This window comes from Budorcas taxicolor, chromosome 9 (genome assembly GCF_023091745.1).
Source record: "Budorcas taxicolor isolate Tak-1 chromosome 9, Takin1.1, whole genome shotgun sequence".
Classification (NCBI taxonomy): domain Eukaryota; kingdom Metazoa; phylum Chordata; class Mammalia; order Artiodactyla; family Bovidae; genus Budorcas; species Budorcas taxicolor.
In genome coordinates, this window is record NC_068918.1 from 67,236,943 (window position 1) to 67,480,735 (window position 243,793).

Genomic DNA, 243,793 nt, shown 5'->3' on the forward strand with positions numbered 1-243,793 from the left:
CCCTCTTTAATTATGGATTTATTCCCTCTGGCACCTGTTTACTATTCTACGTTTTTTTCTATCCTGGTCAGAAATGATTATTTAATAGAGAGTTCATTCTACCATCTTGAATCAGAAGCTCCCTAAAACACAAATAAATATTTGCTTCTAGGCTTCAGGGTTACTTATGCTCATAATAAGAATCTAGAGGCACTTATTTAGTAGATCTTCCAATGAAAGGAATATTCTTTAATTTTCAATTGAAGAAAAAAAAATCCATCACAATATTAAGAAGATGTTAATCATTTGTCTCTAGTTACGAAAATCAACTTGAAAAAACACACCCAAAAATAGCATCACTTAATCCTTTTTCCTTTTCCCAAGAATATGTGAGTAAGTCAACTCCAGTATTCTTAGCCTGGAGAATCCCGGGGACCGGGGAGCCTGGTGGGCTTCCGTCTGTGGGGTCGCACAGAGTTGGCCACGACCGAAGCTACTTAGCAGCAACAAATGAGGAGCTACATAACACACACACTGAATCAGAGAATTTTGAAAGAAAAGGGATCATAGCAATAATCTTACAGACGAGGTTGAGGCATGAGGGGTGGTAAACTACTCAAGCTATGAATTTCAGCATAGCTAACAAAAGCCAACAGTGGGATGAAAGTAAAATACGCCCTTTTCAGGTATTCTTAGGAAAACAAGTCAATTCGGCATCTGTGTTTATTATATTAACAGAACTGTCAGCAGGAGCTTGTAGCAAAAAATCAACCTGTTATTCTGACTCTATTTTTTCCATTCTTTTCATTCCCTTAAGAAAAGAAAACCTATCAAATTTTAATGTCAGTCCTGCAGTGTATGATTTTGAAGCTAAAAGTAATTACACTCCATAGTTACCTTGTGTGACAACTGAAAAGTCCTTGACACATTACCCTTTTGTTACAGTCAATGGTAAAAGGCACTTGGCATATCTGATTACTTCTAGTGTGAGTGTGAGATGATTGTTTGGGAACCCAGAACTGCTTGTTTAATGGGTGGGGACTCAGTATAATAATTACAGAGCCAGAAACCAGTTCAGCTTGATCATGGGAAATCTCATTCACTGCATTTTTAGTCTTGAGATGGCTTCTCAAATTCTCTATTCCTCTCTGGAATTCCCTAAAATTCTCCTGCTCTGTTTATGACATAAAGGTTTCTGTCCTAATGAATGTGAACTAAGAAGGAATGGAGGGTCTCTACGCTGGAACAAGGCTGAAAGAAGTGGCACATTTTAAGTAAAGTAATGATGCTTCTTCTGTCACAGTAATGTCTGTTAATACAGACCATGGGTTCCAGGAAGCTGTAATTTTTCCTAAATGTGCATCACGAAGATCTAGGGTGTGAGAGAAAGAAGGAAGCTGGGTGGGAACAAAATCCAAAGACAAGAGTGCTTGCTTTAGAGAGGACCTGTATCTGAGTCATTTTCATGTCTAATGAGAGATCCAGTTTCTGAAGCTCTAGATATCCATTATCTTCGTGAATGGATCAAATTGTTAATTTGATCATTTCAAACCTTGTCATAGATTTTTTTTTTAACTCTTGGTGTAAAGAATCACCCAGACCAAATTCTTGTAGTCTTGTGGTCAAATTTATGAAATGATCACCTTAAACTTTGAAAACCATAGAAGAAAAAGTCACTGCCAGTGGCTGACAGAAGCACTAAGAAAAAATATCCTCCTTCTCCCACCCTGCTACTTGGAAACCCTTCTTCACATTTATCTATAATGGAGTAGAATTCACCTATGAGCACCATGGGGAAAAAAAAAGAAACAACAACTAGAAAATGGAAGATGGACAAGAGGAAAAGAAGTAAAAAGACTCCTGTGGTCCCATGACCTGAATAGAAGAAGATTCCATCTCAAGCAGGAAGCAGCGCCACAGAGGACAGGAGAACCACCAGCGAAACCACACGAATGCTCCGTGGTGTCTGGACCTACCAGGAAGCCCTTGGTCCATTCCCTCTGATGGCAGCGCTGGATAAATACTGTTTGATGTCCTAGGTATTGGTCACTGAGGAAGCAGTTTACAGAGTGAACTACTAGAACCCACTGGAGTTCATCAAAGATTGTTTTTTTTATGTTCATCTTAAAACTTGAAAATGATAAAAGCAACTTTTCACTTTATCCAATGTTCTTTCTACCCCACTCAAAACACGTTTTACAAATTCCCTTCCCCCAGATTTGGGGGAATGAGGGGAGAAGCAAAACCAAAAAAACTGCAAACTAGAAACAGGATAAGATCACCTGGTTTATTGAGAAAAGTTCATAATGAAACTGCGACTGCTATTTTTGCAACTTACAAAATAATTTGATATATAAAATGAATTGGTTTTCGATATGTAAGTACAAATAGTAAAAAAAAAAAATAATATTCCATATGATATATCATATTTGCAAGTCAGAGCAATCCCACATTCCTGAATTCTCCTGTTAAACGTTTTACAGCAGATATTTTTAATCTGTTTACTAAGGGAAACCAGGTTTTTAAACCATATTTAAGTTTTTGCTTACAGTTGCAATTTATCAGAAGCTGTGTCTACATGATTAGAGCCCAATCAAGCCGAAGATGAAAAATTCAAGCCATGTCTTCTCTTTAGGCTGTTTAATGTTACTTTTGTGATGGGAATGGCCCTCCTAATGCTTTACTGAACAACCTAATACTACTTAAAGGTCATAATGAATTAGACCAGTCCTTTTGTTAATCCAGTCTACTCTAGTCTAGAGCATATAGACACCAAAGAGCACAGAATTACTAGTAGCTTTCTACCACACCCCACCCTATGAACCACTTTAAAAGAGAAAATTTCATCTTAAGATTTCACTGCTAAGGAGGCCATACTACTGCAACAGGTTTTGGCCATGAAAGAATACTTTCCTAGATGTCATATTAAGTTAATGGAAAGCTTAGCCCCAAATCAATTATTCAGGATATTCATTAGAAATTCTCACAAATGACATTTTAGGAACCAATTTTGCTTCTGTGAATAGCCAAAGGCTTGAAAAACTATTTTTTTGCGTTTCTTTTAGAATATTGAGTCACTGACAATTTTTACCACTATCTTCTTCTTCTCCTTAGTCCTTAATAGACCCAACCCATTCCATCTGGGAAAAACAGAAACCTAACCAGATTTACTCAAATCTTTGAAGCCTTCTCATTTTTACCTTATAAATTATGTGGTTACTTTCATACTCATATTCTTTTACAAATGCGGTATCAATGGTATTGCTAGATATAAGGAAACATTGGCATATTAGTATTGAGTTGGCCAAAAGTGAGTTCAGGTTTTCCCATTAATCTTATGGACAAGCCTGAATGAACTTTTCAGCCAACTTAATAATCAGGTAATTAATTAAAAGAAGTAAGTCTTACTTAACACTACAAAACATATATAAAAGATGAATATGAAACTATAACACCATTTAAGAAACACTTTCCCCAGATTATTTTAGCATTTGGACCATAGTTTAAAGATATGAACATTGTCCCCAAAACAGGTTCAAAGTATTCCGGGGAAAACAGTTTCTTTCTCTGGAATATATCTCAGCAGCAGTGATGTTCTTCTGCTCATTCCCCAATTTAGGCAGATGTGTAGAAGTACCTGGGCTTGGCATTGCCCAGCAGGTCATCTTCATAGTTGGGGAGGCAACAGAAGAAGAAGGCGCAGCCGATCAGGATAATAGTGGCTGCCCACCCGAAGCCATAGGCCCAGTTATAGATGTAAGTGACAGCAGGGTTGAGGTGAAGGTTAAAGGTCTGAGTGTACTTCACAGGGTAAATTACCAGGGAGATGATCTGGAACACAGCTAAAAGAAAGGAAAAAAAATTCCCAAGTATGAATGCATGAATGAATGAATGCATGGTAACAACAGATTAATTCCTCTTCCTCAACATTTTTGCCTTAAAATTAAGTGTTACACCCACCTAAATAATCCTGACAAAAGGGGCTGGGAGAATCTAGTTAATCATGGACCAAAAAAGATGGTTGAACATTTTGTGTCAGAGATACCTGGCACTGAGCAGAATACTGAATATATGAAATACAGGCAGAATATTAGCAAATCATTCCATAGTACCTGTGTAAGCATTATATATACTAAAGTAAAAACTGTGGTGTGCAACAGAAAGCAAGAGGGTAGAGAAGAGCCTTTTTGTTTTCATCTTGTATTTCCTATGCCAAACATTTAATATTTCAGTGGTAGCAAAAATAATATATATGTACACATGTGTGTGCACACACACAGAGATAGAACTCAATACTGATATTTGATAACATACCACTGCAATATTCATTCAATAAATGAATGACTAAATGAAACAGTGGAACAATGATATGATGATCAATGGGAGAATCAGTAGAGAAGCCTGCAGAGGAAGGGAAATTTGAAGAATAAACAGAAATGAAGAGATGGAGGGCAGGAAGAAGACTGTTCCAGGCTAGGAGAATAGAAGCGAAAAAAGAGAATAATCACAGTGCTTTGAAAAAGTAAAAGGGAACATACAGGCAGGGAACCATGTCAGAAAGATTTCTAAACTCTTAAGAGTCACACTGTTACAGTTATTATTAATCATTCATTAACATTTTAAATTGCTTAATAATAAAAGTAGCTTTATTAGATTTACTTTGTAGTCTTTTTCAGTGAACATGCACAATTCTATAAAGCGTTAATGATTATACACATGCTATGCTATGCCATAAGCTATGCCAAAAGACCCTGATGCTGGGAAAGACTGAAGGCAGGAGGAGAAGGGGATGACAGAGGATGAGACGGTTGGATGGCATCATTGACTCGATAGACATCAGTCTGAGCAAACTCCGGGAGATAGTGAAGGACAGGGAAGCTTAGCATGCTGCAGTTCATGGGGTCGCAAAGAGTCGGACATGACTGAGCGACTGAACACAATGCTAAGCCATGCACTTTTTAACTTAATATTTCATGTATGCATTGCCATGACTTAAGGTATGAGCAAATTTTAGCTCTGTGACACTCAGACACTGCTCTTCACAGAGAGACCAATTAGTTGGCTGTGCTTCCTAGAGTATGTCCAGGAGTGGATAGTTCTCACCACCACTTTCCTTTCACCTTAATTTTTTCCTACTAGCTCCACAGATATATTCTTAACTAGTTTTCTGTTTCTTCTTTTTTTTTTAAAGAAAAGCTAGTTTTTCCATTTCTTTTTTTTTAATCACTAGAAAGGCTATAGATGTTTCCATATCTTGACTTGTTGCTTCTGTTTCCCACCTTAAAATGTTCTCCTTTGGCAACTCATGAAGGGCAATCTTGGTGCGGATCATTATTTCTCTGCTTCTTGTCTACTTAAAATAGCAAACTTTCACTGGCTAAGCCTGTCATTTAGTGCAAATCGTTGTGTCCTACACAAAAGGAACACTTCTCTGCATTTTTCATGTAAAATATAGTTATTTACCCATTTTGGTTCATCACGTGGTTTAGATCAATTTCTACAAAATCTAAATTGCAGAGGACCCTTCCATGATCCACCACATCCTAGGACTGCAAAACTTCTTCACCAAATGCAATGGTTCAGGGACATTTCAGTCCCCTAAGCATGCAGCTCATGGCAGGCCAGTCTGGGACCACTGTGGAGATTGCCCTTCCACTGGCGACACAGCCCTGGCCCCTTGGGGAGCAGTGTCAGGGACTCGAGGTCATCTATGAGAGACAGCCGCAGGTAAAGTGACAACCTTCCTCACTTGGGTGGGGAGCCTGGAACTGGAACACAATCTCAGGCAGAAGAGGAAAGGGATCAAGATCTTAAAGCACATCCTCTGTTACTTCTGCCTTTGGGGACACATTTTCTGAGAGCAGATCGGGAACAGTGTTGTCAGGGATCTTCACTGTGGCTTGGACATTACTATATTGACATTCACTGCAGATAGGAATGAAGAATTGCTGGCGCACAGTCTTACCAGCCAGGGCCAGGAGGCCTCCGATCACTCTCAGGAAGACAAGCATTTGGGGTCCACAGAGGGCAAAGAAGGAGAGGATGAAGCAGATCACCAGGATGATGAAACCGCAGAGCAGCATGGCGGCGGCTGCCCTTCCCCAAGCTACAAGGAAAAACAGTCATTAGGACAGGCATGCCAAATTTAAAAATTACTTAACAAAGCATCAAGTTTTTTTTTTCTTTTTAATAATTATATTTGGGTGGAAGAACAGTTTTTCTTTCAATAATACTTAAACATCTCCATATTTTAAGGGAAGAATAGGTAATTCGTAGGTAGGACATTAATATAGTGATATACAGTAATGCCTTACCCCTCCATTTGGGGGCAAATGTTTATACCTCCAAAATGAAAGACATCATTAAACTGTATCTCATTTAATAAGTGGATAAATTGGCCATATAAACAGGTATATTTAAAAGATTAACTCAAGTTCTAATCTAGTACAACCCAATAAACAACATTTTTGGTATTGAACAATCCAAATTATAATCTCTTCAGGAACTGTTTCAATTACCTTTAAAAGGATCATTGTTTTGTATTAAGATTTGGTTCCATGAAAAAATAATTTTTGAAAACAGAGTACCTATGCCTAGGCAGAGATGTGAAATAAAACAACTTAATTGTAAAGTAGGTGTGATTTTTTAATAACAAGTTTAGGTGCAAACAACCTTTCTAAATTTTTGCATAAATTTTTTCTGAAGTATTTAGAATTTGTTGCACAATAATTCTCAGTTATTGACATGCGCCCTGAAAACAATCGGGATGAGGTGGAAATTGAGTTCTGGTTTCAAAGATCGATGTGGGCAGCTCCAGCCCTGGCCCATTCTGCTCTACGCCTATGGGAAGAGAAAAGCCATGACTTCCCAGCTAAGGATTCCAGCCAATCACTCTTCCTGTTCAACCTGCACCAATTTGTAAAATCTCTTTCCCACACAACTTTCTCCCCAGAGGTAGTAACTGACATGTATGAAGTAATCACTCTGTGCCAGGCATGGAGCTAAGAACCTGACATGGTTTAACTCTCTGAATTCTCACGATAACTCTTCAAGGTTCACATTCTGCTATCATTTCTATTTTAGAAGTGAGATTACACTGAGGCTTGGAGAGTCCAGATAACCTGCCTATAGTCACAGAGCTGGCAGCCAAGTCTGACTTCTAGCCTGTCTGAAGCCAAAATATGACTCCTTTTTTCTTTGGGGATACGATTTACATGCTGGAAAATTCATCCATTTAAAGTATACAATTCTGTGGTTTTTACTATATTTACAGGGTTGTGCAGCCATCACCACCTACAATTCCAAAAACTTTCATCACTCCAAAAAGAAACCCCATGACTGTTAGCAGTCACCTCCCCCTCCCTTCTTCCTTCAGCTTCCAACAACCACTAATCTACTTTCTGTCTCTATAAATTGTATACCCTGTACAGTGCTTATAAACAGAATTATAGTTTAATACTTTGTGGCCTTTGTCCTGTGCTTTCACTTAGCATGTTTTCAAGGTTCATCCATATTGTGGCAGCATGGATCAGGACTTCATTCCTTTTTATGACCAATAATTATTCTATTGTATGGAGAGCCCACATTATGTTTGTCCACTCACTCAATCATTAATGAATGAACATGCACCCTTAACCTGTTTTTCTTTATGGAATTTGGAACGGAGAGTTGCATGCACCTCAGTGCTGGTCCTACTCCAATTTTAACACAGCTTGGCTGGCAAACATACCCTCACTTAATTTTGGTTACTAGACTGGTCAAATGGTAGACAAACCTAACGACTAGCAGAAAGAACAAAGGCTTGGGAACCTTGATTATACCCTGCCTCTACTACCTATTAGGGCTTCCCACGTGGTGCTAGTGGTAAAGAACCTGCCTGTCAATGCAGGAGACATAAGAGACACAGATTTGATCTCTGGGTCAGGAAGATCCCCTGCAGGAGGGTATAGCAACCCACTCCAGTATTTTTGCCTGGAAATCCTCATGGACAGAAGAAGCTGGTGGACTACAGGCCACGGGGTCACAAAAAGTCAGACACAACTGAGTGACTAACTTTCACTCTCTTTCAAGTAGAAGACACATGCTCATTTTTTTTTTTTTTTACATGGTCAAATATTATGTTTTCACACAAATGACCCTTTAGTAGCACTGTCAGGATGACAATCCCAATGGCACTGTCAGGGGCATGACAGTCCATGAGTGGGTCCAGTTTTGTTTATAATTTTTACTACTTTCCTCCAAGTCCTGCTCTAAGGTAAAAAGAAATGTTTTATTTTAAAAGCAACATAGATAAAGCCAGAATGTGAAATTGAGTAATTAATTCTCTTTTTTCACTTTTGCCTTGTCCTTTGAGTAAGGTAACTTTCCAGAGAAGAGAATCCATCTTTGGAAAGAACTAAGACCATCTCTAAGTCTACACCATAGACCACTGACACAAAACCATCAGTGGTGCTTATAGAAAATATGGATTCTTGTGTGTCCCTCCAGATACACTGAATCACAGTTGAAAAGATAGTGCCCAGGAATCTGCATTTTACTAGTATTTCTTACTAGCATTTCTTTACTAGTATACTAAAGTTTGAGAACTAAGATAGATGATTAATCTTCTTATAAGAACAGCTGGTGCATTGCCAGAAAGGAGCATGCAACTTTCAGTATGTGACCCACTGCCAATTACAGTCTCATTTCTATCGATTTTTTTCATGGCTACTGCCAATCATTAAATTCAAATAAATAGACACTGATTTTTCCTTTTAAGTTGAACTCACAGGTTTGTAACTGTTCAGTGAAAAGGCAATACAGCTGTATATACATACAGAGGAATACAAACATTATGAAGATCAATTGTACAGCAGAATGTGAGTGTTCAATAAAAACAGAAAAAAAAAATCCTAACAGGGAACATATTTAATAATCAAACTTTAACAATTACAGAGTAAGGTTTTTAAACTATAGCTAAATAATGTATGATATTGCCTAAAGAGTAATATCAATCATTTTACCTGTTTGAGGAAAATTAATACAAAGTTAAATTATTGCTATTACTACTTCCTCTGACACTATAGCTATAATTTACATTTAGTTTCAGGTACTTGAAAGAAATTAAAGAAATAGTAAGCCAATTCACCTAAAACCAACAGGTGAATGGAAAGATAAACAGATCATTTTAATAACTCTTTCTATGCTGTGTTAAATCAACTCAATTAGCATCTTGCTTATTTAAAATGCTGAGTCTGAGAGAAATCAAAAAGGACACTTCAGCAACATTTTGTCTGGAGAAAGGCTGCCTTGGAAGTAGAACATGTAAAACTTGCTCCTTGTAGCGTGGAAACACCCACAGTGACTCACTTAACTATAATTTGAGATGTAAATCTCAGCATGGTTTTGAAGGTCCTGACGGATGGATAACAAGGAAGGCAATCTTCTCTCATGTCACTGACTGTTTTGTTGTAAGATGGTGAGATGGAGCCTGTCAGATCTGAGCAGGGTCCTCCCAGCCCAACACGCTGCCTGAGAAGGAGCCCAGCTGCCATGTAGACTTACAACACAGCAATCTTCCAAGACATACACTTTAAAAAGGCTAAGTACCTTTGGTCTCCCTTAATTACCCAGAATGAGCCTAATATTCCCAAATTTACCAAACCCTTTTGAGAACTTTTTATATTATACCTTGATCTAAATTATACCTATTTACCAGCCCCAATTAAAAAAAATCACTTTTTAAAACTTCTCCTAAAGCTACTTCTTTCATGATTCAATAGATGTTCCTCAGTTCTTCAAAGACAATCCATCTTCATCTATTCCAAATATAACTCTGTCCTTCATTCATATTTTATATAGTAAATTTTATTGCCTTTCCTAATCTGTATTTTATTGGCATTTGTTATATCCATACTAAAATTTGAGAACAACTTAGGTGATTGATCTCCTTATGAAAATAGATTGCAGCACTGCCAAAAAGGAGCATGTAAGTTTCATGAGAAATGAGACTACTATCAACTACAGTCTCATTTCTATAGGTTATTTTTTCATGGTTACTGTAAATCATTAAATTCAATTAAATACAATCATTAAATTCAAATTGTGTGTGTGTGTGTGTGTGTGTGCGCGCGCGCGTGCGCGCGCGGGCATGCAAGTGTGTGTGCAGGGGTTGGGGAAGTTGTCAATTACCCTTTTCTGAATTGAGACCACAACAGGTAAACAGAGTTTCTATGCAGGAATTTTGTTTGTTTGTTTTCTTAAAGGAAGACAATTTTGGTGTTTCATATGTATTCCTAATTTATTCTGTCATAAGTTTATTTTCTAAATACCACTTGGAGAAATTCATGTTATCAAAGAAACCAGAAAAATTATAAATCCACTTTTAAATAAGATTCATTAAAGATCCATTTAGGTGAAGAATGGCTTATCAAATTTTGTTATTTCTTGCAAGGATTCAACATTAAATCAACAACATGGAAACCATTCATTAATCACTAATGAAATTCTGAGTTTTCTCTAGGAAATGTTTTTAAATTTTTTGTATGAGGAAGAATGCTGTATCTTTTTCCAGAGATTATATACTAAAATACGACATTACAAGGCAAATACAGCCAGGAAAAGACCAATAAGATCAACTGATAAGAAAAGAGCAATAAAAGTAAAAATAAGTAAATACCTCGAATATCAAGCTAGAAACCATAAATCAGACTTAAATTTGTGGAAAAAAAAAACAAAATTTTAAGATAAGGAGAGCACTACTACTATTGTGGGTGATATTTTGGAGACTGTCATGACTTTTTCACCCCAAATTAGTATTTCTTTTAATGGATTTGCTACATTCTTCAGGAGTTTTACATGTGGGCACCAAATATTGAGGTTTCCCCAGTGGCTCAGTAGTAAAAAATCGGCCTGCAATGCAGGAGGCGTGGGTTCTATCTCTGGGTCAGGAAGATCCCCTGGAGGAGCACATGGCAACCCACTCCAGTATTCTTGCCTGGCGAATGCCATGGACTGAGGAGCCTGGCAGGCTAGAGCCCATAGGATGGCAAAGAGCTGGACATGACTGAAGCGACTGATAAGAGCACACAGCAACAAATGTTGACCGAAACCTACTGTGGCCTAGCCCCTTACTCAGTGCCCTGCAGACTTCAAACTCCTTTCCAGAACAAAAGATTCATCTATGAACGAGACAGAAAACCCTACCTAGTGAATCTGAGATTTTGTCAGATTTCTTCCTATTGTTTCTATAAAGGTCTTTATGTCATACACAAGCAGAACTGGAAACTGGATAAGACCAAAATTAAAAATATAAAAAGATGCTATCTACAAATAAACATAAGCATGGGTGGACGATATATTCAAAAAGACTGTTGCCTGTTCATTGAGGAGACTCGCAGTAATACACACCAGTGCTTCTGAAACTTAAAAGTGCTGATGAATCAATCTCCCAGGGACCGAGTTAAAATACAGATTCCAATTCAGTAGATGGGGCTAAGATACTGAGTGTCCAATAACCTCCCCAATAATGCAGATGCTGATGGCCTACGACACATTAGTAGTAAAAATCTAGAGGATAACTCAGTACAGACCTCCAAATAAATCAGCATAGGAAGAGCGATCCCGCAAGGTTTGGAGGCAGGAAAGGAATGGCTTAAAGGAAGAATGGTGGGGGCGGGGGTTACTGGAGGGGGGTGGCGATTCCCCTGTAGGTGTGAGATTCTTTACATGCTCCACATTCCCACCCCCACTAAACTGAGCCAGATAACTCTTGCCCATTGGTCTTTGCAGAACTCCTTTACCCTCTTCTTTTAAAGTGTGAGGGGGAAACTATTCTACACAGGAAGATGGGAAAATACAGGAAATTGTGTATGAACTCAGAAAAGGTAACTAGCAGCAAATTTGGGATCTACCCTTTAATGTTTGAAAATCTGTCTGCTGTTAGAAGGCTAAAAAGAATAATTTACAGAGAAGCACATCAGCTCTTGTCAGCGTTAAAAGAGGTATTTTTTTCAATTGGAGGATAATTGCTTTACAATGTTGTATTGGCTTTCAGCCATACAACAATGCCAATAAGCCACAATTATATATACATTCCATACCTCTTCAGCCTCCCTCGTCCCTCCCATCCCACCCTTCTAGGTCATCAGAGTACCAGGCTGGGCTCCCTGTTATATAGCATTGCCACTAAGAGAGGTGCTTTTAAACAAACAAGCATGGCGGAGAGAATTAAGTTGCTGAACAAAGGGTGAAAGCTCAGATCAGTCACAGGGGATGCTGACGGGCAGGCTTTGGAGAAAGCTTGAGTAGGCGCACACTTCGTCCCTCCTAATTCTGATAGTCTAGGAGTTTGTGCCCATGTACAGGGAGAAAAGACAAATTAGGTCACTAAAGAGGAATTGAGTCTCTCTGGTAGTTATTGCTAAGCACAGCAAATGTGGAGTAAATGGGGCAAGATCACTGATTCCTAGATGTCTAGATTTTATAAATCAACACATATAAAATCATGAAAATCACCTGAGTGTCCAACTTTTTATTTTACTATAAAAGAATATGAACACATGCCCACAAAAGATTAATCTACTAATGCCTAATTTCATAAACCACAAGAATATAATCTCAAGATTAAATCCTTTAAGTTGAATTTAGCCTAGTGAACACCTGTTAACTTCGTACTTATTTTTCTTTTTCCATACTTAATGAGGCTCTGCCCTTCTGAGTTCAGATCAAAGACAAAGGTTCTCCCTTGCTGCCACTCAGGCTTGCCACTGTCGTTCTTGGAGCATAAATTCATCTTTCTTATCCCAGTAACTGATCCATAAACTTAACTCCATTACTCCACCCTGAATGAGTCAGAGCTTGCTTAGGACTTGAAATCTACATCTCTGAAGTTGAAAATATCCTCCTGATCTACTCTTTCTTAGAACTGGAAAAGAAGGTGCCAGCAATGCAAAAATACCATCTGTGAACACGGATTCAAATTTAATTTTGCATTTTCTTTATACATGAAATTTGAATGACTGTTTCAGCATTTAAATCAAGATTTTTCTTTTCCTGTTTTGAGGACTAGAAACCTTGATTTTAAAAAAAAAACAAGTATGTGTATTTATTTAGTTGTTGTTGTTTAGCTGCTAAATTGTATGTCTCTTTTGCGAACCCATGGACTGTAGCCTCCCAGGCTGCTCTGTCCACGGGATTTCCCAGGCAAGAATACTGGAGTGAAAAAAAGAATACTGGAGTGTGTTGCCATTTCCTTCTCCAGGAGATCTTCCCAACTGAACCATCCTCTCCTGCACTGCAGGCAGATTCTTTATCACTGAGCCACCTGGGAGGCCCCATTTAGTTGTTACTATTGTGTAAAAGAAAATATTCAGTGTTTAATTCAGTTTATTGATGAGGAAAAATGAAGTGGATACATCATTTTTTTTCAGTTCTTAAAACTGTTAATGACAGTGAAGAATATAACATTCTGCTTTTTACATAATTCTAAGGAACTATTTACCTTTATGAAAAAAAGCCTATATTATTTAGTATTATTGCCGATACCCACCAGTAACAACCTAGGTCTTTAATACCAAAATAAATCAATGTTATAAATATCAGCAAATAAACGTGATAGTGAAGCACTTTGTAAATACAAAGGTATACTTTCTTAAGTGTTACAATGGTAAACCTCAAGATTTATATTTTAGTACACGGCAAGAAATTTTTAAAAAGTGGAGGTACTTACATAATTCTCTATACTGAGATATTTTAATTAGAGCCATCAACCTTACTTTCATCATGTTTGTACATACGTGGGAGTATGTGTAAACTCCTCACTGTATTTTAGATAGTATGACTTCATGTGAATGTATTTTTTTCGGCAAGGACTTACTGAAGCTATCTGAAAAATCTCCAGAGTTCAGACACCTAGATAATTGACCTAAAGGGTAGAAATACACAATTTCTATACCTGTGAGGCAAAACTAGACAACAGTCCCTGGCAGGAAATGGAGTGGAAGTATAATAATCATTCTAACCATCTTTGACATCAGTAGCCTGGGATGGACCCCTTGTGGTGAATTCATAGCTATTTTCCATTTCCCATGGTCACCTATTGACAGTGGATGCTAGGTGCATCATTTGATTCTAGGGCTTGAGCAAAAGCTGCGTTTAACACATTCTTGGCACTTGGTTATCTGTGCAAAGGTCAGGAATAATTAAATTGGAATGTGAAGGCTACCACCACCCACTTGTGAAAATCACAAAGACAGTACTAGATTCCTCAAGACTCATTTGGAAAACTGCACTTTTCCAAAGACCAATTTCTGTATCAAATTGAAACATCAACTATTCACTGGATCTGTACTTTCTTTACAATTTAAAAAAGTTAATGCTTGAGACTCCTGTCTAATTAAAAAATTAGAGTACTGGAGTGGGGTGCCATTGCCTTCTCCAAGAAAATAGAAATAGAACCTGCTTATTCTCTTCTTTATACAAAGCACTCAATCAGCCTGAGGTTAGAAGTGCCACACCCTAAGGTGAGTTCATCCTGCAAGTCAAGAAAAATAAAAACTGCATTGTGCCTGTTTCACAAGACAGCTGTGGTCACAGCCAGAGCCTTGCAGGCCAGATCATGTCCCAGCAATACTGCTGATGTAGGCTCTGCCTGCACCCTTCTCCTGACTGGCGCACTAACCTTCTTAATTCACATGCCCAGCATCGCTGAATATTCATTCGTTGGGTCTGTATTAGTCTTCGAAGTGAGACATAAAGACCAAAGTCTGTTTAAAAACACATGTGTTTTAAGCAGGCCTGCTAAATCCCGTATAAGATACTGAACCTGACTGCATTTTAACCAAATATACACACATGTTATTTCAAAGAAATTAACTCACTTCGAAAACCTAAAAGACTTGTGGGTAATACAAACCATGGCAGGTGGGTTGTTTGTGCTTTAAGAGAGGAAAAACACAGACTTCAAGGAAAGTGCGAATTTCATTTAGTCTTTACATTTACCTCCTGACAACGGCCATGCCTCCTTTGTGGGTGGGGGTTGGGGGATGGGGTGGATTCCATGTGGGAACTTCCAAGTAATTCCACAGTGGATAAGATAAACCACCAAGCCCCTGATATAGGGCCTCAAGATAAACAGAATTTGGTTTGAAGCCCTGGGCCAGTTCAGGGGTAGGGGGCAAGTCAAAGGCCCTACCAGAGAATGGGGGGGAAAGCAGGATAGCTTTCTTTCTCGGTTTAAAACTATTAAACTCAGTTGTTAAGGCCCCATTCAGTAGTACCTGGCTTTAAGCCTCTGATTACGCTCCTGCTTAAACTTTTTTTTCCCAGACCCCACACAGGTCGCTAATTACAATAGACCCCAGGAGTTCTTCCCACCTACCAGTAAGCTGGGGGCGGTACCAGCCCAGGGCAAATTCCGCTCCGGCCGGGTCAGCTAACTAGTAGGCAGGAAATACCTCCACGTTGGAAAAAGAAAAACCTCTATCTACAGTATTTTAAATTTGTCAGCTCCGTTTCATTTCGCTAGTGTAGATGTGTTTGCTTTTTAGATTTCAAATCGAATTGAAAGAAAGTTTTCTAAACAGCAATGCCGGACTTGAGCCACACTCTCCCTCTAACAAGAATTACCCTGCAGCGTTAAACACTGCAGTATCTACTGAAACTGTCACTGCTAAAACTTTGACAGAAAGGGTTTTTGTTTTGTTTTGTTAAAGGAAGAAGAGCTGCTTTCTCTTAGTTCAAGTTTAATAATATAGCGAATAAAGGCACGCACTTTTAATACTTGTATTTTAAACATAAGAAGAACCAGAGGAGGAGGCCACGGAATGGGAATAAATTTCAGTAGGTATCCAAGAAAATATACTTTTTTCATTGTATTTACTCATCAAACCCTTTTCAAATGGCTGAGATCACCTTTTGCTGTACAAACTACGAATAAATGTAGTTTGAATTAGGGTCACTGTCGTCCAGAGTCGAGCCTGGGTTTTGGCCACCCAAGGGTGCTAATGCTTGATTTTATACGGGTCCGATGTATGGACCCAGGCCCTGAAGTGATTTTTGTTGAATCACCCATTAGCCCCCCGACCCTGTTTCGTCCTTTCTTGACCCTGTTTTAGTCCATTCCCGTAGAGCGACTTCCGCACTCCCTGGGCGCCGGCGCTCGCCCCAGCCGCCGCCCGGCGGACTTCACGGAGGCGGCGGCACTCACCATACGTCATGAGGCTGTCGCAGACTTCTAGTAAACAATGCCACCACAGCGAGGACGTCTGGCTGTCATCGCTAGACTGCAGCCAGCCGCGGCCGGCCAGCGCGATGATGTCAAAGACGATGGCGCTAAGCAGTAGCAGCGGCAGGATCCACCTGCAGCGCTCGCAGGCCAGGCCGCAGCGCAGCATCTCGACGGCGGCGGCGGGGAGGAGAGCAGCGCGCGAGGCTCGGACACCTGCGGAGAGTGGCCCTCGAGCTCGGGCAGCGCGACAAAAGGGAAGAGGCCGCGAGGAGGCGGCTCTTGGAGGACGCAGCTCGGGGCTGGCAGCGGGGGCGCGGCGCCCGCCCCACCTAGATTCCGGTGACTCAGAGCGCGCCGCCCGGACCTGCTCAGCCGGCCCGCCTGGGCGCGCGCTGGGGAGGCGGGGCCGGGCTCGGGTTAAGGCGGGTGTGGGTGAGCCTAACCCTGCCCGCGAGCGGCCTGGAGCCTCGGGGAGCCACAGTCTCGTCTCGCCCTCTCACTTGGTCCCCTCACATCCGACGCTTTTCTTCTCAGTGCTTCAAGGTGTACACATTCTAATCTGCGGATCACCAGTTATGTATTCAACCCCTGAAGTCGGATCGTGGTCTGATTTACAGTAATACTGTATTTAAATTTCCAGCTATTTGAGATGAGCGTTCAAACTGGACATGGGTCGTTGTTGCACTCTGTTTGAGCTCGTGTTTGAGCACGTGTGCCGAACCGAGGACTCGGTCCCTGACCCTCCCCAAGAGCTTCCCTGGGAATCCTAAGGGCTTCCCTCGTGGCTTGGATGCCAAAGAATCTGCCTGCAATGCAGGAGACCGGGGTTTGATCCCTGGGTGGGGAAGATCCCCTGGAGAAGGAAATGGCAACCCACTCCAGTATTCTAGAGTCGGATACGACTGAGCGACTAACACACACACACACACACACACACACACAGCCGGACTTTCTTTGAGTGCGTGTACCCAACCCAGGACCCTGTCCCTGACCCTCCCCCGCAGAGGTGGGCATTTCCTGTTGAGCTCCACCTTTGTACCTTGTACCTCAGTAGCTTCAGACTCATAACTGTTTACATCCCCGCCTTCTCCACTCGCGGGTGCCAACTCTTTGACAGAGAGACCTTGCTTTAATGATCTGTGTATCCCTGGTGCCGGCCCTGTGGCTGGTCTTAAAGGGAGCATGGTAAACATTTTATTTGCAAACACACTGAAATTAACAAATGCTAGTTTCACGTGGTGGAGAAGGAAATGGCAACCCACTCCAATACTCTTGCCTGGGAAAGTTCATGGGCGGAGAAGCCTGGTAGGCGACAATCCATGGGGTTGCAAAGAGTCCGACAGGACTGAGCGACTTCACTTCACTCACTTCACTCACTTCATACTTTATCATTGGAGAAGGAAGTGGCAACCCACTCCAGTATTCTTGCTTGGAGAATCCCATGGACCTGGGAGCCTGGCGGGCCGTGGTCTATGGGGTCGCAGAGTCGGACACGACTGAAGTGACTGAGCAAGAGAGAGTTTCAGTCGTGGAAGCACTTCAGCTGCTTCTCCAGATAAATTCAGGTCCTCTTGGCTGCCGTCCACTCCTTAACTCAGATCTCTACTTAGACCCCTTTACATCTACCCTTTTCATTTACTATTTTGAGGTTTCTCCAAACAAAAACTGCATGTCAGCATGCAACCACTACATGCTAAACCACTAAAGTCCCAACTCCAGTGTCCTGACTCTGCTTACATCACCACCATAGCTCTTCAGGTGTGGCTAGCAGGGTGAGGTGGCAGCTGGGAGTGACACGGAGGAGAAATAAGTTCTCAGCATCTGCACAACCCCTCCTTGGGCAAATCATGAAGAATAGCCAATGAGGGTCATATCTCACCTTGTACCCCCAAACATATATTCCGTATCACTTTTCTTTTTATTGAATATTTACAATATTAATTTCAGGTGTACAGCATAGGGATTCAATATTTTTATAGTTCTCAATATGCCAGCAAATTTGGAAAATTCAACAGTGGCCACAGAACTGGAAAAAGTCAGTTTTCATTCCAATCCCAAAGAAAGGCAATGCCAAAGAATGTTCGAACTATCACACAATTGCACTCGATTCACCTGCTAACAAGATAATGTTCAAAATCCTCCAAGCTAGGCTTCAACAGTACCTGAATCGAGAACTTCCAGATGTACAAGCTGGATTTAGAAAAGGCAGAGGAACCAGAGATCAAATTGCCAACATCTGTTGGATCATAGAAAAAGCAAGAGAGTGCCATGAAAGCATCTACTTCTGTTTCATTGACTATGCTAAAATCTTTGTGTGGATCACAACACACTGTGGAAAATTCTTTTTTTTTTTTTTTGGAAAACTCTCAAAGAGATGGGAATACCAGACTACTTTACCTGCCTCCTGAGAAACCTATATGCAAGTCAAGAAGCAACAGTTAGAACCTGACATGGAACAATAGACTGGTTTCAAATTGGGAAAGGAGTACGTCAAGGCTGTATATGGTCAACCTGCTTATTTAACTTATATGCAAAGTACATCATGCGAAATGCCAGGCTGGATGAATCACGAGCTGAAATCAAGATTGCCAGGAGAAATATTAATAACCTCAGATATGCATATCTCATCACCCTAATGGCAGAAAGTGAAGAGGAACTAAAGAGCCTCTTGATGAAAGTGAAAGAACAGAGTGAACATTCAAAAAACGAAGATCATGGCATCCAATCCCATCACCTCATGGCAGATAGATGGGGAAACAATGAAAACTGTGACAGACTTTATTTTATTGGGTTCCAAAATCACTGCAGATGGTGCCTGCAGCCAGGAAATTAAAAGACACTTGTTCCTTGGAAGAAAATCTATGACCAACATAGCATATTAGAAAGCAGAGACATTACTTTGCCAACAAAGGTCCATCTAGTGAAAGCTATGGTTTTCCCAGTAATCATGTTATGAATGTGAGAGTTGGACCATAAAGAAGGCTGAGCATCAAAGAATTGATGCTTTTGAATGGTGGTGCTGGAGAAGACTCTTGAGAGTCCCTTGGACAGCAAGGAGATCAAACCAGTCAATCCTATAGGAAATCAGTTGTCCTGAATATTCCCTAGAAGGACTGATGCTAAAGCTGAAGCTCCAATACTTTGGCTACCTGATGCAAAGAGCCGACTCATCGGAAAAGACCCTGATGCTGGGAAAGATTGAGGGCAGGAGGAGAAGGGGATGACAGAGGATAAGATGGTAGGATGGCATCATCGACTCAATGGACATGAGTTTGAGCAAACTCCAGGAGATATTGAAGGACAGGGAAGCCTGGCGTGTGGCAGTCCATGGAGTCGCAGAGTCAGACACGACTGAGTGAACAACAATACTGCATTTAAAAATATTATAAAATATTGGCTATATTCCCTGTGCTGTACAATATATCCTTATAGTGTATTTATTTTATACATAGAAGTTTGTGCCTCTTAATCCCCTGTCCCTATTTTGCCCCTCTCCCTTCCCACTGGTAACCACTTATTTGTTCTCTGCATTTCTGAGTGTTTCTGTTTTGCTTTATTCATTCATTCATTCTTTTTTTTTTAAGATTCCACATATAAGTTATAATATACAGTATTTGTCTTTCTCTGACTCATTTCACTAAGCATAATACCCTCTAAGTTCATCCATGTTGTTACAAATGGCAAAATTTCATTTTTAAATAATATCCCATTGTATATATATAGAGAGACATATGTGTGCATATATATATTAGCATATATATATCACATCTTTATTCTGCTGATGGATAGTGATGTTGCTTTCATATTTTGGTTATTGTAAGTAATACTGCTGTGAACATTAGGGTGCATGTATCTTTTTGAATTAGTGTTTTCCTTTTCTTCAGATATATTCCCGGGAGTGGAATTGCTGGATCATATGATAGTCCTATTTTTAGTTTTTTGAGGAACCTCTATATACTGTTTTCCATAGTGCCTACAGCAATTTACATTTCCACCAACAGTGTACTAGGATTCTCTTCTGTACATCCTCACAAACATTTGTTGTCTGTAGGTTTTGGGTTTGTTTTTTTTTTTAAATGAAGACATTCTTTTCTGACCGGTGTTAGGAAATATCTCATTGTGGGTTTGATTTGCATTTCTCACATGTGAATTCCATACTTTTTCCATTTAAAATTAAAGAAGTGGAAAATATATATCAGTGTTTAAATTTAGCCTCCTGTATTTCAGTTTGGTATCCTCAATAGAAACAAAATACTGTTTTGCATTATGCAGTTCGTTCTCTGTGGTAATTTTTGAGGATGAATAAAATAAAATTACTGAGCAAATATCTGAAGCCACCTGAAATAATTTCCCCAGCCTTCATTTTACATAAACCAGATTCACATATTTTCATTAAAGGCAAATATTTTCACTTTCAAGGGGGTATTCTGCTGAGAGTTAACTGCATACCCTGTAGACTGTAAAGAAAATGTTCTCAGTTTTCGAAAGTAGTGAAGATATTTGTTTTATTAGCTGTATAATAAATTTATGAGGCATAATCATTTTCTTACAAATTAAAGTACTGATTATGAGCAGATTTCAGGCAAACTGAGTGTTTCTTCGGTGTTTTAACCTCTTCAAATAATTTTGGTCTAGATATGACTTTCTTTCTCTTGTTTCAGTAGATTTGAGGAAAAGAACCATTCATGCTGAAGTGAAAGCAAGTAAGGTAGCTCCGCAGAATTTTTGGAAGAGACCCAAATTGACGCTGGTTGTTTTCCAACAATAACGTACCTCACACATGATTCCCAGACTATGGAACCAGATAGCTCAAGCGCAGATCCTTTCTCACACTTGCTGTGTGACACTGGGCCACTTCTTCGTGCTTCAGTTTCCTCATCTATAAAACGTGCTTCAGTTTCTTTCCGTTTCCTCACCCTACAGCATTGTTGTTGCTGTTGTTCATTCAGTCGCTCAGTCGTGTCCAACTCTTTGTGACCCCATGGACTACAGCACTCCAGGCTTCCCTGTCCTTCACAATCTCCCAGAGCTTGCTCAAACTCATGTCCATTGAGTTGGTGATGCCACCTAACCATCTCATCCCCTGTCGTCCCCCTCTCCTCCTGCCTGCAACCTTTCCCAGCATCAGGATCCCACTGCAATAAAAATCAAAGGAGCTGGTGTACATAAAATGCTCAGAATAATGCCTGCATATAGTAAGTCATGACAAAATAGTTGCTGGTGATGATGATGACAATTTTCATATAGGTTTTCCAGTTTAATGAGATTGGAAATGGAACTTTTCGTGTTCACAAGATGCAAATTCTATGTACGAATATTAACCAGAAGTCATTATCATAGACAATGCAGTCATTCATCCAGACATATTCCTGAAATGCTAGCTTATAGTTTCCCAGGTGGCTCAGTGCTGAAGAATCTGCCTTGCAATGCAGGAAATGGAGGAGCCACGGATTTGATCCCTGGGTGGGGAGAAGAAGGAAATGGCAACCCACTCTAGTATTCTTGCCTGGAGAATCCCATGGACAAAAGAGCCTGGCAAGCTACAGTCCATGGGATGGCAAAGAATCAGACACAGTTCAGCAACAGAGCGTCCATGCTGCCAATGGAGAGTAAACAGTTAAATTGCTCCCCCTACTGGATGCCAGATGGATTGCAGAATATTCAGCAACTTAGATTGTTCCTTTAAAAAGTTTTTATAAATTTGACAGGTATATGGTTATATAAGTAATGAATGTTGTAAATAAAAATATATAAATATGTCACTTGAAAATGAAAATTCTTAGTTGGTTTAACCTCCCATCCAGAAAACGTAATAGTAATCATAATAGTAATAGCTAACTCACATTTGCTGGGAGTTTGCTGTGTGCCAGTAAGTGTTTCACACCCACCCTATGAGGTACGTACCCCTATCGCCTTCATACTGAGAATACTGGGGCACAAAGAAGCTAAGTGGCTTGCCCAAGATCGCACAGTCCCTGAGTGGCAAAGCTGCACGTTACCCTAAGCAGTTCGACACCAGAGACAGTGTTGTTTACGACAGCCACTCATCAGAGTCTGGGAGATATTCATACAGAAGTTTCCTTCTTTCTCCTTGCCCTCATAAACATCCAAGACACTGCCAATTCTCTCCCAAGTGAAAGTGGAAGTTTTAGTTACTCAGTCGTGTCTGACTCTTTGCGACTCCATGGACTGTAGCCCGCCAAGTTCCTCTGTTCATGGAATTCTCCAGGCAAAAATGCTGGAGTGGGTTGCCATTCCCTTCTCCAGGGGTCTTCCAACCCAGGGATCAAACCTGCTCTCCTACATTGCAGGAGAATTCTCTACCGTCGGAGTAGTGAAATGACCCCCATGTAAGTCACCATGTTCTCACTAGTAAACAAACTGACATCAGTGCAGTAGAAGAGACAATCGTAAAATAAGCACTGAATAGAAAATCAGTCGGTCGGAGTTCTGGTTCTTGCTGACCCCTTGTTTCCCCTCTAATCCTTGTCCAAGCTCTTCTCCCTGGTTTATGCAACTTTTTAATTATCTCTACTCTCTCTCTTCTTTTCCTTCCTCAGTCAACTGTATCTCCCCTCTACCTAGTGATGTGATGGCCAAAGTGAAACAACCAACTTTCTGAAGAAAAAAAATCCTTGATGTATAGTATTTGCCCATTTCCGTGGAGTAGCTACCTCCCACGGCTGACTTTCAACTGCGAATTTGATGTCACTGAATACAGAGTTAGGAAGAATATATGTATAACCATCTGTCTCAAGCTAGTAAAAGCACACCACCGCATCTACCCCCGGTACCCTACCAAAACTCCTCTCACAGAGATCCCCAGGGAGCTGTATCACTGGCCCCTGGGTTGCACTAGATACTTTGGTATCTTCTTCCATGAAACTTTCTACTCTCCTGGCCTCTATAAAGATGTTGAGGTCCAGTGCCAAAGACCACCAGGAACACATTTATAGACAAATAAAGTTAGATTTACTGGCTTACTGCAGCAAGAGAGGCTGAACACTGTGAAGATGTCTCAGTGAGAAGGTGGGGAGATGGCTAATAATAAGATTTGGCTTATATTGGGTGATTTTGAAGAGTATTCATGGGAGTGGCTGTTGTGTTCTGAGTTACATTATGTCAGAAAGAATTGCATGGTATTTTTATTTTTTCAGCATTCAAATCTGATGATGGGATGGTCTCGTTTTTGTCTTGTTCTACCACACAGAGTAAACTTTTCAGGTTCTAAAAGTCTATGAAATTAGCTATGCTCAGCATTAGCTCCCTTGTGGTTCAGTCGCTCAGTTGTGTCCGACTCTGTGACCTCATGGAGTGCAGCACCACAGTCCTCCTTCACTATCTCAAACACATGTCCATTGAGTCAGTGACACCATCCAACCGTCTCATCCTCTGTCATCCCCTTCTCCTCCTGCCCTCAGTCTTTCCTAGCATCAGGGTCTTTTCCAGTGAGCTGGCTCTTCATGTCGGGTGGTCAAAGTATTGGAGCTTCAGCTTCAGCATCAGTCCTTCTAGTGAATATTCAGGGTTGATTTCCTCCTCGACAGTCTTGGTGTTGGTTGCCAGGCCAACTGCCAGATGTGTGAGATGTTTTCACTTTCACACTGGTTCTCCGTTGCGTCTTTCCATGCATCCCTCCCCTGTCTCCTTAATGTGCTAGTCTTCCTCTGCTTCCTGCCTTCATCCAGGGTTGGATTCTCTGGGCTTCTTTCCTTGCACCAGTTTCCCGTCCTTTCTATACATTTGCTTTGAGTCACATCACACAATTTCATGATTTCAACCCCTACCTACATACTGATGACTTGAAAAAATATGTAATCTCCAGTCCATACCTTTTCTCTATGCTCCAAACTTTTATACTAACTTCCAGCAAGACGGTATGACCCAGATTCTCCCTCAGACACTTTAAGCTCAACCAGTACAGAATTCAAATGGCCCTCTCTTCCCTAAACCATTCGTTTCTTTCTGTAGCAGTTCCATCACCTTGGTCACCGAAACTAAAACTCCCAGATCATCCCTGACTCTTTCTTTTATATCCAGTACATATGTGATACTTGAAGATCTGCCACCTACCTTACCTCCCAAATATTTCCGCAGTGCGGACTCCCTGCTGCTCCTACTCTGGTTCATTTCTCTTTACTGCCCCAACTGCATTCTCACTGCTCTGCCTGTTTCCAGTTCTGAACACTCCCCCGTCCCTAATTCATCTTCCATAAGACCCTTAACACGAAACAGCTGAATGTGAGCCTGACACGCTCTTCCAGGACCCCTCACTGCTTCTCCCTCACTTCTGTGGTCAGGAATGAGATTTCCAGAAGTGACACACCAATTCCTCCACGGTCTGGCCCCTGTGAGCCTCTCCAGCTTCATCAGTTACCTCTGCTTACTTTACACTTTATTGGGGTTTTTTTTTCCCCCCTCACAAACGCTCTACTTTCTGATGTTATTTCTAGAATACATCTCTTCCTAGTTCCCACCTTATTCACCCATTTAGTTCTTGCTAAAGATCTGCTTCAGACCTCGTGTCTTCCAAGAAAATGGCCCTGAGTCTTGACACAGTCCCACCCCCAATCTAAGGTAGCTATGTGCTCTTTCTCTGTGCTCCCAGAAGACTTGAAGCATACTTATTAATCCCATTGTTCTATAATCATCTTTTTCTTGTCCCCATTAGATGGTGAGATTCTTGAGGAAAGTGATCATTGTCCTAATTGTCTTTGTACCCCCAGCACCTTTTCTAATACAGGTGTTAAAAAATTGCTTGAAGAATATATAAATGCATGAATGGCTATGTCAATAGCTGCCTTGGTCTTTCTGATCCTCAATATACTCACGTATTTGTTGAGGTAGTTAAAGTAGCTCTGAAAAAGTAACGGTGTTAGTCGCTCAGTCAAATAATTCTTTGTTTGTTTTTTTTAAAAAAGTGAGTGTTAGCTGCTCTGCTGCTGCTAAGTCACTTCAGTTGTGTCCGACTCTGTGCGACCCCATAGACGGCAGCCCACCAGGCTCCGCCGTCCCTGGGATTCTCCAGGCAAGAACACTGGAGTGGGTTGCCATTTCCTTCTCCAATGCATGAAAGTGAAAAGTGAAAGTGAAGCCACTCAGTCGTGTCCAACCCTCAGCGACCCCATGGACTGCAGCCTTCCAGGCCCCTCTGTCCATAGGATTTTCCAGGCAAGAGTACTAGAGTTGGGTGCCATTGCCTTCTCCGGTTAGTTGCTCAGCTGTGTACAACTCTTTGTCATCCCCATGTACTATAGCCCAGGCAAGAATACTGGAGTGGGTAGCCATTCCCTTCTCCAAGAGAGCTTCACAGCCCAGGGATAGATCAAACCCAGGTCTCCTGCATTCAAGTGGATTCTTTACTGCCTGAGCCACCATAGCTCTAAAAGATATAGATAAATTAAAAAATTCTAATCAAATTGAAAAAAATTTTATTCAGAACAGTAGATGGCGGTAGAACATTGTTATTCAACATAGCATTTGCACAACTTAAAATCCATCAAATAACCACAGAAAAACTATAGTCACAAAGTAGGATCTTTAAGATGACTCTATAACCTCAGTTAATAACATTGTATCCATATTGATTCATTAAATGCAACAGGTGTACTATACTGATGTAAAACGTTAATAATAGGAAATTAGTGGTTGTTTATTTCTTTGGAAGGAATGGTGCTAAAGCTGAAACTCCAGTACTTTGGCCACCTCATGCAAAGAGTTGACTCATTGGAAAAGACTCTGATGCTGGGAGGGATTGGGGGCAGGAGGAGAAGGGGACAACAGAGGATGAGATGGCTGGATGGCATCACTGACTCGATGGATGTGAGTCTGAGTGAACTCTGGGAGTTGGTGATGGACAGGGAGGCCTGGCGTGCTGCGATTCATGGGGTCGCAAAGAGTCGGACACCACTGAGCGACTGAACTGAACTGAACTGATGGGAACTCTGTCCTGTTGCAAGATTTCTGTAAATCTGAAACTCTTCTAAAAATATTTTGTAGTTTCAAATGCCTCTATATTACTTGGTAAATAATTTTCCTCATACAAAAATGAATATTCCGGTATCAATTATTTTCCTCATATAAAATTAAATATGAAACCACCAAATCAATAATTAATCTTCAAATTTTTAAAAAGGCTTTAGATATCCAGTGTCAACCAGAAAAAAATGCCAACCAAAAAGTTGAGAATTATGTTTTATTCGGTGGAAAGTTTTAGGACTTAAGCCTGGGAAGCAGTGTCCCACGTAACTCTGAGAGAACTTCTCTGAGGAGGCTAGGGGAAGAGCCAGGTAATATAGAAGTTTTGCAACAAAAGACAGGTAGTCTGAACACAGAAGATTATTGTTAATTAAAGAAAAAACTAGATATCCCAAGTTAAAGAATTTAGCACTTTTCTACTTGTGGGAAAACACGAGAGTCTGGGCTCACTGAAATCATTCTTTTCATATGCATCTCCATTCTCTGGGGCTTGTATCCTGTGTTTTTCACATCCTGAGTTCTTCAGTGCTCACTGTTGGGAGTGGCTGCAGCCTGACGGCTACCAAATTATGCAGGTATTCTTCTCCTTCCTGAGTGCCCTTAGGGCTCGGGAATTCACATTTGCAGGGCCAGAATCTCTGATGATTATGACATTCTTGTTTACTGATATGGCAGGAAATATTCCATTTCTCAACACATATATCATACATATGTATTGTATGGATTATATATATATTTTGGTTTTAACAAAATTAGGATTAAACTCTACATATAACTAGGTATCCTGTTTTTTATTTCATATGTAAAAATCTGAATATTTTTAAGTTTTTGATACACCTTGCCAAATGGCTCTTCTGTTTACACTTGCCACAACAGAATTTAATACTTGATTTGTCCTATCTTTGCTACCTATGAGTAATTCCCCTGTCTGGATCTTTACATTTCTGTATAATACTGCATATTTATTCCCCCGGGAAACATTTATTGAGTTTGTCTCGAATACTCAGCACTGTGCCAGGAAATAGTCTAGGAAGCTGGAAAGGATAAGGCCCTGCAGCCATCTACTCAGTACACGGGGTTGGGAAAGATACTGCCACCAAGTGATGCTGCTGATGCCAGTGCTGTGTGCTGTCCTAGTGAAGGGCTGGGGGCTGGGGGAGCAGAGAGAAGGGTGCATCACCAGTAGCCCTGGCGGAATCAGCACAGCTATTAAGAGTGGGACACAAGGCTCATTTCAGGGCTGTTTGTTCTCTGTGCCTAAATATAACTCAATTCCAATACTAAACCCCTCCCTGGGACTAATGTACCAACATATTCAAAGGGACTTGTTCACAGCCTTCTACTGAGGAGGGGTCAACTGACATTTGCTTAAAATCGCTATGTTCCGAGGAGTCTACTAAGTTATCCTACAGTTCAGTTCAGTTCAGTCGCTCAGTCGTGTCTGACTCTTTGCGACCCCATGAATCGCAGCACGCCAGGCCTCCCTGTTCATCGCCATCTCCCAGGGTTCACTCAGACTCACGTCCATCAAGTCAGTGATGCCATCCAGCCATCTCATCCTCGGTTGTCCCCTTCTCCTCCTGCCTCCAATCCCTCCCAGCATCAGAGTCTTTTCCAATGAGTCAACTCTTCCCATGAGGTGGCCAAAGTACTGGAGTTTCAGCTTTAGCATCACTCCTTCCTAAGAAATCCCAGGGTTGATCTCCTTCAGAATGGACTGGTTGGATCTCCTTGCAGTCCAAGGGACTCTCAAGAGTCTTCTCCAACACCACAGTTCAAAAGCATCAATTCTTCGGCGCTCAGCCTTTTTCACAGTCCAACTCTTACATCCATACATGACCACACGAAAAACCATAGGCTTGACTAGATGGACCTTAGTCAGCAAAGTAATGTCTCTGCTTTTGAATATACTATCTAGGTTGGTCATAACTTTTGCATCATGGAACGTCAGGTCCATGAATCAAGGCAAATTGGAAGTGGTCAAACAAGAGATGGCAAGGGTGAACGTCGACATTCTAGGAATCAGCGAACTAAAATGGACTGGAATGGATGAATTTAACTCAGATGACCATTATATCTACTACTGCGGGCAGGAATCCCTCAGAAGAAATGGAGTAGCCATCATGGTCAACAAAAGAGTCTGAAATGCAGTACTTGGATGCAATCTCAAGAACGACAGAATGATCTCTGTTCGTCTCCAAGGCAAACCATTCAATATCACAGTTATCCAAGTCTATGCCCCAACCAGTAACGCTGAAGAAGCTGAAGTTGAACGGTTTTATGAAGACCTACAAGACCTTTTAGAACTAACACCCCAAAAAGATGTCCTTTTCATTATAGGGGACTGGAATGCAAAAGTAGGAAGTCAAGAAACACCTGGAGTAACAGGCAGATTTGGCCTTGGAATGCGGAATGAAGCTATCCTACAAGTAGTGTCTTTTTAAATTCTCACAACTACCTGTGAGTTAAAGCTGTTATACCCATTCCACAGATGAAGAAAACTAAAACTGAGCTCTTAAGTAAACTATTTCAGTAAATGATGGTATTGACACTCTGGTTTACTTGTGCAATGTCCATGCCATATCCACTCCGTCACACTGATGTCATGGTCTCTGAGTTGAGCTAAAGATGATGTCTTAGGCAAGCACAATGTTTAGAACCAACAAGGAAGCAGAGTTAGGGAAGGTTTAGTGTAGGCATATAATGCTATGTTTGTGTAGTGGTTAAATCTCAACATCAGTTCCAAGCTTTGAAAGCCATGAAACAAATGAGAAACGAGACAGAAATACTAAGCCCCAAAACCGTCATCTAGAACCCAAAAGTTTAATTGTGGTTTAGTTGCTTAGTCGTGTCCAACTCTTGCAACCCATTGTACTGTAGCCCACCAAGCTCCTCTATCTATGGGATTTCCCAGGCAAGAATATTGGAGTCATTGCCATTTTCTTCTCCAGGGGATCTTCCCGACCCAGGGATCGAACCCACATCTCCTACATTGCAAGTAGATTCTTTACTGCTGAGCCACTAGGGAAGCCCAAAAGTTTAATTAGAAATAATAAATGCTAACGTTTTTTGAGTATTTCGAGGTACATGGTACTATTCTTTGTATATGATGTATATTAATTTCTTTAGTCTCAGAACAACCCTATGGAGTAGGAGCAATTATGTCTACTTTGCAGATAGAGATGCTGAAACATAGATAGTTTAAATTACATGTTCAACATCTTTCAGTAGCTTAGTGTTAAAGCTAGGAAAAGCCCAGACCAACCTTCTTGATCCAAGAACTCAGCATCACTGTGGAAATAACCAAAATAGCAACTAATGCTTCTCTAGCACTTACTATGTACCAGGCCATGTTTTGAGAACACATTCATTTCTTTGATACTCACAATATCATGAGCAACATATAACTGTTGCTTCTACATTACAGATGAAGAAATTGAGGCACAAAGAAGTTAAATGATTTTCCCCAGATAACACAGCTGGTAAGTGGCAGAGCTGGGCTTCAAGCCCAGACATTTGGCTCCAGAGTTTGCACAATTAACTCCTGAAACTCAATTTATTGTGCATATTCTTAAATTTATTGGAGCACATTTGAAATTTGTAGAGCATAGCCAGCTGTCAATATATATTCTAAGACTCTAGTTATTTCTCCAAACCAATTCCAGAGTATGCTCACCCTTCCTCCCTCTCCTTTTCTCTCTCCACCTCTAGTATAAAGGTGATTGTTGCACCCCTGAAATAATAATGTTAGTAGTCATCCTAAAATGCAGGTTATATAATCTAGGTTTCTTTCAGCCTGGAAAATTTCCAATAAATATTCAGCTAAGACCTAAATGAGTAACACATGCCCTTAAAATACTTCTTTAAAAAATAGCCTTGCAAGATAGAGAAGAGGATGAGAAAGCACAGACCCAGGCTGAGCAGAATTGTATTCAAGATTACACAGACTTGCTTCTTTAGAAAGCTGAAGGCATATCAGAGTTGTACTAAAAATTACTTTAACAACGGAAGGGAACATCAATGTTTGGAAAAATTTTTGTATTTAAGGTTTTCACTCTGTCTCTGAAATGGACATTTTGTTTTATTTGGTGTTTTCTGGGAATTCTTCCCAGCTTACATTTGACCCATTTTGTGAAGTCACTTCTGCCCATCGCATAATGACCTTTCAGAGCCCATTTGGTTTTAACTGCTGACTCTTCATACATCCATATCATCTCCCAAACTGACCTTAAAACTTCCAAGAGAAGGTTTGTGTTCAGTCGCCCAATCGTGTCCAACTCTTCATGATCCCATGGACGGCAGCACACCAGGCCTCCCTGTCCTTCACCATCTGCCAAAGGTTGCCCGAGTTCATGTCCATTGCATCAGTGATGCCATCCAGCCATCTCATCCTGACACTGTTTTCTCCTCCTGCCCTCAATCTTTCCCAGCATCAGGGGCTTTTCCAGTGAGTCAGCTGTTTGCATCAGGTGACCAAAATATTGGAGCGTCAACTTCAGCATCAGTCCTTCCAATGAATATTCAGGGTTGATTTCCTTTAAGATTGACTGGTTTGATCTCCTTGCTGTCCAAAGAATTTGCAAGAGTCTTCTCTAGCACCATAGTTCAAAGGCATCAATTCTTTGGCCCTCTGTCTTCTTTACAGTCCAGCTCTCACAACTATACATGACCACTGGAAAAACCATAGCCTTGACTATCTGGACCTTTGTTGGCAAAGTAATAATTTTGCTTTTCAGCACACTGTCTAGGTTTGTCGATCTATGACAAACCTATGACAATGAAAGGTTTATACTTCTCTGTATTCCTACAATTTGCACTTAATCTGCCAGGCTGTATCTCTCTGGATTTCAGGAAATAAAACTTCCAAATAACAAACTGTTTGGCCATATGCATAGAGATAAAAAGAAAAATATGCTTAAATATATAAATGTTATGTAAAATTTAGCACCTCTACCTACCCCTCTCCTTGTTTCAGGAAGTCCATTCTGCCACCATTATTTGATTATCTTTTAATTGGGGCTGGAAATGTTTTCTGAATTTTGTTAAAAATTCAAAGCAATATCTTTATATGCCTGAAAAGGTACAGAATATATGTTAACATTTTGTATTTACGAATGATAAGTTGCAAGTAATTTTTATTTTCACTTTTTAATACATTAATATTTTCTACAATGAATGTATTTACCTTATTCACTTTTCATTATGCATCATAATTCTGTGGTGATAAAGCAACCACAGTTAAGTCAAGCATTCTCCTGCTGATGGGTATTTAGGTTGTTATCTGCTTTTTGCCACAACAAATATCCTCTTGCATATTTCTGCAAATATTTCCTTGGGATAAGTGTCAGTGGAAATAATAGATCAAAGATGATATACAAACATCATCTTTTGATATTTACAAATTGCCCTCCCAAAAGGTGGCACCTATTTTTATTTCCACCAAGAGGAAAATGCTTGCCAACATCATGTTTTATAAATGATGTCATTTTTACCAGTCTGATAAGGGAAAAATTAGGCATCTCCTTGATTTGATTTTCAGCTTATTTTAAGTGAGTTGGAACATGTATATTGGACATTTGTATTTCTTAGTGATTTATGTATAGCACTGAAGAATATACACAGGTGAAGTGCTTCTGCACACCGAAATTAGGGTGGCTACTACTCGGAGCAGAAAGTATGAAGAAGGAGGAATCTCTCTTTTATCTGAATTCGTATTCAGTGCCCAAAAACCCACTACCAGAGCTGTTTCTTGTAAGATTTATAGCCATCACTCAATATCTGTGGAGCACTGGTTCTAGGAGTCCTGTGGATGCCAAATATGTGGATGTTCAAGTCACTTACGTAAAGTGGTGTAGTGTACACAGCCTTCATGTCTGCAGATATAGAACCCAGGGACATGCAAGGGCAGCTGTCAGTGAGGCTGCAACCCAACTGCTGCTGCTGCTAAGTCACTTTAGTCGTGTCCGACTCTTAGCAACCCCATGGACTGCAGCCTACCAGGTTCCTCCGCCCATGGGATTTTCCAGGCAAGAGTACTGGAGTGGGGTGCCATCGGCTTCTCTGGCAACTCAACTGAGCCCCTTCATAAAATGAACCTCACCCAGTTAAGACTCATTTACTTGCAATAAAACCCAAACTCCTTTCTGAGACCTAAAAGCCTTGCAGGACCTGGCTCTTGCTGCTCTTACCAACCCTATCTACTGCCACACCTCTCTCCCCAGGCTCTTGGGCCTCTTCACTGTCCCTCTGACAAACCAGGCATTTCACTGTCCCAAAGCTTTGCAGTTTCTCATCCCTCTGCCTGGAAGATGCCTCCTTAAGCTCTTCACATGTTCACCAGAGTCTCATCATCCCTCAGGCTTTAATTCATTCCCCCTCTTAACCAGGCACCCTACCCCTACCTCATCAGTTACTCTAACACATCACCCTGTATATTTCATTTAATATGGTTTGTGTCTAGAGGGTCTCTGAGACCATGCTCAGGCTCAGTGACTCACTAGAAGGACAGGGCTCAGAATAGCTATTATACTCAAGGTTGTGGTTTATTAAAGTGAAAAGAAACAGAACAGAATCAGCGAAGGAAAACGGTGCTTGGGTCCAGCCCAGGAGAAACTGGATGCATGCTTCTAGCTCCTCTCCCAGCAGAGTCACGTGGAGATGCCATTCATTCTCCCAGGAACAGTGTGTGACAGCTCGGGAAGTGGTCCTGAGCCTTCGTGTCCGGGGCTTTTATTGAGCATCAGTCACATAGGCTTGCAGTGCCCACGTGACTGCTTACTACTCAGTTTCCAGCTCTCCTTGCCACAGTGGTCAAACTGACACAGCATGGCCCAAGGTCTCAAACATCTCAAAACAGCCTTACCAAGGGCCAGTACCCCTGAAAACAGGAATTTCTGGGGAACATGCAAGGTTTGATCAACCTGGGCCTGTTAAGCTAACCCCTTGCTCTACAGTCGGAAATGTCCTCGTTCGTTTATTCCTTGCTTCTTGACTATCTTCCCCATAAGAAGACAGTTCCATGAAGGCAGAAAAACCTTGTCTATGTCCTCCCACGCTACACAGCCCAGCACCTGGCACAGGAAGGCATTCGATAGATACTTGCTGAGTGAATATATGAATGACTAAATGAAATATTTGAATAAGTATTTACAAGTTCCTCTTACCTCTACTTCTTATAGGAGTTTTGTCATACTTACACACATTGAGAGCTTGGAATAAAGTCATAAAACATAACACTTTCACAAAGAAAAACAAGCCTCTAAGTTAAGTCCTCATTAGCATAAAATTCCAAGCATTTCCTTCAAGCAATGTTTTAATTTCATAATTATTTGACTTGGCAGGAAAATTCTATCTAAATATGTCAGAGGTTTGAAAAATAATTTTGGCTTTATAATGAATCTCACTTTATTGCAGTGCCTGCCTTTCTCAAATTATACTAATAATTCTGCTTTAATGTTTTCTGAAACATTCATGAATTCCTTTAACTTATATTTCAGTAGCATTTTAATCTTTTGAACTTCTTGATGCAGAAATATCTTTTTATCTACTGTCATAATTTCTTGCAATGTATTCCAGCAGAGTAAAAAAATAAAAAAGTCCTTCAATAAATGAAATAAGTTTCCAATTTAGAATATTTCTGCTTTAGGGGGAGGAGTGTTTTATGATTACATTCCCTGATGCTTAGTTTTTGCCATCTGCTCTTCCTGCTCATTATAAATGACAGGAGAACTCACAAACATGTAACAGATAAAACTGATTTAAAATCCCTATATCTGTTTCTTTCATTGAAAAATGCTGCTAAGAAGACATTTATGATTATTCATGATTCAGGCATGAACCATGGAATGAACTGGTCATATGTGACAGACCAATTTGTTTCCTGGACTAACAATTTTCTAAAGCTAATATATGCTAGAGTAGGACTATATTGAAAAGTTCATAGCTTCTTCAGCATTAAGGGAAGATGCTTAGGGTAGGGTTGATGACACAGAGGTAAGTAGTTTCAGCTGTATTCACTTTGTGGGTCTGTTTTGAGATGAATGATATTGCTAGAAAAAAGAAAACAAGATATGAGGATATATCTGTATGCTCTGTAGATTCACATAATCAGAATAATAATAAGTCCTGCTGTAATAGAATAAAACCTACTGCGAACAATACATTTAAGCTCTAATTAAAGCCACAGTCTCATGATAAGCACATTACTCCTGTTTAGGCAAGTGTAGGTCCTTTGCTTTTCAAAAAAATATTGCTCTGCCCTTATAAGCCAAATACTGATATCAGTTCAGTTCAGTCGCTCAGTCGTGTCCGACTCTCTGTGACCCCATGAATCGCAGCACGCCAGGCCTCCCTGTCCATCACCAACTCCCAGAGTTCACTCAGACTCACGTCCATCGAGTCAATGATGCCATCCAGCCATCTCATCCTCGGTCGTCCCCTTCTCCTCCTGCCCCCAATCCCTCCCAGCATCAGAGTCTTTTCCAATGAGTCAACTCTGCGCATGAGGTGGCCAAAGTACTGGAGTTTCAGCTTCAGCATCATTCCTTCCAAAGAAATCCCAGGGCTGATCTCCTTCAGAATGGACTGGTTGGATCTCCTTGCAGTTCAAGGGACTCTCAGAGTCTTCTCCAACACCACGGTTCAAAAACATCCATTCTTTGGCGCTCAGCCTTCTTCACAGTCCAACTCTCACATCCATACATGACCACAGGAAAAACCATAGCCTTGACTAGACGGACCTTAGTCGGCAAAGTAACGTCTCTGCTTTTGAATACTGATATAGTAGATTCCATATGAGCCCATGCTGTGCTGTGCACTGAACTCAGTCATATCCAGCTTTTTGTGACCTCACGGACTGTAGCCCACCAGGCTCCTCTGTCCATGGGATTTTCCAGGCAACAATGCTGGAGTGGGTTGCCATTTCCTTCTCCTTCTATAGACTTTGGTAATAAAAAGAGTCACTTGGGTGCTTATTAAAATCACAACTTTCTAGGCTTCATGCCTGCAGAATGTGTTTCTATAGGAAGGAAATGGTGTGTCAAATTTGTCTTCCAAATATTATGCTGGGCCAACAGGAAATGGCCTTGATAAGCCAGACCATATAGTCACTGACAATAGGTCTGGGTGTTTATTTACCAAGAATTCTGTGTGATTCTTGTGGCGAGAGAATGGGAATGCTCTTGAAGGAATCAATCCTCTTCCTCTGTCCCTTGGGACCGAGAGCGTGTCTATTAATAGGAAGAGTTTCTACCTGGAGGGAACCATCTGCTCTGTCACAGGGAAAGGCCTTACCCAGAGAGTGAGCAAAAATCTGGCTTCCCTGATCCCCTGGGAAAGGGAACTCTCAGTGCTAAATCCAAGTCCTGGACAAACGGAGACCTTATCACTCTATCATGGAAAACCAGGCAAAGCAGCTTCTCCAGAGACTGCAGGACAGGAGACATCGATAGAAGGAACAGTGTGTGACATATTGGGTCCAGCCTCCTGCCGGTCTCTACTATTCAAAGCTGTTTGTTTGTTTTAAATATCAATTTATTTGGCTGTGCCGGATCTCAGTATCGGCGAAAGGGATCTTCAACCTTAGTTGCTGTATATGGGATCTGGTTTCCTGACCAGGAATTGAAGCCAGGCCCCCTGCATGGGGAACAGAGTCTTAGCCACTGGACCACCAGAGAGAAGTCCCTCAAAATTGCTTTAATACAAGAGAGGCCTCAGTTCTTATGAATTCCTTTAGTCCCAAGACTTCCTCAGAGGTCAACAGACACTTTGGGTACTATATCTCACTTAGCAGGAGCTTGGGGCTGGTGCACTGGCATGACCCAGAGGGATGGGATGAGGAGGGAGGTGGGAGGGGGGTTCACGATGGGGAACACATGTACACCCATGGCTGATTCATGGCAATGTATGGCAAAACCACTACAATATTATAAAGTAATTAGCCTCCAATTAAAGTGAATAAATTTATTTAAAAATATTTTTAAATTTTTTGAAAACATAGGAAATTAAGATATTTGATGCACTGGTATCTATTCATTATCGAAACACTACGCTCTCCGTGCCAGCCTCAGTGAGTCTGTTAGTTCCTGGAGTCTGTGTACAAGTCCGCTTCTCTCCCACACCACCCCCATTTCCAGCTGATAACCTCCCTTCTCTTCACCTCCCCAAGGAGTGACATAGTGTAGTTCTAAGACCTGCCCTGCACAGCTTGATTCCAAAGCCCTCACAGCCTAATACAAAGCTGAAGAGAAAGACAGCCTGAGGTTGGAGGGACCTCGTATGACTGGGAGTCCTTACTGAAGGAGGCAGGGAAAATTGCCTCTTTAATAGGGGCCCCTGGAGGTCAAGGGTCCAGGGACTTGCTGGAAGCATACCTACCCAGACCATCAATCGGGATTCAGAGAGAAGTCAGAGAGACCAAGTGTGTTACCAGAGGTGAGCAAAGATGGGGCCGTCGGGGCTAAGGAGGGGCGAGGTCAATGGGAAAAGAATTGAGAGATACACAACTTGAGAGCACGGGTGCTCAGCTGTGTTGGCCTCTGTGGCCCCATGGACTGTAGCCCACCAGGCTCCTCTGTCCCTGGGATTTTCTAGGCAAGAACACTGGAGTAGGCTGCCATGTCCTTCTCCAGGGGATCTTCTCCACCCAGGGATCAAACCCATGCCTCCAGCATCTCCTGCCTTGTCAGGCAGATTTTCTTACCACTGCAACACCTGGGAAGCCCTTCGGGGCTTTAGTAGTGCAAGTTAGGGCTTCCCTGGGAGCTCAGTGGGAACAGTGGGAACATCTTCTGATGATGCAGGAGACTTTGGTTCGATCCCTGGGTCAGGAAGAGGCCCTGGAGAAAGAAATGGCACCCCACTCCAGTATGCTTGCTTGGGAAATTCCACGGACCGAATTAGCCTGGAGGGCTATAGTCCATGGGGTTGCAAAAGAGTCAGATGTGACTCAGTGACAAACAATGAAAAAGCACAGGTTAAAGAGCGTGGGGGGAGGGGGGCTGGACTGTGAGCAGGCAGCTGAGAAAAGGGCTGTCAAAAGCGCAACTGGGGAGCAAGGGGCCCATCGGCTCCTGTAAAAGCTGCTTTACTCCACGATGAGGTGGCAGCTCTCAGCCTCCACAGACTGTGGAAACAGATTTTTCACCCTTGCCTGTCTCTCAAGGGGCAAGAATAGTAGCAGTCACCATCTGAAATAGGACAATTATTTCAACAGCGTGTGTCTTTACAGAACATTGCACTTTGCAAGGCTTACTGAATGAAGTAGAGTATACTTTTAACCTTTCAAACGGGCTTTCTATTTTATCCCAGATTGCAAAAGATATTTTCTTTAATGTGTGGAATAGAAAAGTTCACAAAATCACAGTCGATTTAACTTCTTGTAAGGACATGATAATAGCTCATTCTAGCATATATTTATGTGACTCACAGGAAAAATAGATCAAGTCTGAGGAACTTCTAATCATTTTTTTTCTATGTATAGACTACATCATGGTTTTCAGAACTGAATTTGTAGAGGATTATATTAAGACAGTTTCAAAGATACCTTAAAAAATAAAAGATACCATTCATTTCATAAGGCTTTTTCTATCTTACTATGTAGCAGTAATTTCTTCTCTAAATTTTTTGAAGAAAAGGCAGCTGCACACAGGTAAATTTATGTAAACGTTGGGTCCCAAGAGTATTAATATTCGAGAGATGACAATAATAGAGCTTCCCAGGGTAAAAACATTGGTTCAAAAATTCCTGTGTTCTCACTCAGACTCTCCAGTAACTAACCATGTAAACTAAACCTTCTTTAATATCTATGTAACTTAGAAGTCTTTCCTACAAAATAAACATGATATATTCAAAGAATTAGCCATTTTAAAAGTATACCTCCTTGACCCCAAATCCCAGCTGGACTTTCCTTCTGACTTTTCTCACTCATTCTAGCTGAAAATTGCAAAAGACTGATACACAACCCTATTGCATCCCTTCCTGAGTTTGGAAATAAGTGTATGATCAAAGCTGGAATCAGATGAAGAGCAAAATTCAGGTCAGATTACTGATTAAAGATGAACTAGTGAAGGTAACTTGCAAGTGCTGTAACAAGGGGCCTCCTTGTATATCTATCATTTGAATCACTAGCCCAGTTGGGCCACCTCAATCCTTGCCACAGATAGACAGAGAATATGTTTGTCCTGCCGAGGGACAGGGTCTAAAGGGAACTGAAGCCCAAAAGGAGCTGAGCCAGAACATTCAGTCCCTTTTAAAAAATGTGCCAACCACTTAAGTCATCCTTTTGCCATGGGGAAGAGGGGTAAAACAGAGAGGAGCCAAGCAGATTCCACCCCTATTTCTGTCTCCTACAAAGTGGAATAAGCATTTTAAAATGCTTAGTTGATAATTGCATAACTCCCTGAATACATTACAAAGCAATAGATTTTACACATCAAATGTGTAAATTGCATGGTACATGAATTGAATCTTCATAAAGCTATTACAAAAAATCCATGACATAAAGGATATATGGAGATCCAATTGCAAGGAGATCCAACTAGTCATTCCTAAAGGAAGTCAGTCCTGAATATTCATTAGAAGAACTGATGCTAAAGCTGAACTTCCAATACTTTGGCCACCTGATTGGAAGAACTAACACATTGGAAAAGACTCTGATGCTGGGAAAGACTGGAAGGCAGAAGGAGAAGGGGATGACAGAGGATGAGATGGTTGGATGGCATCACCGACTCAAAGGACATGAGTTTGAGCAAGCTCTGGGAGTTGGTGATGGACAGGGAAGCCTGGTGTGCTGCAGTCCATGGGGTCACACAAAGTCAGATATGACTGAATGACTGAACTGAACTGAAAGGATATAATCATGTATATGAATTGATTTAAATGGAATTCATTGAAAACCGTGTTACTAACATTCACTCAAGAAGAAATCATCTGAACAGCCCCCATTTTTATTGAAGAAATTTTATTTATAGTTACAAATTCCCCCACAAAAAGAAGACCAGGCCCAGAAAATTTTAATGATGAATTCTACCAAAGAAGAAATAATAGCGATTTTATACAAATGTTTCTAGAAAGAAGAAGGAATACTTTCCAACTCATTTTATGAGGCCACCCAGCATTACCTGATACCAAAGCCAGAGAAGACATTATAAGAAGAGAAAACTGTAGACAAATATCTTTTATGTATATAAACACAAAAACTCTAAACAAAATATTAACAAATGAAAGAGTACATAAAAAAAGATAATACATTGTGATCACATCAGGTTTATGCCAAGAATGCAAGCTTGGACTAACACTGATGATCAATCAATGTAATTTCCCATATTAAAAGCTATATACATACACACACACACACACACGATTATTTCATTAAATGAAAAAAGAACTGGAAAAAATGGAATTTTCATTTACGATAAAAAATTTTAAGAATATTGGGAACAGAATTTCCTCAACCCAACAAAGGACATCTACAAAAACCCATCACCTAACATCATAAACAATGGTGAAAGACTGAATGTATTACTCCTAAGATGAAGAAAAAGGCAAGGATGTCAGGTCTTACCATTTATACATTCATTTATGATTATGTATGTAGCTTGATTCTTTGCAACCAAAGATGGAGAAGCTCTACACAGTCAGCAAAAACAAGACCGGGAGCTGACTGTGGCTCAAATCATGAACTCCTTATTGCCAAATTCAGACTTAAATTGAATAAAGTAGGGAAAACCACTTTTAGGTATCAGTCAGTTCAATACAGTCACTCAGTTGTGCCCGACTCTTTGCAACCCCATGAACCACAGCACGCCAGGCCTCTGTGTCCATCACCAACTCCTGGAGTTCACTCAAACTCACGTCCGTCTAGTCAGTGATGCCATCCAGCCATCTCATCCTCTGTTGTCCCCTTCTCCTCCTGCCCCCAATCCCTCCCACCATCAGAGTCTTTTCCAATGAGTCAACTCTTCGCATGAGGTGGCCAAAGTACTGGAGTTTCAGCTTTAGCACATTCCTTCCAAAGAAATCCCAGGACTGATCTCCTTTAGAATGGACAGGTTGGATCTCCTTGCAAGGGACTCTCAAGAGTCTTCTCCAACACCACAGTTCAAAAGCATCAGTTCTTCAGCACTCAGCTTTCTTTATAGTCCAATGCTCACATCCATACATGACTACTGGAAAAACCATAGCTTTGACTAGACGGAACTTTGTTGGCAAAATAATGTCTCTGCTTTTGAATATGCTATCTAGGTTGGTCATAACTTTCCTTCCAAGGAGTAAGCATCTTTTAATTTCATGGCTGTAATCATCATCTGCAGTGATTTTGGAGCCCAAAAATACAAAGTCTAACACTGTTTCCACTGTTTCCCCATCTATATCCCATGAAGTGATGGGACCGGATGCCATGATCTTCGTTTTCTGAATGTTGAGCTTTAAGCCAACTTTTTCACTCTCCTCTTTCACTTTCATCAAGAGGCTTTTTAGCTCCTCTTCACTTTCTGCCATAAGGGTAGTGTCATCTGCATATCTGAGGTTCTTGATATTTCTCCTGGCAATCTTGATTCCAGCTTGTGCTTCTTCCAGCCCAGCGTTTCTCATGATGTACTCTGCATAGAAATTAAATAAGCAGGGTGACAATATACAGCCTTGACGTACTCCTTTTCCTATTTGGAACCAGCCTGTTGTTCCATGTCCAGTTCTAACTGTTGCTTCCTGACCTGCATATAGGTTTCTCAAGAGGCAGGTCATCTAAATCAAATTCCTTACAATTACACAGTGGAAGTGACAAATAGATTCAAGGGATTAGATCTGATAGACAAAGTGGCTGAACAACTATGGATGGAGGTTCATGACATTGTACAGAAGGCAGTGATCAAGACTATCCCCAAGAAAAAGAAATGCAAAAAGGCAAAATAGTTGTCTGAGGAGACATTAAAAACATCTGTGAGAAGAAGAGAAGCAAAGGCAAAGGAGAAAAGGAAAGATATACCCATTTGAATGCAGAGTTCTAAAGAATAGCAAGGAAATATAAGAAAGTCTTCCTCAGTGATCAATGCAAAGAAATAGAGGAAAAGAACAGAATGGGAAAGACTAGAAATCTCTTCAAGAAAATTAGAGATACCAAGGGAACTTTTCATGCAAAGATGGGCACAATAAAGGGCAGAAATTGCATGGACCTAACAGAAGCAGGTCCTTTGACTGTGTGGATCACAATAAACTGTGGAAAATTCTGAAAGAGATGGGAATACCAGACCACCTGACCTGCCTCTTGAGAAATCTGTATGCAGGTCAGGAAGCAACAGTTAGAACTGGACATGGAACAACAGGCTGGTTCCAAATAGGAAAAGGAGTACGTCAAGGCTGTATATTGTCACCCTGCTTATTTAATTTCTTTGCAGAGTACATCATGAGAAATGCTGGACTGGAAGAAACACAAGCTGGAATCAAGATTGCCAGGAGAAATATCAAGAACCTCAGATATGCAGATGACACCACCCTTATGGCAGAAAGTGAAGAGGAGCTAAAAAGCCTCTTGATGAAAGTGAAAGAGGAGAGTGAAAAAGTTGGCTTAAAGCTCAACATTCAGAAAACGAAGATCATGGCATCTGGTCCCATCACTTCATGGGAAATAGATAGGGAAACAGTGGAAACAGTGTCAGACTTTATTTTTTTGGGCTCCAAAATCACTGCAGATGGTGATAACAGCCATGAAATTAAAAGACGCTTACTCCTTGGAAGAAAAGTTATGACCAACCTAAATAGTATATTCAAGAGCAGAGACATTACTTTGCTGACTAAGGTCCGTCTAGTCAAGCCTATGGTTTTTCCTGTGGTCATGTATGGATGTGAGAGTTGGACTGTGAAGAAGGCTGAGCACCGAAGAATTGATGCTTTTGAACTGTGGTGTTGGAGAAGACTCTTGAGAGTCCCTTGGATTGCAAGGAGATCCAACCAGTCCATTCTGAAGGAGATCAGCCCTGGGATTTCTTTGGAAGGAATGATGCTGAAGCTGAAACTCCAGTACTTTGGCCACCTCATGCGCAGAGTTGACTCATTGGAAAAGACTCTGATGCTGGGAGGGATTGGGGGCAGGAGGAGAAGGGGATGACCGAGGATGAGATGGCTGGATGGCATCATGGACTCGACAGACGTGAGTCTGAGTGAACTCTGGGAGATGGTGATGGACAGGGAGGCCTGGCATGCTGCAATTCATTGGGTTACAAAGAGTCGGACATGACTGAGCGACTGAACTGAACTGAACTGAACAGAAGCAGAAGATATTAAGAAGAGGTGGCAAGAATACACCAAAGAACTGTACCAAAAAGGTCTTCGTGACCCAAATAATCACGATGGTGTGATCACTCACCTAGAGCCAGACATCCTGGAATGTGAAGTCAAGTGGGCCTTAGGAAACATCATAACCAACAAAGCTACTGGAGGTGATGGAAATTCAGTTCAGCTATTTCAAATCTAAAAGATGAAAAGCTGTGAAAGTGCTGCATTCAATATGCCAGCAAATTTGGAAAACTCAGCAGTGGCCACAGGACTGGAAAAGGTCAGTTTTCATTCCAATTCCAAAGAAAGGCAATGCTAAAGAATGCTCAAACTACCGCACAATTGCACTCATCTCACACACTAGCAAAGTAATGCTCAAAATTCTCCAAGCCAGGCTTCAACAGTACATGAACTGTGAACTTCCAGATGTTCAAGCTGGATTTAGAAAAGGCAGAGGAATGAGAGATCAACCTGCCAACATCTGCTGGATCATCAAAAAAGCAAGAGAGTTTCAGAAAAACATCTACTTCTGCTTTATTGACTATGCCAAAGCTTTTGACTGTGTGGATCACAACACACTGTGGAACGTTCTCAAAGAGATGGGAATACCAGACCACCTGACCTGCCTCTTGAGAAATCTATATGCAGGTCAGGAAGCAACAGTTAGAACTGGACATGGAACAACAGACGGGTTCCAAATCGGGAAAGGAGTACATCAAAGCTGTATATTGTCACCCTGCTCATTTAACTTATATGCAGAGTACATCATGAGAAATGCTGGACTAGATGAAGTACAAGCTGGAATCAAGATTGCCAGGAGAAATATCAAGAACCTCAGATATGCAGATGACACCACCCTTATGATAGAAAGTGAAGAAGAGCCTCTTGATAAAAGTGAAAGAGGAGAGTGAAAAGTTGACTTAAAACTCACCATTCAGAAAACTAAGATCATGACATCTGGTCCCATCACTTCATGGCATATAGATGGGGAAACAGTGACAGACTTTATTTTGGGGGGCTCCAAAATCACTGCAGATGGTGATTACAGCCATGAAATTAAAATATGCTTGCTCCTTGGAAGAAAAATTATGACCAACCTAGACAGCATATTTAAAAGCAGAGACTACTTTGCCAACAAAGGTCAGTCTAGTCAAAGCTATGGTTTTTCCAGTGGTCATGTATGGATGTGAGAGTTGGACTATAAAGAAAGCTGAGTGCTGAAGAATTGATGCTTTTGAACTGTGATGTTGGAGAAGAGAGTCTTGAGAGAATACTTTTTTAGAGAAGACTTTTGAGAGTCCCTTGGACAGTAGGGAGATCCAACCAGTCAATCCTAAAGAAAATCAGTCCTGAATATTCATTGGAAGGACTGGTGATGAAGCTGAAACTCCAATACTTTGGCCACCTGATGTGAAGAGCTGACTCATTTGAAAAGACCCTGATGCTGGGAAAGGTTGAAGGTGGAAGGGAAAAGGGGATGACAGAGGATGGGATGGTTGGATGGCATCACCAACTCAATGGACGTGAGTTTAAGTAAACTCCAGGAGTTGGTGATGGACAGGGAGGCCTGGTGTGCTGCAGTCCGTGGGTAGCAAAAAGTTGGATATGGCTGAGTGACTGAACTGAACTGATGTAGCTTGAATATATCTTCACAGGTTTATTGGTCATTAATATTTCTTCTTATTGCCCAATTTTCTCTGATGCTACTCTTACCAAATAACACCTCCTTATTAGATATATTAAACCATTCTCATGTATATTGCAAATATTTTTCTTAATTCATCATACTATTTTTAGTCATTTGCATTTTAATTTTATTTTTTATTTTCTATCGAAATTAACATTTTTCTGAAGTCTAAATATTGTCAGTCTGTTTATTGCCTTTTAATTTTTGAAATTAAGCTATGGACATCACTGAAGATTTCATTGTAGTTATCAGTCCACAGACAGAGGAGCCTGGTAAGCTACCGTCCATGGGATCGCAAAAAGTTGGACATGACTGACTGATGGAGCGCATGTACAATTCACACCAGTCAATCAGATCTTCATTCCAGGAATCTTTATTTTTTAAATCTTCTCTGTAAAGATGGGGAAAAAAAGAGCTTGCTCCGGTGAAGATACAGATAACCTTGTATAAGAAGGCCAAGATATTGAATTTTCATGACAAATGTCAATTTTGTCATTTTTTTTCATGAACACTTAATACACATGAATCACTTTCCAATAACAAATTTAGGGCTTACCCATTTTTCCAGATCAAGTATTTCCAAAGTTATTAGAGTCAAATCAACTGCTCTACAACACCTGCCAAATGGTGCTGTTTGAGAGAAGTGGTATATATCCACTTCAGGTGGTTCTGAAGATCACCCACATCTTTTTATATTTGCATCTGTAGACCTAATATTGTACTTGTTGAATGAATTAACATTCCAATTAGAATAACTGGAATGAAATGTCTAGAAACTATTATAGGTACAAGCATCCCCTGACTTATAAACACTTGACTCAGTAGTATACTGAATGACCACTCCCAGAAGTCCTCTGTTATTACCGATATCCTCTTCTCCAAGAACCTTCCCTTGCTGCTGTTACCTAATAACTCATGAAGCCCTTTCTATCTGCTGTTGTGGAGACCAGTTAGGAGCCCCTGTTTGGGACCTCTCCAGCCAGTGGTACCTCCATCCATTCTTCCCATAGGCAATGTCACCAGGGATTCAGTGTCTCAAGACTCTCAGGGCTTAGAACCGAGAGTGTGAGGTGGTGGTCATGTCTCTCTTTCTCATACTAAGAACTGTACCCAGGAATATTTTATCCCTGTGATGGATTAAATAAGATTTGGCGAATTTGGCTAAGAATGTAGCCACCATTTATAATCTTAGGCTTAACAAATACCTTTTGGGTTATATACCTCTCATAAGTTGGGGTTACTTGTAGGATGAACATTAAAAGTTATAGTAATTTGATTTTTTTTACTCAATAAAATATTAAATCAAATGCACATTTTATCTTTAATATTAAGCCCAGTCCAACTGTAAAGATAAAAAGGGAAGTGTTCCTTTCTGGGCATGCCTGCAGCTAACTCAAGGACTCTGCCAGCCATAAAGGCAAGCAGAATTTCTTTCCCCTCAAGCACATGGCTTGTCAATTCCCTTCTACATTTGCTTGTTTGTCAAAACCCTAAATTTCTTAGGGGGCATGATCTGTGCTTGTGAAACAATATACATATTGTTCCCCAAGTCAAAAAAATAACTGAATTGCAGAGAAGAAACATTCAGCGTTCTCCACTTTTGAATTTCTTCAAAAATATCTTCAGGGTTTGCTAAAACGTTCAGAACAGTTTGGGGAATACCCTGGGCACACAATGTTAGAACTCGGCACTGTCCCTGCCACGGCCTGGGTTCGATACACGGTAGGAGAACTAAGATCCCACAAGCCTTGTGCCATGGCCACAAAAAAAGAGAGAAAGAAAAAAATATTTCTGCAGTATAAATATCCGGATGTGACAAGCAGATCATAGTAGAGCTCTAGAGAAGATCTCTGCAGAGTTTTACTACCCAAAAGGCAATTTCATGTCTTTCTACTTATAGGACCAAAAGTTTCTTCTCTTAAACAGCAGGCCCAGGATAAGGGTTCTTTACTCTCAGCCAGACAGCTCCACCAGTTACCATCTTCATGTGTCCTGGACTCCTAGACTCTGAGCCATACCCTGCAGAGTTGTAGTCAAAGAGTGGCACATTCCTCCCCAGGTTCCCACAGGTCAGGTGTGTCTGGTTAATTCCAAATCCCTTTCCCAGTTCCTCTGACTTCTATACCCAGCCATAGATGAGACCATTTGAGATTAGAGAGAGGAAGTCCTTTTTCTTTGATTCTTAAGTTTCAGTTCAGTTTCAGTGAAAGTAGCTCAGTCATGTCTGACTCTTTGAGACCCCATGGACTATACAGTCCATGGAATTCTCCTAGCCAGAATGCTAGAGTGGGTAGCCATTCACTTTTCCAGGGGTTCTTCCCAACCCAGGGATCAAACCCAGGTCTCCTGCATTGCAGGCAGTTTCTTTACCATCTGAGCCACCAGGGACACCCTGGTTCTTAAATCCACTCCTAAATCCCAAGAGAAAATTACTTCTCTTTGAACCACTAAATTATTGACTTGGCAAGTCTCTCTGAGCTTGTAACAACATGCAATCCTTTATCTAAAAGTATACATACTTCCAAAAAAGATTTGAAATAGTTCATTTGTTCCCCTAGTAAATGGACAAAGTTTAAATATAAGCCAGAGCACTGAATAGAAACATAAAGTTAGATGTTTCCAGACACCTGGAGTAATGTAAGTATAATCTTTCACTCAAACATCCATGTATTTTTATTGAATAACAACTATGTGCCAGGCATCAAGTTAGGCACTGGCATTCAGCAATGAACAAAACAGGCATGGTTACTTCCTTCTTGGCTCTTAAACTACTTGCACTTGGAAGAGATGGATGAGCTGGAGCATGATAAGCACAGCAATAGTGTCAAAAGCTTGGAGAGTGGGCGTGAGAGCCTGTGAAAGGTGAGGAGAAATAGGAGAGGCAGCAAAGACGGAGGGAGAGAGAGACATACAGAGAGACAGAGAGAACCGTGAGAAAGAAAAAGCTAGGATTGAGGTGCGAAGTTCCTCTAATGAGAACCAGTAAGCAAAATGGAAGTACGTGAGAAAGTCCAATTAGAATAATAGAAAGACAAGGGAAAGGGGGTTTCACAGAATCCAACAAAACAGTGTGTTCGGAGGAAAAAGTAGTCAATCATATCAAATGATATCAAATAAAGAGATGAAATAAAATGGAGGGCTTGCCTAAAGAATTTAAAGAGACTTGGCAGAAAGGGCAGGGTGGAAACCAGCCCTGAAACCAACCACTTAGCAAAGGAGTCCTTGGAAGAAGCAGAACACGAGGAACCTGGAATCCTCACTCTTCGCTATGGTCACCTGGTTCTCTTCCACTCACATTCAGGTCAAAGCTTAGATGGCGCTGCTTCCAGAAAGGATCTCAACCCCCAGCCTTGGTTAGGTGTCCCTCCTGTCCTTTTTTTTTAATTTATTATTTATTCATTTGGCTGTGCCAAGTCTCAGTTGTGCTACAATAGGATCTTGGATCTTCACTGTGGCATGCAGGATCTAGTTCCCTGACCAGGAATCAAACCCGGCCCCCCCTCATTGGGACTATGGAGTCTTAGCCCCTGGACCAGCAGGGAAGTCCCCCTTCCATATGCTTCTATGAGCACTCTTTACTTTCTCTCATGGCATGACCACATTTCTTCAACTGCTAACAGAAACAACTCTGATAAACTTAAGCCGAAAGACAGGTTTTTGAAAGGATATTTAGTAGTTCACAGAATTTTCATGGAAAGGTGCAGAACGAAGCTTAGGAAAACAGGAAAAATTCCAAAGGACACCCAGCAATGTGGGATAGTGTCAAGGTCAAGTCTCCAGGTATGGGGTAGGTTAGCTAGTCACCCCCTACCTGGTTCCATCACCGCTACTGCCTCCAGATGCTGGGTGCCACTGCCATCACATCACTGCAGGAATGAATTGCAAACTATCCCCTGTCACTTCACCTTATTAAGTTGTGGAGGAGGGGGAACTTACAGATAAAAGAAGGAATATAGCATGTATGGTTCAAAGAATAATAGAGTGAACTACTTGCGTAGCTATTGCTGAGTCATGATTTTGAAGCCTCTTGAGTATTCTTCTGATAATTTAAGGATCACTTCCTAGAGTTGGAGAAGTCTTGATTTCTGGGAAGGCATGTCACCTGCTTATTTCTTCTTCCTCAACAGTGGTTTAGCTCTTTTCAACCTTTGCTTTTTCAAATGAATTTTATTTTACTTTATTATTTTTTATCTATAACTAGTTTTTATAGTCACCCAGTCATGTCCAACTCTTTGCAACCCTCACAAATTCCCTTTACTTTCTTTTTTACACGTTTTCTTTTTTAAACTTTCACCCATTTTTCCCATCCCGCCCCCATCCTCTGCCCCTGGCCACCACCATCTGTTCTATCTATGAGCTTGGTGGCTTTTGTTTTGGGGGATTTTTTAGATTGCACATATAAGTGAGTGAGATCATATTGCATTTGTCTTTTTCTGTATGACATATTTTACTTAGTGTAATGCCCTTGAGGTCCATCCACAATGTCAGAGATGGCAAGTCTCATTCTTTTTTTATGACTGAATAAAATTCTGTTATGTATATACACCACATCTTCTTTATCCATTCATCCATTGGTGGATACTCAGGTTGTTCCATATCTTGCCTATTTTAAATAATGCTGCAATGAACATGGGGGTTCATATATCTTTTTAGTTAGTGTTTTTGTTTTCTTCAGATAACTACCAAGAAGTGGAACTGAGGTTAAAGCATCTGCCTGGAATGCGGGAGACCCAGGTTCGATCCCTGGGTGGGGAAGATCCCCTGGAGAAGAAAATGGCAACCCACTCCAGTACTCTTGCCTGGATAATTCCATGGACTGGGGAGAGTGGTAGGCTACAGTCCATGGAGTCGCAAAGAGTCGGACACGACTGAGCAATTTCACTTTCACTTTTCATGGTAGTTCTATTTTAAAATTTTTGTGGAACTTCTGTACTGTTCCCCGCAGAGGCTGCACCAATTTACATTCCACCAACAATCCACAAGTGTACCCTTTTTTCCACATCCTCATCAATACTTGTTAGTTCTTATCTTTTTAATAATAGTCATTCTAACAGGTGTAAGGTTATATCTCTTTGTGGTTTTGATTTGCATTTTCCTGATGATCAGTGATGTTGAGCATCTTTTCATGTATCTATTGGCCATCTGTATGTCTTCTTTGGAAAAATGTTTATTCAGGTTCTCTGCCAATCTTCTAAATGATTTTTTTTTTTTTTGCAGTTGAGTAGTATGAGCTTTTATACATTTTTGATATAAACCCTTTAACAGATACATAATTTGCAAATATTTTCTTCCATTCGGTAGGCTGCCCTTTCATTTTGTTGATAGTTTCCTTTGCTGGGTAGAAGCCTTTTAGTTCGGTATAGTCCTAGTTGTTTATTTTTGCTTTTGAAAAGGCTTTTGCTTTTCATGTCAGATTCAGAAAATCATTGTCAAAAAATCATTGTCAAGATCTACATTAAGGAGTGTGTGGCCTATATTTTCTTCTAGGGGTTTTATGGCCTCAGGTCTCATGTTCAAATCTTTCATTCATTTCTAGTTAATTTTTGTGTATGATATAAGATAGTGGTCAAGTTTCATTCTTTTGTATGTCACTGTTCAGTTTTTTTCAAAACCATATACTGAAGAGTCAATTCTTTCCCCATTGTATATTCTTCACCATATTACATTAACTATATTCAAAGTTATAGCAATTAAAACAGTATAGTATTGGCATAAAAAGACACATAGATCAGTGGAATACAGCAAAAAGCCCAGAAATAAGCCCACCCATATGTGTCAATTAACTTATGACAAAAGGGCCAAATGAATTTTAAATTCATCCATTTCTGCTCCTAGAAAACACCTGTTGGAAATTTCACTAGAATTGTTTATTATTCAACATTTTATCTTCTTTACAGGAAATGACGTATGTCTCTTCATTTTCTCGGATCCCCTTAAAATTCTTTAATAAAGACTTTGAGTATTCTGAACAAAGGGCTTGGACACATTTCCTTATATTTATTCCTAGCTGCTTTATATTAATTTATGCTACTGATTTTTGAGTTTTTTTGCTGGAAAATAGAAATCCAAATTGTCTTGTTATATTAATACTACATCTAGAAACCTTGCTAAACCCTTATTAATTCTGAACATTTATCTGTAGGATCTTTTAACGTTTCCTTGTATGTAATTGTATCATCTATACATAATGACTATTTCATTTATTCCTTTTCTAATTCTTGCACGTTTTTCATTGTGCTGTCTGAGATCTTTAGTCAGTGTACAGTTGAATAGAAGTTGTAAATGGAGCATTCTTGTCTCCAGACTCTGTCCCTTCCTTCTTCTTGGTGCTTGCTTCAGAATCAGAATCTCAAATGGACACATTGATGAAGAATAATAAATGCTTCCATAATATGAGGCAGGTTTCTTTCTCTAACCTTATGAGTAATTTTCAGTATACCATGATGCTGAAGAATAACAATATAGATTCTCTCCTGCACTGTTGGTGGAAGCAAATATCCATATTCCTTGAACATATTCTGGCAATAAGTTGGCAGGCCCTTTAACTGTGTATGCTTTTTGACTTAGCACTTCCACATTTCAGATTTTACTTTAGGAAAGTATGTGGGGAAGTAGGGAGGTAATGTAATAACTAAGTGTTCATTGAAGTCTTCTTTATAATAGTAAAAACTGGAACCAACAATATAGATGGGTCATATAACAGAAATAATAAAAGTAAAAGTGAAGTTGCTCAGTCGTGTCCCACCCTTTCCAACCCCATGGAATTTTCCAGGCAAGAATACTGGAGTGGGTTGCCATTTCCTTCTCCAGCATCTTCCCAACCCAGGGATCAAACCCGGGTCTCCCACATTGCGGGCAGATGCTTTACCATCTGAGCCACCAAATGATAAGTGGTCATTAAAAAAGGAAGACATGTCTGTGACAAAACATTGAGTAAAAGAAACAGAATGTTTAAAAACATGCATAATGTTACCTCATTTGTATAAAACTACATCAATATTTGGAATTCCCAGGTGGCTCAATGGTAAAGAATCTGCCTGCCAACTCAGAAGACGCAGGTTCAATCCCTGAGTTGGGATGATCCCCTGGAGGAGGGCATGGCAACCCACTCCAGTATTCTTGCCTGGAGAATCCCATGGACAGAGGAATCTGGCAGGCTACAGTCATAAGGTCCCAAAGAGTTAGACACAACTGAAGTGACTTATAACACATGCACACAAATCAATATTTGCACCTACATATACACATCTAAGGAGAAGGCAATGGCACCCCACTCCAGTACTCTTGCCTAGAAAATCCCATGGGCAGAGGAGCCTGGTAGGCTGCAGTCCATGGGGTCGCTAAGAGTCGGACACGACTGAGCAACTTCACTTTCACTTTTCACTTTCATGCATTGGAGAAGGAAATGGCAACCCCACTCCAGTGTTCTTGCCTGGAGAATCCCAGGGACGGGGGAGCCTGGTGGGCTGCTGTCTGTGGGGTCACACAGAGTCTGACACGACTGAAGAGACTTAGCTATACACATCTAAACACACAGATTTATCACAACTATGAAAAGAATGTTCATTAAAATTTTATTAATGAGCTGGTATTGCAATCATGAAATTAAAAGATGCTACTCCTTGGAAGAAAAGTTATGACCAACCTAGATAGCATATTCAAAAGCAGAGACATTACTTTGCTGACTAAGGTCCGTCTAGTCAAGCCTATGGTTTTTCCAGTGGTCATGTATGGATGTGAGAGTTGGACTGTGAAGAAGGCTGAGTGCCGAAGAACTGATGCTTTTGAACTGTGGTGTTGGAGAAGACTCTTGAGAGTCCCTTGGACTGCAAGGAGATCCAACCAGTCCATTCTGAAGGAGATCAGCCCTGGGATTTCTTTGGAAGGAATGATGCTAAAGCTGAAACTTCAGTACTTTGGCCACCTCATGCGAAGAGTTGACTCATTGGAAAAGACTCTGATACTGGGAGGGATTGGGGGCAGGAAGAGAAGGGGATGACAGAGGATGAGATGGCTGGATGGCATCACTGACTCGATGGACGTGAGTCTGAGTGAACTCCGAGAGTTGGTGATGAACAGGGAGGCCTGGCGTGCTGTGATTCATGGGGTCACAAAGAGTCGGACACGACTGAGTGACTGAACTGAACTGATCAAGCTTTTGGGGCTTATTTACTTTATTGTTTATAATGTTATGTGTAATTTTGCACGCTCAGTCACTCAGTTGTGTCCAGCTCTTTGGGACCCCATGGGCTGTAGACTGCCAGGGTCCCCCTCCATGGAATTTTTCAGGCGAGAGTATTAGAATGGGTTGCCATTTCCTCCTCCAAAGGATCTTCCCAACCCAGGAATTGAACCTGCATATCCTGCATTAGCAGGCAGATTCTTTATCACAGTGCCACCTGGGAAGCCCTCTACTCATTAGTGGATTGTGAAATCAATTACAGTTTCATCAGATTATATTCTTTTCAGAAATGAAGTAATGTGTAAACTTCAATATCAGAATGCCATGTGTGCATATATTTTAAGTGTTGCTGTCCACATTGCAGCAAATACTGAGCTGAGTGACAGCTGGTAGAGGAGATGTAATGACTATATGTGCTGGCTGGGAGCCAACTGGCCGTTCACTCTGCTGTTCATTGGTATCTGGTTTGATTTTCTGGATTTGAGCATAATTGTATCTGGAAGTCAATGTTTTTTAGTTTAATGTGTGTCAGTGGAACTTCTAGTTACAGTTGATCATGAAGTGAAGTTTAGAAGAATTTATCCGCTATTGGTCAGGACAATGAGACATTCCATCAAGTTTAGGTTATGTGTTTTTTGAATTAGGTGTAATTGTTAGGCATTTTTTGGCTTTGCAATAACTATACATTTTAATCAAACTTGTATATGTATGTGTGTGCTTAGTGATATCTGACTCTGCAACCGCATGGACTGTAGCCCATCAGGCTCCTCTATGCATGGAATTTTCTAGGCAAGAATACTGCAGTGGGTTGCCATTTCCTTCTCCACAAATTCGTATAAATTATCTTCAAATAGTTTTTTATTAGAAGAAATGAGAACAACAATGTAAAAAGCACAGAAGCATGTTCTGACTGAACTGCCAGATCTAGCCCTATAAATAGTGACAACATTGGGAAAAATATTTCTTTTAATCAATAAATTTTAAAATTTGAGCTAATCTAAAAAAACTCAAGCCTTTTAAATAAAGATTAAGTATAGTTTGTCAAATACTCAAAACCATTGAAAATTTATTATTTGCAATATTTTTGCAAATGAAAGCTAAAAATTGTACACACACACAAACTTATAAATATAAACTTGTTTGTAAGATCCTCAAATATTTTCAAAGCAAGAATAAAAGACATAAACTCACCAGCTCTAGTTCAGGTCAGTTAATGAAAAATGTTAGTATCATATTTAGTTACATATGTGTGGCAAGAGAGAAAATTACTCACGAAGTTTCTGAAAAATCTATTCCTGGCATAAATAGGTTATGCCTTTTTAGAGAAATGGATAAATAATTTATAATGTATTTATTCACAAAGCAGCATAGTATATAGCCTTTAAAAATAATGTGAAAAAAAAAAGAATAATTCAGGAGAGGAATATTGAATGACATGAAAAGCAGTTTCTACTGTATAGAAATAGAAGGTTGTAAAATGCTATGTACCTCTTTGCAATAAATGAGCCCAGCTGTATTACTTAAATATTTAATATAGATGCATGTATAAGTGTTAGTGTTAGTTGCTCAGTCATGCCCGACTCTTTGCAACCCCATGGACTGCAGCCCACCAGGCTTCTCTGTCCATGAGATTTTCCAGGCAAGGATACTGGAGGGGATTGCCATTTCCTTCTCAAGGGGATCTTCCCAACCCAGAGATCGAACCTGGGTTTCCTGCACTGCAGGCAGATTCTTTACCAACTGAGCTACAAGGGAAGCCCATAGATGCATGTATAAGTTTTAAAATACAAACATACATATATAAATGGAAAATAAATATAAACTAGAATAGAATAGAATTAGAATACAATTCTATTAGAATAGAAGAGGTGGGCTGCTGTCCTTGGGGTCACAAAGAGTTGGACACGACTCCTAGAACTACTAGTGTTTTTAAGAGAATGTGTTATCACAGAGAGGTATATTTTTAATTTCTCAGCTGATTTATCAAGAATCTATTCTACTTTTATGTTCTATTCTATTCTAATTCTATTCTAATCTATTCTACTTTTATTTCATTTTCTCAGCACTTAAATAATTTGTAATCATAAAAATAAAAATGTTCAAGGAAAAAATAAACTCACCTATAACTCCATCAGAGATAAACACTGTTAATAGTTTCTGTTTATTTTCCATTTATATATGTATGTATGTATTTTAAAACTTATACATGCATCAAATATTTAAATAATACAACTGGGCTCACTTCGTGCAAAGAAGTAAATAGCATTTTACAACCTTCCATTTCTATACAGTAAAAACTGCTTTTCAAGTCATTCAATATTCCTCTCCTGAATTATCCTTTTTTTTTCCTTCCATATTACTCTTAGAGGCTATATACTTTTTGCTGCTTTATGAATGCACACATCATAATTTATCCATTTCTCTGTTGTTTAGATAGTTTTCAGTTTTTAAAAGTAACTGAATGATACACTAAAATCCTTTAAAACAAACAAACAAACAAAAAACCTTTATTCACTTCCATAATCACTTGCTTAGGATGAATTCCTAAAAGTGGGATTTCTGGGCTGGAGCCATATCTCTACTATATCCAGAACCCCTCCAGGACTGGGTACCCCTCCACCAGCACCCATAACACGAGAGGACCTAATTGGCCAGCTCCTTACTAACACTAGGCAATCGTATGTAAAATCTCTCAGCCAATTTTATTAAAACAAAAATTACCTTTTATTTAAAAGTTGGTGCTTGCTTGAATTGTAAGTCATTTGTATTTATTCCTCTGTGAACTGACTTCATATTATCACCTATTGTTTTAAAGTGTGCATCTGTTTTTTTTTTAATACTTTGTAAAAGTTTTTATTATTGTTGCATCGTGTCTGACTCTTTTGCAACTCCATGGATTGTAGCCTGCCAGGTTCCTCTGTCCATGAGCTTTCCCAGGCAAGAACACTAGAGTGGGTTGCCGTTTCCTTTTGCAGGGGATTTTCCCCACCCAGGCATTGAACCTGCATCTCAAGTGTCTCCTGCGTTGGCAGGCAGATTCTTTACCATTGAGGTCACCTGGGAAGCCCCAAAAGCTTTTATACAAAGGTATTTTTAAATCATTTTATCTCTGAAATATTATTTTCCTAGAGTATAATTGAGTTTGTTTTTAATTATAAAAATAATGAATAATCTTTAAAAAAGTAAAAAACTCAACCACATAAAATTAAAAGATGTTACTCTCTCTTCTCTTCAGTCTGCTCCTCAGAGTGTCATTTGCTTTTTATTCTTTGTGCGGAACTTTTAACATAAAGCTTCTACATGTTGAAATAGTCAAGTCTGTTTGCCTTTCCCTTTTGCCAGTTTCTTCCTTAGCTGCTCTATTAAAAATAATTTGAAAGCATTAAGATAAGTATATTCACTTACATTTTCTTCTAAACCTTTTACGGATCAGTTCTTAAATTTAACTCCTTAACACATTTGTAATCTACTTTTCTGTATGGTATAAAGCTGTGATGTATGCACATATGTGTGTGTGTATAGTATAGATATACTATTTCCAAACAGTTAAAAATGTAGTCTTACATAATTATATTGACTACAATGTTTTTAAATATTTTCTTAGCACTGGAAACCTTTCTTCAAATGATGGCATTATGAGGTGTGTGGATGAGTGGAGGGTCCGTAGGGGTCTAGGACTTTACAAGTTTTGCCTCCTCACTACCAAATGGACTTAAGGAGCAGTCTGAACGCCTCCCTCCCATCTGTTGGACACCCTCCCATGACACTCCCTTTCCTCACTGCCCTCCTGAACGACAGGTTTCTAACTACTCCTTTTCAGTCTCCTCTGCGGGCACCTGCTCCTCTGTCCATCATCTGGGGGTAAGAGGCCCCCCAGCTTCCTTCTGGCATTGTGCTCTTTTCATTTTATCTACTCCCTCCCAGTAACCTTTGTCAAATCCTGCTGCTGCTGCTGCTGCGTCACTTCAGTCGTGTCCAACTCTGTGCGACCCCATAGACGGCAGCCCACCAGGCTCCCCCATCCCTGGGATTCTCCAGGCAAGAACACTGGAGTGGGTTGCCACTTCCTTCTCCAATGCATGAAAGTGAAAAGTGAAAGTGAAGTCGCTCAGTCGTGTCCAACTCTAGGCATCAGCAATTAGCTCTACTTAGTGGCTTCAAATCCTCCTTTCTATCACAGAGTCCTATCCTTAGTTCCTACCCATAAATAAAACACCCTATGAGTGAATGAAAGTCACTCAGTCATGTCTGACTCATTGTGATTCCATGGACTATACAGTCCTTGGAATTCTCTAGGCTAGAATACTGGAGTGGGTAGCCTTTCCCTTCTCCAGGGGAATTTCCCAACCCAGGGATGGAACCCAGGTCTCCTGCATTGCAGGTGGATACTTTTATCAGCTGAGACACAAGTTCAGTTCAGTTCAGTTCAGTCGCTCAATCGTGTCCAACTCTTTGCGACCCCATGAACCGCAGCACGCCAGGCCTCCCTGTTCATCACCAACTCCTGGAGTTCACTCAGACTCATGTCCATTGAGTTGGTGATGCCATCCAGCCATCTCATCCTCTGCCATCCCCTTTTCCTCCTGCCCCCAATCCCTCCCAGCATCAGGGTCTTTTCCAACGAGTCAACTCTTCACATGAGGTGGCCAAAGTACCGAAGTTTCAGCTTTAGCATCATTCCTTCCAAAGAAATCCCAGGGCTGATCTCCTTCAGAATGGACTGGTTGGATCTCCTTGCAGTCCAAGGGACTCTCAAGAGTATTCTCCAACACCACGGTTCAAAAGCATCAATTCTTTGGCACTCAGCTTTCTTCACAGTCCGACTCTCACATCCATACCAAGGGAACATTTCATGCAAAGATGGGCTCGATAAAGGACAGAATGGTATGGACCTAACAGAAGCAAAAGCTATTAAGAAGAGGTGGCAACAATACACAGAAGAACTGTACAAAAAAGATAACCATGATGATTTGATCACTCACCTAGAGCCAGACATCCTGGAATGCATAGTCAAGTGGGCCTTAGAAAGCATCACTATGAACAAAGCTAGTGGAGATGATGGAATTCCAGTTGAGCTATTTCAAATCCTGAAAGATGACGCTGTGAAAGTGCTGCACTCAATATGCCAGCAAATTTGGAAAACTCAGCAGTGGCCACAGGACTGGAAAAGGTCAGTTTTCATTCCAGTCCCAAAGAAAGGCAATGCCAAAGAATGCTCAAACTACCGCACAATTGCACTCATCTCACACACAAGTAAAGTAATGCTCAAAATTCTCCAAGCCAGGCTTCAGCAATATGTGAACCATGAACTTCCAGATGTTCAAGCTGGTTTTCTAAAAGGCAGAGGAACCAGAGATCAAATTGCCAACATCCACTGGATCATCAAAAAGTCAAGAGAGTTCCAGAAAAACATCTATTTCTGCTTTATTGACTATGCCAAAGCCTTTGATTGTGTGGATCACAATAAACTGTGGAAAATTCTGAAAGAGATGGGAATACCAGACCACCTGACCTGCCTCTTTAGAAACCTATATGCAGGTCAGGAGGCAACAGTTAGAACTGGACATGGAACAACAGATTGGTTCCAAACAGGAAAAGGAGTACATCAAGGCTGTATACTGTCACTCTGCTTATTTAACTTTTATGCAGAGTACATCATGAGAAACGCTGGGCTGGAAGAAGCACAAGCTGGCATCAAGATTGCCGGGAGAAATATCAATAACCTCAGATATGCAGATAACACCACCCTTATGGCAGAAAGTGAAGAGGAACTAAAGAGCTTCTTGATGAAACTGAAAGAGGAGAGTGAAAAAGTTGGCTTAAAGCTCAACATTCAGAAAACTAAGATCATGGCATCTGGCCCCATCACTTCGTGGGGAATAGATGGGGAAACAGTGGAAACAGCGTCAGACTTTATCTTTTTGGGCTCCAAAATCACTGCAGATGGTGATTGCAGCCATGAAATTAGAAGACGCTTACTCCTTGGAAGGAAAGTTATGACCAACCTAGATAGCATATTGAAAAGCAGAGACATTACTTTGCCAACAAAGTCTGTCTAGTCAAGGCTATTGTTTTTCCAGTTGTCATGTATGGATGTAAGACACAAGGGAGGCCCCAAACACCCTATGGATATCCTAATTGCCATTTCAAACTGAACTTGTTCATAACTGAACTCATATACTCCCTGGATTCCAAACCCTTCTGTTCCTTTCTTCTTTAACTCACAAGACAGGACCATTACCCTCCCATTTTCCCAAATAATAAACCTCGAAGTCATCCCATGTATTACCATGCCAATCAGTCAGTAAATCCTACTGCTTCAGTTCAAAGATCTCTTGCTATATCTTCCTCTATTCCTTTCCACCTGCCCTTGGCTTAATTTATTTGTAGATCGCTGAAGAATCTTCCGACTCTTTTCTAGCTGCCAGTCTCAGTTCAGTTCAGTTTAGTCGCTCAGTCATGTCCGACTCTCTGCGGTCGGCTCCTCTGCAATTTCACTTCCTCAGTACCACTACAGCTAAATTTCTAAAGAAAAACAAAAGCGCCCAGAATCCTTTCTGAGTTCCCAATCACAGCTTTCACAAGGGGGTGGGGGGAGAGACTCCAAATAAGACTCCTGCTTTCCCCTCCCCTTTTCCTGCAACATCCCTCCTAGGGCCTCCATCAGTGAAGGACTTGAGGTGACTGAAGCACTCTCCTAAGATCTGAGACTCTGCCTCAGGCTGCCTTCCCCCATCCGGCCACCCTAGTCCGCTCCCAAGTCCTGCCTGAAGCTTCTTCATCGCCAAAGCTTTCTCCGTGCACCCTTTCCCAACCCACCTAAGTTGGATAGCTCTCTGCTGCGTGGTCCCCTGTGCATCGCCACCCCACCCTTTTTTTTTTTTTTTTTCTTTTTCCTTCAGAGGATAACAACTCAGGTCAATAGAGGATTGGAAAGGGAAGGAGGAGAAAATTTTTTAAAGGGTTTTGGATTCGAGAGTCCAAATTTTGTTGGTTTGGGAAGTACCTTAACCTCTCTGGGCCTGATTTCCTCTTGTATAACGGGTGCGTAACGGGGATATTAATCCTACCCTGACCCACACACGCACACGTGAGATGATGTGGAGTACATGGTTGGGCAGAATCAGTCTGTTCACAGGTAGCGCCAGAGCCTGGCACCGAGGGCGACCTAGAACTAAGGAGCCTGGACCGCGGGATGCCGCGGGCGGCGCAACACCACCAGGCGCCGGAGGTGGGGGGGCTCCTCTAGCCGAAGCCGAGCAGCCCCAACCCCGCCCGCCCGGGATGGAGGGGGAGGCGGGGGCAACGACGAGGCTCCTCCCCGCCCGCTGCCCGCCGCCACCAGACGCTCCCTCGGGCCGAGCCCGGCCAACGCCCGGCCGGCGAGCCAGCCCAGGACATCCGTCACCAGCGCTCCGCGAGCCTCTGTGCCCCGGGGGCCGCCGGGGTCTCGGCCTCCGCTCGCCGGCGCGCCGTCTCCATCGCGGCGCGCGGGGCGCACCTGACCCTGCGGGCGGGGCGGCGGGCGGGGCTCCGGGCCTGACGCGGCGGCGGCATGGAGCGGGCGTGATTCATCAGCCGCCGCGCCGGGCCGGAGCGGGGCGAGCGCAGCGGCCGCCCAGGCGCCCAGGGCCGGGCTGCGGTGGCGGCGGCGTCCCCGCCGGGCGTCGCGCGCGCTCCCCTAGCTGTCGGCTGCTGGCCCGCGGCAGAGGTCAAGATGGAAGAGATCCTAAGGAAGCTGCAGAAGGAGGCGTCCGGGAGCAAGTACAAAGCCATCAAAGAGAGCTGCACCTGGGCCCTGGGTAAGCGCGCCGAGCGGGGCGCCGGGCACCTGCCGGCGGGTCCTGTTCGCCGCCGCCGGAGGGCCTCGCCGGGGAGGGCTGTGATGGCCCCTCTGCGGGGTGCTGGGGCGGGGGGGGCTCTCGCTGAGCAGCTGTGACAGATGCTTTTTCGCGCGATTGCGAGAGTTGCCTCGGCGAATTGATGGGTGATGTGCGAATTTGGATTCGGGCGTGTACATCCATCCGCCTACCTTCTGGTCTCTTGATCTTCTCCCAAACCTTAATGGGGAACCGCCGAGCTCCCTTCTTGGCGGCCCCTTTCTTCACGTTCCCTGCACGGCGGACGACGGTCACCCATCTCCGAGTTCGGATCACAAGCCGGTGGGAAAACACCGGCCTGATTCCAAAGCGCCTGTGGGCTAGAGGGAAGTTGAACCGTCAACCGCGGTCTCAAGTACCTTGGCGAGTGTAACCAGGAAGGAACAGCTTATTTGCTTTTTCCTGATAGAGGCCAGCTTGTTAAGTATTAGCTTTCGTGGTTATTGTAACTGGAAAATAACATACAGGTGGGGTGGCGTTACCTCTGCAATTCCATTGTTGTCTGCCCTTCAGACAGATTTGATTTTAGATTTGTGAACTCTGCAAGCACTGAAATAAGTTCCAGGTAGCAAATTTGTGTTTATTGTTAGACTTGGATTGTAGAACTCAACCTCGGAGAAAACGCAAGACATTCAATTAGGCAAGAATGTGGGCCATCAAAATTGTCTGGATGGAAATTCAGGGGGGTCAGGAGCGTACTTGGGGGTAATAGTGATGCTTGAGGAGGGAGGAAAGGAAGGGCCAAGAAGAAACCAGGGCAGCTCTGTGGGCCCCTGGCCTTCCCCAAGCCTGGATATGATTCCTCAGTTGCCACCCAGTCAAAACAGAAAATTGAATACCTTTCTCTCTCAACCAAAAAGCCATCAGTGTTTGTCATGACACTGCTGTGGTACAGCCTGGGAAGGGCCGTTAGCAGGTTTTCTACTAAATGGAGAATTCTGTTGGTGTTCTACGCATCTTGGTTAGTATTTAGAAGATCTGAATTCACATATGTTTGAGTGTGTGTGCACAGACCATCACTTTTTTTTTTTAACCTCTGTCATCACAAAATTTTCTAGAATGTTGTCTAGTAAGTTTATCTTGTAGGCAGAATCAGAACTTGACCATTTGTTTACTGTTAGAAGGGGGAAAAAAACGGACCAGATACACAAGTGAGCAGCAAGGCTCTTAAAGCCACAGTACTGTTTTTGCATTGCCATTGTCATTCAGTCGAGTGATGGGGTAGATTCTCAAAGGCTTCAAATGAAAGGTCGCAGATGTTCGGGTAACATAATCTAGCAGGTCCTGACTGCACTCTAGACAGGCTCTTACGTGTACTTGTTATTATTCTGCTGTAAGTTAAGCAGATTTAGATACATAGGGGAGGAGAGGAATCTAGCATTTCTAATGTTTGGATTTTGATACTCTACATCTTGTTAAGTTAAAGTGCAATGTTACCTAGTTTAGGTCCTTGAAGAAAAAGCCCGGAGCTGAGGCAGCTAGATAATGTGAGCAGAGCCTGGAGTTCAGCCTGATGGGAAGAGTAAATGGGATTCTTTTCCCAGGGGCTGTTCTCAGCAAGAGATGGGAGTGCATGAAACAGTTAAATAACAGTGGTGCGGAGCATTCATTGTGCAGGTTGGAAGGAGTAAACCAGGAAAACAGATCAAAGAAGAGGAAGTGAATGTGAGGTCAGGGGTCAGGGGTGGGGATACTGGTATGAGTTGGTGGGCTTTTGAAGTCAGTTGGACTTGAAGAATGGGTAAGCTGTGGGTTTCTGCTTTTCTTTGCTTGTGTAGCAAAGATTTATTAAGACCTCCGCTGTACTGAGCGGTGGGGAGAGAAAAATGAATAAAATGCTTCCTCCCTGTAATTAGCTTGTTAGGAGGGTATGTTGGAGGGAGAATGCTGCAGAAACAAAGACATGAAGGTATGGCTTCCTGTTCTCTTTCCCACTACAGTCCATTTTCCACTGTTCCAGCTTTTTATTTTTTTGCTATAAAATGCTTTTCACTCCTCAATCCCCATACTGTTATTTTAGAGTAAAGTGTGAATTCCTTAGAATGCTCTTTGGAATCTAGCCCCAGCCTTCTTTCCTGGCGCCCTCATTAGCAGGGGTTCATCGGTCCCCATTAAACCATATACTCTCTTGTACATGCTGTGAGCTGCATTTTCCTCGGCCTGGGCTCATGCTAGTCCTTCAGCCAAGGCTTACCTTTCCAGACTCCCAAGCCTCAGCTCACATACAAAGGCTCCCCTGAGCTCTGCAAGTGAATCGGTTGCTCCTCTAGGCTCTTAGCTGTGCCCTCAGGATCCTCTTAGAGCGCCTGCTTTTGGGGATTATAGTTGGTTATGCCACAGCTACTCTTTTAGGGGCAGGATGATTGAGAAATATTTTGGATTCAGGAGAGAAAAAGAAAAAATTCAAGCATACTTAAAGCAAAATAGAATGTTTCAGTCTATGAACTAAACAGCCCTTGGAAGGCTATCTGTGGGTTGAGTTTGGTTCAGGAATTAGATACTGTTACAGAGATCTTACTCTGCTCTTTTGGGATGACAAACACACTCAACATGAGTCTCCAAAGCTTTGAGTTCATCAATCAGCACACTTAGACCATCTCAGGAAAGAGGGTTCATCCCCCACTTAGACCATCGTGGGAAAAGGGGGTCTTTTCCGTACTTAGAGTATCTCAAGAGAAAGTAGTCATCTTACACTTCGACCGTTATAAGCGAGAGGGATCACCATGACATTTAGACCACCCCAGGAGAGAGTCATTCTTATGAAAGCTACCATGGGAGAGAGGGGTCATCTTCACGCTTCATCCATATCACGAGAAAGAGCTTATCTCTCACTTGGACTATTATAGGAGAAAGACATTTAGATCATAACAGGGGAGAGGAGTCCTCTCCCACTAAAACTCTCATAGGAGAGAGAGAGAGTGCATCTCCACATTTAGGCCATTACAGGAGAACAGGGTCACTTCCCGCTTGGCCAATCATGGCATCATCCTAAGGGAGTGGAGCTCTTGCAGTCTCTCCTGCCCAGTCCTTGGTGTTGATGAGTTGAGTGTGTATCCCTGAACCAGTCCTCTAGCTAAGGAATGAAACAGGCTAGCTGTTTACAAGGCCCACTGAAATCCCAGAGTCAGCCAAAGATGGCTTCCTCAAAACAAAATTAAGGTTTGCAACTTGAGAGGCAGGTGAGTGGATGGTGGTCAGCCAAAGCAACACACGTCCACAGTGTAGACAAGAGCTTCCTTAGCATAAGGGACTGTCACTTAGGCTTGTTTGTGGCTTCTGCACCTATAATATGAGAGACACATGTTCAATACATAAATAAACCAACATGTTAATGACTTATTTGGGTTTTAAGTGATATTAATCTTTTTTTCTAGTTACAAAAGTTTATATGCTCATTTCAGAATATTGAAAAATACTCAAACACTGTAAAGAAAATAATCTCATCACCCATAGAAAACACTAATCATATTTTGAAATATTTCCCTTATGCAAAGGGTTTTTACCACATATAGTGGATTGTTATTTTTTATTTTAACTTCAGCAGTTTCTGAAAATTGATTTTCTTAATGGCTACATAATAACTGGCAAGGAATATGTATGTATTTTTTCTCTATTTTGAGCTATCTAGTTTATGTACTTTTCTTGTCAGTGAGGAAGTGGTCTGACTAAGGAATGAAAAAAGAAAAAGGGACTGGGCCACTGTGTGGAGGGCCTGAGAGAAGATTCTCCTTCAAGGACTGGCAGTCCTGGAGGTGTGGGAGCTGGAAATGGCCAGGATGGAATAGAAGGGCAGATTGTTAGAACTGGATCATGCGTCTTTTAGAAACTTTGAGTGTTTTGCATACACCAGGGGCTCCTGTTGAATTGATTTAGAAAATGGAGAAGAGAAAGAAAATCAGAAGTTGGAACAGCAAGTTAGGGAAGAAGGCTGGTCTGTGTAACCTCATCCTTTGGTCTTTCCACTCGCTCTTCCTTACAGCCTCAGTGTGTGCTACCTTCACAGCCAAACTGCTTAAAAAGGGGATGTAGTGCTCGTGTCCATGTCCTCCCTTCCTGCTCACTCTTCAGCTCACTCCAGTATTTCTCCTCTGTCCTTCCACCTATTGAAGAATAAGGTACTCAGACCTCAGAGAGTAGCAGACCGCTCTCACATCCCTCTTATAGGTCCTCTTGGCCACTCTGGGCATCTACTTGACTTTGGCCTCGTGCCCACACCCTGCGGGTTTTGAGCCTGCCTCTTGAATTTTTCTGTCTCCTTTGCAGTTTCAGCTCCCATAGTGGCTGTATGCTTAGTCGTGTCCAACTCTTTGTGACCCCATGGAGTGTAGCCTGCCAGGCTCCTCTATCCGTGGAACTTCTCAGGCAAGAATACTGGAGTGGGTTGCCATTTCCTTCTCCAGAGGATCTTCCCAACCCAGGGACTGAACCCACATCTCCTGTGGCTTCTGCATTGGCAGGCAGATTCTTTATCAGTGAACCACCATCATTTCCTCCCCAGCCTAAAAGTGTGTGTTTCACCAAAATTAGCCATGAACCCTCTTCTCTGACCCCCAGCCCACCTGGAGTTGAACACTTTCAGAGCCGCAACTTCAGTTCTGTTTCTGAGAATGCGATACCCACGTTTAGATCCCTGGGCTTCCCCTTCCTCTGACACCAGCCCACTTCTTCCTCCAATGCAACTTCCTACCTGCTTCTCTTCTGGAATGGGGAGGGCTCATTATGGCTGCTCTGTGACTTTCTCTCTGCCCTTTCCTCTCACTCTTTGTTAGCACTTGCAGGGTTGGGCACTGTTGCACAGCTTGAGTTAAATATAAACTCCCCTGTCTGATGAGGAAAACTGTAGTGGTTTGGTTGTTCGCTGTCAGACCCTCTTCTTGGGAAGCAGCATCAAGTTATCCTGGATATTGGCCGTGCCCACCTGCCTGGCCTGTGAGCTGCTCCCTGTACCTGCATCTCAGGGCTTTGTTTTATGATCCTGTCTCATCTCAAGAACTGACCTCAGTCCTTCTACTTCCTCCCTTGCCTTGTGGCCCCTGCACCACTGACTCGTCCAAGCATCATTCTGTTTTGCTCTCTTCCTCAAACCTGCTGCTGTGCCCCATGGACCACAGCAGTCCCAGATCCTATCATCATGGTTTCTATTCTTACTCTGGAGTTGCAGGGATACATTTGGTGCCCACTGTTCCCTCTGATCTCTTAGCCATGTGGGAAGAGACGTTTCTCCTTCCCCAGTAAAAGTAATTTAGACTGACAGGGCTTGTTGACTCTAAAACAGTGAAGAGAGGAGGCAAGAGTTTGAACAGAAAAAGTGGAGACAAGTTGGAGCGTGTGATGTTGTGATTTATGATAAGAAATATATATTTGGTCTTGGTCCCTGTTTTGGCTCAGAGCTTCTAAAATCCTTGGCATTTCCCAAAAGGAAGAGAGCTAAAAATGTCATCCTTTATGTTAGTGAAGTAATTTTGGACCACATCTAAGGATGGGGGCTGGTTGCCAAAACCATCCTCTCCAGTCCTACTCCCCCTGACCTCCACGGAGAGGAGAGGAGCTGAAGATCAAACATCAGTGGCTGATCAGTTGTACCTGTGTAATGAAGCCTCCATAACACCTAAAGGGATGGAGTTTGGAGAGCTTCCTGGTTGACACCCAGAAAGCATGGAATCTCTCTGCCCTTTCCCCATACCTTGCCATGTGTATCTCTTCCACTGGGCTATTCCTGGATTATATCCTTCTGTAACATACCAGTAATCTAGTAAGTAAAAGTTCCTGTGAGTTCTGTGAGTCATTCTAGCAAGTTAATTAAACCCAAGGAGGGGGTTTTTGGAAACATTAATTTATAGCCAGTCAGTCAGAAACACAGGTGACAACCAGGACTTGAGATTGGCATCTGAAGGTGGGGAGGTGGCAGGGTGGGAAGGTGGCAGGGGGAGTGGGTGTTACAGGCTTGCAGGACTGAGCCCAGCCTGTGGGGTCTTGCGTTCTTTCCAGGTAGATAGTGTCAGAGTTAAGTTAAATTGTATGACACTCAGCTGGTGTCAGAGAATTGCTTGTTGAGGGAACCATCTCCCCTACCACCCCCCAATCTTACAAATACACATTGGAATTGGGTGCAGGATTGTTAAATCTATTGAAATAGAACAGTTTTTATTTTGAAAGAGAATAGTGAATGTTTCATTATCACTATAATTGGAGGCTTCAAGAGTGTGAATATCCATAGTAATAGTAAAGTGTTGAGCATCCAGGTGAGGTTAATGAGATCTGGGTGTGAGCCTTCCAATCAGATTTCTTCAATACTGTGTGATTTTTGAAAAGTTTCACCTGCTGTGTCATAAATGTGAGACGAGCTGTTACATAAAGTGCTTTGTGAACATGAAAGTCTCTCAAGTATAAGTTATTATTTAAAGGTATTAAAACAGTATTTTCAAGGAAATAGCTCTCCTTTCTCTATTGTTATTGAAAGAATATAGCATTTTTAGTCGGTTGTAAATAGATTACATTGGCATTCTGTTTCAGGTTAGGAATTGGTTCTGTCTCTAAGGGAAATGCGTCCTAATTTTTAAGCTCTGAGAGGAAGTCTTTTGAGCTAGAAAAGGCAAAGGATTTTTAAGTGTGGAGATTTGCGTGCAGATAGTTGAGAACTGACGAATTTATAATTATGGGAATTTCCGGCGGGAGGGGATGGGGAAGAAACTAACAGTGAGATTTATGCACAGTTTACATTCCTAGTCCTCACATATTTATTTTTAACTTTGTAATTTTCCTTTTGCAGAAACCCTTGATGGTGTGGATACCATTGTCAAGATCCCTCCACACTTGCTGAGGTAAGGAGACTGGAGCTGTAGAATATAGTAGAAGTAAAAATGGCCCACCATGTTTTCTTGAAGACCCCAGATAACCTCTTTGGCTTATAGCATTTTAGTTGCTGACTGTTGACCTTTCTGCATCTGTGAACTGGGGTGTTTCATGAGTGTCTTAGTGTCAGTGAAATCTGTATTCCAAAGGAACCAGCTGTGGAAGTCTTGGATGAAAGGATGAAATTGGTCAAGGAGAGAAATGACCAATACCTAAGTGAGACTGTGGACTGTGGATGTGGAGACTGTGGATTAGTCTCCCGCCATGAGTTAGGAAATGGCGCCCACTTTGGGCTTCTCCAGTGACTCAGCTGGTAAAGAATCCACCTGCCTTATAGGAGGCCTGGGTTTCATCCCTGGGTTGGGAAGATCCACTGGAGAAGGGAACGGCTACTAACTCCAGGATTCTGGCCTGGAGAATTTTGTGGACTGTATAGTCCATGGGGTCACAAAGAATCAGACACAATGGAGTGACTTTCACTTTGGGGGGAAGCAGTCCTGCACCGCATAGGGTGGATTTAAGCTCTCACTGGCCCCTTGGGTGGACATCATCTCACAAACTCTGTGGCCACCTGCAGCAGCCCTGAGACAGTGAATCTATTTCCCCAGTTCCTCAACTCTCCCCACTCCCCCTACCGCCATCACTGTGAGAGAAATACATGCCTTTTGTGGAAATTTGGAAAGAGCATACGAAAGTTGCCCATAATTACACCAACCTAGAATAACCACTGAAAACAATTTTAACAGATTCTCTTAACAGACTTTCCCCCAACACACATACATATTTTTACAAATTAATATGAGGCTTTATTTACAGGTTTGTTTCCTGCTTGTTTTTTTTGGTCAGCACTATAGAAGAACGTTTTCTAATGCCAATATCTGTTCTTGAAATATTGCATATTCTTTTATTATATGGCTGTTGCAACATAAGTTATTTAGTAATTTTCTTATTAAACATTTGGATTATTTCTAGATTTTTCCTTGCAATTATTAAAAACTAAGTTTTTTTAGTATACTTTCTGTATTGTCAGGACACTTATGATTTATTACGTATTTTCTCTCTTTTCAAGTAGATTGAAAAAAGAATTATGCTTCTGTCTATTTAGAAAATGTATTACTTCTACTGTAGTGCCTGCTACAGGCTGATACATTCGTGTGTTAGTCAATTCATGTATAAGGGAATTCATGCGTTGATCAAACCAAGTGTACTTTTCTTCTAAACAGATAGAATGTCTGGCACCAACATTCTTAGCCAGAGGAGCGGTATTCCAGCTGGGGTATGCATGCGCACAAAGGAATGTAAAAAATCTCCAGGAGATAGAAAGGCATAGATGGTTGAAGGGAGATGATTTCCTGGTTCCCAGTTTCTATAGTTAACCTGTCTTAAACTTATTTGCTTCAGAATTGATTTTGCTGTGTCTCTTTTGCCATTTCACCTCTTACAGTCACCCTTCTCCCTCTTGACAAAGCATAGCAGAGCTGTCTCCCACCCTATCCTGACTCTGACCCTTGTGTGTTGTCCTGGGATGCAAAACCCTCTTCCCACCTATAGAGAACTATGAAAATATTAATGTCTGTGTTGGTAAAGGGGATGAATATAATGACCAAGGCACACATCTTTTTGCAGGTTAGTTTTCATTTCTTGGCTTTCAGTGAAATTGGAAGAGGACCTAATCTCATTATAACAAAGAAAAAAGATTTTTTTGATGATGAATCTCCTTCATTCCTTTCTTACTTATATAAGCAAGGTTTCTTAGTGCTTGCATCTTTAAAAGTGGGAAAAAAGGTATGGAATTTATATTATTATTATAATAATTCAGTTTCATCATATAACAGTAGAGAGTGTTCATTGATCAGTATATGAACTAGTTGAGAAGAAAGAGACAAATCCTGTACATTTCTTTAGAGATACATTTCCAATAAATTTTTAACTTCCATGTTAACTATATTAACATTCTTATAAGTAATTATTAATGTTGTTTGGATCAGTTGTGTGCATTAGTAATGATAGCTCAAAGAAGAAAATGGAACACTTTTAAGTCTTACAGCCAGAGGAAATTTTTAAGAATCACTTTATATACATTTTTGTTGCAGGGAAATATAATAGGAAAATTCATAAAATCAAGTGTTAAACATATTAGATTGAGAGATAATTTTGTGTGGGGAGTAAAATGGAAATACAAGTTCAAGGAGATAACAGTGCAGCCTTTTTGCAAAGAGGAGTTTGTTCATGTATTTTTTGATGGGTGAAGATTTGCAAATTGGTGTGGTATTTGGATTTTATTGGATACCTTTAAGTGAGTGATATGTTTTAATTAAAATTGTACTGATTCCAATATGCCAGAATTACAGCCTTTGCAATGAATTAAAATGATGGTTGAGAAATTTAAATGTCAACTTAAAATGTGTGAAAAATAGTATTTAAAATTTGCAAAAATGTTTGATGACACTGCTGTAAAGGTTGTTTCTCTATCCAAGGGGTTGTTGAAGCTATGGTGCAACTTTCTATGGTTGTGGATCTGTGATAAAAGGTTTGCCTTGGGTGTTAGAAGGAAGAAAGTGACAATGATACCAGAAGAGGCTCCTGGTACAGTGGGCATCAAAAGACTACTGGCATTTTCTATCTCTTGGTGGATGTGGAACCAAATGAGCTGGGGAAAATACATTAATAATGGGCTGTGTTTGGTACCCTGCTTAGCCACTGAGTATTACACTTGTCCGTGATATTGAGCCCAGGGCCAGCTGGCCATCTTGTACGACCACAGGTTGTTGCTTAGTCGCTAAGTCATTTCTGACTTTGCAACCCCATGGACGGCAGCACACCAGGCTTCCCTGTCCTTCACTATCCCCCAGGGTTTGCTCAGATTCATGTCCATTGAGTCAGTGATGCCATCCAACCATCTCATCCTCTGCCATCCCCTTCTTCTCTTGCCCTCAATCTTTCCCAGCATCAGGGTCTTTTCCAGTGAGTCACGTCTTCACAACAAGTAGCCAAAGTATTGGAGCTTCAGTTTCAGCATCAGTCCTTCCAATGAATATTCAGGGTTGACTTCCAAAAAGAAAAAAAAATCAACAGGCATATCCACAACTGAGTGTTGTTTCCAGCTTTGGCCCAGCTTCTTTATTCTTTCTGGAACTGTTTCTCCACTGTTCCCAAGCAGCATATTGAACACTTACTGACCTGGGGGACTCATCCTCCAATGTCATATTTTTTGCCTTTTCATACTGTTCATGGGGTTCTCAAAGCAAGAATACTGGAGTGGTTAGCCATTCACTTCTCCAGTGGACCATGTTTTGTCAGAACCCTCCACTGTGACCTATCTGCCTTGTGTGGCCCTGAAAAGCATGACTTATAACTTTACAAGGTTGTGACCCATATGATCATTTTGGTTAGGTTTCTGTGATTGTTCTTTTCTTTCTGGAGTCTGTGGGATTGTAGTTCATGCTTCTTCTGTCTGCCCTCTGATGAATGAGGATACGACTGTAAGAGGCAGTCACAAAATTGATGGGAAGGATGCCAGATGAGGAACCACAGATGAATACATATATATGTGTGTGTGTGTTTACCTGTCTTCACCAATATTAGAATATAACTCAGAGTGTTTGTCTGAATGATAAGAGAGCTGTTGATATCATCCTGTATACAGAGGAATGTGTGTTTTTGCATTCCAGATGTGCAGCAAAGTCAAGCATCCTTGTACAGAGAACTGAGCTGTATGAATGAGACACAGTGGATGTAAGCGTTACTCTCAGAGGTTTTATATTCTCCAAGAGGAGACTGAAAACAAATGTACCTGGGGAAAAAACACTTATGAGGCAGCAAGTATAAATTGACTATGGAATTTTATGCCTATCAGAAGGTTTCAGTTTGACTATGACTTGCAGTAGTTGGGAGCCTTTCAAAGCCTGTTTTAGCCTATGTGAATAAGCCATAATCAAACAAAAATGAGCTATTGAATTAAAGAATCTGCTTGACTATTTGATATCAGGGAAACAAACACCGTAATGGACTTTCCCCCTCTATGGTAAATCAGTTTTCCTTTAATCCTTTGATTCTTCTTCCAGGCATTTTTAAACCCACAGTGCGCTTACTCTGTCCAGTACTGTGTTTAACTTGTTTGAGCACAATAAACTAAAAAAACTTTTATAATTTAGGTGCTGTAATTGTCTGCTTATAAGTAAGAATTTGGATTTGTTATTTTTCTTCAGTTTTACTTCTATTTTAATGATTTTTTTCTTCAGTTATATTTAGTATATAAGAAAGAAACCAGATTCATTAACTATTTCTTGGCATTCTTCTGATTTTGTATTCAGATTCAGTTCCCATTTCTGTTATGAAATCACCTAGAAATGATTATTTGCAAAAATGTCTCATTGTTTCAGGTTTTGAAGCGAGCCATCAGGACTAAATTAAATATCAAATGCTTTTGCGGTGCTGTTTTTCTTATTTTTTCTTTTGCCATTGACTGTCTTTCAAGTTAAACATGTTAGCATTCTGGTAGATAATTACTAATACTGTTCTGTACATTAGTAATGGTAGTTCAAACCAGAAGAAAATTGATGCCTTGAAAGAACTAAGGTTGTATTATCTTTAAAAAAATTTTTTTTTCTCTTACTGTTGATTGCTCTGAGGACTTCTTGTGCAAATGGAAGTCCACAAGTCACGTGAATGATTTTAGTGACTCTGGTGACTGGATATGGTCATGCCCAGGGCACTGTATAGGAGAAACCTATGAAAAAAGGTTTTAGATGGAATGGAGTGGTCAGAGGCATTGCTTATTTCTGCCCCAGGCTTGTTCACTGAACAAATGCCCAGTCTTATTGTTGATACAGTGAGCAGCCTTAGCAACCGGGGTGGGGATTCACTTAGAGTACTCAGTGAAGTTCAGTGTCAGGGATGGGGGAAGGGCCAGGGAATTCGCCCTGTAGCGTATTTCCTGAATTTGTCAGTAGACAGTCACGTGAACATCTTTCCGCCTTCCTACCCATAGTCTTGGTTTTTGATCTTGGGGGTGAGATTTAAGCATCCTTATCTTCCTCCTTGAGGACCCTGAACCCTCACTCGTTTTTAAGATTTTTTTTTTGGCTGCCCATGTTTTTTGTTGTGGCTTGAGGTTGAATAGTTGTGGTGAGTGGGCTGTAGAGAAAGTGGGCTCAGTAGTCATGTGTGGGCTTAGTTGCCCAACCAGGGGTTCAACCCACATCCCCTGCATTGGAAATTGGATTCTTAACCACCATCAAGTCCCTCTTTTCTCTCTGCTTAAACTCAGGTCTTACATGTCTTTTCAGGGTTGAATAAAACCTGTGAATCGGTGGGCAGTGGTGGTGTGCCCATGCTCAAGGAAGAGGCCTTCCTCAGGCTGGGGTTATCTTTTCCTCGGCCTTGTTTACCTGGCAAAAGGCAGCTTAGGATGTTCCCTCCAAGCTGACAGACTTGATAAAATATCTCTGCCCAAGTTAAGTTACGTCCAACAGTTACTGACTCCATCATTGTTAGCTGCTGGTTTTTCAGCCAAGTAAGAAATGAGACTTGGAAGCTACTGATCAAGAACTATTAATAGTTAACAATATTAAATGTTTTCTCTTTCCTTTTTTCTACTTTCTCTCACCCTACACCTCTTGCTTTTCCCACCATGGTTTAGGAATCAAGTAATGTAACCAAAGTAACCTGATCAGTTATGGAATTTTCAGGGCTGCTCTGGGTTTTGTTATGAATATTCAGGGCTGGCGTCTGTGTTTTGTGAGGCTATCACCAGCCACCTGGAGGGGTCACAACTTCTGTAATGTTTAACTTGTTGCAAGTTGATACATTGGTCTTTCCCTTTCATGCCTACTGTCTTTGTAATGGCTTGGTTACGATGATACCTAGATCTGTCTGATGTTTTTCTCTCTGAAATATTGAAGAACTTATATTTTTTCTAACCCTATGTGTTAAAAGGAAAAGGGCTTATGTCATTTCTGTGGACCATTCAGTACCCTTGTTATTTGCAGTCACTGGCTCTTCTATATCCTTCTTGACCTGCTGGCAAGTTCCTGAGGAACGTCCCTCCCTTTCCAATGGACTCCTGTAGTGTCCTTCTGCTTCTGAGTGCTGGCTGGAAATGCTCAGTCCCTCTGCTGGCATCTGACCATCAGAGAAACAAGCTCCTCCATGACCAAGACCATGTTTAGTAAGAACCCTAAACATGGTCTTAGTCATATACACATGCAAGAAGGTATAAAACTACAGTTTTACTGAGGGCATTTCCCAGTCTCTGCCCCTCCTCCTCTGGGAGTTATCTCATACACTGAAATAGAGCATACTTGCTACGAGTCCTCTTCCTTTTGCATGCCAGGACCAAGAGAGCAGGTCTCGAGGTCTGTGGTCAGCAATCCAATGCTCCCCTTTATATGGGACACTGAAACACGAGGGACATGTCTTCTGAGCTGCTTTTCTCATTAGAATTGTTCACTGTGTGTCTTATGCGGTATTCCTCACTTCCTCTTACTACTTATCCTTGAAGACTGACCTATGGTTAGTGAAAGTGATCCTTCTTTCCTTTGCGCCTTCACTGTTTCTGTCATGAATTTGTCATGGCGTTTATCAGTCAGGCTGGTAATTGTTTAGGGGATCTGTTTGAGACCCTTTTTTCATGGAGTTCATATACATAAATTTTCATCTTTTTACCTCCTAGTTCAGTGCCCTCTAAATGTTCAGAGGATGAAAATGCCTCTCTAGACCCTGCATTGTGCATCTCAGTGAACCTGTCCTCATCACCGAGGTTCTTGGAAAACGTAGCATTTGGAAGAATCTGTGTCGTAGTATTTGGAAGAATCTGTACTTTAGCAGTAGAATATCAAATATCTCATTGACTAAAAGGATGGGTCCCAAAGAGTTGACCAGAAATCCAACACCCTATCCGTTGACCTCAGCTAGTATAGTCTTAAATCCCTTACTCTCTTCTCAATCAAAGCCCTGGCTAGTCTAATGTCTTTTTTGATTGAAATTGAGAGTTTGTGGTAGTTATTAATATCATGACCTGATTAATGGTCTGTGTCAAAGGACACTGAATATACAAGGGGTTCAGCTCTCATTAGGTTCCCATGAAGAGTCCTTGGCCCACCTGGATGAGGCGCTCTGCCTGCCCTACAACCACCCCCAGTGTGAATTTGACTTGGAGTCAAATTTCTGTTCTAAAGAAATAAAGAGTCTCCACCTCCATCCCTCTCCAGTCCAGGATTTCCCTTTTCTTTGAGCCCAAGTAACTTACGACAGGACTGGTCCAGATGAGATAAAACCATCAAGGGAATCCTCGTGTAATCTCGTTCAAAGGCAGCCATTGGCAGCAAACCTCCTATTGGCATTTCTCAGTGCCTTTGGGGGACAATCCCAGACATCACTGCGGCCATGACCCAGCTGCCATTTTGCTTACCTTCTCCATGATTCTTCAGAGCCAATCTCAGCCTAATTGCTTTTCTCCTGCCAGTTGCAGTTCCCAGAAAGAATATTTAACAGTCCTACTTCCCATTTGTCCTTATATGTGTCCCCCACTCCCTCCCATCCCCACCCTGGCTAAGCCTCTGCCCAGCCCTGTAGAGCAGTGGCCCCCAGCCTTTTCACCACCAGGGGCCAGTTTCATGAAAGACATTTTTTCCATGGATGGGGGAGGGGGGATGGTTTCAGGATGATTCAAGTGCATTACATTTATTGTGCACTTTATTCTATTATTATTGCATCAGCTGTACCTCGAATCATCAGGCATTAGATCCCAGAGGTTGGGGGCCCCTGCTCTAGAGACTTCATTTTGCCTGCCTGGTCCAGACACTTCTTTCAGCCCACATGCTGACAGGTTCCTCCTTGTTTTGATTTAGGGACCTACTGATTTTTCATGGAGGGTGGGAACATGCTCATTAGCATTCATGTTTGGAAAGAACCATCTGTAATAGCTTCCTATTGTTTGTAAAGGTTTAATTGTTTTTCTCTTGCTTTTATCTATTTTAGGGCTTTAGTTCTGTGCTTTGAACCCGGCAGCAACTTCTACAGGTTGTGCAAGTTTTTTGTTTGTTTTTTAATTGAAGAAATAAGTGTCCCCATATCAACTGGGAAGGACTGTGTGTGATTTCAAATGGATCAGTGGGTTTTGGCAGGCAGTTTCAATCTCATCAGTGTTGTTTCTGCCTTTTTGAGGACATGGAGAAGTGTTGGGCTCCCCTTGCTACCTCCCACTGTCAAGAGGCAGAATCAGAGGCTGCCAGTGTAGGATTTCCAGGTCCTGTCTTCAGCTCATGCTAACTGAACGGAGGACCTTAGCTTAAATGCAGGACAGGTGCTTCTGATGAGGCCTCTGTGTTAGTCCAGGTAAATTGCAAGTATCTGTGCTTCTTCTGGATTTGAACTCATCTTGAGGTCTTCTCTTGGTGATTTCTGGTTTTCCTCCATTCTGTGGCTGACTTCTCTTTGCAGAGGCACACACGTTAAGTTTTGACTCCTGATCTTTTGCTGCTTCGGCACCAGAGAGAAAAAGAATAGGATGCTTAAGATACTTTAGTTAGTCTAAGCATTTTCAGTCTTAGCGAAGTCTTTATCCCTCCCAGTCATGAAAGGAAATATGGAGGGAGCCATCAATCTTGCCTTGGGTCAGTGGGAATCATTTAAGTGAAAAAGGACTTGCCATGGAGTTGACCTGAACTGTTCCAGCTCCCTGGGATCCAGCTTCCTCTAAACAGGTGAGCAGAATGACATTTCTGGCCACAAAAACCAGTTGACAGGAAAAAGTGGCATGTGTAATAGCTAATAAGTAGCCTGTAAGTCAGTGCTTGTGAGTGGTGGGGTTGCTGAAATCCATATTAGAAATCAAGGTGCCCCAAAGATCTAGTCTTTTTTTTTCTCCTTTTATTCCTTTTCCCTATTGCTATGGAAACAAAGAGTATTCCCATCATCTTTTAGCATAGTATAAATGACAACACTATTCCTAACTTACAAGCACCTCCTTCTGTGTATATGCCAGCCTATAAAGCCAATTCTAATGATTTTCATGTTCTAACCTCTTTGATAAGGAAGACCTACAATTGACTTTCAATTACAAAGCTTCTTCTTGTTAATAGCCCTGGACCTCAAAGCACTTTAAATGATGTGGTCAGTTAGAGAAGTGCATAACCTACCCAAGCTGGGATGGTAGGGGTTGTTGGGCTTGAGTGATATTTTGGGATGTGAGCAAAACCAGCCATGGCCACTCATCCTTCCATTATAACAGGTGGTTGATGCCTTTATTTTATGGCACTTGGCTCTAAAGGGAAGTGTTAGAAGGAAACATAAAACACGTGTTAACAGTCCAACCATAAATTTTCTTTCTTCAGTTGAATGAAGGTAGGATTTTTGCTGTATGGGTGGTTCTGTGCTTGCTTTTTGTAATTGTGTCTTACAGGCAATTTAGGTCCAAATTTCCTGCTTTAACTTCAGAGTATGCCTTTGAGAAATTGTTTGTATTGATGAGTTAAAAAAACAGATTCCGAGAGATTTGTAGGGACTGGAGCTTGTTGATTCAGTGACGTAAATGACTCGGCGAGGTGTTTGTATCTCTCACTCTCCAAAACCTTTCTCCTGGGAGTGGTGCAAAGACTAGAATCCTGTTTAGTTTCTTTGGATACCTTTATTAAATATTTCCTGTTTGTATTGTAGTGCCTATTTATGTGTCGTTGGACTTAACTCAGTAGGGTTATGTGATTACACAGTGCCCTGATGTATGTTTTTCCAGTCTAATAAATTTCACACAGGAGATCTCCTATTACTGGTTTTATAACTCAGTACTCTGTTAATATGATGCCTCTTGGCATGCTTAATTGCTTGTGATTCACACTTTCACACCTAAATTTGGGATGCTAGAACCTACGTTGACATTTTTCAACCTTTATTATGTGCCAAGGACTCTTAGGTATTAAGCATGCTGGTCTCCATCCTGCCCTTTCCCTTGTGAGACAGGGGAAGTCCTGAGACTTGGAAAGACTCCTTGAACCAGGCTGGGGCAGGGTCAGAGTTGTTAGAGTCAAAGTACACCTTCTTAACACATTACAGAGTATTACCTCTCCCATTATGGACAACACAGAAGTTCACATTTTCTGCTTTGTGATTGATGTGAAATGCTGAGATATATAAAACTAAATTTCATGCCATAAGTTATTTGACGAAGCACCATGATTGAAAAGTACTCTTGGAAAATGGGCTATAGTTAGCTACTGCTCATCCCATGAATGGGACTTTCCAGGTGGTGCTAGTGGTAAAGAACCTGCTTGTCAATGCAGGAGACAGGAGAGAAGTGGGTTCGATCCCTGGGTCGGGACAGTCCCCTGGAGGCAGGCATGGCAACCCACTCCAGTATTCCCGCCTGGAGAATCCCATGGACAGAGGAGCCTGGTGGGCTACAGTCCTTGGGGGTCACAAAGAGTAGGACACACCTGAAGCATGCACACACATCCATGAATACGACTTACTTAATGTAGGAATATCAGTGAGGCCACTTTGTATTGGAAACAATTTTAAGTGCAATTTCCAAGGAGCTGGAGCTGTTAAAGAGGGAGTATCTTGTATGGAGACTGAGGGGTGAGCCATAAATTATTAGAGCTTTTGAGATAAATGTGTAGATGTGACTTTGCCAGGAAATGATCAAAATTGACTTTTCCTCTCTGTAAGGCAAAAAGAGAGTTAAGATGAAAGAGACACTAGTCTGGGATTGATGTGAATACCCACTGGGAAGCCTGGGTAATTATGTGATTAGAAAATGAACCCTCGTGTTTCCAAGTTCTGGCTCACGTGACAGAGGGAAGAGTCTAGCAACTCAGATGCTTTCTTCAGGGATGGTTAAGATGAGCAAGGGTTTCTCTGGTGGCTCAGCAGTTAAGAATCCACCTTTCAATGCAGGAGATGAGGGTTCAGTCCCTGGGTTGGGAAGATCCCCTGGAGGAGGGCATGGCATCCCACTCCAGTGTTCTTGCCTGGAGAATCCCATAGACAGAGGAGACTGATGGGCTACAGTTTATAGGGTCACAGAGATTCAGACATGACTGAAGCAACTTAGCACGTGCACACAAGATGAGCAAGCCTGCAGAATTACCAAGGGAAGGCTTATGGTAGGGCTCATTGTATGGCCTAAACTAAAGGAATATTTCTAGAACAGGTTGTATTCAGAGTGGCTCTAAATACAGGCCCATTTTTAAGTTAATGATATCCAGAGAACTATTGCATTTCAAAGATTTTTAAAATTCTGCCCATTGCTTCCTTTGCTTTGTAAGCCCCGTTTTCTTTTTCTGTATTTACCAGCTGGGAGGAAAGTCCTTCAAAAACAAAAGGGGTTTTGTGTGCTCATTTCAGAAAGGTTGATAGAGAAGCTGAGAAACTGGGCCCAAGGGTCATGGGGGAGCAGGCAGAGGGAGGGGCCTGAGCACAGAGACCGCCCAAGTTGGGCCGTGGAGGGCAGCTGACCCTACTGGACTTTTACTCCATCTCATCTCTTGAAATAAAGCTGGATGTGGACGATAAGGCCAGTAACATGACATTTGCTTAAAAGGAGGAGGAGAGCATTCATGTGTTTCAGAGGTAGTAAAAATACAGCTATAATTAAAGTCAATAGGATATTTGATTAAGAAAGAAAGCGATTGTTAATTTAAGGTGTGTGTGCTGGAGCTGTCAGTACAATGGACGCATTTATAAATATTTGTTCCTGCTGATTGCCTTGCATCTCCGGGTCTTGAATGTCCACATCTCTATTGGCGGCACCAGGAACTCTGATTGGTAATAGGAAGAGAGTTCAAGGGAGGTCTCGGCTCTGGGGAGGAAGCTGTGGGTTAGGGGGGATGGGTACCCTGGGTTTGGAGCCAGGGCCAAGCAAGCAACATTCTATGTGCTGGGAACACAGTGGGAAACAAAACAGAAACTCTCCTGTTAGAGCCCACCGCTTGCCGAAGGGGAAGGAAGCATCATGATACCTTAGGTCCTGGTTCTCCCATGTAGGACCACTGGGCCCCTGAGCTAGTCATTGTGCCTGTCAGCTTGTGTGAATGGAGGAGGACTTGGAAGGATGGGCACTGACGAAAGCGGGTGTCTCTGTTCCCCCCCTGTGATCGTGGACTGAGCTGTAGATACGGAGGAGAGTGATCTGGAGAGACCCTATCACAGGCCACAGGTGCGGACTGGGTTTCCCCAGCAAGAGCTCAGCGTGCCTGCCTCCCGCCCTCCCAGGGAAAAGCCTCTGTTTCACCTCCTCCATCTTTCATATCTCCTCAGCATCCTAGCAGGAGAGCAGCTGCGCCTATGGGGCTTGTCTCAGGACCCTCTGTGTCACTCTCACACACACACACATATTATATATGTATCAACTTTATTGAGATAAAATGTGTGAATTTAAGGTCTGCAATGTGATGATTTAACCGCATGTTGTGAAATGATTACCACAATAAGGTTAGTTAACATATTCATCAGCTCACATCGTTTGTGTGTGCGTGGTGAGAACTCTCCTAGCAATTTTCAGATATGTAATAAATTATTATTAAACAGAGTCACCATTTTGTACATTAGATGACCAGAGCTTATTCATCTTCTAACTGGAATTTTGTACCCTTTGACCTCTTTCACCCATCCCCACACCCCATGTCTGTGGTAACCACCACCCACCACTTTGTTTCTATGTGTTCAATTGTTTTACATTCCATGCATAAGTAAGATCATGCATCTTTTCGTGACTTCTTTCACTTAGGATACTGTCCTCAAGGCTCATTCATACTGTTGTAAATGGCAGGATTTCCATTTATTTTGTAGCTGACTAATTTTTCATTGTGTTTGTATATGTAAATCACGTGATATTGTGATTTATAGAATATATATATATATATACACACACACATAGCTGGCCCTTGAACAACACAAGTTTGAACTGTGAGGCTCCTCTATTTTTTAAAGATTTATTTATTTTTGGATGCACTGGGTCTTCGTTGCTGCGCATGGGCTTTCTCTAGTTGCAGCAATCAGGGGCTCCTCTTCATTCTGTTGCGCAGACTTCTCATTGTGGTGGCCTCTTGTAGCGGAGCACAGGCTCAAGGTGTGCTGGCTCAGTAATTGTGCATGGACTTGGTTGCTTCTCAGCATGTGGGATCTTCCCGGACCAGGGATAGGATTCTTGTCCCCTGCATTGGCAGGCGGACTCTTAACCACTAGACCACCGGGGAAGCTCTGAGGCTCCTCTTATACACAGACTTGTTTCACTTCATGCACGCTATAGTAGCACGTGAGGCTGGTTAAATCCACGGATACAGAACCAAGACTGCAGAAACCGCCTGTAAAGTTATACTTGGATTTTCTGCTGTACAGGTGGTTGCCATCCCTAACCCCTGAAGTGTTCAAGGGCCAATGGTATTTGGTCTTTATTCCATTCTGACACCAGAACGCCTAAAACTCTTGGAATTTCATGACAAAAGTCATACAGGTGATTTTGTTCTGTTAATGAGGTTAATGAGTGCCTTTTGGAAAGCACTTTAGGGAGGGCTGGGTGCCCGTGTGTGTTGGAGGACTCAGCCCCCACTTCCAACCTCTGTGGAGGGGAGAGAGGTTGGAGATTCCATTCAGTAGCCTAGGACCAGTGATTTAATCACTCATGCCTGCATCAGGAAGCTTCCAGAATTCAGAGAGCCTCCTCATGGAGGTTTTGCAGAGAACAGAGCACGTTGGAGAGAGCAGGGAAGCTCCTTCCCACACACCTTGCCCTCTGCGTCTCCTCCATCTGGCTGTTCCTGACTTATCTCCTTATATAATAAACTGGTAATCTAATGAGTAAGATGTTTCTCTGAGTTCTCAGCGTTGCCCTAGCAAATTAATCCAACCTAAAGAGGGTGTGCTTAGAATTGTGCCAGGTCCAGTAGAGGCACAAGTGACAACCTAGACTGGTGATTGGCATCTGAAGCTGGTGTAGAGGAGTGAGTCTTGCGGGGCTTGACTGTGGAATTTGATGCTGTCTCTGGGTAGACAGTGTTTGGAGTTGAACTGTAGGACACCTCACTGATGTCAGAGAGTTGCTTGGTGCTGGTGGGGACTCTCCCATAGGAATTGGGTGCAGAGCCCCGCTAATCACATTTTCTTTATTCTGCTGAAAATTCTGCCTCTGTGCACCGATGCTGAGTCAAATCTGGGAGACAGAGTTTGGGGTGAAGTGTTGACAGAGAAGAATAGTTTTATGGCTTTGCCAGGCAAAGGGAGAGACAATGGGCTCATGCCCCTCAAAAACTGTACATCCCAACCTGGGAGGATTTGGTGAGGAGTTGTATAGCGATGGTTTGAGGGTGGGGTTGCTGCTAATGCCAGTGTATCTGCAGGGTCTGCACTCCTTTAATCAGGACTCAAATGGTCTGCTCCTAAGCAGCTTCTCTGGTTCCTCTGATCTGGCCTTTGGTGGTCTCTCAGTAAGCTTCTCTGGTTCCTTTACACTGGCTTCAGGTGGTCTTCTCTGGCAAGAACGCTACCCCCTTTCATTTGTTGACTCTTAGTTCTGTGGATAGCGCAAACATAGTGTTAGCTGTATCCCTTGAGGGGAACCAGGACCCTGGCCCAAGGCTGCGTTATTGTATCTTGACTATAGCTCCCCTGTCTCTGCCTTCCTTCCCTTCCCAGATTAGCAACTGTTTGAGTCTGCCCTTTGGAACTCCTGGAAGGTGGCAGAGGTTGGAGTCTGTTCCCTACAAACAAGAAATGAGGGACAGGGAGGCTTCCGTGCTTAGGAGCCCCACAGGGTCCTGCTTGGTTTCAGTTGGTTTGTTACTTCAGTGTAGCAGTTCTCAGACATTTTGGTCTCAAGACCTTTGACACTTTTAAAACTGAGGATCCCAGAGAACTTAAGATCTTTTGGACTGTATTTACCACATTAAATGTGAAGTGTTACTCAGTCATGTATTTACGATATTAGGCATTAAAATAGAAATTTTAAAATATTTAATTCATTAAAAATAAGCCCATTGCATGTCCCCTGTAAAGACTTTTTTTTCCCTTAATGAAAAGTAGTTGTTTAGTCGCTAAATCATGTCCGACTCTTTTGTGACCCCATGGACTGTAGCCCACCAGTTTCCTCTGTTCATGGGATTTTCCAGGCAAGAATGCTGGAGTGGGTTGCCATTTCCTACTCCAGAGGATCTTCCCAACCCAGGTATCCAACCCGAGTCCTGTGTCTCCTGCATTTACCCCTGAGCCACCAGGGAAGGCCTTCATGAAAAATAACTGCTTTCAAAACAAATGTAGGAAAGCTTTGCATTTTTGCCCGTCTCTTTACTGTCTGGTTTAATAGAAAATAGCTGGATTCTCAGCTCTGCTTCTCCATTCAATCTGTTACAGTCTGTTGCTTTGGTTGAAGTAGATGAAGCAAATCCAGCCTATACAGATAAGTGGCTTAAAACAGGGAAATTTTAATCACTTTTTTAAATAATTGTGCATTATTCTTTTTTGATAAACTCTACTCTATACTCCTAAGAGATTGAGAGTGAAAGTTTTGACCTTATGGACCTTTGACAAGGTCTCAGGAGTCTAGGCTATATTTTGAGAACCATTTCTCTGCACGTCAGAAGCCAGAATCTTAAATCATTGATTCTCTGGAATCAACCAATTCTTCCTCTTTTCTGAGAACAGGAGTTGCCCTCAACGCTGCCTTCTCAGGGCCTTGTCTTGGCCCGCAAAGCTTTAGGCCTGCGCAGCAACATGCGGCTAAGCTTTGGCGGGAGGTGGCTGTTTGTTCTTCTGCTTCACAGGCCTGTGAAATTGTGACTGGGAATTTTTAGAACCACTCAGTTCAGTTCAGTTGCTCAGTCATGTCCGACTCTTTGCGATCCCATGAATTGCAGCACGCCAGGCCTCCCTGTCCATCACCATCTCCCAGAGTTCACTGAAACTCACATCCATCGAGTCGGTGGTACCATCCAGCCATCTCATCCTCTGTTGTCCCCTTTTCCTCCTGCCCCCAATCCCTCCCAGCATCAGTCTTTTCCAATGAGTCAACTCTTTGCATGAGGTGGCCAAAGTACTGGAGTTTCAGCTTTGGCATCATTCCTTCCAAAGAACACCCAGGGCTGATCTCCTTTAGAATGGACTGGTTGGATCTCCTTGCAGTCCAAGGAACTCTCAAGAGTCTTCTCCAACACCACAATTCAAAAGCATCAATTCTTCGGCGCTCAGCTTTCTTCACAGTCCAACTCTCACATCCATACATGACCACTGCAAAAACAATAGCCTTGACTAAATGGACCTTTGTTGGCAAAGTAATGTCTCTGCTTTTCAATATGCTATCTAGGTTGGTCATAACTTTTCTTCCAAGGAGCAAGTGTCTTTTAATTTCATGGCCGCAGTCACCATCTGCAGTGATTTTGGAGCCCAAAAATATAAAGTCTGACACTATTTCCACTGTTTCCCCATCTATTCCCCGTGAAGTGATGGGGCCAGATGCCATGATCTTCATTTTCTGAATGTTGAGCTTTAAGCCAGCTTTTTCACTCTCCTCTTTCACTTTCATCAAGAGGCTTTTTAGTTCCTCTTCACTTTCTGCCATAAGGGTGATGTCATCTGCATATCTGAGGTTCTTGATATTTCTCCCAGCAATCTTGATTCCAGCTTGTGCTTCTTCCAGCCCAGCGTTTCTCATGATGTACTCTGAATATAAGTTAAATAAGCAGGATGACAATATACAGCCTTGGCGTACTCCTTTTCCTATTTGAAACCAGTCTGTTGTTCCATGTCCAGTTCTAACTGTTGCTTCCTGACCTGCATACAGGTTTCTCAAGAGGCAGGTCAGGTTGTCTGGTATTCCGATCTCCTGAAGAATTTTCCACAGTTTATTGTGATCCACCCAATCAAAAGCTTGGCATAGTCAATAAAGCAGAAAGAGATGTTTTTCTGGAACTCTCTTGCTTTTTCCACGATCCAGCAGATGTTGGCAATTTGATCTCTGGTTCCTCTGCCTTTTCTAAAACCAGCTTGAACATCTGGAATTTACGGTTCACGTATTGCTGAAGCCTGGCTTGGAGAATTTTGAGCATTACTTTACTAGCATGTGAGATGAGTGCAATTGTGCAGTAGTTTGAGCATTCTTTGGCATTGCCTTTCTTTGGGATTGGAATGAAAACTGACCTTTTCCAGTCCTGTGGCCACTGCTGAGTTTTCCAAATTTGCTGGCATATTGAGTGTAGCACTTTCACAGCATCATCTTCCAGGATTTGAAATAGCTCAACTGGAATGCCATCACCTCCACTAGCTTTGTTCGTAGTGATGCTTTCTAAGGCCCATTTGACTTCACATTCCACTAGCCATGGAAATTGCCCCATCATAATCCTGTGAACAGTGTCCTCCTTACTGGCATCTTCTAAAGTTTCCATAAGGTATCAAATAAGACAGTATTTTGCAGAATGGACAACAAATCATGAGTGAACCTTCCCTTTGATAAAATAGGCTGACGGTGTTTTGGTAGCATGATTGAGGGTTGTTTTATTTCCGGTGCTGAGTTTCAAAGTGTGATTGTTTGATTGGAGAACAAAGCTCTGGGAACAAAGAAGCAGATAAGAATCTGGATTTAAGTAAGTGTTATTTCCAATTTCCAAGAATACAAAGAGGCCTAATTGATCTATGGGAATTATAAACAAAGCCTGAATTGGCAAGATCTGGAAAATTTCACTGTGGCCCTTACAAATATTCTTTAAAAGAAATTCTGGCATTTGGAATAGGGAACCAGAGCTATTATTTTTCTGTGGAACAGAAATCTTTGTTTGCCTAATCATCCCCTACCCCCAACAGGTCTGATTGGGTATCAGAACCTGCCTTTTTTAACTTTTTTAAGAAAGATTTCTTTCTGGCTGTGCTGGATCTTCGTTTCTGTGCTTGGGCTTTCTCTAGTTGCGGGGAGCCAGGGCTACTCTTTCCTTATGGTGCTCGGGCTTCTCATTGCCATGCTTCTCTAGGCAAGTGGGCTCAGTGCTTTTGGTGCACAGGGTCAGCCACCTCACTGCTTGTGGGATCTTCCAGACCAGGGATTGAACCCGTGTCCCCTGCATCGGGAGGCGGACTCTCATCCACTGTGTTGTGCTGTGCTGTGCTGTGCTCCGTCACTTCAGTCGTATCCGACTCTTTGAGACGCATGGACTGTAGCCCTCCAGGCTCCTCTGTCCATGGAATTGTCCAGGCAAGAATACAGGAGTGGGTTGCCATGCCCTCCTCCAAGGAATCTTCCCAACTCAAGGATGGAACCCGTGTCTCCTGCATTGCAGGCAAATTCTTTACCACTGAAACACTGAGGAAGTCCCCTCATCCACTATACCACCAGAGAAATCCCAGGAACTTGCCCTTATCATCAAGAGCAGGTTGATAATAAGTAGCCCCAAGCCCTGTGCTTCAGAGGAGGCTGCCCCCTTGCAGCCTGGACCAGCTTGTCTGGCTATGGGCTTGCCCTGTACCCCATGTATCAAAATGGAGTATGAGAGACGCTCTCTCAGTCCTATGAAGGTTGAAGTTGTCGTCCTCTGAAACTTGTCACATTTGTGTGTTGCTTGTAGCAACGACAGCTGCTTTGCCTCTACGAGGGGAGCCAGCCAGGGGATAAGGCTGACACATCGAGGGTGGATTAGCAGGAAGATGGAAAGAACCTGGGTTCGTGGTTGTGCCATAAGAGCGTGGACTTACCTCATCCTGGAGCCAGCCTGCCTCCTTGTTTAAGCCTCTTAGGGAAGTTGGAGCTCCTGTCACTTACACCTGAAAGCACCCTCCCCAGTATACTCTCCTAGAGGAATCCCCCTGACCCTTAGGGACCCGAGGGTAGGAGGATTGCCCAGTGAACACGGCAGTCGTTAACAAACCTGAAGATCTATTAGTGGGATCTTTCCCCTCTTTTCTGGCTATCGTTTGGCCGTTTTGTTGTCCTTTTTATTTCTTCTGAAGGTCAAGTTGAAATCTAAATTGGGTGTTTGGTAACTGGTGGAATAGGAGAGCTGAAACAACTGTGGCATTTAAAGATGTGGGCGCTGGGAGATGGGGCCAAGCTTCTCTCCTACAGCTTGGGTACATAGGTAGATATCATAGCCTTGTCCCACCAGCAGAAATAACTGATTTACTTGTATGTTCCACAAGCTAGACCCTAATTGCCACTGTCTTTATACTCAGGGGCCCTGGTATATGTATAATGTGCCTGCCCCCACAATACTGAAGGCTACCAATTTTGGAGCCTTAATCTATGCTGAGAATTGTACTAGTGATGTTATGCATTGTCTTTATTAAATTTAATAATACAATAAGTTCTAATATAACCTATATTTTAATGATAAAACAGATTGGAGTGATAAAAAATCATTTACTTGAAGTTACATAGCTAGTATGGGCTTCCCCAGTGGCTCAGTTGGTAGAGAACATACCTGCAATGCAGGAGACCTGGGTTTGATCCCTGGGTTGGGAAGGTCCCCTGGGGAAGGGAATGGCAACCCGCTTCAGTATTCTTCCCTGGAGAATCCCATGGACAGAGGAACCTGGTGGGCTACAGTCCATGGGGTCACAAAGAGTTGGATACAACTGTGCAACTTTCACACACACATAGCTAATATACAGTAGTGGTTCAAATACAGATCTGACTTGAAAATTGTTCTTCTTATACTAGTTAAGTATATTCTATGTCTTTGCATATTTGCCGAATACCTGTCATTTAGATGTGTTAGGATAGGAATGAATGCCCCTATCTATTCCTTCATTTCCCCTTTCACCTTTGGTCAACGTGTCGAGGCAGAGGCACGTATGAGATTACTTAAATATTGGCTGTTCTCTAGGAATAAGTTTTATCAGAGTGTATGGGTTATAAATGCATTCAGTGGTAAATAATAGAAAGCCTAACAGTGATTTAAATGAGATGGGGCTTATTTTCCTCTTATAATACCCAGTCTGGAGGTAGGCCTTTGGCACTGGTATATCCAGGATTCTGTTGGCCTTTCATTATAGGTTGGCTCTTCGCACCACAAAAAGGCTGTTGCAGTTCCAGTCATCACATGTTCATCGAAAACAGAAGGCAAAAAGACTGAAAGCAGAAGGGCAATGCCGGCTAAACAGGGCTAGTCCTTTATATCAGGAAAGTAAAAGGTTTTTCAGAGCCATAGGAGAAGCTGAAAAAGTAGGAAACAGGATTCTTGGGAAAGGCTTAGACTAATCTTAATCTACCATTTGGGGCTGATCACACTATCAGCCACTATCAGGGGTAGAATTGATGCTTTTGAACTGTGTTGGAGAAGACTCTTGAGAGTCCTGTGGACTACATGGAGATCAAACCAGTCAATCCTAAAGAAAATCAGTCCTGAGTATTCATTGGAAGGACTGATGCTGAAGCTGAAGCTCCAATACTTTGGCCACCTGATGCGAAGAACTGACTGATTGGAAAAGACCCTGATGCTGGGAAAGATTGAAGGCCGGAGAAGGGGACGGCAGAGGATGAGATGATTGGATCACATCACCAACTCGATGGACATGAGTTTGAGCAAGCTCTGGGAGTTGATGACGGACAGGGAAGCCTGACATACTGCAGTCCATGGGATTGCACAGAGTCGGACACGACTGAGTGATTGAACTGTCTGACACTATCAGCCGAAACGAAGCTGGACTCTAGTTGCTAAGGAAAAGGCTGCTAACACTGCTAAACCACACATTTCAAAGTAGAGGCTGTTAGAATTTGAAGAGGTGATAGAGATATCCCTATCGTGTAGATAAAACAGTTGAGACTTAAAAGGAACACAGGTGCCTGAGACAGGACTAAAGAAGTTTTCTTCAAGTGTACTGCTCTTAACACTACGCCTCCCTGATACTTCTGTAAAGTGTTTGATTTAAAACCCTTTCAGGGACTTCCCTGGTGGTCCAGTGGTTAGGACTCTGTGCTTGCTTCCACTGCAGGGGGCGCAGGTTTAAACCCTGGTCGGGGAATTAAGATCCCTCATGGTGCAGGGAGGCAGGGACAAAGCAAAGCCTTTTCATATCTCCTCCTCAGTTCATCTGTGTCATTGAGAAGGCTGGGAAGGGCAGAACCTCCCTGGTGTCTTGGGAGTAGAAGCAATGTTCCCCAGAGAGCTCAGCAACATGGTCAGGATTATACCCTGTTTGTTGGCCAAAATGAAATCCTAAACCTCCAGGTTGTGCCAGAGTTTTTACCAGACTCCATTGTCTCCCACAGTTCTGTGATCTCCCCTATGGCCTTCCCTCTTCCACCAGAGCAAGGGGGCTCTCTGCCCAGAATCCTGAACTTTCAGCTGGGCAGATCTGGCTCCCTGGACACTCCAACAAGAGATGGTTCTGGGGATGACAGAGTGGAGCTCAGCCTACATAGGGACATTCGGTCCTTTTTTGTCTCCAGGGAGAGAGGACAGCTACCCACTATGAGTGTGGCAGTGAGTAAGGGCCCATAAACTTGAGCTTGAAAATTTATTTCCTGAGTTGACTTGACCCTGTCTTTCAGCACCAGGGTTGCTGGTCATTTTGATCCTGTTCAGCATGTTCCTGCCTCCTCAGGCAGGGACTGAGAGTGCCATGATGTCTTCCAATACGCTGGGAAAAACACCATGATGTGGACAGTGGGCCAAAGTCACCTTTTAATAACAGGGCATCTTGTACAGCCGGCAGAGTGTTTATGTGGTCGAGTCAGTTACTCTCAGTTTTCTGAGTGGGGTTCCTTTCATTACCTTGGAAAAGGAGAGATTCTTTTCTTTGGCTAGAAGAGTCTATAGAGTGTGATTTTATGGGTAAAAATAGTAATTATTGCAGAATCGTAATTACAGTATTTAAAATATGTGAATACTTGATAAATTCGTTGACAAATTTCCTTTTCTACTGTATGAACATCTTTATCAGCCTTGAGGACCTCAGCTTGTCTTCAAGCTGGTTTTGTGGCATGAGTATTTTTGCAAACTCACTAAGTCTGTAGTTGAATTTAGGGCATTTACAGCCAAGCCTGTTGGGAATGGCTGTGCTGCGTTTGTTCTTTGTGACCTTTGTTGGATATGCCTGCCAAGAATAATAACACCCAGAAAACTTGTGTTAACGCCCACGAGCAGGATCTGGACAGCCCTCTTGGTTCTCTGCAGTCCCATCTCTAGGCCCAGGACTGGGATTGTTGTCAGGCAGCCCTTACTGACTTGGTTTACTATCTTTTCGTTCTTAAAATACTATGAAGACAGTCTGCTACTGTTTCTTCCCTTCAGTGTGTAAACAAATACTGGGCATTTCTTTTTCTTCCAGTGTATGTTGCATTTAGGAAGGTCATGCAGTTACAGAAAAGATTTGATATTACTTTGAGTAGAATAAAGCAGCCCGTGGCTGATTTATATACAGCTGCCTACAGGGTAATCGTAATTAAGGCAGTTTGAAACAAGCTGAAAGGTAACTTCCCAAAGTTTGAAAACCGAAACTTTCAAATTGGCACTGTAATGCCCATCACAAGCCCAGCCTTTAAAAAAAAATTTAATCGCGAGGCACAATCTGATCTTCGCATCAGGTGGGGCAGATTAATGTAGGTCTTATTCAGCCGACTGTACAGGCTTGGAAAGGGGAAGGATAGAGTGCATAATGTGTTTAAAGCAGGCAGCGAGTAAGGAACCAAACTAACCTTTTTGGCTTTCACCCAAGAGCTATTTTTAGAAAGTGCTTGCAGTGCAGAGTCTATTGGGATATTCAGTCTTCAAAATACCACAAATATATTACTGCTGGAAGAAGTTGCTGTTTATGGGAAAATAAAATTTAACATCACTGTTCTGACTGAATTGTTTAAAGGGAGTTATCCCTGTGCGTGGATAGCTGAAAGTGACTTTCAGTGCCTTTGGAGAAATCTGCAGAGTTTTTAACAGGGCACAGAGACTGTAACGTCAAACTGTAAAAAGATGTCACTTCCCTCTCAGCTTTGTTGTGGTGTAATTGACAAGTAAGATTGTGTATATTTAAGGTGTATTGATTTGATATATGTATACATTGTGAAATGATCACCATCATCAAGTTAATTAACACATCTGGCACCTCACATTGTGTGTGTGTGGGGGGGGGGTGAGAATTACTCTTGAAAATAAGATCTTCTTTCTAAGCAAAATTCATGTATACAGATTTCAGGTTCACAGTACAATATTACTGACCGTAGTCACCAAGCTGTCCACTGGCTCCCCAGAACTAATCCATCTCATAATTGAAAGTTTGTACTCTTTAACCAACATTTCCTTATTTCCCTACTCTCCAGCCTCTTTTTAACTCTCTCTTTAAGTTTGACTTTTTAAAATTACACACATAAGTGAGGTAATGCAGTATTTATCTTTTCACCTTTGGCTTATTTCATTTAGCACAATGTTCTGTAGGTTCGTCCATGTTGTGCCAAATGGCAGGATTTCTTCCTTTTTACAGCTGAATAATATTTCATCATGTGTGGTTCTATCTGTAGGTAGCTAGATATCACCTTTTTTTTATCTGTTCATTTGTTGATGAATAGTTAGGTTGTTTCCATAACTTTGTTATTGTGAGTAATGCAGCAGTGCGTATGGGAATGTGGATATTTCTTTTAGATACTGATTTCATTTAGATACTGATTTCATTTGAATATGTACCCAGACATAGAATTTCTGGGCCATATGGTAATTCTATATTTAGTTTTTTGAGGAAACTCCCTACTGTTTTCCATCATGGACACACCAATTATTTATTACCACCAACAGTACAGAGGGTTCCCTTTTCTCCACATCCTTGCCAAAATTCTTCTCTGTCCAGAACAAACAATTCTTAATTGTACTTGTCCTGAGAGAAGTGGTTTTTATTGCCCTGGCTTTCATGTGCCAGGTTGTTTTAGGGGAGAATACAAGAAAGCTAGGTGATTAATATTTTTCATTACTTTGGTTAATTTCCAGGAATGTCTGTGTTTGTTTCCATGTTGTAGATGCCTTTCCCTTGTTAGTTCCTGTTCCTTAATGATGGAGAAGCAACGTGTTGCTATGGAAGGAGTGTAGGTTTTTGTGTTGTGTAATCCTTACATTTGAGTCTGGACTCATTCATTTACCAGCTCTGTTCATGGATACTTTGACTCTGGGAGCCTCCAAGTCTTGAACTACAAAATGGACTTGATAATGTCCATTGTCCTATTTCTCATGAGGGTGAAACAAGGTAACATAATGAGAAAGTTCTAGTTCACAGCCTCTTCCAATGGAAGAGCATCTCTGGGCTCATCACTTCTCTTCCACACCTTCTCTACAGCAGTGAACAAAGTGTTCTAGCTTTTTCCTAAGTTTTAACAGTAGAGTTAAGCTTCTAGCAGCACCTAATACTTTATAATAGTTACGTGACATGGGACAGTTTACTTCCTATCTCTGAGCCTGTTAGCTCATTGATGATATGGAAATAATGATCTATCACAGTACTTACACATTCAGTTGTAAGTACTGAATTAAATGAGATCATGCATATATGCCAAGTCTTAATACCTGGCACAGAGTGGACACTCGGTGACTGGTGGATATCAGTATAGGATGGGTACTTCTTGAAGGACAGTTCTTCCTGTCATCATCTTGACTTTGATGGCTTCCTTTGACTTTCCCTTTGCTAGCATCATTTTTTTCTCTCCACAAACTGACTGGAAGGATTTTTCTAAGCTCTGTCCTTCTGTTTTACATCTTTAACTTTTCCTTGGACGTTTCACCCATTTCCAAGGTTTCAACCATTTTTAGATGGCTAATGTCTAAATTTTTCCTGAGCTCCAGACGAGTACATCCAGTTTTCTGTGTGTTAGTACCTGCATGCACAAAGGAATCTTGAACTCAGAACATATATACAAAACTGTAGTTATTATCCTTCCCACTTCCTTCCTCAAAGCCATTCTTCTAGTAGGTCCTCTCGACTCTACTCCTCTGCCATCTCTAGGCTCTGTTTCGTCTGTCTGTTTTTGAACACAGGCCGAACTGCATTGTGTTTTCAGCCCTAGGGCCACAGTAGAGTATAGTGCCTTCTCCCAGGCCTTCCTGCTGCCAGTAAATAATGACAACAAAACTATGATGACAGTAATAAAAGCACCATGACAACAAGACAGTAATAAAAGCACCATGACAACAACCGTTTGTTGAGTGTACAACAGGCTAGGCAGTATCCTACCACCCTAAGCCCTGGGTGAGGTGGGACCCTGCTCTGAGCTCATGTTTTAGAGGCCCTGTTCTCTTCCTCCTCAGGGCTAAGGGAGCATTCCCATCCAGAGCCCACCCTGCAACCTCAGCTCATGCTCTTGGTACTTGAGACTTCAGAGTCCCCTACTTAGATTATGCTGAGCTTCCTTCCAAAAACGGCATGTGGGCCCTTTCGCCAGCTCTGTCTTTGGCAAGGCACCCACAAGAATGTGCATCTCTGGGCTTGAGACCTGGCCACAGGGCAGCTGTTTGTGTGGTTTGTGGTCTGAGATTTGTCTGCAGCCTGGGATGTCCATACCTGTGCCCGTGAGACCTCTCCTGGGGCAGGACAGAGCCAGGGGTGGAACAGAAGGGGCTTGGGACAGGGGCCTTGAAAATTGCTGAGAAGGTTAGGCTGGCCCTGGGCAACCAGGGATGTTTCTGATGTATTAATAGCTTCTTCTCTAATCATCATAATTTTCAATGTACATTATATTACTTCTGTATTTCTAGATGAATAAAATGAAAATTGAAGAGGTTAAATACTTAGTGTTAGTGCACAGGTTGTAGTTAACAGAGCCTGAATCTGACCCAGATTAGTTTGCCTCCAAAATTTTTATTCTATGATATTTGTATGTTTTACCCATTTTCTACATTGTAGCCAGTTCCATTTGTATGGAAAATGTCTAATGTCACATTATTCCCTTGATTAAAAATCTTTTATTAGCTCTCATTTTCAGTTGGCCAAGACCAGTCTCTCTGGTGTTACATGCAAGATCCTTTAAAACCTGGCTCAAATCTACTTTGTCAAAGTCATTTCTCACCAGTCTTCCCGCCGTGACTTCTTGGGTCATGATTGTGCTTGGGCTGTCCCATAAATCCACTCTGCCTTTGTACGCGCAGTCTCAGCTGGGTAGTCCTTTTCCTCACTCGACTGACCAAGTCTCATACTGTACCCTCCATTTCAGGACCAGGTGAGTACCACCTTGTCCGTGAAGACACTTGAATTGTTCTAGGTAGGATCTCTCCTGCCCTGTTGTACTTCTATAATTGTGTATACCTTAACACAAGTGCATGTTGCCTTGTACCTGTGTTAGCTCTCAGAGTTCTTGGTTCAGTGAGAGTTCCAAGAGTTCCTTGGCAGTAACTCTCATTCGTCATTACATGCCTAACACTTCATACAGAACCTGGACGCCTGTAGGTGCCATAAATATTAAAATCTTTTTGTTACTAAAAATCTTACTTCTCAAAAATTACTAGCCAGTGGGGAATACAAATTTTAGTTCTGACAGTTGTGTTGATTTGCTGATAGACTGGCTTTACAGGCATTTTGATGTCAAAACTGGAAATTTCTATCTCACAGAAAAATGTAACTTTACATATAATCCCACCATTTTGCTGTCACGACATTTACATGTTGAGAGGTTATTATAATAAATGTATCATGTATTATTTGTGAGCTTTAATAGGCTAGTAAGTTCTGAATAGAATCTAGAGAGATCACAGCTCTGTCTCAAAGTAATTAGTTTTGTTTTTAAAGTTACCTTTTAAAAAATATATATGTTTCTGAATGATGTTTATACCACAAACGTACTGTTTTTCAAGAGGTAATTGCACATTTGCATAAATTATCAGCTCATAATGATGATATGGTATATATTGTCTAGTTCATTTTCTCTTCTTCCCTAAGATTTGAGTATTCAGGTTAGAAATCTTGCTTGTTATGGTGGTTTCTCCCTACTTACCCCTCCATGACGGAGATTCTGGGCAGAGTCTTGCCTCTGGATTGCCTGTCGGAGCATTTTTGTCTTGAAAAAAATGTGGTATTTAACAAAATATATGTGGTTCCATGTAACAGGGCAGTGCAGAGCAATTCCCCCAGGGTATGTTTCATTCTGTTAGCATATTTACACTTGATTATAAGCTTGATTATAAGAAAACATGCCTTAGAAAGAAGCAAGATTAATTTAGGCAGACTGAATTTAGATACATGTGACTACAGTAACTATACTTTAGAGTCATAAGCAAGCCTATTTTCAGGCCAAAAGATTTGGGGGAAAAGAAGGAATTCAGTAAGTGTTTGAAAGATGCTAAGAAAATGTCTTTGGGGAAAGGGAAACTATTCTGGGAATATTGTCTGCTTTTGATAAGGTGGGAAGAGTGGTGACTTAATAGAAGAGATGAAGTTAGCCCAGAGGAAGGTCAGGAAGGATTAGATTGAAGCTGTTTCTGGAAACATGGCCTTCTAGGATTCTAGGCCAAAGCTTTGAAGAGAAGGGAGTGGGCGTTTATGCACAGGTAGGAGAGGGCTAGCTTCACTTCCTCTCTATTTCTAAAGGTAGTCTATTTTATTATTAAAAGATTTTAAAATGTTGAAACATATAAATAATAAAGCCAACACCATCCATGTTCCCAAAAGACAGAGACAAATTCTAGAGGAGTTTTGAGCAATTTCTTTCCAGCCTCTCTCCTCCACTCACTTGTATGTGTATATGCTTTAATTCAAGTGTAGGACCATGGTATGATATATTTCCTCCATTGCATTCTCATTTTAACTTCTTTGACATTTTCAAAGCATTTTCCTGTGTTAATAAAAACTTTTCAAAATATTTTAAGTTATTCCATTTCAGAGAGATGCTATAATTTATTTAGGCTTATTTACTTTATAAATAAAACTACAGATAAATCTTTGCACCTGAGATTTTGCTAGATCTCTGATTTCTTTACAAAAGGTTAATAGAAAAAAAATCCTAGGTCAAAACATGCTAATATTTTTTTCATGTGTTTTTTTAATTGGAGTTTAATTGCTTTAATAGTATTAAATACTATAGTCTTAAATACTAAACTATAAATAGTTTAATAGTATTAGTTTCTGCTGTACAACAAGGTCAATGAGCCATAGGTATACATATCTCTGCCCTCTTGAGCCTCCCTGCCATCACCCCCTTATCCTAGCTCTAGAGGTCAGCACAGAGCTCTGAGCTGAGCTCCCTGTGCCATTCAGCAGCTTCCCATTAGCTATCTATTTTACACGTGGTTGGAGAAGGAAATGGCAACCCACTCCAGTATTCTTGTCTGGAGAATTCCATGGACAGAGGAGCCTGGCAGGCTGCAGTCCATGGGATCGCAAAGAGTTGAACACAACTGAGCGATTTTCACTCACTTCACTTACACATGGTAGTATATATATGTCAATGCTCCTGTCTCAATTCGTCCCACCCTCTCATTCCCCCAAAGCATACTAGTATTTTTAAGTTCTTGAGATACTTTTACAGATTGTTTTAGATGTCAGAATTAAGGAGTAAAATCTTTCCATGGTGCCACAGACAGTGATTCCACTGAGAAGTGTATTGATGGAGGTGAGGAAGGATTTATAAGTGGAGAGATGTAAAATTTCACGTGTGAGTGATCGATGTGGGAGAGAATGTGAGGAAGTCTAAGGATGGATTGACCATGGACAGAAGGAAGGGAGTTTCCTTATGAAGGGTGCTTCACAGTCTTGCCGTGTGTGAAATGCACAAGGTTTGAGAGTTAAATGGTAACCATTCACCTCACATGCTGCCACAGAGCTTGAGTTCAGGGGTCCGTTGCTGCTGTAGTCCTCGTTCAAGAGTGAGAGTTCCTCTCTCCCCTCCACCTCCCTCATCAGTAAATGTCGATAGTGTTTATTTCCCGTCATTGGGTTGAGTGGCTCAAATGAGATTGCGTGCCTAAGCCCTTAGCCTGGTGTGTGGCACAATTTTGACATCCACTGCCACCCTCCCTCATATTAGTTAGGAATCCTATAGTTGAAAGTGACAGAACGTGAAATTCAAAGAAAAAAAAAGCCAGTGTGCTATGTCCAGCACAAAGTTTTGTATCCAATAGAATGGGAATACCACTTGATTTTTTTTTTTTTTTTTTTTACTGGGTGAATGAGTAAACAAATAAATGGGAAATGCCTAAGAAGTGTTAACAATAAGTCCATTTAAAGATTGGTTGAGCTTATAAAGATAAACAAGTCCAGTTAAAAAACAAAGACCAAATCAAGTGGCATTCCCATTCCACTGGGTACAAGACTTTGTGCTGAACATAGCATACACTTTAGTGTTTCTCCTCTTGATTACATAGAACTTGTATCTTTTGGTAGAAGTAGTAGTAGTGATAATCCTAGATTGCAGGTGAAAATACCTAGCCACATTTAATTTTTTCCAAAAATAAATAAACTTTGGGGATATAATGTACAGCATGGTGACTGTAACAATACTGTATAATGTATTTGAAGGTTACTAAGAGAATAGAGCTTCAGGGAAGGAAAAATTTTATGTGAGGTGATTCTTGTTAACTAAACTTACTGTGGTAGTTATTTTATAACATACATGTATCAAATCATTTTGTTGCAGGCATTAAACTGACACAATGTTATATATAACATGTCTTTAAGTAATATGGAATTATTTTTCACAATGAAAAATTTACATCTTCTTGACCTATTGTGTTTTATATTTTTTTTAATATTGCAAGAATATTAGATGGAAACTTTAAAATTAAAAAAGTAAACCCATTTCCCTATCACAATAGTATTACAAAATGTTTTTGTCTTTATGTTGCTTTCTGTTCCTTTACAGCTTATTTTTAAAATTAGACGTATTAAATAGCAAGGATAAAAATCTAGATGGTATTTAAAACTTTTCAGGTGATTGATAACCTACTTTACCACCTGCGGTTGTCCTCTCGTTACAAAAGCAAACCTGTTAGCATAGTGATGCCCACCAGGTGAATGGAGGTTTGCTTCAGTAGCAAGAACAGTAGGTGTAATTGCTAAAAAGAACATTCGGACTTTAGATATAAGTGCCAGGAAGGAAATGAGTTCTGTATTTAATATCTTCTCTGTGTATGTACAAGTTCACTCACCTTTTTGAGCTGAACAGGAGAAGGAAATACTGTGATGTCCATTTGTGTGAGGAGCTTAGTGACTTTGTGGGCTTTGTAAATATGTTCTTCAGATTTACTGATGACTGTTCTGACTGGTGTGAGGTAACACGTCACTGTAGTTTTGATTTGAATTTCTCCAGTAGTCATCGATGGTGAGTATCTTTTCATGTGCCTCTTAACCATCTGTATGTCTTCTTTAGAGAAATGTCTATTTAGGCCTTCCATCCAATTTTTGATTGGATTGTTTTTTTTAATGTTGAGCTGCAGGAGACTATTTGTATATTTTGGAGATTAAGCCCCTGTCAGCTGCTGCTTTTGCAAATATTTTCTCCAGTTCTGAGAGTTGTCTTTTCATTTTGTTTATGATTTCCTTTGCTGTGCAAAAGCTTTTAAGTAAGGGTAGAGTGAGCTGGGGGCTTCCCTGGAGGCTCAGATGATAAAGAATCTGCCTGCATTGCAGTAGGCCGGGGTTTGATCCCAGGGTTGGGAAGATCCCCTGGAGGAGGGCATGGCAACCCGCTGTAGTATTCATGTCTGCAGAATTTTATGGACAGAGGAGCCTGGTGGGCTAGAGTCTGTGGGCCACACAGAGTCAGACACGACTGACACTGCTAAGCAGCAGCAGGATGAACTGGGAGATCGGGACTGACATATACACACTACTGTGTATAGAGCGGATAAATAATGAGAACCTATTGCATAGCGCAGGGAACGCTATGCTCTGAAGCGACCTAAAAGGGAAGGAAATCCAAAAAAGGGGGATATGTATATGCATAAATCTGATTCACTTTGCTGTATAGCAGAAATAACACAACATTGTAAAGCAACTATACTTCAATAAAATTTTAAAAAATATTTTCTTCAGATTATATCCATTAGAGTTATTATATTAAAATTAATACAAATATAAAATATTAATACAAAGAAAATGAAAACTCCTCCATGCCACTGTCTGGACATACCCATCATCAGCATTCAGTCCAGCTCTTTCTTAGGTAGCACCTTAATTGATTTTCAGAGCTGTGTCTCTCTGGATTGTTTGGATTTTGTAATGTACATGTAAGCCATTTATAATGAAATATAAAAAAGGTATATTTTGGGAGAAAGTAGGAGCACAGCCGTGGGCTTCCCGGGTGGCACAGTGGTAAAGAATCTGCCTGCCAGTGCAGGAGACACCACGAGACAGGGGTTCGATACCTGGATGGGGAAGATCCCCTGGAGGAGGGAATGGCAACCCACCCCAGCATCCATGCCTGGAAAACTCTGTGGACGGAGGAGCCTGGCGGGCTACAGTCCACAGGGTCACGAAGAGTCAGAGACGAATGAGCAACTGAGCACACAGACGTGAACATAACTGTGTGATTTAGGATGTTCTAAAAAGTTGTATTGGAATATAGTTGGTTTACAATGTTGTGTTAGTTTCAAGTGAACAGCAGAATGATTCAGGTATACATCTATATATTGTTTTTCAGATGCTTTTCCCTTATAGATTATTACAAGATAGTATAGTTCCCTGTGCTATCCAATAGAACCTTGTTGATTATTTAAGATTTTTTTAACAATGTATCATGTAAAATTATGCACATTCAACCCTTCCCAATATACAGAAAATAGCAGTTACATATGTTCTACTTAATAATTGCAATAGGCTTGCCAAGGCATCTCAGAATCCTGCAGAAGTGGGATTTTATGTTGTTCACGGTTGTGTCCCTCAGACCTAGAACAGTTCCTGAAGCAGGAATCTAATCTTTGTTGTTCAGTATAGAGGTTACTGATGAAGATACTTTCATTAAACTAGGAGTGAAAATAGAAATAAAAGAGAATCAATTTAACTGCACTGCAGAAAAAAATATCAAGGAACCAGTTCAGTTCCAATTGGCTCCATGAATTGGCTCTGGCGAAAGCTTAGTCAATGAAAATTCATCAATGTTGATACAAACTGTTGAAAGCATCAGTATTCATAAACACAAATAATAACATCTCGAATGTCACAACAGGGGGCTGAAAACCTTCTGTACTCAAACTAGGAAAAGTGATGGCTGTCATTGAACCCAGCAGCTAGATCCCAAACCGGATGTATCCCATTCATCCAGAGTGTGTATACCTTTTCATAACTGCATTCCAGCCATCAAATGTGACTCATTGTTCCATGAACAACCTGCACAGTAAGATAATTTATTTATTCAATGCCCATCCCATTCTGGTGGGCACCTGGATTGTTCTTTGTAGAGTAGTGTGGCATCCACCTCAGGCGATGGGGAGTTGTCTGCTGGCAGAGACCAGAGAACAGGGGTTTTGAAGACAGATGGTCTAAATTTAAATCACAGCTCTAATAAGTCAGACAGAGAAGAAGAAATAGCATATGACATCCCTTATATGTGGAATCTAATAAGGAAGGATTCAAATGAACTTATAAAACAGAAAGAGACTCACAGGCTTAGAAAACAAACTTATGGTTGCTGGTGAGAAGGGATGAGAGGAAGGGATGAGGAGTTGGGGAGTTGGATGGACTTGTACACTCTGTTGTATTTAAAATGGATAACCAAAAAGAAGCTACTGTGTAGCACAGGGAATTATGTTCAATTATGTGGCAGCCTGGATAGGAAGGGAGTTTGGGGGAGAATGGATACATGTGTATGTGCAGCTGAGTCCTTTGGCTGTTCACCTAAAACTACCACAACACTCTTAATTAGTTATACCCTGATACAAAATAAAAAGTTGAAGAAGACACCTGTTTAAAAAATATTTAAATCTTACAGCCCTGTCATTTACAAACATGTGACCTTGGACAGGTAATCCAACCTTAGTTTGTTTTGTTAACAGTTCTCTTTGAACAGGTACTTGGGACTTTACAGGTCACTGATGTTCCATCAGAGCTGTGGTTATATGTGAAGGAATCCAGACAGTTATTCAATAAATGGCTTTGATCATAGAATCCTAGAATTATAGAGCCTCAGCAGACCTCAGAAATCTAAGGTATCTTTTTGCTCCATCCCAGGTAGTGCATCAAAAAAAGAGTCAGCCTAAAATTCGCAAATGTACTTGGTGTTACAGGAAGCTCATTTTTGTGTTCATATTAAACGGTAATATTTGATCAATCTAACTTTCCCCCATTCACCTATTTGAATTTCCCTTTGTCCATTGTTCTCTTGGCCCAATAAAGCTGGTCTGTGAACTGTGAAAACACAGTTAAAGAAATAGGCTTAGTTTCCTTGCCATGACCAGACACTGTCACGGGATGATGTCTTCCTTGTGCGTGTGCAGAGCTGCTAATTATTCTTCTTTAAGAAATAATGACATGCCAGGGCATGAAACCTGGGGCCACCGTCTTTATTCAGTTAGGCAAGCATGAGCTTGCACGTGCCCACGCATAACGAATAATCACTTCATGTAACTGAATGTTGGTTTTGGTGTGCCTGTTCCCCAATGAGGCAGCATCTAGAAGGATCAAAAGGCGATTTATTCCAAAACAGTCTGTGCAAAGGGGTCCGAGTGTGTGCCACGTTGCATCTTCATTATACATTTCATCCTGAGACTCAATTAACAAGCCTGTTTTTTTTTTTCATTAAAATCGCTTAAAAAAATTAAGGCAGAAGGATTTTTATGATACCAGAGGGCAAGCCGTGTAATCAGCTGGGCCCCACATGTGTTCATTTCCTGTTATAGTCCTGATCTGAGGCTCATGATACTAATCTAGGGGATTGCTGGGGCTGAGAGGCCATGAATCCTGAGAAGATTTGTCAACCCCCTCAGCACACACCCACCCACACACACACACATCCCTCTCGCTCACTCTCTCACTTCAGGGTTCAGTGTAACATTACTTCAAAGCTTTTCATCCTACTGGGACTGAGCCCAGCCAGGGAACCCGGCCTCTTCTCTGACACACAGAAGTTTCTGCCTTGTTGGGCAGGTCCTTTCTCCTAAAAGCAGAAGCTCTTAACTTGGGATCGATGTGGAGTTAGAGTCTGGGGGGACCTATGTATGTGCTCAGTCACTTCAGTCATGTCCGACTCTTTGTGACCCTATGTATGGACTGTAGCCCACCAGGATCCTCTGTCCGTGGTATTCCCTGGGCAAGAATACTAGAGTGGGTTGCCGTGTCCTCTTCCAGGGGATCTTCCCAACCAGGGATCTAACTCTTATCTCCTGCATTGCAGGTGGATTCTCTACCACTGAGCCACCAGGAAAGCCCAGGGGAAGGGGGAGAACTATAAATCCCCTGAAATGATTCGTATACTTATCTAGGAAGAGGATCTTTTTGTGTTCATGATTGAGAAAAGATTAAGAAACGGAACTATTCTAGCTTTGCTTTCATCTTTTGACACCAAAGGGTGTTGGAAGAAACTTGGTCTTGGGAGTGAGATGGATTTCTGTTTGGATTGTTTCCAGTAGATTTTAGCTGTGTAACCTTGGGCAGGCTATCAAATCTCTCTGAAACTCTATTTTCTGAAATATAAAACAAGGGTAAGAATGCCCATTTTAAGGTTGAAGTGACTGGTAGATTTAATAGCAAAACAATAAGTAATTTTTATTCTTTTCCCTTCTATGCATAAAATGAAAGAAAGTATCTGTTCTATCTTGTTCCTTGTTGGATCTTCTCATGACAGTGCCTTGCACATAGCAGACTCTCAAGTGTTGGTTGGATGGATAACTGGATGGATGGAATGCCTTGGTTTGGTACCCGGATGAACTCGCTCTGTTTGCTTCCTAAAAGCACTGATTTTCTAAGAGAAATCTTGGTGCTAGAATTGGCCTTGCTTAGACCCCTCCAAGACCCATGCTCCATGTCCTATGCAAAAATCTTTCTGGATACTACAACAAGATTGGATCTTGCTATCCTGTGCTTTAAATCATGGTCTCTGCTGGGCCTTTGTCTATATCAGGGCTGGGCAAACTAGCCAGCAGACCAGATCTGGCCTGTTGCCTGTTTTTGAAACGTAGCCGTGCTCATTTATCAACATGTCTAGGACAGGTTTGGGCTATAGCAGAGTTGAGTACTGAGCACAGAGATCATATGGGCTTCGATGCTTGATGTAATTTTTATCAGCCTCTTTTTCCATAAAAAGTTCTCCAACCCTTGATAGACATTTTCTGTACTGCAGGATTGGTCTTAAGATACTTCTTCTGTGGACTGTGAAGCTAAGATTTAATAGTTAAGTGTGTTGACTAAGATTGCACAACTTTAGGATTGTTAAGGTTTCAGTCCAGATCTGTGTGATTCCACAGCCCATAGTTTTTCCACTAAATGACGATACCTTGCAATAAGACCAAATCCTAGCTGAACCAGTTACATCTTCCAGTTCTTCCTGGTGACCATGACTGGCGTGGGGAGCAGTTCAGTGGTGTTCCCTGGAATCGTGGTGGGACCTGGTAGTGCTGGCATTTATCAGTAGTCTAGTTCCAATTTGAGTACCAATGGGTGTGAGTTTAGAAGTAGGTAAGGGAGGGTGATGAGGATTTCAAGGACTAATACTGGCAGTGGCAGAGCAGTATAGGCATGCTGCAGTTTATCTGCAAACATAATACTACTCCCCAGAGCTCAGGGGTTTCAGCATTCTAGGAAGATCCTTGTTACTGCTGAATGTGGCATCCACTCTTGTTTGATGCCTTGGTGAGCAATATGTAATATTTGTGCATTTCCAGCACACAGTCACTCAACAGAGACTGTCCCTGCTCCAGGCTATGAGACTATAGGAGTTTTGGACCTCCTTGTCTGCCCACAGCTTCCATGCCCTCATTAGCAGATCTGACTGCAAAAATTTGAGATGAAGTTCTTTCACAGTCAGTTAATCCTGGTGGAAATTTGATGGTTTCAAGGATTTACAGATGAACTTCTATAGTTCTTCTGTTAGTACTCAATCAGCCCATTATTAGGGGCTTCCCAGGTAGCACAGTGGTGAAGAATTTGCCTGCCAGTGCAGGAAACACAACAGACATGGGTTCGATCCCTGCAGCGTGAAGATCCCCTGCAGTAGGAAATGGGAACCCTCTCCAGTATTCTTGCCTGGAAAATTCCATGGACAGAGAAGCCTGGGATGGTACAATCCATGGGGTTGCAAAGAGTCGGACATGATTGAGCACAAGCGCAACAAGCCCCTTATTACTGATTCTCACTTGACTTTCACACTTCCAGTTAATTTTTCCAAGCTTATAAACTGGTTATGATTAAACAACAGAAATAAAATTGGGAAAATTAGCTATTCCTGCTTTCGCTTGACTGCATAGCAATGCTTGCCTTATAACCGAGACAAGCTGAAGATCATGATAATAGCGAGAAAATTATAGCCACCCGACTGGAAGTGACACTGTTGGGTAGTGACACTGTTGGGTAATCAACTGCTAAGTTGCTTCAGTCGTGTCCAGCCCTGTGCGACCGCATAGACAGCAGCCCACCAGGCTCCCCCATCCCTGGGATTCTCCAGGCAAGAACACTGGAATGGGTTGCCATTTCCTTCTCCAATGCATGAAAGTGAAGAGTCAAAGTGAAGTCGCTCAGTCGTGTCCGACTCTCAGCGACCCCATGGACTGCAGCCTACCAGGCTCCTGCATCCATAGGATTTTCCAGGCGAGAGTACTGGAGTGGGGTGCCATTGCCTTCTCCGGTTGGGTAATCAAAGGTTGTACTAATGAAAAATGGTTATACTGTGAAACAGTTGTCATATAAAATGGGGTACTGTAACTTTGGGTTAGTAAGGGGACAGTGAGAAGGATCAGGAAGGCAAAATGTTCTTTCTGATAGTCTGGTTTTGTTCTTTGTGGCTGGCATTAGGGGAAGTGTCTGAGTCTGTCTCCATCTGTCATGGAGCTGCTGATGGAGGATTCCACGAAAAAACTGCAGGGTGGACAGGAAGGAATCGGAGCTATAATTAACTTTCTGTTTCATTGTGTTCTATATCAGTGACGCTTTTTCCCCTAAAGACGAAATCGTGTAATCTTACCCTGTGGCTTTCACAGTCTCTAAAGTCAATGAGTCTTTCAGTTTATGCTGAAAATATGAAAGAGATAAAATGAGGCTGCTCTGATTTAAGTGAGGGTGGAGGAGCCTGGTAAAATTAAGTAACATTTCATTTGTTGTGCCAGTGTAACTCTGTGGGGAAATAATGGGTTGATTAAAATTCTTAGTCTGTTGTTTAATTATTTAGAGTGAATGCTTCTTACAGAAAAATACATTTCTCTTTGTAGTCCTCTTGCTTTATTCCTGATATATTTTAGTGCCCAGTTATTTTCTTCTTAAGCTTCAAAATACGCAAGTAGCTCTCAAGCTTTTTTTGTTTTTGTCTTTCACTTGAGGTCAGGTACTTCTCATGGGTCCAAGCTGTTGGTGGTTTGATTGTGTTTCTGCCTTGGAAACACGTTTACTAAGCCCCATCACAAAATTTAGGTCACCCTCATGGAGACTAAAGAGCTCATTCAAACATTGTAGGTGGAGCTTCCCTAATGGCTCAGTGGTAAAGAATGCACCTGCCCATGCAGATGTGGGTTTGATCCTCGGTCCAGGAGGATCCCACATGCCATGGGGCAACAAAGCCTGTGCTCCGCAATTGGTGAGCCATGCTCTAGAGCCTGGGAGCTGCAACTACAGAGCCCACGTGCCGCAACTACCGAAGCCCACTCACCTAGTGCCTATCGTTTGCAACAGGAGAAGCCACAGCGATGAGAAGCCTGCACACCACGACTAGAGAGCAGCCTCCACTTGCTTCAACAAGAGAAAAGCCCGTGCGGCAATGAAGAGCCAGCACAGACAAAAATAAATACGTAAAATTTTTTAAAAGTTACAGCTGATTAAGAAACACTTTGAACTGGGGAGAAATTGACAAGTGTATCAGATTTCAATTTATATCGATGAGGCGGAGTAGTCCAGGTGATGATGCCCTCCTCACTTGCTAGGTGGGGGAGAGGCCTGAGCAAAGGCATTGAAACCTATATCAACAGTGCTTTCTAGGGTTGCACACCCTAGGTGTATGGAATACAGTTAATTATATTACTTTGGGAAAGAGCAAGGCATGCTCATGGACTGGTAAGGGACTTACCATGTGATGACTAGTTCACCGAAACAATTGTTCTTGTGTGTGTTTTCTCTATAGCTGTCTCAAGAAGGCGAGCTGCTGGTACTCTATGATTTCTGCACAGCATTTTTGCTGTTTTTTTCTTTTCTTTCACTCCAGGTGCAGTTTCATTACTGGTCATAGTTCAGTGTATGTGTGTAGTGGCATTTGAGGGTGGGTGTATGTACCCATCCGTTGGCTGCCAGCCTTGCTGAGCTCACATATGGTCCTTATTTATGTGTTGCCAGGGAGAAATGCCTGCTGCCCCTCCAGTTGGCTTTGGAATCCAAGAATGTGAAGCTGGCTCAACATGCCTTGGCAGGGATACAGGTACAGTATACAATACATCTTGTTCTTACCCCAACAGGATGAGAGAAATTGACAGACCACCTTGGCACTGAAAGAGCAAATAGTTACCATTCTAAATTATAGCTGTTTAAAGACCCCGGCAGAAATTGATTGAACTGTGTAATAACCAGAGAGGATAATGATTCTCTTTTCTAGACCAGCATTTCTCTGTGCATAGCATTATCTTGCTGAGCATATATGGTCAGGCACTGACTTGGAGGCTCCAATATTTTTTATGACACCTAACTTTTAGGAGAGTAAGGGACTCCAAGAGAGACACCTCAAGTTCTATACCAGCTCAGATCTTATATGCATCCAACATCTGTGGTTCTGTGTCATGAGCAATGATGGTAAGCCAGAATGATTTTGGTTTGTTTTCTAGTCTATAGTTAAGTTGGTGAATGTTTTGTTTCCAGAATGAGATTGGGAAGAAAAAGGAAATTTGGTCTAATCAGAAAAGTCAAATTGCACAAACACACTTCCTTCTCTGAGCGTTTGTTCATTCTGTTTTGCACCATATGTAGTAAGTCTAATTCCAAAGGTGCAGAGTTGTTGGCTCTATAAATACATTGACTTTTTAAAAAGGATTTTTGAAATTGCAATAAATTGCTTTATATGTTGTGTTAGTTTCTGCATACAATAAAGTAAATCAGTCATATGTATACATATATCCCCTCCCTCTTGGACCACTCTCCACCCCAACCCCTCATTCCATGGCCCTCTGGGTCATCACAGAGCACTGAGCTGAGCTTCCTGTGCTTCATAGCAGCTTTCCACTAGCTATTTTACACATGGATAAAGATGTGGTAAACACACACAGTAGAATATTATTCAGCAACTAAAAGGAACAAAACGGGGTCATTCATAGAGATGTGGATGAACCTAGAGTCTGTCATACAGAGTGAAGTCAGTCAGAAAGAGAAAAGCAAACATCATATATCAATGCATATATGTAGAATCTAGAAAAATGGTACAGATAAACACTGACTTCTTAAGTGGTTCGGTGGCTGAGTGACAAGTGCTGTGGAGTTCAAGCCTGCAGGGGATTCTTCCAGCATGGCCATGGATTGATAGCATTGTTGGGTGTCTTTTCACATTACTGTTTCGTAGTTTGCTCTTTAAGTTTAGAGAGGTCTCTAATACCTTTTCAGTGTCAGTAAGTAAGAAAGAGTAAGAAAATTATGACTGTTTTCCCCTTAGCAGATTAGAATTAGGGAATGTATATTTCAGTATGCATTGACATTAGGAATTTTTAAACATTAAAAAGGTTAAACAGTTATTAAAAACTCTGCTTTTCTCCAAAGTAACTGTAAAAAGGAATAGAAGTTTGTTTCAACCTGCCACTTATGTTCTCTTCTCTAGTATTACAGGGATTTTCCATTTAGTGTTGTTTTTTTGGGTTTTTTTAACCCTCAAACTCTGTAAGTTACAATCTCGTGTTTTCATGGGAACTTCACTGACATGGGGGGCTGGGCATCTTCTTATTAGCATCCCTTGTAACCTCCCATTCATATCTGACTCTTTACCACTCCATGGACTATACAGTCTATAGAATTCTCCAGGCCAGAATACTGGAGTGGGTAGCCTTTCCCTTCTCCAGGGGATCTTCCCAACCCAGGGATCGAACCCAGGTCTCCCGCATTGCAGGCAGATTTTTTTTACCAGCTGAGCCACAAGGGAAGCCCAAGAATACTGGAGTGGGTACCCTATCCCTTCTCCAGCGGATCTTTCCAACCCAGGAATCAAACTGGGATCTCCTGAATTGCAGGCAGATTTTTTTACCAACTGAGCTATCAGGGAAGCCCCTCTCCCATTAATTTTTAAGGCACTTTTTTTTTTTTTTTAGAGTTTTTTAGTCTTTATTACTTTAAGTAAAAACAGGGTTTTGTATGTGAACTAACTCTGGGCTGCCCTGCATAGTCAAAAATTTCTTCTGAGTGGACACTTCAGAGATATTGTGGGATTAGTCCCCAATCAGTGTAATAAAGCAGATATTACAATAGAGTGAGCCACATGGATTTTACATTTTCCCAGTGCATATAAAAGTTATGTTTATACCATGCTGTAGACTCTGAAGTGTGCAGTAGCATTATGTCTAAAAAAATGTACATACCTTAACTAAAAACTACTTTCTTGATAAAATGCTAACATCATCTGAGCCTTCAGCCAGCTATAGTAGTAACATCAAAGGGCACTGATTGCAGATCAATATAACAAATAGAGTAAAAATAAAAAAGTTTCAAATATTGCAAGAATTATCAAAATGTGACACAGAGACACTATGTGAGTAAATACTATTGGAAAAATGGTGCCAGTAGACTTAATTGACACACAGTTGCCGCAACCTTTCAGTTTATAAAGAAACATGATACTTGTAAAGGGCAGTAAAGCTAAGTGACATAAAATGATGTATAGCTGTATAGATGAATTCAGGGAGTCCTAAGAAGAAGGTTTGAAATACGTGTTTTCTGGATCTGCAGTGACATTCAGCTAAAAGAGGGAGTCGTTACCCTGGATGAATCAGAATTCCAAAAATTCTTCATGGTTGCAACGCCATGCTGCATCGGACAAGGACAGATTTAATAGGGATAAATATAAAATCCGTCCTACTCTGGGGTCTCAAAGATCAATTGCCTCAGGACAGATTGGGGAAGAACAGCTTAATTGTAGCCCTTGAGAATGAGGTTTCTGCGTGAGTCAGCATAAAATGTGCTGTGACTTACAACTAAGCTAATTTGATCTGAGAGTGTGATTAAACTTCTGTATTACTGCTTTTTGTTTGTTTTTTGGTTTGATTTTAAGCAGTAAACGCACTTAATTGTCTCACACAACTAGAATTCTAGAGGTAAACAATTCCAGGTTGAAATAGGACGGCAATGGCCACCAAAGACTACATTTCTTTCACTCTTGCCATCTTTTTATTGTTATTATTTTTAAAAGACTATTTTAGAGCAGTGTTAGACTGACAGTAAAATTGAAAGGAGGGTGCAGAGATTTCCCACATACTCCCTCCCCCTACACATGCGTAGCCTCACCCATCATCACTCCCGGAACCATACTTTTTATAGAAAAAAACCCCAAAGATGAGGCTACATTGACACGTCCTAATCACCCAGAGTCCATATGTTCACCTTAGCATGCACCTTTGGGTGCTCCTGCTCATTGCTGTCAGACCACCCTTGAAGTGTTAAATTCACTGGAGGCCAGTTGAGGAGGAAAGTGTCTATGAAACTATGTTATGTGGAGAACGTTTGATGACACCCAAGGAGGTTTAGTGTAGAAAAGAAGAGACTTAGGTGGAGTTCATCACTGATCAGGTATTCTAGAAACGTAATCTGTGTGGCTCCAGGTATAACTAGGGCGTACAAGTTGTAGGCAAGGAGGGTTTGGTTCAATTCATAAAGAATTTTATGAAAAATGAGTTGTTTTCAAGTAGAGGAGAGCTGTCCTGTGAGATGTAATGCCTTCTGGGAAACCTCATGAAAATGACTGTCTTCTTGTTTAGGTTTTTGTGGGATTGATTTTCTGATGAAAATATATTAAGATTTGTAGATTCATGAATAATTCCTAGGTAAATGATAGCTCACATTAGGAAGTACAAATATGAACAATCAAGCTGTGTATAAAACCTCCTTTCCTGTGACAAAGCTTCATTCAGAAAGGGCGTGTGCGAATGTGCCTGTCGTGAGGAGCTGGATTCCCCTTGGCACATTCATCCTCCATCCTCACCCACCAAACGACTTATTTGGCCACCACATTAGAATTGCACTTCATAAAATTTACAGTAAATTATCTAATAGCAGGAAAAACCCTTTGCCAAAAACCGTTTACCAAAGGCATGATGCATTTTTCTTTTTAATGGCACAGAGCGGAAACTCCTTCCTAATGGCCTCCAGCTACATGCTTCCTGAGTAAGAAACATTATCTGTAGTACATACTAGGCTATAGCAGAATAAGACAGCAGGGGAAAGCCTGTCTGTGATCACTGTCTTGTGCCTCTTTGCAGAAGCTCCTGGCAGAAGAGAGGTTTGTATCCATGGAAACGGACTCTGATGAGAAGCAGCTGCTCAATCAGATCCTGAATGCTGTGAAAGTGACGCCTTCCCTCCACGAGGACCTGCAGGTGGAAGTGATGAAGGTGAGTTTGACGCACTCCCAGTTTGCGTCACTGTGATGGAAACAAATTGCTGACCCTCATTGTTATCTTAAAGATGCCTCTATGTGGTGGTCATTTGGACTATATGATTATTATCCTTGCTTGCGGTCCCCAGAATAACCTTGATTGTTGAACAGAAATGACAACTAAGTAAAAAGGTTTACTTGGTTTACAGATTTCAATAAATCTATAAGATTTTTGGCCTGAGCCTACGTATCAAATGTTGTTAAATATATTTATGCCCTTTTGAGAGAATGTATAGGAAATAGATTTATGACCTTTTGAGAAAATGTACAGGAGTAGTTCCAGCTTGGGGTAGACCTGATCATTCTGGGCATTCTGCCTGCCTGTATATGTTAAAACAAAGCAAAGACCTAATGATGTATATTAATGCTGTGTAGAATAGTCAAAGGAAAGGATGATCATCCTTTGAAGCCATATCAGAATCATATCTTTATTTCCATCCTCACATTCTGTGAACCTTATCTCCCTCATTCTAATTACCATCTCCCTTTGGGCGGTGGCATCTCTCTCTTCCCTTTTTCCTTTTTCCCCTCCTTTGAGAGCCACCATAATTGGGAGCCTCTTATACAGACTCAGAGGTGTGTTGGATCCTGTAAGTGAACAGTGAGTTGGGCAGAAAAGGATGGAAATCTCTAGCCTAGAATAACACCTTGGTCAGAGTAGCACAGCTAGAACCCACGAGCTGGACACAACATCTGTCCATTTCTTCCCTAGAGGAGTATGTACAGAGAAACGTGTAAGCATAGTTGGTGTCATATAATGGTTGCTTTCTTCCTAGAAATGCAATGGTGGATTTTTGTCTTTGATAAGAGATATTAGTCTTTTACCTCTCAGTTTCTCCCTTGAGAAAGATCAGCTTCAATCATGGCATTGTCTTAATGTCCTGGGTCTCACCTTAGCCCTATTGGTGGGTAATTTAGTATAGTGATTCAGACTTTGAACCCAGCCTGTCTGGATTTGAATACTTAATTTCTAGTTGGACTTCCTTGAACAGATTCCTGAACCACTCTGTGCTTTGGTCTCCTCATCCGGAGAATGGGGGAAATAGTTCAATTCAGTCGTTCCGTCGTGTCCGACTCTGTGACCCCAAGGACTGCAGCACGCCAGGCTTCCCTGTCCATCACCAACTCCTGGAGCTTGCTCAAACTCATGTCCATCGAGTCGGTGATGCCCTCCAACCATCTCATCCTCTGTCATCCCCTTCTCCTCCTGCCTTCAATTTTTCCCAGCATCAGGGTCTTTTCCAATCAGTCAGTTCTTCACATGACGTGGCCAAAGTTTTGGAGTTTTAAGCTTCAGCATCAGTCCTTCCAATGAATGTTCAGGAATGATTTCCTTGAGGATGGACTGGTTGTATCTCCTTGCAGTCCAAGGGACTATCAAGAGTCTTCTCCAACACCACAGTTCAGAAGCATCAATTCTTTGGCACTGAGCTTTCTTTATAGTCCAGTTCTTACATCCATACCTGGCTACTGGAAAAACCATAGCTTTGACTAGACAGACCTTTGTCGGCAAAGTAATGTCTCTGCTTTTTAACATGCTGTCTAGCTTGGTCATAGCTTTTCTTCTAAAGAACAAGCGTCTTTTAATTTCATGGCTGCAGTCACCATCTACAGTGATTTTGGAGCCCAAGAAAATAAAGTATCTCTCTGTTTCCATTGTTTCCCCATCTATTTTCCATGAAGTGATGGGACTGGATGCCATGATCTTCATTTTTTGAATGTTGAGTTTTAAGCCAACTTTGTCAGTCTCCTGTTTCACTTTCATCAAGAGGCTCTTTAGTTCCTCTTCACTTTCTTCCATAAGGGTGGTGTCATCTCTGTATCTGAGGTTATTGATATTTCACCCAGCAATCTTGATTCCAGCTTGTGCTTCATCCAACCCAAAATAAGCAGGGTGGATATATACAGCCTTGATATACTCCTTTCCCAATTTGGAACCAGTCTGTTTTTCCATGTCCGGTTCTAACCATTGCTTCTTGACCTACGTACAGATTTCTCAGGAGGCAGGTTAGGTGGTCAGGTATTCCCATCTGTTTAAGAATTTTCCACAGTTTGTTGTGATCCACATAGTCAAAGGCTTTGGCATAATCAATAAAGCAGAAATAGATGTTTTTATGGAACCCTCTTGCTTTTTGATGATCCAGTGGATGTTGGCAATTTGATCTCTGGTTCCTCTGCCTTTTCTAAAGCCAGCTTGAACATCTGGAAGTTCATGGTTCACATACTGTTCAAGCATGGCTTGGAGAATTTTGAGCATTACTTTGCTAGCATGTGAGATGAGTGTAATTGTGTAGTACTTGGAACATTCTTTAGCATTGCCCATCTTAGGGATTGGAATGAAAACTGACCTTTTCCAGTCCTGTGGTCACTGCTGAGTTTTCCAAATTTGCTGGTATATTGAGTGCAGCTCTTTCACGGCATCATCTTTTAGGATTTGAAATAGCTCAGCTGGAATTCTATCACCTCCACCTCCACATCACCTTCATCGGGGGGAAATAGTAGTCCCTACCTAACAGGAGCATTGTGAGGACTAAGTAAGTGATAGTTGTAAGGAATTTGGCACAGTATCTGGCCCAAAGCAAGTTCTTTAGAAGGGCTATTTGTTACTTCTTCTATTCCTATTACTTCTGCCACAACTAACTACTGCTGCTGAGTCATCATCTCAGTGGGTGGGTCTAGGAATATTCTTATACTCAGTAAACAATGAGAATGTCTGAGCTACCTAATCTTTAAGATCTCATTGTCTTTAACTCTCTCTAATTCTGGAATGTGTGGTTTTGCCTTATCCTTTGACACATGTTGGGCTGCTGTGCCTTCCTAGGAACCCAAGAGTAACCATCTCTAGATTTGTTTGACTTCTCTGCTACCTCTGTGCAACCACTGAGAGAGGCAAGGTCAGCAGCCATGTCCATCACTTTTACAACTTTCAAGTTGTCTGTTTATCCTTCTTCCACTAAAAGATCTCCAAATACTGAAGATTGAGCGTTGATGTCACGCTAAGACACACCTCACAGATTTCATATTATTCTGAAAATTTTCCCAGGAGTATAGCTTTTCATGGAATATAGGAATTTGCATTAAAAATTAAAATGTGAAAGTACCTATTCTTCTAGGAACTGTGGAGGAGCAGGATGTTTAATGGTTATGTCAACAGAAACACCTGTTTTGAAAACATACTTGCTTTCTAATTCCAGCCCAGTGGTACCTTCTGCCAGCCTTGCTGAAGACAGGAGTTGACACATGTTAGCTCTGCTGGAAACCCTGGAAAGCCAGTCTTTATGGACTTTCTAATGACACCATACTAGACAGTGGTACTTGTAGTTAATGTCTGGAAATAGATCAGACATTGTCAGAAAAGAGGAAAACAATCATCTGGGTTGCGATTCTTCACAATTAGGTTTCTGAAACTTTTGAAAAGAAGAGCGCCTTTGGTACATGCTTTTGTTTTTAGAAACTTTGTGAAAGTTGCTCAGTTGTGTTCAACTCTTTGCGACCCCATGGACTGCAGCCTGCCAGGCTCCTCTGTCCATAGAATTCTCCAGGCCAGAATACTGGAGTAGTTAGCCATTGCTTTTTTCAGGGGATCTTCCCAGCCCAGGAATTAAACTCCAGATTCCCACATTGCAGGTGGATTCTTTACCAGCTGAGCCACCAGAGAAGCCCCAAAATACTGGAGTGGGTAGCCTATCCCTTCTTCAGGGGATCTTCCTGACCCAGGGATCGAACTGGTGTCTCCTACATTGCAGTTGGATTCTTTACCAGCTGAGCTAATGTTTTAAAAACTTAAACATTAGAATTGGGAAAAATATATCAAGCTAGTTTTTTAGCATCAAATGAAACTTTGGAGAAGGTGGTCTCACTTTGAGAGCCCACAGGTAAGGGTTCCATGATCATTTCTGATTTCTGAGATTTAAATTACTTCTTTGGGTATAAAGACATATACAAATGATAGCATTTGGGGCTTAGAAATAAGTGTTATACCCTCTCTCCATGCATGAGGAATTTCTATACCAACTTCAGTCATCCTTAGATGTGAGCAACCTTCTATCTTGTAATTCTGTAATGCTTGTCATGACCAAAGTAAAAACTTTAACACAAGGACATGTTTTGCTAATATCATTACCACATGAAAATGCTTTTACCACCTTTTGTCCCCAAAGTAGAGACAGAGAGAAATAGAGAGAAATATGAATTGGATGAGTCCTCAGAGGGAATGACTGAATTCCATTACATATGGAGGATATATTAACTTATTCTTGGTGTTTCTGCATAACTCATCCTGACAGTCAATGATCTAAACTAGATATTTCTTATAAAAATTGTCTAGTCATATTATAGAAATATATTTTAGGAAATCTTTTAAAATGTGATATGGTAGACCTTTACAAATAATGGTCTGAGTATGCTATTCAGGACAGGTAAAGCCACACCATGCAGTTTTTATTTCTTTCCAAACATGGCACAGTACATTTTTATGACAAGTCATAAGTCCTGTTTTTCAGGAAACTGTATCGTACATTTTACTCACATATTGCTATCTGCTAGTGTTTATAAACATAAGAATTTGAATCATGTCACATTCTTAGAAGTGTGCAGCAACTGTATTAAATTCCTGGGGAGAAAATAATATGGTTCCCTCCTTTAGAAACTTCCCTGAGATAAAACAGGAAGCAGCTAATAATCAAACCCAAGATTATGATGGTAATGTTCTCATTTAGAAAGAAGGCTCTAGACTTTCAGTTGGAGGGTTTAGAAACATCAATGATGCTTGCTTCTGACAAATTTAATAGGGATGACATTAGATCACTTTGTCTAGGAACTGTTCTGTTGAATACATGGTTATACTATCTAACAGAAGGGGGAGAAAAGACAACTTTTATTTATTGAAATGGCCGTGGAATCCAAATAAAAATTTTATCACTGAGCACATAGAGTGTCAGACCTGCAGATAATCAGGAAGAGGGTTTCTCTGAAGATGCATTACCTTTGAAAAGGATTAGTAGATGGCAGGGAGCCAGTTAACATTTAGGTTTAATACTTGTTTGCTTTGGTAACATTTTTCCTGTGGTGTGTGCCAGTTCCATAAATGCCAAGCAGACTTCATAGGAGCCAGGTACAAAACTAATGACTTCTCTGACTAGAGCAATTAGGACTTCCCCCCCTCTACTTTCTGATGGATAATCATTAGTGAGGTTATTAACTGCACAGCTGGCTGAGTCTTCAGTGACTGGAGGAACTGTGGCTGGCCTTCTGTGTCTCTCCGCATGTTAGAGATGCGAGCTGCCTATGTGGGGAGGGCAAGCCGGCTGTGTCAGTAAGAAAGGATGTGATGCTGGATACTGAGCAAGCATTGGATGAACGTTCTGTCATTAGATGTCTTCTCTGCGTCTTTAGATAATATAATTGAATATTGCTGAACTGCTTTACATTTTCAAAGGAGAAATGACAGGGGCCAATTTCTTAACATTTATTGTGCATTAGACACTCTGATGAATACATTCACACTAGTATCGCACAGCTAGTGAAATGGCAGGAACGATATTCAAATTGTAATTCAGCCTGGGGCCAAACATGAGCTCTTGAACAGTGGGTTACCTTGTCTTCTGAGTTCATCCTGAAAGACAGGTGATTCCCAGTACTGTTTCCATTTTATAGATGATTGAACAGAAAAGGTAAATTACAGGCTAATAAGGGGCAAAGCTCAGAGTGGCTCAAAGTCCTGTGTTTTCTGTATCCTTCCATGACCATGTACTCCCTCACTAGTTTTGTGAGTTAGATTCAAATACAAAGGAAGAATCAAAGTCTCTTTCCCATCAAATTAGCTTATGACTCAGTATGTGTGGTCATAGAGTTGGGGGAATGGAGAGAGAGTATCATTTATCATTGAGGTGTTATATTTTATAAGAAAATCCAACCAGACCTCTACAGAAAATGTAAAGATGAGAGACTTGTGGAGGAGGCCCTCACTTTCTGTAGGGCTGGTGGACACGCTTCAGGATTTCCATTTAGAACTCTGGTCTTACTGGGTACCACCATGGCAGTCGGCACCTTGGTTTTAGAGTAAGAAAGAGGCCAAATGGAAGGACCATTTCTAAATCTCCTCTCAATAATATTTTAATAGCAGAGTCTTATATTTGGGCTGTTTACCCAAATGGTTAGTTTTAATAGCCCTGATTCTGGGCATTTGGTCTTCTAGAGTGCTTTATGGAAGGAATGATCATTAATAAAGTTTGAGAGTGAAATGGTTGAATTGTCCTGACTTCTCATAAGCGAGGAGAAATCCCTTCTTAATCTAAAATTAACAAGACACTTTAGAAGATCTGCATCAGTCTCTAGGATGAATAAAAAAAATCTGGTGTTTGGTATGTTTAAAATGTACAGTTATTGGAGATTAGCTATAGACTCACATAGTATTTCTGCACTTAATGCAAGAAAGTGTTTAAAACATGTGATTCTGTGAACTGAATGTTCTCAAGTAGCCTTCTCTCTTCCTGCTGCTAAAATCAAACGTTGATACTCTTTTGCCTTTGTGCATGTTTAGAGAAAACTCTTGTTTTCCTCCCATGTTTCTTTACCCTTTGGCATGACTGCATTAAACAAGCAATAAAAATACGTGAAAAAGTCAGAAGCAAATGTTGACAATCTGTGTGATGTGATTTTCCATTAAATACTTTATGCATTATTTGTTTAGATGAAGATATTTTCACTCTATCTATGAATTTCTCTTTTTTTTTTTTTTAAAGCAGGAACCACCATTCTCTTTTTTTTCTAAAGCAAGTACCATGCCCTTTCAATTTGAGAGCAGCTCTGCTAAGTATTTATAAAGCTTTCCCTGTGATTTTTGTTAAGGCAGGTATAAATGCAGAGACTTGCAGTATTTACTGTGGATATTCAAGAATAGGCAGTGGGGACCTCTGCCATTATTTTCAGCCATTTTTTCCACAGATATTTGATTGCCTCCTGTCAGGCACTTGGCTTCCCTGATAGCTCAGTTGGTAAAGAATCTGCCTGCTATGCAGGAGACCCTGGTTGCTTCCTGGGTCAGGAAGATCCCCTGGAGAAGGGATAGGCTACCCACTCCAGTATTTTGGGGCCTCCCTTGTGGCTCAGCTGGTAAAGAATCTACCTGCAATGTGGGAGACGTGAGTTCGATCCCTGGGTTGGGAAGATCACCTGGAGAAGGGAACTGCTACCCACTCCAGTATTCTGGCCTGGAGAATTCCTTGGACTGTATGGTCCATGGGGTGGCAAAGAGTCAGACACGACTGAGCGACTTTCACTTTCACTGTCAGGTGTTTGCCAGGCATGGAAGATCCCACGGTAAAGAAACAAAAAAAAGAATCTTTGTGTGAATGCTAGTGATAGAGATAGAAACCAAAGAAATAGATAAATACACATAAATTGTGACAAATGTAAGGAAAGACAAATTTAGAAAAGTGTATTTATCGTAAGGCATGCTGGAATGCAAGTGAAGAGGACAGAGAAGGTGATCATTAAGAAATGACATTTAAGGGACTTCCCTGGCAGTCCACTGGCTAACAATCTGCCTGGCAATTCAGGGGATGCAGATTTGATCCCTTGTCAGAGAACTTCAGATTCTACATGCCTTGCAGCATCTAAGCTCTGGAAGCAAAAGATGACGCAGTGAAGATCTCACATGCCACAGCTAAGACCTGACGCAACCAAATAAGTAAATACTTTTTTTTTTCTTAATCACATTTAACACAAGTAAGATCTAAAGCATAAGATCAGGCAGGTGAGAAGGATAGGGTTGGAAAAAGGGAAGGAAGAGAGGAAGACTGTATTTGCTAAAATTCATTTCAGCTGAACCAAGGCAGGGATTTATTTTTCTTTGCATTAGCTTAGGTCAGTATTGGCTGAACCCCATTATCAGAGATTCCTGTATCTTGGATTATGTTTCTCCAGCCTGTGGTCCACAAAGGCTCCCGGTTTCTGGCCAGAATGTCCACACTCCAGACAGCTGGCAGGAGGAAGGTGATGCAGGTTGCTTCTGCTTCTGTCCCATTGGCCAGGACTTGGTCATATGGCAGCGGTTGTAAGAAGCCTGGAAAGTGTAGTCTTTATTTTGGGCACCCATGTGCCCAGAATGCTATTCTTGAAAAACATGGGGATAGTGTTGAGAGAGAACTGGCAGTCGGCCACCATCGCTTATCACGTGAGACTCATAGTGTGGCTTCTCTCCCCCAGTTAGAAGCAGCTGGTGCATCCTCCCGTCCACCACCTCCTGCTTTCTTCATCACACTTTCCTCAGAGGGAGGGGGTGATGATGCTTTCAGAGAGGTGTGAGGTTAGCTAAGGCTGAGGACTACCTGTCGTGGCATATTCAGGGAAACTGTTGTAATTTCTCCAACTAGTCAGTCCTAAACTCTTGACTCAGGCATAGTGGAAACTTTCACTAGTTAGTAAGTAAAAACTAATTACATACTGTTAGTGTTGTTTTTATCACTTTGGTGCCTAACAGAGCATCTGGCACACAGCTGACTAATTGCTTGCTAATTTAGTTATTGACTAATGGAGAGAGGGAAACACATGTGATAGTTTTCAGTGGCCCACCGGGATAAATGACAAACAAAAGAAGCTAAAGCTGTGATTATGAATAATAATCTGAGTTCAAAGATGAGAAAGATCAACATGGATTCACACTTTAGAATCAAAGCTTCTCTTGTGGCTCTGCTGGTAAAGATTGCACCTGCAGTGTGGGAGACCTGGGTTCGATCCCTGGGTTGGGAAGATCCCCTGGAGAAGGGAAAGGCTACCCACTCCAGTATTCTGGCCTGAAGAATTCCATGGACTGTATAGTCCATGGAGTCGCAAAGAGTCAGACACGACTGAGCGACTTTCACTTTCAACCTCATACATCATCAGATCCTTCTTTTTATAGGTAAATTGAAGCTGTAGTATTCAGTTACTTGTCTGGGCTTAAGCAGTTGTTGGTAGCAGGATTGTTTTTTCAACCATTTGTGTTTTTCTGGAAAGGCTTTTTAACAAGGCTGGGGAGTTGATCTGGCTTTTGGATGTCTAGTTTTGAATAGGTGGAGAAGACAACTTTGCAACCTTGTGTTTAACTGCAAGGCCAGTGTGAGTAACATGACTTCTGAAAAAGAGTGAAATATGATGAGATTAGAAGTATCTTATTAGGGTAGATAGGAATTCATTGAGGAATCTGTAAGTGGCCAAGTGGATCTGAGAGAGTGACAGAATGGCTTGGTGTAACTGTCCTATGACACAATCACTGGAAGCTATTTTTTTAAACTTCTTGTTACCCTTTCTCAAAATACTTGGTAGCAGAATGGTAAGAGCATATCTTCTTGAGCTTGAATGCCTGGTGACCTTGGCAAGTAATTTATCTGTGCCTCTATTTTCTTAGCTACAAAATGCACATAAAGCAATGTATTGAATATGATGATGATGTTATAATGAGTCTTAAATGAGTTATTATAAAAGAAGTTCCTGGAACACCCAGTGTATGGCATAGGGTCAGTATTAGCTTTCATTGTTGTTACAGTTACTGGAAAAGAATATATGTAGCATGATAAGATGAACACCTCTGAACTCACTCCAATTCTGAACCAGAACTTTAGAAATAGCATTGCTTTATACATTTATTCTTATCTCTTTTCTTCCTCTTAGCCCCCTCCTATATAGCGTGTAATAATTTTCTTCTATAGTAAAGGAAAAGAAAAGAATAAAGGAAAGAAACCATATATATTTTTGATTCCTAAAAGAGGACTTCATTATATTTACTACTGTTGAACTGGAACTTCTTGCTTAAAATAATTTTGTAAATTACTATACATCAGTTATCTACCTAGATATATTTAGGGTCCTAACCAGTGACCCTGACCTCACAGTCTACAGAAAACACCCCACCGTTTATCTGTGCCAATGAGTTCTTGCTTTGTGCTACCAGGCAGAGTTCATATGCTTGTTTCATCTTAGTAGGCAGAGTTCATGTGATTTGGATATTCTACAAGAATTTTATAAATTATTAAACTTTTAACATATAGAGAATCTAGTTGTCTTTAGCCCTTTATAGGCTCTGTCTCAGGGCTTCATTGGTTTTGTCTGTAAGCCTTGAGTATAAAATTATCAAAAGCCTCATATGTATATGGGCAGACAATCTGAGATGAGGCACCCTTTCTGCAGAGACTCTTAGAGGAAAAGAGAAAAGGAGGTATAAATGTATTATCTGAAACACACTCATGAAATTCACTTCTTAAAAGTCTAGCTTTGGAATTAGGCCAAAATAAATTTGTTACAGTTAAACTAGAAAAAATAGTTCATTGGATTTTTAAATTTATTTCACTGTGAATATATTTTCATTACCAACAGTATATAAAACCTTATAGAACTGAAAGCAAAACCAAGACAAGGATTTATAAATCTGATAGAAGAAAGATAAAGATGTACACAGTTGACATAATTCAAGATAGTTGTGTGTGTTAACATGGGCTTCCCTTTTGGCTCAGACAGTAAAGAATCTGCCCGCAGTGTGGGAGACCCGGGTTTGAGTCGGGAAGAGCCCCTAGAGTAGGAAATGGCAACCCACTCCAATATTCTTGCCTGGAGAATTCCATGTGTGTGTTATAGCAGAATAAAAGTTCAATGGGAAAATTCAGAATGAGAACCCATATTCAGCTGAACAGATCAGCATTTCAAGGAAGGGATACTGTTTGATTTGGACTTTGAAAGGTGTTTGGAGTTCCTATCAGTTCTATTGGGAGAGTAGGCATTTTTGAAAAGAAAAGTCTTAGAGATGGAAAAACGCAGGGTAGAAACTGGGATTAGTGAGGAATGAGTGGTGGATGAGTTTGAAAAGGTTGAAGCAGATTCTAGAAGGCCTGGTTAGAGTAAGCAGCTGGCAGTCCACAGAGACTGGAGAGTATTCAGAGTAAGCAGGAGATTGACATGTTCAGAGGGTTAGATATTGAAGGTGGGGGCAAGGGGAAGGGGTTTTGCAGGACGCTCGGAGAATAGGCAGAGCCAAGTCAGAGGCGCTAGTGAGGTGGTGCAGTTACCTAATGACTATCAGTAGTGTAGCTGTGAGTTGGGGAAAAGGGGAGAATCCAAGATGATGAAAAGACTAGGAGCCTGAGTTTCTGGCTGAATGATAGGTTTTAAGGAGCTAACTTAGGAAGGAGATGGTGAGTTCATATTGTCAGATATCAAAGAATTGTAATATTTTAAAAGAATAAATACAAGGAGTTTCACTTTACAGGCTTTCCAAAATAGAAAACATTCAGTGTAGATCTCATCACTGTGACTGACTTTTTGTATATTCACTTCTAATCATATCTATTTGTATGTTTACAGTTACAGTCATTGTGTATGTAGGATTTTAGTTCTTGCTTTTCACTTTAGATTATAAGCATTTCCCACATGGCTATATTTATCCCCTCACAGATAATTTTAATGGTTGCATAATTAAGAATTTCAGAGCAGGAAGAAGTGTTAGCTATTTACCATATTAGAGGCTTAGTGTGCTTGATGTGATTTTTGTGAAACTGCATATATTCATTGCTGATGTTTACAAGCTGAAGTTAAGGTTTGAAACTTGGGAGAAATCTTGGCTCTAAAAATATATTTGTGAGACTTCTGTTGTTCAGTTGCTAAGTCGTGTCTGACTCTTTGCAACCCAGGGCACTTCAGGCTTCCCTGTCCTTAACTATCTCCCGGAGTTTGCTCATATTCATGTCCTTTGAGTCAGTGATACTGTCTACCTATCTCATCCTCTGCTGCCCTCTACTTCTTTTGTCTTCAATCTTTCCCAGCCTCAGGGTCTTTTCCAATGAGTCAGCTCTTCGCATCAGATGGCCAAAGTATTAAAGATTCAGCAGCAGTCCTTCCGGTGAATATTCAGGGTTGATTTCCTTTAGGATTGACTGCTTTGATCTCTCCTTGCTGACCAAAGGACTCTCAAGACTCTTCTCCAGCAACACAGTTTGAAAGCATCAGTTCTTTCGTGCTCAGCTTTCTTTATGGTCCAACTCTCACATCCATACATGACTATTGGAAAAACCATAACTTTGACTCGATGGACCTTTGGCATCAAAGTGATGTCTCTGCTTTTTAATACACTCTCTAGGTTTGTCATAGCTTTCCTTCCAAGAAGCAAGCTAAGAGTTATGTGTTTGCCAAGGAACAGAGTTTAGAAGAGAAGATAAGAATAAGAATGGTTTGATTATTTGTTCAAGCAAATTAGCTAAGTTCATCGTAATTTAATATTTACATGTGGATATCACTGGTATAGTATGTTCTAGAAAGAGGTGCAACGGGCCCATCTGATGTATATAATGAATATTAAACTTGTGGCAACAAATAAAGACCAAAAAGAACCCAAGACTGATCATAAACCAATTAGTAGTTTGCAGTGTTTTCCACACTGGGAAGTCATGAGCTCTAGAAAAATCCGTTGACTAAAAAAAGACAAAAACTCTCAGAATAGCTATTTGCCAGAATTGGGATAAATTGAGCCAGAAAGTGATTGACCAAAATGTTCATTCAGGATTTTCCATAAGATGGTGCAGAAAAACCCAAATGAACTTTTTGGCCAACCCCAAAAATCAATTTAAGTTGTAAGTGGTAGAATTTCCACACACTAAAATAATTTGATTCATTGTCTTTGGATCAAAATAAAGACTGGGGTTGCTGTGCACCTAAAACATTGTGTAAGTCAACTACACTTAAATTAAAAATATATCTATATATAGATATATAGATAAAACCTTTAGAAAAGTGAGAGAAAAAAAAAGATTGGGGTTGTGACTCAACTCTTCCATTGTTCTCTTCAATCCAGGATCTCTGAAGCCCAGTGAAGGCTTAGTGGCTCACCCTAGGTCCTCTCTGAAAGTTCTGCATTCTAGATCTGAGGCTTTTGGAGCAGAGTGATGTAGAAATTCTCAGTTGTATCCACAAGGCATGGGTATCAGTGACCTAAGAGTGGTTCCCAACAGGGGAGCATTTTGTCTCCTAGGGAATGTTTGACCATGTCTGGAGACATTTTTGGTTGTCACAATTAGGGAAGAGAGAGTCACTGCCATCTAGAGAGTGGGGGCCAGTGATGCTGCTAAACAGCCACCAATACACAGGACAGTCCCAAAATGTCAATAGTGCTGAGGTTGAGCAAATTTGATCAAGATAAGAAAAAAAATGCGTATCTTTGACATCCACATTTTAAATTTAGATGATAAGATGTCCTCTAAAATTCTCTGTTGACTGTTGTGGCACCTGACCCCGTGCTCTCTAAAGACGTGTATTCTGCATTCTGCTGTCTGCAGAAGACTGAGCCTGCTTTGTTGTTTGTACTTGGACTGTAAGGAAAAAAAATGTGTTTCTATTCACGTCTGGGGTACACTTCCAGCAGTTCATACTCATCAGGCTATTCCCAGGAGGTGGACAAGCCCTACACCCAAGAGACAGGCGTTTGATGTCAGTTTTCTGTCCGTATCACTAAATTTTCCACCTTTATTTTTGCTGAATTTGACAGAGGAGAAAAAAGAACTGGGCTGTTTCTCAAGAAAAGGAATTATGCAAATATGTTTAAGTGTATGAATTTTTAAGCCAATATACATGAGAGTCCAGAAGGCAATGTACATTAAGTAACACAGCTAAATTTTCAGCCAGAACCAGAGCTGGGGTTTGAAATGTGCCTGGCATCAAGGGTTTCCAGAGTTCTCTCCAAGCAAGGGAAGGATAAGGCCTCTGTGGGCTGCACTCAAATTCTGAGTTACTTTTTTGAGCTACAGTAGGTTACTTGGTTTGACTTATAAAAAACATCTGATATTTGGAAAAGTGAAACTACCACCACCTCAAAGTGTATATGTATAAATTAAGTACTTTATGTATATTTAATGGCTTGAGAAAGAGGGAAAGAAGGTTCCTTGTTCATTCAGCATGCCTCCCTCTTCTAGCTGTGCCTTAGTAGGTTGACTCTCCCAAATAAACTCACTTCTTGATGGTCTCCTTGTCTTCTTCCCTGTGTTTTTCATTCCTTAATTATATGCGTTGTTGTTCAGTTGCTAAGTCATGTCCGATTCTTGGCAACCTCATGGACTGCAGGATGGCCAGGCTTCCCTATCCTTTACTATCTCCTGGAGTTTGCTCAAACTAATGTCCATTGAGTCAATGATGCTATCCAACCAACCATCTCATCCTCTGTTGCTTTCTTCTCCTCTTGCCCTCAATCTTTCCCAGCATCAGAGTCCTTTGTAATGAGTCAGCTCTTCACATCAGGTGGCCAAAGTACTGGAGCTTCAGCATCAGTCCTTCCAATGAATATTCAGGACTGGTTTTCTTTAAGATTGATTGGTTGGATTTCCTTGCTGTCCAAGGGACTCTCAAGAGTCTTCTCCAACACAACAGTTCAAAAGCGTCAGTTCTTCGGTGCTCAGCCTTCTTTATGGTCCAGCTCTCACAATCACACATGACTACTGGAAAAACTATAGCTTTGACTATTCTGACCTCAGCAAAGTGCTGTCTCTGCTTTCTAATACATTGTCTAGATTTCTCATAGCTTTTCTTCCAAGGAGCAAGTGTCTTTTAATTTCATGGTTGCAGTCACTGTCGGCAGTGATTTTGGAGCCCAAGAAAATAAAATCTGCCACTATTTCCATTTGCTTCCCATCTGTTTGCCATGAAGTGATGGGACTGGAGGCCATGATCTTAGTTTTTGAGTGTTGAGTTTTAAGCCAGCTTTTTCACTATCCTCTTTCTTCTTCATCAAGAGGCTCTTTAGTTTCTCTTCACTTTCTGCCATAAGGGTGTATCTTCTGCGTATCTGAGGTTGTTGATTACAACATATTAAATTTAGAGTTCCATTAAAGATGAGTATAGCATTACAAATGTACTATATTGTTAGACCCTGATAACACTCTTCACATTACGGTGTATTTTCTCAGTCATAACAACTCCTCACAATTTATTGTAATCCCTTATTTTGTTACTGTCTTCAAAACCCGATGTTAGCTTTATGGAGCTCAGGGATCATCAAGACATCTTTTTAAAGTTTCCTCCTGTGCACCCAATACCTAATACTGTATCTGACCATTAATGCATCACACCTCAGTGAGTATTTATGTAATAAAAGAATGGCAGCCCAAGTAATGCAGCCCAAGGTAGAGGTGAAGTGGCATGCAGTTGCTATCCAGTAACTTTAAGAATCATTTCTTTACTCCTGCGTCCCCTCAAATGGTCCTGTAGAGGACTTATATACAACTTTAACAGAAATGAGCTCTTGGACCCAGAAATGGTACATGTTACCAGTTACTGTGTTGAATGCAAAAAAAAAAATTTCTCAGAGCAGGGAGTGACAGATGTTCTATAAGTCTCATCAGAGATGCCCTTTAGTTTGTAGAGGTGATTTTCTCCCTGCCCTGCCTGAAGGTCCTGCCAAATAGCTGGACATCCTGAATGGGGGCTTCCTAAATTCTCGTTGCTCTAACCAGATCATCTGAAACTCTAGTATCATTACCTATGTGGTTGCACAAGCTGTCACAGTCACACCACCTGGATTTTGCCAGTCACACCACCTGGATCTGACGTTTGGATTCTCAGGACAATTTCCTTTTGTGCAGCCAAGCTGTCTTATCACACTCTCAACACATTTTACAGTAATGTGTACGCATTTGCAAGTCCCACTGAAATTCTGTGAGGTTGATTACTCCTGTGGACAGTGCACAGGAGGGATTGAGCTTAGACTGGAACTCACCACACCTCCCAGAGCCCTACATGGTGCTGTAAACATGGTGGGCATCAGAAAGTTAGACCTCACTACTAAGGAGCTTGTATTAGTCGGAGTTACAGAGGGCATGCAGATTTTAAGTGGTGTATCTAAACTTCTCCAGATCTACCCATTCTGGGATGACCACATCTGTAATGTTTTATGTGATAGATTTTTGAACAAGGTTTATCTTCTCTAAAGCATGTTACTTTATTAGTATCTAATATAAAGCTTTATGAAATATAGGGGAATATGAGAGATTTCAACCAGATTGACTAGAATTAGAAGAGAATCAGTGGGCAGAACAGTGATTGGATGGCACCCAGATTTCATGTATGAGTGACCATTGCTTTCCATTTGCGAATTCCCTGCATTCCTTCAACAAATGCACTCCAGTTAATTCATTGCCATTGGAATGACTAGGATCTGTCTTTAGTTCATCTACGTCATATTGTCTGCTTTATCACCCTGATTTCCAGTTTCCCTCAGTACATCTAGTTTTAGTTGTGATTTGTTGCCCTGACCAGCCCTAAAATAATATGTGCAAAACACTTAAAAGGGGCATTTAAGTTGATGTGTAATAAGATTCCTGCTATCCTTTTTAGCATCATCTCCAGCCTCTGTCTTCACACCTCATTCCTTTATTCTCACCGTTTCCTTTGCTTGGTACATCTGTCCCTCCCTCTTCTCTCCTGCATCAGTGCTTTGCTCACATTATCTCATCTGTGATTCTGTTCTCCAAAACTGAGATGTCTTGTAACCTTCAAAACTATTATATACCTCATGGTTGCAGTAGCACTTACTAAGTCAGCCATGAAGGATAGTTGTACAAGCATTCATTTGCCCAGTAGGTTGTGAGGTTTTTTTTATGGTAGAAATGGTGTTTGCTTTGTATTTGTGACCCCACAGCAATTAGAACCTTGGCGAATATTCCTTGAATTGACTTGGGACCTGAAAGAGAAAACACTAAGGAGAGAGAAAGTGGGGCTAGATTAGATGATGAGGGCTTTGGACCATAGGAATGGGGGCAGTGATATATAATAGGAAAGATTTATGATTTTGAATGTGGATGATCTAATTTTTTTTCACTTAAAATGTGTGTAATTTACATTGAAATGGCTGCCATGAGTTCCATCAAATGGAGACTTGTTTATTAATCTCTATGAGAAAACATCCTGGAGATACATATATTGAATGTACTCTTTTTTTAAAAAAAAAAGTCATTTAACTAATTTTTCCTCTAAATATCCTTATGAGGTAGGATGGGAATTTTAAAGATAAAGAGCTAGAGGACATAGGCAAAGTCGCAGCAATTGAATATTAAATTACATGCCACAATCATGTTACTAAAACACTTATGTTTTGACCCTGACCTCACAGCCCCTGCTCTGTCATGATCACAATCACAAGGCAGTATGAGCCTGATGGGAGAACTTTAATCTTGATGATTAGGTGCCCTTGGGAGGGAATTAATCCAGGGTTTTCCTGATCAGAGGCGCATACCTGTGATCTTGTACTTGTCATCATTATCAATCCACTTCTCTCTCTGTTCCTCATGTGGCTACATCTCCAGATTCTTATCACTCGTGCCCAGGGCTTGCAATAAATCAGCTTCTCATTCTCCTTTCCAGTCTCGTCTTTTTTTCTCCAGGGTTTGTTTCTATGCACGTTTTAATTTGAAGAATTGTTTCTTGTACATAGTAGCCATTCAGTTATTGTTTTTTAATTATTGGGATTTTTATTACCCTCTGTAAGGATCTTTCCCTTTTTGTGGAAGGTTTCCCCCGCCTGCTTTCTGCATCCCCTTGGCTTCTTTATGGAGGCAGTACCAGCAAGCTCGATTGCAAGACACCGCCTATCACTCAAGTTCCCGCTGTTCGTGATAATGTAGTCAATGTGCTTTAATGACCCTGTGAGGAATGTATTTTTAACGGAACTGCCCTCAATATTTAGGTGCTCCTGTTTGCCTTGAGGCCAACGTGCTCAGAATATGAATCTAAGCTACTTACCCTTTCATTATGCAATGGAAGGCAGACAGTTTAAATTAATTTGCTGTTGCCCTAAATTTCCTACACCCGGTCTGTGTTTGAATCCAGTGAATTAGTGCTTGCAGGCATTGGGTTTCTCCACGGATCATTTTCAACAAGTCACTTCTGTCTGCTGCGCCATCCTTGCTAGACACTGGAGCTCTTTACATCTCTTGTCTTTATATGTCACGGGGGGCCAGGGGCACCATCAGCCCTGGAGTTAAAACCTCCTCTGCTTCCAGCAAAGCAGGCTGCCTGAGCTTAAGGAGCCAGCTTCATTAATGTGCTTCACTTTCATCATTTTTCTTGTTTTTAGTTTTTGCGTAGAATTCAGTGAGTCTTTGGTTTTTAGTGGCCAGACATTATGTGTGAAGAGCCTTTTTCCAAAGATCTTTGGAACAGGATCAGCCTTGGCTGGGTGCAGAGGTCCTCAGCTTCCTTCAGACTGTTTCAAAGAGCCTCCCTCTACACTTGCTGGCTTCCCTGTAGCAGAGAGAGTCCAGTCTCCTTGTTCACCTGATAAGCTTGATTAGCAAATAGGCCAACTCAGTGAACTTCCTGAAAATCTTACCGTAGACTCTGCTCCCACTTCTTCCAGCCACTGTTGTAAAAAGCAGCACCTGCTCACAGAAAACTGGGTTGATTTTTGAAAACTTCTTTCCAGATCTACCCTTCTGCACCCTGTCTGAACGCACAGAACAATGGAAGGCAGGAAGTTGATTGTTGGTCCTATAAATAATATTATTTTTTGTTTCTTAATTAATTTTTTTATTGGCGTATAGTGATTTACAGTGTTGTTAGTGTCTGTTGTACAGCACAGCGAGTCAGTTATACATTCGTATCTACTGTTTTTTAGATTCTGTTCCCATATAAGTCACTACAGAATATTGAATAGAGTTCCTGTGCTATTCGGTTGGTCCTTATTAATTATCTATTCTATATATAGTAGTGTGTATATGTCAGTCCCAGTCTCCCAATAGATCCCTTCCCCCTCTCTCCCCTCAGTAATCACAAGTTTATTTTCAACATCTGTGACTCAGCTTCTGTTTTGTAAATAGATTCATTTGTACCATTTCTTTAGATTCTACATATAAGTGATATCATATAATTTTATTTTTCTCTGACTCACTTCACTCAGTATGATGGGCTGTAGGTCCTTCCATGTTGCAAATGTCATTATTTCATTCTTTTTATGTCTAAGTAATATTCCATTGTAAATAGTTAAAAAGCCAAGAGCCCAGATGGGCTAATTTACCTCCCCAGACCACCACTTTCACCAGGCACTCTCTCATACCCCCTACTTACCCGCCATGAAACATGGCATAGAAAAAAGAAATATCTCAAGAAAGAGAAGCCATTCATGGCAATAAGAAATCATAGTAAGAAAGCCGCATATGAGAAAGCCTTGAGGACCTTTCAGATGCCCAGTGGATGTTATAGTCTGATGGAAAGATTATAACCAGTAATTTATGAAACTGGTGCTTGCTCTGAAGCAAGTGAAACAAGAAGCTGTGCGAGAGGCCATTTCAGAGAGTCTGTTCAGGGAGGGCCACATGCCTGAGGGGGTGACATTTGAGCTGAAACTGCAAAGAAGCCAACAGATGACCCATGTGAGGAACAAGCATGGGAAGAATGGAGGACAGGAGGGTGTCAGGCAGAGGTACCATCAAGTACAGAGCCACTAGAAGACATGGCCTGTCCCCAGGCCAAATTAGGACCTGGTGGCATTGGTGTCCTCAGCTTTCATCCCTTCTTGCATGCCAGACCCCGACCCCATCATCACACAAAAGAAAGCCATTTCCCATGAGGCTATGGGGCAGTATTTCCCACAATGCCTCTTTCTCAGCCAGCGTGGCTTTCAGATGCTTTTTATCTGGAGTTGACTCTTGGCTATCAGGTGCCCTAAGGAGCAAAAGATGGAGGAGCAGACCCACAGTGAAGTTACCTAACCTTGTGACTAAAATTGGCAAGAATCCCCTTTTTCCTTCTTTAATTATATACCTATTTGCTTTCTCTGAAGGTGTGACTGTTCCTAGGGCCAGCCTGGCTAATAACTAAGAGGTTCTTTGTTCCATAGGACAGTTTGCTTTTTGATGTGCTGACGAGCAGTATGTCCTGATTTAGGCAAATATGCCAGGCTTTGTTGCTCTTTCATGAGTTAGGGAGAACCAGATGAGAAACGTCCTCTGAGGCTGCCACTGATGAGCAGAGCTGCAGACCAGACATGGCTGTAGGGTTTGGGGATAGAGGAGCAGACACCAGCAATTTCTCATCTGAGACCACCAGCGAGATAATGTGCACCATCAGAAGCCAAATGGACAGGGGAGAGGCTAGCCTCTTATCTAAAATTAGCAGCAATTCTTAAAATGCCCTGAGCTTCTATTGATCTATTCCCTAATAGCTCTACAAGTAGAAAGTGGGATTTTTAATAGCCCTTAAAGATCTTGTAAATGTCATCAACTCATTGTCTATGTAACTTGGAGAATAGGGGGAACTTGGGACTAATAAATAAGCCCCAGGCAGTGTTCTGAGGGAAGTAAAGCAAGAAAGAAGAAAGTGCCTATAAAAAACTGTCTAATCCCATGTGGATCTGAGAAGTGACAGGAACAGAAAAACAGTGATACTTGAGTCTATAGAGACAGTATTACATAGTCGGGCAGGGCATGGGGTCAGATTACTTGGGTTCAGATTGAGCTCTGTAGCTGGTACCTCTGTGACTTTGGGCTTATTTAATGGTTTTGAGCTTCAGTTTCCTTACTGGTAAAATGAGGCCAGTAGTAATGACACTAAAAAATCAATTTAGGTAATTCATGTTCAGGACCTAGCACTGAGCCTGATTTTCTTTATTACTAGACAGACCTCCTGGAGTTGTTGAGGAAAGCCATCTCTGGCCAGTCTTAGAATGGTTCTCTCCTTGGGGAGAAGTTTTCAGCCTTTACTTTATTAGCCTCTATTTTATTGGGCAATGTGTGACCACTGATTAGAGAGCAGTGAGTGGAATAGAAACAAACATATGAAATAAAGCAAAGAGCAAAAAAGTCATAAAACAAGACCGCGTAAGTGGCATGCGAAATGGAACTTTATTTCTAGAATTCTAACCCCTTACCTTTTTTTTCCTTCCCTACTTCGTGGCTGTTAAAGGTTTTACTCTGCATAACCTACACTCCAACCTTTGACCTGAATGGGAGTGCAGTGCTGAAGATCGCGGAGGTAAGTACTCGCTCCGCTCAACCCTCAAGCATTGCTCGTTTGTGCTGTCTGCTCACAGCTGCTTTACCCCCACCTGGGAAAAATGCCGGGGTGGAGCTGAGCTGCAGCAGTGGGGTGAGCCCTTCTCTGATCATTACTGTGGGGAATTTTCACTAAGGAGTTGATCTGTGGGAAGCAGGCTCTGTGGGCCACTCTGTCAGTGCTCTGCATGCTCTGGTTTGCTTGACCTGAGGCTTTAACCATGGAAATAACAGTACTGGTTCTCCTGGCACTGCTATACCTAGGTATTACACTCACTATTTTTCCTAAGATTAATTGAAGAGGATTTGATCTTTTTAAAAAATAGGTTTTAAAAAACCAAGTGTGAGATTTAGGGACAATGTTTATTGATTCAGTTGCATCCCTGTCTCCTAAACTCTGATGAACGCATTTTATAACAATCATTGGAAAACCTTCTCTTTTCAGTCTGTATTGCAGCCTAGAGTAATGTGTACCTTCAGCACTCCCAAGAGTATGTCCAACAGAAAGCTTGGCTTCCTGAATGTCTGGCGTATGACTTTGGCTTTTGGACACAGCATCATTCCAAAGCCATACTTTAATATACTTAAAATAAATTTCCTTCCACCTCTTGGAAAGGATATCTTCAGGATTTGTGTGTTCTGACAAGAGTACACATGCAGACCTCAATGAGCCAATGATATTCTGAACTCTGAAATTATGCAGAAAAAGAAAACCTAGCTCTCAGCAGTCACGGTATTTTTTTAAACAGTAATGATTACCATTTACTGAGTATTCCAGGTAGATGCTTAGCACTTTGTACATGTTTTCTTTTTTTCCTCTTTTTCTCATCATTGAGGTATAATCTGCAAAATGTTCAATGTTTTGATATGCATATACATTGTGAAATAATTGCCACAGTCAAGCTAATTAATATATTCCTCCTCATACACAGTGAAATCATGAGTAGGATTTATGACTGATGCCTGATCTTTTGTGGTATTGTGTGGCATTGACTGAAAATTGAGAAAATTATTTTTGAGCAGGTAGGTCATTTTATATGTCAGTCAAAAGAAAAATAGACAGCTGACCCCTTACTACAATATAAATCAGTTCTCAAATGTGTATTTAGGTAGGTAGAAAGAATATTTTTCATTACCATATTGGTATGTTTCACTCTATATAACTAAATAAATAGAATAGCTGTCAGTATTTTTAGTTGAATTTTAAGAGATACCAGTGAGTGATCTTATCATTTGTAGGTTTGGGTTTTTTTTTTTAAAATTACCTGTGATAAGAACCTTTAACATGAGATCTTAACACACTTTGAAGTGTACAACTCAGGAACATTGACCATAGTGCAATGTTGTATAGCAGAACTCTAGAACGTGCTCATCTTGCATAACTGAAACTTTATACACATTGAACAGTAACTCTCCATCTCCCTTTCCCCTTGGCCCCCCAGCAATCACCATTCTGTTCTCTGTTTCTAGGGGTGTAACTATTTTAGATACCCCACACTGGTTTGCTTTTAAAATGACAAATGTAGTGTTTGATCAGAGCAAGAAACAGAATTGGCATGTAGGATGCTTGTTGGTTCTTTGCTGTGTGAAGGACAAGACAGGAGATGCAGCGTGTCACTCACTGCCAAACCCATCACCTGCCGAGGAGGGAGATAGGGAAGGAAGACAGGCTGTTGTAGGACCCTCAGGACTGGGCAGGCCACCAGGGGTTCCCAAGCTCCCTTTGAGAGGGCGGGTGCCTTTATCATACTCACAGGGTTTTTGAATGAGAATCTGAAAAGATGTGTTATGTATCTAGTCGTGGTCAAAAAGTTCATTGGGGTTTATGTAAAAATAAAGGACACAGTTTTCATTTGCAGCAAGAACTTTATTAAACAACAGATTCACTGACCAAATTAATGTTTTGGCCAGCCCAACAATTCCTGAACAGCAGACTCACACTGCTATGGGCCACCCAAGTCAAGGGTGTTCTCAGTGGGGATCTGGAAGCCAAAGTAGAGACTCAGCAGGCCTTTCTAGATAGAATGACACATCAAAACACAGTGGTCTCTCTCTCTCTCTCTCACACACACACACACACACTGGTCTCTATAAGAACCTGTAAAGAAAAAAAAATTTAAAAAAAAATCTCAACCCAAGAGCAATATACAGATAAAGGCATTGAGCGTGGTGGTGAGAGCGTGGGCTCCGGAGACTCACTATGTTTGGATATAAATCCTGGCTCTCCTACCTCCCAGCAGGGTTGCCTTGGATACCTCGCTGGGTTTGTGTTTGTTCTGTGTGTAAAAGCAACGCTAACAGCACCTGTCTCGCTATCTCACATTGTGTGGTTGTGCCAGTTAGACAAGAAAAATAGAACCCATGTAAAAAGCTTTCAGTGCAGGCGGCCATGTAGTAAATGCCGGGTCAAGGTTAGCTCCTGCTTTTCTGGAACAGCAGATTGACGACATCCAGGCTTCCGCTAAATAATGGTGATCAGGCCAGGACCCTAAAGGGATGGGTTATCGATGGGGCTAGCTTCCTGAGACCACAGTAGCAAGCTGACTTCCCCCACCTTCTTGTTCTACCTGCAGCCCACTGAGATCCCCCAGTTTGAAGAGTTTCCAGCAGAACATCAGCTTGACGGTCCCAAAGCAGGGGTCAGACCTTTGCAGAAAAATGCCTCACTTCCAGTGCTAGCTCTGACTTCTAGTTCAGGATGGGGGCTTGGGACTGTATTCCTCGGAAGGAAGGACTTGGTAAGGATCATAGAAGGAAACTTTTCATCCAGTATTTGATAGTGGGGGTCCTCCCTTGACAGTGTGCAGGGTTCCAGAGGATGTTTTTAGGCTGTGCCTCTCGTACAGACCCACCAGAAGGTCCTACCACCTCCCTGCCCATGCTGGACCTTAACAGCTGAGACTGCAGGTTCCCCCAAGCCTAACTTCGATGCTCAACTCCTCTCTGGTGACTGGACACAGGGGCAGATTGTCCAGCATCAGCAGGGGGATGGAGACTGCTTTGTAAGGACCATAATCATCACCACTTCAAAGTGCTTTTGATAAATGGCAGTGTGCGGAATAGCTCCTCTGTGCTAGCCTGGACCTGGCATGGACACCAAGTTCAGGGGAGTAAGAATCCAGCTCTTGCAGCTGGCCAGTCCCTGGGGGAGGATGTCTACACGCCAGTCTGCCAAGAGAGGCAGTCATCCAGGAGAACCACGAGCAGGCAGGTGCCAGTGCTGGGGCCTCACTTAATCCAGGAGCCCCGATCAAAAGCCAGTAATGGAAACACCGTGGAAACTGTTCTGCTGAGAACAGTGGATCTTTTATCCACCAGGCTTGTACACTGCAACTCAGTGTACTTCCATCAGGGATTAGCTAAGAGTTCTGGGTTCACTGCTTGCTGTGTCCATTCCCTCTCAGAACTGATCATTCTGAGGAGGCTTGAAAGCATAACATCACTTGTAGTGACAAGAGATAACTACAGGGGGCTTCCCTGGTGGCTCAGTGGTAAAGAATCCACCTGCTAATGCAGGAGACATGGGTTCACTCCCAGGTCCAGGAAGATCTCATGTGCGACAGAGCAGTTAAGCCCACAACTATTGAGCCTCTGCTCTAGAGCCTGAGAGCTGCAACTACTGAGCCCACATGCCACAACTACTGAACCTGAATGTCCTAGAGCCCATGCTCTGCAACAAGAGAAGAAGCCACTGCAACGAGAAACGCCGTGCACTGCCACTGTGGAGTAAGCCCCGCTTGTCATAGCTAGAGAAAGCCCGCACAGCAGTGAAGACCCAGCACAGCCAAAAATAAATAAATAAATAATATAAAAAAGAGACAAGTGCCTATGCTCAAGGTGTTACATGGCTGCTTTTAATACGTATTTAGTGCTCACTCTCAGGGAAGGCGATGGCACCCCACTCCAGTACTCTCGCCTGGAAAATCCCATGGACGGAGGAGCCTGGTGGGCTGCAGCCCATGGGGTCACTAGGAGTTGGACACGACTGAGCAACTTCACTTTCACTTTTCACTTCCATGCATTGGAGAAGGAAATGGCAACCCACTCCAGTGTTCTTGCCTGGAGAATCCCAGGGACGGGGGAGCCTGGTGGGCTGCCGTCTCTGGGGTCGCACAGAGTCGGGCACGGCTGAAGCGACGCAGCAGCAGCAGTGCTTACTCTCTGCGAGGCACCATTCTAAGAATTTTCCCTGTATTAAATCATACAAACTGTACAGCAGTACTGTGAAGCAGGAGCTGTTGATTATCCATGTTTTACAGATAAGGCAGCTGGTACAGAGAGAGATCCACTAACTTTCCAAGCCACACACCTAGGAAGTGAAAGAACCGGGAAGCAAGACTGGTTGGCATGCCTGAGCTTTCAGTCTCTACATCCTATAGAATGTGTTTCATAGTCTGGTCATGGAAGAGCTACTTACAGGGACCCTTAACATTTGCCTCATGGAAGTTGGTGGTAATCCTCCCAGGGGCTGCCTCTCCCTTCATCCAGACCACTCCCTGGGTGAGCACTCTGCAGACACAGCATTGATCTTGCCTTTTATCTTTAAAATAGATCTTTTTATGAAGGGAATACTGTGCCTCAGTTCACTACAAACGACGACTGAAGATCAGAACAAAAGACAGGCTTCCACAAGGTTGCATAGGTTCCTAAACAAGGCTGGCTATTTTCAGTAGTTACTTGACTAAATTTTGACTTCTCTTTACCCTCCCAAAATGATTCTCTTATGTATGGGCTACTTACAGTTACATAACATTGGAGGCCCTACTTTTATGTTGGTGGTTTTTCTCAAAGCCTACATATTTGAATCACCTGGGAAGTATTAGTGAAAATAAGATGCCTAGGGTCATCTTAGGAATTCTGAGTGTTTTGATCTTGAAGGGACCTGGGTGTACAAATTTTGTGAAGCCCCTGGTTGATCCCTGGGAAGGAAATGGCAACCCATTCCACTGTTCTTGCATGGAGAATCCCATGGACAGAGGAGCGTGGCAGGCTACAGTCCATGGGGTTGCAAAGAGTGGGAAACGACTGAGTGACTAACACCTGCACTTTTTTCCCTTTTGCTGGCTGATTCTACTGTAAAAGTCAAGTTGAGAATCATTGCTCTGATAGTTACTGTTCTCTCCAACAAGCTGTGGTGTAAAACCATATTGAAAGGAGTTGTGAGGCTCTACAACCTCAAGTGTGATCCACTTGGCAGATGCCTGGGAGCTTATTAGAAATGCAGATCCTTGAACCCCAACCCAGACCTCTGAATAAGAATCTGCCTTGTAATAAGATATCCCATGTGATTCATAAGGGTATTAAACTTTGAGAAGCATTGCCATAAGTGAATAATGGTATAATCTCATTAAAATGAGATCTAAAGATAGCGTTCTGCTGAGACTTTGGTGAGAGCTGTCATGCCTCTCTGCCATGGCGAATCGAGCCACCCCCATGAAGTAGGGACTGCCACCAGCTATAACATCCTCTTAATGGTGGCCACCTTGTAAGTGCAGGATTTTGATTCTTCTAATTTCCCTTGTCTTTCTTCATGTTCTGCTAAACCCTGCTCACATTTTCTCCTTCCCGTTTGTCATTGCTTGATCTATATCAACCATATTTGTTAAATGCTTTTAATGATTTAATCTGCCACTGTTCCTTCTGAGGGTATGTTTTTGCCAATAAGGCCCACTGTTAACTTGTAAAAATATGCCTCCTACCCCAATCCATATTTATATAATCTGGCATAAGACAAGTATGGAGTAGATCTATTTATATGAAAAGCCTAAGAACAACTTATAAATATAAGTTTGTTGAAAAAAATTGCACAATGTGAGAGTTGGGAGTTAAGTATTATTTGGGGCAAAATGAGGACTGTAGCCTGGGACACAGAGTCTCAGATATCTCTGGGAAATTGTTCCGAGGAGGTGAGGGGAGGGGCTAAGATATATAGGAGTTTTGCAACAAAGGGCAGATAGTTGGGAACAGCAAAAGATTACTGTTAATTTAAAGAAACCAGATATGTCAAGTTAAGGAATTTGGCGCTTTTCTAGGTATGGGAAGATGCTAGAGTCTGGGCTCACTGAATTCATTCGATTGATAGGTGCCTCACCTATCTGGGGCCAGTATCCTGTGTTTCCACATCCTGAGTTTCCTTAGGGCTCACCGTGAGGAGTGACTGCAGTTTGATGGCTGCTGAATGGCAGGTATTCAAGAGAATACCCCAGGGTTCACCAGGTCATCACCCGTGGTGGCTGCAGTTGCCAGTCACTGTGACATCCTTGGTTAGTGATATGGCAGGAAGTATTCCATTTCTCAAGTTTATGGATCAGTAGTTACAGAGAGTAGATTATTAAATGAATGATGCTTGTGTAATTTAAGGAAGGATAGTAGTAGAATTGTTTGAAATCATTGTTTACTTCAGATACGCCTGATAGGAATAAGCATTTTTCTTAATTTGCCTTCATTGTATATTTCCTGAAATTGGCAAAATAGCTTACAGCCCTTTGGTTTTTCACCATGGAAATTGCTTAAGAAATAATTTTTCATCAACAAGAAGAATGAACTACAAAGGAGACTGCCACAAAAATAATGGTATTCTGTAGACATAGTGAGACCCAGTGATTTTGCCGATTCTCACATGCTTTCCACCTGCTAATTTAGCCTTTGAAAAATCTGCAACTCTATTTTTAAAGCAGGACATTTCAACCTAAAACTAGCACTTAGCTCTTGGGAGCTTTCTTGATTGTAGTTTAATTTCTCATAAAAATAAGTCTTTCACTTAAAAAATCTTTTCTCCTATTGTCACTTTAGATATAGCTAGGGAAACAATTTATAAAAACACCTTAAAATAAATCATTTAAATCACTTGTGGAAATGTTGGGGAAAGAATTCACACCTTCTTCTTTCTTACTCTGGTCTGCATTGACTATTTACTGAAGAACAGTGCTTACCCTGAAACCTGTTGATCAGGAAATGAAATGTGTACTTAAGTATGAAAAATGTTGTTTTCCTAAGGTACTGCTGAAACTATAAAAGGATCATTAAGTGCTGAAAATGTAAATAAGAAGGCAGCCTTCATTTGTGTGTCTAACTTTAACTTGCTTAATTAAATGGCAGTGATGACAGTTTTTCAGAATAGGGTCTTCTGTGATGCAGGAGAATAAGAAATATGAAATGAATTTAGAATCGGACAGCTATGAATCAGCCAACATGTTTTCTGTTTAATTTCATGAATGATCATTACTGAAACTCCATATGGATACAAAATTCTTTTATTGGTTGAAAGCGAGACCCTTAGTATTTCTCTTACTATTATGTTCAAGTTAGCAGACATGTTGAGTGTTCTGAGGGTCTGGTTCAGTTCAGTCGCTCAGTCGTGTCCGACTCTTTGCGACCCTATGAGTTGCAGCACGCCAGGCCTCCCTGTCTATCACCAACTCCCAGAGTTCACTCAAACTCGCGTCCATCGAGTTGGTGATACCATCCAGCCATCTCATCCTCGGTCGTCCCCTTTTCCTCCTGCCCCCAACCCCTTCCAGCATCAGAGTCCTTTCCAGTGAGTCAACTCTTCACATGAGGTGGCCAAAGGACTGGAATTTCAGCTTTAGCATCAGTCCTTCCAAAGAACACCCAGGACTGATCTCCTTTATAATGGACTGGTTGGATCTCCTTGCAGTCCAAGGGACTCTCAAGAGTCTTCTCCAACACCATGGTTCAAAAGCATCAATTCTTCCGCACTCAGCTTTCTTCACAGTCCAACTCTCACATCCATACGTGACCACTGGAAAAACCATAGCCTTGACTAGAGGGTAGTTACCTTAATATAGGAAAAACTGTCAGAGTAAAAATCACCAAGGCCTTAGGGTTAAAGGAAGAGGTGGTGCCATAGCCTGAAGCTCTGTGAAGCTGAATTGAAGATGGTTAATGATATTATTGTTTCATTGGTAAGATTTGGAGCATATTTTCATGCCTGGTAAAGGCAGCTCTGTGGGATTTTTCTACATGAGAAAGCCTCATTTGTAAATATTTATTTGCTGGTTTGATCTTAGTCATGGAAAACTTCTAGTTCTCGATCCTATAGCATGTTATCAAGCTCAAGCAGAGTCTTTCTCAAAGACTTCTTTTTTTCTCTTTAAGATTTTACTCTCAGGAATTTCCTGTTTTCATTCCATCCAACCTCCATCCCTTAATTCCAAAACAGTGGTTAATAATGGTAACTACTGATGGTTGCGTTCCTAGGGCATGTCAATAAGCAGTATTTCCCACACATCCATCCTCTTTTGATCTTTACCATAACCCAACTATATAAAGAATCCCAAAGAAAGGGAAGTTAATTTGCTTGCCCAGTGACTTTAGGTCAGGAAGACCCTAAGATGGATGGGAGGAAGGGATCTCCAGGCTGAAGTCTGACTGCACCCATTTCACTGTCCACATGCTTCCTTTGTAAGCAGGTCAGCAGCACAGCTCCTCCCACTGCCATCTGGACTTATTTTATGTTGATTTGTTCATAAATAAAAACCAATGTTGAAAAAATTTTAGATATTCAAATCCAGGCTCTGAATATGTGCCGTTAATCACTATGCTACATTGCCTCCTAGATACCCTCAGTCTTAGAAAATGTTAGTGAAATCTTGCCATATTAATGTAGCAACCAACTGAAATTCTTGGGATTCTTATCCACTTTAGCCATTTAGAGAATGGCTGTATGGTGGTTTTACATGTGAAGCAGAAGTACTGATGCATTTTACTTTTTTTGTGACGGTAGATTAAAATGATCATTAGGCATATGCCACTTGTTTGGGTATCTTTACACATTAATACTCAGTTTATCTTTTCTGAACATTTGATTACCATCAGAGGATAGAAGTTTAACACAGTTCCACTTGTTACCCCCAGGGAACTTTAAAAACACTGAAAATCAAGACCTGCTGCCAAAGCTTCTGATGTAATGGTTCTAGGTATCACTAAAGAATTGTTTTAACTGGGCTGACTTCTCATTAAATATTCCATGATTCTAGTGATTCTTTTTTTTTTTTTTTAACTCTACACAGTGATAGCATTATTTCTGAGCCATACCTCAAATAAGATATTTTACAATGAAGGAGTTGAAGGTCTCCAGATACAATCCAGGAAAATGGACCAGGTCATCTGTGTACTTTTTATCTTGCTGCTGCTGCTGCTAAGTCGCTTCAGTCATGTCCAACTCTGTGCGACCCCATAGACGGCAGCCCACCAGGCTCCCCTGTCCCTGGGATTCTCCACAGCATCTTATTTGTCATGTTCCCTTTAGGACTGGGAGGGGTAGCCCCACCTCCTGGCAAAAAAAAAATCAGCCAAGGGAGCTGGCCCATTGCTTTAAACCAGCTGAGGCTACTGGAGTGAGGAAACCCCATTCTAAGGAGCTTCTCCACTTTTCCTTCCAGAAACTCCTTGCTTCCTCATGGGCCAGTCTCTTTGCTGACTCTGGTTTAACTCCTGTGGGGTGTCTATTCTTTGGTTACTTCCTGCCAGAGATGGGCTTTGAGCAAACTAGTCCTTTGCAAGAAATTCAGCACTTTCCTTTAACCTCTGACTTGCGTGGCTCTTGAACACCTTATCTGGAGTTAGAAGACGCATGGAGCAATGCAGGGGTCCCCTCTGCTTCATTTTGGGTTGGTTCATTGGACAGAGGCTAGAGTTTAGTAGACCTTCTGTAGACGAAGCAGAAGGCTCTGCGTGAAAAGGTACAGGAATTGATGGGTTAAGGTGTCCTAAGCTATTTTAATATGCCAGCTGAAGCCAAGAAGAACGTGAAGGAGGAAGAACAAAGTCATAGTCAGGTTTTTGTATATCCCTGGGCACTTTAAGAATTTCCTTGTAAGTTGAGATCAGAAAGGAAAACCAGCAAATTTCCCTACCCAAGCATGAGACTAGATTCACTTACATAGCTATTTCTTAATAATAATAATAAAGCAACTTCAGTTTGCTCTGTCTGTGTGTATGTACGTGTGTATGCCTGTGTGTTTGCATTTGATGAGGTGCCTCCTGTCACATACCCATCTGTTACTGCTGTTTACCTGGAAACGGCAGAGCTACTGAGCTGTTACCATGATGCAATGTAGAGTTTAGACTTATAGTAATAATCAAAATTTCTATTGATCCTGCTGTGATCAACAAACATTCACATTAAGAGACACTGTGCTTTTTTGTAGCTTACTTAATCTCTGATCCTATTTCTTAATTACCATAAACTGTCATCTCCATAAGAATTTTCCAATCAGAAACATACTAGCTCTGCTCTTGACTAACAGTCAGTACCATGCACTATTTTAACAAAGCTGTGCCGCTAACCCCATTCAGATAGGAAAGAGAAGGTAAAAAAAGCACAATAAAGTGAAGGTCATATGCACTTTGTAAAGCTAAGCAAACTTCTCCTGTGGCAGCTTCTTTAACATGTATTATCCCTTTGCTTAATGTGTATTGACTATCTGCTACATTCCACTATGCTGCTTCATATTTAATAATAGTGATTCCACCGTGGTTGTAACCTAGTACTGTTATTTATCAGTCTACTGACTTGATAATCTAAAATTTGCATTGCTTATGTATGGCTTGCAGACTTGTGTTTTCTTGTTCTTTTTCCTTCTGCTTTGGGGTCTGTTTTGCATCATTAATGATGTATGTTTTTGCCCTCAGTTGTGTTTCGCATGCCATAAAGCTGGATGTCCACAAATGCATGAAATGATCAAAATGTCCCTTACGACACTCCTCACTGCCCTGTGTCTTTGTGCCTTCCCTGGCGATCCAGGGTCTGTGGCTTTTCACAAGGTATTTGACTTGCCTTTTGAGCCTCTGGTCAAGGTGCAGAGCTGAGGCTTCTGAAGTGTCAGTTCTGCACCACAAAAGCAAAGGGCATGGGGAAATAAAACTGATATTGGAGATACGAAAAGAAATTGATGAGTCCCTTCCCAGAAACTCGGCCTGATTTTGGACATGGTATTCTCTGAGCTTCTCTGATTCAATGTTCTCATCTTAGCACTGTCCTAAGGTAGAGGAAGAAAGACATTCACAAAGTGAAAAATCACTCGCCTTGAATTACAGTGGTCAGGTTTATTATGGAAACCCTAGTTCTGCAGACCTTACTGATTTACCAATGTATTATTAATACAACAAGTTTAAGAAACTTCTTTGGAGGATGTCAGGATAGCTGATAAAGCATCTCTTTCTGAGTACCTGAAGAAAGTGATATTATCAGTTACACGATCATTTTTATGTTTAAAAGGACACCCTTTGTCATAGACAGTATTTATATTCACAGCTTTAGTAGAATGAGCTCCTTAGATTAATCTTTTTTCAAAGCAAACTAAACATGCCTACCTTTCCCTTTATAAAATGCCTCTTGCAATAAGTCATGTCCCATTTTGTATGTGTAATAATAACAGCTAAGCATTAAAAATGATGGTAACATTAAAAACTCTTAGAAATATATTGATTATTTATGAAGTTCAGCTGTTGACAGCACTGTTTGTATTTCTTCAGATCCAATTCTTCATGCATGCGTTCTTTCTTGGGTCTAAAGGGACTGACTGATAGAGTTTTTTAAAGAAGGCTATAAATGGCTTTCCATATTCAGGAAAATCATGTTTATATTAAGTGTGTAGTTCAGCTCTCCAGATAGTTAATCTCATCTTTAATGCTTCTAAGCTTAAAATTCCCCCTGAAATTTATAATGTCAGAGTTTAGAGAGCTTAAAGATCAACAGTTGATTTCTTGGGAGAGTATAAGATTTAAGAAAACTGTTAGATCTTAAGGTATAAATAATATGAGTGTGCCTAATTACACTGTGGAGAATTTGGTTTCATCATAGTGAAATATCACACTCAGATGTATTTTCACAATTTTTAAACTATTTCATCACATGCAAAAGTAAAAGTCTTTCAAGATTAAAACACTTTTCTTCTAAGTACGTATAAATTTTACTTTCAGGTATATTATAATCCACGATTGTTTGAGAAAATGAGTTTAAAACTGATATACCCTAAAATGGTAATTTGACAAATATATTTTGGAATTTGCTCTTATTTTTTAACTTACATTAATCTAAGCCAACTTCCAAAATCATTTTTGAGTTTTCATGGCTCATTTGGAATATTAAGCATTCAATAGGAGGTAAATTAAACTGCTAGGAAATACTTACTTTTACCTAGTTAATTTAACAAAAAGATTTTTAATAATGAGGCCTAACAGAAAGGTCTAGCTTAAGCAATAGGAGCAGCAAAGGTTCGCATTGAGTTTCTCTCCCATCTCAGTTATCAGTCATCAAATTAAACTTGCCATCCCTGGAGAAGGAAATGGCAACCCACTCCAGTATTCTTGCCTGGAGAATCCCATGGACAGAGGAGCCTGGTAGGCTACAGTCCATGGGGTTGCCAAGAGTTGGACACAACTGAGCAACTTCACTTTGAGTTTGGGTGAGAACCCTATTATTTTCATTGTAGTCTTGAAGTTACTCCTAGAAAAATAATTAAGGTATATTAAATCCTCCCCTTTATTTTTCTTTTTTTAACTTGGTTTTTGGCTGTGCTGGGTCTTTGTTGCTGCACAGGCTTTTCTCTAGTTGTGGTGCACAGGCTTCTCATTGCAGTGGTTTCTCTTGTTGTGGAGCCTGGGCTCTCGGGTGCTCCAGCTTCGCTAGTTGCAGTTCCCAGGCTCTAGAGCACAGGCTTAATAGTTTGGGTGTACAGGCTTAGCTGCTCTGCAGCATGTGGGATCTTCTCAGATCAGGAATTAAACCCGTGTCTCCTGCATTGCCAGGCGGATTCTTTAGCACTGAGCTACCAGGGAAGTCCCCCTATTTTCCTTTTTGTGGGAATAAATATGCTTGGGAAATGAAAGGGATGACATACGTTGTGGAGAGGAAAAAGTGGGAAGAATTTTAAAGCATGCATTTATTGTCCATTCCTCTAGCTTCTAAAAGAATTAGAGCCAATAAAATCTGAAAAGCCATGCCATTTAACATCGTTACCATCAAATGAGGAATTTTTCCCGCTCAAATTGGGACTTCTCCATGCTGCAGCCTTCAGGGAGTTGTCTAATGTTCAACTAGACATTCAGATTTGCAACACCCTAGTAGATCACAGGGAGAAGGCAATGGCACCCCACTCCAGTACTCTTGCCTGGAAAATCCCATGGATGGAGGAGCCTGGTAGGCTGCAGTCCATGGGGTCGCTAGGAGTCGGACACGACTGAGCAACTTCACTTTCACTTTTCACTTTCATGCATTGGAGAAGGAAATGGCAACCCACTCCAGTGTTCTTGCCTGGAGAATCCCAGGGACGGGGGAGCCTGTTGGGCTGCCGTCTATGGGGTCGCACAGAGTCAGACATGACTGAAGCGACTTAGCAGCAGCAGCAGTAGATCACAACCGGCAGAATCTAGGACAGAGAATAGAAACAGGGCACCGCAGGCCTTTATCTGTCATGGGAGTCCTTGCTGCAGTCCAGAGGCCAGCCTCTGGCTCTCAAATGTCAGCTTAGGAGCAAAAAGATAAGAGCCATCTCTGTGGGTGCAGTCACCTTGGATGTGGAGCCCCAGGTTTCAACTGTGTAGGAACCAATATTCTGTAACAACTCCATGAGTTGAGCTGGCAGGGTTCCCTCAGTGGGTATACATAATCAGTGACAAGAGCTACCCAGGGAAACTTCTCACCAGGTTTTTATAGTTTGTTCACAGTTTTCTAAATTCAGATGCAGCTTAGTAATCGGGGGGACATTTTTACCCTAAGTCATACTGCCTAGTAACACAGCTGACGTGTCCCACCTTTATCAGGTTTCCAAAAGAACACAGAGAGTTAATCCAAGGTCAAACTTGTTTATAGAGGAGAAAGGGATTCATTAACCCTTTTCCCCAACTCAGGAGTTAATAAATTCTGTTCCTATTTTGCCATGGAGAGAACTTTTCCTGATTAATTTCCAGCTACCTGAGTTTGTTTCGGATAGAACTGTTTTTTTAATCTAAAAATCACTCGTTTGCATTCTTCTGTGATGCTCAGAATAGTAAGCTTCAAAGAGTGATTGTCTTTAGGGAAAGATTACTTTTCCTCTATGATTAAAAACAAATTCCCAGGGACTTAAAATATTTAATAGTACTCATTGATAACTAGTCCTAAATCAGGCTGACTTTCTATTTAAGAGGGATTTAACATCTCCTCCAATTACTTCCAAAGCATGTTGGTAATGAACTGATATCTACAGAGTGTGTATGTTGCTGTCTTATTTCTTTACCAGGTGTGCATTGAAACATACATATGTAGCTGTCACCAGCGTAGTATAAACACTGCTGTGCGGGCAACTCTCAGTCAAATGCTGAGTGACTTGACTTTACAGTTACGACAAAGGCAGGAGAACACGGTGAGCCTCTCGGTACCCACACGTTCATCCCGGTCTTGCCAGTGACTCTGTGTAATCGCATGATGAGTGTCCCACATCTTCTGTGCTTTCCCCTCCCCCGCCAGGGCTGCTTCCTACTGAAACATTAGGAAGGGCTGGCTTGGTTCACTGGAACTTTTATTTATATAAATTAAACTCTTTAAGTATGTTTTTGCCTGTTTCCCTCCAAAGTTTAAAGAGAGATTTTTCCTTGTGGTTTCGGTCTTTGTTTTAGTCATTATTTTAAAATTCACTTTTCTTTTAAAATCGTGTTCTAAACATCGCAGGTTGAACAATTTTATATAAAAATATTGTGATGTATTAACAAACACTGAAGTAAATTCAAAACTAAGAAAAACTACTGGCAGTTAATTACGCACCTTGAGACTTGGGGTATATGTTTCTCTTTGTGAAATAAAAGACTGTGGCAGTGAAGAAGCTGAATTTATCTTCTCTCTGTCATCAGAGCCCACTTGAGCTTTTTGCTCTTAACTTGAGCAGATTGTTTAAAATGAGCATTCCTGGGAAAAAATGTAAATGTAATCAGCTTCTTGTATATATTATCTTCTGGGAATGTTAATGAGGAGATGATTCCTCTTCAAAACTGGTGTTTTTTTTTTTTAAGTCTGTCTCTAATAATTGAGATTAAAATTTTTTAAAATCTGCCAAAAGTATTCTGAATGAACACTTGTTATTATTTTAGAATAGGATATCTCCAGCGGCAATCCAGAATATCTCAGAAATTAATTTTATAGAAATGAAGAGTTCATGTGTAACTTTATTTCTGATTTTTAACTTCAATTTTTTTCTAATCTTTAGAAAATTATGGAGTTGAGTGAACATTACAGATTATCTGGTCAAATTATTTTATTCCTTAGAAAAACAAGTGGGGAAGATGAAGCCCAGAAAGGTGAAATTGAAATCTAAAGTTAATGACCTTATCAATGAAAGAGCCAGAACAAATGCCCTGGTCTCCTTACTGAGTCCAGTCCAAGTTATTAACATGTGATCTGGCAGCCAGTGTTTAAAAAAATAAAGCACTAATCTGGGGGGAAAAAACTGATTTTTTTGTTTGCTCTATCTAAAGCCTAAGTTTCTATTAAAAAATTGTTTAAACTTGAGATAATTTTATTACATTTGCTTTCTCTTTGTTAAAAACTATTTTGTTTATACTAGGGTTTTGAATATGATGCTGTAGAAATATTAGTTTAAAAGAAATTCAAGTCTGTAAGTAGAAAGCATTAAGAGAAACAAGTATTTTTAATGGAAACAAACCTAAAATGTTGAGAGTCCTTATATTAGTACATAGTCACGTTCCATCCTTGCTAGGTGGCAATGTGATGGGAAATACTATAACAGTAATGTTTTAAGATGAAGCATTAAAAATGAAACTTTGTATTCTCAAAGTGATTTCAATTATATTAGTTTATTTAACTATACTTTGAAATTTTTAAGTAGGAGAATTTTAGGTTTTAAGTAAAAAGACTCATCTTGCTCTCCTGTTAGAGCGACAGGTAAGGTGACAGGTATAGTTGCAGAGGTCTGGATAAAACTGGAAGGTTTGTGCCTGTATCCTGCGTATGATGTGGTTAATCAGCCTTCTGGTCCTGCTTGTCACTGACCATCTGGACTCACCCCATCCGGGGGCAAGATCCCAAATTAGATAGAAAATTAGTGTTTCCTGTTAATTTCCTTTCTATTACTCAGTAGGTCCCTGGAGATGTTCTTGTGCCCCAGAAAAACATGATTCTCAGGATGCTAATATCTGAAGTATGTTTGAAGTCTAGTAGAGGGAAACATAAGTTTTACTACGTAAGAATGGTTAATTTTAAAAAGCTATTACAGGGGAGTGGTCCCTAGGAATGGTGAGGCTGCATGTCCTCCCAGGGGACACTAGCATTACTTGGAGAAGATGTGTATAGTGCTTAGCATGACCCATCACTGGAAACACATCACAGGCCATCTCAGAATTAGAAAGACTTAAAGACAGTGGAAAGAAAATAAATCTAGAATGCCAAAAGCTTAGCATGAAATGTATCATCAACTTAATGTCTAGCCCCTCCCCATCCCTATGCCCAGGGCAGATTACTCAGTTTGATTTTGTTTTGTATCCTCAGAAACCCTGAGTTTACTATCAAGCATTATTATTGAATTATTTCATTGACAAAAGCCATTGTTAAATTATCGTTAAGCATTTTAAAAAGAAAAATGCCATATGTAAATATCTGGGGGGTAGGAGATAGTAGTTCTCCCCTCCATAAAAATGATTCAGATTGATTTCTTCCAAAAACTGTTGTTCTGACCTTAATATTTAGCCATGTGCTGAGCTGTTGGCATTAACATCGCACTTCCCCAAAATTCTGTGGAAGCTGCTGAGCTTGCAAATTTATGAACAGAGAATAGTAGAACTATGTGCCTGTAACAAGCTTTAAAGAGATCAGCGCTGTGGCAGTAATTTATATCTGGCAGTTAATTGGCATGAAAATGCCTTCTTATTATCTCCCAGTGCTAAGAGGTAGGGACACTGAAGGGCTGCCTTCCTGCTCTCAACGCAGTAGTCACTGAATTATCCCTACAATGGGAAGTAAGTCTTACTACTAGTAAATATCTCTTCCTTCCTCTTCTCCCTTCCCTCAAGGTTCTGCCTCTACCCTGATAGTCCCAGATCTACCTAGTGATGACCTGGAGTGGTCTGTCTGGTCAGACAATTGAAAGTTAATACCCTCCCCACTCAAATAGGAACCTGGTGTGTCTGACCAGCAGCTATCATGGACCTGTATGTCAAAGTCCAGGAAACTGATCCTTCTTATGACTAAGAATCTCTATTCATTAGGTGCCACTCAGAGTGCTATTTGTGACTTTGGGACAAATTGTTCTTTGTGCAAAGAGAACTCACATGTTTAGGCAGGTATTCCCCCCAGTCATAGCTCTGCAACACCCTAGAACACCATAGGGTTTAAACTTCCAGGGAGTTGTGTACTCGGCTGAGTTATTTTTGAAACTGATAATAACTCAGTTCCAGACATAGTGCCATTGAGTAGTGAAATGCTATCAAGAGCTGGAAGGTGCACCTAGGTAAGTTAGCAGAGCCCAGAACACTCAGATGACATTTTGTTTCCTAGACCTTTCCATTGTTGAACAGTCAGGGTTTTTCTTGCCTGAATCTCCTAACTGTCCTGTGTGTGTCTCCCTTACTAGATAATTGAAAACCCGGACGTCCCCCAGGAATTCAGGAGTCAAGGTATTGGATTTAATTTTTGCATATTCAGTTGAAAAAGTGGGTATAGGAACACCTACTGTGTGCTCAGTATGCAGATATAACGCTGAGTAAAAGCTCTTGGGTTAGCTTCCCATTCTCCTTGGCTCTGCTTAGCCTTAATCAGCCATTGTTTCCTTCTGTTCCTACATCCTCTGCCAGCCGTATCTGTTCCTGCTCCAACTGTGCCAGGGAAATTAACTCTTCACATACCTTCCTGTTGGAGGCTGGTTTTTGTGGTTACGTTACTCTTCATGAAGTCAGGTTCATTAACTGTTAAAATGAGAACTGGCACCAAATGCTATTACACCTGGAGGATGTTTATCAAGTTTTGTTATGAAAAATAAGTCATCTCACAGAGAAGGACAGCCAGCCAGGTTTAAGTAGCAAATGAAATCAAGGTAAGGAACTTTCATTCTGACTCATAGGAAAGGAAAAATATACACTATAATACACAAGCACTTTGCTTTCTTAAAAATGTTTGATGGTATTGTTTTCTGTAAAAGAGATGAAAAAATCAAATCATCTGATTGAAAAACCAAAGCATCAGTTTCATCTAGGGTTTTATTAAGTAGTTTTTAATGTTGAGGGTACTTCCATAGTGGTCCAGTGGCTAAGACCCTACAGTCCCAATACAGGGGGCCTGGGTTCAATCCCTGACTGAAGATCCCAAGGGCCACATCTAAGACCTGGTGCAGTCAAATAAATATTTTTTTAAGTGTTAAAAAAAACACATTTTACTTTGATATTTTTGTCAGTTAATGGAAGAAAGGGGTGGGGTAGAGGGGAAAGGAAAAAGAGAGGGAATGTAAGGAAGAGAAAGAAGTAGCTAAACAGCCACAATTAGGAGAAAAAGAATAAATGAAAGAAAATTACTGCTTTAAGTCATTTTCTAAAGCATTGCTTGAGTGTGTTTTTGTCACATTTCCCTGTATTCTTGGGCTACAGGTACTGCAGCATCTTTTCGCCTTTTGAAGCTCTTAGTGGTATGAGCCAAGATTTTTCATCTCTTTTGACTATTGCAGTTCCCACAATGTTTTCACTTTAATATAGGATGATTTTATAAACTAAAAAAGAGAGCCAAGTTCTCTTGGTTAAGGATGCATATTTATATATTGTATCAGTAAAAAATTAATGGACTCATTTGAAATTTACCTAAAATTAAATTTCAGGATTCCTTATGGGTTTCATTTATTTTAAACTGTCTTTTATCATGGCACTTTATCATTTCTCAATTTTTTTTTTTTTTTTGCATTTAAGATCTTAAATTCTGAGGATCAGCAGTTTCGCATTTCCCTGCCATCTTTCAATTTTATTTTTATTTTCCTCTTACACTCCCGGCATCTTTTTTTCTCCCTCTTCTTTGACCTCATGGTCATTCATTCATGCATTTATACATTCCTCAAATACTTGGCCACATTTGTATAGATCTCTACAGGTTTTTATTTTTAAAAGGCAGATGCTTCCACTTGTTACTTTCCTTGGTCTAGCAGTTCTGAGACTGTTATTGTATAACCCCGCTTGCCAAAGGCAAAATAAGCTTAATTGAAGCAAAACTGAAGCTTACCCGAGCTCATGCTGTCAACAAGCTGTGGACCTGTACTTGAACAGATTCTGAATTTCAGTCTTCCTCCAGTACAATTCTGTGGGAGTTTTGTTGCTAGATTCTGGACATGCACGTGTTTGGAGGGAAAATTATTTTTTCTGACATTAACTGTTCCTCCTTTAACAACAAAGGCCATGTACCCTGAGGATGCTGGGACAAATAGCTGGAATAGGTGGAGATGGTGACTAGCTTATTTTGCCCCTTTCCCTAGCTTCCTAGTTTGAAAAGCCCATCTTTCTATCTTGCCACTGTAGTTTATCTCTCTGAGATACAACTCAAGTCTGCTCAGAAGACCCAGAAATTCAAGATATCAGAATAAGGGATACATGTAGTCTGCTGGCCTAAATATTGAGAAAATTGTTATCAATTGTGTTGTTTCTTAAATTAACCAAATCTTTTTTCATTAAGTGTGAATGAACTCTACTTATAATTAATAGTTTCAGATTTCCTTCCTGGATTATCTTTTGAGTGTCTTACTTTGGAAAGGAATGATGATATTTCATTCTCTCTGATGCTTTTGGTGGCCTAAGGAAGGCTCAGCATCTGAAAATCATCTTTTCAGCCTTGAAAGTATCTAAAGCAGAGGAGGGGAAGGAGTGTTGAGGAAGCCTGTTGTGCTCTGCTGCCGATGTCTAATGCCTGTCGCCTCCTCTGTTTGAAGGGTCAACAGTAGAGTCCCTCTGTGATGACCTTGTCTCCGTGCTCACTGTTCTGTGTGAGAAACTCCAAGCCGCCATCAAGTAAGTGCCCTCAACACTGGTGCTCTGGTCTGCTCAGGGCATATTTCTGAACGAACTTTTGCCCACAGCATCACTTAGAGTTGCAGAGTATAGGGACAGTGGTTCCTCTCCCCCACCCCCCGCCATTGGTAAATTCACTGTCATTTCTGAGAAGTGTATTCAGTGATCTTGGGCAAGCCCACCTGGTCAAACATGATTACTGAAGGATGCAATTTTCTCATGGAGGTTAGTGGAAAGAATGTTGGCTAAGAGCTAGTTGATGTGAGGGCTAGTCCTAACCTGGCTCATCTCAGGTGTTATGACTCTAAATGAGCCTTCTTATCAAACTATTGGACCTTTCTCCTCTGCTAAATGGCAGGATTGGCCTGGGTGGTCATCTTTTATTTTTTTCTGACATCTCCTGAGCCTGTGAGCTCACGCACTTATCTTCTAAAAGACTGTGTTATTCTGACTTTTATATACTTGTCATTTATCTGCATGACAGTTTAATCGGTGGTATTAGGTTATCTGTGATGTTCATTGCCCCAACTCTCCAGGCAGTAAGTTGATAACTTATGCATTTGTTGTGGCTCAGCTGGTAAAGAATCCGCCTGCAATGTGGGAGACCTGGGTTCGATCTCTGGGTTGGGAAGATCCCCTGGAGAAGGGAAAGGCTATCCACTCCAGTATTCTGGCCTGGAGAACTCCATGGACTATATAGTCCAGGGGGTCTCAAAGAGTCAGACATGACTGAGTGACTTTCATCATTTCAAGTCATAAAAAGGCCAGATTTGCCAAGGTGAGATGAAAACCTCTACCAGATACACATATAATTAACTGCAACACAGTAGGATTCTGAAGTGCCCTTTGAAATAGAAAAGACACATTATTGTTTAATGAAAACTGGACGTTGGATAATTCAGAAGGTTTTGCTGTAGAATCTTATGTATTGTCATGAGCTGGGAGAAACAGTCCCATTATAGAGACTCTTGAGAGTCCTCTGGACTACAAGGAGATCCAACCAGTCGGTTCTAAAGGAAATCAACCCGAATATTCATTGGAAGGACTGATGCTGAAGCTGAAGCTCCAACACTTTGGCCACCTGTTGCGAGGAACTGACTCACTGGAAAAGACCCTGATGCTGGGAAAGATTGAAGGCAGGAGAAGAGGGTAACAGAGGATGAGATGGTTGGATAGCATCACCTACTCAATGAACAGAAGTTTGAGCAAACTCCAGGAGATAGTGAAGGACAGGGAAATCAGTCATGCTGCAGTCCATGGGGTTGCAAAGAGTCTGACACAACTGAGTCACTAATGCTGTGATAAATCACAGTTTATTTACTATTGGTTCAACTGCATTATTTTTGTTGGATTATGTGTTAGTCACTCAATCGTGTCCGACTCTCTGTGACCCCATGGACTGCAGCCCACCAGGCTCCTCTGTCCATGGAATTTTCCAGGCAATAATACTGGAGTGGGTTGCCATTTCCTTCTCCAGTTTTGTTGGATTACTGGAGTTAAAAACCCGTGTTTTGCCCCTCACTAGCTCTTGACTTTGATCAAAGATCTCAACCACCCTAAGTTTATATATCCTATAATTAGTTGTTATTATCATGTTATTTTTTATTAATAATATGCCTAATAATAATATTGAAGTATACCATAATATTGTAATATTAGTAATATTTTAACATTAACATACTTAATGATTATAACACAGTTCAATATATTGTTAATTTGCATTATAATCATAATAGTAATATGTAGTGTTAGTAATATAAAATATTCTAGGGCTTTTGTATGAATTAAGCTAGAAAATTAACCTAAAAGATTGTCAGTGCCCACCAAGATCAGAATAAACAGAATTAGGTTTATTAACTTACTATAGCAAGGGAGCCTTTACAGTATGAGGAATGATGGGGCATCTAGTAAAAGGGTGGGTGTTAGGAATTGTTATAGGATTTGTACCTGAGTTGGGTAATATCAGGTGGATTAAAGGACTTGGACGTTCTATTCAAAAATTGGGTACTGTTGGAAAGAGAGGGGCAATTCTAGCACTGAACATGCTATTGAGTTGTCTAAAAAGCTCCCTTGGGTTTTTCCATAAAATCTTGCAGGAAAACCCATATGAACTTCTTGGTCAACCCAGCTGTCGTCATCTAGACAAGAGGGCTAGATGAGAGCCAGAGTTGTCACTGGAGAATCAGCAAGGGTCACTTACAGGGGAGGGTGATATTTGGTCATTTTTGTAATTATACAGATTTTTTAAAAATTTCTGTTCAGATGTGATTATAGATTGCTTTCATCTTGCTTTCATCTTGTTCCATCACCGTCTTAAAGAGTCCTCATCTGATATTAACATTCTGTGCAACTGTTGATGTTTCCCAGGGGAACACACAGCTAGCTATTGGCAGCTGTCAAGGATTCTTCTTCTCAGGCCCCCACTCCCCCACCCCCAGGTCTTAGCACTGTCAGAAAATAAACCAAAGAACTCCAAAACTTTGAAAATATAAAAGCTATGTTCATTACTGAGCTGCCAAGGGAAAACAAAGAAGTTAAGCTTCTTTTCTTGAGTAGTTTGCTAAGGGAAAAATCTAAGAATTTTAAGTGCTACAAAAGTGCTAGTAATAGCTCAAGGTAATTATACCATTAATAAATTTAAAAATAGTCATCACGATAAGTGAGAATGAATCTATGGGTCTATAAATGATACCATTGTTTGTTGGTCCAGAATGAGCTTTTAGCAAAGTCCAGTAAGGACCTGCCTGGCATCTGGAGTTCAGTTCATGTTCTTTAAAACCTGAGTGGCTCTAATGTCCCCTACAGGGACCCCTACCTGTGGGGCAACCATAAGACCTAGTTTACCTTAAACAGTCCTAAGTAATGCTTATTGTGTAGTTATTATTAAAGACATTCAGATTGATATCTTCTAGGAAGTACTAGTATAAGTGGAATCTTTTTTGCTGCATAGTACATAATAAATATTTGATAAATATTAGCTCTAAAAAGTTTGTTTGCTTTCAGAATTATCAGTGCTAATGCTAGTTTACAATGGATTTAGGAGTTTCTTACATTAGAAATTTGGACTATAGATTGTTAGAAAAATACTTTGCACAAACATCACAAATGTTCACATATGTGTATTAGCAACTAAAGGTCATACATTTCTATCAGTCACTGAAAAATGGAAACATGTCTGAATGATGTAAGTAAATGATAGGCTTTGAATGGAAAAAAATAACTCATGTGACACGCATGTATTTTCTAGGATTTCTCATTGAATATTGGATCAAAGGTGGCTTTAGGCATATTGTTATAGAGCTTACTGATTTTTTTTTATAGGATTCTCATAGTCTTGCTTCGTTTTTCAAAGCAATTTCCTTGTCATAATTCTGCCTCTAGAGACTCGTTTGGTTGTGGTCTTCCCCATCGTGATTGCAGTGCTCTACGACGGGGGTTCTGGTGCTATAGAAGCTGAGCTGTAGCAGGTTTAGTGCAGCTTCACTGGGAGACGTTTGGACCACCTGATCAGATGATACCATGCCCTTGGCTGCCCTGACTCTGGTGGTTCTATTAATTTTCTTTGTTAGGTTTTCATATCTGTATAGTTTCTTCTGATTTTATTGCTTCAAGTCCTTTTATTTTCTATTGGCTAATCTTGACACCTCTTCTAACTTCTAAACAGGTTCTTTGTCTGAAATCACGCTATGGTCATTCAGTTCAGTTCAGTCACTCAGTTGTGTCCGACTCTTTGTGACCCCATGGATTGCAGGCTTCCGTCCATCACCAACTCCAAAGTATTGGAATTTCAGCTTCACCTTCTACGGTCATTCAGTTCAGTTGCTCAGTCGTGTCTGACTCTTTGCGACCCCATGAACCACAGCAACCAGGCCTCCCTGTCCATCACCAACTGCCAGAGTCTACTCAGACTCATGTCCATCGAGTCAGTGATGCCATCCAACCAACTCATCTTCTGTCGTCCCCTTCTCCTCCTGCCTTCAATCCTTCCCAGGATCAGGGTCTTTTCCAACGAGTCAGTTCTTCACATCAGGGGGCCAAAGTATTGGAGTTTCAGCTTCAACATCAGTCCTTCCAGTGAACACCCAGGACTGATCTCCTTTAGGATGGACTGGTTGGATCTCCTTGCAGTCCAAGGGACTCTCAAGAGTCTTCTCCAACACCACAGTTCAAAAGCATCAATTCTTCGGCGCTCAGCCTTCTTTATAGTCCAACTCTCACATCCATACATGACTACTGGAAAAACCATAGCCTTGACTAGATGGACCTTTGTTGACAAAGTAATGTCTCTGCTTTTTAATATGCTGTCTAGGATGGTCATAACTTTCCTTCCAAGGAGTAAGCATCTTTTAATTTCATGGCTGCAGTCACCATCTGCAGTGATTTTGGAGCCCAGAAAAATAGTCAGCTACTGTTTCCACTGTTTTCCCATCTATTTGCCATGAAGTGATGGGACCAGATGCCATGATCTTCGTTTTCTGAATGTTGAGCTTTAAGCCAACTTTTTCACTCTCTTCTTTCACTTTCATCAAGAGGCTCCTTAGTCTTTCATCATTTTCTGCCATAAGGGTGGTGTCATCTGCATATCTGAGGTTATTGATATTTCTCCCGGAAATCTTGATTCCAGCTTGTGCTTCCACCAGCCCAGCATTTCTTATGATGTACTCTGCATATAAGTTAAATAAGCAGGGTGACAATATACAGCCTTGACGTACTCCTTTTCCTATTTGGAACCAGTCTGTTGTTCCGTGTCCAGGTCTATCTGTTGCTTCCTGACCTGCGTACAGGTTTCTCAAGAGGCAGATCATTACTTGCTCTCTCAATATCCATTTCCAAAATCAGTGCTTGTATACTTCCTGGGGCTTTAGCTTTATAGGGGTGTATGCTCATGATATGTTTGGTCTCCTGGGAGTATTCAGAAAATGCTTTCAGGCACACAGGTTAACTCACATGCCTTGAAGATGTGGTATTAATAGAGCACGCTAATAGGCAGGTTGAGTTAGACAGTGCTGTTTGAATCCAAGAACTTGGGGGAGAATCATTGGGCTTAGGAATATATTTCTTCATTCTCTGCTTGTTGGTCTCCCACACCCTCTCCCACTTCCCTCTCTTCCCAGAACAGAATGTCAGAGAGGAATCAGTGAGGCAAGGGTGACCTTCATATTGCACATTCTAATTCCATTCCACTCCTATGCAATTAACTCTCTCTCCTTTTTCTAACTAAATCTGAATGTGTTTCTAAGGGAGGTAAAGTCAAAACAGCTCAAAACACAACCAATTTTAAGCACTCCAGAGACTGAGGGTGTGGTGCCAGGCCTGCCCTGCTTCTTCTTCACAGACCCCTGTCACCTACAAGAGCTGTTCTCCGTGCATCTTGAGCCTGGAGGAAACCCAGAGACGAGCAAAGAGTGAGACCAGTAGACACTCAACCTGCTCCAACAAAAGGCCAGGCAGAGTGACTCACAGACCTCCTAAGTGCGCACATATTCCCTAGTGTATGTTGAAAGTCTTGGCTGGTTTCTAGGCTCCTTTCTGCCCATTGCATTCCACAGATTCACCTATTGTCAGACAAATATGAGATGTACACCCTGTGCACGCACATCTGTATATCTAGTGAAGGGCCTGCGTGGAAGGTGTGCCTCTAATGACGTGACTCGTGCCAGGCCACGAGTACTTATTTTGCCAGACTGCAGCAGCCCACAGAAAAGCAGCCGCATTCAGTCTCCAAGGAGATCCCGGGCCAGTTTCCTTGGCAATGAGCTCTCTCTGTCGTTGAGTCCGATGCCTTGGGGTTACTGTATTGCTGCAGCACGCTTTGCTGATAGGTACTTGTGGGAAACTTAACAGTGGATTAGGCAGAAAATTTAGTTCAGGTATAAAAGTGTGCATCTCATAAAGTTATATGCTTTTAAAAAATATCTGGTTCTATTGAAGAACTGTATAGTGATAACCATGAGAAAAATAATTTGTCCTTTGAAAAATATTGGTGCTTTAAAACAAAAAAAAAAGAAAAGCCAAATGTAAGTTAGTAAAGTATTAACCATCTAAAAGATATCACAGTACATAGTGTCTTGGAAAATTTAGACAATTAAATATATTAAAATTTAGTATTTCTGGAGTAAACTGTAGACTTAAATCAATATATCAATATTTGTTCCTTAATGGTAACTGTTAATTTGTTCTTTAATGATAAGATGTTACTAATAGGATAAACCACATAGAGGGGTGGGTAAAATATGGTCACATTCTATACCCTGCTACATTTTTCTATAAATCAAAACTTCTAAAAAATCAAGTTTATTACAGAAAAATCATCCTAATTGGTTTGCTGGGGCTGCCAAAACAAAGTATCATGAAGTGTGTATCACAAAAAAGTGGCTTTAATAACAGAAATGCATTGTCTCATGGTTCTGGAGGCTGGAGATCAAAATGTCAGCGGGGTTGGTTTCTTCTCAGCTCTGGAAGGCTTCACTTCTTGTCTGCTCCCCTTGTCTCTTCACCTTGTCTTCCCTCCATATGTATTTCTGTGTCCAAATTTCCCTGTTTTGTGAAGATGATTGTTTAGTTCCTCAGTCATGTCCAACTCTTCAAGACCCCATGAACTGCAGCACGCCAGGCTTCCCTATCCCTCCCCATCTCCCACGGTTTGTTCAAACTTGTGTCCATTGAGTCAGTGACGCCATCCAACCATCTCATTCCCTGTCATCCCCTTCTCCTCCTGCCTTCAGTCTTTCCCAGCATCAGAGTCTTTCCCAATGAATTGGCTCTTTGCATCAGGCAGCCAAGGAATTAGAGCTTCAGCATCAGTCCTTCCGATGAATATCCAGGATTGATTTCCTTCAGGATTGACCAGTTTGATCTTGCTGACCAAGGGATTCTGAAGAGTCTTCTCCAGCACCACAGTTTGAAAGCATCAGTTCTTTGGCACTCAGCCTTCTTTGCACTTCCCTGGTGGCTCAGTTGGTAAAGAGTCTGCCTGCAATGAAGGATTCCCAGGTTCGGTACCTGGATGGGGAGGATCCCCTGGAGAAGGAAATGGCCACCCACTCTAATATTCCTGCTTGGAGAATTCCATGGACAGAAGAACCTGGTGGGTTTCAGAGAGTCAAACATGACTGAGTGACTAACACTTTCAGCCTTCTTTATGGTCCAACTCGCACATCCATACATGACTACTGGAAAAACCATAGGATACCAATCCTGCTGAATTAGGATCTACCCTAATGGCTTTGCTTTAACTTGGTTGCCTGTGTAAAGACCCCACCTCCAAATAAGACCATGTTTGAGGTACCAGGGATTAGGCCCTCAAAGTGTGAAATGGAGGTGGGGGGAGCAGAAGGCAACCCATGACATTACCAACCTCCCCCTAAATTAACACTGTGATGCCTAATATTTTCTCAAGTGTTTCCCACACACCACCTCTTTAATCTTCCCTTTACTTTGGATGTGTTTGTGTGTTGGTTCTGCTCCACCGCAGTGACAGCCAGCAGCTGCAGCTCCTGTACCTGGAGTGCATCCTGTCTGTGCTCAGCAGCTCCTCCTCCTCCATGCAGCTGCACCGAGGCTTCACAGACCTCATCTGGTGAGTACTCGTCTTGATGCCCACCCTGGCTCTGCGCTAGGCCCAGGAGCTCGCTCTTCCAGCTGGGTCTGTGGGTCCCTTCTCATGGTATCTGTGCCTCTCTTGTTGTTCCATTTCTGTGTAAATGTATTAGAGGGAAAGTATGGAAGCTGCTTTGCTTATATGCACCAGACCAAGCTGCGGAGAGTAAAGGATAATTATTTTAACCAACTATGGCTCCCAAGGCCCACCTGCATTTTATTTACATCATAGGATCATGAAAGCCTATGTTGAACCTTCTTCTCAACCTCACCCTGGTACTCTCTCCATCTCAACCTGCAAACTAGTCTCTTAGTCACAGTCAGAGATTCACACAAATGACAGGGCCCTCAGGCAGCCCACAAGTTACTCTGGGTTCCTGGGCTAATCTGACAGGGAGAAAGTCGAGTGCTGTGTATCAGTGTGACATGTGTCCGAATTTTAAATTAACTTCTCAAATGAGAAATATAAGTAATTTCATTATTTATAATAAAATGAAACTTTTTCACTAAGCCATTTAGCACTTTGAGTCCATTTGCTTCATAGAAGATGCTTTCTGATACTTCTCTTGATAGTTTACATAGTTAACCCCAGCTTGAATTATGAAGAAAAGAATTCTGTTGCTATCCCCAGGAGTGATGGAGAGACAGGACACGCTGGACCAGGAGGTAGCCAGAAAAGGGGGCAGTAAAGAGCCCAGCTCTTACATGTCATTTTTGGGGCACCTGGTATTTACCCTCAGGATAGTATTCATGTTTCATCATCTGGCTTGAAGGGAAACTGATCTTTCCTCTCGTCCCCTCTCAGGAAGAACCTTTGCCCCGCTCTCATCGTGATCCTGGGGAATCCGATTCATGATAAAACCATCACCTCTGCACACAGCAGCAGCACGAGCACCAGCATCGAGTCAGACTCTGCATCTCCTGGGGTTTCCGACCACGGCCGGGGTTCGGGCTGCTCCTCCACGGCGCCAGCCCTGAGCGGGCCGGTGGCCCGGACCATCTACTACATCGCAGCTGAGCTGGTGCGGCTGGTGGGGTCGGTGGACTCCATGAAGCCCGTGTTGCAGTCCCTCTACCACCGTGTGCTGCTCTACCCCCCACCCCAGCACCGTGTGGAAGCCATCAAGATCATGAGAGAGGTAGGGAGGCCGTGAAGGATGCCCCCAGCTTTGTTGTGGGGGCTGAGCACCTTGTCTTGTGCACAGGAAGTACTTAGAAAGCGTTTGCCAGTCATCTGCTGGAGCTTAATTGCTTCTATGCAGTATCCAATAATAGTATCTTTAGCCCTGGGGGCTGTGTGGGCATGTGTTGGGAGTTGGGCTAAGGGGGCGTTGATAAATGCTCACTGCAGCAGAGCCATTTGAAAATTTGAGCCACATGCATCTGACTGGAACCCAGGCTGAACTTTCAGTTTGCTCCCTAAGGTACTGTCTGCAGATGTGTGTGTTTATTCACTTTTGCCAAAATTGGATTTCAAAATGATTTTATACTCAGGTTGTACATTATCCAAAAATGAGCTTTACTGATCTCTGATTTCTAAAAGGGACCCTGTTCTCCACTCCTTCTTACGCCCTATTTCTCCCACATGTCATGAGACAAAGGATGTCCAGCTTAGGATATATGTCCCAGTGAGCTACTTCATGATTTTGAGGAGGAATTGGAGCTATTTTGAGGATACTTCAAGAATTCCTCTGCTTCTCAACTGAAAAGAAAAATGATCAACTTTTTTGTACCTGTAAACTTGTCCATGAAGGTTTAATCACACTGGGTTTTGGTACCTGACACCAGAAAAATCAGTGTAACAAAATTACCTTGAGCAGTATTGGCTACTCACCACTTTTTAAAAAGCTTAATTTGAACAGCTTGCTGATGTTGTTTTCATGAGATTTGACTGTAATTAAAAGTGGAAATTCTGACCCAGTGTTTCCAGAAACGAAGGAACAATCCAAGTTTAATTGCTGATTAAGAAAATTTATGGGCCTACAGTAGTAATGACCATTTTTTCTTTATGCCAGTATTTAACATATATTATCTTTAATATTCATAATAACTTTGTGAGGTTATATACCAGTGAAGAATGTTTTCCCTAACAGAGCTTCAGGCAAGGGAGATCAACGGGTCAGCTTTGATATCTGATCACCACTCGGTTGATGAACACAATACAGCTTTGGAGGCCAGTGAGACCAGAAGCATTTGGTGGTTTAGTCACTAAGTCGTGTCCAACTCTTGTGACCCCTTGGGCTGTAGCTGTCCATGGCAAGAATACTGGAGTGGGTAGCCATTTCCTTCTCCAAGGAATCTTCCCAACCCAGGGATTGAACCCAGGTCTCCTGCATTTACGGACTGAGCTACCAGGGGCCACCACCCAAACGACCATCCCCTAGGAACCTGCCCCCGCCCCTGTGAAGCTTGTTGTCTGGAGGAACAGGGTGGACTTTCTTTGAATTAGCCAATCTCTAGGAAGACGAAAGTGGAAGGGCCACCATGCATGCTCATCTCTTTCTCCTGAATTCACCAGTCAGACCAGCCACACCCCCTCCACTGGGAAGAAGTGAGAAAAGGAGAGGGACCCAGAATGTTATTGCACTGGGTGTTTCTGCCCATAGAAACATGAAGCCAGGAAAAAGGAATTTTCCCTCCCACAAAGAAACTACTTCAAGGAGTCAAATGACTTGCCCAGGGTCATAAGAAAGAGAAAAGGTGGACACTTCCCTGGTGGTCCAGTGGTTAAGACTCTGCCTTCCAATAAGGGGATGTGGGTTCCATCCCTGGTTGGGGAACTAAGATCCCAAGGGGCAATGATGAGCCCACATGCTGCAACTAAGACCCTGTGCAACCAAATAAATAAATAAAAATAAAATTAACTTTCTTAAAAAAGAGAAAGGATACAAATCTCCATCTGAACCCAAGCCCCTGGTCTTTCCCTACACATACTTATCATTGGACTGGACTTTCACATTACAATGCGGATGATTCCAGCAGCTCTTTTCCTGGCGCTGGTTCAGCTACCCTTTCCATGAACTTGGGTCTGAGTCAAGGTTTGAATCCCCTCTCTGCCACTCATCAGCTAGATACCATAGCTAAATCATTTAACTCTGAACCTAGCAGTTTAATATCTCTACATAGTGACCGTATGCCAAAGGTTGCCGGTTCAAAATGCCATAAAGTTTGTATAAGTACTTTGTGAGTATGTAAAGTGATAAACAAATATGTGGTACATTTATGAGCTTCCCTCGTGGCTCAGATGGTAAAGATCCCACTGGCACTTCAGGAGACCCGGATTCAATCCCTAGGTCAGGAAGATCCCCTGGAGAAGGGAATGACTATCCATTCCAGTATTCTTGCCTAGAGAATTCCATGGACAAAGGAGCCAGGCAGACTACTGTCCGTGGGGTCGCAAAGAGTTAGACATGACTGAGCAACTAGCACTTTTCACTATATTTGTAACCGGCCACTGTTAATTTTTCCACTCTCCAGTGGCGCATGTTGCCTCTCCCATCAAGTCTAAAATACTCTGCCCAGTTTCTAGACCCTTCCATCATCATTCTCATTTCCCATCATTTCCCAGGATGCACCCTCATTCTATCCTGCTTTGTTCAGTTTCTGCTTTCCTGCTTCTATTCCAGCTTCCCCTGACCTGTGCCCATTGGCCACTTCCACCTAACCTAGTAAAACGGTGGATCACAATAAGCTAGACAGACACTGCTGGCACTTCACATTTGCTTATTTACAGACTTCTATAGGGAGATAATATTGCTCCCATTTTCCAGATTGGGATACTGAGGCTTCGTGAAGAGAGGTTTACTCACCCAAAGTGCTTGTGAGCAATATGACTAAAATATAAACCCAGATGTTCTAATTACAACTGCCTTTCTGTCAAAATCCTTCTCTTTTATGACTCTGCTTCCTCAGACCAGTGATTTCGCTCTTCTTTAAATCCTGTTCTACCGTTTAGCAATTGATCATGATGCCTCATCACTCTGACTGCTCCACAATACCATGTGGAACAAGCCTCTTGTCTCCCTAAACATGGTTGTGTGTACATTGTTTTTCTGTATTTCCTTTGGTATCTAACACTACAGTCCTTGAATAAGTGTTCAATACATTTTGATATTCAAGTGCTCAATATTCTGACCTGAAGACAGAATTTCTGCAGAGGGTGTTTGGAAGCAGCAGCATCCTTTCTTCTCCCCCTCAGAACTTCCCAGGTGATGTGAGCAGTAAGCAACCTGCCTGCCCGTGCAGGAGATGCAAGAGACCAGGGTTAGATCCCTTGGGTTGGGAAGAGCCCCTGGAGAAGAAAACGGCAACCCACACCAGTATTCTCGCCTATAAAATCCCATGGACAGAGGAGCCTGGTGGGCTACAGTCCATGGGGTGGCAAAGAGGCAGAAAGCAAGTATACAGAGATGACAGGCACTGGAGTTACTGTTGCCCACGGCAGAGCCACTCGACAGCTGAATTCTAAGTAAATACTTTGCCTACGAGGTGTATAGGTCTCAATGCACTTTCTATAATAGCTTCCTTAGTACTGCAAAGGAAATTAGTCCTGTGTTCCCTTCTTCATGAATTTGCTAGCTCCCCACGGTCAATTTGCTAAGCGAAGCTGTAATTGACACCAGGGCAGTGTGTCTAGGCCGTGCTGCCCTGCAGATCACGACACACTCACGTGGGCCAGGTTGGTCTCACGAGCATCACCTCCACTTACTGTGGCAACACCAGTAATTTGGGAAGGCTGGTAACCTAGATACCAAAATGTGCAGGGCTCACGCATACAAAGGAAACCCCTGGGCACCCAGGATGTTTGCTTGCTCCTTTGGAGTTTGAACGCCTGGTATGTTATTTGCCGTTCTCTCTCTAATTTGTCTCTCTGCCATGTGTGCTGTGTGCTTATTAATCAAAGGCATACAGGACATTTTGTTTTTCAAAACGTATTTTCTTTTTTTGCTTCTACTCCCCCCACCCAAAACATTTTATAACCAAAAAGAACACCTTGCTTCCTTCTCTCTCCCACGTTTCGGCTTTAGAAGGAAGCCCTAGTCTTTATCAGACCTGTGACACCCTAGCCACTGACACCAATTCCTCATTCCCACCAGAAGAAGCTGAAATGAAACAAGTCTTGCTTTTCCTTAAGTACTTGTTCAGAGTTCTCCAAAACTCTATTTCCTTTCCCTCCAGACTCTGAAGCACCTGAGAAATAAACACAAGATTAATATGAGAATTCAAATATGTCATCTGATTTATTCTTGGTAAAGTTGGATTAGGGAATGTAATGGGATCCCAGAAGAAAGTCAGATTGCCCACTCTTGTGCCCCTGAAAGGCACTTATCCTTCTAACAAGAGATGGGACAGCTAGAGGCTCAGAGGCATAGCCACTTCACTTGGCTGCAGGTCTGGCAGGCAGATAGATGGAGAGAGAGAAAGAGAAACTGCCTTGATCTCTGGTAATATTGCTCCTTTCTTGATGACAAAAAATAAAGTGGAAGCTTCATGTTTGTGCCTCCAAGAGAGATGTTCCCAATTTCTGGCAGAAGAAAGGAATTTCGAAGAAAAAAAACATGTAACTTTTTCTACTTAATATACTTTACCTTGCAAATATAAGTCATTTTGAATATAATGTACTTATTTAGGATGTCTGCTTCAATGTACTTGATTAATCAATCTTTCTTTAACTTAGCCTCAAATTGAAATTTTCTGCACAGATGTCTACCATATAGAAACAAAAATTAGTTTGAACCAAAAAATTATGAAAATCCTATATGAGAACTTGTAAGATATAGCCAAAACAGTGCGTGAAAGGATATTTATGGTTTCAATGACTTACCTCAAAAAATAGAAAGTCTAAAATTAATGTTCTAAATCTCCAACTTAGGTAGTTTGGAAAAGAAGAGCTTAAATTTTTTAAAAAGTCAAAAGGAAGACAAGGATTGTTGTTCAGTTGCCAAGTCCTGTTCAACTCTGCCACCCCAAGAACTGCAATGCATACATCCTTCACTATCTTACAGAGTTTGCTCAAACCCATGTCCATTGAGTTGATGATCCCATCCAATCATCTCACCTTTCTGTTGTCCCCTTCTCTTGCCCTAAATCTTTCCCAGCATCAGAGTCTTTTCCAATGAGTTGGCTCTTTGCATCAGGTGGACAGAGTATTGGAGCTTCAGCATCAGTCCTTCAGTGAATATTCAGGACTGATTTCCTTTAGGATTGACTAGTTTGACCTCCTTGCTGTCCACAGGACTCCCAAGAGTCTTCTCCAGCACCACAGTTCAAAAGCATCAATTCTTCAGCACTCAGCCTTCTTTATGGTCCAATTCTCACATCCGTATATGACCACTGGGAGAACTATAGCTTTGACTAGCTATAACTATAGCTTTGACCTTTGCCAGCAAAGTGATGTCTCTTCTTTTTAATATGCTGTCTAGGTTTGACATGGCTTTTTTTCCAAGGAGCAAACATTCTTTAATTTCATGGCTACAGTCACCATCCACAGTGATTTTGGAGCCCAAGAAAATAAAATCTGTCACTGTTTCCACTTTTTCCCTATTTGCCGTGAAGTGATGGGACTAGATGCCATGATCTTAGTTTTTTGAGTGTTGCGTTTTAAGCCAGCTTTTTCAGTCTCCTCTTTCACCTTGATCAAGAGGTTCTTTAATTCCTCTTCACTTTCTGCCATTAGAGTGGTTTTATCTGCATATCTGAGGTTGTTGATACTTCTCCTGGCAGTCTTGATTCTAGCTTGTGATTCATCCAGCCCAGCATTTTGCATTATGTACTCTGCATATAAATTAAACACGCAAGATGATAATATACAGTGTTGATATATTCCTTTCCCAATTTTGAACCAGTCTGTTGTTCCATGTCTGGTTCTAACTATTGCTTCTTGACCTGCATACAGATTTCTCAGGAGACAGGTAAGCTGGTTTGTTATTCCCATCTCTTTAAGAATTTTCCACAGTTTGTTGTGATCCACACAGTCAAAGGCTTTAGCATAGTCAATGAAACAAAGGTAGAAGTTTTTCTGGAATTCCCTTGTTTTTTCTGTGATCCAACAGATGTTGGCTATTTGATCTCTGGTTCCTCTGCCTTTTTTAAATCCAGCTTGTACATCTGGAATTTCTCAATTCACATACTGTTAAAGCCTAGCTTGAAGGATTTTGACCATAACATTGCAAGCATGTGAAATGAGCGCAGTTGTGTGGTAGTTTGAACATTCTTTCGCATTGCCTTTCTTTGGGATTTTAATGAAAACTGACCTTTTCCAGTCCTGTGGCTGCTGCTGAGTTTTCCAAATTTTGGCATATTGAGTGCAGCACTTTCATAGCGTTATCTTTTAGGATTTAAAATAGCTCAGATGGAATTCCATCACCTCCACTAGCTTTGTTCATAGTAATGCTTCCTAAGGCCCACTTGACTTCACATTCCAGGATGTCTGGCTCTACGTGAGTGACCACACCATTGTGGTTATTCAGGTCATTAAGATATTTTTGTATAGTTCTTCTCTGTATTCTTGCCACCTCTTCCTAAGCTTTTCTGCTTCTGTTAGGTCTTTGCCATTTCTGTCCTTTATTGTGCCCATCTTGCATGAAATGTTCCCTTGGTATCTCCAGTTTTCTTGAAGAGATCGCTAGTCTTCCTCATTCTATTGTTTTCCTCTATTTCTTTGCATTGTTCACTTAAGAAGCCTTTCTTGTATCTTTTTGCTATTCTCTGGAATTCTGCATTCGGTTGGGTATATCTTTCCCTTTCTCCTTTACTTTTCACTTTTCTTCTTTTCTCAGCTATTTACTTTTCTTCTTTTCTCAGCTAATGCCTCCTCAGATAGCCACTTTGCCCTTTTGCATTAAGTAATGTGATTAAAAGCAAACACAATATAGTGAATCAATAAAGTAAAACATGCCAGGACTCTGAAAAGACTAACAAAATCAAATAACTTGCAAAAAGAATTCAAAATTCTAAAATAGGTAAAAATAGAAATAAAAATTTTTAAAAAGGGCATATGACCATAGATGTTACAAATGTTAAAGAAACTAACAAAGGTATTATGGCAAATTTAGGCCATTAAATTTGAAAACTTAGATAAAATAGATAAGTCCCTAGGAAATAATACAACTTAAAAAAAAATTGACTCAAAGAGAAACTGAGGACCTAAGTAGTATTATCATCTTCAAAAAAATTGAATCAGTAGTTAAAATCTTTCCATTCAGAAGAAATTAGTGGCCCCATACAGCTTGAGAAACAAGTTATACCAACATTCAAAGAACAGGTAGTTCTAATAATACATGAACTTCCCCAGGTAATAGAAAGGCATATTTCTTAATTCAGTTTTTGAAGCTAGTCAGTTTCATAGCAAAATAAGGCAGGGAGAGGATAGAAAAGTTAAATTACAGGCCATTCTTACTAAAGAACATAGGCGTAGGTGCTTTCTAGTTCTGTGATATAAAAAACTTTTAAGCACTCCCTCAAGGGATATTCTTTGTCTAAACTGGTCCCAAACTAGGGAGCTGAGGACCCAATGGGTATTCCAAGTCAAGGAGAACACTAAAGTCAGATTTATAAGATTTGAATTCCAAATTGTGTTTTTTCCTTAGACCATATCACTCAAGAGAGAATGTATATGTTTATTTGATCTCACAGTTCTTGTGCTTTTTTATGATATTCACTTTTCTGTTATTTTTTTCCCCTTGTGCTTAAAGCTACTCGGGAGCCCAAAGCGTCTCTGTGATTTGGCAGGACCCAGCTCCACTGAACCCGAATTGAGAAAAAGATCAATTTCAAAAAGAAAGTCTCATCTGGATCTTCTCAAACTGTATGATACTTCTCCTTTTGGATCTTTATTGCTTGGTGAAGACTGCTTCTCTGAATATTCTTAATGTTGTTTCTAAGTTCCTGGAATTATATGAATCGATTATATGAGATATGACTATGTAGTAATGTACCTGCAAGTCAGAGGAGAAGTCTTATCTCAGTTTATTGTAACCATATAACTTTCCATATTTTCATATTGACTTAGAGAAAAGCCAGTGTACAAATTGTACAGAAATTCTTCATTGGGCTTATTTTGGGGAAAACCTTTTTGACTTAATATGTTCCATCTATATGATTCCTTTCCATAGAGTCCCTCTCGGAAGTGGAATATTATCTGATTTGTAATAGTTGTAGTCACATGCATCTCTTCAGAAATACATTTCTTGAATAAAGAAAGGTCCATACTATCCTAAAGACATTATAAATGTTTCCTGTTTGGAAAACTGAACATGTTACAAAAGTGAAATTATTCTATGCCTGTCCTTGTGAAGATTATAAATTTGCATCAAAAACTTTATTTGTACCTAAATAAACCAGGCAACCTAAAGACTGATTCAAAGTGGGCCACTTTCCAGCCTGAGTACATTTGTTTCCTTTATTGTTCATTTTATTCTTTTTGCCCAGATCATTTGATTTCATGTGAATCAAGAGTATCTCTTTTGAATACCTATCTGTTCACCAGTCTAATTCTTGTTCATTTGGTAACATTTTCCATGTTTCCAGTACTGATGCCTTCTGCTCCTTTGAACACTTTCAGCATCATGGATGGCATGACCGAGGCGTGCATCAAGGGCGGCATCGAGGCCTGCTACGCTGCCGTGTCCTGCGTCTGCACCTTGCTGGGGGCCTTGGAAGAGCTCAGCCAGGGCAGGGGCTTGAGCGAAAGTCAGGTCCAGCTGCTGCTGCTGCGCCTGGAGGAGCTGAAGGACGGGGCCGAGTCCAGCCGCGACTCCATGGAGATCAATGAGGCCGACTTCCGCTGGCAGCGGCGAGTCCTGTCCTCGGAACACACACCCTGGGAGTTGGGGAATGAGCGGAGCCCTGACATCAGCATCAGCGTTACCACGGACACGGGCCAGACCACCTTGGAGGGAGAGTTGGGTCAGACCACACCCGAGGACCACTCGGAAAACCCCAAGAATGGCCTCAAGTCGCCAGCCGTCCAGGAGGGCAAGGAGACTCTGAGTAAAGTGTCAGAACCGGAAGCCGTGGACCAGCCAGACGTGGTTCAAAGGAGCCACACAGTTGCCTACCCCGATATAACCAACTTCCTGTCGGTCGACTGCAGGATGAGGTCCTACGGATCCAGATACAGTGAGAGCAACTTCAGCGTGGACGACCAAGACCTCTCTCGGACAGAATTCGACTCCTGTGACCAGTACTCCATGGCAGCTGAAAAGGACTCCGGGAGATCGGACGTGTCGGACATTGGGTCCGACAACTGTTCTCTAGCTGATGAGGAGCAGACCCCGCGGGACTGCCTGGGCCACAGGTCCCTGCGGACCGCAGCTCTGTCCCTCAAGCTGCTGAAGAACCAGGAGGCTGACCAGCACAGCGCCCGGCTGTTCGTGCAGTCGCTGGAGGGTCTCCTGCCACGCCTCCTGGCCCTGCCCAGTGTGGAAGAGGTGGACTCAGCCCTCCAGAACTTTGTCTCTACCTTCTGCTCAGGTTTGTAATTCATTCTTTGCTACGCAGTCCACTAGAATATTCAGAGCATTTTGTTCAACGGGCAGTTACCAGCATGCATGGAGTTTGAAGTGCTCAGAGCATCCTGATGAATCTTTGGGTTTCTTAAAGAGAGCCAAGGACTGTAACTGACTGGTGGTGGTTTGTTCAAATTGTGCAGCAGTTGATGGCTGGAATACACCAAGAGGTGCATAAATGTGTATCTATAAAGGGTAAGAGGTAGGTGCCTTCTAGAAAGCTGATGTTGGCTGAAACAAAATGGCAATCTGTGATTCTCAGAACACTGAATTCGTCCTATGCTTCTACACTTTGCTATCTTAAAATCATAGTGTGTTGCACTTCTGGTTTGTTGACATGTAAGTTATTTCAAATGAGGTCTTGAGCAGATGCAGGCTGTCCCACCACTATATTCTGAATTCCCCTGAACGTCCCACAGTGTGCGATGCTCCAGTGTGCTGTATCAGCATCACATTCTCCAATCTCAGACCCTTCTGTCTGCCGAATGTCAACATTGTGACCCAAACAGCATTTAAACAGGTGTGCTGTGGGCTGTCTTGGCCAGGGTATACCAGATAGTTATGCTAGTTTTGCTGAAGGGCTGAAAATGATCCCCCAGGATTTTGGTGAAGAAAGGAGGTAAAGAAAATAGGGAAGCAGCATTTAACACAGGAAATAATGAATTTATTAATAGTGAATTTAGATCATTTTCTTGTAAGGTATTTCTAGAGGGAGCATGCAGCTTTTTCCTTCCTATGTAGAGAAAAACCCAGTTCTTCCTTATGGTGCCTCTTCCTTCCTTTATGAGTCACACAGAGCACTGTACTTCTGACACTTGGTCACCAAATGTGTGAAAGTTTTCCCCTCAAACAACAAGCAAACCTCAGACAGCAGCTGACTGTCTTACAATGTAACTCAGTTCTGAATCTACCTACCCCCCACTACAGATGCCAGCTGCAAGCCCAGGCTGTCACCTGTGCTGACTGGCTGTAAATCAGAGCTTCTCATGACCACCTCCTTGCCACTGCTGCAGCTGCTGCTAAGTCGCTTCAGTCATGTCCGACTCTGTGCGACCCCATAGACAGCAGCCCATCAGACTCCACCGTCCCTGGGATTCTCCAGGCAAGAACACTGGAGTGGGTTGCCATTTCCTTCTCCAGTGCATGAAAGTGAAAAGTGAAAGTGAAGTTGCTCAGTCATGTCCGACTCTTAGTGACCCCACGGACTGCAGCCTACCAGGCTCCTCCATCCATGGGGTTTTCCAGGCAAGAGTACTGGAGTGGGGTGCCATTGCCTTCTCCGGACCACCTCCTTAGGTTCACTTAATTTGTTAGAATAGCTCACAGAACTCAGGGAAACACTCACTTTTGCTTACCAATTTACTAAAGGATCTGATAAAGGATATAGATGAATGGCCAGATGAAGAGATACACAGAGTGAGGTCTGGGAGGTCCTGAGTATAGGAGCTTCTGTCCCCAAGGAGTTGGAGTGGGTCACCCTCCTGGTGTGGATGTGTCCGCCAACCTGAAATCTCCCCAAACCCCTACTGCTGGGATTTATGGAGGCTTCCTCATGTAGCTGTGATCAATTATTAACTCCATTTCCAGCTCCTCTCCTCTCTCTTGAGGATGGCATGGTGGGGGTGGAGCCAAAAATTCTTTGCTCCTATCGTGGAGTTATCCAGGAGCCCACCCAGAGTCACCTCTTTAGAAAAAGAGATCGTCTTAGTGTTCTTATTACTTGGGAATTTATGAGCATTTTAGGAGCCCTGGGTCATGGATGAGATCAAAGACACATGTTAGAATAAGAGGTACTCCTAGTGTTCTTTTTTTTTTTTTTTTTTAGTATTCTACTTTATTTTACTTTACAATACTGTATTGGTTTTGCCATACATCATCATGAATCTACCACGGGTGTACGTGAGTTCCCAATCCTGAACCCCGCTCCTACCTCCCTCCCCATACCATCTCTCTGGGTCATCCCAGTGCGCCAACCCCAAGCATCCTATATCCTGCATCGAACCTAGACTGGCGATTCATTTCTTACATGATAGTATACATGTTTCAATGCCATTCTCCCAAATCATCTCACCCTCTCCCTCCCCCACAGAGTCCAAAAGTCTATTCTATACATCTGTGTCTCTTTTGCTGTTTTGCATACAGGGTTATTGTTACCATCTTTCTAAATTTCATATATATGTGTTAGTATACTGTATTGGTGTTTTTCTTTCTGGCTTACTTCACTCTGTATAATTGGCTCCAGTTTCATCCACCTCATTAGAACTGATTCAAATGTATTCTTTTTAATGGCTGAGTAATACTCCATTGTGTATATGTACCACAGCTTTCTTATCCATTCATCTGCTGATGGACATCTAGGTTGCTTCCATGTCCTGGCTATTATAAACAGTGCTGCAATGAACATTGGGGGTACATGTGTCTCTTTCAATTCTGGTTTCCTCAGTGTGTATGCCCAGCAGTGGGATTGCTGGGTCATAAGTCTATTTCCAGTTTTTTAAGGAATCTCCACACTCTTCTCCATAGTGGCTGTACTAGTTTGCATTCCCACCAACAGTGTAAGAGGGTTCCCTTCTCTCCACACCCTCTCCAGCATTTATTGCTTATAGACTTTTGGATTGCAGCCATTCTGACTGATGTGAAATGGTACCTCATTGTGGTTTTGATTTGCATTTCTCTGATAATGAGTGATGTTGAGCATCTTTTCATGTGTTTGTTAGCCATCTGTATGTCTTCTTTGGAGAAATGTCTATTTAGTTCTTTGGCCCAGTTTTTGATTGGGTCATTTATTTTTCTGGAATTAGGCTGCATGAGTTGCTTGTATCACTTAGGAAGTCATTAGGAGCTCTGTGCCAGGAACTGGGAGCAGAGACCAACATATATATTTTCTATTCTCTCATAGTGCTACAGAAAGAAAGCAATTAATGAGTACAAAAAAAATTATAGCAGGAATAAATGATTGCCTGACCTCAGGGTGCTCAACTGTGCCTTCCCCTAAAATTCAAGGGTCTCTTGACCACACAGAACTGTCAGAAGCCAAGACCATCACTTGCTCTTCCACCACTGAGCCTTGAACATGTGTCTGTCATGACACTTCCTCTATTTGTCATAGTTATATGAGTTCATGCATCCACCTTTCCCTTGCTAGACTTTCAGCTCCTTGGAAGCTACAACCCCATCTACCCCTTCTTTGGTCTTCTAACAAATAACACATCACACACAAATACAAAAAAAATTGTAGCCCAGTTCTTGGAACTTGGTAGAAGTGACTGCTGTATTGTTAAGGAGCTTAAGTATCTTAAGAAGCTGATCAGATTGCCCTTTGTCAAATCGATCCAGGTATATTTAAGGAAGAACATTTTTTAATATGAGAGTGATCCAAAGTTATAGCATAAAGCATCAGCAGAGATGCAGCACTTCTAATCCTGGACCACTCAGTAACTCTAATGTACCTAGTGATTAGAAAGAGATGCATATAATTTCTCAACTTTCCTAACTGCATTGCCATTCTTGTTAAGGCAGTAAAATATCAATTTCTAAGACTACCCAACATTTTTCTCAATATTTTTCTTTTAAGAATTAGATATAAAAATAGTTGGGATATTTCATTTGTGTGAAGGAACACACACACACAAAATCATGTTTCATTTCATTTCAAAAAGTATGTTTCATTTCTAGTCATTGAAATGCAAGAGAAATGTATAAACATGGTTCTTAAAAACTGTATTTCTCCCTAGTACCTTATGTGCACCATCATTAAATTTTACATTCTTTAATTGAACATTCCTAGTGTATGTGTGTGTGTCTCTCTCTTCTCTTTATCTCTGTTTCTCTAACACACACACATGTGCACCCACACACACAAATGCTTCTTCAGTCAACATTTATAGAGAAACTTCACTGTGCTGTGTCCGAAGGGTGCAAGATATGTGTGATTTATCCTCAACAAATATTTATTGACTGTAAATTGATGAACTTTCTCTTTGATCCCTAAAGATGTGAATAGTTATGTGCTGAAGGAGTACAGCCTGAGTTGGAAGGGGTTTGGTAGCATCCCTGAACCAGTGCATCTTCCCAACTGGAAGCATTCTTGAGAAGAGGAGCTTGGCAACTTCTCCAACCAGCTTGGTATCCCTAGTGACAAGGCAGAGTCTGGCACCCATCAGTGATCCCCCAAAACAGCTGTGTATCAGATCACAGCACTGCCCCTTGTTGCAGTGATGATGGCCTTGAGTGATCAAGAAATGGTAAAAATTATGTTTAGGCCCTTCTATGTAAAATTAAAATTATCCATACAAAATAACAGCTGCAGAAGTTTCAGCATTAAAGAATGTAAGATTTAGCTCTCAGATAAATTCATGTTTACAAACAACATCCTTTAGTAATTAAAAGACGCTTTCTCCTTAGAAGAAAAGCTATGACAAACCTAGACAGCATAATAAAAAGCAGAGACTCACTTTGCCAACAAAGGTCTATATAGACAAAGCTGCAGTTTTTCCAGTAGTCATGTACCATCGCAAGAGTTGGGCCATAAAGAAGGCTGAGCACCGAAGAATTGATGCTTTCGAACTGTGGCGCTGGAGAAGACTCTGGAGAGCCCCTTGGAGAGCAGGGAGATCAAACCAGTCAATTCTAAAGGAAATCAACCCTGAATATTCATTGGAAGGACTGATGCTGAAGTTCCAATACTTTGTCTACCTGATGCAAAGAGCTGACTCATTGAAAAAGACCCTGATGCTGGGAAAGATTGAAGACAGGAAGAGAAGGAGATGACAAAGGATAAGATAGTTGGATGGCATCACCAATTCATGGACATGAGTTTGAGCAAACTCTGGGAGATGGTGAAGGACAGGGAAGCCTTGTGTGCTATAGTCCATGGGGTCGCAAAGAGTTGGACACAGCTGAGCAACTGAAAAACAACAACAAAGTAATTCCTGATTAAATGAGTTGTCCCAGTGGTAAAGAAGGACTTCCAAAGGCCCTACCTCCTTTCCTAGGAGAACTGGGAAATACAGTCCTAGCAAAGTCTTTTACAAAATTTGAAGTAAACCTTCACATTTGTGTTTTTGTGTTTTTCAAATCAGTACTTATTTGTAGCATGTGCAGAACAGCACTTGCGTGAATTTTATTTGACCAGAATGCAGCTCATGAACGTGGCAAACTGCTCAGCTTTTAGGTCTATAAAATGTCCCATCAGATCCAATATGTTGTGACATTAATTTTTACATGTAGAAATCAGTACATTGAAATCAGACTTCAAAATCTTTTGGTTGTTTCTAAATGTAGTGGGTTTTTTAAATTTATTTTTAATTGGAGGATAATTGTTTTATAATCTTATGTTGGCTTCTGCCATACAACCAACGTGAAACTGCCCTAAGTATACACATGTCCCCTCCCTCTGGAGCCTCCCCCTCGCCACCCATCCTATCCCTCTGGCTTATCACAGGGTACTGTGTGAGCTTCCTGTGTTATACAGCAACTTCCCACTAGATATCTATTTTACATAAGGTAATATATGTGCTTCAGTGCTACTCTCTCAGTTCGTCCCATCTTCTTTCCCCACTGTGTCTAAAGTCTTTTCTGATGGATGAACCTAGAGCCTGTTATACAGAGTGAAGTAGGTCAGAAAGAGAAAAACAAATATTGTATATTAAGGCATATATATGAAATCTAGAAAAATGGCAGTGAGGAAGCAAATGTAGTTTGTAGTGACTGTCTATAACCAAGTTGTTGGTTGTTTTTTTTTTTATTTATTCTGGTGACCTCCATAGCACTTTTACCAATTAAGAATTGGTCTCTATATCTGATTTACAGACTCATCACTCTTGTGGTCCTGCTGCCAGTAAGCTGGTTCTCTTCAGTTACTGCATTTAGTGGTTCAGTGGATCCCACTGAGTGTTGCTGTGGGTCAGCTGAAGCTACTGGGTACTCGGCTGGGTCCACGTCTGGCCTGAGGCAGAGCTCTCCCTCCAAGATAAAAGACGATTGAAAGAGAAACATCTGTACCTGTGAGACACAGGAATGGCAGATTTCCTTTATTCACTGAAAGAAAGTTAGGAAAGCAAAAAGAGGAGAAGGGGAGAAGGAGTCTCCTGGAGTCATAACCCAGATATTTTACTCATTATTTCCTTCCGTGTCAAAACTTATTTTCCCCAAAACTCCCATCAAACATTTGTCCCTGACTGGTTATCAGGGTCCACCCTCTTGGCTGAGGTCAGCCTCACTTGGCATTTCTCAGGGGCCCCTGTTCTCTAATACTTAAACATACAATTGAAATGTCTCCTTAATTCCACATAATTCAAGAGGATTTTTCTTTGAAAGAAAGTTTTTTCAGGTAGGGTGCAGGGTAGTTTGCAAACATCCAGACAAACCTGGGTTTCATTGAGATATTAATATCTTTAATAGACTACTGGAGTGGGTAGCCTATACCTTCTTCACTGGATCTTCCCAACCCAGGAATCGAACTGGGGTCTCCTGCATTACAAGTGGATTCTTTACCAGCTGAGCCACCAGGGAAGCCCATCGTTAATAGAAAGCTGGTATTGAATTGAGCCGTGACAGCTGCCAAAATGCCTCTCATCCTCCATAGAAGAAAATGGCATCTGTATCCGGCCTCCTTGGGGGTGAAAAAGCAGCAGCCGGCCTCCCACAGCCACTGACAGAGGGGCATGCTCAGAGGCTCTGGGATTGCTGTTCCTCAGAGCAGTAGTGTTTGGTTGGAATCTGGAAGCTCACTGTGACCAAGTGTGAGCTTACTGCAAGCAACCTAATATTTATCAAGTGCCAAACTTCAGAAAAGGTAATAAAGATAATGAAAGTAAAAGTGTTAGTCACTCAGTCATATCCAGCTCTTTGTGACACCATGGACTGTACAGCCCACCAGGCCCCTCTGTCCACAGAATTCTCCAGGCAAGAATTCCTGGTAGCCATCCCTTTCTTCAGGGGATCTTCCTGACCCAGGAATCAAACCCAAGTCTCCTGCATTGCAGGCAGATTTTTTAGTGTCTGAGCCACCAGGGAAGCCCAGTATAACTAGTATGAATTTCAACTGTGCAAGAAACATGTAGGTCTTTAAATTAAAACAAATTTGACTCCTGACCCACAACCTGCCTAGCTGGCTAGACATTTGATCTCTGCTAGCCTTCAGGGTTGGAGAAGGCAATGGCAACCCACTCCAGTACTCTTGCCTGGGAAGTCCCATGGATGGAGGAGCCTGATGGGCTGCAGTCTATGGGGTCGCAGAGTTGGACACAATTGAGCAACTTCACTTTCACTTTTCATTTTCATGCATTAGAGAAGGAAATGGCAACCCACTCCAGTGTTCTTGCATAGAGAATCCCAGGGACGGGGGAGCCTCGTGGGCTGCCGTCTATGGGGTCACAGAGTCGAACACGACTGAAGTGACTTAGCAGCAGCAGCAGCCCTCAGGGTCCCATGCCAGGGTAAGTCTAGAAGCAGGACCTTTTGTGGGGTCTGGAGAGGGAGGCCCCTCACCTCTCATGTCACCAGTAAACCCTCATTGTACACTTCACAGGCTTTCTGGGGGGCCCTATGATTTTGCAACCTCCCTGCCAGTGTGGGGCCTGGAATGCTCGGGCAAGGCCAGGAGGCCCTGTGCATATCCTTTGTCCCCCTCCAGGGTCCTGCCAACCTCCAGATGCTGCCGGGCAGCAAGAAGCCCCAGACCTCCAACCCCTGCCCAGCCAGGGAGTGGCCCTTCTCTTCCCTGCTGTTTTCTCTTTTCATCACCTCTGGGTGCATGTCATTTGCACGCACATATTTAGGATGGGCTGTTTCACCTACAGCCCTAAATCCGTCCTCAGGGTGTTTATAGGAGCAAACGTAGCATTGGGGCGAACACAGTTATCAGATGAAGAGAAGTGGACTTGGGTAAATTTTGTCACCCCAAGCTCTCTGTGACCAGCTTTCTTTGGATGAATGAGACCATCTTTAGAGCATGAGGTTTCATTGGTTTTTGTTTTTCCAGTTAATTTGAAAAAAAAAAAAAGAACAAAAAAAATATAGGCACCTTTCAAAATGAAAAGCATACTATGAAATGTAAAAGAATGTTTTGAAAAAATAGTTGGAGGAAACCAATACCTATTTCTTTATACATATATTTGAAACTGTTTCCTCGTTTGTTAATAGCTTTTATATTTTAATTACTTTATTTTAATTGGAGGATAATTACTTTACAATATTGTTATGGTTTTTGCCATACATCAACTCAGGCATAGGCACACACGTGCCCTCCCATCTCAACCCCTCCTCCCACAACCCTCGCCACCCCATCCCTCTAAGTTGTCCCAGAGCACCAGCCTTGGGTGCCCTCCTTCATGCATCAAACTTGCACTGGTTATCTATTTTACATATGGTGATGTGTGTTTCAATGCTATTCTCTCAAATCATCCCACTCTCTCCTCCCACTGAGTCCAGAAGCCTGTTCTTTACGTCTGTGTCTCCCTTGTGTTAACAGCTCTTATCGAGATATAATTCACATACTATGCAATGCACCCTTTTCAAGTGCCTAATTCAAAGGGGTTTTTCTAATATATTACATTATTATTTGTGTTAGTTGCTGCAGTGAATATTGACATACAGGTATGTGTTCAAATTCCTGTTTTCAGTTCTCCTGGTAAATTCCTACTAGTACTGAATTGCTGGGTCATATGGTAATTCTGTGTTTAGCTTTTGAGGAACATTATTACCTTTAGAAAGAAGTGAAGTGAAAGTCACTCAGTCGTGTCTGACTCTTTGAGACCCACGGACTGTAGCCTGCCAGACTCTCCTGTCCATGGAATTCTCCAGGCAAGAATACTGGAGGGGGTAGCCCTTCTCTTCTCCAGGGGATCTTTCCAACCCAGGGATTGAATCCAAGTCTCCCACACTGCAGGCGGATTTTTTACCATCTGAGCCACCAGGGAAGCCCACTTTTAGAAAAGTTTGTGCTTATGAGTTACTGCACTAAGCATCGTAAATGTTTTGCATCTAGTTGTCATAGTGAACTTGTTTGCTCATTTTCATTCATTCAGCAAATAATTTTAAAGAATCTCCTATGTATTAGACTCTGTTCTAGGCACTGGTGTTATCTAGTGAAAAGAACTGACAAAATCCCTCCCTCTCATAGGTCTTATGTAATAGTAGTAATGGCAGTCAGTAAGCAAAACTCTATTAATAAATGCCATTAAGACAGTGAATAAAAATGCCTGGTGAGGAGGAATATTGCAGAGGATGAGGGTAGTGGGCCAGATGCTATTTTAGATGGAATTAAAGGGGAATGTCTGTGACAAGCTAGCACTTGAGCAGAGCCCTGAAAGAATCTAGGAGGCAGCAAGTCATCCAGAGATCTTGGGAGACCTCTGTGGGGTAGGTGTGGAGGGGACAGAAACGTGAATGCCCTGAGGCATGTCCAGGCTTGGTGAGGTCAAGAGACAGCAGACAGTTTGGGATGACTGAGGGGAGTAAAAGGAAGCGGGGGGGGAGTGTCGGGGTTTTTTTATATTGTGATTTGGAGAGTTTGAGCAGTAGATAGAGGTAATCAGTTATTTTGCCTATCTCTAGGTAAAGAAGGGTTTAAGTGACTTTACCAAATCTCCTGGGGAGTAACCAACAAGGTTTTCCCAAGTAGGTTCACTCTGGAGTGCTTGCTCTTTCCCACCAGGCTAGGGCGCACACCTGCCGTGACACTGTTCCTTGCTGGCTGTTGTTCTACGAGATGTCTCTGTCCCTGGGACTGGTTGGTGGCTCCACTAAGCGGTCGGCAGTGTCTGCCCAGCGTGCTGTTTGAGGTCTCTGGGTTTTCTCCCGTAGGTATGATGCACTCACCAGGGTTTGATGGGAACAGCAGCCTGGGCCTGCAGATGCTGATGAATGCAGACAGCCTGTACTCGGCGGCGCACTGTGCGCTGCTGCTCAACCTGAAGCTCTCCCACGGTGACTACTACCGCAAGCGGCCCACCCTGGCACCCAGCACCATGGTGAGTGTGCGTCTTCCCCGACCATGCCTGCCGAGGACCAATGGTGACCTCTGGGCTGGCACCTGAGCATTGTTGGCCAGAGAGGGATGACTTGGCCGTGCCCACAGGGCTGTGGAGGGCGGGCACTCACCATCCACAGGAACCTTTGAGCAGGTTGCACAGAGTGGTGAACCACAGAGCTACCCACTTGGTTCCAGGAGCAAAGAACACCAATGTACCTGCATTGGCTGCCTGCCAGTGGCCCAGTAACTCCATTGGGTGGCATTAAACACACGTGTATAAGACACATTCAAAAATGTGATCAGCTTATTAAGTAAGCGCAGGTGATGTGCAGAGAATGGTCCCCTTTGCAGAAAATGAAGGTGTGCTGTTTACAAAAACCCTTCACTGGGCTCTGAAATGTCCCGAGACGTACTCATACCCAGAGCCAGGCTGGCTAACGCTGATAACAAAGCCCCTCTGTAAGGCGATGAGAGTGATGGGAGGGCCTCTTTCATGGTTGGCTCCCTGGCATGAGTGGGCCCCTCCATAGTGGACCCTAGCATCAGTTCAGGAGCCTATGGCCTTGAAGCTGCCTGAAGGGATCATTTGTCTGATAAACGATTAACAGATTTTACCCTTCTGAGGCCATATGAGTGTCAATCAGGTATCTCTTGAGATACCTATGTCCTTCAGGGAGCACAGGCCACCTCTGGTGCTGATGGGGCAGTGAGAAGGAGGTGCTCTGAAACGTTTCTAATCCTCCCACACGTCAGAGAGTAAAAATATCAAGAGCGGTATCTCTACTGCTTCTATTGTTATTTAGTCGGTCAGTTGTGTCCTACTTTTTGCAATCCCATGGACTGTAGCCCCCCAGGCTCCTCTGTCCATGGGATTTCCCCAGGCAAGAATACTGGAAGCAGGTTGCCATTTCCTTCTCCAGGGGATCTTCCCCACTCAGAGATCGAACCCACCTCTCCTGCGTTGGCAGGAGGATTCTTCACCACTGAGCCACCAAGGAAGCCCACTCCTTCTGTAGGTGTCTTAAAACGATCACACAAGTGAAAGGACCTTCATGAAGTCTGTGACCTTTCCACCTCAGTTTCCCCTTCCCTCGCCACCTCCTGAGCCCAGTGAGCAGAGTCGTGTTTTTCCTGGAAGCAGTGACTCAGTGACTCCAGGGACGTGGGAGCCTGTTGTTTGCAGGGGGTCATATCTGGTTGTTTTCTCCTGTGATCTTCTCTGCAGAAAGAGTTCATGAAGCAGGTCCAGACCAGCGGGGTGCTGATGGTCTTCTCCCAGGCCTGGATTGAGGAACTTTACCACCAGGTTCTTGACAGAAACATGCTCGGAGAAGCCGGCTACTGGGGCAGCCCCGAGGACAACAGCCTCCCCCTCATCACCATGCTGACAGGTCAGTGGCTCCTTGCAGAGCTCCGTGGCACTCAGGGGTGGGAGGGCTCGGGCTTTGAAACAGCACCCACAAAGCCTCCCTGGCCGTTGGTGACAGTTCCCAGGAAATGTCATGAATTCACCTCAAAACAGCTTTCTGTCCTTCTTCCGTGTGGGACTCTGAAGGCTCACTGTGCCCCATTAGATTAGGAATTAAAAGTGAAAGTCCCTTCAGTTGTGTCCAACTCTTTGCGACCCCATGGTCTGTAGCCCGCCGGACTTCTCTGTCCCTGGAATTCTCCAGGCCAGAATACTGAAGTGGATCACCATTCCCTTCTCTAGGGGATCTTCCCAACCCAGGGATCAAACCCAGGTCTCCCGCATTGCAGGCGGATCCTTTACCATCTGATCCACCAGGGAAGCCTAGATTATGAATTACTTAGCATCCATGTCCATTGGGATAAAACCGTAGACTTTTTCTGGAGATATGAAGTACTGTCTGGGCGCAAAGCCCAGAGTTATTCCTGGAATGTCTCACAATAGATAGCCTGTATCATTCAGTACTCCTGGGAGTTTGCCAGCAATGTAAAATGATTGATTTTAGACTTGGCTCCATCCTCATTTCTTGTCCGTATCAGAGGTCCTCCCTTACCTTCCCAGCTGTACCAGAGCTTAAAATAATGCAGGAAGAGATAAATTGGAAGGTTGGATTGATGTGTACGCACTACTATATATAAAATAGGCAACTAATAAGGACCTGTGTCTAGCACAGGGAACTCTACTCAGTACTCTGTAATGGCCTATATGGGAAATGCATCTAAGAAAGAGTGGCTCTGTGTATAACTGATTGACTTTGCTGTACAGCGGAAACTAACACCGCATTATGAATCAACTATACTCCAATACATTTTTCTTAAAAACCATGAAGGGGCAGTTGACTAAAGTTGAATATGGATTTGAACTACATAATAAAATTTTATTAGTGTTAGTTTTTCTTAACTTAAATGATACTGTATTTATGGGTAAAAGGACTGGATGTTTCCACTTATTCTAAATTGGTTAAGAAGCAATACAGATACATACCCAGAGAATTGTGGAATAAATGGGGCAAGGTGAATGTAACTGGTGGATCTGTGAGAATGTATGTGTGTGTGACGTCACATCAATAATACACACATATATCAGTAATGTGTCTCATACTTAATACATACACTCAAGGAGAGTTCCTTGTACTATTCTTGTAACTTCTGAAATTTGAAATTAAAAGTTACAAAATATTATATAAAAAAAGAATGCAAGATAGTTGCCCAGAATCTATGTCTTTAGCATCCAGTTTTCATTTCTATTAGAAATTTTTGGAAGCACTGTGGGATGTGGTCATAAGGCAACATTTTGGCAAAAGCAGCCATTCATGGCTTTACGTGGTAGAACCACAATGTCAGGTCAAGATCAGGGGCTGCTCAAAAGTTTGGACTGGTTATCAGGAACCTTAATAAATTAGATCTCCAGGCTCATCCTATATTTGATCTGAGTGATCGCCTCATGGCTTCTGCTGATGGTGTAAGTAGAGCATGGCCCTACACAGACACTATTTATTTTATTAATTATAATATTTACCTCAATTTGTAAATAGGAATTCATATTTATGAAGACATTTATGAGACATTTAGTCAGTCTGCCTGTAAGGAATGCTTGTTTTCCATCAGACTGCACAAACTACCTTCAGACTGAGATTACAGTCCTGCCCAGAGCTTCTAAGTGCCTTGGAATTTAGATGAGGATACTAAACCTGCCAGTCTTAATTGTCAAATACCATCCTTTCTGCCAAAATTAATCTCTGAATTTCTTCCCTGAACCTTAGTACAAGGAGTCATTTAGTAGATGTAAAAATGAACAAATACCAGGCTATACACGGGAGCCATTTTCATTGGTCATCACTGTTAATCAGCTGTCTCTTTTATAATGGAACAATAAGTTCAATTGCTTCATCCATAGAAAAGTTATCTAGCTTTAGATTAGTGATAGAAAATCAGAAGCTTTTCATAAGAATTCTACAGATTTAGGTTCTCTGATTCTTTGTAACAAATTTCAAGTATGAAGTGACAAGTGAATTTGAGCAGCAATTGACCTAGAGCTTAGGAACGTCCATCTGGTCGTTTCATTCTGTGCAAGGAAAAGCAATAGCAGCAGTCTGGTGATCAACACTGTACTACCTGTGGCCATCCCTTATGTCATGTCATGTCAGAGTGTTCTGTACAACTGGGGATTTTAGCACTTGGATAAGCTTTGTGTTACCTGAATTCATCAGTTCATTACCTAGCATGTAGGAAACAAAACTGTGTTACATGGCAGTTTCTAGGATGTCATTTGACCATCAGTCAAATTAATTCAGTGAAACTAGTGTTCCTACTGTAGTGGTCAGATATTTCTCACTGCCTTCCCCTGACCCAGTTTTACTGAGATATAACTGACGCATAACACTATATGAAGACTATGAATACTAAGTCTCATTTCTTCCTTTGCCAGCCTCATGACCTTGGGCAATTTTCTTATTTTGAAAACTTATTTCCTCCTTTGTGAAATATCAATAGGAAAAATAATACCTACCCTGCCTGCCTACTCAGAGTTGTTGGGAAGGTCTAATTAAAACATGTTAAGTGAAAACACTTTGAAAATGGTACAGCGTTACTAGTAAGGTACTGTGTTGTCCAAGGCCTTCCCTAATAGCTCAGTTGGTAAAGAATCCACCTGCAATGCAGGAGGCCCCGGTTCGATTCCTGGGTTGGGAAGATCCTCTGCAGAAGGGATAGGCTATCCCCTCCAGTATTCTTGGGCTTCCCTTGTGGTGGCTGCTTTCCAATCAGGTTATATGATAATCTTACCAAAAAGACTTACCCTCCTCTTAATTCTTATGAGGAAGTACTGAAAGATCCATGTTGGAGTAACCTGGTACATATAAAGTGTGGGAATAATGCCTTGGTTTGGAATAAAAGGGAGTATTCAAACGTCAAAATATTCTAAATCAATAGATTTTCTAATAACAGAATTTATCTTTATTTTTTCAAAGAAAAAATATGCATCAGTCTAACAGAAGAAAGCTCTAGCAATGAAAGAAAACTGTACTGAATGGATAAAACAAAAATTTTTAACATTCTGATAACAGGTTGTTATATACTTGGTACATAATGGATCCCATGGCTCTTCACTGGGGGGGGAAATGAATACTATGGTAGCTGTTTCTGACTAGAGTGTTCTTTAAAAATGGGGGGAAACACCTTGCCCTTTTTCCTTAACAGATATCGATGGCTTAGAGAGCAGTGCAATTGGAGGGCAGTTGATGGCCTCAGCTTCAATGGAGTCTCCTTTCACCCAGGGCAGGAGAATTGATGACTCCACGGTGGCAGGTAGTGACTTGGGTCTTGGGTTTATGAATATGCATCCATCGTGTGTGTTATCATCTATTAAGTTATTATGCGGTAGCTTTTTGTGCTGACATAAATGAATTAAGATTTTTATCTTGGCAGGAAAATACCTGATAGAAGTTACTGGCATCACCCATCTGCTGATGCCACATTCATTATTTATAAGCATAAACTGAAACACAGTCTGATATCCATTCCATTGTATTTCCTGTAGTAAAATTGCATATATCTCAGTAATTTAACAGGATGGCCAGAGAACCCCATGCCATTCATCACCAGGTCATTTTTGTCTCTGGAAGGTAACCCACGCCCCTTCACATTCTAGGTGTGGCGTTTGCTCGCTATATTCTGATTGGCTGCTGGAAGAATTTGATCGACACTTTATCAACCCCCTTGACGGGCCGAATGGCCGGCAGCTCCAAAGGGCTGGCCTTCATTTTAGGAGCTGAAGGCATCAAAGAACAGAACCAAAAAGAACGCGATGCTATCTGCATGAGCCTCGATGGGCTGCGGAAAGCCGCGCGTCTGAGCTGCGCTCTAGGTACGGCAGGTGGAGTATTCTTGACCCGTGGTCCAAGGGGTGTCCCTGAGGAATGCATTATGAGTGGCCCTGGTGGACAAGTCTTTTAGAAGTAGTTTTGCCAGATGAACGGCTAGAGAATAAACTCAGTTAAATGGTGATGTGTTTGTTTTCTCTAAAGGAGTTGCAGCCAACTGTGCTTCAGCCCTCGCCCAGATGGCAGCTGCCTCCTGTGTCCAGGAGGAGAAAGAGGAAAAGGAAACCCAGGAACCCAGTGATGCCATAGCACAAGGTAGCGACAGAAGGGCCAGAATCTACCTGGAACCTCATGTGAGGTCTGCACACTCAAGCAGACACATTCCTCCCTGTTGCATATGTGATACATGGCACACTGTATACACCACTGATGATGAGACCCTGCCTGACCACAGACTTAAGTCTGTTTTATGGGCTGATCCTCCAGACACTCAGTAGATCCCTGTGAAGATAAGAGATATACTGGCCCCTGCTGACTAAGAAAGTGCATGTGGCTGCTAGCCAGAGGCCCCCCGACTCAGCTCTTCACACCTCTGACCACTGGCTTTGGAACTTCCTCGGGTGCACATTTGAGGACCCCTCAGGCTACAGGGGGAGGGCAGAAGAGCCTGTGTTCTGAAGCGGGGATCACACTGATGGAGGAATCCTGAGAGGAGGCTCAGGAAGACTTTTCTCTTGGAGAAAACCCGACCTTTGTGAACTCAGGATAGAGTTGATTTTTAACTTGATAAAATCAGTTCATCAATGAGGCAGATGGTTATCTAGATAAGAGAAGAGCCTTTCCCATAGCAATGGAAGATGAATGGTAGGCAGCAAACAAGGGAAAATTGGGAGCTTGGTCCAACCTGTGCTAACAGTGTATCAGGTACAGAAAATAAGTAGTCACAGAAAGAGTTGGCATCTGTTTAGCGGAGAAAATACAGGTTAGGCTGGTGTTCCTTGAACTTGAGTGAGTGAGTTCCTCACTAGAGATCCATGTGAAAGCGGATCAACTCTCACACATCTCCACTGTTAACAGCAAAAGGGTATCACACTGGCACTTAAAATGTACAACTATAAGTTACATAAAAGCACTTAAAGATCTCCGAAAACTATTAAACCAGAGCTAATATTTGAATTATAGACAAAAAATTAAATCAGTATCACATCCAGGAGACAAATGATGCTTTACTAAAAATCAGTTTGCCCCTTACAGTAGGAGCATGGTTTGGCTTCCTCTGAAGTGAGCGTGCTGTGTTTCTGGGTTCTGGACTCGATTATCCCACTAGACCCATCTTCCAATGACTGGACACCTTGGTTCATGGAGGATGCTCTCATTTGTCCCTGTCTTGGCGTTTTGCATAACTGACATTTTCGGTCACCTTCTACATCCTTTCTCACGCATTATCTACACTTTTAAAAGTATTATTTGAAGATCACGAGTATAAATGTAAGCTCTGGGAGTAAAATATGGGCATTTTCAGTTATAAAGCAGTCATCATGGTACTCAGAGTGTACAAGCATGTTGTTTTAGATGATCATCATTGTGAACACCTAACAGTAAATAAACCTCAGAGAGGACTTGCTGACTGCCAGGAATTCTTTCTTATTTTCAGTATGAGTACACAGGAGCAGAGGATGGTTCTGGGCACAGACAGCTTTAGCTGGGATTGGCACTCAAAGCCCATCCTCACTGCTGTGACTGACCCAGATCCCAGCTTGAATCCATCCACTTCTGAAACCGCAGAGCTGGTGTCACCAGTGTCTGTGGGCCTGTGGGCTGGGTAGTTTGCATGATGAGCCTCAGGGACGTGTCATTGAAGATTTCACTGCCAGTGACCTCTAGTGACATCTCCATTTCCTGTTGCCCTTGCACAAGCACGCGTTCTCTCCTTTCCCTCCAGTCTCACTCCCCTTCTGTCTCCCTTGCTTGGGCTGTACTGTAATGAATGTCTTTCTGGTGCAGTGAAACTAAAAGTGGAGCAGAAACTGGAGCAGATCGGGAAGCTGCAGGGGGTGTGGCTGCACACAGCCCACGTCCTGTGCATGGACGCCATCCTCAGTGTCGGCCTGGAGATGGGCAGCCACAACCCCGACTGCTGGCCACATGTGTTCAGGTGCGCAATGGGATCCCCGCCCTGCAGGCCTGGCACCTGCCTGCCATGAGGGTGGGGAGGGGGTGCTGCGTGGAAGAAGTAGACTCCCATGCCTGCCAGCACTTCAGGGATGCTTAGTCACTAAGTCATGTTCGACTCTTTGCAACCCCATGGACTGTAGCCCACCAGGCTACTCTGTCCATGGGATTTCCCAAGCAAGAGTACTGGAGTGGTTGCCATGCCTTCTCCAGGGGATCTTCCTGACCCAAGGATCAAACCCATGTCTCATGCATTGGCAGGCGGACTCTTTACCACTGAGCCACCAGGGAAGGCCCTGTAGATTACAGTAAGTCACAGAGTTTGGATAAACGCTAAGTGAGAAATTAAAAAGAGAAGAGGGAATAAGGGCTTAACTGAATATATGTGTTGAGGAACACAGTGACAGAACTGAATTTAGAAAACAGTGAATTATCACTTGACATTGTCTGAGAGGCAGATATGTTGTCCCAGGGAAGAAAAACTGATTCTTAAACAGAGTCTGGTAAAAGACCACATAAGTCAGGTGAATAAGGCATATCTAAAAGCTGGTCATGTGTCAGTAACATAACATTCCTGTATGTTTAGTAATGTCTTTATTGAAAGGACTTTTGATAAATTACATGGGTGCATAATAAATACAACTTTTGATTTATCTAGACAAAGAAAAAAATGGAATAGCCTCTTGTGCCAAAATTGGCCAAAAATTTGACTCTTAGCTTTGTAGTATCAACATAAAAGAACCTCCCACAACACCTGTAAAAAACAAAGGAAGAGCTCTATAGTCCTCCCACGACCAAGAAGAAAATCCTTCCTCCCCCAGCACTGGCCATCAGCCAGACCTGAGACAAAGGAAGGACCACCGTCCCCCAGCAGGAGGCACAGGGCGACTGCCCACCTTCTTCCCCTTCTCCTCGGCATATACCCGCCGTCTCCAGGCTCAGTTCTGGCCGAGCAGAGGAGGGGCGCTCAGTAGCAGGATGACAGCCCCATGGCCGGGCTCAGGCGTCCTGATCTTGCCTAGGACAGTGGCCTAACCTAGGTTCTGTTTATTGTCCTCAAACAAAATCCAGCCTTGAGTGAGTTCGGTTGACTTTCAAAGATCCTTCTAGGGTTGAAAAGCCCACGAGAGACTTTTGTGGAGAGGAGCATGTGAACGGGCCAGGATGAATTGGTGTGGAGCACAGTGGGTTCTACTGTGGGGGCTGGTGACCAGATGTTCTCCATTGCTCTCACAAGCAAACAGGAAAAAGATTTAAATTGTACCCGAGTGATTTATTTGGATTAAAAAACTGGCCCGATTATGGAACATCAGAGTAGATTATCCAAAGTAGTCTTTCCTAGTAGCTGGACTTATCCTGGGATGAGGGGGTCTCCAGTCCCAGGTCCTGTCGGGGAACAGTTTGTGTGGAAGCTGAAGATTGTACTATGTTGTGTCTTTTCTCTGAGTTGACTGTGATCAGGTGACTACTCCGCCCCAGTGGGGGTTACGTGGAGCTGTCAGGATTCAGTGGGACAAAGCTGGGCAGAATCCCTGAAATGAGGGCCCACTGTGGCCAAAGAGCCAGTTCACCATATGCATATTCATTCTGGGATCTCAGAGAAAGGAGATGTTTCCCAAATCCTGACTAGAGCACAAGACAGAGAGGGACGAGGACCCTTTGGGAAAATGCGTTCAAACAGCCAAAGTCCTGATAAGCCAGTATCTGGACAGGACAGACTGAGATGAACAGAGTTTTGTTCCCATACTTTCCCGGATGAATCCCTTGCACTCCCACCTCCACCTCCAGGCTGTGTGGTCCAACTCAAAATAAATGTATATAGTGAGGAGAGAGGGAGTGGGGAGGGGGGAGGGACACGGCCTTCGCTGCAATTCAGGAGGGCCATGAGGCTGGCCCAGCTCCTCAGTATCTCCTTGTGGGGTTGACCGTGCTGGGCTGGCTGGCTGCAACTCAGCAGCTGCTTATGTGTGACTCTCTGCAGGGTGTGCGAGTACGTGGGCACCTTGGAACACACCCACTTCAGCGATGGCACCTCTCAGCCCCCGCTGACCATCAGCCAGCCCCAGAAGGCCCCCAGAGGCGGACTCCTTGGGGACCCGGAGAGTGAGGGCTCGCCCCAGGAGCAGAGCCTGGAGCAGGAGAGCTCCCTGAACGCGGCCCCCGTCATCCAGCCGCTCTCCATCCAGGAGCTTGTCCGAGAAGGCAGCCGAGGCCGGGCCTCCGACTTCCGTGGGGGCAGCCTCATGACGGGCAGCAGTGCTGCCAAGGTGGTGCTCACGCTCTCCACGCAGGCTGACAGGTGTGTGCCATTCCCAACACACCTGGGGCGGTGCGGGGAATGGAAGGCCCCTCCGCTCCCCCTTCCCTGCTCCGTTCCCCCCCCACCGCTTCCCCTTCTCTCCCCCCTGCCCCCCAGAGCACCCTTCCCCTGCTGACCACACTGCATCCTTCTCTTCTGCTTGCAAAATCATTCCCAGGACAACTTGATTTGTTAGCTGGTCATGAAAGCCTCTTGTAATTTTTTTCAAGCCCGCCTCTGTCTCCCATACCACACACTCAGTATGAACTCTTGTCTATTGACTCTTGTCTATTGGCTGGAGGCTTTTGAGCGGAGAGCGGGCTACCCAGGGCAAAGGTTCTGCACTTACTCTGTGTCCACAGGCAGCTTCCTCTCCCTGGGCCCATTTCTCATAGCAAAATATAGTCATAAAGTAACATAGGGTAACCATAAGGTTAAATTAATAAGTTGGAAGCAGTTAGAACAGAGCTTGGCAAATAGTAAATGTTCACTATTTTTGATGGTAATATTTTAAAATCCTATACCCAAGAGTATGATCTATTCTAAATTGATGCCCAGCAACCACGTTAAGGTGAAGAGGGAGAAACCAACAGTCATTCCAGCTGTTTAGTGGCCCTTCTTGATGTGGAGACTGCTTTGGTCACCTTCACCTGGAGACCACCCCACTGCACTCCCCATACTTGGTGGTTGTGCCCCAGACCACCCAGTACAGGTGCAGTGAGGTTCACACGGAGTACAGAGAGATGTAGGAAGAGCATTGCTGGCTGGGCTCAGAAACCTGAATTCGTTCCTGGCTTTGATATCATCCAACTGGAAAGTCATGTCTGTGTAAATAGTTGCGGTGAGACTCAGTTTCTTCATCCACTAACTCAGGTCAATAATCCCTTTTTCCTGTTTAACCATTAAGGTGGCTTTGAACGTGTTTTGAAATCTGGAAAGTGGTATACAGGTGTCAGGTGGGATGTAATATTCTTCCCACTAGGAAAGAAGAAAAAGAAATGACTAATGAGATCTAGAAACCAAATGGTATTGAAATTGCAGACCACAAGAAAGATGTATTTGTTTCAATAATTTATAAATGATTAATCCACCGATTCCTATCTTAAAACCGTGTGCCTTGTTATTCAACTTCTGCTGGAGACACTCTCCCTTTCACAGCACGTGGCACCCAACAGGGCTACTTGCCCGTCTGGTGTCATCATGGATTTGGAGGTTGGGCATCAGCTTGACCCCAGAGCAGAGGGAGGCTGACTCGCCTCATTTCTCAAGTGCCAAATAAACCGGTGTTTGGTCCATCATTCCGAGGTCCAGTGAGCCTCTGGATCCTCCTGTGAGCCTTGCTACCTGCATTCCCTTCCTTCTCCCTAACTCCTTCTAGAAAGGTCTGTGCCCAACGGAGTGGAAAACAAGAAACTGCAAGGTCCATCATGTTAGGGAATATTCATTATTGCAGTAGATGCTTGAGCGTTACCATGTCCAAGGCTCTGGGTATATGAGTCAGAGGAGTAAGAAGGTCATTTCCTGCCCCAGGGGGCGTACAGATCAAGTTGACCCTGCTCCCGAATCCTCCTCTGGGCCAAGTCCAACATTATACTCATCAGTTGAAGCCCAACAAAAGCCTTGATTAATTTACTGGGATTTTCTTTACTATAGTTTATGAAATCGAAGTTAATTGTGAGGATTCCATTCCCAGTTGTTCAGCCTCTGTGAGTGATGCTTTGCCATCTTTCAACTTCTTGCCAAACATTTAATGAGTGCTCATCTCAGCTGAGTTATGCCATGGGGCTACAAAGATTTTTTATTTTTAGTATGGTCTGTGCCCCTCAGATTAAAATCTTGTAATTAGAGCAGACTTGTACTCAGCAATAATAGATAAAACAATACCGTACATTTCTTTATAGCGTTTACACAACATTTTCATTAATCACATTTAAGAAAATTACCATAATCATTCTGCATAAAGACTTTGCTGAATTGTTTCTAAGTAACAAGTCTTTTTCTTTCATCCAGGCTCTTTGAAGATGCTACAGATAAACTGAACCTCATGGCTCTGGGAGGTTTTCTTTACCAGCTGAAGAAAGCATCGCAGTCCCAGCTTTTCCATTCTGTTACGGAAACAGTTGATTACTCGCTGGCGATGCCAGGTAATTCTTTCCCTGCAGAATGTGCCATGAAGCTAGCAGCAAGCAACCCAGATCTCTGATGCCAGCAGCCTGCCTGAGGACTTGAGCCCCCTTTCCTCTCATACACGGCCACCCTGGCCAAGTTCAAGTGCAGATTTGTCACGTAGAGTTGAGACATGATCGGTGTGGGTGGTGCTGGCTGGGGGTTGGTTATTATCCTTTGTGAATGGAAATGCTGCCGCCGCCACAGTTGCACTGGTTGTCACTGGTTGTTCTGCTAAGTTTTGCTTGTGATGTAGAAATGGTGTGGTAACTCGGTGCAGATAGCTTCACACACAGGTAGGAACTTTTCTCCATATCACAAAGCACACACCTGCCTTAGTCCAGCCAACTTGCAGGAGCAGCTTCTAATTTCAGAAAGGCCTGGGAGAGAAAAATGGAACACGCGACAGAAGCCTCAGGCCGCTCTTAGAAAAACTGCCCCAGGGGCATGTCCCTTTAATGGTGGGTCAGAATCACTGGGCTTCCCAGGTGGCTCAGTGGTAAAGACTCCACGTGCCAAGCAGGAGATGCAGTTTCGATCTCTGAGTCGGGAAGATCCCTTGGAGTAGGAAATAGCAACCCAGCCCAGTATTCTTGTCTGGGAAATCCCATGGACAGAGGAACCTGGCGGGCTACAGTCCATTGGGTCACAGAGAGTCAGGACACGACTTAGTGACTAAATAACAACAGAATCACAGTCTTCATGGATGTTACCAGGTGAACACTCTCTTGAAGGCCAACATGTGGGAGAGTGGGTAGAGGTGTATTGAATCGCCCGTGAGTGGGTCCCACGTGAGTGGTGGGTTTTGCTCACAAATGCACCTGTCCATTGACAGCTAGGTTGTGCTGTTAACAATGAGTACCTTGTTCTCAGAAATTCAGGCAGAGGCACAGAGCCGTGTGCCAGGATCACACTGTGGTGGCAGGTTGAAGGGCACAGCCTCTGAGGTCCTTTCCACCATTAGGAATTTTGACTCTTACTGCAGATTCTAATTTGAGAACCACAGTGCTTTCCTGTGAGTTTTTAATAGACTTTAAAACCTTAGCTATATAAAGCCAACTTTCCAGACCCAGCCAACTGCCAGAGAATCTCTGTGCCCAGGGGCAACCTTCAAAATATTTTGCATGGAGAAATCAGCAGACTCTGAGCATACAAAAAAAAAAAAAAAAAAGCTGTGAGGGGCAAGAAGCAGCAGCAGACCTGGGAGGAGGAAGCATTGACTTTCAAATCAATCAGATCTAAGTTAAAATGCTGCCTTCACCCCTCACCAGCTGTCAATTTAGGCAAGTCAGCTCACCTTTCTGATCCTGTTTTCTAATCTCTACATAGCAATAGTTGCATTTACTTCTTAAGGTTTGCTTTTAAAAGTAAAGTGATCACAGACAGAGGACAGACTTGTGATTGCCAAGGGGGAAGAGAGGTGCAGGAGAGATGGACGGGGAGTTTGGGGTTAGCAGATGGAAACTATTATATGTAAGATAAGCAACAAAGTCCTATTGTATAGCATAGGGAACTATATTCAATATCTTGTGATAAACAGTATTGGAAAATAATGTTTTAAAAGTATACATATGTATATATATGTATACCCGAATTACCTTGCTGTACAGTAGAAATTAACGCATTGTAAATTAACTATACTTCAATAAAATAAAAGTGATTAAAGACACAAAGAACCAACACAATGTTTCATGCAGGGTAAACATTCAGTAAATGTCAGTGATTTTTGTTACTGTCATTTTGAAGTTTGTTTGATATGGCCAGGCTCATTAGAAAGGCACATTCTGGTTCTTAGAGGCTGATTGTGATCAGCATTTTGTGGGCATTGTGGGATGAGCAGGAGGACATGAGCAAGAAGACTGAAGAAGACTAAGGTGGCAAAGAAGTTTCAAGAAATCACAGCAAGCAAGGATTGTACGGAAGCAAGACAAAGCAGGTTAGATCGCGTGTTACTGGGTAGCAAAGGGGCCTGGCCTGCTTGGCAGGGGCTTCAGAGGTGCTGTTAAGGACCGACAAAGTGGACAGTGGCTGTGAACAATGGGACAATAACTGCAGCCACTGTTGTTAAGAGTGGAGGGCAAGGTAGTCTGTGCCAGGCCTGTGCTGAGTACTTTTGAATATTAGTCATATTTCATCCTTGAAGTAACTTTAAGGAGAAGGCACTGTTATCCCACTTTTACAATAAGAAACCGTAAATTAAGTAAACTTCTGGCCTATGGTAACCCAACTGTTAAATGATGGAGCCAGGATTTGGGCCTGGGCAGCCGATGCCGTAACCTTTCTATTGATACTTAACCACATCATTCTTCCTTATCACAAGCATTGTTCACACTTGTCACAGCAGGCACTAGGGACGCTGTCGTGAACAGATGGGTGGCCTCTGACCTTGTCGACCGAACTCCTGTTCATTCTTGAATCCGGGCTCCTTTCCTATCTTGGCAAATTCGCACCAAATAATCCTACTTATCAAGTATGACTCTTTGATTTTCATCCTCTAGCCATGCTTAGACAAGTCAAACTATTTCTGAGTTTGGGATTGATGGCTTTTATGGTCTTGCCTTCTTGTAGGAGAGGTGAAGTCCACCCAAGACCGCAAAAGTGCCCTCCACCTGTTCCGCCTCGGGGACGCCATGCTAAGGATCGTGCGGAGCAAATCGAGGCCCCTGCTCCACGTGATGCGCTGCTGGAGCCTCGTGGCCCCACACCTGGTGGAGGTGAGCGCCCTGAAAGTGGGAGGCCCGGGGACTCCAGGCAGGGTGGGGACAAAGGCACTGTGGCCACATTGCCTGGTCACAAGCATCATCGTTCTCTGATTACACATTATGGCTCCTATCAGCCCAACGGTGGCACTGCCCTGGTCTCACTCTGACCGTTCTTTATACTTAAGTGACTTAGCTGGGCACCTCATACAGCCAGTTTCTTATTCTTCATGGTCTGCTACCAGCCTGAGTCTGGCACTTCTTTTTCGTACGCAAACATAACAATGTCTTTTGTTCCTGCCAGGCTCCCTTTTCTAATAGCTAAATATATTCCCTCTACACAGGGGAACCATACATCCTGGTTTTCTCAACTGAATTAACACTCCTAGGACCTCTTTGACTTTCCAAAGGGAAGCAGTTTGTATGATAAATTATATGGTAATCTAAATATCCGTCTAATTATCTCAATACATGATGACTGACTACTTCTCAGTTGATGGGGAAATTGTTGCCCTGTTTGACAGTGGTAACTAGTCTGCATAGCCCTTTAGCACTTAATCTGGTAGAGCTATGCCATAGCTCATCTGGTCTCTCCTCTAGCCAGCTAGCCCTGGCTTGTTCTTGTGGAATTCTTAGGATTCCAAAGGAAAGCAAGAGGGCAAATCCCAAATTAGAATTATTTTCTCAGTCTTTTACGTATATAATGCTTGCTATTATATAATATCAAATATTATGTAAACAAAGCAAGTCACACATCCAAGCCCAGGGTCAGTATGGGAGAGGACTACTAAAGGACACAGATACAATGATGTGAGTCAAGTAATTCATCATTGGTGCAGTCACCCCACATCCCCGAGGGACAAATGACTCATCTGATCTTCATATGTTTGAAGCACAGCTAGCAAGGATACCATGGACAGTTTCCAGACAAGGTTCCAGTGTATTTAGTCAGCATGTTCTATACTACCCCCCAAAAAATGTCACATTACTGGGAAAAAGAAGAAGAAATTATTCTACCGCGTGTGTGTTAGTCGCTCGGTCATGCCTCTTTGCAACCCTATGGACTGTAGCCTGCCACACTCCTCTCTCCATGGAATTCTCCAGGCAAGAATACTGGAGTGGGTTGCCATGTTCTCCTCCAGGGGATCTTCCCAGGGACTGAACCCTGGTCTCCTGCATTGCAGGCAGACTCTTTATGGTCTGAGCCACCAGGGAAGCCTGGTTATTAGAAAATCTTATTTTTCTAGAAACTTCAAAGTGAAACTGAAGATGTGTGTGATCAGTTGGTTAAATTATTTAAAATGCAGTGCAGTGTGCTGTTCACTGATACTTATCCTTGAACTCTTTAGCAGAGTTGCTGCTTCCACCTCCCTCCAGGAAGGTGGGTTAGGAAAACCTTCAGGAACCAGATTCTTAGTTGCCTGAAGTCCTGAGGGCGTTGGACTCTCTTGTGAATTTTTCAGGCTGCCTGCCATAAGGAAAGACATGTGTCTCAGAAGGCGGTTTCCTTCATCCATGACATACTGACGGAGGTTCTCACGGACTGGAATGAGCCACCTCATTTTCACTTTAACGAAGCTCTCTTCCGACCATTCGAGCGTATCATGCAGCTGGAGTTGTGTGATGAGGACGTCCAAGACCAGGTCAGTGTGTCACCGTCGTGGCGCTGCCATCTTTGCCATAGCCTGCCAGCCCTCACTGAGTGCACCGGCAGGACTGCTGTGTGAGCGCTGCAGATTTAATCTTTCCAGCACTGTACGCCTATGTGAAATCAGGGACCAGAAGAGGGTAAGCAGTTTAGCTAAGGATCTATGACCAGTGATTGGTGGAGCTTGGATTTGAACGACGCACCCTGGCTATACTAGTCTGTGCCCTCATACCCACACTGTACTCTTAACCACTGTCCTGCCTGCTATGGAAAGACAAATGGTAAAGAAACTAGAGACTTCGTATCTTTCTTATGATGATGATCTAAGAATACAGATCCTCTGTCTCTGAAATCTACTAAAAATGTTAAATAAGGGCTAAGCTTTTTAATTACACTGACACACAGGCAAGAAAGTAAGGAATATTAAGATGCCCAAAGCTAAGTAACAGTGGGAAGCCAGAGAAGCAGAGCTGTGAGACTGGATTGGCCATGAGCAAACTGACCATCAGGTGAAGCTAAATGTCTGCCTTCGGTCAAAAATAATTGACTCATTAGGAAATAACATGTCATGAATACAGAAAGAAAAGCAAACAAGAGAAATAGACTCATACAGCCTCCCCAGCTCCTCACCAGGGATCCAGGTATTGTTATCAGAGACTGACTTTAAAATAACTATGTGTATTAAAATTCTAAACAATCATCTAGAACAGGAGAGATTTTGGCTATGGTGGCATAAAGAAGTTAGCAAATCCTCTCCATAAAAATTTAGTCTACAAAAAGAAAAAAACTGTCAAAAGCATCCATTGCAGGGCTCTTGAAATTGACCACAGGCAGATGACAAATTGAGTAGCGTTTATGCTGAAAAACAGTTCTTGTCAGAACTTTGGTTAAGGACAGTGGGAGCCTGTGACCTTCTTAGTGAAGGTGGAAGTCATCACTTACAAGCTATTGATAAGAATAGTAATTTGACCAGTGTAGGCTGACTGGGAAAATCAGCCTTTCTGCTCAAGAGACAGACTTGGTTTGAAGAAGACTACTGGTTTGTCCACCAGAAAATAAAGATTTGGTAGGAAATGAGCAATAGAATACTACAGTGTTGCTGGCCTAAGGTTGCAATGGTGAACCAGTAACAAATACAACATGAGATTCCGGAAACCAGAGATTTCATAGAAGGACAAGGTAAATTCCTTATGCATCTCTAGCTGACTGAAATATGGACATATATAGGATAGACTGTCTAAATCCCATCAGGAAGCAAAACACCAGAGAGAGTTGTGAACTGGCTGAACTTTGAATATTCTCCCCAGCTGGTTAGCAGAGAGCAGTCTCCTTAAAGGCTCAAAGTATAAGTCTGAGCAATTTAGTATAAAAAAAAAACTCAAGAATAAATCAGAATCCAGCATTGCTATATTATCTAAAATGCCCAATGTTCAGCAAGAAAAAGTATGAGATATTCAAAGAAACAAGAAACAATGATGTATACTCGGGGTGGGGGGGAAGGGCAAACAACAGAAACTGCCTTAGAGTGAGACCAGATGTTGTATTAAGCTAAAACCAGGATTATTTAGATCCAAAATTCTGATTTGGAGGTGGGAAGAAAAACAGACACAGGATCTAGAAGAGGTGGTGACCCTTATCAGTGATACCTTCATGGTAGAAATTATAGAATATTTAGCCAAAGAAGTTCAGCACATGTGATGGGAAGAGGGCTCTGTTCACTGTGCCCTGGCTGTGGCTTGGGATGTTGAATTAGGGGACAGAGACTTTGAAGCAGCTACTATAAGTATGTTCAAAGCATTATGTTCAAAGATGACAATGTCTGAAAAATAGAGAATCTACATAGAGAAATGGAAACAGAAAGAATACAAATTCTAGAGTTGACAACAACAAATGAAAAATCCACTAAATAGGCTTACCAGCAAGATTTGAGATTGTTGAAGAAAGAATCAGTGCAAGATTGGTTTAACAGCTCAAAAATCAGTGTATCTTTTTAGTAGAATAAAGGATTAAAACCGTATGGTCATCTTAATAGACACAGAGAAAACATTTTACAAAACCCATCACTCACTTTAAATGAAAAACTTTCAAGAAATGAGGACTAGAAAGGAGTTCACTAATTGGATGAAAGGAGTATTTGAGAATCGAATATCAAACTTCACACAATGGTCGACTGAATGCTTTTTCCCAATAACTGGGAACAAAGCAAAGATTTCCACCTTTACCAATTCTGTTCAGCATTATAAATTTTACTCACTGTACTGAAAAATTAATGCCATCCAGTTTTTGAAAAACAAAATTATCTTAGTTCATAGACAACATAGTCTTACATATAGAAAATCCTAAGGAATTTATTTTTTAAGTTACTAGAATTAATAGTGAGTTTAGCTAGGTTACTGGATAGAAAAACAACACATTAAAGTCACTTGCATTCCCGTATCCAAGATGTAAGTTATCAAAAATTGAAATTGAGAACAATTCCCTTTACAAGAGCATCAAAAACAAAATATTTAGGAATTTAGCAAAAGATGTTAAATACCTGTATGCTGAAAGCTACAAAATATTGCTGAGGAAAAAAAAACATTCAAACAAATTATGTGAGATGCTACATTCATGGATTGAAAGACACTATTTTTAAATGGCAGATTTCCCCAAGTTGATCAATAGATTCAGTACAATTCCTATCAAAATTTCAGCAGACTTTTTTGAAGAAATTGGGAAGATGATTTTCAAGTTTATATGCAAGTTCAAAGGATCTAGAATAGAGAAAACACATTTGAAAAAGAACAGTGAATTTGGAGAATTTACACTACCCAATTTCAAAACTTAAGGAATCTACATTGTGGAATATTGGTGTAAGGATAGACTTCTTGATCAGGGGAACTGAATAGAAAGTATAGAAATAAATTCTCACATTTATGGTAGATTTTTGACAAAGATGTCATTGCAATTCAATAGAGGGACAGGATATTCCTTTAGCAAGTGGTGCTTGAATGTATGAAGTAAAAATGAATTTATATCCTTTCATTTACCATACAGAAAAAATAACTCAAAATGGGTCATAGGCTTAAATACAGTGCAAAGCCTATAAAAGCTTCCACAGAAAGCATAGGAGACCACCTTGGGTTAGGCAGAGATTTCTTAGAAATGACACCAACAGGATCTGTAAAAAGAAAAATTGATGATTTGGACTTCATCAAAATGTAAAACTTTTGTTCTTCAAAAGACACCATTTAGGGGCTTTCCTGGTAGCTAAGTGGTGAGGAGTCTGTATGCCAATTTGGGGGACATGGGTTCAATCTCTGGCCCTGGAGGATCCCACATGCCACGTGAAACGGCAAGGGCCATATGCCGCAACTATTGAGCCTGTCCTCTAGAGCCCAAAAACCACAACTACTGAGGCCACATGCCACGCTGCTGAAGCCCGTGTTCTGCATAGATGCCACTGCAATGAGAAGCTCACACACCACAACTAGCAAAAGTCCATCCATGCATGACAATAAAGACCCGGCACAGCCAAGAAATAAATAATTTTAAAAAAAGAGAGACCATTTAAAAATAAAAAAACAAGCCCAAAGCCTTGAAAAAGAATTTGCAAACCATGTGTCTTAGAAAGGGCTTACATTTAGAATGCGTGAAGAACTCAGTGATAAAAAGACAGTAATGAGAAGACAAAAACCTAACTTCAAAAACAGCAAAATATTTACAAACGGCATGTGAAAAGTTGCTTAGTGACACTTAATAAAATGCAAGTTAATGCAGTATGGTTGCTTATTTAGAAGGCTTTTGAGTGAGTTTGTCTAGGTTTTGATTTTTCTCTTGCACTAAAATTAACCCAGAAATAGGGAGCCGGGAAGCACATCCATCTTCCCAGAAACTCACCTGCTTCTTAGAAGGAAAAGGCACCAAGTGCCAACCTCTTTGCCTCTGCAGGTCGTCACGTCCATCGGGGAGCTGGTTGAAGTGTGCTCTGCCCAGATCCAGTCAGGGTGGAGGCCCTTGTTCAGCGCCCTGGAAACGGTGCACAGCGGGAACAAGTCCGAGGTGAAGGAGTACCTGGTGGGCGACTATTCCATGGGTAAGGCTGTGTGTTGATTTTGCATCCTGAAACTTGTTTATTAGTTCTACATTCTAATGACTGTAGTTCTATTTTTTGGTGGAATCTTAAAGACTTTGTATATATAAGATCATATCCTCATCAAAAAGAGGCCATGTTACTTTCCGATTTGGATGCATTCTATTTCCACTCTTGCTTGATTGCTCCGGCTAGGGCTTCCAGTTCTGTGTTGAATGGGAGTGCTGATTTTGGCTATGGGGCAATAGCTCTTTATGTCAAGCTTCATGCTATCGAAAGAAGTTGGAGAACAGGGAAGACTGGCATTCCGCTGTTTTATCAGCAGGAAATGGTGTAGCAGGAATACAAGCTCTGAGTTCTGCCAGCAGGTCGAGAACCTTGAGCGTTACCAGGCCCTGCTGTCAATGACAGAGGAGACAGAAGACTGAGGGCCGTAGGTCATTTCACATATCTGTGTTGAGTTCATTCATAAAACCAAAAGGGAAAAATGTTATCCACTATCTAGGAAGAAGCAGAAAATATCCAAATAACAGGGAATTCGAATTAGGGAGATGGGATCTGGCTGGAAATAGATGGCAGCCATACAGCAGGCCCAGTGACCAGGGATGTTGGATCAGGGGCCTCCAAGACTAACCCTGCATTTAGAGATCCAGCAGAAAGACTCATGGGACTCAGCATGTAGTTATGCCAAGATTTATTACATAGCTCAGACTTATTAATGGCTCATGGCCAAGGTTTATTACAGTGATATGGTAAGGCCAAGCCAGATCCTAGGGGGAAATCACAGAATCCGTGTGCAGGCCTCCCTGAGCTCTCCCCCTCCCTTGAGGGTCCCACGGAGCACTTCACCTCCAGTGGGAAAACGCAGCAGTATATATAACCAGGGGCAGTGTGTGAGCCTTTCTACCCAGGGAAGCCCATTAGAGACCCAGCTAAGGGCTGGTCATTTAGGTACCCTCTGCCCAACACATTCCAAAATCCATACTTCCTCGGGGCGGGGGGGGGGGGGGGGGGGCGGGGGTGCGGCGGGAAAGGTGTTCAGATCAAACTGTGCTCTTTGCGCCAACCATCCAGGCACAGTAAACCATCCAATTAATGGACTATTAGGTGAGCCAGGTTCCCAGACCAGCCAAGGGCCAACCCTTGAGGCAGGCCTTTCTGAGGATAGCAGCCTCAGAGCCTTCTATGTTAGCTGTTTTTCAGCACAGATATGAGTAAGTTAGTATGTGCCATCAGGGGGATATCTAAACCTTCCCATATCTATAATGATTGTGTGCAGGAGAATTCCAAAGGACCACATGTTTAATGGCCCTGTGTAGACCTACACATTGCTCAGCCCTGCATTCAGCCAGCTTTGCCCTCATCTGTCTGCTAAGCTCTCCTCATAGCCATCCTACAGCTCCCCTGCAGGCAAAGCTGAGAAGAACAACACGGGAGCCAAGCCAGTTATCCAGTCCAAAGACCTGGGCTTTGCTCCAATAGATATATATATATATTTTTTAATGCTCTTTGGAAGGTGCTGGGAGTATGGGCAACTGAAAGGGAGACACCTAACTTTCTTAAAACTCTGTAACCTTCCTCCTTCAGGAAAAGGCCAGGCTCCAGTGTTTGATGTATTTGAAGCTTTTCTCAATACCGACAACATCCAGGTCTTTGCTAATGCAGCCACTAGTTACATCATGTGCCTTATGAAGTTTGTCAAAGGACTAGGTAAGTGGAGCCCCCCCTTCCTGCCTCCTGACAGCTGGAGACCCTTATCCGTATGGCTCTGTGTGAGCTGGCTGCAGGTATCCTGGGATAGAAGCAGATGGTGCTATGCTGTGTGCTCAGGAGCATAGAGCATGAAGCTTACTGTAAACGCAGCTTGGATTCTGTCCAGGGTTGATATTTTTCACTGTGTTCATGGAATAATTTTATAATGAAGTGTGTCTTCATATATTATTTTACTCCAACTTCTTTTTGAATCTTAAAACATTCAATGTTATATTTAGTAATTGCTTTTATACAGGAAATTGCTATCCTCAGTGTCACATAATTAATGAGCCTAATTAGAGTTTGAGTTCCCAGCTCTTAAGCCAAAGTTAAGATGCCTTCCCCCAGACTCTATTGATTACAAAATGTAGTTTGAAAGTGTAGGAATCACCCTTCCTTGAGATTTCGTGTGTTTCAGGAAATACCTACCTGATTTTTAGGCTTAATTTAGAAATACTTTAACACAGTAGAGTGCTCATTGGAAAAGACTGCAATGCTGGAAAAGACTGAAGGCAGGAGAAGGGGATGACAGAGGATGAGATGGTTGGATGGCATCACCGACTCCATGGACATGAGTTCGAGCAAGTTCCGGGAGTTGGTGATGGACAGGGAAACCTGGCGTGCTGCAGTCCATGGGGTCGCAAAGAGTCATATACCATGGAGTGACCGAACCGATATAGCATGACCTACTGTTGGTATGGCTCAGTTTTATCTGCGGTGGAAGTGAAAGGATGTAGCAGTTAGTTAAATGCAAAGTTTAGAAGAAACTTCAAGTTTTGAGACTTTCACCCTGGAGAGCTCTTAGATATGGGGCTTTGAGAACCTTTTAAAGAAAGAAAATATAAGGTCAATTCTTATAAAAATATAAAGGATATCAACCCTGAATATGCATTGGAAGGACTTATGCTAAAGCTGAAGCTCCAGTACTTTGGCCACCTGATGCAAAGAACTGACTGAGAATGATTGAGTGGTATCACCAATTCAATGGACATGAGTTTGAGCAAGCTCAGGAGTTAGTGAAACGGAAGCCTGGTGTGCTACAGTCCATGGGGTTGCAAAGAGTTGGACATGACTTAATGACTGAACAACACCAAAACAATTATTTTGTATTCTTGCAAAACTTCTTTGCCCAAGAAAATAAGACATGGAGAAGCCAGGTGATTTCATCCATGTTCCCCTTATTTTGGAGCAGGAATAAAATGCAAGTTTCAAGAAAGAGGCTGGAGGCCACAGGTCTGATCCATAGACCATCTTTGTTACATTATGTTCTTATATACACATTCTGTTTTTCTGTGTACTCCGGGAAATAGAGGGCTGAACTGAGGGAACATGAATGCCCCTCACTTATCCACTATACATGCTGGGCTTCAGAGGAAGATTTCTTTGAACAGAGTAAGATTTTACTCTTTTTAAACTCTTCCATTGTTATTCAGTCGCTCAGTCGTGTCCTACTCTTTGCAGCCCTGTAGACTGCAGCACGCCAGCCCTCCCTGGCCCTCACCATCTCCTGGAGTTTGCCCAAGTTCATGTCCGTTGAATTGGTAATGCCATCCAACCATCGCATCCTCCTTTCAAGCTCTGTCCTACATTAAATAGAAACCAAATAGTTTAGTATCTTAATCATAAGAACACCTTAAAGCATGAGGTGATCTCTCATTAGATAATAAGAAAAATCCAGTGCTTATTTAGAAAAAAATCGCTTCCTCCTATGCTTCTCCTTTACTCTGCCAAGTACTATCTCACTAGAGTTCTGATACCAGATGTGCCTGGGGTTTGTTCCCACACCAAGCACTTCTCTGTGACACCAGCCAGGTGCCCTACTGGTCAATTCAACTCTGACACTAACCAGAGTTAGCACAGGTTAAGGGCGCAGTCCTATGTGACTGCCCCTCCATTTAACGTGACAGTTGCAAGTAGTGGATCCCCAAGTTACTCACAACTCTAACTTGGCTACGAATCAGTAGTTCCCATGATTCCCCCACCCCCCTGGATTTGAGGATTTGTTAGAGCAGCTCACAGAAGAGAGGGAAATACATTCACCAGTTTATTAGATAACAATGCATATGGTAAATGATACAGATGAACAGTCAGGTGAAGAGATAATACAAGGTGAGGTCCAGAAGAGCCCCAAGCTCAGGAGCTTCTGCCCCATGGAGCTGGGGCACACCCTCCTCCCAGCATATAGACGTGTTGAGCAACGCAGAGGCTCTCTGAACCCCATACTTTGGGGATTTTTTTATGGAGGCATCATCATGTGGGCATGATCAATCATTAACCCAATTTCCAACCCTTCTCTCACCCCATGGTCTTTCTGGTAACCAGCCACCATCCAGGAGCTCACCAAGCTCTGCCTCCCAAGAACAAAAATCCTGTCACCCAGGAAATTCCAAGGGGTTTGGGAGTTCATCATCAGGAAAGAAAGTGAAGTCACTCAGTTGTGTCCGACTCTTTGCGACCCCATGGACGGTAACCTATCAGGCTCCGCAGTCCATGGGATTTTCCAGGCAAGAATACTGGAGTGGGCTGTCATTTCCTTCTCCAGGGAATCTTCCCAACCCAGCGATCAAACCTGGGGTCTCCTGCATTGCAGACAGACGCTTTACCATCTGAGCTACCATTAACAGAAGCAATCAATAACTGGAGTCACATGAGAAGTTTCAAAGACTGATGGAGGTTTCTGTAAACCAAGGTCATCAGAAGTATTACACCTGCAGATAGCCCTCTCACATCCCTTAATGCAAGGAGTTAAAATTTCAAATACCATAGTATAGCAGTTAACAACCTATTCTATAATTTAAAATATTAATACCATTAATCCACCCTGAGAATACAGAGGAAGTATTTAAAACAAGATATTCTGATATGGTTTCTTTCCTTTGTATTTGCTTTCTTCTGGTTTATGTTGGCCCTTCAAGGGTACGATATTTGAAGCTGGAGTCAAAGATCAAGCATCAGAACAAAAGATGCTCCTGGTATCCTTATCATTTGGGAAATTAGGTTTTCAGGAGCTCTGTGCCAGGAACTGGGGGCAGAGACTAAAATATTTTCTAGTGCTCTACAGTCTTACATTTCATTTAAGAATCATTATCAGTGGTAATGCAGGAGATGTGGGTTCCATCCCTGGTTCAGAAAGATCCCCTGGAGGAGGAAATGGCAACCCACTCCAGTATGCTTGCCTGGGAAATCCCATGAACAGAGGAGCCTGGTGGGCTGCAGTCCCTGGGGTTGCAAAGAGTCAGACATAACTGAGCACACACGTGCATGAACACACGCATGCGTGCAACACTACAAAACAGATTATTGGTATTCTGTTGTTCAGTGAACAATCAAGTGCCCGGTACATTGGCACAGTGAATAAAACATGCTTCCTGCCTATGAGAGGTTTGCTGCCTCTTCTGGGAAACAGACACATAAATCAGTAATCACAGTTTAGTAGTAAGAATACTTTCATAGATGCTAGTTTAAAAAGTCATTTAAGCTGAGATAAGCAAGCTGCTGAGACAGGGTGCTGGGTAGTAGACCCCATGCAGGCTTCACAGGAGAAGTGACCTTTGAACTTGGTGGAGTGAGCTGTAGGTTTTCTGAAAGTTGGGTACCCACAGAGGAGGGATCCTGGGCGATGAGTTGGAATGGGCCCTGCATGCCACATCAGGGGACTGAGAATGCACAGGGAAGTTTTCGAAACTAAACTCTGGCAGGCACATGTTCCTGTGGGCAAGGATAAGAGGCTGCAGGCAGAGACCAGTGTACAGCAGTTTGGGAGCGAGCAGAGTGCATGGAATTCAGGACATTGTAGAGGTGGGATCAATAGGGCTTGGACTGCTATGATGTGGGGCCTGAAAAGAGAAGGAACTGAGGCTGACTCCCCCCTCCTCAAATTCTCTGTCAGAGCTGATGTTATTCAGAATCAGTATATCCAAAAGGAGTGGAGGAGAGGGAAAAGTCATGAATACTGTCTTTGGACATTTGTACACATTGAGTGTCTATGAAATATTCAAGCGGAGATATCAGAATTTTGAGATCTTATCTTGAGGAGGGGGTTGGAGTCTGAAAATATAGCTGCAGAATTGTCAGTGTGCAGCTGAGGATATTTAAAACCAAAAGGTTCTAATTTTTCTGTGAATTATGAGGCAGAGTGATTTGTGTGGCTTAGGGTCAGTGGGACATCTGTTGTTCACTCACACAGTTGTGTCCGCCTCTTTGCGACCCCATGGAATGCAGCACTCCAGGCTTCCCTGTCATTCACCATCTCCTCAAATTCATATCCATTGAGTTGATGAAGCCATTCAGCCTTCTGAGGCCCCAATATAGCCACACTGGCTGTGTCCTGCCCGTCTCCAGGGGGCACAGACTTTGATATGTAACACAGAAGCCTAGATAAAAACACTTTGGAACATTCGTTGTGGTTAACAAGATAGGAAATGGATTTATTTGTTTTGTGATTTTTGGGGGGAGGGTTACTTTTTGTTTTACATTGGAGTATGCATGCTCAGTCGCTTCAGTCATGTCCAACTCTGTCCGTGGGATTCTCCAGGCAAGGATACTGGAGCAGGTTGCCATGCCCTCTTCCAGGGGACCTTCCTGACCCTGGGATCGAGCCCGTGTCTCCTGCACTGCAGGCAGATTCTTTACCCACTGAACCACTTGGGAACCCTAGCCAATTAATAAACAACGTTCTGATAGTTTCAGGTAAACAGCAAAGGGACTCAGCCATATACATACATGTACCCATTCTCCCCCAAACTCCCCTCCCATCCAGGCTGCCACATAACGTTGAACAGAGTTCCATATGCTATACAGTAGGTCCTTGTTGGTTATCCATTCTAAGGGCAGCAGTGTGTACATGTCAAGAAATGAATTTATTTGTAATTCCCACTTGGTTATTTCAACATGAATTTGAACTTCTCTGTGTTTTTATACTGTAAGGTATGTTAATCTAACTTGGAGTTGGCAAACTATGGCCCACGGAGCAATCCCATCCACTCAAGAGTTTTTATAAATAAAGTTTTATTGAAACACAGCCATGGTCATTTGTCTATGGCTGTTTTGTGCTACAGTGACAGAGCTGAGAAGTTGCAACAAAGACAGTGTGATCTGCAAACCCTAAAATATTTATATGTAAAAGAAGTTTGCCAGTCCCTGATCTAAAACGTAAGAAGTGGTTTTCTCTTCTTTTTTGAGAAACATGACTCTTTATCTTTAAACTTCAGCTAATGCCTAGTAATTATGTCTGTTTACCTGCAGGGAGGCTGCTAGTTACTACCACTGTAGATAATTAGAAATAGTTAGAGTACTGTGGAGTGATTTTATTAAAAAGTATAGGAATAGATTCATCATGCAAGAAGGAAAATGGTAATTCTGAATTACTTGTTTACTTAAAGACTATCTAGATGTCCTCTGCAGATCACATTTCTAGATATATACACAAAAAATAGATCATGTCAGTTCAGTTGTATAGTCACCACCCCCAAACTGCAGATGTTTCGAATCCTCCCAGAATTTTCATTTATGATTACTGTTTAGTGCTGAGCACTGGCAACAAACAAGGTCCTTCTCTAAAGGGGGAGGGGCCTAGTGCTTTGTCCCAGCCCAGCACATGGCTGGTCTCCAAGATCATCCTCTATCATCAAAGCTTCACAAGTCAGAGCATCAGCAGCAGGCCCAGGAAAGTAAATTACAGTTACAGTGTGCCGAGGTACAAAACACACACCCTCCAGCCACTGAAAGTACTGTGGCAGGATATGGAATCTGAAAAGACCCTGATGCTGGGAAAGATGGAAGGTGGGAGGAGAAGGGGCAACAGAGGATGAGATAGTTGGATGGCATCACCGACTCAATGGACATGAGTCTGAGTAAACTCTGGGAGTTGGTGATGGACAGGGAGGCCTGAGGTGCTGCAGTCCTTGGGGTCACAAAGACTGGGCAACTGAACTGACTAGTGAAAAGAGGAATTACAGAGGAGAATAATTTCAACAAGTTATGATGTGTACTATATGACCCCCAACTGTATTTAACGTGTACACATGTAGGGGGAAATTTGACTGAAAGGGCTTTCTCAGGGTTATACAATGTAGAGTAATTTTTCTTTTCTGTTTTAGTAGGCATTTGGTGAATGAATGCTGTGTGACTAGGCAGGTCTTCTGTTAGAAGGGGATGAACAATATTTGTTTCTGTCTCGCCCTGCTGCCTTCAGGGGAGGTGGACTGTAAGGAGATCGGAGACTGTGTCCCAGGACCCGGAGCCGCATCCCCAGACCTGTGCCTCCCGGCCCTGGACTACCTCCGGCGCTGTTCTCAGGTACCCAGACCCCCAAACCTGCCTCTGAAGATGTTCACAAAATAGGCACAGGTGTCTTTGTGAAGCCCAGGAACAATACTTTCTGCTGTCTCTGAGGAGAGTGGGGCTTAGATTTGGAATATAAATTTTGGTCCCCACCCCTTCTACAAAGCAGAGAAAGAAAGTCATGAGAATATACTAGAATGCACAGCTGAGTTTTGAGGTCTCTGAAACTTCTCATTTATACCTGATGAAAGAACTACCATCATCTCTCTCTGTCAGGCTGAGGCCATAGGAAATCTTCCTGATGAGACCGAAGCCTGGACAGTAGGCTGCACACAGTGAAGAGAGACATAAAGAAAGTAAGAGAGGGGTATGCAGTCAGGATCTAGTGAAGAAACCCAGTGAAACATCACTCGCCAATGTGAGCAGTGACCTTCCTTGTGCCAAGCCCAGTTCTTATCTGTGTCACAGGCCAGGGGAACAATCTGATGCTCCTCCCCCAAAGCCCTTCCTCCTCAAGGCTTCGGTGACACCCTCTGGCCATAGCGCTTCTCCTGTCTTCTCAGGGGTGTCCCCTGGCCGCCTCCTGTCTGTCTGTAACCCCTCCCTTGGCGATGGGCTTGACAGCATTAAGCCCCAGTGCTTCAGAAAGGATGCGCCACCCTGACTTCCTCCTCCATATGCTTGCATAAGGCCCATGTGACCTGACCTCGCTCCCCTACGCCCTCAGCTCCTTCCTTCTCTCTGTGTACAGCCACGCTCCCTTTCTCACCCTCAGACATTCCTGACTTGTTAGTGCTCGGGGCCACTGCTGTTGCTTCTGCCTGGAATTTTCTCTCCTCGGATCTCTGTATGGACGATGCTCCTGATCGTTCAATCTCATCTGAGACATCACCTCCTCAGAGAGACCAGGGCTTAAGTATCTACCTACTTCCTGCCTACATCCCCCACCCATCTGGTCACCCTTTCTAGGAGCCCCCTGTCTAATTTTTCCTATAACCTTTCTGTCAGAAATATTATCTGTGAAAGGAGTATGTCTGTAAGACACACATGGCTAGATTTCTATCTGTCTCGCTCACAGCTGTTTCCCTAATTTCTAAAATAGTACAGGCACAATTCTAATTCGTGAAGTACAGAGTTTCTTGTCCCAGTGACAGCCGGAGAGTCAGGATGATAGTGACAGGAATGCAGGGCCCCGGGCAGCCATTAGCTCTGCTTCTCATGCCTTCATCTTGCCCACACTCTCCTCAGATTCCTCCATCCTCAGGTGCCCCGTATTTCCTTGATGTTGAGTCGGGGGAAGGAGGATAAGAGTCTGATAGCTAATTTGCCTACAGACTCTCTTCTCAGTGCTCCCCATAGAACAATTCACCCACAGGCAAAAATTCTTAACATGTTTCAGGGTTCCCTTCACAGGTTTATAGGAGTCTATAAAACTCCTATGCCATTGAGATACTGAAAAGGTATCCACAGAATCTTCTAGCTTTTTGTTACCATTGACTCTTATTTTATCTGCTTCACAGGATCAATGCCTCTTGTAAGCTGCCTTATGCTTTGCAACACGGCCAAGTTTAAAACTTTCCTAGACTGGGAACTTTTCTGGTTTTCTCTCCACCTTTTCTTACCTGTGTATAGTTTTGTTGTGATGTAACAGAGTGCAGCTTTTTCCAGTATATAATTGCAGTTTGGTATTTTTTTTATTTAGTTGTTGGCCAAAATCTACAAAATGCCCTTGAAGCCAATATTCCTTAGTGGGCGACTTGCTAGCTTGCCCCGAAGACTTCAGGAGCAGTCAGCGAGCAGTGAGGATGGAATTGAGTCAGTCTTGTCTGACTTTGATGATGACACTGGTAAGTTAATTGAGCTAAACTGGGTTTTTGCTATGTTTGTATTCCCAAAAGCTGAAGTAAGAATTCAGTAGCTGATAGATCATAAATGACCATCCACTTACATTGTTATTATGTATAATTCTAACAGAACAAGCCTACCTAAAGTTTCCATGGACTCAAAAACATTTTACAATCAAGGTCTCCAAACCCATCCTTTTTAGATGGATGTGTGTGTGTGTGTGTTAGTTGCTCAGTCATGTCTGACTCTTTGTGATCCCATAGACTATAGCTCCTCTGTCCATGGGATTCTCCAGGAAAGAATACTGCAGTGGGATGCCATTCCCTTCTCCAGGGGATCTTCCTGAGCCAGGGATCGAACCCAGGTCTCCTTCTTTGCAGGCAGATTCTTTACTGTCTGAGCCATCACGGAAGCCCTCCTTTTAGATGGCTACCTCCATCTAAAACCAGTGTAGATTTGCAGACTCCACTGAATAAAATTTCTAACTCCAAATTCTCTTGAATTTAGCAAATTGGGTTGTGGTTGCATTTGGTGCATTGGTACTTAAAATGACTGGTAATTGTCTTTAATTCCTTCTAGGAAACAGTCATTATATAATTACTTCCTATAGGACTATTTGGTTAGAGACTGGGGAAATTAAGCCATTACAGAAGAGAGAATCAGTTTATGACTGGGTGAAGCTGGAGACTCATTAAAAGAATAAGTTTAAAGAATGTTTCAAATTAATTCCTGTGTAATTTCCTGTGAATTCCAGTTCAAACTAGTAACTGGATAATTTTCAGATTGGTTCACTCTTGTTCACTTTTACTATCTTCTAATCCAGATTACTCTGTCCTGTTTCTATACCTAAAAATGGAAATGATATCCTTCTAGGGATCTAATATCTGGGCATAGGTGTTTCAAACCCTTGTAAAAGGACTTTTGGGGAAAGATTTTTTCAATTTACTTTCTGTTTTTAATTCTTCTGTCTTTATGGGGATGTCTAGAAATTTTCCAGTTTTGCATAGGGATCATTAACAGCAAAACCTTACAATTTCAGACTAGTTGTTAGGAAAATTATGGCAGCAAATAAATATCTAACGTAGAAAACAAGTAGATGTTGGAAAGTGGCTAGGTGTTGCCTGATAGAGGTTTCACTTCAATGATTAGGTAAGAATTTTTACTTAGCATCTTAAACCTCCAACCCAGAAAATTAAAAGCTTATGTTGCCTGTCTATAATACAGTCTTTAAAACAGTTGTAAACCATTTGTACAAGTAACAGTGAGCATTCCCTTCCCATTTTTGCAAATTGCTAATCTTTTTTTATTCTAGGCCAGCCACCCAAGAAAATAGATCAAATTCAGCCAAGCACCAATCTAAGGTTTCCAACAGTATAAATTCATTAAGGGCTTTAAAGTTATATATGTAACATATCAGAGAAAAGAATAAAAGCTTTAAGTTCGTGTTAAAAATTACTCCTTATCATTGATATGTTTAGATATTATTCCTGTTTCTGAAGGCAAATAACTGCTTTTCCATTTTCCTATGGAAATTTCAAACACATATAAAACTGGACAGGATGGTATAAGGAACCTTCATATACCCATCACCCAACCAATTTGCCAGTTTTCTTAAATATATCAGTTAATTTTCATAATTCACGTGAGCTCTACATTACATGCTTGTCTGCTCCATCTCTTGAATCCTTGTCAATCTATAGATCTTCCTCTTCAAATTTACTTGTTGAAGGAGTGAGGTTTTTGTCCTGTAGAGTTTTCCTCTTGGATTTTATTGGTTGCACCCCTCATAGTAATGTTTAACATGTTTTTCTGTCCTCTGTATAACCTATTAATTAGTTTGTCCACCCCGCTTATATTTTGAGGTTCATGAGAATTTTTTATCACCTAGTTTTTTATTGTCCATGACTTAGGTTTTGCCTCCTATTAACAGGGATATTCAAAATTAGGGAAGTAGTTTTTTTTAGTGGGAATATTTAAAAACTGCATCTTCTCATAGTTTTCTTTTGCTGAACAATTAGAAGTATTAAAACAAAATGTAGAATGAGCTGTTTTGTATATTCTACTCTAGACACTTTTGTACCTCGACAAACAAAATGTGGTATATACATACAATGGAATACAATTCATCCATTAAAAAGTAATGAGATTATACTGCATGCTACCATGGGTGTACCTTGAATACATTATCCTAAGCGAAATAAGCCAGACACAGGTTACCAGGGGCTGGAGTGAAAATGCGGAGTTATTGTTACCAGTTACTGAAGTAATGAAAAAGTTTTGGAAATTAATGGTAATGATGGTTGCAGTAATACCACTGAATTGCACATATTAAAATGGCAACTTTTTGTTTATACATCTATCTATAATAAATTTTTTAAGGATTAAGGTGATAGAATTAAAAGGATGCATCACTTGTATCATTCAGTTCAGTTCAGTCGCTCAGTCATGTCCAACTCTTTGTGACCCCATGAATCGCAGCACGCCAGGCCTCTCTATCCATCACCAACTCCCAGCTCCCAACAAATATAATTATTTCATTTAGTAGAACTTACATACCACATCACCTTCTTCCTGAAGAGGAATAAGGAAGAAATGTGAACAGTATTTCTTTTCCTTTGACTTTGTCAGAATAGGAAATCAATTTGTCCATATTTATAGGCACTGAAGGCTGCCTTATGAGGTGACGGCTTACGTCCCTATAGCTTGGCAGTTTACAGAAGCCTTTTACATATAGTGTTCACTGTGATCTTGTGATGATTATGCATTGCTCGACTGAATTTCACAGAGGTCTGCTTTTATCTTCCAGGTCTGATAGAAGTCTGGATCATCCTCTTGGAGCAGCTCACAGCAGCTGTGTCCAACTGTCCACGTCAGCACCAACCCCCCACTTTGGATTTGCTCTTTGAGCTGTTGAGAGATGTTACCAAAACACCTGGTAAGTATTTCTATTTCTGTCTGTTCAGGGCATTTTTATACATATAGCTCTTTCCAGGAAGGTATTTCTGTGTCTGTTTCACTGCTGTAATGCTAGACAGCATAACAGATGGCTCAATACATATATTTTTAATGGCTGTGACTCAGTGACTTTTAAGACGTGCCCTCGTACTGTTTATGGGTTTCCTACCAGGTCATTTATAAATAATGGGTGCTGGCCAGTTAATTGAATGTGTTAAACCCCACAATATTCAGGCCAAAGCTCTGGTATCAGTGTCCCCTTAAGGCAGCTGGCTTTCTCTGTTCCATGGTTCCAGCCTTCCTCTTTGCCTGGGTCACACATACTCTTAGCCCCAGGGCATCAGTAAGGCTCACCAGATCTACCATTGATGTGAGCCAGCCACTCAAATGTATATATAATATAGATAGCAATATCTTAATTGTGTAAGGGGAATTGATGATTAGATTTAGGGAAAGACATCTAGTGATTATCCTGATAGTACAGGGAGAAAGTGGCCCTTGGGAATTTATTTCTTGTAATGAGTTAGTTAGGGCTAGCATGCACATTGAATCAGCCAGATTTTCCCAAGATCAAAGAAATCTTTTATAGAAATTTTAGTTTTCACTATTAGAATTAGAACCACAAATGAAACTACCAGTTTAATTCCATAGTAATAAGAGGAGCTTTGTATTCAACATAAATTGATGATGACTTGATAATTGATACTATTTTAAGATCCATTAACAAAATTTATATCAGAATTATTTCTGGGAGAAACATTATGACTACTCCTATGCATTAAAAAGTTAAAGATTTTCTATCTAAGAATAAGCAGATATTTTATAGAATGAATTATATGGCATTATTTGAAATCTATTTTATTGGCCAGTGCCATTTTCTTCTAAGTGTGGGTGAAGCAGCCTAATAATTCTACTTCTAGAAATCTATTAAGAGGAAATTAATAGTAATGAAGATAAAAATCTATATACATAATGAAAATTGCTGAAGCATCTTGAATACCAAAATAATTATGAACAACATAAATGGGTTAATTATGGTAAAAGCATGTAACATTCTATAAGCATTAAAATGAATATTTGTGCATAGTATTTAATGACATGAATGATTACTTAAAAGGCACTATGTTAAAATATATATATAGTGTGTAGCACAATCTCAACTTTATGAGAAGCATTTATAAATACAGATACCCAGACATAATACATTCAAAAAGTACTAGAAGGAAACACATCAAAATATTTTCCTCCTTCATATTCTCATGTTTTCTGTATTTATGATAAAAAGCATACCTTGCTTTTGTAATCAGAATTTTTAAAATCTATCAACATTTCCACAAAGATTCTTACTATGGCATTGTTCGTAAAGCAAAATATAGAAACCTCTTAAATGTCCATTAGTAAGGGAATGGATAACTAAACTAATGCATATACAGTTTGAGTAATTTACAACAGAATATAGTAATAAAAATGAGGAATATCTAAATTTGCTGACAAAGAATGATCTCTGACACATACTGTTAAGGGCAAAATAATCATACAGACCAAGGTTTACAATATCCCATTTATAAAAAGTAATAAAACTATATTCCTCTTTTCATATATATATATGTACTTACAGTTTAAAGGGTACAAACCGTATGCATGTGTATTGTATGTTTATGTCTGGGGACTAAGGAATTGATAAGTGATGCTTTAGCTTCATCAGCATTATTTGAATTTGTAGTGAGTATATTTGTGTATTCCTTGTGTAATTAAAATCATGCAGAAACAAAAAAGAAAAATGTCACTGAAGACCCTATATTCCCCAGTCAGTGGTAAATTCCTTTTCCCTGATCCTTCTCAGACAATGGGGAGCTCCTTCAAAAGAGATAGGCAGGGCCATGAGATGGCAGAGAGCTTCCCTTTTATTGCAGGGGAGGTGCTAAGATCACAGTTCTGACACTGGCTTTTCTTTTTCAGGACCAGGGTTTGGCATCTATGCAGTTGTTCACCTTCTCCTTCCTGTGATGTCTCTTTGGCTTCGCCGTAGCCATAAAGACCATTCTTACTGGGACATTGCCTCGGCTAACTTCAAGCATGCCATTGGTCTGTCCTGTGAGCTGGTGGTGGAGCACATTCAGAGCTTTATCCACTCAGGTATCTGTGGTACCAGAGCAGCTCATACTGAGTCGTCATTTAGTAGACAGCATTGTTGTCTAAAAGTGCCTAGTAAAGACCAGTGTGTGATTTTAGTCCTGGAAATTATTAAGATAGAATTACATGGTCGTTGCCAGCCTTATGCAGCAGACATGAAACACAGGTTCGATCCCTGGATTGGGAAGATCCTCTGGAGGAAGGCATGGCAATCCACTCCAGTATTCTTACCTGTCCTCCTCGGTCAGAGGAGCTGGATAGTCCATGGGGTCACAAAGAGTTGCACACAATTTAGCACACACGCAAAAGATAAAACACCTAACAAGGTCTAGGATATCTATGCATTAGGAGAGGGAAGGCTAGTTCAAGTATTGATATGTAAGAAATTGAAATATATTTATAGCCTGGGGGTAAGGGAAGGATATATTCCATTATCCTGTTGCATCTGGGGAGGGGGTTTTAGGAAAGGCTCAAATTATGGACAGGAAGTTACTTAACAGATAAGGGGTGAAGAGAGAAGTCTTAATGTCTGTGGCACTTTGGAAAAGATTTAGAAGTGTAGGGTGGATAATATGCCGAAGTCAGCAGATGGAGAGGGAGCTAGAGGCAAGAGAAATCTGTCAGCTGTTGTACCGATGGAGTAATATTTGTGAAATATGGATTCTTGTTCATGATTCTTGCCTTGGAAAGATCTGGAAATGTGGGAACAGGAGAAATATTGCTGCTCGCTCTAGAGGTTATAGGGGAAAGGTGTTGTATAGAATTGTATGAACGAAGAGGTAAGGTTAGAGAAACTCATGAGGACTTGACCCCAAAGGAGGGTCAGAAAGCAAAGATAAGAAATGGGGTCTCTATTAAGCACAAAACACACCGATTGAAAAAGAAGAGAAACACATGCAGCCACTAACCACATCCCTAGGGGTAGTGTTTCTGTCCAGGTCAGGGCTTTGCCCAGCTCAGGATCCTTGCAGATTCTCCTGAGAATTGGTTGTGTTGCATCGCAAAGACTTTGTGGAAAACAGAATGTGATTTTGGAAGGTCTTTTCTTTAGTCTGGGGACAGTATGCAGACTGAAGCCAAACTGAAAAGGTTCAAGAAGTGGTAGTTAATACAAGATATTTTGTTTACTAAGAGCATTTAATTAAATATATTAATAAATCAACTAGCAGCAGGAAGGAATGTTTATCTTTCCCTTTAAGAATTAACATATTTTACTAGTTAGTATTCAATCTATATAATAGTATATGTTCTATTCTGCTTAAGTAGATCAATTATATACTTTGAAAAGTCAGCCTCATGCATTTCATCTTGATATATCCAGAAACAGATGGAACAAGCCAAGATTAGATAAAAATCCATGAAACTTTGTGTTGTAATGGGTGTTTTATTTTGGTTGTTATGGCCATTTTTCTCATTGTTCTATTTTCTTGATATTTCTGTATGTTTTTCACACTCAGCCTTCCCTCTTTCGCTATTCAGCCCATTCCTTTGCAGTACCATTGAATGCAGTCTCACTTTGATTTCCTTGTAGACATCAGGTATGAGAGCATGATCAACACCATGCTGAAGGACCTCTTCGAGCTACTGGTAGCATGTGTAGCCAAGCCCACGGAAACCATCTCCCGAGTAGGCTGCTCCTGTATTCGGTGAGAAGAAGGTTTCCTCTACAGTTTTTATTATGAAGTCCAGGGAAATTAAATTCTGTTGTGGCAGCAATCTACTTTTTATATATAAAAATGACTATGCTACTAATTCTTCATTTCATTCAGTTGGCAAATAGATATTGTGGAAGTCATTAAACAGGGTACTCTACTGCCCAGAAAGTGATGTGACCAAGGTACCTACCCTTAGGGAGCATATAACCTGTTCTAAAGGACAGAACAGGCAGAGTCATGGGGAGAGTGATAACAGTGAGGGGGAACTGGAAAGGCAATGAAAGGACAAGAAGCCTGGGGAGCAGGGCGGTTGCCAGGAGCTTTCTGAGGTAATGATACGTGGTCAGCGCTCCCAAGGTGGGTAAGCTTCTGATAGGTGGTGACTTTGTAAGCAGAGGAATAGCATGAACAAATACATAGAGGTAAGAATTACAACTGACAAGGGGGTTTTGTTTTGCTATGTGTAGAGGAGCAGTGGAAAACAGGCCTAGAATGGGGAAATTAGTATAGAATATATATATATATATACAGTCTTACATGCGATCCTAAAGTTTAAACATTGGCCTGTTTGTAATGGGGGTCCATTTTTATATCCAGCATCTTGCCTGGAGAATCCCAGGGACGGTGGAGCCTCGGGTGCTGCTGTCTATGGGGTCACACAAAGCCGGACACAACTGAAGTGACTTAGCAGCAGCAGGTTAGGAAATAGTGGGACAATGGCATACCAGATGGGCAGAGAGTCCAAAACACAAAGACAAAAAATCGCAAGTCTTATAGGGAAACTGTAGACTAAATCTAGGCGCTCGCTGGGAAGGACCTACCTTTTGTGACATTAAAATGGCTGATTGCAAGATTTGTTCCTCCCGGCAGGTACGTCCTCGTGACAGCGGGCCCCGTGTTCACGGAGGAGATGTGGAGGCTGGCCTGCTGTGCCCTGCAGGACGCCTTCTCGGCCACGCTCAAGCCGGTGAAGGTGAGCCACTCAGGAGAGAGCAGGGCGCCTGCCTCCTAGGAGGCGGTCTCACTGGGAGAGAACGAGGCAGGCAGGCATGGCAGTACTTTGTCCCAGACTCTGTGGCAGTATCAGATCTACGACAGGGCCTGGAGCCATGCGCACCCAGCAAACGTCCACTGTGTTGCTCCCTAGGACCTGCTGGGCTGCTTCCACAGTGGCACCGAGAGCTTCAGCGGGGAGGGCTGCCAGGTGAGGGTGGCCGCCCCATCCACCTCCCCAAGTGCCGAGGCCGAGTACTGGCGCATCCGAGCCATGGCTCAGCAGGTAAGGGCGGGGGCTTTTGATCTCAGGGGCTCAGGAAGCTTGAGATGCTGTTGGAGGTCCTTCTCAAAGGCTGTGCATCACCAAACTGCCTTTCTTTCCCTTGGGGACATAAACCTTCTGGCTCTGACCTCTGAGCAGTGCTGATCTTTACTAGAAACAACTTGAACCCAATCAACAGCATTAAGGTCCTCTCACCATCTCTAGCTTGTGACATCCTCCAGCATCCTGATCACATGGGGTCCTTTTCCACCTGGACACTGCACTCCATGTATAATTTGCTTGCCTTCCTTTTAAATATTTACTGCAATATTGTTGTTAATCCTCAACTATGAGTGCTTAAGTTAGGAGGGCAAACTTGTTTGTTTTTTCCTGTATCTCCCATAAGGAGCATAGAGCTTAACATTTACAAGTTGCTTAATAAATTTGAGTAGAATGTTAACAACCCAGTAAAATTAAAATGTACTTGTCCATGCAGGAATCACCATGTACAAGTGACTTTTTCTTCCTAACACATGGCAGAATTCATAAATATTGGTTGTAAGCCAAGCCAGGAGCAGAGAATATATTCTGTATACTTTTCTTGGCAGTCCTGGAGCAGGGCAGATAGAAGGCACTTGGTAAATGTTTGTTGGGTCAATGAATCACAGAAGGCCTTAGCTTTATCATGGGCCACAGATATGCACTCAGAAACTTAAGTGACCTGTCAATCTGCCTCTAAGAAACCCTGCATGGGGCTTTCATCAGTAGTATACATTAATTCATGTATATTCGTAACAGTTCTATTCATAATAGAGAAGAACAAAAATGGACTAAATTCCAAACCACTATTGATTGGCTAAATTCTATCATGAATTAGCAATAGACATATTTGAATTGTGTTTTCCTGTGCAGAAGATAATTTATATATACAAGTGTTTAAAAATGCATATGCACTAGGAAAATAAAGTGAGTTGGGGTTTATCTTCAAAAGTTCCCTTTCTCTACAAAATCTATTTAACTTCTTAAGAGAATCTCCCCTCAGCACACTGATAACCCAGGATGCCCTATCAATCAATGTAAAGAACTCAGTCACGTTCACATTGTCAGTGGAGAAGTCTCTTGTCAAATCTGTGTTCTCCTCAGCTCAGCTCAGCGCATGGGACAAAAACCTCCCACCTTCAGCTTTGCTTTCATCTGCTGAGCGCATCCCTCCCCTCAGCAGTGAGTCTGACCAGGAACCATAAGGGAAGGCAAGAGGGTGGGCCTCCAGAGGGGCGGTTTCTCCAAGTAGGAAACCATCCCGGCTGGCTAGATGGGGAATTTTCCCATGTGACTCCAATGGTCTTTTCAACCACATCTTACCACATAGCAAGAAAATGGAATCCTATTCTGAAATAGATTACTAATGGAGAAGAGCAGCTAGTGAATCTTTCATTTCCTAATATTTCTTTCTTCTTCTGTCATAAACCTTCCTCCCATATTCACTCTTCAGGTAACCCCATATTCAATTATGATAATTTAACAAAATTTGGGGCTTCCCTCATAGCTCGGTAAAGAATCGGCCTGCAATGCAGGAGACCCGGTTTCAATTCCTGGGGCCAGAAGATCCCCTGGAGAAGGAAATGGCAACCCACTCTAGTATTCTTGCCTGGAAAATCCCATGGACAGAGGAGCCTGGTGGCCTACAGTCCATGGGGTCACAAGAGTTGGACATGACTTAGCGACTAAACCACCACCAACAAAATTTGGAAAGAGAAAGTTCTTTAAAAACACTCATTTTCAAAGGTAAGTCATGAAAGTGGATTAAATAACATCAAATGAAATCATCATTTAGATCAGAATCCAAGCAGTGGTTACTATTTTCTAAGTCACTTCTTCCAGTGTCTAATAGAGTAACATGACCACATCACTGTCCTGAAAGGAGAGGTCCCAATTAATTTCCCATTCCTGCATAGGATAGATGTACCAAACAGACTTCTAAATCAGAGAAGATCTCTCACAAACATAGCCCCTTTTTATTTACTCTTAATATTAAATGTCAGTCCTTGCTGTTTGGAATGTAATGACTTGTCACGTGGTAGAAGCAGTAGTGTTATTACTCTTAGTGCCAGCAGCTAACATTTATTGAATATTTACTCTTCTAGTGCTCTGCATGTGTTAATACACATATTAATTCATTTAACTCAACAAATATACCAAGTAGGAAACCATCACTGACCTCATTTTAGAGGTGAGAAATTGAGTAGAAAGAGGACGCCTCTAGCCGAGGGTCATCCATCCAGCTGATCCCTGGTAGAGGCAGGTCAAGGATGGTGGCACTCTGAACTGTATCTTTCTCTACCTGTGCAGGTATTTATGTTGGATACCCAGTGCTCACCAAAGACTCCAAACAACTTTGATCATGCTCAGTCCTGTCAGCTCATTATTGAACTGCCTCCTGATGAGAAGCCAAATGGACACACCAAGAAAAGGTAAGCAGCTTAAACTTCAACAGGGAGGGCACATACCAACAGGAAGGTTCACTTATCCCCAGCTCTTGTTCACTGTAATTCAGTCTTCAGCCGAGAATGCTGAAAACAACTGTGGAATCACTTAGCAAAGGTTTTCATACAAAACTGTTAATTTCCCACATTTCACATGTCTTAGCTTGCTAGGACTGCCATAACAAAGTACCGGGTGGCTCAAACAATAGAAATTTAATTTCTCACAGTTCTGGTCTCTTTGGAGGCCTCCCTCCTTGACGTCCCTGTGCCTTCCCGTGGTCTCTCCTCTGTGTCTGGGTCCCGATTTCCTCCTCCTATAAGGACACCAGTCATATGGATTAGGGTCCATACTAATGCCCTCAGTTTAACCTAATTGCTTCTTTAAATATCCTTTTTCCAAGTACATGTTCTGTGATGTTAGGTCTTCTATGAATTGGGGGAGGATACAACTCAGTTTAACTATAGCATCTTACATATTATAATCCTTTTTTCTCCTGCTTTTTGTGGCTGGTTTTTTTTTAATAATCCTTTTTTAAAAGGTAATTTGAGGCCTGATCCATACTATTTCAGTGAGAAATATTTCTCATGAGCAGTACAGTTGTTAGGATAGAGAAAGATCTGTGTGTGCCACAAGAAACTTGCCTTTTTAAATACCGTCATCCTGCCTAAAAACCATCGTTCCTAGAGTTCAGGATGAAGCCAATGACTGAAATTTTCCATTTTTAAACTTCTGACACACTAATCCACCTGTGCATGAGGAAACATTCAGGGAGACTGCGGAGCAGGGGACCCAAAATCAAATCCAGGTCTGGCCAAGTGCAGTACATGTATCCTTTCCCATTTAAGGGAAAGAGTGTGATTTTTTTCAAAAGTTACAGCAGTTAATATAGCAGTTTGGTTAATACGCCTAATTTGGCTAAAATTTCTAGGTACTGATTTTTTAGTCAAGCATGTATGGTACATACAAAAGACTATGTGGAAGGTTCCTAAGTAAGTTATAGACCAAGAATAAAGAGTGAGATAACTAATGAACCTGCCATTGAACTTCAGATGTAGAACTTTACCAATATCCCATGTGCTCCTCCTGACTCTGCGCCTGCTTCCCTCCACTGCAGGTCACTGTTCTACATACCAATGGCTGTACACTCCTTTCCACATCTTTAGGCTTTGATCTACTTTTAAAATTTAGTTTTTTTAATATTTCTAGTCTCTTCAGTCAATTATTCCTGCTAAAATAATTTCTGAAGTAAAAGGAAAAAAAGGAGAGAAAGGAATAAGCTGAATTCACATTATAAATAAAACATAGAAAAAAACAGGATCACCTAATATTGCTGTGTTATTGGTTTAAAGGCTTTAACAGGTTAAGATTTAATAGACAATTACCCCCTCAATGAAATTTCAGCAAAACAGGAAAAGTGTATTAAATTCTTTAGTAGAGACCACTATGCCTAAAAACATTCTCTAAAATTCTTTGAATATTTTGCATTGTTGGACTGGACTCATTCACAGGGGCAATTCTTAGCATAGAAGGTAGTAAACAATGAGTTAGATATAAGAAAAGTTTGTGTATCTGATGGTTAGGTGCCCCCTAAGAGGTCCACATCGAAATCATCCATGGGAGAAAAAAAAATAGACAAACTAAAACCAGATTGTAACATTTAAGAGAAATTTGGGTTTCATTTTAAAGTCATTTTTGACATTGACAACCCCATGACATTTAAATAAGCCCCATAATCTTAGTTTGAGCTTTATGATGTACTTTTAACTGTGAATCTGTTTACCTCTGCTACTGACATTAGCATGTTTTAAGTCAGCCGCTTGTTAAGCAGTTCACTCCGAATTACCCTGTCTGGAGGCTTGCTTGCCTGTACACCTTGCATCAGAGGCAGGAAGGGAAGGTGTAAGTTTCTCCACTTCAAGGTTCCCGTCCTAAAGGGTGTGCTGGATAAAAATTACCTGTTGACTTTTGTTTGCTCCAGATCTGTCTTGTCTCCTGTCAGCACAGATGATGATGAAGAGTTGCAGATCTATAGAGTTATTTCACTGTTTAATACTTTTCTGAAAGTTTGATCTCTTCAGTATTACTGCTTCTTCCCCATTGCTTTCTTATTGCTGCATTATGTGGCTTAAACCTGAGGGGGATTCTCTGTCCTTTTTAACATGTTCAGTTAGAAATTTATATCTTAAAGTATCAAAGGAAATACCTTGGTTGACAGGGCTTTGATCAACTCTCTCTTTAGGCATTTGCTGGTAAAAGGCTTTGCATTTCTCAGATAATAGGCAATATTCTCCTGAGCTAGGCTGCTTATACCTTCAGAAGTCACACACACACACACACACTCCCTGGGTATGCGTCTCACTTCAGGAGTCCAGGCTGCCAGTGGGAAGGGGCTGAAGTGTGGGAGCCATTGCTCCTGGAGACTCTTTCCTCCGGGCGCCTACACTCAGCACTAACCTGGTTTTTCTTATTTTGTTTGAGTGTTTCTCTCACCATATACTTGCCCTGGAACAAGAAGATGAATAAGGCACTGCCTGGTCCCTTGAAGATTTATGGGGCAGTGGGGAGGCCAGATAAGTGACAGGATTTCCCTTCTTAGGGTCCTATAGTTGCAGACCTGAAGCACTAGACCAAACTGGTAGCCTTCACAGCTGCTGCTTCAGAAGAGTACATATTCAGGTCGCCTGATGACTTCCCAAAAGTTACTTCTGTGGCAGGGAAGTTGAGAGGGATTGGGGGATTATTTTTTAATGGGTTCAGAGTTTGTTTGGGATGATGAAAAATGATGTAGAAATAGACAGTGGTGATGATTACACAACATTGTGTGTGTACTTAATGCCCATGAATTCAACTTTTAAAAATAGTTAAAATAGTAAAAATAGTAACTTTAGGTTATATACATTTTACCACAAAAAAAAGTTGCCTAAGTGATTTGTTAGAAGGGGTTGTGTGAGTTCTTTGAACTTATTCCATTTTTGCTGAAAGTACAATGTTGTCTCTGAGATACCACTATGCAAAGGGCAAAGTCAGCCTTTCAAAAATGTATGGGAGGGTTTTTTTCCTTCTTTGCTAGTTAAAATATTTTTCCTGATAGTTATAAAAGTAATTTTTAAATTCATGGTCTAAAAAACAATGGCACAAATGAACTTATTTACAAAACAGGAAGAGTCACAGATGTAGAAAACAAACTTATGGTTACCGGGGGGAAGGTATAAATGGGGAGATTGGTATTAACATATATGCACTACTGAATAGCACAACTCTACTCAATACTCTAATGACCTATGTGGAAAAAGAATACTTAAATCCACTCTTTTTTGGATATATATAACTGATGCACTTGGCTATACACCTGAAACCAACACAACGTTTTAAATCAACTATACTCCAATAAAACTTTAAAAAGAATAAAGCAAAAAATATGAACAGATTTACAGTATGAATGAGTTATAATTTTGTCTTTATCCAGTTATGAGAATTAGTTTGCAAAATAATCTAAACTATTTTCATGAAATTCTAAGAGCAATGAAAAAGAATGAGAAACCATAAACCCAGAGCCACATTGATCAATTAAAATATTTTCTTAGTACAGGAATCCAACCAAACAAAAGGGGCTGAATCACCACGTATTTGAGCATTCACTTGTAATGTTGCTTTATCAGGTCTTTGCCCTGATTAGGAAATTGTCATGACTGGTGAGTTGCATCTGCTTTTCAACCAGGAGATCTGGTCCGATATCTAGAGAGTATTTACTCTCTCCCACTTCCCCCAAGTGCACATCCAAGGCCCACAGAGTCCCACGTCATTGCTGACAGAAAAGGATCCAAGGAAGGAATTAGCCTGTTCTGAGCAAATGCTTTCTCTTCTAGGTTTGCTTTAGAATGCTGCAAATTAAATTATCAATTTCTTTCTTTGAAAATGTTAGCCCTATAATACTTATAAAGTTAAACCTTTTCAATGTTTGGATCTCTTCTGTCACACACTGGAAGAAATAAAGCTTTTATATGTATGTATCTAAAACATGAACATTTTTGGTCCTGGAAAACTGGTTTGGTACCTACAAACCAATAAGATTCTAAAACTTTGGGTTTGAAGATGGCAGAGCAGAAGGACGTGAGCTCACCTCTTCTTCCAGAAACCCAAATCACTTGCACTAACTGTGCACTAACTTGCACTAACCTCAAGCACTAACTGCTGAATAATCATGGACAAAAAAAAAAAAACACAACCTGCCAAGAAAGATACCCTGTGTCCAAAGACAAATAAGCCACAAGAAGACAGTAGGAGGGACACAATCATGATAAAATCAAATCCCATACACACCAGATGGGCGACCTACAAACTGGAATGGAAAACAGTTATACCACAGAAGTTCTCCCACAGGAGTAAAAGTTCTGAGCCCCACATCAGGCTCCCCAGCTTGGGGGTCTGGCAACAGAAAGATGAGCTAGTGAGGCCCCAGAGAATGTGGCCTTGAAAACAAGTGGGATTGGTTGCAGGAATTCCACCAGACTCAGGAAAACAGAAACTCCACTCTCAGAGGGTACACACAGGGCCTCAAGTGCATAGCAACCAAGGAAAAAAGCAATGACCTCATAAGAGAGAGGGCCACACTTACCTAATGGAGCATCTCCTGTGAAGGCAGTCGAGGGGCAGGTGTGGCTCGACGTGAACACTTGTGGCAGTCATTCTGGGGGAGTACTCGTTGGTGTGAGCCCTCGAGGAAGACTCCAGCTTAGCAGCAAATGCTGAAGGAACTTCTGTAGGCAGAAAAGGCCACAGCTAGAAATAAGAAAATTACGAATGGAAAAGCTCACAGGTAAAGGCAAACATGCAATAAAGGTAGGAAATCGTCTACACACAAATATGATATCGAAGTCAGCAGTCATGAGAACAGGAGAGCACAAATGCAAGATAACTGGAAATGCATTCAGAATTAGAACACCAGCAGGGACTTCCCTGATGAATCCGCCTGCCAGGACAGGGGACACGGGTTCGATCCCTGGTGTGGGAAGATTCCACATGCCATGGAGATACTGGACCCATGTTCCACAACTAAGCCTGCCCACCTAGATCCTGTGCTCTGCAACGAGAGAAGCCCCCTCAGTGAGAAGCCCATGCACCGTGACTAGAGAGTAGCCATAGATCACTGAAAACTAGAGGAACCCTGCACAAAGCAAGAAAGACCCAGCACAGAAGTAAATAAATTAACATTAAAAAAAAAAACAGCAATTTAAAACAATCCTATTTATGTATAGACTGTTACAGTATCAAAACCTCATGGTAACTGCAAACCAAAAATCTACAGTGGATACACTCACAAAAAAGAAAAAGGAATCCAAACACAATACTAAATTAAATGATCAAATCACAAGAGGACAAAAGAGGAAAGGAAGAAAAAGGACCTACAAAAACAAATCCAAAACAATTAATGAAATGGCACTAAGAACATACACATGTGTGAGTACTAAGTCGCTTCAGTTGTGTCCAACTCTGCGTGACCCGATGGACTGTAGCCTACCAGGCTCTTCTGTCCGTAGGATTCTCCAAGCAAGAATACTAGAATGGGTTGCCATGCCCTCCTCCAGAGGATCTCCCCAACCCAGGGATCAAACCCACATCTCCTGCATCACAGGAGGATTCTTTACCGCTGAGCCACTGGGAAGCTTCAGAACATACATATAATTACCTTAAATGTTCCAACCAAAAGACATAGTCTAGTTGAATGGATACAAAAACAAGGCTTGTACACATGCTCTCTACAAGAGAGCCATTTCAGATCTAGGGACACATACAGACTGAAAGTGAGGGAATAGAATAAGGTATTCCGCTCAGATGGAAGTCAAAAGAAAGCTGGAGTAGCAATATTCATATCAAACAAAATGCTTTCAAATAAGGACTATTACAAGAGACAAATAAAGATACTACATAATGATCAGCAGATCGGTGAAGAAGATCTAACAATTGTAAATATATACTCACCCAACATAGGAGCTATACAACACACTATCACATCCTGACTTTGTACTTTCAGAGGCTATCCTTGAACAAAATAAAAGTATGCTTTTGGAGAAAAGAATACTGTGGAATCTTGCAATTAGCTATTTCTTGGAATTCCCTAGATAAGTAGCATAATAGAGGTTGTAAGCTCTTAACCCTATCTTAGTGAAATAAAGACTTCATTCATAGATAGGCAGGAAGAAGTGAAACTGAGGAAAAATGAACTCAAAGGTCCAAGCATAATGTTAATTATAATTTTTCTATTAAAAATTCCTCAGCCAATACTTTAAAAATAATAAAAGCCTTGGGTTTAAGGAAAAAATGCCAAAGGGTAGGCTAAAGGCCAATTAAAATTAGTATGTGTGTGCGCTTAGTTGCTCAGTCATGTCCAACTCTTTGCGACCCCATGGACTGTAGCCCACCTGTCTATGGAATTCCCCAGCCAAGAATACTGGAGTGAGTTACCATTTTCTCCTTCAGGGCTTCTTCTGGACCCAGGGATCAAACCCACGTCTCTTGCATCTCCTGAACTGGCAGGCAGACTCTTTACCACTGGCGCCACCTGGGAAGCCTAAAATTAATATAACTCAACAGAAATTGTTGTTTTCTTGATTTGTTTACTACTCATAACTACAAAAGAAAACAGGTTATATACTGTAATTGTGCCTATGTTAAAAAGTTTTTATAAAGTCACTCTGTTTCCCAAGGCTTGTTGACAATTGTTAACTCAGTATCATAACATTAATTCTACAGCTCCTAGAATTTTTTTGGTCAGGAATTCCATTACTTATGATTAAAGTTGTCATCCTGTAATGTTATCCAAAAAATTTGTGCTTTTTGAAGAAATACATTAAAATACAAGTAGTTTGTAATTTTGTCTAGTCATTCTGGTTTTGCTCTAAGGTAACTCATATAAGGCAGCAGGCTGTTAACCAATGCTTTTTTTTTTCTTTTTTTCCTTTCATTTGAAGTGTTTCTTTCAGGGAAATTGTGGTGAGTTTACTATCCCATCAAGTATTACTCCAGAACTTATATGATATCTTATTGGAAGAGTTTGTCAAAGGCCCCTCTCCTGGGGAGGAGAAGATCCAAGGGCCAGAAACCAAGCTGGCTGGCTTCCTCAGATACATCTCCATGCAGAACCTGGCCGTCATCTTTGACCTCCTGCTGGACTCCTACAGGACGGCCAGAGAATTTGACACCAGCCCGGGGCTGAAGTGCCTGCTGAAGAAAGTGTCTGGCATAGGGGGCGCTGCCAACCTCTACCGCCAGTCCGCCATGAGCTTCAACATTTATTTCCACGCGCTGGTCTGTGCTGTTCTCAGCAACCAAGAAACCATCACTGCTGAGCAAGTGAAGAAGGTCCTCTTTGAGGACGACGAGAGGAGCACAGATTCGTCCCAGCAGTGTTCATCAGAAGATGAAGACATCTTTGAGGAGACCGCCCAGGTGAGCCCCCCGAGAGGCAAAGAGAAGAGGCAGTGGAGGGCTCGGATGCCCTCGCTCAGCGTCCAGCCCGTCAGCAACGCGGACTGGGTGTGGCTGGTCAAGAGGCTTCACAAGCTGTGCATGGAGCTGTGTAACAACTACATCCAGATGCACCTGGACCTGGAAAACAGTATGGAGGAGGCCCCAGTTTTCAAGAGCGACCCTTTCTTCATCCTTCCCTCCTTCCAGTCGGAGTCCTCCACCCCGTCCACCGGGGGCTTCTCAGGGAAAGACACGCCTTCCGAGGATGACCGCAGTCAGACCCGGGATCACGCGGGCGAGCCTCTGAGCCTGAGGGGGACCAGCGGGGAGCTGCTGCTGCTGCCCCCGAGCCCCAAGGTGGAGAAGAAGGATCCCAGCCGCAAGAAGGAGTGGTGGGAGAACGCGGGCAACAAAATCTATACCATGGCAGCCGACAAGACCATCTCAAAGCTGATGACCGAGTACAAGAAGAGGAAACAGCAGCACAACCTGCCCGTCTTCCCCAAAGAGATCAAGGTGGAGAAGAAGGGAGAGGCGCTGGGCGCCAGGGGCCAAGGCTCCCCGCTGCTCCAGCGGCCCCAGCACCTGATGGACCAGGGGCAGATGCGGCACTCTTTCAGCGCCGGCCCTGAACTGCTGCGCCAGGAGAAGAGGCCCCGCTCCGGCTCCACCGGCAGCTCCCGGAGTGTCTCCGCGAGGGACGCAGAAGCCCAGATCCAGGTGTGTCCCCGCTCACCAAAGGATGCAAAGGGCTGTGCCCGGCTATGCAGGAGGGTGGCTAGGTACCAGGGATCCACCTGTCCCCGCTCCGGGAGTACTCAGACACGTCCCGAGCCTCCAAGATCCATCCGAATATCCTTGTGAAACTGAAATCTTACTTTCAGATAAATTTCAGAAATTCATTTTATGGGTTATAACAGATACTATCCAGAATTAGGACCCCTCCTCCCTACCCACCCCACCCCCCCACCCCCCGGCCCCCGGCTGTGTAAGTAAGATGACTCCAAAGCTTAGAAAGTGAATGGACTTAAACTGGCATCAAGTCCTGAGTTTCTCCTTTGAAGTTAGCACTGAAGCAGTTCTCTAGTTGGGAAAACTTATGTAAATGGAAAAGGCAAAGTGCACATTATGTGGTTATTCCAATGAATTCTTGTTCTAGCCCATTCTGAGTACAAAATTCTCATTCTTCAGAGTATTCCTATTCTTTTATATATTTAATAATTGTAATTCTATGGTACATCCCCAAAATGAGCTTGAGAAGTAAACAATAATGGCACCATTTTGTTCAATTTAAGAAAAGAGGGGATGGGAAAAGAGAAATAGAGGAATCTAGACGGCAACCCACTCCAGTGTTCTTGCCTGGAGAATCCCAGGGACGGTGGAGCCTGATGGGCTGCCGTCTATGGGGTCGCACAGAGTCGGACACGACTGAAGCGACTTAGCAGCAGCAGCAGCAGACTCATCCAGGGCCCTTTAGAAATAATCTGGATGTTTATCTTAAATTGTAGATTTCTGTTGCAGGCACAATAAATTAGGAGCAATTGGGCAGGACTCTGTAAGCCTATACAGGAGTGTTTTCTTATAATTAACATAAATTTGAAATTATTATGTATCTGGCAAGCTACTTTTTTGCACTGATGTATCTTAGACATAGAACGTAAACTTCTTAATTCAGAATCCACAAAATTTATCTTAGACAAAGTTTGAGAAAGTATCCAGATTGAGATGTAAGGTTATTCTCTAACAGATGACCTTTTTGACAAACAAATGTTAGTTGCTTTTTCATGTCTTGGAGATTTGCTTATAATTATAGATGCTATGCTATGCCTGTATGCTTAGTCATGTTTGACTCTTTGTGACCTTTTGGACTGTAGCCCGCCAGGATTCTCTGTCCATAGACAAGAATGCTAGAGCGGGGTGCCATTTCTTTTCCCAAGGGACCTTCCCGACCCAGGAATTGAACCTGCATCTCCTGTGTCTCCTGCATTGTAGGAGGATTCTTTATCTGCTGAGCCATTGGGGAAGCCCCATAATTTTAGAAGTTATCCTAAATGAAGGCAAAAAGTGAAAGTGTTAGTCACTTAGTTATGTCTGACTCTTTGCAACCCCATGGACTGTAGCCCAACAGTCTCCTCTGTCCATGGAATTCTCCTGGCCAGAATACTGGAGTGGGTTGCCATTCCCTTCTCCAGGGAATCTTCCTGATGCAGGGGTCAAACCTGGGTCTCCTGCACTGCCATCATCTGAGCTACCAGGGAAGATCTCTTCCAAGTTTTCTAGGTGTTATAGAGACTATTGATTAAGTGTCTTATGGCCTATGAAACTCTCATGAGAAGGCAAGAAATTTTTCAAACATCTGAAGAATAAGAATTTTGTACTTTGTAAAAATTGAAAATAAGATATTCCTAATGTTAGAGGAGTCTCTGCTACCCTTTATATATATGAACTTAAGCTGACATTTTGTTATAAGCACATTAAAGTAAAGACTAATTTACTGAAGCTGGAAGCCTGAGAAAACTTCATTTGCAGATTAGCCACACTCAAGTGTACAAATGAAACCACTGGAGAAAACTGCTCATTCTCTTAATTCATTTCTCTTAGGCATGGACCAACATGGTGCTAACAGTCCTCAATCAGATTCAGATCCTCCCAGACCAGACCTTCACCGCCCTCCAGCCAGCAGTGTTCCCGTGTATCAGCCAGCTCACCTGTCACGTGACTGACATCAGAGTTCGCCAGGCTGTCAGAGAATGGCTCGGCAGAGTGGGCCGTGTCTATGACATCATTATGTAGAAGACCCACCTTCCAGGCCCAAGGAAAAATGCTAGGAGGGTTCAGAGTATGTCTGCCAATCCAACTGATAGCATTTTCCCCACCACTAGCCCCTGTGTCTCAGAGAACACCCAGTCCGTCCCTAACTAATCAGTACTGGGGCTATTCTGGATACTAAGGTTATACGTGGATGACACAAGTGATACTCTAATTTTGCAGAGCATTTCTGAAGAGTCTACACTCCTTGACTCATTTCTAAATCTTATTTCCCAATGCATTTGCCTGTACTGTTATCCCCAAATGGGTCACTTTTAAGGACCACTCCTGTGAAAACACTACATTGATCCACTGATTCATTATTTTTAAAAATGCAAATAGCTAAAGAAATATCTGGTGGTAAGTCAAGCTGATGTACATACAGACATCTCATATCAGACAGGATTAATTGGAGGAAGATATATATTATGATTATGAGTTCGGCAGGGAAAAAACAGTTAGAAAAATGTATTCTTGGGTGTCCTACTCAAGAAAGGGAAGATTCACTTCCTCTGTAAAATATTCCAGAATATTTCAAAATTGTTCCTAAGTTGTCAAGATTTTCTGGTTGGTATTCGCCAACTTCATGTACATGTAAGGTGCTGTTGTGCCTTCATGTCCCTGCTTCTAAAGGAAGAAAGTTCTTTCCTGGCAGGGTTTTAAGCCCGTGGCGTGGAAACCTTTGATGCACAGTACCCAGTGGTATTGGCTGATACAGTGCCAAATGTCTTGACTGGCCACCCTGACAGTCCCACTAGTCTTTGCTTTTGCTCCCAAGGCAAGAAATGAAAAGGGAAAGCAAAAATGGTGCCTTAGTTCCTTGTTGCACAGACATTTCTATGCTCCACAATAATCTGAATATAAGGTATAACGTTTGGTTTTTAAGAAAACAAAACAACTCATTTTATATCAACGTTTGGAAAAAAGGAACTCAAGAATTTGCCGTCCAGTGAGCTGACTTCTCAGGGAAGGGGGCAGGAGGTATAGGGGTAGGGAGACAGTTGGAAGGGGTGGGGAAAAAGATGATGAAACCATTTAAAATCTGAAAATATTAGACAACAATCATATGAAATTATAGTGTCATTCATATATGCTGTAGTCTCAAAATAACATAAAACTACAGGAGAAAAGGTCATAGAATGAAGTTTAGGAGATAAAGTTTTTCGATTTAAAATATTGCTCCTCTCTGGCAAATAGATTGGCCATCTGTTTGAAGCCTTTCTATTCAGGCCGTTATTTTAAGCAGATATTTTTTTTTTCCTAATTATCACTAAATAGTTTAGAATCTTTGTCTTATTATTTACAGTGTATTTAATATTAAATTATAAAAGTGATTGCAATTCCTCAATCAAGCCCACTCATACACATTCTGAATAGTTGCTAAGATATATGTCACAATTATCCCAGCTCCTAATAATTATTGAAAATTGAACATCGTATCCCTAAAGCATCAACTCTTCAGTGTGGAAGTAAGGATTTAAAACCGACAGCTTTTTTCAGTGTTAGTATTTTTAAATTTTGTCTTCCATGGGAATATATAACTCTATACAAGGTTAAGAGGAAGACAGGGCTCCCTGATTTATTTAGGCATTCTAAAGTAGAAAACCTAATCATTCACTATGCCATCTAGAGATCAGCACAGAATTCAGAAGACATGTTTCCAGTTCCACAAAACACTCCTCGCCTTCAGTTTTTGCTCATTAGACAATAATGAAGGTTTAGAGACAGATGAACAATTTGATCGTAACAGGCAGTGAGTTGTTGGGATGGCAGTGAGTTGTTCGACTTTGTATATTTTTTAAGTGGAATTCAAAGTTGGGTACTTTTTGTTTTTTTTTAATCAAAGCCATACACCATAGCTGTTTTCTTTTTGTAGCTTAGCTAAGGTTCATTTCCCGGTGAACCTGTGAGTATTCCACAAGCTATGGAAGGGAGAGAGGAGCTTCAGCAAAGCAGAGTATTAGCAAATTAACTACAAAACATTTATAACTAGCACTTTCTATAAAGTATAAAAGTTCTAAGGAAGCCAGTCTCAATTTATGAATGTCATGTTCTAGAAGTTATTAACTGCTTAGAAATCAGAATTTATTCTCTATCACGGGATCCATGGCGCGGTTATGAAAACAAGTTTACCCCACACTGTATTCAAACTCTGCTCTAGTACCAACTAATTACAGGTCCCAAGAATAAAAGATGAGAGAATGTACATCTCTTCTCTACCTACAGTTTTGTCAGTGGGTTTCAGTCCCTTCACATCATCTTTTCTCTAGACCGCTCCTAGGTCTACAGTGGTCTTCAGCCCATCTCCATTCCCAACATGCACTGTGCACCACATCCATGTCAGATTTCAGCTGGAAAGTCAGCTAAGCCACAGTAATACTTTTCAGAGGTATCGGCAGTTTTCAAAAAGGACATTGCTTGATGCAAATAATCGCCAAAGAATAGTACTTCAGGTCACGGTGAAGTCAGTCAAATCTTCACAGGGAAAAAGAGATAATTAAAAACCCTTAGTTGAATGGTCTCTCCCCAGAGTGCCCCTTCAATCCATCACTCTTCCTGGTGTTTCTGCCTTTCCCCATCTCTTTCATCCCCTCCCATGGTCTCTGAAAGACCAAGGTCAAGGTCAAGACAAGCCTTTGTAGTTTCAACAGCTAGTACCATATATTTTCAGATCTAGGCAGAATAAGATTTTGCACCTTGCTTTTAATTGCCTGTACTTACTGCCAAAAGTGTTACCCCATGGTTGAGATTTATTCATTTTCTAATATTTTCGTAAAGTGTTCATCTTTTCCAACTTGAAGAAGCACTTGTAAAACTCAAGTGCAGAAGAATTCCTGACTGAACAGCCCAGCCAGTTACACCACACTCTACAACAGATTACTCCTTGCCATGGGAGATTTGAGGGAGGGCCAATAAATTGCTCACAGCATCTCTCCTACTTTGTGCATCTCCTGATCAGATGCTTAGGCTGCCTCTTTACACCCTCTTGTCATCTCTCCCCTTATGATTATTTTTCTGCCTTCTCCATCAATACAAAACTAGGACACCTGTTTACCACTTTGAGGCTATTTGACTGACCAGCACAGATGCTAACATAAATCGGCTCAGACTAAATCCAACATGACAAAATGTTAACATAATTCCATAGTACCTTTATATTGAAACTTCTTGGTACGTGATCACTAGGCTTTGCTGTTGTTCTTATTGTTCTAAGGAGAGGGCTTATACAAAGTTAGCTGAGAAAGTCACATAGCCTTAACTATAAGAAGGTAATACAATTATATTAATAGACACTTTTGACTTCTCCAAATACATCACAGTATTGCTCATGTAAGAAAGTTTTCTCAGAAAGAAAAATGCATTCATGTCATCAGTCCCATCAAGCTAAGCAAATGAAGACCTTTGTTCGGAGTTGATAATAGTAGCAAGAGGTTACAAACAGCAGGGGCTGGGGAGATATCACTGAGTGCTTCTGAGACTGTGGACCTTAACCTAGATTACCATATTTAACTCCCACAAGAACACTGTGAAACAAGTATTGTAGTCCTCCTTTTTTCAGATGAGGATGCAGACCCAGAGAGGTTCAGAAAACTTGCCCAAGATAACTCATAAAGGGTAAAGTTGGTTGCAAAAGAGATGTTTCTGAATTCAAAGGCCAAGGCCTCTCTGCAACACCATGTCTAAGTGCACAAACACTTCAGTGTTTCAGGAAATTAAACAGTTAAAATAAGCTGAAGATTGTTCATTGATGTCCCTATCTCCAGTGTTATAGAGATTTTTCAAATAGAATTTAAAAAAGAATAAGATAGTGCTTAGGCATAGTAAGGTCATATATAATATAAAGAAACCAAATCTAAACTTTTAAAGCAGATCCTCAGTGGAAATTTTAAAAACTCAACCAAATTAGGTGGAAATGATGGAATAATATTGTCCATGGCCAGATGTTATACAGAAAAACATGACATTCTGTGTCTGGAGTGAAAGGATCTGTTGACCTTTTTCAATTACCATTTAACCACTCAGAATAAAGTGCCCTGTAGCCAGCAGTGCCTCTCTGCTTCCCTAGGAAGTATGTGGGACTAAATGGTAGGTCATCAGCAAACTTTGGGAATATGCACAAAAAATGACCATTTTTCAAAATGCACGTTCTCTGAAGAGGAAATAACTAGTCAGACAAGATAGATTCAGGTACTGTGGGCATCAGGTCACTATCCATAGTAACATATACTGTAACACTTAAAGAGTCTACTTGCTTTGTAGATAAGGAAACAGGCAAAAGGAGAATCCAATATATTGCATTAAGTGGATGACAGAATTTACATCTGCTTGGGTACCATTTAGGGAAATTTAGTATGGCCTTAAAAAGCAAATGACTATTTTTAATCACTTTTTAATTGGATATATGAGCTTATTATATGATAAGATGTATGAAACTGGATAAAGAACTCATAATTATGCCTCATCCAAAAAAAAAAAAAATGTGTTCTCCTTGTTCACGAGTAGAGCAATCTAGAAAAGTTTGTCTCTGTCTTTCTGTGAGATCCCTTTCCTCTGGCTATATTGTAATATATGTGTTTGATGTGGAAGTAACTAATAACTTAATCAAGATTTTTGATTAAAACACCATTTAGATTTCCAAAATACAATGATTACTCCAGGGAAGATAGACCAAAAAAAAAAATCATCCCCTGGGATAATGTAAGAGAAACTTACTTGAGAACAATGCCTAATTTCCTTGTAAAGAGGGGCATTAATTAACTGAAGAAAAACACACCACTCGCACCATACAAAATCTTTCCCCTCTATCTTTGTATACTAATGCAAAGTGGGGGTTGGGTGGGGCCGGGGTCCAGAAAGGAGAGACTAGCTGGCCATCTTACTGATAAAACTGCAATCAGTTTCTGCTGAATTCCATCCAACTCTGGTCCTTCCAGCTGTTTTAACTACCAGGAGTTACTTGTACTGTTAATTCCTATCCTAAAGGTTCAAGCAGTGGTTGTCTAGTATCTTATGACTTTCCAACAGTAGTTGTCAAACTTTAGAACACGTCAGAATCACCTGGAGGGTTAAGACACAGATTCCTGGGCCCATGCCCAGAGTATCCAATTCAGTAGGCCTATGGATTTGCATTTTGCATTCATTTTCTGTTTCCAGTTGAGGCCAGTGCTGCTGATCTGGGGACCACACTTTGAGAACCAATGCCTGGAAAAAGTTTCTAACTACTCCCTTTAAGATCAGCCTAACTTATCAAGCACTAGAGAAAAACTGAACTTCCCCTTGGGCAGACAACTTGGATTCTCTACAGCATTCCTGTTCAATCTTCCCAGTTTCCAGGTTTATCATGCCAACAATTGATTTTTACAAGCTAGAAGACAATGAATGTATACGTTCTATGGAACAGTGAGATCAGTGTGAGTTTCTCGTCTTTGTATTTAGAAACATTAACTCTATGGACAACCTTTTGTATCATGTTGATTTTTTGACTTGTACTGAAGGTGATTTTAAAGTATGTAGTGTTTTCATTTCTTCTGTCCACACAGTTTTGATGAGATGTTTCCATGCTGATTCCATCATAACCTTGGCTCCTGGCTCTAGAAATGTTTGAGTAGTTGCTCCCTTGCCAGTAGTTTTATAACCCTCATCAGTCACCAGAATATCCGCACATCAAGATGGTATCATACTACTTGATGTGCCTTCATCTTTCACTTAACTGTCTGGTGTAAATTAATATTTTAATTTCCTATGTATCTGTAAAGAGTCTACCAAATGGCTTCATGGGAATTTGCAAACTGAACCAACTCCCTTCTGAGCAGCGTATGTGCCTGTTTTAAGGACTTTATGGTAAATATGTTATGTTTGTGCACATATCTACCCAATCGAGACCATATCTATTATCTCATCTTCCAAATGATGAGAAAAATGTCAAAGTGCATCAGTATGTTTTGGGAGTACAGTGAAATCTTAACCATGTTACATATAAATGGGGCCTTAGTTTATCTCCTAACTCCTTATTCACTTAATTCACTTTGCAAATTTTTTCTATTAAAAAAAATGAGAAAAAAATTAAGTACCTTAAAATAATCTCCCTTTTATAAACATATTAATTACACATAATTTTTATTGGTTCAGTAAGTTTCTTTAAAGAGTTCTCTTTAAGTATCCTGACATTATTTAAGCTGTTATATAAGTGGAAAATAAGGACTATATTTACTAGAATTAGATGAGAAAGCATATCAGTGTCAATGATGCCGAGGATTGGCGTTTTTGCCTCGGTAGATAGAAATAATTGAAGCTTTCCTATTGCAGTTGCATTTCCCATGATAATTTTTGGAAATTATGTGTGCATTTAGTTCTTTTAATAATAACTGATATTGAATTAAATTTTAAAAGTTAATCTCTAGAAATAATTTTTGTCTTACCAACTGGTGCCAAAATGGGGAGGGAGGAATCTAAAGGCCAGTCTTTTGAACTAACATGTGAAGGATATTTTCTCTTCACATCCGAAGTGCATGGCCCTGACCCCACCAGCTGCCAGTGGCCACCACGGCTGCCTCATGATTAAGTGCAGGCAACTCTGTCCCTCCCTCTGATGTCTTTCATCCGATTTTTGTTGGAAGTAGTTTGCTCTAATAAAAATTGGTTTCCCACAAAATAGGTAAAATTGGACAAAGGTTAATGCTTTTGGTATTTGGGGTTTCACTTCAATTGAAACCACGTGGTAGAATTCCCAGGTATGGCATGATCGGGGCAGGAGCAAGTGCCCAGAGGGAAAGGTTGGCTTTGTCTGGTTTTGTTTCTTGATTTGTTTTTAGTGGGAGGGGAGAGCCAACAATAAGTTTCTTGCCCTAATCGTGCTGAGAGATGATTTTCCTGCTGTTCTAAGAGGAATAGACTTAGATAAATTATGTTATAATCTGTTCCCCTACTACCATTTCCCACTCTTAAGTGTAAAGCCAATGGGTGGTAAGGGTCCTTTTATCCTTTCTTGTATTATGCCAAAGACTAGACTTGTTTTCTTTGAAAATTATAAATTACTGAAGCTTGGTATAGCCATAATGATTTGAGTCAGTATACCATTTTATCCATAGAATGCAAAACTCATCTTTGCAATCCCCTGCACCAGGAGCCTTGAAGCATTTTGTTTACCCCAAAGGACTTGTCAAGAAGTACAGCTTTTGTTTTGCCTTATTCAGTCAGTTGGTCACATTTATTTTTTAAAAAATGAAAAAACTACTGTCCTTTATATGTTGATATAACTATTTGATTTGATATAATCTGTCTGTTGTTTAACAGGTTCCTGTAAGCAAGCTTGCAAGTGTATTTTGTGTACATTTTATCTGAGGTGAAAAATGAAAATTCTAAAGAGAAAATATTTTAAAAGATATTGTATTTATGTTGCTTGTGTTGTAGAATAAAGATTCAGATGCATTAAAAAATCTGGTATGTGAAACCATTTTTTTCACTGAATAAATATATCAAAATAATCTATGTAAATATCCTGTTTACAGAATTCTGCTAAATGAACTAGGTTCCTTTCTTTGGTGTTTCATTACTCTGAAGAAACTCTCCCCCCCAACTATAATTTGGAGATAGTCACTGTTGATAATTTGGCGAACACCTAGAAAATACATCTGAAGAAAAAAATGTATATAACATAGTATTATATATTATATATAATACTATATTATATATAACAGAGTATGTAGCTATATTATATATAATATTGTCTATGTAGCTATATATATAATACTGTCTATAATATATCTATATTATATATAATAATGTATATATTTACTTCATATACACCATTGGTTCCTTTTTAACAATGAGGGCTTATTTTGCAATGTTATTTTGATGCTTATTTTCCTGAGAATTGATATCAAATTCATGAGTAGATACTGATGTAGTTTATTTAAAAAAACTAAATGAATGTTACCTTGTTTTTTCATAAACAACCAAATCCCTAAATTAATAGGATATCGTTATTAAAATGTAATATTAAAAAGAAAAAGCCTTTTTTAACTTTTAATAGCCACTTTTAACTTCATTATCTTATTGGATTGCAGTTTTTAAAATGACTCATTCAAAAGCCTATCGAGAGCATAAGTCTAGGAATCATCATACCCAAATTGTGGAAAACAGCGATTTGGCCACTAGAGGGATCAAAGCTGTACAAAATGGATGGAATCTGTGTGTATGCCCTTAAATCATGATTCTATCATTCTGTCACACACTCTGGTAAACTCACAGTTGTACTCAGTGCCTTCCATTGTATGAACAAAATAAAACCAAAATAGACAGTAACATACTTTATGTAAGGACAACACCAACAAGGGACCAGCCATGTTTATAGAGAGCTACAGCCGCGTAGAGAAGCTCTTGGGACTCAGCCAGAAAAGCTGAGGACACATGCTAAGCATTGCCCCTTCCTGGGAGTAGGAAGACCAGACCACACTTGTGTACAGAGCTCAAGGTTCCTACTCCATAAAAGGAATATAAATCTCAACAGGCTGTTAAAAGATAACACAACTCCAGTGTTGCAGTGCTTTATAAATGTTAATGCCTAATAAATGCTAACTATTATGTGTTAGAGAATAACCCATTTTATAACTAGCCCCACTATTTTGCAAGATGATTTTATACTTGAGATCTAGTGTGTACATATTCTTGACATTCACATCCATGAGTGTACTACAACACAGAAAGCTTAACATCTTGGGCCAGTCTTATATGAAGTCAGCAGCTCATATGCAGATCCCTTTTAATCGAACATTTTAGAAATAAATTCGAGGTCAAAACCAATTTTTCCATTATTACTATCCAGCAATAAATACAATATGTACATAAATATGTATTTCTTTAAAGACTGGATATGCTTCAACTATGTGGCTTATGACCAAAACTTCTGTTATGATTTAACTTTGATAAATATTTCATTTCACCCATTAGAAAATTCACTTTTCCATCCAGCCTAAAGATAGATTCAGTACAGAAGTGAAAATGAAGTACAATGCAATATTGTGCCTTTTAAATATTGACCAACATTCCTATTATCTCAAGCCTTTGGAAGAGCACTCTAAGCATGCCTTTTATCTCTACTTTGTTTTTACCATATTTCAAGATTCCTAGTTACAACATCCAATCATTTGTGCCCTGAGTCTGCCCTGCTAACTTAATCTGGTTGCACAAAATGTTTGGTTGTCAGAGAAACAAACTATCCAATTTAATGATCTCATCCAAACTCAGAGATGGTACTGGCATAATTAAATTCCAGAGAAATTTATAGCATTTTCTAAATCATAAAAAAGTACTACTTCAACATGAAGGGATCAGATTTATAACAGTTTAGAGCAGAGAATTCAAATATTGAACTTTAATTGATTTTAATATGGTTTTATCAATATATTATTTGCTATATTGAGCTATTCTTGTAACTAGTGCAAATGATATAAAGAAGGAAAACAATATCCTTTTGCTGTTCTCTCCAGCAGAGAATAATCTTAAAGAAAATAAGTTATATGTTAAATATTGTAATACAGAAGCCTCCAGTATAACTCAACTTGAAAAAGTAGGTATTAATTTACCAATTATAAAGGAACAGATACTACTATTGGATATACTAGAGTTAACAGTTTAATAGTCTAAGGTTTGTTTTAATCAGCTCCTGGGATGGTTATCAAATCAGTAACTACTAATTAATTTTCTAATATAACAATGAATTCTAAAAATAGCATTCTTCTCAAACTCTACATAGGTTTATTTTTGAAGTAGAAGAAATATATCATTATAAACCTCTCATATCAAAATTATTTAGAAATAGATCTCTTGGAAAACTGAGCATAGCTGACATCTGTTCAATGTCTATTCAAGTAGATAGTTGGTTCAGGGGTCACTGTTTCAGAGGAGGGCTAGGAACTGATGGGGTGGGATGGCCAAACTGCCTGAGAGATTCTCTAGCTCTTATATCCCGATAGAAAGAGGGAGGGAGGGAGAGAGAAGGAGGAAGAGAGAGAGGATATTTCATTTGGGTTGTGAGGGAAGGGTGTCATGGAAAGGAAGAGGGTAGACAAATTCTCTAAGGGAAGAACATGAGGGAAAAGAATTCCTTCCTCTTCGACTACAGCTGAATTCCCTGGGCTGGAAGAAAGAGGAAGAAAGGTGTTTAATAGCAGAAAGGCTGCAGGTCAGGGAGGACCTCTGCATTGGCAAAGCTATAAGAACAGGCAGTCCTGCATGGTATTCCTTGGCTGTAGTCAGGCCAGATCGCATGGAGAAAAAGTCCCAAACCTCATGTGTGGCCCAGAGCAGCAGAAAGATGGCATAGAAGGAGCAGAGTGATCAGCCATCCTGGCAGAATGAGGCTCAGTACACTTTTTTGAGTTCGAAGAAAAATAAAAAGAAAATAAAATTGAATTTGATATATGAAATTCTGGACTGAGATTTACATCCGCTTTTGTAGTGAATTACCTAAAATCATGATCTGGTTGGGTTTACAAGGCAATTGGAATCAGCAGCAGAGACAGCCACTCCTACTAATGCAAATTTATTTCCAAGGAAATGCCCACAGAGTTGGTGCTTGAAAAGCTCTCCCAAGTCCAGTGTCATTAGCCCTTGGCAGCATCAGAAAGGTTGCTGCCCACTTAGGGAGCAAGGGCTGTCTCATCGGGTCCCCTTCCTCTAAGGTCCCAAATTATCTCCTCTGGGATGTACGAGCTGTTTGTGACAGAGCAGAGCTCAGTTCCTTCCGTCTGGGGGCCTCAGATGCTGCGTGTAAACCAAATGAGTCCTCCACCTGATTCCATAGCCTCCCTTCTACTTGCTTCTGGGTAAACTTGGGCATCTCACCTCCCTTCTGTCAGTGGCTGCTTTAGTCCCACTTTATATTTTGGCTAACCAGGAAGATATCCCCCATTTCATGTGAATTATAATTCATAGTTACTCAGTCGTGTCCAACTCTACAAAGTCCACTGGGTTGCTCTGTCCATGGAATTCTCGAAGCAAGAATACTGGAGTGAGTGGCCATTCCCTTCTCCAGGGCATCTTCCTGATGCAGGGATCTAACCTGGCTTTCCTGCATTGCAGGCAGATTCTTAATCACTGAGCTGTCAGGGAAGCCCAAGAGGACTATTAGGTCAGTTCAGTTGCTCAGTCATGTCCAACTCTTTGCGACCCCATGGACTGCAGCATGCCAGGCTTCCTTGTCCTTCACCCAGAGCTTGCTCAGATTCATGTCCATTGAGTCAGTGATACCATCCAACCATCTCATCCTATGTTGGTCCTTCTCCTCCTGCCTTCAATCTTTCCCAGCATCAGGGTCTTTTCCAATGAGTCAGTTCTTCGCATCAGGTGGCTAAAGGATTGGAGCTTCAGCTTCAGCATTAGTCCTTCCAATGAATGTTGAGGACTGATTTCCTTTAGAATGGACTGGTTGGATCTCCTAGCAGTCCAAGGGACTCTCAAGAGTCTTCTCTAACAACACAATTCAAAAGCATCAATTCCTTTAACACTCAGCTTTCTTTATAGTCCAACTCTCACATCCATACGTGACTACTGGAAAAACCATAGCTTTGACTAGACGGCCTTTGCTAGCAAAGTAATGTCTCTGCTTTTTAATATGCTGTCTAGGTTGGTCATAGCTTTTCTTCCAAGTAGCAAGTGTCTTTTAATTTCATGGCTACAGTTACCATCTGCAGTGATTTTGGAGCCCCAAAAAAACAAAGTCTCTCACTGTTTCCGTTGTTTCCCCATCTATTTGCCATGAAGTGATGGGACTGGAGGCCATGATCTTAGTTTTCTGAACGTTGACTTTTAAGCCAACTTTTTCACTCTCCTCTTTCACTTTCATCAAGAGGCTCTTTAGTTCTTCGCTTTCTGCCATAAGTGTGGTATCATCTGCATACCTGAGGTTATTGCTATTTCTCCCGGCAATCCTGATTCCCTCTTGTGCTTCATCCAGCCCAGTATTTTTCATGAGGTACTCTGCATGTAAGTTAAATAAGCAAGGTGACAATATAGCCTTGACGTACTCCCTTCCCGATTTGGAACCAGTCTGTTCCACGTCCAGTTCTAACTGTTGCTTCTTGACCTGCATACAGATTTCTCAGGAGGCAGGTAAGGTTGTCTGATATTCCCATCTCTTTAAGAATTTTCCAGTTTGTTGCAATCCACACAGTCAAAGGCTTTGGTGTAGTCAATAAAGCAGAAGTAGATGTTTTTCTAGAACTCTCTTGCTTTTTTGATGATCCAGCAGATCTTGGCAATTTAATCTCTGGTTCCTCTGCCTCTTCTAAATCCAGCTTGAACATCTGAAAGTACACAGTACATGTACTCTGGCTTGGAAAATTTTGAGCATTACTTTGCTAGTGTGTGTTTCCTCAAGATGGCAGAGTAGAAGGACATACACTCATCTTCTTGTATGAGAACTCCAAAATTACAACTCACTGCTGAACAACCATTGACAGGAGAATGTTGGATCCCACCAAAAAAAGATACCCCACGTCCAAAGGCAAAGGAGAAGCCCCATCAAGACGGTTCAGTTCAGTTCAGTCACTCAGTCGTGTCCAACTCTTTGCGACACCATGAATGGCAGCATGCCAGGCCTCCCTGTCCATCACCAACTCCCGGAGTTCATTCAAACTCATATTCATTGAGTCGGTGATGCAATCCAGCCATCTCATCCTCGGTCGTCCCCTTCTCCTCCTGCCCTCAATCCCTCCCAGCATCAGAGCTTTTTTCCAATGAGTCAACTCTTCACATGAGGTGGCCAAAGTACTGGAGTTTCAGCTTTAGCATCAGTCCTTCCAATGAACACCCAGGACTGATCTCCTTTAGGATAGACTGGTTGGATCTCCTTGCAGTCCAAGGGACTCTCAAGAGTCTTCTCCAACACCACAGTTCAAAAGCATCAATTCTTCAGCGCTCAGCTTTCTTCACAGTCCAGCTCTCTCATCCATACATGACCATTGGAAAAACCATAGCCTTGACTAGATGGACCTTTGTTGGCAATGTCTCTGCTTTTTAATATGCTATCTAGGTTGGTCATAACTTTTCTTCCAAGGAGTAAGCGTTTTTTAATTTCATGGCTGCAGTCACCATCTGCAGTGATTTTGGAGCCCAGAAAAATAAAGTCTGACACTGTTTCCACTGTTTCCCCATCTATTTGCCATGAAGTGATGGGACCAGATGCCATGATCTTCATTTTCTGAATGTTAAGCTTTAAGCCAACTTTTTCACTCTCCTCTTTCACTTTCATCAAGAGGCTTTTTAGTTCCTCTTCACTTTCTGCCATAAGGGTAGTGTCATCTGCATATCTGAGGTTCTTGATATTTCTCCCGGCAATCTTGATTCCAGCTTGTGCTTCTTCCAGCCCAGTATCTCTCATAATGTATTCTGCATAGCAGTTTAATAAGCAGGGTGACAGTATACAGCCTTGATATACTCCTTTTCCTATCTGGAACCATTCTGTTGTTCCATGTCCAGTTCTAACTGTTGCTTCCTGACCTGCATATAGGTTTCTCAAGAGGCAGGTCAGGTGGTCTGGTATTCCCATCTCTTTCAGAATTTTCCACAGTTTATTGTGATCCACACAGTCAAAGGCTTTGGCGTTGTCAATAAAGCAAAATAGATGTTTTTCTGGAACTCTCTTGCTTTTCCTATGATCCAGATCCTATTGGCAATTTGATCTCTGGTTCCTCTACCTTTTCTACAACCAGCTTGAACATCCTGAAGTTCACAGTTCATGTACTGCTGAAGCCTGGCTTGGAGAATTTTGAGCATTACTTTACTAGTGTGTGAGATGAGTGCAATTGTGTGGTAGTTTGAGCATTCTTTGGCATTGCCTTTCTTTGGGATTGGAATGAAAACTGACCTTTTCCAGTCCTGTGACCACTGCTGAGTTTTCCAAATTTGCTGGCATATTGAGTGCAGCATATTGAGTGCATTAAGAGTGTAGGAGGGGCAAAATCACATTTAGAATCAAACCGCATATCCACCAGAGATGTTCGGAGGGCTCAAACAAAACCATGTAGGTTACAGACAAATTCAATGTTAGAACTGTAAATTATTCCTCTATATAATCTTCATAAAGAACATA

General features: G+C 41.7%; 2 protein-coding genes across 2 annotated transcripts; one reads left to right on the forward strand and one right to left on the reverse strand.

Moving 5' to 3' along the window:
* Nucleotides 1-3,594: 3,594 nt before the first annotated feature.
* Nucleotides 3,595-16,352, reverse strand: PERP (p53 apoptosis effector related to PMP22). The gene is made up of 3 exons (XM_052646018.1): nt 16,166-16,352; nt 5,945-6,085; nt 3,595-3,821 (listed from the first exon to the last, which is right to left on the reverse strand). Exons 1-3 carry the CDS (start codon nt 16,350-16,352, stop codon nt 3,595-3,597), a joined length of 555 nt encoding a protein of 184 aa, XP_052501978.1.
* A 43,664-nt stretch (nt 16,353-60,016) lies between these two features.
* ARFGEF3 (ARFGEF family member 3) lies at nt 60,017-229,761 on the forward strand. Its single transcript, XM_052645866.1, has 34 exons — nt 60,017-60,101; nt 66,949-67,000; nt 105,369-105,450; nt 109,475-109,606; nt 130,558-130,626; nt 144,893-145,015; nt 148,232-148,274; nt 150,557-150,635; nt 158,110-158,214; nt 159,040-159,373; nt 166,928-167,040; nt 167,797-168,707; nt 178,550-178,716; nt 179,944-180,109; nt 183,384-183,491; nt 183,835-184,050; nt 184,211-184,321; nt 186,011-186,161; nt 188,160-188,477; nt 190,488-190,621; nt 193,212-193,357; nt 194,806-194,985; nt 198,921-199,065; nt 200,650-200,772; nt 207,008-207,111; nt 208,799-208,943; nt 211,748-211,876; nt 213,856-214,032; nt 215,561-215,675; nt 216,555-216,657; nt 216,832-216,963; nt 219,292-219,413; nt 226,395-227,613; nt 229,495-229,761. Exons 1-34 carry the CDS (start codon nt 60,017-60,019, stop codon nt 229,684-229,686), a joined length of 6,531 nt encoding a protein of 2,176 aa, XP_052501826.1. The 3' UTR covers nt 229,687-229,761.
* Nucleotides 229,762-243,793: the final 14,032 nt, after the last annotated feature.

Coding starts and splice junctions, on each gene's coding strand:
- ARFGEF3 (XM_052645866.1), top strand. CDS start 60,017: ATGGAAGAGATCCTAAGGAAGCTGCAGAAGGAGGCGTCCGGGAGCAAG. Junction 168,708..178,549: donor TGTCTCTACCTTCTGCTCAG/GTTTGTAATTCA, acceptor TTTCTCCCGTAG/GTATGATGCACTCACCAGGG. Junction 216,658..216,831: donor CCACGCTCAAGCCGGTGAAG/GTGAGCCACTCA, acceptor GTTGCTCCCTAG/GACCTGCTGGGCTGCTTCCA.
- PERP (XM_052646018.1), bottom strand. CDS start 16,352: ATGCTGCGCTGCGGCCTGGCCTGCGAGCGCTGCAGGTGGATCCTGCCG. Junction 6,086..16,165: donor CGACAGCCTCATGACGTATG/GTGAGTGCCGCC, acceptor TTTTCCTTGTAG/CTTGGGGAAGGGCAGCCGCC. Junction 3,822..5,944: donor AGGCCTCCTGGCCCTGGCTG/GTAAGACTGTGC, acceptor CCTTTCTTTTAG/CTGTGTTCCAGATCATCTCC.